This window comes from Numenius arquata, chromosome 23 (assembly GCF_964106895.1).
Source record: "Numenius arquata chromosome 23, bNumArq3.hap1.1, whole genome shotgun sequence".
In the NCBI taxonomy this organism is placed as follows: domain Eukaryota; kingdom Metazoa; phylum Chordata; class Aves; order Charadriiformes; family Scolopacidae; genus Numenius; species Numenius arquata.
Window position 1 is genome coordinate 2,549,831 of NC_133598.1, and position 259,110 is coordinate 2,808,940.

At 51.2% G+C, this 259,110-nt stretch overlaps 5 protein-coding genes across 6 annotated transcripts; 1 reads left to right on the plus strand and 4 right to left on the minus strand.

Moving 5' to 3' along the window:
• Nucleotides 1-17,438: 17,438 nt before the first annotated feature.
• Nucleotides 17,439-18,058, minus strand: LOC141474964 (histone H2B 1-like). The gene is made up of 2 exons (XM_074163064.1): nt 17,921-18,058; nt 17,439-17,687 (listed from the first exon to the last, which is right to left on the minus strand). Exons 1-2 carry the CDS (start codon nt 18,056-18,058, stop codon nt 17,439-17,441), a joined length of 387 nt encoding a protein of 128 aa, XP_074019165.1.
• A 2,450-nt stretch (nt 18,059-20,508) lies between these two features.
• On the plus strand, nt 20,509-203,251 carry MYO1D (myosin ID). 2 transcript variants are annotated; one of them, XM_074162905.1, is made up of 22 exons: nt 20,509-20,603; nt 58,335-58,543; nt 59,386-59,479; nt 60,437-60,602; nt 62,159-62,212; nt 63,143-63,238; nt 64,262-64,378; nt 65,920-66,123; nt 67,244-67,389; nt 67,475-67,589; nt 68,770-68,940; nt 74,285-74,355; nt 76,189-76,263; nt 77,772-77,904; nt 88,555-88,721; nt 93,612-93,819; nt 111,620-111,843; nt 113,407-113,551; nt 114,168-114,272; nt 122,001-122,114; nt 129,120-129,278; nt 203,099-203,251. In XM_074162905.1, exons 1-22 carry the CDS (start codon nt 20,509-20,511, stop codon nt 203,249-203,251), a joined length of 3,021 nt encoding a protein of 1,006 aa, XP_074019006.1. The 2 variants fall into 2 exon arrangements, with proteins under 2 accessions (XP_074019006.1, XP_074019005.1); XM_074162904.1 differs by having other exon boundaries at nt 129,120-129,274; nt 203,095-203,251.
• A 4,704-nt stretch (nt 203,252-207,955) lies between these two features.
• On the minus strand, nt 207,956-208,852 carry CDK5R1 (cyclin dependent kinase 5 regulatory subunit 1). The gene has a single exon (XM_074162923.1). It carries the CDS (start codon nt 208,850-208,852, stop codon nt 207,956-207,958), a length of 897 nt encoding a protein of 298 aa, XP_074019024.1.
• Nucleotides 208,853-212,553: 3,701 nt separating this feature from the next.
• On the minus strand, nt 212,554-235,900 carry PSMD11 (proteasome 26S subunit, non-ATPase 11). The gene is made up of 14 exons (XM_074162906.1): nt 235,774-235,900; nt 233,672-233,773; nt 227,697-227,821; nt 223,843-223,914; nt 222,972-223,029; nt 220,770-220,964; nt 220,111-220,255; nt 219,794-219,854; nt 217,892-217,954; nt 217,057-217,182; nt 216,475-216,510; nt 215,325-215,376; nt 214,191-214,333; nt 212,554-214,059 (listed from the first exon to the last, which is right to left on the minus strand). The coding sequence occupies exons 1-13, from the start codon at nt 235,862-235,864 to the stop codon at nt 214,191-214,193; spliced, it is 1,269 nt and encodes a 422-aa protein (XP_074019007.1). The 5' UTR covers nt 235,865-235,900; the 3' UTR covers nt 212,554-214,059.
• An 11,867-nt stretch (nt 235,901-247,767) lies between these two features.
• Nucleotides 247,768-249,441, minus strand: FZD2 (frizzled class receptor 2). The gene has a single exon (XM_074162599.1). It carries the CDS (start codon nt 249,439-249,441, stop codon nt 247,768-247,770), a length of 1,674 nt encoding a protein of 557 aa, XP_074018700.1.
• Nucleotides 249,442-259,110: the final 9,669 nt, after the last annotated feature.

The window sequence follows — 259,110 nt, forward strand, 5'->3', positions numbered from 1 at the left end:
ATAGATGACCTTTAAAGGTCCCTTCCAACCCAAACCATTCTATGATATAGAATCACAATCAATACCTGCGAGGCGGGTGCAGTGTCTCAGCCTTCACAAACCTTTTCCGTTCCTCCACTTGCTCCTTGGAGCGCTGCTCAACACGGGCCTGACGGTTCTCTGATGTCAATAGTGCAGGTTGGAGTTGGTGGTGAGATCAAAGCTTCTTGCTGCAGGATTGCACCTGAGAGGTGGGTCCGTGACCTGTCGTTTTGTCCAGAGAAGCTTGGGGCTGGTTCTGGCTGCAGAGAACAACCTAAAGGGTTAGAGCTGCAGCTTCCAGCCCGCGCCAAGCTCCCGGCCTCTGGACTTCAGCCAAAGCAGCAGCGGTTGTTGGTTCCCCACAGCGCACACACGGATGGAGTTGCACATCACTCTCTGCTGCTGGGTTTTGCAAAGCCGAGGTGCTGGTGTTGATGGAACATTGTGTTCACTCGAGGAATCCAGGAGCAGCAGCAACGGAACAGTCACGGCTTTGAGAAACACACACCGAGAAACCCTGGGGTGAATCTGCTGGATCTCCAGACAAACAAATCCACGCTCTTCAGAGGACCTGGCATTAGTGCTAGGGCTCAACCAACCCATTCCCACACTGTTTCTGTCATCCTAAACCCGTGTCCTTCTGGTTTGACTGACCTCTCCTCCCCAGGGGGGGGTGTTCTTTTGTAATGAAAATGGTTCCCCACAGGGCCATCTGTCACCCTGAGGCTGCCTGAATTTGTTGGTCACTTAATAAAATGAGAAATGAGTCAGCGCAGACTGTGACAAATCAGAAAAGCCTTCGAGTAGCCCCAGACACGGGGGTGTTCCCATGCAGTTTTCTCTCTTTGGGAGTCCTTTTTCCAAGATCAATATTTGAAAAGAGGGTGAAGCCCTCACGGCAAACATTGCTGGTCTGTAGCGCGGGGAAGTGAAGGAGTTCTGCTCGATTAAATTCCCTCGATCTCGATGAAAGTGCCCAGGATTTATCCATGCAATCCTCCAGGCAAAGCCTGGGAGCAGCATTTGATTCATTCCTGTTAGAAGCTGGATTTATGGAGACTGAAGCCAAGCTTTAGGGAGCCTCTCTGTTTGGAGGCCACCATAACTTCATATTTTCCATCCAGTCCTTTGCCGTGTTTGATGTGATATTTCTACTGGGTGCAAAATCCCGGCAAGGAAGGGAAGGGAAACTCCAGCTGGACTCTGGCTGATAGAGCCGGTCCTTTTCTGCCAGATGTGTACATTTCTGTTGATCAAATCAGAAGGAAGTTTTGGAGGAAAAGGAAACTGAGTCAACAAGAGCTTTCCGGGCAGCAGCATCCACGTGGCCCGAGCTCCCTCCTCATCTCCAGCCGCGTCCCTGTCCCTCCCCTGGTTGGGTCTAGAAAGGCAGGTTCTTCTCGCAGGTGGGCTCAGGACCATGAAAGAGGACAAGGTGTGTTCAGTGATGAACTTCTGCTACTGTCAGATGCTTCAAACAACTTGAACCTCACCCTTGAATGTAGTCAGGAGGGACCTACCCAGACCTGGCCACAGGGTTATGGAAACGAGGGTGCTGGTCTCCTGCTGCCATGGCAAAAAACAAACTGGAGAGGCTTCAAAAAGACTCACAAGAATGATCGGAGGTGGGACAAAGCCACCTAACAGACCAAAGGAACGCTATATTGAGTTCGTTTAACTAAGACAAGACTAAGGAGTGACTCGATCACACTCCAGTGAAGATTCTGTTGTTAGAGGGTATTTATTTTAACAAATAAAATAATAACAAGTGCCATCAGCCAGGAGGAGAAAGGAGGCAAATTCAGGCGAGCAGGAAGAGCAGGAAAGGCGCGTTGGATCCTCTTCAGCAGTTCTCCATCAGTGAAGTCCTGAAATCAAACCAAGTGTCTGTCCAAGCTGCAGGCGTGGCCATCTCCCGTGGTAATTCCTGCGTTAAAACAAACGACTCTTGCCACAGCATGGAATTGCAGCAGATGATAAAGTAACGGTCGTATCCCACCCCTGCCCTGTGTCGTGTTACGCTGCAAATGGTTTGACTCCGAGACAAACTCTTTGTTTTGGCTCAGGTAACGCCAGATGCGAAGAGAGCCCTGTTCATCGAGGGGATCCCAAGACACTCTTGAGGCAGACATCCCAGGGAAAAGTTGTGGCGCTGCCAGGATTAGATGGGAGCCTAGTTCTGCTCCCCATGTACACAGGCTTAGACGTGCCTTTGCCCATCAAAGAGTTATTATAGGTAAGAGCAACAACTCTCCTATTAGATAGAGAGCAGCTTCTGCCTGTGACGATAAGAAATAGGTTCTTCTTCTTTGACATAAATGCTCAAGTTTAAAAAGTCGCTTCTTAAAAAAAAACAAAAAAAGAAACCCATTTCTTTCTTAAGAAAAACAGGTCTAAGGAGAATATAAAGCATCTTTCATCCCCTGCTGCCCACAGGACACTCGTTCTCCCCCCTGCCACCTGCATTCTCAGACTTCTGGATAAAGGAGCCTGTGCTGGCAGCCAGGACAGGGCTGCATCAGCTGGAGCCCCACGTATCCCCCCCCCATTCCTCGGGCTCAAAGCAGCGTTTCTCTGCCCGGTTCACCAAGGGCTATTGGCTATTATAAAAAAATCCAAAGAACACTTTTGCCAGTGTTGCCGTTTTTAGGACTGATCTCTCTGCTCCTGGGCTTTGGGAGCAGCGTCTCCGATACCCCCTCTGTATTTATCCAGTTCAGCGCAGACCGAAAACCAAATTGCTGCAGAGTCCACCATGCCCGAGCTAAGGAACGACAGCCAGCGGGGTGTACTCTCTTGCCTACTGCAAATGCAGCATCTCTCGCTGCTTTTGGATTCATTCAGTCCATGAGCTGCTCCGGGAGCCAGACACTTGAATCGTCTGTCCCCACATGGCACGAGAACTTGTTCCAAGGTTGCCTGGAGTTTTTTCTCAGAGAACTGTAGAGGATTTACCTTGCGGGGAAAGCATAAGGGAGCTTTGGGCAGGGTGGTGCTGGAAAGTCAGCCGAGCTTCTGAGCTGAGCTCTCTCCAGTTCTCAGCCATGGCTCTGCTGGAGCAGGCTGGGGTAATTTGACTATAGCGGGGTTCGGTTTGTGGCCTGGATATTGAGTTTCTGGAGGCTGCAGCGGCTCCAGGCTGGGGCAGGGAGCGGGTGAATGATGGCAGATGGCTGGCCAGGCTGTCCTTCCCCCTGCTGCCACTTCACATCTCAAACAGGTTCTGCCCAGAGAGTGGTGGAGTTTCCGTCTCTGGAGATGTTCAAAACCCACCTGGACGCGTTCCTGTCCAACCTGCTCTAGGTGACCCTGCTCTGGCAGGGGTTGGACTGGATGGTCTGCAACTGGCACTGGCCCACGTTGTCCAGAGAAGCTGTGGCTGCCCCATCCCTGGAGGGGTTCAAGGCCAGGTTGGAGGGGGCTTGGAGCAACCTGGTCTGGTGGGAGGTGTCCCTGCCCAGGGCAGGGGGTGGCACTGGGTGGGCTTTATGGCCCCTTTGAACCCAAACCATTCTATAATCTCCCAAGGACCAGCCCTTTCCAGCAAATCTTCCTGGTTTCCAACAAGTTGCAGCTTTGGGACTTTCTGAACTGGATGTTGTCTCTGGACTGGAGCTTCTCACCCTTCCGTGGGAGCTCCCGCTTTTGGAGACAAGCACCCAGGAGGGGACTGCAAGGTCTCTGTGACCCTGCCGGGGTGTTCTCCAGCCTCACTGGAGCCACTCTCGGGGCTTCCCTCTCTGCAGGAATTAGTAATGCTGCAGAGAGGAATTATTAAATTGTTATGAAAGATGGGAATATTAATAATATACTGTTTAATATTATTAAATATTAATCATATGAAATGCATAGTTGTTAACTATAATTATTAAACAGCACTTGGGTGTTTTCACCGGTGCAGCAGGGTCACCGGGCTCTGCCGGCGGTGCCAGGAGGGACGGCCAGGCTGGTCACGGTCACGCCGCCTGCCCCTTCCTGGCGTCGGTGTGTGCCTGAAAAACAAGCAAACCCAACCAGCGCTCAGGTCTCTTCCAAAAACAATTACATCATGTTGAAGCCATCAGGCATGTGATTTCCCAACCCTGAAACTGAAAGGAGCCTCTCTCCAGGAGAGGGAGAGAAGCCGCGCAAGGGCCAGCTGGGATTCAGGAGGAAAGGCTTTATCCGCTCTCCAAGGAGGTGATGTTGAGGCAGGACCCTGCCGTGGAGATGGGACCTCTGAAGCACCACACAGGAGGACGGGCTGCAGCCCTCCGAGAAGGAAAACACCTCAAACTTGTCATCTGTCTTTTGATTTTGAGCCCATTTGCTGGGAAAATGGCTTATTTCTCTCGGAGCCGTGAAAGTATCGATGTGTGTTTCCCAAGAGGGGGTTTGGGTGGGAGCAGAGCTGGGTGGACCTGCCTGGTTCAGCGTGTTAAGGGAGGGGGGTGCAAGGCCATCTGGGCTCGCTGGACGCCATACACCACATACCACCCGGCTCCTGTGGGGCAAATGGCGTTGCAGAGTCCCACGGCAGCAGGACGAGGCTTCTTCTGCACCTCCGTGCCTTGTCCCATTTTCCTGCAGCCTCGTGATTAGGGGGAGGGAAGTGCAGGGAGGGGGAGAGCAGCTCCGCTCGGGCGTTGAGAGCCTGACTCAGGTCCCACGTGGACATCTCACAAGGATCCCCTTTGATCCCTGCGCAGCGAGGAGGCTGCAGAAACAAGGACAAGAGGCCACAAAGGCTGCAGAATAACTAGTCCCGGTGAGGAAACCCACTGGGAACTGGTGTCTGAGACAAATCCCAGTCTCGGGAGACTCAGGTGTGCTTCCCCAGCCGGGACAGGCAAATTTGCAACTCGCGGAGCCCGTCTGGGAGCAAGGTTTCCTGAAACCTTCAAGCTCCTCTTTCCTGAAAGCTGGTTTCTGCGGATTAGCAGATGTCTTTGTTGGAAGGCTGGGTGCCTGCCAAGGATTACTGTAAACACTTGGCAAGGTGCAGGCTCTTGGCACCGGCGCTCGGCGCTGGAGAGAGGAGCCGCCGCTCACCTCCCGGAGCCGAGCAGCAGTTTGGACGTTCACACTCACAAAGAAGCTGTTAATGGGAAACACCCCGGGCAGGGGGGACGCAGAAAAACTCTCGCCCCTGAAAAATCGGGTATATTTCGGTTTTCCCACCGTTTTGGCCAAGGAGGGGTAAAGGAGTTACTTGTCCATTTACTGGGAATGGAGATGGCTCTTCCCAGACCTGCGAAGCCCCACGAGGTTGGACACGGTCCCACACGATGGCGAGTGTAAAGACAACATCTGTGTGGTGCCGGGTGTCAACGCAAGAGAAGACCACGACAGAAACTCGTAAATCATCTAGGGGCTAATCCAGGCCTGAGTGGCCGTGGCCAAGAGCTACTGCCGTGGTGTCGGGAACAGCCCCCGCTGCGTGGCATCAGGAGAGTGCTACGGGAGAGGGCTGAGTGGGTACTTCTGCTCCCACTCGGTCAGGATCTTGTGTGCTTGCACCACAGCAGGACTAAGTGAGAGCCCGGGAGAACTCCCTCACCTAGGGATGGGGTAAGGAGGTCTGCAATGGATTTGTCCACACGTCAGCACTGGAGGATTCTGTGTTTCCAGGCATGATGCCTGCAGGAGCATCCCGTTCAGCTGTGACTCCCAAACACCAAGGGCCACAGAATCACAAAATCACAGAATGGTCAGGGTTGGCAGACACCTCTGGAGACCATCCAGTCCAACCCCCTGCCAGAGCAGGGTCACCCGGAGCAGGTCCCACAGGAACGTGTCCAGGTGGCGTTTGAATGTCTCCAGAGAAGGAGACTCCACCACCTCCCTGGGCAGCCTGTTCCAGGGCTCTGCCACCCTCACAGGAAAGCAGTTCCTCCTCACGTTCAGACAGAATATCCCGTGTCCCAGTTTGTGCCCGTTGCCCCTTGCCCTGTCCCCGGGCACCACTGAGAAGAGTCTGGCCCCATCCTCCTGCCACCCACCCTTTAGCTATTGCTCAGCATCGATGAGGTCCCCTCTCAGTCTGCTCTTCTCCAGCTGAACCTCAGGCCAGCTCAGCCTCAGGTCCTCAGGTCGCTCAGCCACCCTTACACCCAGAAGGACTGATTCTGAAGAAGACATCTGGGTGATGAGGACAGCCCCGAATAGCTCGTGTTTGAAGAAAAACATTTTACAGAAGAGGTGTGCAGCCCTATTTCAGACTGCCAGTGACTGAGCCTGCCAATACCTTAATGAGTGGCTCCAACAATTAGTTACCTTCCCTGTTCAAGATGTGTGCTGTGTTTCCAGCTTCCATATGCCTCAGTTGGCCAACAGCGCTGGCTTGCGTGTTTCTTTTCTCTGCCAGACGGAAGAACCCTCCAGTGTCAAACTTCTGTTCCCCCGTGGGAACTGCCAGGGATCCAGTCTTTCCAGATCCAGGGGTAGCACCATGGGTGTGGGATCCCAGTCCTGCTCCAGATTCCCCAACCTGCTGACGTGAGCTCCCTCATCCCACCTTCTAGATCGCAGTTTCCCCATCCTTTGTCACATGTATGCAGGAACCCCCCATCCTGTACATAGGACCTGTGTGCAGTGCTGGGCCCCACCATTTCAGAAGGATGTGAAGGTCCTTGAATGCATCCAGAGGAGGGCAACAAAGCTGGTGAGAGGACTGGAAAGTGTCCTATGAGGAGGGGCTGAGGACTTTGGGCTTCTCTAGGAGACAGAGGGGCAACCTCATGGCTTTGTAAAGCTTCCTGAGGAGGGGACACGGAGAGGGAGGTGCTGAGCTCTTCTCCCTGAGATTTAGGGAAATTTAGGGTTTAGGTTCAAAGCTGCATCATGGGAGGTTCAGACTGGACATTAGGAAACATTTCTTTTCCAAGAGGGAGGTCAAACCCTGGAAGAGGCTTCCTGGAGAGGTGGTCAATGCCCCAGCCCTGTCAGGGTTCAAGAGGCATTAGGACAATGCCCGTAATAACATGCTTTAACTTGTGGTTGGCCCTGAAGTGGTCTGGCGGTTGGACTGGATGGTCCTTTCTGACTCAAATATTCTATTCTTTTCTATCTGGCCTTCATTTCTGAGCCACACGAACATACATATGACCCTCCTAAAGGCTTTCTCTTCATTTGCATCCAGCTCAAGGGATGGAGGTGGCACCGGCCTCATTTACAGCCTCCGGCTGCCGCGCAGCACGGATCCGGACAGGGTCCCCGGCAGCCCCGTCCCCAGATGCCCTTATTCCCGGTCCTGTCCCAGGCTGCCGGGGGTCGGGGGTGCTCGGGGGTGCTGCTGGCAGGAGCACACCCCGTTTCCCGATTGAGTGGCTCCATCTAGTGCTTGTCCTCAGCCCGGTGGGACAGCGCGACCCTGGCCCCAGCTCGCTGTTGGGGTGGGGTGGCCAAGTGAGGACCTGGGCCAGGCCAGGCCAGGTTCAGAGCTCGGCTCCTGGGTGTTATCCCCTGGGAAGGTCCCAGTTCAGCCATCCATGATTTATATCCCTGCAGGCATCACGGGCTGGCAGAGAGGTGGTGCTGAGGAGGAGGCTGCGTAAGCGTCTCTGGACTCTCTTAGTGAGGATGAAGGCTACCAACCGTGCGACACGCTCTCCTGGCCTCCCTGAACATGGAAGAGTGTCAGGAGGAGGGTCCAGGGTGCTGGGGAGCAGTGGAGGGGTCTGGACCTTTCTGGTCGCTTCTTGGACTGGTGGTGGGAGAAAGACGATGGGAGGAAGAATGGGGACAAACTCCTACTGTGTGTTTTATATCGGGAGCTAATGACTTCCTAAGCACTTCGGGTGGTCTGGCTCTGACCAGAGCATGGCTGTAGGACAAGAGCAGGTCCCCAAGAAGGCAGTTAACAGGGATGGGGACACTGGGGAGCAGGTGCCTGTACAGGACAGAGGGCAGTGCTGTGCCCGTCCTGCCTCCACAGCTCGACAGCTCCCAACCCTGTAACCCCAAAGAGAAGTGGGGGCTGTGGTGGGGAGACTGCAGGAGTCGCTGCCTGGGCGATGGTGAGACTCATTCCCTCACCACTCACATGTTCCTGTATTTTTTTAGAACACAGCAACCCTGTGCCCTCTTCTGGGCTCCCACTACCTTAAAGATTGAACTCCTGCTCTTCCCCGGAGCTTCCTTCAGAAAAAATATCATCATTAAGGATCTGGACGGTGGGGGCACAGTGTTCAGTGAGGACACAAAACTGGACGAGTGGCTGGTGCACCGGAGGGTGGTGCTGCCATCCAGAGGGATCTGGAGAAACGGGCTCTTTGCAGGACCTTCATGCAGTTCAACTCATCTTTTCTTTTTTGTTTTCTCCCTGGCCCTCAGATTCTTCTAGATCAAACTTGCCATCATTTCTCTACCAAACTTTATCTCATCACTTTGTTTTACGACAGCAAGCTCTGGCTGCTTCCCTCGTGCCCACAGAGACATCAAGGAGGGGGGCAGGTGGGGCTGGGGGGGCAGAGCCCAGCTCCCCGTCAAAGGGGCTCGCTCTGGCTTGGCCGAACAACACCCCCTCAATAATTGCACTTCTTTAAGTTCAAAAAACTCTTCTCTGTCTGAGGCCATCACAGGTTTGCTGGTCACAAATTCTGGTAGCCAGAAGTTAAGTCAGACAAGTCTGGAGCACTGGGACCAGTTCTGGGCCCCCCAGTTCCAGAAGGACAGGGAACTGCTGGAGAGGGTACAGAAGAGGCTGCGAGGATGATGAGGGACCGGAGCATCTCCCTGCTGAGGAGAGGCTGAGGGACCTGGGGCTGTTCAGCTGGAGAAGAGCAGACTGAGAGGGGACCTCATCGATGCTGAGCAATAGCTAAAGGGTGGGTGGCAGGAGGATGGGGCCAGACTCTTCTCAGTGGTGCCCAGTGACAGGACAAGGGGCAACGGGCACAAACTGGGACACGGGAAATTCCATCTGAACATGAGGAGGAACTTCTTTCCTGTGAGGGTGGCAGAGCCCTGGAAGAGGCTGCCCAGGGAGGTGGTGGAGTCTCCTTCTCTGGAGACATACAAACCCCACCTGGACACGTTCCTGTGGGACCTGCTCCGGGTGACCCTGCTCTGGCAGGGGGTTGGACTGGATGGTCTCCAGAGGTCCCTTCCAACCCCACAGCATTCTGTGATTCTGTGATTCCAGGGTCCAGGGAAAGCTCTTTCATGCCGACCTAGTTGGAAACCCCTGAGGTGCACATCCAGGACCTGTCCCTGGCTGTTGTATTTCTTCTGAATCTCTGCTAAGCCACACCCAGCCTCTAGTCCTTGATTTTGGGGGTTTTTTTTGGTTCTCCCACATAGCCATTCTTAGCTTTCCCAGGAACTGGGGCGCAGAGGAACTCAAGCTCACTGCTAGCAGACTCTGCTGAGCTTGGCCATGGTTGACTCACGTCTGGGACTGTTCTCCCCCAGCCAGGAGAGCTCCGGGCTGGAGCTGCTCCGCTCGCTGAGGTCGGGAGGAAGCTCGTTAACAGCTGCAACACATTTTTTAATGACTGATTGGGAAAGTTCATGCCCTCAGGAGTCCTTTTGCTAGAATGGCACGATGTGGGATGACGAATGGATGATTGTCATATTGAGTTATGCTGATAGCAGGCAGCCCGAGTCACTCTGCCAGGTTTTGGGTTTTTTTTTTTTTAAGATACAAGGATTTTTAAGATTTTGAGATAAAGGGAAATACCCATGCAGATTTTTAGCATTCTTTTGGCATTGGGAGCCCAGGTATCTGTGAGGAATCTTCCGAGGCATTTTGGTGCATCTCAGATATCAGGAAACTTGCCCCTTAAGCTAGAATTCCCACCTGGAAACTGTGTCCCATTGCAGCTGGGTTAACTTCCAGGGAGAAGGCAATACAGGGACACTGTAATTAGCCTTCAAGCCTTTTTTTCTTTTTTGATAATGAAATTAGGAGCTGCTATTTTTTTCATGCTGAAGGTGAGCAGCCCTGAATCAAGGAACCATGGTGTGGTCTGGGCACCTTCTGCCTTCGCAGAGAGGAGGGCAGGGAGAGCGGCTGCTGATGGTGAAGGTGCTGTTTTATCGCTTGAGACACCTGTAGGAAACAGGAGAGAGAAAGCAAACCCAATATATCACCCATTTTCATGGAAGCAACCAAATTCAGGGGCTCTTAGGTCACATCAAGGTCGAGAAATTCTGAGGGAGCTGCGTATCTACATGGTGCGACCCTTTTGGCTTCCGAAGGCCGGAGACGGGTGGTTGGTCCTTCCTAAACTCCTGCTTGGCTGCCTTTGCTTGCCGTTCCACCGGCTTCGCTCCTGGCCCCACTCCTGCGATGCTCCCGCGATGGCAGGAGCTGCTGTCCCTCAGCAGATCCCGCAGCAGCCTTTCCTCACCTCCAAGGACCGGGGACTCGCTCCTTCCTTACTCCGACTGGTTCTGAAAAACTTTCCTTTTTTTTTTTTTTTTTTTTTTTTTTTTTTTTTTCTTTTTTAATTCTTTTGCTAGCAGCAAGGATTAGCGGGAATCTAGAAAATATGATCTATGAGGGAAGAATGAAAGAATTCGGTTGTTGTGTCCAGAGAAGCGAAGCCTGGGGGCAGAGGAGGCGGCTGTGGACTAAGTGACCTCCAGACTCCTTCGGCCGCTGCGTTTCCTGCGCCGCCGTGATGACCCCCCCCTCCAGTGAAGAAAAGGCTGCCACGAAGAGGAAGGGAATAAACTCTTCCCTGTGTCTGCCTGGAGAGGATGAGAAACCGTGGCACGAAGCTGCGGTAAGAGCTTTAGTTAGACATTTGGGGACTGACTAAACGTAAACGGAGCGCTGCGCCAGGGCAGACCGCCCGATGTCAACTCTCCGTTAATGGAAGTTTCAGAGGGGAAAAAAAAAAAAAAAAAAGGAAGAAAAAAACCCACAGAATTGCCCTTGTCCTGCGTTGGAACAGGGGGGATGAGACAATTCGTCAAGGCACCCCTCTGGCTCTGTTTTCTCTGCTTCTCTGCTTCTGTTTTCGACAGCCTCGCAGCCCCAGGCTGCAGTCAGCCTTCAGCCACATCCTCCTCTCCAAGAGCGGATTTTTGGACGAGGTGTTCGCTCCCATCGACGTGACGATCCAGCTGCCGGGGAAGCAGCGCTGTGCCACGCTGCCTGGTGGGGTGGGCGAAGGAGAGAGAACTGCCCTGGGAACGTCACAGAGGGACCGTGGAGCTGCTGAGCTTTGTCAAAGATTTCCACACTCCAAAAAGCTTCCTTTTCTTCTTTTTTTTTTTTTAAGTGTTTTAATGAAACATGGCCAGCAGGTTGAGGGAGGTGATTCTGCCCCTCTGCTCCGCTCTGGGGAGACACCCCCCAGTGCTGCCTCCAGCTCTGGGGCCACCAACAGCAGAAGGACATGGAGCTGTTGGCGAGGGACCAGAGGAGGTCACAGAGATGCTGGGAGGGCTGGAGCCCCTCTGCTGTGAGGACAGGCTGAGAGAGTTGGGGGTTCAGCCTGGAGAAGAGAAGGCTCCGGGGAGACCTTGGAGCCCCTTCCAGTCCCTCAAGGGGCTCCAGGAAAGCTGGGGAGGGACTCTGGATCAGGGAGGGGAGCCATAGGAGGAAGGGGAAGGGTTTGACACTGACAGAGGGGAGATGGAGATGAGATGTGGGGAAGAACTTCTTTGCTGTGAGGGTGGTGAGAGCCTGGCCCAGGTTGCCCAGAGAAGCTGTGGCTGCCCCATCCCTGGAGGGGTTCAAGGCCAGGTTGGAGGGGGCTTGGAGCAACCTGGTGTGGTGGGAGGTGTCCCTGCCCAGGGCAGGGGGTGGCACTGGGTGGGCTTTAAATGACCCTTCCAACCCAAACCATTCTATGACTCTACGAAAAGCATTTGGATGCCATACAGTGGGGTAACAGGGTAACTAACCCCCCCCAACACTGTGTCATGAAGCCAGAGTACAGGAGCCTGGGGTTCCATCACTTCTGTGCTTGTAAGGGCTGGTCCAGGCTCAGCACCACATCTCCAGGCAAGAAAGGATGACATTTTTCACCAGGTTCCTGCAAAATCTGGTGCAGTCAGAACTGGTGAACATCTCAAGATGTTTCCTTTCTGTTCAGAGGAGTCTGGTGGTTTTGGCTGGATTCCCACCTCTCCTCAGCTTGGGGAATCTCAAGCACACATGTAGACATGAAGTGGCTCGTAGCCGAGCTTTTGCCCCAGGGCAAGTTCCTTCCTCTCCAGGAGGGAGAAAATAAAAATGTTGGATGCTGCTGAGGGACAAGGCCGTTCCGTAACCCATCGTGCTGCCTCCGGGTCCTCCACCCGCTCCTCCCAGAAAGAAAAACATCCTCAAGAGGATTCTCGGGAACAGGTTTGGGAAAGATTTCCCCTGGTGAGAAGCAAAGATGTTACAGACTCGACTCTATCTGCTTTCTTTTGCAGGATGTCTTGTTCTGTCGCGCTCTATCCTGAAAGGGGATGTTAATAAACACCCGTACGAATAATGTTCTCCCAGTATAAATCACTACGTAGTTGTGCAACAGACACATTAGAGGCTTCAGGAGTCTCATTTCTGTCTTCATAATATTTCCTGGAAAACTCCATAAAAGAAAACACAGTATCCACTTTATATAATTACAAAAAGGCTGGGAACTCAATGTTTCGTTTTGTTTACAGTTTAACATCCTCCTCGTTGGCTGGAGACCATAATATTATTGTGTATGTGACAGACTGGAAATTTTGATGTGATGTGTAATTTTCTTTTCTACTTCCCTTTTTGAAACAAAACAAAACAAAACAAAACAAAAACCAGAGAGGAGGGACTGGCATTCGTTACCCACTCACAAAGGGTTAATGCTGGGGAGGCCCGTGGTGGCCATTTACCAGCAGTGAAATGGTGGAAAGGAGGAAGGAGGAAGGCTGGCTAATGAAGTAGAAGAAGAAACATCAGAGGAAACTAAGAAAGAAGAAATATATCAATATAATTTATCAAAAGCAAAACTCACGCTATTAAAGGGAGAGCAGGCAGATGATTAGTTATGGCATCAGAGAACATCCTTCAGAGAAATCACTGTATTTAAATAACCTGGTTTGTCCTCAGTTCCATCCTTCCACCTCAGGGAGAAGCCAGGTCTCAGGGAAGTCTCTGTTGTGTTCCCGAGGTGTGATTTTGTTGTGTCCAGACCCACCTGGGTGGAATCACAGAATCACAGAATGGTTAGAGTCGGAAGGGACCTTAAAGATCATCGAGTTCCAACCCCCCTGCCCTGGGCAGGGACACCTCCACTAGAGCAGGTTGCTCCAAGCCCCATCCAGCCTGGCCTTGGGTGGAGGTTGAGGCTGCCGTCCTGGCTGAACTCCAGCACGCGCTGTCACACAGCTCCCATCCCCTGTCCTACAGGCTGTTAGGTCCCGGTCCGATTGTTGGTCCGGGAGGGGTTCGTAATGATTCTGTGGGTGCGATTAAGTGAGACATCCTGTTTTTCTGTCAGGTTCTCACACAGGCGCAGGTCCCTGTCCTGGGCAGAGCTCTGCAGCCCGAGCTCTGGTACCCAGACCAGCCGCGTCGGGGCTGGATTCAAGCCGGGGGGGGGGGGGCAGGCAGGGATGCTGAAGCCCCCACAACCCCTCATCTAGGCACCGTGGTGATGGAGGACATGGATGCCCTGGTTTTTCTCTCTTTTGCGTGGGCAGAGCAGCATCAAGCCACATCCCTTTGCCGTCCCCAGCATCCCACCGGCCATGGCACGGCTCTTTGCCGGTGCCTGGAGCAGGGCCCCGGCCGACACACAGCTCCCGGAGCCCGGAGTAACCACAGCCCCCACCCTGCCCCACTTTCTTTCTGGAATTAGCTGAAACGCAATCAAATATCTGCAGGCAAACCATCAGAGGGCTTTGGCTCCTGGCAGGTTTCCTGCCCAGGCAGAGGGACGTGCTCCGAAGCCCATTTTCAGTTCCTCGCCTCGCAGCACCCGGCGAGGGGGAGCGTGCTCATCCCTCCTCACGCGTGGGATGAGAAAAAGCAACTTTTCATGGTTTCCCCCCTCACTCCCCCCCCGGCCCTTTCACACTGTGCTACGCTGGAGCGCGAAGCAGCCCCACTGCTTGTTTTTCAAAAAGCCGTTTGCTGCCTAATTTAGGATGGTCGACTTAAAAGTCTCCAGCCGGAGCTGTAAAACCCACAGCTGTGTTTTGCAGATGAGAGACTTGGGTTGGTTTCAGATCTTGTTTTTGGAAAGGCCGCCGCGATCCCGAGCGAAAGCAACACAAACAGCACGAGTCCATCCTTTAGAGTAACGAACCGTGAGAGCCCTGGTCCTCCTTCAGAGCTCTTGAAGGACAGAAGTCTGTTAATTTTGCATCTACAGACTGAAAAAAAGCACTTCTTTTATGTTTAACCCTTCCATTTCTTCAGCTTCTCCAGGTTTCCATCACCAACATAGCTTAAAAAAAACCAAACCAAACCGAAAAGACAAAAAAGACAACACTATGAAAAACCCCATCACCAAAAAAGCCCTTTCAGACCCTTGGGATGAACTTTGGGGTTCATCCTCCCGCTTCTACCATTTTTGGGATGACAGGATTTTTAAAGGGTGTCCATGTGGCATGTGCAGCCTCAAGGGGCGCTTCCTCTCTAGGAATGAATGATTGTTTTCAATTTTTGAATCGAGGCTTCACATCCGGATGTTCCCCCATTAATAGGTTGGAGGGGGAGGTTCAGAATTGAGAACAGAGAGTGCAATTACAGAAGAAACAAAAAGTATGGACTTTTATGTGTAGCTGCTGGGGTCTGGTACGAGGGGACGGTGCCCCTGCTTGGGGTGAACGTGTGCCAGGGGCTGCCCGTGCAAAAAATCACAGAATGGTTCAGGTTGGAAGGGACCTTAAAGCCCACCCAGTCCCACCCCCTGCCATGGGCAGGGACACCTCCCACCACACCAGGGTGCTCCAAGCCCCCTCCAACCTGGCCTTGAACCCCTCCAGGGATGGGGCAGCCACAGCTTCTCTGGGCAACCTGGGCCAGGCTCTCACCACCCTCACAGCAAAGAAGTTCTTCCCCACATCTCATCTCCATCTCCCCTCTGTCAGTGTCAAACCCTTCCCCCTCCTCCTATGGCTCCCCTCCCTGATCCAGAGTCCCTCCCCAGCTTTCCTGGAGCCCCATCTTGCTGGAGATGGGGCCAAGTTTCTATAGACTGGGGCCAAAAAAAATTGAGATGAGCGGAGCAGCCAAGCACTAAACACAAAGGTGATGGGAACTAAGGGCCTGGGTGACGAATCATTAGGTCTGAGCTGCTCAAGACTCTAGTAGTTTTATTATAACTGCTCCCCGACCCGGCTGGAGCACACCTCCACATGGGAGAGTCTTTGCTCGAGAGGAGATTTGGAAGGACATTTACTCGGACATTTGCTCCAAGCAATTTGAGCGGGGATTTGCATGGGGATTTGGGCACCGCTGCGGCAAACGCCGACCTCGGTGCCAGAGATGCATCTGAAAAGTTAAAAAAGAATTCAAAGCGCGATTGAAGTCCACCTCTCGCCCGAAGTCCCCACAGAGGTCCAGCACTGAGCTGCTTTGGCCTTGCGTGTGTTCACATTGGGTCACATTTTGGCTCTCCGAAGCCCAGGTGGGCTACAGGTTTTCAGGTAGGAAGAGGCAGCATTGATAACATCTGCTCTCCTGATCTGCCCTGGCCAGGAACCTCCCCTGGTGCTTTCTACCAGCAGCATCCCCTGCTCCAGCTGCTCTCCTTCAGAGACCTGGTGATGGCTCTACGCTCAGCTTTATTTCTAGGCAGGAGTCATCATCTGCACAATTAACTCTTTTAACCCCTCTGGTAAGCAGCAGTGCTGCAGAAGAGTGGCTCCATGGGTCACCATCACACTGACCATGGTCTGTGAGACACCAGGAACTCCTCAGCAGCAGCTGGGGCTCCAGACACATAAATAAAGCAGAGGAGAAGAAAGAGAGAGAACAAGCGATCTGGGCTGCCAGCAGGGACAAAAGGCCTGAAGTGAACATTCAGCTCAGTTTTTCCTTGTTTAACACAAGGGAAACGCTCTGGCAGGGGATGGTGAAGCTCGGAACCAGATGGTATCACAAGGGTGTGGAACCCTCATCTTCCTTCTCCTCTGCTGAGCTTTTTGGGCAGGAATGCTGTAGGTGAAGTCAGCATTGCCTGGGGCCATGGGACAGCCTGGGTGTTTTCTCAAGCTCTTACTCCTACAAGAGCTAGGACCTTCCTACAGGAGTTGACCCCAGATCCGTGAATTTGAGCCAGCCCTATTCAACCAAAAAAATCAGGGCTACTAGAACAAGGGTTGGGGCGAGCTGAAACCCCTCAGCATAGGGATGAGAAGGCAATGCATCACATGCAGCAGAGACAGCTGTTGGAGCACCAAAAGTCAACCTTCTTCTGGGCGAGATCTCCTGCACCCTCAGTCCTTGCTCCTTGAAGGCAATTCTTATCCTAATATTACTATGGAGAGAGCCAGAGGCCGTTGGTAGGTGACAGTCCATCATGTTACACAGGTCTAGATACACACAGGAGAGTGGAGAGGGCAAGAAGCAGCCACTTGGGGGCACAGCCAGAGCTACCATCAGCCATAACAATGAGCTGATTCACACCAGTGACACCCATTACCTTGTCTGCCACCACATGGTCCAGCAAGTCCCCCCCAAACACTGATGGTGGCCCACCAGCCAAGGCAGCCACAGGTGATAGGATGATGGATCTCCACCTCCCACAGCAAACCCAGCTGAAAAAGCACTTCACAACCTCCAAGGTCACCCCAGCACCATGAGGTGATGAGGGCCAGATCCCTCTGGAAGGATCCATCCCTTTTCCAGCCTCCTGCCTATGGTTCTGGGAGGAGACACTCAACAGCTGGAAGGGCTGATGCGGGGAGGTTGTTCCAGTGCTGCCAGGAGCTGGTGGCACTTTGCTAGAACCGAGACAAGAAGGTGGATGGCTGGGCACTGCCACTCCAACGGTCCCTGTGGGTGGATTTGAAGCTGCAGGCAAGAGGCTGGAGAACCTGGAGACATCCCTGTGCACAGGGCGGGGACCGGCGTGCGAAGGGGCTCCATGGAGAGCCTGGAAACAAGTGTCTCAGTGCCACCACCTATCCCAGCATCACCAGGGGATGCTGATGCTCTCCAAGCCTGGCATTCCCTCAGGACATAGAATAAGAACCTTTCCTCCTCCACTCCCCTTTTCTTGGCCAAAGCTGGGCAAAGAGGTGTCCAGCTGCCCAAAGAGTCTTCTCTAGCAGGGCAGTGTCCTTTGGACCTCCAGAGACCATTCGACCACCAGCAGGGCTGCTCCCCAAATATTTCTCAAGGCAGATATGTGAGCACCCTCCCTCCTGCACCCCTTCTTGGGGCACACAGTTAACCAGCCCCACGGTGGTCCAACCCCAGCAGTTGCCAGCCCAAGTAAGAGGCTTCATTAAACAATGCTAATAAATACTTTATTTACCAAGACCACATTAAAAGATTCCTAAGATTGTCCCATCTTGCTGGGTCCCTTCAGTAGCAGCTCACAGCTCGAGGATCCCAGAGGAGGCTTGGAGAGCTCACGCAGCAACACCAGCTTCATGGCCAGCAGGACCTCACGGTGGCTGAGATGGCTTCTTCTGCTGCAGCGGGACAGCCGGGTGGCCTCCAGCGCCACGTCCCCAAGCAGCCGGGGGCTGCCCAGCCAGTCCAGGGCGGCAGCTGCCAAGCAGGAGGCTCCAGTAGACCACGTCTACAAGGAGAGCAGCCATCAGCACAGCCAGCTGTAGGGCAGGACAACTTGGGGAGGTGCCTGCAGGCACAGCTCCCCCAGCCCCATCCATCACACCTTAAATTTAAGCCAAAAACCTCCAGATTCAGCTAACACATGAGCATCCAGGCTTGGATACATGGATGGCCAAGCTGATCTTAGAAAACAGGTGGATGACCCAAGGCTGGGCTGACTCAAACCCAGTTGGGACATACCTGGTTTCGGAGCCTGTGGATGTAGATGGAATAAGCCACCTTCTTCTTCTGCCTGCGGGGTCGGAGGCAGAGGAGGCTCTGCCAGGAGCACCCAGCCGCTGCCTTCCTCTTCGGGAGGATGGTGGGGTCGTTGTCCATCACCGCTGCCCGTGCCTGGCACTGGTTCCACACACGCTTGTTGGCTCTGCTGAGGGTGAGCAGAGCATGAGCTCCAGCAGTGGGACATCAGGCACCTCCACCCCACCCCAGATCTACCCAGGGCATTCCCAGGCAGGTAATTAGCATCACGCAAATTAAACACTTGCAATGACATAAAAAAAAAAAACCATTCAACATCTTGCAGAAAACATCTCCCCATGGAGCCAAAGACAACAGAAAAACAGCACACAAAGTGGGGGGTTTTGGGGGGGGTTCTTCCCCCCCAGCTCACCTCCAAGAGCAGCCCCAGTCTCCCCAGAAGCAGGCAGGGGAGGAGGCAGGGGCTGCTGCTTTTAACCCTGGGGGGGGTGGAGGGGGGCTCATTGCCTTCACCTGGGGGCTGCAGCCCACTGGGACACACTGGGACACACTGGGACACACTGGGACCCACTGGGCTGTGGGGACGGGGACAATGGACAAGAACACGGAAGGCCACACCGCTTTGCACCCCCCATCCCACCCCTCCCTCCCTCCCAGGTTCCAACACCCAAACCAGCAATTTTCACCCCAAAATGCTCTTCTGGGTGAGGCTGTTCCTGCTCCCAGGTTCCCCCTGTCCTTGCTGCCTTAATTAGTATCGTTAATCTAATTAGCCCGAGGCAGCAGGTTCTGGGGTAGTACCAGACCTTGGGGTGATTCTGCATTTATTGGGGGGTTTCTGGGGGTTCTGTAACCCCAGAGTGAGCGGCTCCGGGAGGGCACCCAGGGGTGCTGGGGGCAGGATCTGGCCCTGTGTGGTGGGATCTCGGGGTGGGGGCTCTCCTGGGTGCAGGATCTGGCCCTGCCCGGTGGCACCCTGCGGTGGGGGGTCTCGGGGGACAGGACCATGTTCTGCAGCACAAGGTGTTGGGGTACAGCAAAAAGGGGGACAGTGGGTGCAGGATGTGCCCCCCCCCCCCCATCCTCGTAGGGTTCCCATGAGGTGCAGGATGAGCCCCCCCCCCCCATGCTATAGGGGTCCCCCAGATGCAGCCCCCCATGCAGGGGGTGTGTGTCTCTGGGGTGCAGGCTGCGGACCCCCATACTAGTGGGGTTCCCCGAGTGCAGGATATGCCCCCCCTGCCCGTGCTGGGAGGGGGTCCCCCGAGTGCAAGATGCAGACCCCCTCGTCCTAGTGGGGTTCCCCCAGTTTCAGGATACAGCCCCCCGTGTGTGGGGGTGTGTGTCCCACAGATGAGATGTTCCCCCCCCCTTGTGCTATAGGGGTTCCCGTGAGGTGCAGGACGTGGTCCCCTGTTCTGTGGGGGTTCCCCTAGTGCAGGACATGCGCCCCCCCCCCCCGTCCTGGTGGGGTTCCCCCAGATGCAGGGTGCAGCCCCCCATACTAGTGGGGTTCCTCTGCGTGGAAGATGTGCTCCCCCCCCCCCCGCCCCCGTGCTCTGGAGGTTCCCCCAGTTTCAGGATGAGCCCCCCGTGCTACAGGGGTCCCTGTGTGCAGAATACACCCCCCCCCCCCCCGCAGTAGGGTTCCCCCAGATGCAGGATGGGGGGGTTCCTAGTGGGGTTCCTCTGCGTGGAGGATACGCTCCCCCCCTTCCCTCACCTCCCTCCCGCCCCCCCCCCCCCATGCTATGGGGGTTTCCATGAGGTGCAGGAAGCGCCCCCCCCCGTGCTATGGGGGTTCCCCCAGTTTCAGAACGCAGCCCCCCATGGTATAGGGATGTAGGGGTCCCCCAGGTGCAGGATGCAGCCCCCCATATTGCTGCAGGGGGGGTCCCCTGTGTGCAGACACCACCCCCCCCCCGTAAGGTTCCCCCAGATGCAGGATGGGGGGGGTTCCTAGTGGGGTTCCTCTGCGTGGAGGATACACTCCCCCCCTCCCCTCCCTCCCGCCCCCCCCATGCTTTGGGATTTCCATGAGGTGCAGGAAGCGCCCCCCCCCCCCCCCGCCCCGTGCTATGGGGGTTCCCCCAGTTTCAGGACGCAGCCCCCCATGCTCTAGGGGTTCCCCCAGATGCAGGATGCAGCCCCTCCGTACCGCTGCGTGTGTGTGTGGTGTTCCTCGTCTGCAGAACGCGCTCCCTTCCCCCCCCCCCCCCCCCCCCCCCCCGCATCCTATCTGGGGCTCCCCCAGATACAGGATGCGCCCCCCCCTCCGGTCTCAGTACCCCTCTTTCCCCAGCAGAGGGCGCCATTGCTCCCTCCCTCCCTCAGCGGGCGAAGGGCGGGGCCGGCGGCGGGAGAGGGGCGGGTCTGTGTCCTTCCCGCCCTCCGCCAGGGGGCGCGAGGCGGCGGGGGGGGGGGGGGGGGGGGGGGGTGCCCGCCTCGCGCCCGCCGGGCCCCGCCTCACCTGCGGTGAGGCGGGGCCGGCGGGCGCGAGGCGGGCACCCCCCCCCCCCCGCCGCCTCGCGCCCCGGGGCAGCGCGAGCCCAACCGTCCCCGTCGCCGCCATGGCGGAGCGGGAGAGCCTGGAGTTCGGCAAAGCCGACTTCGTGCTGATGGACTCCGTCACCATGGCCGAGTTCATGGCGAACCTCCGGCTGCGGTGAGCGCTGAGGGGGCGGCGGGGTGTGTGTGTGTGTGTGTGGGGAGGGGGGGTGGTTCGGAACGTGTGAGGGGGGACTCCAGTGTGAGGAGTGGGGAAGGAAGAGGGACGCCCCCCCCCCCGCCTTCATCCTCCATCTCCTCAGGGGTGGGAGGTCTCGTCTTCTCGTTTCTCCCCCACGCTCTTCGTGGATGAGGTTGGGGTGTGGGGAAGGGGGCTCAGTGAACTGAAGGGGGCCCCGGCTCTGAGGGGACAGCCCGCCACCTCAGCCAGCCTGGCCTCGGCTTCCCCCTCTGCCTGCTCTACGGCAGAGCCAACCCAGCACCAAAGAGGGGAGTTCTGTATAAAATTGGGACGTTTCAGGGCACAAGAGTGGCCAGGGTGCAGGCAGTGGACTTTTTCTTTGCCAAACTTCCCTCATCTCCTTCAGCCCCCGCCTCACGCACCTCCCCTCTAACAGGTACCTTGCCTGTGACCTGCCTGCGAAGTTGAGAGAGAGGGGGGAAAAAAGGGGGAAAAAAAAAAAAAAAGAGGCAATAAAAGTTACCAAGTCCAAGGTTGCTGCAGCCCCGTAGGAGCGTTTACAGTCCTTGACCGGTCGCTGCGTTAACGTTTTGTGATCTTTATGGTTTTATTTCCCTTCTAGAGGCGATGGGCTTCGGGAATATGTGTGTTTTCATCCCTGTTTCCTCTGTGAAGTGCCACTAAATCCTGGGCAGCAGTGATAGAGAGGATAGCCGGTGGGGACCCTAGGTCTGCGGCTATCTTTCGCTTTCCGTTATAAAAGATTCATGGGAGCTCTTCCCGATAAACTCTTATGCCCCTGCTTGTGCAAAGATTTGATAATTACCAAAGGGATAAAAATGGGACTTACTGGCCGTTTCTCACCCATTCCCCCCCTAGTTTTTCTCGGGCTTTACTGGCTGTTTCTCTCCTGCCACTTGTGTTCTGGAGATGGTTGAAATCGGTAACTTCTCAGGTCTGTGCAGTTGTTGGACGCACCTGAGAGCGGCTCTGGCAGTAGCCGTAGGAAGAGAGGTGGGCTAAGCTAGGACAAGGGGCAACAGGCACAAGCTGGAACATGGGAAGTTCCATTCAAATCTGAGGAGAAACTTCTTTCCGGTGAGGGTGCCAGAGCCCTGGAAGAGGCTGCCCAGGGAGGGTGTGGAGTCCCCTTCTCTAGAGACCTTCAAGCCCCACCTGGATGCAGTCCTGAGTGATGTGCTCTGGGCAACCCTGCTTCAGCAGGGGAGTTGGACTGGAGGATCTCTAGAGGTCCCTTCCAACTCTGACAATTCCGTGATTCCGTGAAGCTTCCTCAGCGGGCATAAAACTATTGAGAAAGGAGAAAAATAAGCTCTTTCAGGCAATTACGTTGTCTCCTCTAGATTAAATCTGTGGATACTGAGGTCTGTATCAGCCTCTGAGCGAGGGGAATTTTTGTGCTACACAGGGTGTACCCGTCTGCTGTGGTGTTGCAAGGTTGGGGCTCAGATCCTGGCGGTGTGAGATATAATAATAACAACCGACGTATTTGATACTATTTTTTCTTTTCTATTCTGGATTTCTGTTTGGGTGGGGAGTGCATTTGGATATAAATACAAAGAAAAAACATATTATGAACAGTTGAGCTTTGAACATGAGGAAATGTCAGATTTAAATAAATTTTGCTTTGCCTCTCAAAGCTTAAATTTCCTTCTCATTTGTGTGCGCCGTGGCACACACAAAGGGTTTACAAACAAAGTCATTGTAATTAACAGGAAACTTGCATGTAACAGTTTGTTCTTGGGGGTTGGTTTTTTTCTTTGGTTAATGTGTACTAGATACCTAAATGAAGTATTGGAAATGGATTGTTAGATAACTTAAAAATGAATGTAGCTTGTTGGTTGCGTTTAGGAATCAAGTTAATTAATTGAGAGGTGCCTGCACTGGTAGACTTTGCTGATCCTGCCTAAGAATGTTGTCGGACATCCCTGCTGTATCTGATGCATCCTCAGGTGTCCCTGTAACTCCGGTGCCTTGGTTGCTGGTACTCAAAACCAGGCCTTTCCTTGTGACACCGATTCAAACACCGGTTTCTTTTGCCCGACAACGCGTGCGTTACTTTGGCTGCAATCTTCAGTTTTTAATTTAATTTTTAATTTGCAGTTCTAATACAGTTAATTTTTCTAACCTTGGTGCTGTCGTCCCCTGACTTTAGCTTTGTCTGTGCTGGGACATTTGGGAAAGGGAATCTGAGTGTACCAAAAGTGTGGCTTTTCAGTAAAATCGCTAAACTCTGCTGAGCCCTGATGGATGTTGTCGGGAGAGCTGTGGCCCTGGCCTGCTGACCCAGCATCGCTCCCGGGGTTATTACAAGTCTCAAGCAACACTTGCTTCTCTTATTTTTACTGCTTTGGAGAGGATAATTAACTCCCTCTGCTGATACATTTTAAATGCTGTCAGACCCAAATTACACCCGAGACCGTGACCTGTTCAAGGGTTGATTATGTCACGTTGTGTTTTGTCACGTTGTGTGGATGGCAGGAGTCGCCTTTGTGCTCTTCAGGTGCTGAGCAGAATGGAGAAATTGTTGCTTCTCTGTCATTAACTTCAAGTGACGGGTTCGTTCGGTTTACGCTTGGATGGGATCCACCCTATTCCATAAATCCAGCTTTCTGCCAGAGCTATTTCTGTTCGGGGTCACTGGCTGACCCAAGACGGGTTGTGCTGGATTTAGTTCCCAAGTGAGCCCAGATGTGGGTGGAATTGAAATCATACCAGTTTCGGTGCATGCAAGGATATTTCCCCAAGGATGTCTCTAGTGGGAAAAAGAGAAATGGTGAAGTTGCACTTTTCATTACTGTAATATTTGAATGTAGTGGTGTTGACACGGGCTGGATTAGTGGGGCTGATTTGCTAGTTGAGGTGAGTACCTGCCTGGGTAGGTGGATGAAGGCAATGTGAATTTACTACCTCATTTCCGAAACCCTACCCTTCATGCCCTGTTGTTTCTAGGTTCGTGTAGTGATTCAGCAAGGTTATCATAGTGATTTTTCATGGCTATGTCTTACAACTACTTAATAAACTGGCCATTTCACGTGGACACTCAAGCAGTCACAGCATGTTACGCATTAATTGTAAATAAAAGTCATCCGGTCCTCGAATTCCTTCGTTCTGAGTGGGCTACCAGCGTCTGGTTGTGGTTCTTAGTCACCAGAATAATTAAAAAAAAAAAAGCAGGGCTATTGGAACAGTTGGTGTGGGCTCAGTAGCTAGCTTTGTTTTAGAGAAAACTTCCCAAGCTTTAACAGATAGTTGTTCCTGAAGTGGTTGTAAGTATGAATTACCATTTGAGCAATTTGCGCTTGAGCAGATAGTCTGGCGTTCCCTTTAATCAGTTCCCCGTTAACCTTTGCGGGCAGGTTGATTGCTGCAGCAGTAGTTGGCATTTCAGTTCCTATCGGAGGATGTAAGATTAATTGAAAGACTCCTTAAAACAGGGAAACTTTTTAATGTCAAACAGCTCTCAGGTCCCCTCACTGGCAATCAAGGGCTATTATTTAGCTGGACTCCGACTGTTACCTGCCTGTAATCTGAGGGGAGAACGAACGTCCTGATCTGGAGTTGTTAAACACTTTCATTTCAGTGGGTGGTTTTGTCATAACGTGTGACTGTTCCACAGCAGGTGGAGTGGGACGGTGCCGGTGGAAAGGCAACAGCGCTCTCACAGGAGCTGCTAACGTTTTGCAGAAATTGTGGCACAGATGAAACTCGCGGCGTGAACTTTTGCATGAGAGAAACACAGAACCGTACATCACCTCATTTTTCATCACGCCTTAATGAAACGTTCAAATGAAAGTTATCATTTTTAATTTGCTTCCTTGTAAGGAAGAGGGCAAGAAGGTTATTTTTCACATGTATGAGGTATTCTGTTTTATATATGATTCCTTGTATTATGCGAAGACCATTCATTGTACTGTCCTGTATAACTTGCATTTATCTTGATAAACGAATAGAAAAAGAGCTTTAAAAATGATATTTATGGCACGCAAAGCGTTAGCTTGATTTCTTGACTTATCTGTTCTGCAGTCTTAGTGATACCTGCAGGAATAACTTCAGACTAGCTTCTCCTCGCGAGGTCTGGAACGCTTTGCAGGGGAGTAAGATGTGATCCCCGCCGTGCCGGGTGGTGAGGTCCGACTGTGGATAAGCCCAATGCGTCTTAATAACTGTAAGTGGAAAGCAGACAACTATATATGACAGCACAGAGTAGCGTTCGGGGTAGTCCCATACGAGCTGTGTGCTCAAGGTCTTTCTTTTCTCACATCTAATTCGTGAGCAGGTGCTACTTGACTCATCTTTTCCTGATTTCTAGTGAGTTGCTCATTTTTCATAAGCATTGTGCAAACTCCCTCCTGGGAGCACAATAGATCTTTGTCACAGTTCTTAAAGAATTCAAGGATGCATGAAAGGAAGACTGTGAAAGCACACGCTAAGGTGTAATGATTGTAAAATGAATTTGGGGTTGTTTTCCTCTTTTTTTTTAACTAGTTCCAGCAGGAAACCTGATGTGGAAGGCTGTACTGGCTGCTCAGATAGCTCCTGGTCATCCCAGCCCACCTGAGCCTGAGGATGTGGTGCGCAGAGCTACGGTTTAATAGTCCTTGCAGTTGTCTCACTGCACACATTGTGATTTCTGAGCTCTTAAAGCAACACTTAATAAAAACACAGTTCTGCATTTAGTTAAAATATGCAAAAGTGTTTTTATACTGTTTCTCAACTCTTTCTTACAGTGCAAAGGCCAGCATTTTCAAAGCTTGCCTAAATTAAAGCAGCAGTGCTAAATTTGTTATTTATTGCAGATACTTTTGAAAGACAGATAATATTTGTTATGATTAATAATATTTTTGGTGTCAAGAATCTGTAAAGAAAATCTGGTTCTCCTCTGAGAATTTTCTGTAAGTGTTTGCTGTGCGGGCCAGGGTGAGGCATGGGCTGTGGTTCTATAAAAAGGTTGTAGCAAATTGAAACAGGGAATTGGGCTTCAAACACTGCAGAGGGGTATCTGGAAGGGATTTTTTTGAGACAGTTGTGTGTAGGTGATATCATTCGGACCTCTTTCAGAAAAAAAAATAAGACATCTTTTTCTTCCAGATGATGTAGTGGGTTGGGTCTGTAGTATCTGTCAGTGTTTAAAATGATCTGATGAGTGGTGTGAATAGCTGGTAGCCTCTTGGCTTTACAGCACCCTCCTTTTGGATACAAGAAGCTGAAGATGGTGCCGAAAATGTATAGACTTTGGAATTGCCTGGGTGACCTGAAAAGAAGCTCTAATGCAGTTGTTAGCAGCCCTTTCAATAGGGGATACCAAAGGGTGGGGTTTTGTGTGAATACACAGATGTTCACTCATCTTGCAGCTCTGAAAGGCCAAACTTTGACTAAATTGCCAAAAAAAAGTCAATTTGGCGTTCTCTAGGTCTGGAGACTGGGAGAGGGTCTGGAGACTGTTTTCCTTTTATCTGTCCTCCACAGGCCTGGCAAAACATGCCCAAGTTCTGGGGCTGACCAAAGACTTTAATTTGTTCCCGTTCTTCAGGGGATCAGTGTCCCCATAAATACATTAGAAGCAATTCTTTCTCAGCAGGGCTGTGGATCACTGATAGCATTTGATTCTTCATCTATAGAACACCCTTTCTGCTCTTCCACTGACTTAATTTTAAGGTGTCGGAGCAAAGGCTGCTGCCTATATTTTATTGATGTTTTTACATCAGCTTTCTTATCTTTTGAGCTCCATCTTAAACATTCATATTTTTGGTTGAAGTTGTGGTGGGAGAGGTTTGGCTTCACGCTGGGTAGTAAAGTGTCTTTAATCCTGGCAGAGGAAATATTATGTGAATGCTTGGTTTCATTCGTGCTTTCGGTAATGAAATATTCATGCTTAATAAACAAGCTTTTCATGCCTTTAAGCCATTTTAATTTCCTCATTTGAAATAGATATGAATATTTGAATTGTTTTTGTGGTGTTGAATTAAAAAGCTGCTGGGAAGAGTCAGCTTTCTTCTTCCCTGCCACCACGGGTGCCGCAGGACGCTCCTCACTGCGGCTCGGACAGGCAGCAGTTAAGCCTCATCAGCTCTTCCTGGCTTCTTCAGAATTGCCCAGCTTGCAGAGAGCTGTCTTGTGTCAGAATTTGGAAAGAATGGAATGAAAATTCCCCTTAGTCCATCAAAATTTGACTTATGAGCTTGGACGGGGTCCAGCTTGATCTTTGTAGATGGAAAAGGCCATCGATCTCACTTAAGAAGCAAATCCGAACGACACAAGTAGCGAAAGGGAAGCCGAAGGGCAGCTTTTGGATTTCTGCAGGGACTTGCTGCTCAGCTCTTGGAAAGCGACGGCTGCTACAGGTGGGCTCTGTGTTTCCCGACAGCATTCCTGTAAACGAAGCATTGAATGAGACCGTGTCCCACTTGGAGTTTGTTTTCCCTCCGTGTGTGGTGAATTTATATAGTTTCACTGAATCTTCTTTTGCCCATCTGTCCTCCCCTGACTTATGAATACCTTCTTTTCTCAGAGTGAAATTTTACAGTAGGCTTTTTATAGCAGTGTGGGTGAGGTAGTGTTTAATAATTTTAACACATGGGTGTTGAATAATATACGAGGTCAGATTTATGAATGAGATTAGTCTTCCAGGGTACCTTACAGTTTGAAATTCTTACTCTGGTAATGCTGTGCAGCAGACCTGCTGGTCCTGGCTTGCCAGCTGACGCTGAGCCGCATTTATGGTACTTGTCAGAGCACAGATAACAAAATTTAATTGTAGGTAGGTGGCTAACAGCAAGCCGGGGAGGGACGCTGATGTCACATGCTGTCAGGTGTGAAAAGCCCTACAGAATCCCTTCTGCAACCAGAATTACTCTGAATTAGCTCAACAGGAGACGCTCCTTGTTGCATCTTTTTAAAATAAATTATTTTTTTCTGCTATTTACACAGAAGATAGCTACAGAAAGTCAGCTGGTAATTTAGGAATTCCTCAGCAGCCTTTTTGCTTTCATCCTTGCCTCTTCTCTACAGTTATTTTGTAGATTCTGATGAAGTAATTTGTGTCCCGAAGACCCTCAGAGTGGGTGGTGCAGCTCTCTGAGACTGTGAAGTAGAATCCTGTTCTTGGTTTTGACTGCCATGCTTGTATAACCTGCATCATTTTAACTCATCATCACCTTCTGAATTTCACTAGCTAAAGGCTGACTTTAAGATCTGCCAAATTCTTACAGGAAATATTAGCTAATATTTCCAGTGAGTCTCATGGTGTCCTTTAGTCAAGAGTCCTTTGTATTTACCTCTGTTCAAAAATCTACCTCTTCAGATTGTTTTACTGATCTACTGCTCCACCGACCCCTTGCGTTCCTTTTGGGCTGAGCAAACTTTTACACCACCTGAATGTTTCTCCTTTAGTCATATTTACTCAAATTCCTTTAGAGATGTGGATCTCGAGAGCTATTTGCCTGTTACATCATCCCTCTTCTTTCTCCGTCTCTGGGTCATGATTACATCTTTTTATGGAATGAAGAAATTCGGAGGGAGGGAGAAGAAAGCAGATTTGCCTCTAAGTGTTAAATAAGGGAGCTGTGTGTCCCTTTGTAGGAAATGCTCATTTCCAGTTCTCAGAAGTAGACGTGCAATTTCTGGAAGATTTCTGTTCCTTTCAGGGCTTTTTGGTTAGACCTGATGAGATCTCGGCTCACGCTGGTGCTATCGTGTACTGATGTTTCTGTCTCTGTCAAACGGACCAGGAGGGGAAGTACAGTTTTCATTGTGGTGCTTTCAAATGCGAAGGGAACAGCTTAGATGTGAGGGTGTTCTGTCTTTGGGGTGAAAAAGGGGCATTAGATAAATTTAACCTGTTGAAAATACTCTTTTTTTTTTTTTTTTTTTTTTTCAAGTCTAAACCATTAAATTGTTCCTCAGATAACCTTTATGTTTTGCTAGGAATGAGGGGTTTTTTTCATTCCTGGGATTTGTTTCAGCTCTGATGTTCCTCTCGCCTGGCCTGTGCGGGGCCCGGCTGCTGCAAGTGAACACGGGACTGGTTCTGTTTGTGAGTAGTGGTTTGGGTGGATAACGGATAAACTCCTGCCACAGCCCAGCGAGGAGGAAAGCTGAGGTAGGAGGAGGGGATATCTTGTACAAAGCTTTTAAATAAAACAGATAAGCCAGAGAACTCGCCCCCATCGTCATCATAGATGGTCTTGCAGTGCTCTACTACTCAGGCTCATCAGGAGAAGTGTGACTAGTGCTGGGGCATAACCAGTCTGGTTTTGCTTTAACTCTTGATGGTGATGGTACTTTCCATTCTGCTCATCCTTGGATGTTTCTTGCTGTGCTCCAGGGTGTCAATTGTTGGCTCTCACTGTCCCTCTGAGAAGTGTTGTCCCACCTGCCCCCTCCTTTCTCCTCTTGCTGACTGCCTGGCTCTATTTTTATAATTGCAGTAGCCTATTGGTCGTCCTTGGTGACTTCTCTCTCTCTTCTTGCCTTCTGTACCTTCTTTGTACAGATGGACACCTCTGCCCAATTTTTCCCCCTTGCTGAAGTGTCTGTTCATGTGCCTCCAGCTCTCCCAACGCGGAGATGTCTGATCTCGGTGTGATATTTCCAGCCTTGCCCAGTGAGTTCAGACAGCTGGAGTTCCCTTGGGCTGGAGCGAGTGAGCTCTTCTGGACAGCAATTCACTTGTGCTGCCTGCACCTTCTGAGAACCATCTGCACCTTGGTCCTTTCTAGGCCTTTGCATTCAAAGTCAAACGTTATTATTTCCTCTACAGCGTATCAGACCCGAGTCTGAGTCTCACGCAGAGCTAAATCTCTTGCCTGGAGTCACCTTCGCACTGATATTTCTGCTCTCTCCTTGTCTTACGCCTTGGCAAACCCCCCTTTCCCATATCTGCTTGTTCAAAGTGTATCTACAGAGGTTGTTTTTGCTTTCTGTTTTATCTCCTTCACCTATCTCTTTGCCTCTTTCCCGTTCGACCTCAGAAACACAGCTTATCTCCTTCCAACGTTTATCAGTTTCTCCCACAGCACTGATCTGTTAACATGTCTGTCTGAGAACATTCTGACGAGCGTTCCTGTACTTTCCCCTCAGTTGCTCCTTTTGGCATGGAAGAAACCCCATATAAATTTCAACAAAGACACAAGCCTCCTTCTTAAATGTCTAATTTATGAAGCCTACACAAACTTTTATCATGGTAGGAGGTTTGGTATGCCGTAACCGCTGATTATCATGTTCATCTGTTCAAGTAGTTTCCCGGTTCCATACTAGATCTGTGCCCGGGGCAGTTCGTGTTCTCTTGGGTCTGGACAGAGCCTGGCCCGACTCTATGCTCTCTGAGGTTGTTCAGGTAGAGAATAATTTGATTAGTGTCATGATCTGTTCCCATTTAAGGTTGACGTAACTTAATTTGTGAAGCCTGAAGGCTCACTACATCTTCCTGGGAAATAAAAAAAAATAAAAATGGAGCTTTGTGGCAGGACTCTGCAATGTGTGGTATTTAAAGGGCTGCAAGAGGTACTATTTAGTTCAGGGTAGCGTGTCTAATTCCATCTCCAAAGCATAATGTTTTCTGTTTGTATTTTTGTGTTTTCCCTTGTGCACATGCAATTTATTTAGATCAAGGCAACTTAAGCTGTGTTTCGCTGGAATTTCTGATGACCTTTGAATAAGTCTTCTCGAGTGGGGCTCCTGATGAGAAGGTTTTCAGTCTCTTTCTCCTGTAGAGCAGGTGTACATTGATACTCCTCAAATAAATTATACTTTGGGGCACCAGCTGAAACTTTCTGAAAAGGGTCCCTTTTAATATCTGTCTTCCATTATGAGCATCAGACTGGTCAGTGCCATCATCGTTGTACTGGGTTTTATTTATGGTGCCCAGGACAAACTCGCAGTGGGGAAACTAAAGGGGCTTTGAGCAATTTACTGCGTGGTTCTGTCCAGGAAGCAAAACAGCCAAGGAGTAATGAGAACCCATATTTTAGCAGCTTACTGGATGGCAGTAAAGGCTGTCTCACAATGAATAGCAAAGAAAAACAAACTAAAACAAAAAAATTTCTCTTTTCCCACTGTATGAACAGCCTGGCTTTCTTTCAGCTCAGCTCCTCTATGGGATATTGGGGTGGTAAAATCTGGCGTGTCAGCCTGCAAATACTCCGGTGGTTGTAAAAGCCTTTACATCACGGTTATCAAGAGCACAATGAAGCTTTCATGTGGCTAGACATCTTTTAGATGTTTACAGTAAAACTTTTGCTTTTATTCATATTGCTAAACTTCAGCTAAATGGGTTATTTTGTTTACAAGAATGAATGATAAAGTAAGTTTCACCTTTAAAGGAAAGGTTGAGCTACTGTTGTTTGAAGGCCTCTCTTCCCAAGCAGTGTTTATAAAGCAACTGGATATTGAGTTTATAAACTTCCGAGGCTAGAAATAGTGCTTTCCACTTCTTAATACCAGCTGATTTGGCGTTTTGTTCCTTTTTCGTCCTGGGTGTGAAGACCAGGGGAAGGAATGAAAGAAGACTCAAAGAGCTCTCAGTGTAACTTGGGCCTCCAGAAGGATCCCGGAATGCCAGACCCTGAGCACCAGGAGTCTTTGAGTGAACTTGCTTAGAAAAATTGTTGTCCCTGCAAACTGCAGAGAATATACTCTCTTTTGTTTGCTTCTCCAACCATCGGAAAGAGGCTGTGCTGCTTTTCCTTTGGCTTGCCGGGACATAAGTACCCCAGTATTCTTTTAAAGCTGGATGTAAGCAGCTCCTCAGAACAGTAGCTATTAAACTTTGTTGAAAAGTGCTTAGCAATGACAAAAAAATGTTATTTCCGAAAGGGTTTCTGTAGCACTGAAGGGGTTTTTTTTTTGCAAACGAAAGTCCAAATTTACCACAAAAATGTCCCTGTAACCTCTTATAATTCAAAACATATTACTTGCTTTTCAAAAGCACAGGCAAATTACCAGGGAGACTTTCTAAAATAAGACTGAGGGTTAGATGTATAACTTTGTGGACAATGCTTCTTGATAATAAAGTGTTTCCTTTTTTGAGTTTCGTCTGTGTCGCAGTAAGAAAGTAACTTTGCTTTATGTGGTTTATGTACTGATCTGTTTTAGGTGAAGAGAACGCTAATGATGTTTGTGTACGCCTGCAGGCATGGCAATTTAAAAAGGAATATATTTGTTTCTCTTTTTTTTTCCTATTAAAAGTACCATTTATGTCTCTAGGAAAACAAACAATAGAAATCTTGTCTTTGTTTGTTCTTGTTTTTTGGGCTGTAGTGCATCCTGGCTTCCAGGGATGCAGACATTCCTAAGCTAGACATCTCCAGTCTCTGGCAGCTAATTCTCTCAATCTTTATTAGTTATACTGAACTTAAACGCCTTTGAGGAAACGCCAAGGAAAAGTAGATATGTGTAAACCTTTTTAAGCCTGGTATAAAACTGTACAAGCTGGGCTTGATGGGAAACTGAAGGCAAGTTGAACAGTTTTGAAATAATTGGGAATATTTTGCTTAATTTTTCCAATCACTTGATAGAAAGCATGTTTTCCATTAAGGGCTTACATTTTTGGAGACTAAAAGAGGGGCTGCTTATTGTCAAAATGAGTCTTGTTTTTAACCAAAACATTTTGGCTTCCCTGCCTTCTTTCTTTTTAGTTACTGTCACTCCCTTGCAGGGGTGGCCGGTGCCAGTCAGTGACCCTGAGTGCATGAAGCGATGGGTGCTGTGGGGTTTGGGTGCTGTGGGGTTTGGGTGCTGTGGGGTTTGGGTGCTGTGGGGTTTGGGTGCTGTGGGGTTTGGGTGCTGTGGGGTTTGGGTGCTGTGGGGTTTGGGTGCTGTGGGGTTTGGGTGCTGTGGGGTTTAGGTGCTGTGGGGTTTGGGTGCTGAGTGCTCCAGTCCCAAGGAGCAGAGGAGTTCTGGACTTCCAGAAGTATGAAGGCCAGGAAAGCATGATGGTGGATGCTCATCTTGCTATCTGTATCATCCCCCATCATGCAGGGAAGAAGTAGCAATGAAAATATCAATGTTTTCAGTTTCTTAAAAAATGCCTGATTGTTTTTTTCCTGTTTTTCTGTTGGGTTTCTGGATCTTTGATCCTCTCATCGAGGAGCCAAGGTGGCACCTGCTGCTCACTGTACGCAGCAGCAATTGAATCAGCTGGGTTAGATCTTCACTGTTTCCATGACTTCTCTGAGGTGGTGACGTTATTTTGGGGCTCTGGCGACACACCATCAGCCATGATTAACTCCAGATTTGCTGCTACTGAATTTGGGGAGAAAACTGATCTTGGTCTCCTCCCAAGAGGTTTTTTTTCCATAGTTGATTCATAACTGGTAATTCAACCAGTTTTTGCTTTGCTGAGAGGCTGTTTATTCAAATTAGTGAGTAGACCCTGTACAGATGGACAGATCAGGGTAATTTCGCTTGTTTTATTGTACAGACTAGCTTGGGAGCAGTCAAAATATGTTGTGTAACAAACATTGTAGTTGAATCGTGGAAGCTGTTGGACTGGGACATAATCTTTTAGAATGTTAAACTCCATCTGATATGACATTTTAATCTTCTGCCTTTCCTGTATTGTCCTTGTATCCAGAAAAAAATAACCTAAGTTAAATACAGTAAACAGTGAATTTTGAAGGCATTTTGTAGCGCCTTGACTAAATTAAAGGAAAATATTTGCTAGGGTTACATTTACTAATGTACACCATTAAACCACAATAAATTGCAGGATGGAACAAATTAACAGGTCCTTACAGAAAGACTGGCTTGATCAGTGGGTCTGGTTTATGTTGTACTAAGGATGTGGGAAGACTTTGGAGAGCTCAAACATTTCAGTAGTCAGGACGGGTACTGTGGTGGTTTTGTGTTTTTTATCAAGACACTTCTGCCTGTTCTGGAGGCTCCTCCGTACCCGTATGTCGGTTTCTTGTCAGAAATCTTTTTCTAATAGTAGTTCCCACACCACTTTCACACCCTTTGTGCAGTGCCAAAATATTTTTCACCTCAGGTGCCAAATTCTTGGCTCTCTCTGTGAGCATGGGAAGCCCCATAACCAATCTGGGAAAGCTTTCAGGGGGAAAAAAAAAAAGCCAACCCTCTAACCTTTCATATGTAGATGTATTGGCTTGTCTTAGGCCAAAACAGTTGAAGATAAATGAGCAGCCTCTGTTTATCTTAATGAGGCGCTTGACGTGGAAGCCAATAGCGCTAATGGCCAGATCCCGAGTAATTTGCTGTGTAACACTGTGTAGGAAAATTGCACAATTGTGCCCACCCATCTGGTCACCACTGGGTGTCCACATGGATAGTGGGAGCCTTTGATACTCTCTCGTTTTATCATTCCCCGAGTAATATTTTGGATGGTTAGTTTGCAAACTAAAAATTCCTATCACTGAAGACAGCAATTCCTTTGTAGCCTTGACCTGGGTTTTGGTACTCACTGTGCACTCCGGTGTTATGAGTGCCAAATAGTCCCCCTTTTTTTTTTTTTAACGCGGGGAGGAAATAACACGAAAAACCCATCCTATCCCATATCACGTACAAACCGTCCGTCTATCCGTAAGGACACGCGCTGTGTGGAAGTGGTGAGTGAGCAGCACTGACAAACTCAACCAGTCACAGATTTTCTGTCTGCGTTCTGCCGCCGAAGCCTGCGGGAGATGCTGTGGTTGCTTTCAAACTCTTCGGTGATGAGAGCTAAAAACCTCTCTTAACAAGAGTGAAGACGGTTGTATTCATTTTACTCTAGGAGGATGTATTTTAAGAAAAACAACAGTTATCGTGAGGCCCATGAAATAAATCACAAATGCCAGCGGGGAATATTATTTCCCAGTCTGTAATCTTGCCTTGTGTTTGCCTCTCTGCTCAGTGCTGCTGTCACTGTCACCGACCCCCTGGGTTGTCCTGTATTAACTTGTCTTGCCATAGAGTTTTCCCCCCAAGGATTTTGCCTCCAAAACTGCATTTTTCACTCAGAGTGGAGTAGTTTTCAGTTTCACTGAAATGTTAAGTGAACACAGAGAAGGTATAGGCAACAGAAGGATTTTGTGGAGCAGGTGATGTCAGAATTCCCTTTCACAGGAACTCCAATGTGATGCAACAACTGAGGGCTTGCAGTGGGAATGTCCCCACCCTCAGGCGCTTTCAGGTGCTGGTACTAATGCCTGGGAACTGATTTGGCTGGAAGAAGGATCTGTTCCTTCTCTGCTCAGGATCCCCAAGAGCCTTCCAGGGTGGGAACTGGCAGCACAAGGTGATGCTGGGGGTCCTGGGCCTCCTGCTCACTCGGGGTGACAGACCCCTTCCTCAGCACTCAATTCCCACCCTCCAGCCTGCCCCATCAGAGAGCTCGTAGAAGGTGTCACTTGAAACTCTTTTCTGAGCATATTTGTGTTCAGGTTTTCTTTCTGGCAGAGTTATCTACGTGTCAGTCTTCAGAAATGTTCTTAAGGGCCTTGCTGTTCAGCCAGCGCTTGACTCTGCAGAAGCATCGCTCATGTTACCCTGTTACATTCCGTAATTATGCATGCTATTAATCATCTTCTGGTGCTTCTGGATCCCAGTGCGCTGTTTGTCACTCTTGCTTTTGGATTTCACATTTGCAGAGTGTAACTAGCCATTCTTCATGTGGCTTGGATTTTTCTTGCTAGATTTGCCTTGAATTACATCAGAGAAGAGGTTGGAATGGTAATAATAAATCAGCTGCCTATTAAGTAGATAGCATCTCCTCGGCTTGGCTTGACTTGCTTTCTTACCGAGTGTATTTTGGGATCTCATGAAAATTTATTTATTAGATCATACTTGTGAAGATAATATAGCAGATTGTTTCCCTTATTCCAAATATAACCGTCCTGTGATCTTAATCAACGTTTGCTTTAAAATTGTCCAGCCGGCAATTCCCTGACAGATTTGGCCAACATCAGCGTTAATATGGAGGTGGCTTTTTTGTTATGGACTTGGTTCCTTCTTTTCCGTCTACAGGTATGGCTGCGCCAGGAGAGCAGCTTGGGATTTCCTCCAAAGATGACTCATATTTGCCAGATCCATGTATAGCAAAAATAGGACGTGCCATTACAGTGTGTATTATTTAGGCTACCTGATATTTTGCCCAGTAGTCACTGAACTTTAACTGGTAGCCTTTATCTGTGAGCTTGCCTTTCCTTCCCCCATTTGTCCACCTAAAGACAAACAAAAGCCCCGGGTGAATTTGGATTGTGTCTCCATTCATGTTTTTGCTGCTACCCTGCCCTCCCATCTGCCTTGGTTTTCTAACTGGGAGTGGGAATTGCCCAAGGTCATCTTTCCGAGAGCAATAACGTGTTATTCCTGCCACTGACTCTACCTCTCGGCTGGTTTCTGTAGACCTCAGACTCCTGCTTGCACCAGCCTGGGGGAGTATTGGTGGTTAATTAGTGTGAGCCACGCCAGTCCCGGTTTTTAATTTCCTAGATAGTCCCTGAGTAATCTCCATCTCAATGATAGTTTCGCTGTTGCAAAACTACAGCTGCAGCAAGGACCGGGTTTTGTACGGGTGACCTGCTGTGTAGCTGCAGGTCTTGGAGCTGATGGGATGGGGCATGAGAGAACTGGGGGAAAACACTTCTGATCTGGGAATTGTGCTGTGCAGATTCCCCAGAGAGCAGGTAACTGGGCTGGTCAGGTACAGAAAACAGTGTCCCAGCCACTAGCATTGGGATCTCTTCCCAGAGCATCATCTTCCGGAGCATCCAGAAGGAAGGTAAAAGTTCCTAATGCTTTATCCAAAGCAAGATCTCGCTGCCAGAAAATTTATCACCAATAGTGGTGGTTGCAGTTGGTTCTTGGGTGGCAGTTCTCACATACTGGTGTGATGAACTTGAACGCACAACTGGAATAGAAGTTAAAAAGATTTATAGTTTCAGGTTTTTTTGTCTGCTCAAGACACCATTTCCTGTTCTCTTCCATTCCCCAGCAGTTTGTTCCTAACACCTTTGTCCTCTAGCCTGTCTCATCCTTTATCATAAAATCATAGAATGGTTTATACTGTTTATAAACAGTTTATTTGGAGGCAGGAGCAGTCATCTTTGCTGCTGTGTATCAGACAGGAGTTTCAAGAGGAATTCCCTTTGAAATGAATGAGAAGGTTAAATGGGAGGCGATTATCTCCACTTAGGGATTAAATGAGCAAAGCTAAACACTAGGGCCTAAATAAAAGTGTGACCTATGTATTTCCAGAGTGAAATTAGCCCTGTTAGGATGCTTTTTTGGGGATTCCATAATTTACAGAATTACTTCCTAGTATTTACAGGTATTACTTCCTAAAAGGAGGTTGTTATCAGTGCTCCCTCAGGGCTTCAGCAACAGGGTGACCTGTAGGAAACCTAAACAGGTTCATTCTTCTCAATTTAAATTCCTTCTGTCAAAACAGGAATAACTCTTCGGATAGGGAAATGGTTTTAGCAGGATCCTGTCTGCTCAGCGGTGGTCCAGCTTCCCCGGGTTGGTTGTGTCACGGGGCGGGATGGTGCTTTTCAGCCCCGGGATGATTAGAAATACTCCACCCTTGAGCTCTCCCACTCCTCGGCTGCGCGTCCCTGGGCGGCTGGCAGGGACGGAGGTTACGCCAGCGCGTCGGCACAGCCTGCGCTTGCATAACCCGCTGCATGGGCTCACCAGCTCCAGCAAAACAGCCCTCTTGGACACACGCTGCAGCGAAGCAGTGATTAATCGGGGAAAAATTTTAACAACCTTAAATGGCAGTAAATTTATTTTGGCAGGTGGAGACTGAGAAAGTCATTGCTGCCATGTAGTGGATTCTAACCCTTCTAACTCTGAAGGATTAGATCACATTTTATCTGCCACAACACTCTCTCGTGCTATCTCCTGTCTCAAACTTTTACCGGAGCGAGAGCTTCAGTACTGAAATCTCCTTTATACAGAAATATTTCTAATGTGTTTGTCATCCATGTGAGAATGTGGAATGGCCTTTTTTCAGACCCTCACTAAACATCGAGGTACCACTGCTGTTTGAGAATGCAATGCACATACTTACAGACAAAGAATAAAATACCCTTCTGAATTGACGTGGTGACAGCTATAGCTTTATTCTAAAGCTTGTCTTTTCGAGGCATGTGAACTGGCGTTGCAAATAACACTGAGTATCTTCTGTGAGACTGGACAGGCTAAAGGGATATATCAGCCTGCCAGACTGAATTTTTCGAATATTCTTGTAATATTCTTTCTGAAGGTGAAAAAGTAACTTGGTTCTCCTGAGAGATTTCTTTAATAGTGTCCTGGGTTAAGACTGGAGCTTTTTAGATTTAGTGAGATGGTAACCCACATGTAAAAGATTCTCGCAAAGTGAGTGATAAGGGAAAATTGATTGATAATTTTAGCAACATTCGAAATGTGAATTATTTTTAATTCAAAAGCTCCAAATTCTCAGCTGCTCTCCTGTTAGGTTTTATTTTGAACAGGAGTTTAACAGTTTAGTTTTGACTTCAGGAGTAGGTTGCTGGCACTTCTCTCTTAATCTCCTTGTGGGCCAACAAGAACTATTATTGGGGCATCCATAAATTTCTTGGAAGTTTGTTTATTTTACTGAGGCTCTGTTCAGGGCAGAAAGCATTTACTTGAACCTAAATTTTCTACCCTCTGGGAAACTTTGAGCCTGTCTCAGGTTGTAATGGTTAGGTAGGGGGACTAAAAGCAACTGTTGAACATTTATATGATGTTATTGCCCGAGATGTGAGACGTATGCAACCTGCGGTCACAGTGACAGCACTGGTTTTGGCTACGGAGATACCCTGTGCTCTTAATTCTTTCTTTAACCAGCAGAAATGGTAACATCTATTCTGTTTTCTTCCCAACGCCGTACTGAGAGTAGTCAGCAGACAGGGAGCCACACAGGCGCTGAAAGACCATGTGTTAGAGTAAGTGTTTTTCTTGTAAAAAAAAATGATAGCATGTATTTTATACAGTCAGTCTTTCTGCAAACAGTCGAGTTGTTAGTCTGACAGGATGTAATTCCTTTTTCCTTAGTAGTTTGATTTCCTTTTGGCTTCTATGTGCTTAAACTCGTCACTAGCCTTGTGCTGAATTGGTGTTGACGCGAAGGTACTTTTTTTTGAGTAATTCAAGGGAAGGATATTTGTGAAAAGATTGTGATTTGCTTTTTATCTATAGTAAATGCAGGCTAGCAGGAAACTTAAAAATACTAGCAGTATAAGCCCATCTGTACGTAATTTTCAAAGTCACATTTTATGGCCACATATGATGGTTGTAGTTCGTAGTGCAGAGAACCAGCTGGCAGATGCTTTTACTTGGTTTTTTTTTAACAAGGTATGAAGGCATAACACATCTGAAACAGCTGAGAGATTGGTACGGCTTAAAGAGTTCATTACGTTTACTTAAATTCTTAAAGCAACTCTAATTTAAGGCATGTTGATTTCTTCTGAAAGCTTTTGTTAGTTTGGATAGAGGCCATATTATGTAAGATATAATTATTTGGCAGCCGAATAGTGATTTTAACAAGGAAACAGTTTAAAGCTTGGTGTGGTCTGTGTTGTGGTAGTAACATTCAAAGTGTCAGTGGGTGCAGGAGTGAGACACGGGTGAGGTATATTTATAAAGGCACAGTTTCCTTATTTACTGTATCACAATAGCTGTGTCTCCTTTCCCTCCAGTTACCTTGCTGATTGGTGACTATCCTGAGTGCCAACAGTCAGGAAAATGAGAAAACAACCAGAAAAGCTGCCTGTTTTCACGTTATCCAAAGTGCTTTGAGGCTGCAGCTCCCGTGTGGTGGTGTCCTGTGGAACAGCTCCAAGAGGTGCCGCAGTCAGGGGTGCAGCCCGAGAGCAGCGTTTCGTGTGGCGTCACCCGGGATGAGCTGGGGTTGAGTCTGTCATCAGAGGTGTGTTCAGAGGATCAGAAGGTCTAGTACTGCTGGCTCAATAGCCACAGCTGAGGTGTTTTTAAATCCTTTTTCCTGATATTGAAAAGAATTGTTAAGAACCTCCTTAAATTCCCTTTAACCAGCTACTTCATTTTCCTTGGGTTTTTTTCTTTGCCCTAAATGGAGTCAAGGCAGTCTGGAATAATGTGTGTGGAATCGACAGGCCGTTTTTTACTGCATACAGTTTTCCTTTGGGATGACCTTTAAACCTTGTGTTAGTTGCGTTTCCATTTAGGGAATCCTTAAACTATTTGATATTATTGGGGGGAAGGGAGGAGGCTTAGATAAAATCAGAATTTTGAATGTTTGTTTACTGATAGTAAATCGCCTTCTTGTGTGTCCTCCAAAACTTCACACAGAAAATACTATAAACTGGACTTTCAGAGAGGGGACAGCAGAGATGGCAGCAGAAGCAGCGCTTGGGGTGAGAGGGTCCGTGGGGCAGAGCGGGGACATTCTGGGCACAGCAGCAGGTGATGGCAAAGGCCTGGTGCCCTGTTTGTCTCCTGCTCAGCTGCAGCAGGAGAGAAGAGAGAACCTCTGCTGCTGAAAATGTTCTGTGTTCCCTGAAGTCTGCTGGAGATGCAGGATTTCTCAAGATCCTGGACGCTTTTTTGGAGAAACTGTGCTTTAGTGCAGCACCAGGGAAGGTTCTGGAGAGCAGCTCCTCATTGGGTCATTCTTGACCTCTTCCTCACACATCAAATTCTGGGAAAGCAAAGCTTGATGAGAAGTGGATTGTACCAGGAGCAGCTGAGGCTGTGCCTCTGCTCGTCAGTGCATCTTGGAGTTTCACACTAGTGCCTAATCCTGTTTTGGGAACTTACTTCCTCTTCCTCCTCTTAACTCATGTTATGATTTGTACAAACTGTTCAGATGATGTTGCACTACTGCGTTGAACATAAACTGTACTATCCTCTGAGTTCTCCACCATTACATCCACACTGGTGACCAGGGACTGAAGGTGGTCCTGGGGCTCAGTCGCTGCTCTCTTTGCAGCCGGGGACATCTGCCCAAGAGGTGGCTCATCCCACCCAACCCCTCCTGCTCCATCTGTGCCACCTCCCTCCCTGGCCCAGGAGAGCCTGGCAGGAGCAATCATGGACAGTGCTCTGGAACGAAGGTCCCTCTGTCTTAAGAAGTAAGAAGAGTCTGGCATTTTAGTTCTGTACCTGTGTGAAAGTTTCACCGAGCTTCTCGGCCCTAAGGCAAAGTAGGGAATGTTAGCAATGGTGGAGAGATTAACTTGCTAAAAGTGTTTTTCCTGTTCAAAGCTTTTATGGTACTTATTGTGCGAGGTGGCATCAACCGGCATCTTGGGAAGGGTGAGATTAGTATTATATGGTCAAAATACTTGTCATATATTTACTACGGATTTATCGGGCGCCAAAGGGCTGAACCAATCAATGGGTCGCTGACAGACCGGCTGCACAAGCCTTGGACAGGGGGTTGATTTTCAAGGTTATGCCCCTTTTACCGAAGGTACCAGCCTGGCACAGACATATTTTGCTATGGAGAAAGGTGCAGGTCTTTCTGCTGGAGGGTTTTGTGATCCCCAGGTTACTGGAACTAGTTTACAGCTATTTTTATTGTATTTGTTTCCTTCGGATCTATACAAGACGCCTGTTCTTTTAACGTCCTATTTTTTATTATGATTATAGATTGCGAGTGCCAGCTGTGAAGGAGGCAGTGCCGGTAATTAAATTCTGCTGGGGAGTGCCTGGCAGCGTGTGTCCTTCTGTAATGGCAGACTTTTTTATTTGAAACAGACTTTTGTTTGGATGCCTCACTGAATAACCTGTCAATAGCTGAAATAATACCTTGATCCCAGAGTAAGTGGTGCTGCCAGAAATCCCGCTTGCTCGTCTGGCTGGTTCCATGGTCACAGCTAATAAACTGTCTTTGCTCACGCCGCAGCTCGTTTTGTTCCCAAATTGCCCTTTCTGCTATAGATGTGGCCGAATTGGGTTAGTTACCGATTAATGGTAATGTATACAAACAACTGCTTGCTCTGCTGTTCCGAGCCCCAGTCTGTCCACGGGTTTATCCCATTCCTCCAGTGTTTTTTGTGAAGCTGTGAACTTCACAGGGGTGTAAGGATGGGAACACCAGTGCAAACCACTTGCCGGACTTCTGGCTGACCATGGCTAAAAATCCCAGCCTAGCTGGATTTTTCTCTTTGCTTGTGACTGTGGTGTGAGGACAGTTGTGTCTGACAATAATCCCTCTCCTTTTTTTATTTTTAATAAGGGTGGGTACAATGGGAGGGAGAGAGAGGAACATGAGGGGGCCATGGACCCATTCCAGGGTTCAGGAAGCAGCAATAAAGGTGCTATTATAAATGAGCAATGGCTTGTAAAGGGTTGCAATCTGCTAATGTAGGTTACTGGGTTGATACCATTGATTTAATAACGGTTCTTTAATCTGTCCAGATATTTTGACAGTCCTTTCAGTTTGAATACGGGAAATTGGTCCCTTGTGAATTTTTAATTATTTCTCTGGGTCATTTTAATAGTTGCAAAACCTGTCGAATAAGACTCGGCTGCACAACACCCTGCTCTTTCTGATCAACCTATGGAGATAACAGCCTCAGTAATTGCAGCGGTGGTGAAGTAACTGTCATCCAACGAGCTGTAATTTGAAAATAGGTACCACTGCTTGGCCAGTGTGGTGCTATAGTTTAGAAGCTTTTAAAATACTACCTTCTGATACCTTTGTTTTGTTATAGGCTGTTTATATCTGATTAGCCTGTGATGAAAACATCACACGTGCCCATCTTCTTAGCCTTTGCGTTGTAATTACACATTTAAACAGCAATTAATGCTGTGGAGAAACTGAGAAGCACAGCAAGAGCCCGTGTTTAAATAACCAGTTGCACACTTCTGTGCGGTTTTTGAACGTGCCATCTGGTGCGTGATGTACGTTAGTGTGTGTGTGCGTGTTAACAGTCGGTCAGTGCGTTGTGAAGCCCCTGGTGTCGTATGTTGTGTTAGTTTGCCCTGCGGAGGCTGCTGCTAACGAGAATAAAGGACTGTCTGTTGATGAACCGTTGAAGAAAGAAGTGTGTTGCGCGGTCGGTGCAGTCTCGCCTTGCTGCTCGTGCCAGCGGAGCTTAGTTCTGTGTTCTCCTTTGAGATCTCTTTGGAAACAGAGTTAAAGCAGGTGATCAAGGAGGGGCTTCAGGAGAAAAGCGACCTGAACCAGCCCAGTTAAAACAGGAATAAGGGCCTCATCGGTAAGCAAGGAGGCCAGCAATAAATGATCCAACAGAATCCCAAATTTCTGAAAGTCACTCTAGTTTGTGGAGGTAGTGTTTTATGTTGTACGTATACTGTTACACTGTTTGACACTGAAATGATGCTTTACGTTGTCAGTAACCCCTGGGCGTTAGAACTGTCTTCTTTCCCTACATAACAAGGGGGCTTAAAAACAAGATAGTCAAGCAGCAGTGAGTTAATGTTTAGTTTTAGTAATACCTGTTTTATTTCCTGTACCTTTAATCCTCAGTTGCCCTGGAGTGGATGATCTGGTTGCAAATTAACCACACCATTGATAAAGTTCCATTCAGAAGCAGCCCCGTCCCGGCAGAGCCCAGCAGCCTAGGTGTGGTGCTGGGGGAATGCGCCCGTGCTGCTTTCGGGCTGGGGAGGCCGATCACTGGCTTCTCGCCTTCTGGAGCCGAGGTGGCTCTACACAGAGCTGGCTTTTGCCTTTTACCCCCCTATTCTCAGAGCAGGGACCCCAGGGAAGAAGCTGCAGAGATGTCCTAGCAGGAGGTGAACTCCACTTCTGCAACGTGGACGCCAAACAGGAGCTAGTGATGTTCAGATCTCTTTATGTAGTCAGTGGAAACCTGATCAGTGCAGTTGATGAATCGACCCCAACATTTCACCTGCCTGAATATCTGTATCTAGTGGAAGGCCTGTGGCAGGGTGCGGGTTAACCCAGATGCAGGCTGGAAATGGAAGGGCTTTCTAGAGGGGTTTGGCAAGCTGGCTTTGTCCTGCAGGGCTACTCAAATTAAAAAAACGCAACCTGGCCTACGTTAGGGTGCCCTGTGGGAGCAGCCGTGGTGTGTGGCACAGAATGTGGTCTGTTGGAGAGCTCTGGGAGTGTGGATGTGCAAAGACCAGTTGAGAAAGATCCCTCTACCAGGACTGCTGCAGGTGCCAGGCAGCGCGGCTGGAGAGACCCCTGCTCGGCAAGACCCCCGCTCAGCGAGCAGGTAGCGAGGACCCTGTGCTGCTGAGCTGCTTGGCATCAACGGGTCCGTGGAACACAAATCTCCCCACAGCTGATCACGGAGATGATACAGATGTTGCTGAGGTTGCCTTTGTGTAAAAGCAAGATTTGTAACACCGGTGACAGCACAAATGGAGGAGGTGGTGCTCCTCCTGCATCACCTCGTGGATGAAATCCAATTATACAAAACGCTGAGCCATTCATTTACAGATGAGCAACGTGCTGTAAATTGCAAGGTCATGGATGAGCGGGAGAGGAGGATTAGAGGACACACATGTGCTGCGTGATACCAGTGTGCTTCTAGAGAACATTCACGAGGCTCAAGGATGCTTTGGGAGGAGATGCAGTCAGTAAAGACAAGGAAATGTTGGCATTACTTCCTAAAATATTAGCAGGCTTTTGTTTTAATAACTATAAACAGTTTTGTTGCGCTGTGTTTAAAAAGGGATAAATTAGAAGAAACAAAGATGGTTATTGTGATGAAGAGTTACTGGTGGTTTGTGGCAGGACAAGTTTGACTTGTTTAAACTGAAAGTGGAAACAAAGCACCAAACCTGGGCTGATGGAATTACACTTTTCCTGTTATCTCCTCTCCCTCCAGCCTTCCTTCTCTCCCTGCATCTGCTCACTTCCCCCTAACCCAACCAAAAAAAGGGGAAAAGAGGAAGGATTTAAGGAATAACACCGGTAAAGCAGCGCTAGGTGATGGGGGGACATCTTGAGTTATTGTTGCTGGCTGTTTGCACAGGTTGGTTTGTTTGTTTAAACATATGGGTCCCATTTTTTAGGGCTCCCACCGAGTGTTTGCAGAGGCTGGGCAGGAATCCTTGCTCCTGGCACACCGCTTTGGCTAGTGGGCATCTATTGTTCTCTTCTCCAGCATGGGATGAGCTGCAGCCCAGCTGAGATATTTCAGGGTAAACCGACACTTTGAGTGGTGTTAAACTGTTTTCAATCCCTGGTCTGTCTTGCTTGAGGTTACATCAACGGATTTGGGCTAAGGAAAGGATTTTTCTTGTCTCAGGTTACTGGGGAGTTTAGAAGGGGTTTTGAGTTGGCATTTTCACTGCTAAACTCTAATTCTTTTAGGACTGAGACAGAGATTTCACTATGCAAGCAAGTAGCTTCAAAAGATGAAGCCTGCTTGCATGAGGGAAAAGTAGAAGAAATAATTAGGTGGGTTTTATCTACTCTGACCTGGGACTTTGAGAGAAGTGAAGATATGGTGTTAATAACTGTGCTTATTTCCTGGCGTTCGCTTATCGGCGTTAATGACCTGTGCACTGTAGCAGCAACTTCTTAAAGCTTCTGATTTTTCTATATGTAGGACCATTTCCTTACCTGTTGAGGCGAGTCTGTACTGCAGTGGACAGGCCAGAGAATGGGCGCTCAAGACGAGCGTCAATATGAAGTGTCAAATTCCTTTGTTCTCTTTCTCAACGGACAAAGAAGCGAACAGGAAATAACTGAGCTTTATTTCTTTTCCTGTAAGTGTCTCTTGAATATATTTAGGAGGAAAAGAGTCATTTCATAAATACATTCCGCTCTCCTTTTGACAAAACCAGGATTTGTAGTAGTTTTGTTGGCACTGCATGGAAGTGTTGTGAATGAAACACTTGAACCTTGGTCCTTATCTGCAAGTCCATCAAACCACTGCATTGTATCTGAAAGTGTAGATGAATTTTCTTACTGGGTTGTATGAGTGATCATTTGAGTCATCAGATTCAGGCCAGAGGAGTGGGTGCTGTATTTGCTAGGAGGAGCCTTGTGTAAATGTAAACCTCAGTGGTTAGTTTATATTTATATATACAATATATATATGAAAGACCATGGAAATCCTATACTCAGTAATGTAGTAGTGACTGTTGAAGAAGTCCTTGGAAAACTGGCAATGGATCAGTTTCCCTCATTTGTTATTGCCTGCTGGAAGGTGATCGCTGGGTGTTGAGGAGCTGATATATCAACATTTCTCAGTTTTTAATGATTAGTAATTTAATACCATCTATGTTATTCCAACTGTACAAATATTTATGAGAGATCCTTGCTGCAGAAGAGACGATCAGATGAATGTGGGACGGATAATACAAGCTTTTTAACTTAAACCCAGGAAAAGTCACATAGAAAAGAATTTGTCCATCTAATAGATAATTTTACACATATTTTTTAAAGGTTTAAAGATTGACAGTTTGCAACTGCTAGACTTGTTGATTCAAAGTGTATTTCTTTGTGTTTCATTGCAGTGTGTTGCAGTTCCACAAGGGCTTAGCAGCTGATTGCTCACAGGAGGAAAAGAGAAACATAGCTGCTTTTGGAGGAGGATGTGCTCTGAACTGTTAATTAAACTGATTTCTAAAATAAAGATTAATCTAAATAAGGCTGATAGCAAAATTAATTTGAAAACCTGGGCTGCTGTTATTGGAAATAACCATTAGGTTCAGCTGCACAGTGTCCCTGCACAGCCAGGGAGCGGTGTTTGGAAGGGCCTTGCGGGTGTCGTTCCGTCTAACGCCCTGCTTTACCCCGGCCAAGGGCTTTGTCACCTGTCTCCAAAATGCATGGGATAATCCTGGAAATAAGCAGCGGTGCAGCTGGGGCTGAGTGTGTACATAGATCTGTGCGTATGTACCTGACCACCACTCTAGGCTAAAATTGTGCTTTCAGTAAATAATTACTGGCTGAAAACTTTGTTACTAAACTTTCTGATAAACAGTGTAGCATTGCTCTGACTTCTGGGGATTGTCACTCACGCTCATTACCCAACAAATGATACTTTACACTATGAGCCTGCCTGAATTCTTGGGCTGATATATCATGGAATCATAGAATGGTTTGGGTTGGAAGGGACCTTAAAGGTCATTGAGTTCCGGCCCCCCTGCCCTGGGCAGGGACACCTCCCACCAGACCAGGTTGCTCCAAGCCCCCTCCAACCTGGCCTTGAACCCCTCCAGGGATGGGGCAGCCACAGCTTCTCTGGGCAACCTGGGCCAGGCTCTCACCACCCTCACAGCAAAGAAGTTCTTCCCCACATCTCATCTCCATCTCCCCTCTGTCAGTGTCAAACCCTTCGCCCTCCTCCTAGGGCTCCCCTCCCTGATCCAGAGTCCCTCCCCATTTTAAATAATTTCACAGGGCTCTGAATTCCACTGGCCTAGATTTAAAAATGCGACTGTGTGGTCGAAGTCATATCAGCTTGTGGAAGATGAATTTTAGATCTTTTACAGGTTATCTGCATTTTAATTCTGAGCAGTATTTGCTCTTTCATGGTATTATTTGAATAGTGTTTCAGCTCCTGAGTGGGAGCTATCTCGGCAGAAAAAATATGTAAAATCTAAAGGAAGTAAATGAACACAATCTTTCCGGTGATAGTTTAAAACGATAAAGCAAGCAGCCTGTAAATCGAGTAATCTGTTTTAATAATCAAACCATTTAAGCCCTTTTCCATATTGGTAATGCTCCCCTTGCATTATCATTGTTTAACAACGCAGTACAGTTGGCATTTAGAAATTCACTCCTTTTGCGATGAATGATGAATGCATAAATAACAGCACTCCCACTGCTCAGCTGCTTTTCCATTCAAAGAATGGAAAGTGAAGTACTTCAGACTCTTGTGCAGATTCATTTGCTTATCTTGCCTGTCCTACCCTGCGCTTCCATACCCACAAGGATGTTGGAAGAGTTCCCTGGATCCATTCCTCCTTCCCTTTTTGAAGTTGTCCTTTCAGTGAGAGGGAAAAAGATCCTGATGCTGAATCTGCCAGGTCAGTCACACCCATGGCTTCGACTGAAAGTGCTGCACTTGATTGTAGTAAACACCCCCCCTTTCTTTCTAAACCAAACTTTCTGTACAATATTAGTTGCTCTTTAATTGGAAGAACAAACCTTGTATATTTACTAGGGCTTTTCAGCCCTGATACCATACATAATCTCCTTTCTATAGGGCTTGAGGGTTTGTCTTCCAGGGTGCCTGCCGCTCGATTCCTGCTACCGGGGCAGAGACTGAGAGATGGTGAGGAGGGGATTTCACTGCAGTTCTGGTTCAGAATGCCGATAGGTAACATGAAGCTTTTCCAATACAAAACAGGAAATACAAGAAGAAAAAGTCGCACAACAAACCTGAGCCAAATCTATGACTAAAAAGTGGGAAGCTTTTCCTGACCTGACCTGCTTTCAGGGAAGCACAAGGAAAAATCTTTCCTTTCAGCCTGAATTGTTAATGGACGTGTTGTGTTGAAACGTATTTGCTTTGTGATTTTGCTTTGTGAGGCCCCATCTGGAGCACTGTGTCCAGTTCTGGGCTCCCCAGTTCCAGAAGGACAGGGAACTGCTGGAGAGAGGGTACAGCAGAGGGCTACAAAGATGATTAGGGGGCTGGAACATCTCTCTGATGAGGAAAGGCCAAGGGACTTAAGTCTTTTTAGTCTGGAGAAGAGAAGACTGAGGGGGGATCTGATCAACGCCTATAAATACTTAAAGGGTGGGTGTCAGGAGGATGGAGACGGTCTTTTTTTCAGTGGTGCCCAGGGACAGGACAAGAGGGAACGGGCACAAACTGGAACACAAGAAGTTCCACCTAAACATGAGGAGGAACTTCTTTCCTGTGAGGGTGGCAGAGCCCTGGAAGAGGCTGCCCAGGGAGGTGGTGGAGTCTCCTTCTCTGGAGACATTCAAAACCCTGGACATGTTCCTGTGCGACTGCTCTGGGAGGACCTGCTCTGGCAGGGAGTTGGACTGGATGGTCTCCAGAGGTCCCTTCCAACCCCTGTGATCCTGTGATTTGCAGATTGACTTTTCCTTTCTATTGCTCATGGCTTTTTCTTCATTTTGGCTGGCTGGAGTTGGTGGCGTCTGTCCTGCAGGGAATGGTGTGAGTGATAATCTGGATGTGGGGTGGCCGAGCTCACGGCTGTCTCTCACTGTCCCTTCAGCAGACGTGGCAGGAGGGAATCTTTGGCAGAGGAGCTGGATGGCAGCTGTAGGTGGAATGTCTTCATCTGCTGCTCTGAGACTCAGCAGTTTGTCTGCTGAAGCCCTTAGTTGGTCATCGAATGTGCAGCTCGGACACTTTGTGAGCCAAAACCACAAGAGCTGTGTTAAGTCACAATATGCTGTAAAACACATAAATGTCTAAAGAAATCTGCCTGGTTTCGTGGCTGGAAAACAAACAGTCCTGTTTGAGGACAACATACTCAATGTTTGTGTTGAGGTGAGATGGTGCAGGTCACTGTAACAACTCTAAAAGAAATGCTTATTATGCAGAAATGTAAATCTTATTTGTGCATTTTTTGCCTATTTTGCATTATTATTTTTGCATTATTTGCACGGCCTGTGTTAGTATAAATAAGACATCTGGTGTTATTTTGGATCTGATGTTACCAAAGGACTAAGCAAGCCTTTTGGAGTGCTTGCTGATAGCATACTGTATCTTAATACTGCAAGATGATTCTTGGGGTTTTTTTGAGCCCTGTATCAAAACAAAGCTGTATTGAGGAGACTCCAGCAGCGATCACAGACCAGCACTGGGCACGAGCTTCACAAATGCAGAATATTCCTTTACAGCAGAACAATGAAGCATCTGAACATCGGCATCTCATGGCCAGCTGACTGCAAAAGGAGTCTCCAAGCGTCCACAAAGAAAACCTGTGAAATGCTGTGACTGTACCTTGGCACTTTGGCTTGTGGAATAACTAGAGGTATAGTTAGATATCGGTGCAAAGTTCTGTTAATTGTGCAATGTGTACAGAAAATTGGGAAGGTGGTATAGTATAAGAAGGAGCTGGCTTAGAAAATAAGGTCGCAAGTCGTCATCGTTAGTACAGGTGGTGATGTGGGTTCAGGTTCTGTGTGTTTATACGAGGATGCTGCTGTGTCAGGGGCAGCAGCAGCGACGGGAATGGTTTTGTTTCCTGAAGTTACTGGAGAAGGTAGGAGGAAGTAACAGGGCATCAGTCATGGGCTTTTGTTTTTCTGCACGTTTCTTCATCTTTCTGTTGGGTTGCAGGATTTTATAGTTCCTTCAGCGTCCCTGGAAAGAAAGGTTGTTACTCAGAAGTATAAGCTAGTCCTTGTCTGGGCACTGTTCAGCCAAACCTGCTGTTGCAGAATTCCTGCACCGCTGAACCAGGGCGAGGAAGTCAGACGGTATCTTCCGCAGGATGCAAATCTGTCCAACCACCAGTCATTAGTCTGGCTTTTGCCTTTTGTGCTGCAATTTTGCCCACTGATACCTTTGAAGGTCATGTGCCCTTTAACACAGCAGTGAATAATCGAACCAAGCTCAGTTCCCCAAATTGGAGGCTGAGATAATCCTGGTGTGGCAGGTCACAGTTAATGTGGGTGCAGGGTTTGGAAAGAGGAAGTGGTCAATGAAGGTAAAGAGTCTTTTTCTGAAGTGCCTGAATGCTGTAACATCGGAGTGGAAGGAACGTAATGGACCATGAAGTCAGTTGCTGGTCAGTGCAGGAAGCCAAATCTTCTAAAACACATCCATAAAATAAGTCCAGCGATACCCAGCAGGGCTCACCAGTTCCCGCAGCATCTCTTGCAATGCTCTCCCAGGACTGCTCCCTTTGCACCCAAGTTTCTGTTTTGAGCCTGTGGTGGCCAGGAGAAGTCCATTCCTGTTTTTCTTTTGTATCAGCCTATGTAGTTTTTTGTTTAATTACTTCTTCTGACTACCTGGCAAGATGATATTCATCTACTGATGTGTTTATAGAGTGATTACTTCCACCTTTTCTTCCTCCTCAGTATTAGGAGTCTTACGCATTTAAGTTCCTTCTCTTACATGCCAGGCTCTAAGCTCTTCTGCACACATTCTAGTTGACTTCACGTGTGATAGGAGCAGATAGAAGAACACACCTGACTTTTGAGCTTTCTTTTTCTTTTTACTATCCTTTCATAGATTACATGCTTTTATTCAACAGACTAGACGGTTAGGGGTTGTGGGTAGATGGCAATCTTTTCTTGCTATCCCAAGCCTGTTCTACTCTTTCCTGGTTAGTTAAAGGATCATAGGATAATTCAGCCTCAGGAGGTCATTCAGGGCAACCTCCTGCTCAAAGCAGAGTAATATGATTATTGCATTAGGATTTTACGGTGTTCCAGCCAGGCTCTTCACATGGGAAGTGGGAGTGGGTTGTACCGCTCTACGCAGAGAAATCCAGAGCAAGCTGCTTTCCTCTACCTGTGCTCGACAGCAGCTTTCTCCTGTGGGGATTGGAATAAAGCCCCAAAGCATTATGTTGTCCCTGGAAGCTTTTCAGAGAACTTCCTTTTGTCTCGTTATCAAGTTCAAGTCTGCTTGTGCCTTCTGCTAGGCTTCTAGAAATGTAAAGAGTCTGCAGTGCTTCCCTGCTGCTGGAGAGACAGCTCGGTTGGGCTGACGCAAATAGAAATGAGAGTTCAGTGACTCCTATGTTTAGTGGTTTGGCATTTTCTCAGTGCAAAGTTAGTACGTTAACTTCGTGTTTAAGGAGAGGGTTTTTAATTATTCCCATTTCTAGCTAGCTACGTTTCACAGTCTCAGCCTTTATTCAACGTTTATTAGAGCTAGTCCAGCATCCTTCTTCCATTTTCCTTTTCCCGACCTTACCTAGTGGGTTTGCAAAGCTCCGTGGATGAGTCAAGGGTCAGTTGCTGGAGCCGGATCAGCCTTGTCAAATTACAGTCAGTTTGCTTAACTGTTGGGTTGTTGAAGATGTGGCACCGGTCCCTCAGAGTTTACTGTTTTCTTTTGGAAAAAAAAAAAAAAAAAAGTACATCATTACAAAGGACTCTTTTTGACCTTCTTTCCAAAGCTGACTGTGAAAATTGCAGATGAATGAAATATTCCTCACCCTGCCCTTTCTGCTCGCCCCACACAGGAAAGGAGTGGCGCAGAACGCGCGCTGAATGGCATTTCCTATTTTGTTAAACTGGCAGCATCTGAGAACTGAACCCGTGCAGGCCAACTGCAAGCGAAAGTTTCACCTGCACATTCAATGAACTGAAATTCCCGTTTTTCTGCTCTTGGGATGGCTCAAAACGCTGTAGAGGTGCATATTCAGATTCGGGACAGCCTTGGCTTGTTTTCCCAGCGCAGGGAGGTAACACTGACTGGACAGTTTTTTGGTCTGTTTTTCCAAGTGCAGCAAGAATATTTTAGCTTTAGTTCTGCCAACGCAAATCCTGTTTATTTGAGTTCTCTTGTGATGAGGATGATTTGCTACAATACAGTTTATGAGCAATTTACTGAAAGGCTTGAAAGTCATTCTTTCCTGCGTGACAGCTGAGTTTATTTTGAGATATACCTAAAATAAAGTCTTTAAGTAGCATGGAATATGCGGTAGAGAGACCTGGTGTCACATAGAAAGGGCACAGTGTCTGACACGCGCGGGGTGAAGCGTGATTAAGCAAAGTCATTTTACTTCCCAAAGCACGAGGAGAATAGTTGTTCTTTGTGTCAGTGCAGCTGGCTATACATTCTTGCATTTAAAACCAGGTAAATACGATTTCCCTGCCAGAAATCTACTTAAATTCCCTTCCTTAGTGAAAACATCCCAAGGGCCTGCCCATCCTTGACTATCCATGTACATCTCTTCATGAACATGAGTTTTAATTAATATTTTCACATGTGTTTGCAATACTCATGGAGTCAAAGCCTGCAGTAATGGATTTTTAATGTATATATTTGGTGGGAAGAACTATGTAAGAACTGTGAACCTCCTTTGGCAGAATAACCCAAATGACATGGGGCATTTGTGACAGGAAAAGGAATTGTCCCTCTTCTGCATGCCAGAGGTGTGCAGCTGCTGGATCATTCTGCCCATCACAAAGGAGGAAGGAAGGAAAAAAAGGATGCTCATACTAAGTGTTTCAGTTTGATTTGTGCTTTGGACTTAATGAATAAGTTGGAATCACAGAATGCTATGGGGTTGGAAGGGACCTCTGGAGACCATCCAGTCCAACCCCCTGCCAGAGCAGGGTCACCCAGAGCAGGTCCCACAGGAACGTGTCCAGGTGGGGTTTGAATGTCTCCAGAGAAGGAGACTCCCCCACCTCTCTGGGCAGCCTCTTCCAGGGCTCTGCCACCCTCACAGGAAAGAAGTTCCTCCTCATGTTTAGATGGAACTTCTTATCTTCGAGTTTGTGCCCGTTCCCTCTTGTCCTGTCTCTGGGCACCACTGAAAAAAGACCGTCTCCATCCTCCTGACACCCACCCTTTAAGTATTTATAGGTGTTGATCAGATCCCCCTATAAATACTTAAAGGGTGGGTGTCAAGAGGATGGAGTCAGTTTGAAACCATCAGGTTTTATTCTTTTAACCTTCCATGGTACTAGTTCAGCTGTTGACTCTAGCACAGGCTGATGTCTCTGTAGCATTCCTGGATCTCTCCTGAATTATTTGCTTTTGCTTTTTTTCCGGTTGATGTTTCCTTTACTTTAAGCCACTGCCGTACAGTTCAACTGAAATTCTGTCTTTGGGTCATGAATTCTTGTTGTGAAGGCGTTGTGTTCCTGCAGGATCTGTGGAGCATGAGGGAGCAGGAGAGGTGAGATGACGGAGCTTTGCTGAGCACCTGCTGTGGTGAAGCTTTGGTGTGCAGGTAACGCAGAGTGGGGTGTCAGTCCATGAGCAGCGGTGGGAAAGGAGGAGTTCCACATGGGAGAAGGTCTTTTCCCAGGAGAAGATGATCCATAACACCAATAGCTACGCTTCAGCTCTCTTAAAGTAGCAGAAAATGAGACGACTGGTGACTTGACATGATTTTTCCAGCAGTTGCTCTGCTCCTCAGACACCCGGCAGATGGAGGGAACGACTGGTGAACCGTGTATCCGAGGAGGCGTTTCGCACCAGGTGCAGCCCCGGCTCCGCTCTCGCTGCAGAGCGTCCCTGGGACCTGGCACGGGTCATCTCCCAGTACGCTCAATTCTAGAAATAGCAATAAGCCCACAGAACGCTGCCTGCTCTCTGCCGTCCTGAGGAGTTTCTGTTTATCTTTCGGTCCAGAGGAGTTACCGTGTAAATGATTAATTAGAAATTCCCTTTATAATTTGAATTGCAGCATTTGGAGCGGGGCTCGCGTGGTGGGGTGCCTTTGTTCAACGGTCTGCGTTCTGCAGATGTTGTTTTGGAGTATGGGTTCCAAGTCTTGCCAACTAACTCTTTTCTTTATTTGTACTGAGTGCATTTGAAGTTGCATCATTTCCTCGGTAAGAACAGTTTTATTTTTGACTGGAGTGTTTGTCAGGTGGGAGAAATCCTAAATGTGAGTGCTCTCTGGTGGCGAAGATTTCTGCTTCAGTTCTCCGAGTCCTGCAGTGTGTTTTCCGATGGCAATTGGCTGTGAACGTAGGATGTCTGCACTTAAGGATGTATTGTTTTTTTTCAACTCCCTAAAAACAGAAAACTACAAAACAAAGCCTTGGCAGTCCCCTTTTGTAGACAATCGTTTCTGTCCCTTGAAGTGATTTATATTCTGTGACCTTCTGGTTTATATTTTCTCACTATCAATCCATGTTTTAACAAGGTAATAAAAACTAGTATAAAAACTTCTCATGAAAGAGCTGATGTTCTTCATCAAAATAACACACCAGGATTTAAATACTGTGACTTTCTTTTTGGCTGCTGAGCTCCGTTTCAGGTGCCAAAGTAATAAGTGGAAAATTCAGAAGACGGGGATAGAGAAATTATTCAAATAGGGAAATCTTTTCTCCTCGGAACCGCAGCACAAGATGATGTGATTTTCATGACACAACGAGGTTTGACCATCAAGTGCCGACCCCCGGGAGTCGGGACAGGGGTTCCTTTTATCAAGTGGGCCGTAGATTGCTTTTAATAACAAAAATCCCCTCCCGGGTGTTTTATGCTGGCACTGAAATGATGGCGCCGACCTTTATGTTGATGCGCTTTCCCTTGAGGAGTGCGTGCCCCGATTGACGAGCCTTTCGAAAAGCACCGCGTAGCTTCATCCTCTCTTTTTGTCACCTTGCCTCGCAGAAAAATAGCGAATTTACTGCCTCTTGAACCTCCCGGTTTGCACTGCCCTCGTTGGCTCTTTTCATAAGTTTTCATGAGCTCTCCTTGGGCGAGGCAGACGGCGGATCTCCGAGGGAAGCGGCGCGGGGAGGAAAACAGCCCCTGCTGCTCTTGGCCTGGGCTGTCTGAGCGGCACAGCCGGCTGAAAAGGGGCTTTATCGGCGCGGAGGGGCCAGGAGCGGCAGCTCCTTTGAGGAACGTCTAAGCACAGCTCTGGAATTTTAACTGTGGCGCTACGAAGTTGAAAAAAAGAATGTACGGAGAGGTAAACGGGGATGTCAGTTTTTCGTGAGCTCCGTATCCTTAAAGCCAAGCTTGAGAGATGCCCGTTTATCAAGTCCGGAGATGGATCCTTCTTTCTCGTCTCCATCTGCAGTTTGACACAGAGATTTGAAGACACAACTCGTTAGAGTTTAGTAAAACTAGTAAAACCTTTTAAGACTTGACTTGGAGGCCAAATGTGAGATCTGTGGCCTAAGCCCAGAGCTGTTGGGGACACAAGCGGGCAACGTCCAGCTGCTGTACGTAAGACCCGCGGAGCCGAGCTGTGCCCCGGGTGAGGGTTCCCGGCGCTGGGACAGCCCCACAGAGGCAAATCTGATGGTCCTGCCTCCGAGGCAGTCGGGGACACTGAACTGTCAAGGCAGGAAACTTAAACTGGGCTCTGCTGCTGAAAGTTTACATAATTCATTACTTAAGGAAGAGGTCAGAGTATTGGGTGCTGTGATGGTGACTTGGCACGACACTTCAGCAGGGATGTCCTTTTTTTTTTTTTTTTTCTTCTCTGCAGCTAAAAGAAACCCCTGTAGCCTCTCTGTGCTGACTGTGAACCCTCCAGCCGTACGCCTGGCAGTACCGTGGGGCTTAAAACCGTCCTCCAGAACCTGCTGTATCTTTATTTTTATCATTAATAGTGCCATTAGTGGTGGTTGTGTGCTGTGCAGTGACTTTGGGAGAGCAGTCTATATGTTCTCCACTGGGCAACATGCCTTTTCAGATGGCCCAGCTCCAAAAAGATGAGAAGGATGCTGCTGATTTGTGTCCTTGTGATGGTTTCCATTACATATGTATGTCCCAGTGTGATTTGATCTCCTTAATAGAAACAGCGGTGTGTGTGTTTGGGTTTTCTTCGCCTCTCCCATGTATATGTAGAGTCCCTCCTGCTCCCGCGAGGGCGGGAGGTGAGCATCCCAGTATCCGATCCCTTTGCACCCACCTGTGTCTTCTGCTGCCTTTTTGGTACCTTCCCAACCGCTTTGTGCTTCAGAGAATTACAATTAGGGCCAGCAAACGACAAGGGCTGAGTGTGTGAGGCTTCCTGTGTACCTGAGTCTGTCTTCTGGTTTCCCAGTGAATAAATTGGGTTTTTTTTTTTAAGAATTAGGCTGTGATTCCGTATTCCATAGCAGGCTCGGAACCAGTTGCTTAGTGTTGTTGCCTGTGGGTTGCCCATCATTTTTGTGGCAATAGTGAGCTGTGGTTGGTATTGCTAATTCTAACAGCCTTTCCTAAAATGTTTTTGGTAGCTTTCAAACAGCATATATCTCTAAAATATAAAATATCTCTGCATTTTAAGCTCACTAATGTTTCGGGAAATGCCTACCGGGACTACCCGCGGTTAAAACCGAATGCAGGAACAAAAAGATGGTCTGCAATTCTTGTGTCTTTTTTGTGAAGTATTTCTGGGAGGAAGCCGCAATTAGAGGCAAAAATCCACTTTTGGGAAGCGGAATGCTGGTGGCCAGATTGTATTTCTTGAGTTTTATTACACCTGCTAAAAACTAACGCTGCCAAGATGCTGCAGAAAATTCTCAAACGAACAATAGAAAATGTCAAGCCTGTCACCACACGGGGGTGGTAATAAATTCAAGAAAGTAATGCTGGAATTTGTGCCGGGGTCCATCAAGGATTAGGACGGGCCCTGTGCTCTATGGAGGTGTTATGGTGCCATCTAATGTCGTAAGATTTAAACACAGGTGTTGGAGGGGAGAAATGCCATGGTTTGCACGTTGATCTGGGAATGTGCTGCATTCTTTCTCCCGAGAACCAAATGCTGTATGAATTCTTCAGCTTTAATCTGAAATTCCTTCTGTGCTCTACTGGATGACTTCTGAGAAAATGGAAAATGTGAATTTCTTCGGAAACATCTTTTAACTTAAACACTTTTTTTTTTTTTTTTTTTAAAAACAAACGTGAAGTTATTTTCTTTCTTGCTTGCAGGACTACTAAGGCCTGGGTAGGGTTGAGGAAAGGTGTCGTTTGGGGTTGTTTTCACACGTTCTTCAGAAGCTTTCACTTCTGGTTAGCGGCAGTGCTGATAGCAGAGTGCCTTCTAGCGAAAAGGATGGAGAGGAAGGTAATTGCAGGAGCTGAAAGGCTGTAATTTCCTTCTTAGCTTGTATCTTTGTTTACTTTCTTCCTAATGTGATTAGACCCTGCAGTGAGCGGCTTCAAAACAACTTCTCTGGCCTGAGCTGGGCTACGGACAGCTGTAGAGTATGAAAAAAGAATTTGCCTTTAAATCCCCTTTATGAAGCAGATTATGTGAACTCGTCACAAACTCATCTTATTGTCAATTGTAGAAACAGGAAATTATATTAACATAAGTCTTGCTAAAGAATTTCTTAGGAACATTTGTTTCTGGCAGTGTGTTAACGGCAACAGAAATACCTGAATATGCAGAAAGCCGGCTCCATTGCGTCGGCAAAGCAAAAGTTTGTTACCCTCAGAAATACGATCGGTGTTTGTACCTCGGTTATTTGATCGGTCTTGCATCTGTAGGGGGATTGATGGGATTGAGGGATGCTCCAATTGGGGGACTGGAGCATCTCCCTGATGAGGAAAGGCTGAGGGAGCTGGGACTCTTCAGCCTGGAGAAGAGAAGGCTGAGGGGAGACCTTATCTATGTTTACAAGTACCTAAAGGGTGGGTTGAAGGAGGATGGAGCCGGACTCTTCTCAGTGGTTCCCAGTGACAGGACGAGGGGCAACGGGCACAAGCTGGAACATGGGAAGTTCCATTCAAATCTGAGGAGAAACTTCTTTCCGGTGAGGGTGCCAGAGCCCTGGAACAGGCTGCCCAGGGAGGGTGTGGAGTCCCCTTCTCTGGAGACCTTCAAGCCCCACCTGGATGCAGTCCTGAGTGATGTGCTCTGGGCAACCCTGCTTCAGCAGGGGCGTTGGACTGGAGGATCTCTAGAGGTCCCTTCCAACTCTGACAATTCCATGATGCCGTAAGGAAATTGCAGTAGAAATGTCCTTTGTGGGCAGTAAGATTCAACGCTAGCTGTAGTTCTTAGTCCGTGTAACATCGGGGCTGTGTGTAATACGGTAACTAGTGCCACCCCGGCCACCCTGGTCAGATAATGGCTGTAATCAGTGTTTTATTGGAATGTTTCAGTATGACGATGGATTGAAGGGTTCACCTGCTAAAACAAGCAACTTGCTTGGAAGACACATCCTAAATCTTGCCGTTTGCCTAATTCCCTTTCTTCCTTTTGTCTCATCCTGTGTAGGTTTGAAAAAGGACGGATTTATACATTTATCGGGGAGGTGGTGGTTTCCATGAATCCTTACAAGAACTTGAACATCTATGGGCGTGACATGATCGAGCAGTACAAAGGAAGGGAATTGTACGAGAGGCCTCCTCACCTCTTTGCCATCGCCGATGCCGCTTACAAAGCCATGAAGAGGCGATCAAAAGACACCTGTATTGTGATATCAGGTAAGCTGGAAGAGCTTTTCGTTATGACGAACACTTGATCTTTGTGAAATTCTGGGCAGACAAAGACGGATGATTTGGCTAATGACAGCATTTTATAAAAGAAAACTTCATTAATGTTAAAATTGCTTATTTGCATTTGAATCTGTGTGTGGAGACCTTAGCAATTATTTCTTATCTAATTCAAGCGCTGGTGTCAGTCATTAGCTTAATCTGTGCCTGCAGAGTGATAACTGGAACAGGAGTCCTCTGCTTGCTCTGCTGCCTGAATGGAGATCAGTGAGAGCAGGCTCCTGTCTCTCTGTGGAGAACTGCTGATTTTTGTCCCTGGGATGACTGATGTTCTCTGTTCCGGTGGCCGGACTGATTGCTCGTGGTGGCTCTAACAGTGGGAGCAGTGCTTGTACCATGAACGGTCGCTATCTGGATCCTGGCACTTCGTTTCCTTGATGTCCCCGTGCTTTAGCAGCTCTGAAAAGCGAGAGACCCGAGACGCTGCGTGGAACAGAAGCCTCTTGTACTGCAGCTCCCGGCGCTGGGGCTGGCCGAGCCTCTGCATGCCAGAATCTCTGCTCTGACAATATTCCTTTTGATGCTCTGGGTGCCAGGCCTTTTACCGACCTGTGAAATCTTACATCATAACTGCTTCGAAGTCAGCACAGCACCAACAACCAGGCAGGGTTGTGGCTATATTTAGAAAATATTCAAAGGGCACACAGGATTGCTTTACAAAAACAGTAATAAAAAACCCAAACGCTGTCGGGGTGGAATTAAGATAGACTGTTCAGGGATTTGCTTTGCTTTTTTTTTGATCTGTTGTGTCATCTTTGTATTTATGCCCCCAGGTGAGAGTGGGGCTGGGAAGACCGAGGCCAGTAAATATATTATGCAGTACATCGCAGCCATTACCAACCCCGGCCAGAGAGCGGAGGTGGAAAGGTAAGGGCTTGGCAGAAAAAGAATTGAAATTGTTTGGTTTAGGGATCTCTCTCTGTGGACTGTGTAGCACCATAGAATGGTTTGGGTTGGAAGGGACCTTAAAGCCCATCCAGTGCCACCCCCTGCCCTGGGCAGGGACACCTCCCACCAGACCAGGTTGCTCCAAGCCCCCTCCAACCTGGCCTTGAACCCCTCCAGGGATGAGGCAGCCACAGCTTCTCTGGGCAACCTGGGCCAGGCTCTCACCACCCTCACAGCAAAGAAGTTCTTCCCCACATCTCAGCTCAGTCTCCCCTCTGTCAGTGTCAAACCCTTGTTAACCGTGTTATTAGATGGTCTCTTGTACTAATTCCATGCTGATTTTACAGCATTTGCGTAACTTCTTCAGATACTACTTTTACTCTGGGAATTTTGCAGTATTGATTGCTAAAATCACGTAGAAAAGTTTATTTTGAAAGGTCAAACTTTCAAAATAAAAACAGTATCTAGAAATCATGTTTCCTGTGGCAAATTGCCTTAAATATGTGTGTGTTAGAATAGCATGTTGAGTGCAAGGAGCATATTCCAGGCAAAATGTGCCTGTCAGCCTTAGAGTAAAACATTTTGAGCAAAGAATGTGACTTTCTGCTGAAACAGACTTATTATTTGCAAAAGAGTCCAAGGAATCGATTTCAAAACTTATATACATTATGGAACTGAATTTTTGGTGGTATTTTCAGTGGTGGGATCTGGTCTTTGGTTCCCATTTTCTCGGCAATAAGGAACATCACCAAAAGCTCCCAGCTGATTTCCCACGGGATTCCTAATGTCATACACATCTGCCAGATACGTCATCCGAGAGCATCTCCGCTGTTACTAAATTCTTCTCTAGAAATGCCTGCAAAAAAGAAATTTCCCTGGTTTGAGCGTACAAGTCTGGGCTTACCCTGTTCTCTTTTCCACGTCTCTGCGCTACAGAGTGAAGAACATCCTGCTGAAATCCAACTGTGTGCTAGAGGCCTTCGGCAATGCCAAAACAAACCGTAATGACAATTCCAGCAGGTTTGGAAAATATATGGATATCAACTTTGATTTTAAAGGAGACCCCATAGGTGGGCATATCAATAATTACTTACTAGAAAAGGTAAGTCACGCTCGCTTTAGAGTTAGAGGCTTTTGTGTAGTTACTTTTGTAATATGTGCTTTGCCGATAGCAAATTTTCCTTTCAAGTGTGGTATGTCATTACCTTACGTACGAGGGCACACAATCTGATTTAAATCTAAGGCTGTATTTTTTCTCCAAGAATTACTGTAACTGAACTGCCGCTGAAGCCCTGGCAGTGCCCTGGGACTTCCCACCGCCGCTCTCAGAGCTCACCCTGTGAGGGACCGGTGGTACCTGAAAGCTGGTGAGCAGATGGCTGTAAGAACTCTGTATCCAGAATAAAAGCTGAGATTAATTTAACTCTGTAAAACTCCTTCTTTATAAGTTCCCGCATTGAGATCTCACTGGTGACTAAAAGGAGAAGAGATCTAGGTCTGTAAGTAGCAACGTTATGCTTGAGAAGTGTTCTTCTGGAATAGCGCCACAGCCTTGTGTGATCTTTTAGTAGCTTGTTTTTATATATTCCAAATCATCCTAAGCATAATTATTATTTTTTGTCGTGTCATTAAGTGGTGGCTGAAAACATCGGAATATGTAAAACCCTGTAGTGAAAGTGGCTTGATCTATTAACAGTTCTCGTTATGTGTGAGACACACGTCTGGCTTTAATTGACATGTGTGACCACATCTGCTAACATGCTTTTTTTGTTTGTGTTTGTTACTTTTCCCATTATTTCCCTGAAGTCTATTTTCAGAATAAACACTTCATTTAAAAAAACAAACCAACAAACCCACGCATTTAACATGTGATACTTTCATGCAGAAAAGGGGTGGGGCTGCAGCTGCAGTGACTTAAATCCCGATCCTTTATTTCATATTCTTGACTTCTCCCAAGTTAAATTTGTTTCCCCTTTGACAGCAGTTGAGGTTCTGCTCCCAACACAAGCGGTGACTTTGCGCTGCGGCAGGACCACGGGCTTTGTCGCTCTCCGCAGTTCAAACTTGTAGCATAAAATAAGGATACGTTGCTTGCGGACTGAATTTCTGCTGCATTTAACATTTAATTATTTGGGGGCTGTTTTACACTGCTTTGCAACGAATGCTCTGCAGATGGAACTGTCTCTTGCTCCCTAAAACGACACCCTTGTGTTAGAGCGGTGCGATCCCTCCTGCAGGGGCTGGGGCTGTTGTCAGCCTGGCCTGGGGTTGCACAAGCGGTTACCGTGGCCCAGGGAGCGCTTGGTTTGTAGTCACAGAGTCCTGTGTTTCACTGCCAGCGATGTCAATAACAAACTAAAATTGTGTTTTATTTGACTCTTCCCTGAAAGCGATTCTGTAGCTGCCATGTGGGATTCCTGCGGGGGGGAGGAGGACATTGCAGCTGTTACACAAGCTGGGCTTTTTGATTATAGACTTCAAACTCCATGGTCGTGCCGCGCTAATAACGTTCATAACAGATTTGCTGTAAGATAGGATGGCTTTGGAGGTGTCCTAGCTGTGCTGAACCCATGCATTGATGTCTGAGGGGAGGTGCTGGGGAATCAGACCATCCACATCCAGAAATATCCATCTTTGTATTTTGTTTCCCCCCCCCAGTCTCGTGTGATTGTGCAACAGCCGGGAGAACGAAGCTTTCATTCTTTTTACCAGGTTTGTATACGTTTGCTGAAACAAATGATTTTTCTCAACTTTCCCAGACACGATAGGCAAAATATTTAAAGCTTTCACCCTCTCGTGTGTTTTGCAGAGGGTTCCCTTGGTGTTGCATCTTGGGTGATCTCAGGTTCTGTAGCTCTTTGAAGAGGCCTGGTCTGGGGAAGGAGCATGGGAAGATTTGCTTTTTTTCTATCCTCCAGCCCCATATTAACACATTTGTAAACTTAAAAGGAGGCTAACTAAACAAATCTGATAGAATATTGGACTTTGACTCACTGTTTTATTTGTAATTAGTCTAATCCCTCTATTTTCTCTTGAGGCCTTCAGTCCATATGGAAGTAATTTTATGACATCAAGTTGATTTTCTTTTTTTGGGGGGGGTTCTTTTTAATGTTTTCCATGTTGTACGGCGATTCCCTTGTGGGTCCTTTGGGGGAAACGGTCGGCCTATTATTATAACCTTTATTCTCAGTTTTGCAGTGAGGGAAATGTAGGTTTGTTTATTTTTTGCGCACGTGCTCAGTACTCCGTGATGGCACGTTAGCACCTCGCGTCCATGTGGCGTTTCCGGGTTGGAAAGTCTCTGTGTGGCAGGGAAGGTAAATGCACTTGCCAAGACACATCTGTGGCGTGTCACAGCTGTGAACGTGTCTGGTCTGTGAACGGTTCAGCCTGGTTTTCTAAACAGTTGTGTCACCCCAAAGGACAGTCACTGAGGCGACCTCTTACCGGTGGTCAGAGCCTACGGCGATGCAGCCCCTGTATCTTGCACACCTTGTGACTGTAACTCCAGATTCTGTAGCTGATTCTGCAGTAATTTAATGTTTTTATGATTTTTTTCTTGTCAAGTAGATGAAAAAGAAACAGAAAAAGGAAGGAATTTTTTCTTTCCATTCACCGTTTCTTAAAATTCTCTTTGTGCAGCTCCTCCAGGGGGGTTCTGACCAGATGTTACGTTCTCTACATCTTCAGAAGGACGCGTCTGCGTACAGCTACATCTGCCCTGGAGCACAGATAAAGGTGAGGCTGTTGTCAGGGAGTTAAAAGGAAAATTTATCTTAAAATTGTAAATGCTTCTTGAAATACTTCAAGTACGGCTGAGGTGGCAGAAGCTGAGACCAATATTTACAGGACGAATATGGAAAGGTGACACTAACGAGCTATTTTTAATGGAGTTTCTGGCCCTAGAAGACCAGTGTCTGTGTACTTGTGTGTACTGCACTTGTGTCGGCTTATAACGAACAGTCAAATGTAGTAGGAGAGACATCACCTTTGTTAATAAATGCAAGCGTAGGTATTTTACCTGTTACCAGTGACAGACCTTTCATGCTTCATCATGGGTAATTTAAGCTGCTTTCTGGACCAGAAAGCCATAAGGATTCATTTTTAAGTTACCGAAGCGTTCATTCTTCCTGTCTGACTCAGCCTCAAGAGGGCCTCTGAGCAGGAAAGAAAGGAACAAACCCATAAAGTCTTTTAGGACAACAAGATCCTGAACACTAAATGCATCTGGAATTGTCCCTAGTGTTGTCCCTCTGAAGCAGGGTCCAGGTGAAAGGCTCCCTGATTTCCTAATTGCTTTCTTGAGGTGCGCTTTGGCAAACAAACCCACAGACCTTCTCAGAGGCGCGTTTCAGTTTCTCTAGAAATCTGCCGTGAGCACAAACCCAGGTGAGCGGGAGGGCACAGAGGCTCATCTTGAGAAAGATGGTGACCAGAAACGTCATGCTGCTTCTTGGAGGGTCTGTGACTGCACTGCTCTACTCTTTCATGATAAATTCCACTGGGAAAGTACTGAACTATTTAATTAAGCTGTGATGGATTTCTGTATCTCATTGCTGCTGGTGTGCGCGCGTCCAACGTGGGTTCCGCGTACGAGCAGAGGGTATGGCTTCAGAATAAGTTGGGAAATCTCATGACAGTGTCATGCATCTGAAAAATAGCAAAGTACATAGCTATTTCCCGTGGGTTTGCAAAATCTTTGCTTTCTCACAGCTGATTTTCATTAAGCCCCTCACATCCCAAACATCTCTTTCCCCTCAGTGTTCCATCAACGACGGTGCAGAGTTCAAAGCAGTAGCTGATGCCATGAAAGTGATAGGCTTCAAGCAAGAGGAGATTCAGACTGTCTACAAAATTGTGGCTGCCATTCTTCACTTGGTAAGCTCCCCGCCCGCAGGTGTGAGCAGGCGGTTCTTCGGGGGGGGGGTCAAACACTGTATTTGTACTCCCAGCAGCTCTGATTTTCTTGCTGCAGAAGCAGTTGGAAGATCTGTTGGCTGGAACAGACCCTGAAGCTGCAATATCAATGGAAGATCACATTTATTCTTGCATATTCCAGATCCCAAACCAGACATACCACGAAGCCCTGGGACCTGTTAAATGTTCTGAAAAGGAATGGAAGGAATTGTTTGGGTTTGGTGGTGAGGGGTAGGGAGCTCTCGCCTTGCTACCTACCCCTCTGTCCCCTTTGCCCTCACACCGTCCCCACTGTGATTTTGCTGGAGGGGTGGTGCTTCACTCCATGGTGGAGTCTTGAGCAGAGCCGGGTACAGGAGACCTCTTAATTCTCTGTATTCTGGTGCTAAGGAAACCCTTCCTGAACCCATATTCTCCTCGGATCCAGAGAGTCTCCTCCCCTGTGCCGTGTCCTTGTACCTCAGATCTGTTTCCTTGAGGGGAGAGGCACTGCAGGTGGGTGGAAGGAAGGTGGCAAAGAAAACGTAGCTTTTTTTCCAATTTTTTTCTCCACCTTGGAGCAGATGTTTCCCAGTGCTGGGGAAGGGGATGGCGGCAGAGTGTGGCCACGCAGGGTGTGAGGCCATTCCTGCAAACAGCGCAGGGGTATCGCTGCTTTGTCCTGGCACTGCGGGTGTCAGTAAGGAAGCTATTGTGGTTCTGCACTGCCAAGCCAGTCCCATCGTCCCCGCTGACTTCTCAGCTCCCCAGAACATCCCCATCACCTCTGTGGGCAGTAGTGGTACGGTGAGAACTGCAGCCGAGTGTTTCTGGGGCGAGCTGCTGTGAAGATGAAATTTTACATCCAGCATTAGTGTACTTAATGTAATTTCGTAGGATCATAGAATGGTTTGGGTGGGAAGGGACCTTAAAGCCCACCCAGGGCCACCCCCTGCCCTGGGCAGGGACACCTCCCACCAGACCAGGTTGCTCCAAGCCCCCTCCAACCTGGCCTTGAACCCCTCCAGGGATGGGGCAGCCACAGCTTCTCTGGGCAACCTGGGCCAGGCTCTCACCACCCTCACAGCAAAGAATTTCTTCCCCAGATCTCACCCAAATCTCCCCTCTTTCAGTTTGAAGCCATTACCCTTTGTCCTATCACAACATGCCCTACAAGTCCCTCTCCAGCTTTCTTGTAGGCACCATTCACATTCTGGAATTTTCCCATCGCTAGACTCTGAATCTTGAGACAGTGTTTGATTAAACCCCTGGAAGTGTTTGACGTAATTTTTTTCCGAAAGCTGAGCTGAACACCGAGCAGGAATGCTGTTCTTTGAGTCAATGCTTTGCTGCTTCTGCTGGCGTTGGAGCTCTGTGGGTCGGTGGATATGCAAGTCGCACCCTTCTGTGTTTGGAGATTTACTGGCTTGAACAGCAGGTGGAATGTGGATGAATTTGGGGTGTACTGATTCGTATTAATAAAAGAGAGATTGAGAAATCTACTTACTTGCTGCTTTTTGCAGGGGAACCTGAAGTTCTCTGTGGATGGTGACACGCCTGTCATAGAAAATGGGAAGGTCGTGTCGATCATCGCAGACCTGCTCTCAACAAAGTCTGACATGGTGGAGAAGGCACTTTTGTTTCGAACTGTAGCTACCGGCCGGGACGTCATTGACAAACAACATACCGAACAAGAAGCCACCTACGGCAGAGACGCCTTTGCAAAAGTGAGTTTAAATTTCCTTTCTCTGCATCCAGTTTTGTACGTGGCAGTAACTCAGGCGGCGTTTCTTCTGCTTTTGCCTTTTGATTGAGTTGTACTTGATGCAGCAAAGAATGGCGGTGCCCGAGGAGGGCATTCAATATTGAATTGCCTTCTTAATTGCTCGTTTTTCAGTGCTTAGGTCCCAGTAGGATCCCTGGGTGGATCAATAAGTACGGTGCTTGCTGAGACACAGGAGGTCTGTACTTTGTGTGGGTTTATTTCTGACCGTGTTCCGTAGGGGGTGCGGGGCTGCCCTCCCTGGGCTGGGGGACAACCCACACCACGACCCCCAGCGCTCGCAGGATGGGGGGGAGCTGCCAGCCTGGCTTCCTGGCGTCTGCAGAGCACAGAATACATTGTACAGGGCTGGATGTTTTGTGAAATACGATTCTTGACTTCATTTAGCAGTTAAATTCAAAGCGCAGAGAGTGGAGCTGTAGCATCTAGAACTCAGGTTGGAGACCTGAAGTGCTATGTTTTTTTTAGAAAGGTGGATACTGATGACAGAAGGAATGACAATTGTCCATCCTTTGCTAAGAAATCAAATGACAAGAGAAGAACAGATGAAGTTATGAAGATCCTTGATTATTAACTTGACTTTTTTTTCTTAAGATGATATGTTTGCACAGCTTCACAGTACCTTGTGAACATGCCGACTGTGAAGATACCTACATTTTCTTTTTGATAAGTGAATGGGAATATTTTACTGCCACCGTGTTCGGTTGGTAGGTTTCTATAACTGAACTTACTTGCTTTTCAATATTGTTAAATTCTTCTCAGCTGTGGTAGTTATTAGGCAGCTGAAAAGCAGACTGGAAGCAAATTAGAGGAACCACTGGACCTGGTGACCTCACCAGGATTTAGACTTTGTGTAAATGAGTTTGGGAAGAAAGCAAAAAAATATTATCATAGAATACTTTCTGCTTGTGAGTAGCTGTTCACTTTTAGCTGAATGTTATCTGTAGCTTCTGTGTGGTTGGGGCAGGATCTTGGATGAAGCTTTGTAGCACCACGTGTTGCGTTTTACTGGAAAGAACTGAGACAGATGCAGGCGAAACTCCTGGGTATTTGTTTCCTGGCAGGCTATATACGAGCGCCTCTTCTGCTGGATTGTGACACACATCAATGATGTCATTGAAGTGAAGAACTACGACACTACAATACATGGGAAAAACACAGTCATTGGCGTCCTGGATATCTATGGCTTTGAAATCTTTGACAATAACAGGTGAGCCACATTAAAGCACAGCGCTGTGCCTTCACCTTCCCCGCGTGAGAAAGCTCATCGCCTTCTTATCCTTATGTTTTTGCAGTTTTGAGCAATTTTGCATTAATTACTGCAATGAAAAGCTACAGCAGCTCTTCATTCAGCTGGTTCTAAAGCAGGAGCAGGAAGAGTACCAGCGCGAGGGAATTCCCTGGAAGCATGTGAGTGCTTTGGCAGGGGTGGGTGAGGGCGGTTTGAGGTCAGTGTTACCAGCACAAGGCCCGGATCTATAGTTGCTCCACACGTACGCTCCCGTCGAAGGTGATGGGACATCTGTGTCCCTGCCAGCTGTACTGTCAGACGGGCTGCCTGGGAATCAGGCTGGGGAAGAAGCAGCTCACCAGTTATCTCACAACATCGCTTTGTTTGCCGTGGTGTGGGAAAAGAAGTGACTCCATGTCTGAGTTAAACATATCGTGGCATCTCTGTGATGCCACACGTATCCTTGCGTGTTTCTGTTCCGAGTGCTTGTGTAGGGACCTGTTGGAACGGGGCCAGCGGAGGGCCACGAAGATGATCAGAGGGATGGAGCACCTCCCCTCTGAAGACAGGCTGAGAGAGCTGGGGTTGTTCAGCCTGGAGAAGAGAAGGCTCCGGGGAGACCTCATAGCAGCCTTCCAATATCTGAAGGGAGCCTCCAGGAGAGCCGGAGAGGGACTCTTGGTCAGGAGATGTAGTGACAGGACAAGGGGTAATGGTTTTAAATTGGAAGAGGGGAGATTTAGATTGGATACCAGAAAGAAATTCTTTGCTGTGAGGGTGATGGGGCACTGGAACGAGTTGCCCAGGGAGGTTGTGGCTGCCCCATCCCTGGAAGTGTTTAAGGCCAGGCTGGATGGGGCTTGGAGCAACCTGCTCTAGTGGAGGTGTCCCTGCCCATGGCAGGGGGGTTGGAACTCAATGATCTTTAAGGTCCCTTCCAACTCTAACCATTCTACGATTCTATTTTGTCTAGTTGTAGATAGTCACATGTAAAAACCTCGAGTTCTCCTGTTCAAAATCCTTTCATAATGCCAAGGACAAGATGTGCAATTTTCGCTGTGGTGACTGTGCACAGTTGAATAGTAAAAGGCATTTTAAAGTGCATTCTGTAGCAGCTGATTTTTCACAGAGGTCTCGAGATGAACATGAGGTGTGTGAGAGACCACCTTCTCTGCTGTTCAGCGCAGAGGGGGCTGCTTAATTTTGGGTTGGTGATGAACACGTTAATTGCTCCTTATGTGAATGGTGGGCCCTGTTCTCTCTGCCAGACACGTGGTGCTGCTCAGCGGTGGCCACCACCGGTACTCCTCTCTGTCACTAGTCAAAATCACAAATAGACCTGCTCTTTGTGCTTTACAGATTGATTACTTTAACAATCAGGTCATTGTCGACCTGGTAGAGCAGCAGCACAAGGGGATCATTGCCATTCTGGACGACGCCTGCATGAATGTGGGAAAAGTTACAGACGAGATGTTTCTCGAGGCTCTAAATAACAAGCTGGGGAAGCACGCTCATTTCTCCAGCAGAAAGGTAACCTGCTCCTCTCTGTCCTCAAAATTTCTTCCTTTCCTGTGTCGCAGCTATTTTTTTAAGATGCAGCAGAATAAGGAAAAAGACTTGTAGGGTTGGAAATCATTACCCTTGAGTGTGAAATGAGATGCCCGAGAGCAGCAGCAGCAGCTCCTGACTACAGAACCTGCTCTGGGTTTAGGCCGCTCCTTGGGCAGGCCTGGAATCCGGCAGAGGGAGCTCAAGGATGTCCAATGTGAGATCGGTTTTATTCCGGGCATAAAAGAAGCGTGAGCTCGTGCCTTGACATACCATGATGTCATCTGGAGCCAATCGATGTGTGATTTCAACCCACGTGACGTTCTTCCCCGGCTGCTCTAATACATAGTGACAGTGAAATTATTCACACTTCTGCATTATTACAGCACTCTTGATTTATTTTTTTCCCATCGTTGTTGGCTACAAAACGTGTTCGTCTCCCGTTGTACCTATGATCATCCAGGCCCTTCCACTCGCTTTGGTTTCGGTACAATGTACGAATTAAAAGGCTTTATTTATTCCTCACTTGGCAGCGTTTTGAAAACACGGTCACCAGCCTGATTATTTTGAGACTCTTTCACACTGAGTAATCAAATAAGGGCCTTTAATTTATTGAGGTCTCTCTACTGAGAAATGTTGTTTGAAATGCATCGTTCAGAACGCTGGCTCCCCCCTTCTCCCCCCCCCTATATTTTATGTAGGTCAGAAATACAAAATGAGCATGGTTGTATAAGATACGTGCTAAAGGCTGCCTCCGGGGAGGCTGGATATAAACAATAGATCTGGATGAGGCTTGTTTGGGTAGGATGGAAATAAAATAAGCACTTTTTCCTCCCACATGTGGCTTTCCTGAAGTGCCCTTTAGCTGCAGCACCCGTCACCTCCTCTGCCACATCTGCCTGGCTCAGGGAGGGGGACAGCATCTTGCTTTCTGCCATAACCTACATTTCACCTGCTTAAGCAGCAGATGCGTAGCACGTGCTGAGTAAACTCGCCTGAAAACAAGTATTTTCAGGCCGTTTCTACACTTTAATGCAAATTGCTTCCTTTAGCAGTACTAATGATTGTGAATAGTGGAGCCTGGGCTGGGAGGGGAGTGTAACTCCTCTGCCGTGGGGTGGGAACGGTCCAGCCTCTGGAGCTGCCTGGTCCATAGACCTGAGCTCAGTTTCTGGTCCGTCCTTGGGCCTGTGTCTGCTCAGGATCCATCACGGAGCGAGCGGGTAGTGCTGGGATACGGGGAAGAGGACTGTATTTCATCAAGTATATGGGAGGCTATAAAATGAAAATTAAAAAAATAATGATCTGTTTGAGTCCTTACCTTCAGGAGTCCCTTCGCAGCACAGGAAGAATTAAAAGAAAATATTGCCAGTCGCAGCATTCCTCAGCAGGGGGTGGCATTGTCAGAAAACTGTTTGCACAGACTAGGAGGGAAACAAGGAATCCTGCTATAAATAATGTTTATGGAGGGTACGATGTATCTTCCTGGCTTGCTAATTTCTAGTTTAAATCAATATAGCCTTGAAAAAATTGACCCATAAAACCCTCAGCATTGTAATTAATTTTTTTTTTTGCCCCCTCTCGCATCTTTGCAGATGTCCTTTGCCAGCGTCTAAGATACCTTCCTCAGTCCCCTCTAGAACTGCTGGAGGAAACCTCCGCTTCTTAAACCGGCCTCTTCCAGCTTGAATTAAAACAAAGGACTTGATGTCAGTTCGTAATTTGCTTTTGTAGACTGCGGTGGTTCTGTCCAGATACTGTGAAGTCCCGTGTAGATGGAAGCTGTTGGTAAAGAGTTAAAGTGTGTGTGCTGATACGGGAGCAGCTCCCATCTTTCAGCCCGAATTAATGCTTCACTGCTCCCCTCTAGAGCTGTTCCACTGGCTCCATGTGGATAAGCTCTAAGGGGCTGCTCTGCCCTAAATAGTAGCGTCCTAGTTTGTGCGCTGCATGTTTGATCTGCCGCTGTCGGCTCGGTTGTCCTGCTGAAAGCCAAACAAACCAGGAAAAATACTGGCAAAAACTTCCACTAGGAGTATTTGTGGCAAAATTTTATGTTCTTGGAGCATGGGTTGTCCTTCTCCGAGTTGTCCAATGCTGGTCTAGATCTGTAGACGTGGTAACTATTCTGATAGTACTTCTCAGCATCACGGGTGCCTTTTCTCAGCCTCTTTAAGTTCTGATTTTTTCAATTAATCTTATAATTTCAAAGGATGGAGTGCAGTGATGGACAGTCGATGAATTCCTCAATCTTCAAATTGTGGAAAGTATCAATCTCAACAAACCGATCGTGAAGGGAAGAACATGAGAAGGTCCATTCTAGTCCACCTGACGTAGCATCTTCCAAGGCAGTAGGCAACAGTGATGGTCTAAGTGACAGAAGAATACGGGACAAATGTATAACGAAAATTTGATATGTTCCCAGTTTCCAGTGATCTGCAGCCCAGGAACCTCCTCAATCAGGGCTGGTGTCCTTAATAGCTGGTTTTACTTCTTTTTTTATTTTTTTTATTTTTTTTTTTAAATTGACAAAGAATTCCACAGCTTCCATCCTCACGTGAAGAGCTCCTTCCTTCCCATTTTCCTACCTTCTCCCTTTTAGGTTACATTTCTTGTCTCCTAGTTCTTGAACAGCAAAAGATGCTTCACTGTGTCTTCTCATACATCAACCCCATGTCGTTTGCCATCGACTCCTGGCGTTTCTTTCTTGACCTGAAGAGGTTTAGTTCATTTGGCCCTTCCTCCTGTAGCAATCAGTCAGCGCTATCGATCCTTTTTGCCCTTCATCAAGCCTCTTCAAGCCCCTTCATCAAGTTCTCCTGCGTCCTTTTTGAGATGGAGGGTAGTTAAGGTACTTGTTGGGTTGGAACTTTGAACTTTGGCTTTTCTGTGTGTGTATCACTGTATTTATCTTGAATTTAATTTGCTCTTTTTTGCCATTCCTTTAGACATCTCATGTCTTCCTGCAGTTCTTCACAGCCAGCCATTGTCTTTACTTCCCCGAATAATTAAGTACCATCAACAAGCCTGATCACCTTCCTGTTCCCCTCAGATCACAGCTCATTAAAGAGGATTTAACAGCGTAGAACTCAGCGCAGGACCCCGCAGGACCCCTGTTTCCCATCTTTCCATCCGTTATGTGTGAGGACCATTTCTCTTGTGTCTCTTAGAAGCTTAAATTCTTTGAGTTGTTAGTGAGGAACCTTGTGGAAAGGCTCACAGAAATCCAAGCAGATGATCAGCTATATCAATACACGTGCTGTTCTTTTTTACTAATTTAAACTGATTTGTCCAGTAGACTGGGCTGCCCAGGGAAGAGTGTGGCCAGTAGGTCGAGGGAAGTCATTCTCCCCCTCTACTCTGCACTGGTGAGGCCACAACTGGAATACTGCATCCAGTTCTGGGCTCCCCAATTCAAGAGGGATAGGGAACTACTGGAAAGAGTCCAGCGAAGGGCAACGAGGATGATTCAAGGATTGGAGCATCTCCCCAGTGAAGAAAGGCTGAGAGAGCTGGGGCTCTTTAGCCTGGAGAAGAGAAGGCTGAGGGGAGACCTTATCAATGCTTATAAGTATCTGAAGGGTGGGTTGAAGGAGGATGGAGCCGGACTCTTTTCAGTGGTTCCCAGTGAGAGGACGAGGGGCAATGGGCACAAGCTGGAACATAGGAGGTTCCACTTGAATATGAGAAGAAACTTCTTTCCGGTGAGGGTGCCAGAGCCCTGGAACAGGCTGCCCAGGGAGGGTGTGGAGTCCCCTTCTTTGGAGATTATCAAGACCCACCTGGATGCAGTCCTGAGTGATGTGCTCTGACATGCTCTGGGCAATCCTGCTTCGGCAGGGGAGTTGGACTAGATGATCTTTACGGTCCCTTCCAACTCTAAAAATTCAGTGAAATTCAGTGAAATTCAGTAGACAAAAGGTTCACGGAGAAAAACATTCCTTAAAAACCCTAGTGTCATGTTAAATGCCTTCCAGTCTCTGGGTGAGTTCTAAGGGAGCAGCTTGTGCAGCCAACGCTGTCCCGTCTGGCAGCAACAGTTGCTTCATTTCGTTATGGTTTCTTGTCACGTACCTCTTCTATTGACACCTTGGTTAGAGATGTATCTCTTGGGTGGTTGAAAAAAGGCGTTGCATCCTCCATAGCTCCTTGCTGGTGAACACAGCTCCAAACAGAAAAATGACTTTGTTTTCCCGGTGTGGCCTCATTTCTTCATTTTCTGTGTGTTCCTTTGACACCTTGGTCGTCTGTCAGCTCTGCAGACCCTGGCGTGCTTCCTGCTCCTGCTCCGCTTCCAGCTCCTGCTCTGCTGGCGTCTCACACCTTTGTAACCTGCCCTGAACCTTTTTACTCAAACTTTTTGGTTTCCTCCTTGGTATTTTTTTTTTTTTTAGATTTTATTTTTTTTTTCCCACCTGTTCTCTCAGTTTGAGCCAATCTGTTTTCTACTCTTGGATATGGGGGAAGTTTTTGGGGGATACCTTCTTGCTTCTAAGAATCTCTCCTGCCCTGCAGTTTAGCCATGCTAATTTTCTCTTTTATTTTCCCAAGACTTTTGCTGGATAGTAGATATTTGCGCATAGCCCTCGGTGTTTTTAAATAGTGCCCACGCTTCCTGCAAAGACTTCATTCATCTACTTGCCCCTTTTCCTTTTAATCCTCATTTTTATCTTGGTCTCCTTTTTTAATTAAGCTGAGCCTGGTGGATTTTTTGGCTTCTGTTATTCCTGAAGGGATGAGTGTGTTCTGGCCACTGCTGCCGAATGGCTGCCACGTGGGCACATGGCATCTTCCTTTAGGGAAGGGATGTGATGGGCTGAGAGCAGGGGCTGGAGCTGTGCCCCCCCCCCCGCCGTGTCCGCAGGGGTGGGCACCACGCGAGGGGTCTTCCTTCATCTGGAGTGATTTGGGACGGGACAAGCGCTGCTATTGGAACTGCCAGATTTTGATTTCTTCTTTTCTTTGCTGAGGGTGATGCTGCAATGGAAAAAAAGATAAAGACTTAAAAAAGTCGTAAATTGACTCCTAGATGCAGTGTTTCTCCATGTGCACGAATGTTCTCTTTGCTTAATGGTGTTTCTGAGATAGTATCAATTTTTTATTAAAACTGTAGGGTCTTGCAACTTGATTTTGTCCAAATACATGGTTTTATAATGCACCCATGAAAAAATATTATGAAGCAGTGTTATAACTGGATTTCACATCTACACGTGCATATAGAAAGTGGAATAACTACAGTTTCCATTTCTATTTCCAATGCGTATTGCTCTTCCATGAAACCTGAAAATCCTCGGCTGATGTTTTAATGTCTGTGAATTTATTTTAGCTTTGTGCAACCGACAAAACGCTGGAGTTTGACAGAGACTTTCGAATCAAGCACTACGCCGGAGATGTGATGTGAGTTTCTTCCAGAAGTAAAGTTTCACCTTCTATTTTTGTCTTTTAGCCAGCTTTGAAGTGGTACAACGTTCTGATTTAATGTAAGAAGCAGAATAGCTGCCACACGGAATTACAGAGGGCAGCGGTTGCTTATCAATTAAATCTTACGCTGGTTACTCGCTACACAGAATATGATTTTGTACTTGGAACTGAAACAAAAGGAGAATGTTGGGGGGGGGTGTGTGAGGAAAAAAGAGCTTCAGGAAAAAAGAGAGGGGGGGGAAAAGCCCCAGCCAGCTCTGTTTATGCAAGAAGCTTTACTGAGCTAATAAAATCTGGTTTTGACATCTGTTTTAGTGAGATTATATAACTCTCTGGCTGGAAAGTCTCAAATCGGTTTGAGCAGACTCAAACCCCAGTGTTAGACCGAAATGAGGATCAGTGCGAGGAGCCTTCCCTGCTCCGGTTGGAAACTCTCCTGTAGCTGAAGCCTTCGGGAACGGTGTCGTGGTTTGGGCCAGGTTGGCCAATGAGGAGATGCCGGCTGCTCTCCCCCACCTCTCGCTCCAAGGAGAGGAAGAAGAGCAATAAAAAGAGTTACTGAACAGAGAGTTGGCTCTGCTCCACCCCAAACCAGGAGAAAGAGCTACAGCATGGGACAGCCATGGGAAGGAGGATGAAGGAGGAGTGAAAGGTGCCCATGTGTTAGAAACTGTCTGGAATATCACTGGAGTGATTGAATGGTTTAGGGTAGGTGTAACTCCCCAGGCCAGCGGAATCTAAAGGGAGTTAATGAGGAAATCATTTAGGATTTCTTTTACCTTGGGATTAAATTTACCTTTAATTTAGAAGCCCATTCAGCGCAGCTCGATTTTGTTCTGGAGTCTTTGCTGAGCGATTCCTCAGACATCCCTGATTTCAAAGCGTTTTGCCAAGGAGGAGGAAACACACGGTGCCCCGTTAGCGGGTGAACTTTCTCACTGCCGGCGGCTGAAAAATTTTGTAAAAGAAAACTGAAATGTGGCAATATCTGCAGATAATATTTGAGCCTGAACTGTGTTACACGGGGCGGTAAGGCTGGAGGTGGCTTCACGCAGGGATTTGAACGCTGTGGGGCTCTGGACCCCAGTGCCTGCAGTTCGGGCACAGGATTCCCGGGGGGTCTGAACCTCAGGAAGCAACTGAGTGGGAGTCACTGAATGGACTTTTTCTTTGAGGAGGGAGCGCTGGCTGTCTTGAGTCTTGGAGAAGAGATGAGACTCTGAAACCATAATCTTTCAGGGTGGTCTTTCTGTGGGGATAGAGGAAGGAGAGTCCAAAGGGGGTGTGTGCTGATTTCCAAGAGTTCCCCAGTCACTGGTTATAGGCTGCTCTTCATTTTTTTTTCCCACTAGAGAACCTTCCTTGACACCAAGAGAGGGACAGACTAGACATATTGAAAAAGAAAACATAATTTCTGTAGGATTTAACACAAACACGTGCTTGGAATTAGGAGGCAGAGGCCATGAGTTAACTCTAGAGTTTGGGCTGTCTACAACTTGCTCAGGCCCCGCTGGGCGTCTCGGCCATCGTGCTCTTCACCTGCGTGGCTCAAATGGCTTTGTAAAACCAGACGTACGCTGGGCCTGCGCTGGAGGGAAACAGCCGGGCAGAAGGATTGGAGTCTCCCACAGTGCTCGTGCAGCAAATTAGTGATAGGTTGGGAAACAGAGCTGGATTCCTGATTAGCATCTGCTGTGTCTGTGGGAGCGCAGGGATGCTGATTCCACACTGATACCAGCAGCTCGCAGAAGGACTTTGCTTCTTTGCAATTAACTCTATTTTCCTTTTTTATTTTTTATATTTTTTCAGCTACTCAGTCACTGGATTTATTGACAAAAACAAGGACACTTTATTTCAAGACTTCAAGCGCCTCATGTACAACAGGTAGGAATAGAAGTATTAATGAGGTGAATTGAAATCTCATTTGTCAGAATCCTGGTTGACGGAGCGGATGGTAGGAGGGACCGACGTTTTTGCTGATGCTCTTTGCTGTGTGCTCGGTGCACGTGAACAAACACATTGCTCTGGGATTTGATCTTTGTGTATCTACCATGACCCGAGGGCTCTTAGTTTGATTTTTCAGGATAAAGTCCTTATTGTGTGTGTGTTGGGTTTGCTCTGATAAAACCTTTAATTGAACTGAATGTAAAGTGGTTGCTTGAACCCAGCTCATTGAGCAATGGCGATAGCTGTGCGGAGATCACCTGTGCTCCCTGATTTGTCATTAACCAAGGGTTTGGACTGGTTTCAGTTGCTCATCTCTCTTTAATTGGTGCCGAAGATACTGAGTAGCGTTTGGTCAACTACAGAGATGGTTGGCCCCAGCTACAGGTCCTTGTTTGGAAAGAAAGTTTAGGGCTGAGGGGAAAAACGGGCAAATAGATCTGAATCCTTTTTGCATGTGCGGTGACGTGAAAAATTTAAACCCTGTAGTCACGTGTTATAAATGCTAATTAGGCAAGTACAAGTTGAAAAATTAAAATTCTATCAAAATAAGTGCTCCAGAAAGCTGTTTTCCTTGCAGCTGGCATTAAACTTGTTCTAATTCTTTGGTAACTGTGGCCTATCTCAGCCTTTCAGAGACTTTGCTCAGGGGTGGAAGTCAGTAAAAACCAGGCTGCAGCTGCTTGGGCAGCTCTGTTTGTCTGCTTTAACAGCTAGTACAGCCATTAACTTAGTTTACAGTCCTGATAACATTTACTCAGTGTATTCCCTTGCTGTTTGTATTTTCAAGACTTCACACTAACCAAAAACCTGCAAAATATTTGCTGTACGGAGGTTTTATTAAATTTAGGCTCTGTTTTCCGTGAAGTCTCTGGTAAAGACTGCTCACAAAGACCACTTACGGTGTATTAAAGCGCGTGATAGATTGGCTATTGGATTGCCCTAACAGCTTCCAGCTTTTCTCTGTTCCATCATGGCCATTTTGCCTCCTTCAATCCTTCAAGAAAATGTAGGCTAAAATGTATAAATTATTTGATATATCCAGAACAGTGCAGAAATACAGCTTGAAAGCAGATAGCAAGTTTCAAGGGAGGATGATGTGGGTTATGGTCTTACTCTTTTCTCTTTTGATTAAATTCTTTATGTTTGTGTCGGTAAGGCAGACTCTGCTTTTGATAGCTCGCTTCTGCGGGATTTTTACTATCCCATTACTGCACGTCCTTATCTGAAGAGGAGAATGTGCTTGTCATTCTTCCAGAGCATTGGGTTGTAAGCCTGAGCCGTGTGTTGCTCAAGAGCAAGAGCTGTTTTGCCCAGGAATGTCATACTGGTTTGGCTGATACATTTTGAGCTGAAAACACCAGTAGATCTGGACAGAAGGGAGCTGTTGAATTTTGAATTGAGCTGAAGTGCTGTTAGATTGTGTAATTAAAGAGACTGTCTTTTAGCTCTAACCCTGTGCTGAAGATGATGTGGCCTGAAGGGAAACTGAGCATCACCGAGGTAACCAAGCGACCTCTGACAGCTGCTACTCTTTTTAAGAACTCCATGATTGCACTAGTGGACAACCTGGCATCAAAGGTAAGCGTTTCTGGTTCAAAATCGACTCCAACATCTAATTAGTGGGGTGTAGCTTCTCCGTGGAGAGGCTGCCACCTCCCTATCACTGCGATCAGCCGGAAAGCCGAGCTGAGCAGTGGCGGGTGACCTTTGGCTGTGACACTGGGCAGCCGTGAAGGTCTGAGAGTTTGCTGCCGTCCGAAGAAGCTGGATTTTTGTTTCTTCTATGACCAGTGTGTCTTCGCCTGTAGGAAAGCCAGTCTCTCTTAGGTTTTAATTATATCAAATAAATAATCATCTTTAACAAAACTCTTCTGGCAGAGGGCCCAGAGGATGGAGTTTCACAGTGGAGAGATTCTTTCTGGCTTTCAATGCCAAGAGACCTCTGTGAAAACCCAGGCAGACCTGTGTGATTTCCTTCTTTCCTCTTTGCTGTGGCAGAGGGTGAGAAGTGAAACCTTTCATTCTACTAAATAATTAAGTTTTATAGTAGAAGGCATAGCTTTGGCAAGCACTGCTTCGTGTGCGAAAGGTAGGTAAGGGATGAACTGGGAAAAGGGCAGTTTGAACGCGCTGTTGGAGCAGCAGGATGAGGCGAGCAGCGTGATCCCTCCTGCGAGCAGAGATTGCCACCAAATATTTGGGTGTTACTGGTGCCGTTGACCTTGCTGGACTCCTGGCATTTTGGGAGTGTTGGCGAAGGGCAATGTGGTCCCTGCGAGATGAGCAGTGAGCCCAGAGCAGTGCTTTGTGTTAACATTTAGAGTAACTGAGCAATAAAGGGCAGTGTGTTCTGACTGTCTTCTCGGGAGCTGTGGAAGCGAAGGAAATGTTAGTGGCCCAAGATCAGGAGGGATAACGTGCCCACAGATGTGCAAAGGCCAGGAAAAGCTTTGTAAAGCAATGATCCTTGTTCTAGTAAGAAGACCCTGTGAAGATCAGAGCGCTGTTTGAATTTCTCCTTGGAGAGGCAGCCACGTGAGTCTTTGTGGGTGTTGTATTGGTCAGGGCAGGGTCACACAGTGCTGGCTGTGCACAGGGAGAGCTATCCTCACTGGGAATGTTACAGGAAATAGCATATTGCTTCCTGTTTGCCAAAACTAGGAAATGGAAACACTCTTGATTTATATTTATGAATTCTAGTTCTGGGGGACAGACTTTACTTTGAATTTCTAAGGAGTCAAGATTTACCTGATCTGTCAGTCCCCCCCCATAATTTGTTGGATAACCCTAAGCAAATTTGGGTATAGAGATTGCAAGAACCCCGCAAGTTTGCTCCATGTGTTATGAAAAAAGTTGAGGGAGGGGATTCTGCCCCTCCGCTCTGGGGAGACACCCCCCAGTGCTGCCTCCAGCTCTGCGGCCACCAGCAGGACATGGACCTGTTGGAGAGGGACCAGAGGAGGCCCCGGAGATGCTGGGAGGGCTGGAGCCCCTCTGCTGTGAGGACAGGCTGAGAGAGTTGGGGGGGTTCAGCCTGGAGCAGAGAAGGCTCCGGGGAGACCTTAGAGCCCCTTCCAGTCCCTCAAGGGGCTCCAGGAAAGCTGGGGAGGGACTCTGGATGAGGGAGGGGAGCCATAGGAGGAGGGGGAAGGGTTTGACACTGACAGAGGGGAGATGGAGATGAGATGTGGGGAAGAACTTCTTTGCTGTGAGGGTGGTGAGAGCCTGGCCCAGGTTGCCCAGAGAAGCTGTGGCTGCCCCATCCCTGGAGGGGTTCAAGGCCAGGTTGGAGGGGGCTTGGAGCAACCTGGTGTGGTGGGAGGTGTCCCTGCCCAGGGCAGGGGGTGGCCCTGGGTGGGCTTTAAGGTCCCTTCCAACCCAAACCATTCTATGACTCTATGAAAATGAGTCGCTGGGGAAGGACAAAGGTTCTGGTTGCTGCTGGTTGTTGTTTATGCAGTTCTCCATCTACAGAGCAGCCACGTTGTCTCTTGCCGAGCCAAACAGGAGGGGACCCTGAGGCACCGCAGGGAGGTGTTTCAGGAACACAGACAGAAACTGCTGGGGGTGTCATAGTGGAGGGCTGTGATTAAGGTGGGATGGCAAGGAGCTGTTGGTGGGGAGGTTCAACAAGCATTCGTGGAAAAACTTCATTTGCTTGTTTATTGGAAAAATAATACCACCTGGTATTTGTGAAAATAGAACAGTCAAGAGAATTCTGTGTACCGTGGTGGTTTGAACAATTCCCGCGACTCCCCGGGGGAGATGAAGAGTGTTGAAATCGCACGTTATCCATCTTGAGTCAGTAGGTACCAAAATTCATCACCGAAGGCTGGCTGGCTTATGTGAAATGAGTGAGTTTCATTCCATTTATCATCAGTATCTCTGTCACGGATGCCAGCCTTTTCCACGGATAGGCCATAACTGTTTCTCAGTCAAAGTTCAGCTCGTGAATCCACTCGGAGGTTCCTGTGTGTGTCTCACTCTAGTCCTTCCTCATTCTTTACCCTCCCTGAGCTTTCAGTGAGAAACTTGTATTTAAGATGTTGAGTTTTTCCTGATTTTTTTTTTGTTGAATAACGGTGGAGAAAATTGTCTTGGAGAGACAGAGAGTTATGGAGCCCACCAAGGGTAAAGCTCTCATTAACGAGGACTTAAGGCTCTTTCTGAGGAGGAAGGAGCCCGGGGCTCCCTTGGTTATGCCGTGGTTTCTGGCCAACCTTTAGCGGGATGGAGGGCTGGAACGAAGGGGCTGAATTTCCCACTTTGGAGTCTGCCGTTTAAAAGTTTACGTGGCAAATGCTCCTCGCAGAACAGCGTTTGTAGGTACTTACGTTGGCGAACTAAGTTGTGTAGTTGAGCTTCAGCTATTTTTGGTGGAGATCCAGGCTGTTATATGTCTTAAAAACACCCCAAATTTGGCGAGGCCCATTCTGAAGTCAAGCTGATGTTACTTTAAAGGGTCTAAATTTTGGTGTGTCCCGGAAAGGTGCTTAGCTAAGGGTCCTGGACACTGTCGCTGTGTGCTTCAAACAGTAAAACAGAGCGCAGAGAGACAGTGCTTCTCCTTGGCCGTTGTGCCCTGAGGATCTCTCTGAGGATCTCTCTTATCAATACCTGAAGGGAGCCTACAGAAGAGCTGAAGAGGGACTCTTTGTCAGGAAGAGTGGTGACAGGACAAGGGGCAATGGTTTTAAATTGGAAGAGAAGAGATTTAGATTAGATATAAGGAAGAAATTCTTTACAGTGAGGGTGGTGAGGCACTGGAACAGGTTGCCCAGGGAAGTTGTGGCTGCCCCATCCCTGGAAGTGTTCAAGGCCAGGCTGGATGGGGCTTTGAGCAACCTGCTCTAGTGGAGGTGTCCCTGCCCATGGCAGGGGGGTTGGAACTAGATGATCTTTAAGGTCCTTTCCAACTCTAGCCATTCTATGATTCTATGATTCTATGAGGTGACTTTTTGGGCAGTTAATAATATGTGCATGTTATGAACAAGCTGAGAACTCTGGGCATTCAATGTGCTTCGCTGGATCCTGATTATGCACAAATAAACGGGATGCTCTGCCTCTGAGTCACTGCCACTTTGGATACTTGTCTCATTTTCTTACTGGGGGGCTGGAGAATGGGTGACCAGTTGCTGTTCTGGGACTGCCACGGTCACCGTCTCTCTTGGGGACACCGCTCGCTGCAGTTACGGGTGCTGTAATTCCTCCCGTGGGACACGTTACTCATTTTTCCCGTGCTTAACGTGGGACCGGAGCTGCGCTTCTGGGGGTCACCGGTGACAATGTTGACGTGTCCTACTGGGGTTTGGACCCTGCGGGACTTTTTTGGGGGAAGTTTGTGGTAACGGCAGATGGAAAGAGCTCCCCGAGAGCAGCGTGACACACGCGGTGTCGGCTCTGGGGGCTGCAGGTGGCAGAGGAATAGGGTTCCTCTGTTCTACTCCCTAGGAGTAGGGAGAGGTGACATCCCTACATGTTTTTCTCAGCTGTTTCTAAAAACCAAAATGAAGATGGGTTTGAATTTTGTTGCCGTTTGAGCTGATTTATTCACGTTACTGGAGTTTGCCCAGTACGTGAGTGCAGTCGGCGCTGCTTGTCTCAGCCTCCCGTTCCACCTGGGCTGCTCCCGCTTCTTTAATGTTTCTCATAAACTGCTTTAAACCATATTTATGTGCTCTGTGTCTAGAGCACTTGAACAGAATGGCAGTCCAAGAGCTCTTTTTCATTTATACTCATCTGGCCTTCCCAAAAAGCTGCAGGCTTTTTTGGCAATATCAACGGTATCTTTAATCCTGTCATTTGGGGGAATAGAGTCCAAAAATGCTAATTTGGTGGGCAGGAATAATAATAATAATATCAGAAACAAAGCTCAAAGTCTGTGAATACAGTATCTACAGCATTAGGTGGTTATTTAACTTTTTCAGTATTTAAAATTACCGCCTTGAAAAATACAGTTTTGTTGGTTTTTCTGGTTTAAATGTGGAATATTCCGTGGTGAAGCAGAGTTCTGTGGTTCCCGGGAGGAAGGGGCGGGTGCTGTGGTCGTTAGCGTCCGATGCTTCCGTTAGGGTGAGTCGCATAAAAGCGGGGTTAATGCTGCAGGACCCATTCGCAAATATGGTTTTAACTTCAGTTTGTGTTTGCACGTGTCCACGCGAGTGTGAAGACTCAGGAAATCGGTTTTTGGAGGATGCTGAGTTGAATTTGGGCTTACCAGCACTGGTATCTCAGTAACACTGTAATCCTCCGGACTCACACTGGAGTCTTTTGGGCAGAAACCACTGGCAGGTAGAAAAAGGTCTTTTTTTTTTTTTTTTTTTCTTTTAAAAAACAAACAATCAACCCAAAAACTAGCTTTACAGAGTTGCCATTTAACGTTTCTCAAGCACTTGTTTTACTGCCCGTGCTGTTCTCCTGAGGATTTGGTCTGTGATGGATGACTCTGGGTGGCTTTTCTTTTCAGTACTGCCACGGGAAGTCCTCTGGCTGCCACGGCCGGAAACGATGGGCTTCTCTAGGAACTCTCTCTGGACATTCATCTCTTCTTTTCTATTTTTTTTTTAAATATTTTTAACCCCCTTCTCTGTAACTCCTTTTGTCTGACTCTTCTTTTTTCCATACCTCTCCTCTCCTATCCAGGTTGACAGGCTTCATCTCTGGTAAGTGCTAATGTCACGGCTGTGACGGATTGGACGTATCCAGCACAAATTTGTCAGTCCTGGGGCCTACCCCTTCTCTCGTCTAACGAGCTATAAACTGTGGAAAAGAAATCTCTCCAGGAGGAGTTTGTTTAGGGTGCAATGACTTTAGACTGGTTTGTTTTCTTTTTAGCACTTAAAAATCTAAAAATCTCTCGGCTTGATTTAAAAAAAAAAAAAAATGTTGCAATTGGGCATCTAAACAGCTTTTCAGAACTGGGGCCTTTGTGTCTCTCTGCTTCTGATCTCCGTTTATAAAATGCAGCTCCCGGGCTTGACAGCCTCGCGGTGCAATAATGGGAGCTGCATAATTATCCCCCTGAAGAGCCGAGGCTGGTGGGATTGTAAGCATGGAATAATCTACTTTACAATTTCCCCTAGTAGCTGTCATCGCTGTGAGGCTTTAATTGCGCTGTAATTGCACTGATAGATGATCTCCTGTCTGCGCAGGAGCTTCCTATTGCTGGTTTCCAAAAGGAAAGTGGTGCCTTGACTTCGGCCTTTTCTATCAAATGCAAATACAGTCGCTCCTCTTTGTGCTGGGCTTGAAGTCGTGGATTTTCATTTATTTATTTATATTTTTTTTTGCATTGAGGTTTATTGTGTTTTTGAATGGCGAAGACATGAGTGACAACCCCAGCAGCCGGCTCTGGGGCAGCGAAGGGAGTTTGTGTGTTGGCAGCAATGAATGGCTGTGAGCTGGGGGCTGTAGTGTCGGTGACAAACGAGTGACACCAGTTCCCTCGAGGCAGAGGAGTGGGATGCGCTTTCTTGACTTCATACCCCTGACGACTTCTCTAATTCTCTTCCCGTGTTCTCAAGACGTTGCAATTCTGTGGATCAAACATGGAATATTTGCGATATCAAATCATTTAGGTTGGAAAAGACCTTTACAATCATCGAGTCCAACCATAATATCAATCTCATCCAAGGATTTATATTCGTCTTGACATCAGACGGGACACAGCGGTACTGAGGGCAGTTCTGGCAGCGTTCTGGTGTTAGTGACCCTGGTGGTAACACTGGGACAGCTCTGTCCTTCGGGGTGCCCAATGTGTGGATGGAGAAGTGGCTCAAGCTGAATGTTATTAGCCAGAGGGGCCGGGGAGAACCGTAGACCATTCGCCTTCACAACTGCAGGCTCTTCCACAGCTTTTAAGTCCAGGTGATAGTTCAGGGAGTTCTCTGTATATCCTGCATTTTCCCTAAACAGCTTATTTCCAGTCACACAGGAGACTTGTTCCAGCAGATGAATGGCCCGACCTTTGTTTCTTGCCATGCACTGAGAGATTACAGTGCAGAGTTTATAAGGACCATCGGGTCCAGCAAACTCCTACTCCTCATCAGCTGCAGCTGCCATGTCCACGTCAAACCCCCTTCAATGCTGATTTGGAGCTCGGAAAGGGCTGCTTCTACCTTCGGAGTTTGACACCCCATGTCTGGGAGAGCGTGAAGAGCGGCGGTGACAGTGCCGTTCCCATGGCACAGCCGAGCTCTGCAACTGCAGGGAAATCATCGCCCCCGCAGCTCTGAGAGCCGCCAGGAGACTGTGGAGCGAATAAAGACCCTCCTAAACCTTCTTACCTTCGGCGCAGAGATAATTTTCAGGAGAAAACCAAAAAAGTTAATTATGTAAATCTCTTAAAACTCTTTAAGTTTTACCAGCACATTATATTTCACCGTTCTCTCCTTAAGGCGAGGAGAACAAATGGAATAGGTATGGGTTGTGTTGAATTTCCGTGGCAGAAGGTGGCGCTCAGTGTGGTGGTGACCTGGGTAGAAGAACTCACCCAGAACAGAGCTGTCTCTTGGCTGCCTGGTGTCCTGGGGAAGCCGTGTCCTTTGTATTCCTTCCTTTTCCAAGCATGGCACTTTCTGAGGATGTGAAAAGAGGAGCAGGATGAAGAGAGCACTGTCCTACCAGGGGGCTCAGGTGGTGGTTTGGGAGCGGGGCTGTTGTCTCCACCGCGGGCAGCTTTGCCTCCATCTCCCTGGTGAGGGAAGGAACCAAACGAGACCACGATAGAACTGTCCCTGACGTGCTCCGTGGGGAGAGATGAGGTCACAGGGGGAGAAGGGAGATGATGTAAGAATGTGTATTCCCCGCACATCCTTCTGTTCACCCCCACCCACGTCCGCGCTCCTGGCTTGCTGCAGGAGGGCAGGCAGCAGGGGACACTGCCAGCACTTCCACGGGCGGCTGCCTTGGATTCTGCTCTCTCTCCTCGCTGCTGTATATCCCTGCCCCGGGGACAGCCCTCCAGGAGAACAGCACGGCTTGGTGCTACTGATTGCGTCCTTCAGAAAGCGGGGAAATGTTCCAGTCCAGCACCTTCCCCAGAAGGTCCACTCCCTTCTCTCAGTTTCTGGGATACGAGGCTCTGCTGTCCCAGGGCCTCCATATCTCAGCCTGTTCATTACCCACCTTCAGCCTGTTCCTACTCGTTAGCGAGTGGAAGCTCCGTGTGCCTGTCATTAGCCAGGTTATGTCAGGGTAGGTCAAGGGTAGCCAGGGTGGTCAAGGATGATCCTGTTTCTTCAATTTTACTGAAGGGACAATAGCAGTTTGGGGCCTTTCATGCTATCCTGAGATTAGGTAAGTGACCTAAAATCATAGAAAATAAGGCTAAATCATAGACAAATCATAGAAAATAGGGCCAAAGGGGACCTTGGGAATTTATCTCCTGTTTGAAGACACCTCTGCCTCTGTCTTCTCTTTGCAGGTGCTCATTCAGGCTCTTCCTCTCCACTGGTGGAGGTTCCCTTCCTCTCCTCAGGAATTCAGCTCCCATTCCTGCTTCTCCCGATGCCTTATTGGAATGCTTACGCTGTAGTTAAAGCCAGTGCTTCTTTGTCCTAAAACTGAATATTTACTTTTCTTCATGTCTACCCTTTAAGTGTATAAAATCTAACATCGGGATGGTTATGTGGCTCCTCAGTCCTTTAGGACTAAAACCCTATATTGCCTCTGAGTCACATTTTCTGGATTTTTGATGTTTCTTGTTCTTCCCTGAACTGACTCACGGCTGTTTGCATCCCCCTTGAACTGCCGTGCCCCAACCCCAGTGTGATGTGCAGATAAGCAGAAACCTGTTGGGTGTTTTTGTCTTGTGGTTTTCCTGTTCCTGTGCCCTTTCCTTAGAGAAACACGAACCTGACTCACGTTCACCTACAACTCCTAGATCTTTTTTTAGCGCTAGTGTCAAAGCAGTTTGTAATTCTTTTATTATACAACTATTTCCGCCTGAATGTGGAACTTTGCGTTTGTCCTCACTAAATTAATCCCTTTTTAATTCTTTTTTTTTTCCCAGACCGCTCCTCCCATTTGTTAACCTTGTGGGTTCTTGCACTCTGAAACTTCATTTGCCTCCAGATCTGGTGTCCACACTGTACTCCTTCATTCAAATCGCTGCTGAAACCATCCGGTGGCACTGGAGCAGAACGGAGTCCTTTGGAAAACCCATGGGGTTTCCCTTTAGAGAAGGGGCCTCTGGTTACTCAGAGCAGTTTTACAGATGGTTTTACAGCCACTGGTTTCATCTAGTCCAGGGGAAAATTGCTGAAATTCCATTCTTAATTTATCAGTTGTGATTATAGAATCATAGAATTGTCTGGGTTAGAAGGGACCTTCAAGCTCATCTAGTCCAACCATCAACCTAACTCTGACAAAAAAACTTATCACTAACCCACGTCCCCCAGCACCACGTCAACCCGTCTTTTGAACACCTCCAGGGATGGTGCCTCAACCCCTTCCCTGGGGCTTCCATTCCAAGGCTTAATAACCCTTTCAGTGTCAAAATTTTTCCTAATATCCAATCTGAACCCCCCCTGGTGCAACTTGAGGCTGCTTCCTCTTGTCCCATCGCCTGTTCCTTGAGAGAAGAGACCGACCCCCGCCATTATGAAAGATGACATCTTGTAATATTAAGATTTCAGGCAGGCTGCCTGTCTCCCTTTATCACCAAGTTAGCATTGCCGTAAATGGATTTTTTTAAATGCTTCAGCTTAAGTGCCTCTTTGCCATGTCCTCTGAAGCAAGTCTGGACATACTGGGACCTTCTGAGCTGACTGGGACGCTCGGTTGAGTTCTCTCTTGGCGTGTGATGGGACTCGGGCAGTAGGCTCTGCCAGCCTGCACAGTGTGCCACTCCTTTTGCAAGGCCTACTTAAAAAATAATATATATTAATGTTCTAAGAATGCAATTTTACCTTGAAACACTTAAGGTGGGCCTTTATGAGGATTATTAATTGCTGTTCACCCCACCAATAAAGTTAGAAGTGGGATAGCAAGGGCTAACAATGAAGACAAAGAATGAATGGACTTCAAAACCCAGTGTGACGAAAGTGAATTAGTTTATGAAAAGACTGATAGCCACCGCCCAGGAGCTGGGGCTGGTTATAGACCATGTTGGCCTAAATGAAAGTTGCTTTTGATCTCATAAAAGTAAAAGTAAACATCATAACAGTCTAGCAGGGCTGTGTATGGGGCTTATCTCTTGGGTGCAGGCTGGCAGCGAAGGGTGTGCGACCCTGGGGGACTGTCCTGAGCCTCCAGGGCAGGATCACGCGGGCTGTGCTGGGGGCAGTAAAGCCACCAGTCCCCCTTCAATGTCCTCGGCAAGTTCCAGGTGGTGCAGGTAGAGGAACTGGTGTGCTGGTGGCTTATGGTTGTCCTGTGGAAGGTGTGGTGCTTGTGGTGTTGAACTGGGGTGGAAGGTATCTGGGTCTCACCTGTTTCCATCATCCCAGGACGTTGCTACAGGCTTTAGAGGACTCAGTTGGACAGAAATCCATGCTGCTTTTAGATGCTGATGCTTGAAAAGCCATACCCAACAATCAGGGCAATGAATTACTTTGCTTGTGCTGTCTTCTATGAAGACTGGTTTTGTGATTGTCACAGTCTGTAGAGAAGGGGGACGTGGAACTGGTTCTGGGACACTCAGACTCCCATGAGTAACACAGTGATTCAAGGCCAGGTTGGAGGGGGCTTTGAGCAACGTGGTCTAGTGGGAGGTGTCCCTGCCCAGGGCAGGGGGTGGCACTGGGTGGGCTTTCACAGAATCACAGAATAGTCATGGTTGGAAGAGACCTTTGAGATCATCGAGTCCAACCACAAAAAAACCAAAACAAACCAAAACAAAAAACACAAACACACAAAAAAAACCCACACGCAAAAAAACCCCACCCACAGACACAAACCAACAATCTCGGGCACTAGAGCATGCCCTGAAGTGCCATGTCTACACGTTTCTTAAATATCTCCAGGGCTTCAAGGTCCCTTCCAACCCAAACCATCCTGGGATTCTATGATCCCGTAACAGATGTGGCTGCAGTGTGCGAAGGAGAGGAACGTGTTTCGTGCCATGCTTGTCATTTCTGTTCTAACCTTGTATTTCCTCTTAAGCAACCAGACCTCATTCAGGTGACTGGGGTGGACAGACATCTCGGTGTTTTCATGAGGACACAGCTGTGGCTGAATTGACTGTCTTCTTTCTGAGTGATGCTGGGTTTAATTTGTCCCCTTTAGGAGCCCTATTACGTCCGTTGCATTAAGCCCAACGATAAGAAGTCCCCACAGCTCTTTGACGAGGAGCGTTGCAGGCATCAGGTGGAATACCTTGGCCTTCTGGAGAACGTGCGAGTGCGCCGAGCAGGCTTTGCCTACCGCCAGACCTACGAGAAGTTTCTTCACAGGTGAGAAAGGACTGGGCTCTTTGCGGGAGAGCGCGGAGGCTGGGCTGAGGTGTGTGGTTGGGTGTCTCTCTGTGAGTGAAGGAGAAGGCTTAAGTCCTCAGGGCTTGTGATCTTCTCTCTTCAGCATATGGATGGTGCTGTGTTGGGTTCAGTGTCTGCTGTTGGGTACGATGGCACATGGGTCTGTCAGGGACTCTGTTGCGCTCTTGTTGTGTGGCAGAGGTGTGTATGTGCCACTCAGGCTCTACTTCCTTTCTGCTAAAATTCATTTGCTCTATTACTCTCTGTAGCGGGAACGTGTAATGAGGTTCTTCCCCAGAGCATAACCCTAAAACCGGAGCTAATTAACTTCTGCTTTCTCTCAGAACATTGTCTAATTGGTGCAGCGAGAGAGACAGACAGACACTGTGTGTCTTGGGAAGTGCTCGATGGCCCAGTGACATTACGCGTCTGCAGGAGGAAACCTCTGGACTTTCAAACGGGAAGTCTGAAAAAGGGATAGTAACATGACCCCATTAAAAATAGGTTTTGATACTTCTCACCCTCTTAATTCCTAACAGACTTGTGACAAATGAAATGGTTTAGATTGAAATTTGTCTTAGGGCTTCAGTAAATTAGCCCCGGCACTAAGAATTCAACCTCTGGCTGATGAAATCGTGAATTGATTTTTCCTTCTGTTATTGAATCAAGTGAGAAAAAGGCCGTGAGGGTAGAAAAAAATGAAACTATTCAGGCAGGTGGGATGTCACGCGTTAGGAACCAGGTGCTGGTGGAAGATCCTTTGCTGGTCATGGTTTTTGCCTGGGTGTTTCGCGATACCTGAAGTGGAAGGGAAAGGGTTTGGTTTCCTAAACCCAGCCCACGGAGCTTAAATTGTTTCTTAAACATTGTGCTTTCGCCCTCACATGTGGAATCCATTACAATTTACTCCTAAGATTTGTGTAATTACTATTCATATAAACAGCTGCTTTGTTTTTAATGAATGTTTGATGAGCTCCTCTAAGCTTAAGACCAGAAGTGGTGTTTACAGCCAGTAAAACCAAATTAGCACGTGGCAACTGGTGCCGCTTGCAGGCGTTTGTAGCATTTGTTCTGCCGGACCCTGGAGTGGGATTAAACATCCACAGCGTAAGGTATCAGACACGCTATTTGCATATCACAGCCTTGCTCCAAGTCCAGTCTACGCTGACTTTTCTAAATTAAAAAAAAAAAATAAAAAAAATAAAAAAAGTCTTCTGGCCTGGATATTGTTGGGGTTTTTTTTCCAGAATTCGTTGTCCCTTGTCTCTGGGTGAGCCATACCCTTTGGCTGAGCCGTACCCTCCTACAGGGGCTGGGGAGTATGATTATGTTTTCTGAGAGGTTTTTGAACAGGGAACACAAGGGGTTTCTGTTCCCTTATATTTAACAGGTTTATTGGGAGATTGGGAACGTGGGGGGAACTCCGGGCCCCGCAGCTCTGGGCTCTGGCACTGCACGGGGGGCACATTTGAAAATGGAGAGTAACTCAGCGAGAGGTGATTTTGGGCTGTAACTCTGTCATCTGTTTGCAAAAGATCTTCTAGAAGTTCAGACCCACAAACAGATGTTTAACTCCCTCAGAGACCCCTGAAACTCTCAGATTTTCTGAGCCCAAACCAGATACCTGTGTTTTATTCTGCTGATTCCTCTTGGAGGGGACAGGAGATATGTGTTGGGATATAGAGAGATAAGAGATACATATATATGTGTGCGTATATATATGAGTGCATGTATGCCTTATATATATATATATATATAAACACATATAAGAAGTAACTTTCCTTTCTGTAGGAAAAGAGTTTGTTACTACTTAGCACTAAAATACTGTAAGGTCGTTGATATCCCATATCTACCAGTAGGAAATGAAGTGAGGCACAGTTAAGACCATTAATAAATGTCCTTTTCAAGCTTTCCTTGAAATTAAAAGAACTTGGAGCTCTGTGCAAACAACTCTGCTCGTACCAATTTGTAGAAAGTAAGATCTAAATATGTTCCTGTTGCCCAAGAGATGCTGTGCGGTCACTTGGGAACCGCATCTCCTGGTTGTGTGAAACGCGGGTCAGGACCGTGTGTCTTAAATAGATGTGAGGCGTTCTTTGGTTTTAATATATAACTGACTATCCAAAAAAAACCCAACAAAACAAAACAAAAAAAAAAAAAGAGAAGCCGCTTGGATTTCAGAAAGGGGGTTATGTGTGCGGCGCCTGCGAGGCATCTGCCAGCGTAACCCAACACTTGCCCCGCCAAGGCGTCCCCCTGCCTATTTCCAGGCGTTTAAACATAGCGTGGAAACCACACCGAGAGAGCTCCGAGCCATACGAGCGTGACCCAGCTGCGTGTGCAGAGCCGGTATTTTTCATTAAAACTTCCTAATTTAGGGCCTCGCAAAAATCTCCATTCTTAGGAGAGTTATACTGGGGATTGTAAACTCCAGTAGCAACTGGTGTCTGCTGGGTGTTCCTATGGCCACGTACGGAGAAGGAGGAGGAGAAACAAAGGTGGTGTAGAAATGGGTGTTTAACGTCCAAGTGACCTTGGAGGCTGTGGGGATCTCCAGGCAGGAGAGGGGCAGGGCTGTGGTGTCAGTGAGCAGGTTTATTTTGGGTTCTGCCGGCTACAATTAGCAGCGCGGGTGGGACGGTGACTCGCTGGGGCACCAGGGTCCTGCTCTCTGCTGCGGGGAGGGCGCTGGGGACATCGCACCCCACGTGCCACCGGAGGGACACGGGGATGCCACCACGTCCCACCACCTGTGGGCTGGGAGGGAAGGGGCCCCTTTGCCTCGGGATGGCTATATATACCACGGCCATGGTTTTGTGGTGAAGAAGGAATCACAGAATCATGGAATGGTTAGAGTTGGAAGGGACCTTAAAGATCATCGAGTTCCAACCCCCCTGCCCTGGGCAGGGACACCTCCACTAGAGCAGGTTGCTCCAAGCCCCATCCAGCCTGGCCTTAAACGCTTCCAGGGATGGGGCAGCCACAACTTCCCTGGGCAACCTGTTCCAGTGCCTCACCACCCTCACAGGAAAGAATTTCCTCCTAATATCTAATCTAAATCTCCCCTCTTCCAATTTGAAACCATTACCCCTTGTCCTGTCACTCCATCTCCTGACAAAGAGTCCCTCTCCGGCTCTCCTGTAGGCTCCCTTCAGATATTGGAAGGCTGCTCTGAGGTCTCCCCGGAGCCTTCTCTTCTCCAGGCTGAACAACCCCAGCTCTCCCAGCCAGAATAGAATTAAACATTTCTTTGGGGCAGGTTTTCAATTCCTGTCCCTTCTCTTTCAGCCCCGTGGGCAGAGCCGGGCTGTTCAGTAACGCGGGGGTTTGCACCACCACTCCCTTTGGGTTTTTTTCTCTCTCCCAATTTAAACGTCTCAAGGTGGAAGATTTTCCCAGTGAATTAATTATCGCAGGAACATTTTCCTGATGAGAATAAGAAAGAGAAACCGGCGTGAAATATTTATGTCCTGCGTGTATGTGTGCGTGAGGGGAGGAAAGCTTTTGCCAGCCAAGCATAAATGCAAAATTTTCTGTTGTGAGCCTGTCTGAGGGGGGGGTTTAATAAGCCTGGTTTATTTATCAGTAAGATGAGGTCTGTGTGCCGTAACCCTCACGCTGAGGGGGTTCCCTGCGTAGACACTGTGTGCACCTCCATCTTTCCCTCTCCAGCAGCTAATTCAGAAGGGCTGGTTTGTTGAATGGAAGCGACAGCGCGATGTATTTCCGTTCAGGCTTATTTTAGTAACTCCTTCAGCACACCCACTCCCCAGTCAAAAGCTTTATTGCTGCATCCATTTAAGAGGAGCTGAAAATTCTGAGCGTCTAAAACATTGAGATTGATGCTCGACTTGGATCGTGGGCTTTAAACAGAGGAGTGGCTGAGAGCGCTGTGCGCTTGCTTTATTTAGAACGTGAATGCGGGTCCTATTACAGTGAAAATGTCGATTACATTTTTGATTAGGTCCATAAATCTTAAGGCAGAAAATTCATTGTTGCTTTTTTGCAAACGTCTCTTCACCTAATCAGCGCTTTGCGAGGCCGGTAAATCTTGCGGAGAGCAGGGTCTGGTGCAGTTATTCTCCCGTTTGATTTGCGGTTGTCTGAAGTTGCAATCTGCGTTCTCTCTCTCTCTCTCGGTGTAAAAAGGAGTTTGGAGCGTAGGGGCGGGAGGGAATGATTGAACAGCAATTCCAGGCAGGAGCGGTGTTTGCACAGACTCTGGCACTCAGCGCTCTGCTGCTTTGGTAATGGCCCGGTTTGAAGGGCATTTAGTTCATCCTAAACTTCTAAATCTCCTTCTCTCTTCCTCTTGCAGGGAGCGGGGGGGAAGGGCCATCTGTTATTCTGGTTTTGGTAAATTTGCCCGAAACCAGGGCAGATAAATAGTAACATTTGTTAGAAATAGCTACAAAAATGATGGACAAGAACATTATTTGCAGAATTTTTAAATCTAGGTTTTCTGACTGAGCAATTGTTTACAGTTGGCTTCTTACGCAGAATGGGAGCAAACCCAAGCTTTCCTTCCTCGCAAAAACATTTAAAGTTGCCTGCTGAAAGTGTGAATAATGGATCTGCCGAACCTGCAGGGAGACAGTGGGGAGGGTTGTTGTGTTGCATCAGGTCGGTGTTGATGAAATGCGCTTCTCTCAATATTTTTTCCAGCGTTTCACAAAATCATGCCTCATATTCATTTGCCTTGGATTTTGAGGATCATGATTCCTACACGGGATGTCTTGAGGCTCTTTGATCTATAATCACTTTTATTAGAATTTAGATCATAATTCTTTCTAAAACATGTTGAGGGTTGGCCTTCTTGAGAACCTAGATGACAAGTTTACGTTTGTAAATTGTACCTTGTAATTCCAGGTACAAGATGATCTCGGAATTCACTTGGCCGAACCACGACCTCCCTTCGGACAAAGAGGCGGTGCAGAAGCTCATCGAGTGCCATGGGTTCCAGCACGATGTTGCTTATGGCAAGACCAAGATTTTCATCCGCACGCCCCGCACTCTGTTCACCTTGGAGGAGCTGCACGCCAAGATGCTCGTGAGGATTGTCCTCTTCCTACAGAAGGTAAAGCTTCGTTTACTCCATTAAAAACTCCGTTCAAGTTCCTTAAAATCCCTTCGCTCCCTTTATAGGGAGACAGTCTTACATGCGTAAAAGTTCACTAATGGGTCCGTAGCTGATGGCATTCACCGACTTTAATGGGAACTCGCTTGAGGGTGCAGGGAAAGGAGTGAGAGGTGAAGACAGAGTGAGACAGGGACAGGGAAAACTCTCCCCAGGGGACAGCGAGGAGGAGAAGGGACGGGATTCCCCAGTGAGCATCCTCCCACAGCGTCCTTTCTGGTGCAGCACCTGAGCTCCCTCATCATACTATTCCATTCATAATTATTGAGATATATCCAGGCCTGAGTGAAATCCCGATTGTTTTTTCTTATGATACTGTTGGTGCTGACAGGAGCGTACAAGGACTGGGGCAGATGCTGCTGCATATTGGTTTATTAAGCTTTGAGCATCCCTATTATTGAGTCCCCTAATGTAAACCAAAAAACACAGCCGAGGGGTGCAGAAAGAAGGGCTGATTTGCACACTAGCGGCAATCACTTCCCGTAAGAACCTGCCATATCATGCAATATTGGGGTCTGCAGGTGCCGAGGAGAGTTACAGCACGGGAACAGGGAAAACGCTGCCCCGGCAGCTTGGGTGAAAGGGTAGCGGAGGGAAAGGCACTCAACAGAACAGTAAGTAAGAGGCCTTTAGCATTCCAAAGGGTAAGACACCTGAGGCACAGAGCAGCATGACCTGTGCACTTGTCTTTCCTCTCTGAACATGGGATTTGAGCTTGAGATCTTTCTGGCTTTACCCTTAGGATAAATAATTTTCAGTTCTGTGACTTCAGGGCAAGCACCTTCTCTTGGAAGTCTTGGGGGTTTGTTGGGACACGGTGAGCTCCTAAATCATTTAGGTGCCGTTTGGGGCCACAACAACAGAACGGAAGGCGGTTTTGTAACCTCAAAGCAACATACGCCAGAGGGGAAAAAAATACAAGAGCTGGTTTTAGTACTTGCCGAAAACTGTCCTGTGGGAGTGCGGTCTGTCTGGGAAAGGGCAACAGCTTCTGATCATCACAGCAACAGAAATGGTGGAACCGGCTTTGTCCCAACTAAGAGGGACTGTTGACTAGTTCAAGATTTTTAGAAATGTATTTCATAAAACGCATTTTTCCTTTGTCGTTCTTGGAACTCGGGAAACAACAGAACTTCTGAAGCCCTTTTTGCCCGTCAGAAATAGAAACTGCTGACAGATGGGTATAAAACCGCGCAGACAAGCCGCCTGCTCTAAAGCTCTGCGCTTAACATATGTCTGCGTAAACTTTCTAAACCTGATGGACTGAATCAGTCTTGGTGAAGAGTAAGACCCTAAAGGAAAAGTTATCCATTAATAGTTTTGTGAAACACTCACATTTCTCGTGTTTGCAATGCGTTTGATGAGATTTCCTTTCTGGAAAGCAGCACAATTTGACCACAGTGGAAGGAGAAAGTGTCAAGTCCAGGGTTGCGTCTGTGTTGGTATTTGTTGTGCCAGATTTGTGTGGTTTATCTTTAGTAAGGAATTTTGTCAGGTTTGGATATATGTATGTGATTAGTTTTTCTGGAAATGCAAAGCTCAGGCTGCCCAAAGGATGCAGGACCTGCCCGGGTTTGAGCTTTGTGGTTCAGCATTTTCTTCCCTTTTTATAGCAGTATTGGGCTTCCCGACAGCTTCCTTGGACTACTCGTCATCTCCTTCCAGGTCTCATCCCTGGAAATGGAGTGCTTTCCCAAAAGTGTATTCTGGCTGCTTCTTTTGGAGTGAAATGGGGCTGTTAAAACATTTTTCTGGATTATTACTTGCACTTCCACCGTGCTCGCGCTGGTTTCTCGGGAGGAGTCCCCTCTCTGCAGCCACTTTTCTAAGTGTGTTGGGCTTATTTGGTGCCTTCAGTGAGTTCACTGGGTCGTGCCATTGATCTGGAGTCTCTCTCTCTTCCCATAGTGGTATGAAGCAAGTAATGAGCTCCTTGAGTAAAGCTGGAGGAGAGACACCTTGCTCCCAGGTGACCCCGGTTTTCATATTAAACGTCTGAGGAGTTGAGAGGGGACCGTTCTTGAAATTGAAAGGTGCAGTTTCTGAAGAATAATTTAAAAGAGCCAGCCTGTCTGTGCTGTGGAAACATGATGTCTCACTGCACGGGAAGCGCTGAAGCTCCTCCTTCAGCTAAAATCCACTGAACAGTGTGAGGCACAAATTGGACATCAACGTGTCCATTTTTGTGAGTTTGCTGACCTTTCCTTTAGATGGAAACTTCAGAATTATATAGTCTGGGCTGTGATCTGGGCTGGGCTCAGCAGCCTTGGAGGAGAGCAGGGCTAAAGATGTTTTGCCCTTAGGAGGTGAGTACCTGGTTAGGAATAATGGATCGACTCTGGCGTTGGGAGCGGTTTTTGCTGTAATGGTTTTGTGTGACATCAGGCCTGCTGGGTTATGTATGGAATAACTGCAGTGCTTTTGGGGCTTCTCTTATTGTGACAATCAGCAAAAGTGACAAAAGTTAAATTCCTGGTGCCCGTTGTCCTGTGGGTTCACAAGTCTCCCTTCCCTCTTTCCTCCTCTCCCTGGAGCGGAGAGAGACCAGTATGAGTCTACATGGAGAGGTCTGTCTCTTCTGTACAAAGTATTGAAAGAGGACAGGTGGAGTCATCTTTTTGCTATTTCTTTCTGCGAAATCTCTTGTGAGGTTCTAATTTACCCAATAAAAGATTTGTGGGGAAAAGATAAGCTCACTCTCAAGTCCCCAAGGTAATGAAGACTTGGAAGAAAACTGGGTGGCCAGAGCTCCTTTCCTGTAGCTTCTGAACTGCCAGCTGTGGTTCATAGAATCACAGAATGGTTTGGGTTGGAAGAGACCTTAAAGCCCATCCAGTGCCACCCCCTGCCCTGGGCAGGGACACCTCCCACCAGACCAGGTTGCTCCAAGCCCCCTCCAACCTGGCCTTGAACCCCTCCAGGGATGGGGCAGCCACAGCTTCTCTGGGCGAAGTTTCTCTTCCTTTCACTGGTGTCTCAGCTTCCACTTACCGGGTGTTCTTCAGCCAGGCTCTGAGATGCCGGCAAAGCGATGGAGAGGAGCTTTAGAGTCCTGGAACTTGCAACTAAAGACAAGAAAGACTAATGAATCTAAATGCTTAATAAACAGCTCATCAGCAAAGGAGCAGGCGTTGGGTTGATGTCTATAGGTATGTGATTAGATACCTTGTACGGTGGTAAATCTAGCTGGAAAAGGTTTGAATTTTTCTTCCATTTTCTCTATTTCTCTTGTTTGACTGTTAGATCTGGCTCTCTGCTGTGTCAGATCCCGCCTGTGCTCAGGCACCAGCCCTGCTCTGCTGCCGGTAGATGGGGCAGTTGGAGACTGGCGGCGCTGGAAAAGGAACAATCAACACAATCAACACAACACAGAATAAAATCAGAGGAAGGATCTGGAGGGGCCTTTGCTGTGCTCTGAAAGCATCCAGGCAGTTTTGCCCGTGTCTTAATTTCTGTCCTCAACTTGCTTTCAGTTGTTCGTGAAAAACTCGCGTGAAAAAATGTAATTCTTGCTGCATTTTCCTTACTTTATTTTTGCCTATAAGCATCAAAGGCCGAGGGAGGCAAAGTGTGCTGCTTCTGAGAGTCCTAAGATTATATCTAGAAGGAGAGAGATTAATTTGATTTTTAAAAAAATAATTGAGCTTTCCGTTGCATCGGAGTTCCTTAAATTTGAATTTAGGATAAGGCACCTGGAGATGAAATGTGGGGTTGTGACAGCGGGCACTTGTGGGACAAAAACGGAGGGAGAACGTGAGGCGTAGCCTTAAGCTCAGCCGCTCACAGCCCGGGCTCCAGTAACGACTGGGTGTTTGAAAGAAAGATCTGCATATAATGCACGTAGCACTTCTGTTTCTTGGGAGGTTTAAAGGTACATCTTCCTTTCTAAGTGATATATATTATGGGGTGTATTGCTGTCATACAAATCATGAGCCTTTCAAAAAGAGATTCAGTAATTATCTTAAGAGCTTCGTCTCCTGAGTAACCTTTAACCCTTAAAATGATGCTGGTTCCTTTGTTTAGCAGCGAATAAGAATTTGCTTCATGTGAGTGTGGTTAAATTGAATTAAAGCTGACTTCCAGTTTAAGTAGGTAATTTTGCTCTTTTGTTCCTCGTCTCCTGGATGTGTCTTCTCCTTCAGCTTTGTCTTCAACCTCCTTTTTCTCCTGTGATAAAATGTTAGTGAAATTCCAGGCTGTAATTTTACTTCAGACCCGACCGAGTCAGTGAGCAGATGTGATGTGATGTGATTTAACCGCGGCAACTTGCTGGCTCCGGGAGAATTTAGCCAGCGAGAGCTGCCCGGTGTCAGAAGACCCATATGGCAGCGGGGACATCGCTGTCGGAGCCACCTCGAATGCCCATTTTAGAAGCACCAGCCGAGAGCATCACCGCTTTTTATGTGGTGTATAAAAAGCGTGGAGTATATTCGCTGTACCTGTGGCCTTGCCATCTATATGATCGGCTTCATGAATGCAAATGGAGCAGCTCTAATGTTAATGATAAAAATAAAAAATAAAAATGAAAAGCTGCTATAAAACCCCGTTGCTTTTTCTGCCCTTGGAAATGTTCCCACATACTCATTAGCTTTGCAGAATAGCGCTTTGTTCCAGAAAAAAAGCCCAGCCCGGCAGCACGTGCGGGATGCAAAGATGATGGATCTTGTCAATATAATTTAGTGCAGTATTTCGGTGTAATTTTATCAGACGGGTACAGCTGCACGTGGAAATGGCTTCACTACATCTTCCCTGCCTGATGCCGAGGAAGCGAGAATCGCTCTCGTATTGCAGCCCAGAAATGGGACAAAAACCCAGAGCCCCCCGAGCCGGGGCGGTCGGTGCAGCTGGATGGAGACACTGCTGGCCCCGGTGCCGGCCGTGTCCCCCCGTGGTGTCCTGGTGGCACTGGTGGGTCCGGGAGCCCGCTCTCCGCAGAGCTCTCGCTCGCAGCTCCCATCGCCATGGCAACCTTCCCGAAACCCGGCGGGGAAGAGCAGGAAAAGAGAACCATGGCTGACTTGTCATAATTTAATGTTTCATCTTCCCTTTCTTCTCCATCCCCAGGAGCCCTTGAAGCGCGGTGGGGGGAGCGTTACCCACAAAGGGACGCTCTCCCTCTCAGAGGGAAGGCGTTTGCCTGTCAGATCGTGGCTGGGCAGCAATAATCTGATGGGGGCTTCGGTTCTGTGACCCAGATAAAAGGTGATGGAACACGTTTGCCATCCTGACTCGAGGCATTTACCATCTTGAGGTGATGTGTTTGTGTAGATTTGACTGTAAGTGGAAATAGGTATATAATTACATATGGATTTGTCCCGTGAGCTGAGGCTTTGATCTCGAGAGGCTTTGGCAGCGAGAAGCTGGGAAGGGAGCTGCCGTAGCTCCATCCAAAGGAGCAGCGCGTGGGTGCTGGGAAGGACCAGGTGAAATGAAGGGTCAAAAGAAGCATAGCCAGCAGGTCGTGGGAGGTGATTCTACCCCTCTACTCTGCGCTCGTGAGACCCCACCTGGAACACTGTGTCCAGCTTTGGAGTCCTCAACACAGGAAGTCCATGGACCTGTTGGAACGGGGCCAGCAGAGGGCCACGAAGATGATCAGAGGGCTGGAGCACCTCCCCTATGGAGACAGGCTGAGAGAGCTGGGGTTGTTCAACCTGGAGAAGAGAAGGCTCCGGGGAGACCTCAGAGCAGCCTTCCAATATCTGAAGGGAGCTACAGGAGAGCCGGAGAGGGACTCTTTGTCAGGAAGTGTAGTGACAGGACAAGGGGTAACAGTTTTAAATTGGAAGAGGGGAGATTTAGATTAGATATTAGGAGGAAATTCTTTCCTGTGAGGGTGGTGAGGCACTGGAACAGGTTGCCCAGGGAAGTTGTAGCTGCCCCATCCCTGGAGGGGTTCAAGGCCAGGCTGGATGGTGGGCGTTGAGCAACCTGCTCTAGTGGAGGTGTCCCTGCCCATGGCAGGGGGGTTGGAACTTGATGATCTTTAAGGTCCCTTCCAACTCTAACCCTATGATTCTATGTGTCCTGTGTTGTCGGTGCCACTTGCCAGCATGGCCAAGCTGAGCTCTGGGTAGATGGATCGGGCCAGTAACATCACTGTGCACTTCCAGTGAAGGCGTTGAGGCATCTCAGACTCAAACAATCACCATACTCCAACCACCCCCCCAAAAAAAAATTAAAAAAACCCCACCTCCCACCAAAAAAGAAGAAAAAAAGAGGTGGTTTTCTGGCTGTTTAGCTCCACAACGAGCTCACCTTCCATCAGATCAACGGCTGTGCTGGTGAAAAGGGGAGTCAGGGCCATGGCCCCGTGGGAAAGCAGAGAGGAAGGATTGATACTGCTCTTCCAGGAGCAGAGACACAGTGGGGTACCCAGGTTCTTGCTTAATAACCTTCTCCTCCCCCAGGGAATGCTGTGAAAACGTGCTGTAATCTAAATAAAAGTAAATACCCATTTCTTCTTAAGCAAGGGAGGAGGAGAGAGGATCCGGTGAATGGGCATCGCTGTTCCAAACTATGGCCCAGCAATAAATAATGGACGGTGGGACAACTGTCCGTTCTGGGACTCGTGTCCAGCTTTGGCACCTTGAGCTCCCTGGCTGTCAGGGTCACCTTAAAAACTCGGTTTGTTAACTCCCAGGTGTGTGGGGAAAAAACAATAAGCAAAAAAACCCCCCCAGACTCTTCCCCAAGCCTGTTGCCAGCATCACAGAGAAGGGTTTGCTTTACTTGGTTTGGGTTTGCAGAACATGCGGGAAGGACTTTGCAAGGGATCCAAAGTGATTGCCATAAGGGATCGGAGGAACTGAGGAACGTTTCGTCCCCGTGTCCCTCTGGAAATCCCAGTCTCAAATGGGGCTTTTTTTCTGCTCTTGAATGGTCTTTCAGGAAACATCTCTGCAGCCCCTTGTTTGGTCAGCAAGCTTTTGGTAACTCTGATCTTGTAAATTGAGTATTTTGGGTTCTAGCTCAGTCCTTTCCGGGTTTGGGGTTGGGGTTTTTTCCACGCTCATTCAGGTGTGTCACAGCCAAATTGGGAAGAGCAGATTCTGCCTCTGTTGATACCGACATTCCCTTCTTGGTTTCATGGAAGGGAGTTATTTTTTTGTTGTGCCTGAGCTTTTCATTTTGAAAGGATGCACCTCGGGATGCCTTTGAGCCGTGTTTGAACTGTAAAAATACTTCCAGCGGGGTGCGTGGGAAAGCAAGCACAACGAGCATTCAGCAACCTTAATTTGGAAAAGATCTTAATTTAAGATGGTATAAAAATACCGGGATCAGGTGAACTACAATGAGGGAGATGCACGGACAGTTTCTGTGGGAATCCTCTTTCCCAACGGGACCCTGCAGTGTGAATCACAGTCCCTTTGAGGGGCTCTAGAGAGGATTTGCCTCTCCTTCGAGGGGCCGGGTAGGGAGCGACGTGCATTGGTTGTGGGGCTTTGGGGCACGAATAAGCATCTAGTGATTGATTTGAGTTTGCCAAAATATTTCTAAATTTTGGGGTGTTTTTTTTTTTAAGCCATGATTAATACTGTCCTCCCTGGCAGAAATGCCTGTTTCAGTGCTGTTTGTCTCCTTTAGACAGAGGTAGGAGTGTTTTCTAGCTCTTTGCCTGGCTCTGTGGCATCCGGGCTTGTATTAGAAATAGCGTGACCAGCAGAAGCAGGGAGGTGATTGTCCCCCTGTGCTCAGCACTGGTGAGGCCACACCTGGAGCATCGTGTCCAGTTTTGGGCATCTCAATCCAAGAGAGATATGGAGGTGCTGGAGCGGGTGCAGAGGAGGGCAACGAAGCTGGTGAAGGGCCTGGAGAATAAATCATACGAAGAACGATTGAGGGAGCTGGGACTGTTTAGTCTGAGGAAGAGGAGGCTGAGGGGAGACCTCATCACTCTCTACAGCTACTTGAAAGGACACTGTAGAGAGGTTGGTGCTGGTCTCTTCTCACAAGCAAATAGCGATAGAACAAGAGGGAATGGCTTCAAGCTGCACCAGGGTGGGTTTAGACTGGACATTAGGAAGAAATTCTTCACAGTGAGAGTGATCAGTCACTGGAACAGGCTGCCCAGGGAGGGGGTTGAGGCACCATCCTTGGGTGAGTTTAAGAGTCGCTCAGATGTGGTGTTGGGGGATATGGTGTAGGGGAGAACTTTGTAGAGTAGGGTAGATGGTTGGACTCGATGATCCCAAGGGTCTCTTCCAACCTCGATGATTCTATGATTCTATGAAAGGCAGAACGTTGCTGTCACACTTCAGGAATGTAGATGGAGCTTAATCCTCAGCTGCTTCACTAAACAGACGTGGGTTTTAAACCGCGGCAGCTGCTGTGCCACGTCAGACCCAAGGTCTGTCAGGACCACCGTCCTGTCTCCAGGGGACGCCTCGGGAGGACAGAGGCAGGATGAGTGTGCATCAAACCTTCCCTTAACACTTCCCCAGGCCCTTCAGACACTTGGGCTTGGGATGACCAAAGCTGGGCATGGGTTTTTGTGGTTTTTTGGTTTTATTCAGTAACACCTACTGGATTTCTCTGCCTTGAACTCATCCTCAAACATGTGCCACCAGCTTTTAGATGTTGTGGCTGCCATTGGCAAGCTCAGCAAACCTCTACATGGAGAGATCGTGCTTTGTTTGGGTCCTTGCATCTCCCAGTGTCACTGGATGCCTACTCATCCCTGTACCAACCGTGCAGGGCTTTGCTCAGAACTCTCTGAACGTCTGTGACATCCCCTCTTGGTCCTCTTTTCCCACAGAGAAGTGTCCTGGCTTATTTAACTTATAGAATCACAGAATGGTTTGGGTTGGGAGGGACCTTAAAGCCCATCCAAGTCCCACCCCCTGCCCTGGGCAGGGACACCTCCCACCAGGCCAGGTTGCTCCAAGCCCCCTCCAACCTGGCCTTGAACCCCTCCAGGGATGGGGCAGCCACAGCTTCTCTGGGCAACCTGGGCCAGGCTCTCACCACCCTCACAGCAAAGAAGTTCTTCCCCAGATTTCATCTCAGTCTCCCCTCTTGCAGTTTAAAACCATTATGCCTTCTCCATGTTTGGAGGTTGTTCTGTGCTTCTGGTCATCCTTGCAGTCTTCACCAGCAATAAAACACTGAAGGTCATGAAATGACCTGTACTTAGATATCTCCAGCGTGAAAAGCTCTACCTTGAATTTTCATGGATGAGAGAAAGTTCCTGCTGCCTTCGAATGGCGGGAGCCTTGTTCTGGTGATTGCAGACCTCTCTGCTGCCTTAATACAGGAGCTTTGGCAGTTCTTTTCATCTGTTCATATAACACTATCTCCTTTCTCCCAACATCTTCCTTCCAGAGGCAGGAAATTCTGTCGAGTGCACCCAGGATGGAGCGATAGGACACTCTTTGTCGTGACAGCGGGGCACTGCCAGCCGAGCAGCGCTGAGGGCACCAGACGAAGTAGCGAGTCCTTAGGAACAGGGTGGAAAAGAGCTTTCTGGAGGCTTTGGGGCTGGAGCACAGCAGCCGTGGTTCGGGCTCGGCCCGGGAGGAGGACGGGTGCCGCAGGGTGACGTCTGCTGCCGCCGTTGCTGAGCAGCAGCAGGAGATGCAGGAGAAACCCCCAGCAGCTCGGCATCCAGCACGTCACCTGTGAGGCTGCCTTAGAACCACCCTCCCGTGGATAACTTTTATTCATTCTTGGGCACAGTCTTGTTAGTACAATCTAATTAATCTCCGAGCGAGACCCTTCTCTCTTTCCGAGCTCGCGGAATATTGTTTCTGTTAAGCAGAGCAACAGAATGATCGGTGTTCAGCTGACGCACGTGAAAAGAGAAAATAGCGTTTAGTAAATTAAGCAGCTCTTCCCACTCTCTGTTTGTGGGCTCCGTGACGTCATCTGGTGGAATGGGGAGGATTTGATTTAAAACCCGTTGCCTCAAACTTATCAATGCTTATAAGTATCTAAAGGGTGGGTTGAAGGAGGATGGAGCCGGACTCTTTTCATGGGTTCCCAGAGACAGGACGAGGGGCAACGGGCACAAGCTGGAACATGGGAAGTTCCATTCAAATCTGAGGAGAAACTTCTTTCCGGTGAGGGTGCCAGAGCCCTGGAACAGGCTGCTCAGGGAGGGTGTGGAGTCCCCTTCTCTGGAGATTATCAAGACCCGCCTGGATGCAGTCCTGAATAACATGCTCTGACATGCTCTGGGCAATCCTGCTTCAGCGGGGGAGTTGGACTAGATGATCTTTATGGTCCCTTCCAACTCTAAAAATTCAGTGAAATTCAGTGAAACCTTCCCTGGGATCTGAACTGGGGAAACACGGGTCGGGAACGGTGGTGGGTGCTGGTACCCGGTGGGTGCTGCCTGTGAGCATCGGCCGCCCCGCCAGAGCCGCGCTCCAAGGGATGACCCCTTTCAAAAAGCAATCAGGAATAATATAATTAAAGCTTGCTTCAGATATTGGAGCGCTCGTTGAAAGCGCCGTGCCTCGGAGGAGCCTGCGCGCGGCTCCTGCGCTGCGCTTGTGGCTTAAATATTTAATGACCTTTCCCGTTTGAGGTCCTTTAAAGCTGCGCAGGAAGGTTGATGCCTGTGTGAATTTCGAGCTAGGGTTTGGTGGTTTTTTTTTTGGTTTATTCTTTTCAGTTTGGATGCCCGGAGGGCAGCATGAAATATTGATCACGAAAAAGGGTTGAGGGCTGTGGGAAGGAGCTGTGCTGGGTTACGGCAAGCACAAAATACTTTCCCGAGGTTCAGCTAGCTGCAGAGCTGCTCAAAAAATAGAACACTGGTGTTTGAATTTAGACGAGCTGGCTTTGTTGGCTGAATTCGGGGCGTTTGTTTGGATGATTCGTGCCGTGTGGGGTTCCTTCTGCATTCGTGGAGATTGCGGCATTTAGGTCAAATCTAGATTATCCCTTTTTCCGTGGCAGAACCGCAGGCGCGGCGACCTCGGCACTGGATCCCACCCCGTCTGTGCTGCTGGTTTTCCCCGTGCTCTGCAGGGACCCTTTTTGATTGTTTTATTTCTTCCTTCTTTTTTTTTTTAATGGGAAATTCAGAGCTTGGAAGCAGACGGCCGTCTGCTTCCAAGCTCTGAATTTCCCATTAAAAAAAAAAAGAAGGAAGCAAGTCTGCTTCCAAGCTCTGAATTTCCCATTAAAAGAAATGAAGGAAACAAGTCTCCTTCCAAGGTCTGAATTTCCCTTTAAATACGTGGGAATACATAGATTGTATTCCTGGACTACATCGATGGATACGCAGGATTTTCTGCTAAGGGGATGGACTCGATCTGTGTTAGGTTTCTTTGATGTTAGGAACTTGGCTTAGAAGCTCGCTGGGGTTTTTAAGCTGGTTCTAAGGGCGCATCCCGAGCTTCTTTTCCATTCAGTTGAATTTTAATTTATTAAATTTTAAGTCAAAAAACCCCGTGAATTAAACGTACTTCAGAAATGATTCCAGTGCTTCCCGTAAGATACGACTCTTGGTTTTGGATGGATGCTCATTTCTTCGTGTGCAAGTCCCAGTTTCGGAAGCTGCCAAAGCCGCTGCCGCGCTGGGAGGAGGGAACCACCGAGAGGGTCACGGAGCACCCAGAGCCCTGCAGGAGGATCTCGCTTGGTCCCGGTGGTCACCTCCACCTCGCTGGCCACAACTGGAAGGGACGGTGGTTAAGGAAAGAGCAAGGAACCCTCTTCACTGGAAGCAGCCATAGAAATAGATACTCTTTCTAATGTTCAAGGAGTTTTGGCTGAATTTCTTGTGTTCAAACTTTGTTTTCCAACCTTTTCCCTTCTCTTTCTCCATCCTCTTAACCCATTAGTCTAAATTTCCCTTGCCCTCTCAATTTGTCTTCCCTGGCCTTGAGGAGGACAAAGCACAGAGGAAAAGGCAGAGGTGTACAAAGAGATGTGAAGATCTGTGGGTGAGCGCTGGTTGAGGAGGAATAGTTTTATTTTATAAAAAAAAGCCTAGAAAAACCTTTTCTTTCCATTTTCAATGTGACCTTGCTTATAAGTGTCTGCTCTTGAGTCCTGACTGTGCTCGTGGTTCCCTTCCCTGCGTACACACGTTGTGGAGCCGCTTGTTCTCCTCCTAAACCCTGCCTTGCCTTGTCTCCTTGGGCAGCTCTTCTTGCAAAGGACAATCTGTCCCATCGCCTGTCCTGCATGACACCTTTTGCTTGATCGCTAGGCACTGAGGACAAAATTGATCGCTTTGAAGTCTGCTCTTCTGTGTGTCACTTTGAAAATTGCCGTCACCGAAGCTCTCCTGTGAGCCTGGCTTCCTCTGGGTTTGTCCTACGCTGGTGACACCCCACAGTGACGACAATCAGTTTTCTTGGGACCACTTCACTGCTAGTACTCTCCAGCCTTCCTCATCGTATCCTCCGTCCCTTCCCTTGTGTCCTGCACACATCTCCGCCTTCTCATCCCCTGAAACACTGCCACATCTTCCTGGGATGCTCTACCTCTTTGGCTTGGCGAAGTCTCGTGTGGCCGTGCCTGGCCGGGAGCTTTGCATGCTCTGGGTGGGATTTGGAGATCAAAGAAGGCAGATGGCTCTTGAGCTCATTCTGAAGCAGTTCCAGCAATGTCACTGTGATTTGAGACACGCTCTGCCCTGCTGTTGATTTTTCCTGAAGGATGTATGGACTTGCCTCTTTGAGTCTCCTCTTGCTCTGTCAGATGTGGTTGAAGCTGGCTAGAGATTCAGAAGGTGTCAGGGTGGTCTCTGGAGGTCAGGCTGGGACAGGGTTCTCTTTAGGCTGAGAGAGCTGGGGTTGTTCAGCCTGGAGAAGAGAAGGCTCCGGGAGACCTCATAGCAGCCTTCCAATATCTGAAGGGAGCCTACAGGAGAGCTGGAGAGGGACTCTTTGTCAGGAAATGTAGTGACAGGACAAGGGATAATGGTTTTAAATTGGAAGAGGGGAGATTTAGATGAGATATTAGGAGGAAATTCTTTGCTGTGAGGGTGGTGAGAGCCTGGCCCAGGTTGCCCAGAGAAGCTGTGGCTGCCCCATCCCTGGAGGGGTTCAAGGCCAGGTTGGAGGGGGCTTGGAGCAACCTGGTGTGGTGGGAGGTGTCCCTGCCCAGGGCAGGGGGTGGCACTGGGTGGGCTTTAAGGTCCACACCAACCCAAACCATCCTGTGGTTCTATGATTCTCACTCTGGCAGAGAACTGCCTCTCTCAATGTACCCTTCTGATTCTTCCCCCCACCTCCAGTTCATAACTCAACATTAAGCACTGTAAAATGAAAAAACAAAAACAACCAAAACCCCACAAAATAAAAATAAAATTCCAGTGTTAATTTTATCATGGCATTTAGCAGATGTTCTACACACATTCTCATACTTCAAAAGCTACTTCTCTGTTATACACTGGAGGACAATAGCAGAGCCACGGCCAAATGTGGGAGACCACATGCCAAAAACCCAACTGAAAGATCTGTGCATCCGGGATTCTACTTTCTTGGAGTAGAATTGGAGTAGAATCCGGGATTCTCTTTCTTGGAGCAGAATTGGAGTAGAATCCGGGATTCTCTTTCTTGGAGACCAGGTTGCTCCAAGCCCCTTCCAACCTGGCCTTGAACCCCTCCAGGGATGGGGCAGCCACAGCTTCTCTGGGCAACCTGGGCCAGGCTCTCACCACCCTCACAGCAAAGAATTTCTTCCCCACATCTCATCTCCATCTCCCCTCTGTCAGTGTCAAACCCTTCCCCCTCCTCCTATGGCTCCCCTCCCTGATCCAGAGTCCCTCCCCAGCTTTCCTGGAGCCCCTTGAGGGACTGGAAGGGGCTCTAAGGTCTCCCTGGAGAATGATCCTGTTGGTAGGGAACACTCCAGCCTCCCTGTTTGTGAATGACTCTGACCCATTGCTCACAACTACACAGCGCAGGGTACGCACAGTGGCTGCTGAAGGAGGAGTTTGCTGCTTTGATGGCCTTTGCTTATTTGTAGGTTTGAAAGGTCCATGTTTCTGGAAGAGGCTGGAGACCATCAGGCCGCCAGGGCTGATGGGCTGCCTGGAGCAGAAACGAGCCTTGTGGTTGAAAAGAAAAACACTGAGCCAAAAAATCAATTAATTTAAAAAATATTTGTACCCCGTTCCCTGGGAAAAGTTTGTTCTTATCTTTGGCTTTCTCCTTCCTTTCGGGAGGAGCTGCCATTGTAGCTGTTAGGAAGGTCCTTACTGGGAGTGAGGTTACCCAGTGATGACAACTTGATTTAAGGACACGCTTTTCATTAATAGCTTAGTGCTTGCGCGTAGCCAAGGGGCACGGCTCGGCTGGATAATTGGATTTGGAAGGGGAGCATTTGTAGCAACTGTGACACTTCGTGCTGCGAAGCCAAGTTCTGCAGCGATGCAGCTGGTCCAACGTCGGGACAATCTGCCCCAGCGCCTTTGTGCCACCCGCGCCTGGCTGGTGGGAAAAATAACCACAGCGAGAGGCTCGCCTCCAGAGCATGCCGGCTTCCAGCACGAGGAAGCAAAATCGAGACCTTGTTTTCTATCTAAAAACAATTCCAAATGTTTGGGGGGAACACCCGACAGAAGCTCAGCTCTACAAAGTCATGACCAGCTCACACAGGTTTACCACTCGTGTTCTTTTCTGGAGATCCTTTGTAATGTCCCGAAGGTGGTTTTAACTGCGACCTGGAACCTTTTGTTCCTCATTTCTATTCTTATTAAATTAAAACCCGAGAAATTGGCAGTAGATTTGTACCCAAGTTTATCTTGTTTACTCTCCGTATATTCCTTGCAGGTACGTTTTGTGACACTACGGTCTATGTTTAAACGTCTCGAGCAATCCAATCCACTTTTCTTTAAAAAAGAGCAGACGTTACTTCAGTACTCTTTAGATGCTTGATTAGTTCATCCCAGTTGCTGATTCTGCTAAATTCCTGCAGTTTCTCAACCTGCTGTGCCCTCAGCCATGGAAAATGCTGGGTTTCAATCAGCCTCACGCGCTTTGGGTGAACTCCAGGCCCTGGGCAAGCTTTTAGCTTGTGGCTGCAGGAAGCCCTGAGCTTCTCGGGAGCTCTGATGCCCTTTATGTGGCAAAATTCTTTTATCTCTTTGTGATATGCAGGTTATATACATCTAAAACTACAACTCTAACCGAGTGCGGTAAAAATGACTACCAAGAACAGCATGTGTTAAGCGAAGGATGCTGCTTTCCCTCAACCTGTCTAATGATTTCAAAGAATAAATAAGGAGAGGGTTCTGTAGTATTTTATACTCATGCAGCGTGGAGATTTTCAGCGCCAGTCACTCTTTAGCCCGTGCTTTCTCTTCCTGCCGGTTTGTTGTCCCGTGTCCTTCCCCAGCTCTGCCCTGCCACCGCGGACATCGTCTCTGTCCCCACACCCTCCTCAGCAGAGTGGCTCCTGGTGTCTGGGAGGGAGCACGTTGCCTTGGGTCACCCTGATGTGTTGAGTTGTTCGCCCGGGTGCTTGCTGGGCTTCACTTTCCTACCCTTTGCTCTCCAGGACCATTTCCTCCTTCTTCTTCCTCCCAACAGCATTCAGTGTACGATATAGGACTGAGCTGGGCTCCCTCTGCTTCTTAGCCATATGGGACTTGGCCACTGCAGTTTGGTCTTAGAATCATAGAATCATCTAGGTTGGAAGGGACCTTCAAGATGATCTAGTCCAACCATCAACCTAACTCTGACAAAAAAACCCATCACTAAACCATGTCCTCCAGCACCACGTCAACCCGTCTTTTGAACACCTCCAGAGATGGTGCCTCAACCCCTTCCCTGGGCAGCCCATTCCAAGGCTTAATAACCCTTTCAGTGTCAAAATTTTTCCTAATATCCAATCTGAACCTCCCCTGGGGCAACTTGAGGCCATTTCCTCTTGTCCCATCGCCTGTGACTTGGGAGAAGAGACCAACCCCCCCTGGCTACACCCTCCTTTCAGGGAGTTGTAGAGAGCGAGAAGGTCTCCCCTCAGCCTCCTTTTCTCCAGGCTGAACACCCCCAGCTCCCTCAGCCGCTCCTCACAAGACTTGTTCTCCAGACCCCTCACCAGCTCCGTTGCCCTTCTCTGGACCCGCTCCAGCCCCTCAATGTCTTTTTTGTGGTGAGGGGCCCAAAACTGGACACAGTACTCGAGGTGGGGCCTCACCAGTGCCCAGTACAGGGGGACGGTCACCTCTCGAGTCCTGCTCACCACATTGTTCCTCATACAGGCCAGGATGCTGTTGGCCTTCTTGGCCACCTGGGCACACTGCTGGCTCATGTTCAGCCTGCTGTCCACCAACACCCCCAGGTCCTTTTCTGCCAGGCAGCTCCAGCCACTCTGCCCCCAGCCTGTAGCGCTGCAGGGGGTTGGTGTGACCCAAGTGCAGGACCCGGCACTTGGTCTTGGTCTTCACGGTGCTAAATGACCCACAGAATGAGTAGGGTGTGGAGTGATTCCATACTATTTTGAGGACCAGTTCCCACCTGGTAATGAGGAGTTGGAGGCCACACACAGTCAGTTGGACACACTAAAATGCAAGTAAGGGATGGAGGGACTCAGCCGTGTCTTGGGATGGTTGGGCAGCGTTGCCGAGGGTCTTGGCTCCGTTCTGGCGTGCTTCAAACACATATACTTCATGGAACATCTAACACACCCGTGAAGTGGTGGGTGCTCAGGCAACTCCCCAAGCTCTGCTAGAGCTATGTGGGTCGTGTCCGTTGTGACCAGGAGATACCCTATGCAGGGACAGCGAGGCCAAAGCAGAACAAAGAGGGTTTACTCTCACAGAGGTTAGGAGAAGAGGATTTACTGCTTTTGAGAGGTTTGGAACCCAAAATCTCTATTTCCTCTTTGAATTTTGCGTGTATAGAGAAGAGCAGCCCCTCACGTCTGCCATACTGCTTCCTACATAGAGGCTTTTTCAGCCACATCTCAGGATTATCAGTAAAGCTGTCAAGAGAACCTTTGACATCAGCTTCATAAAGCGAGTATCATGTTGGAAATTGCCTCAGGTAATTAATTAATTCTTCTGTAAATAGAAGGCTTGATACGCATCAGTAGTGCTCTGGGATGTTTCTCAAGAGCGAAGTAAACTCTCCAGCAGGGCCCGTAGCGAGGAGCAAAGCACTTTCCTATGCAGGAGCCTCATTGTTCTTTCCAGTTTAATTCTACAAGGAAACAAAAATACAATCTTCACCTTGGCGGATGGTATTGGAGGGGAAGCGCAGCTGCCGAGGGGTCCCTCGGGGAGGCGGGTGTCAGCTGGGGAGCGCCGGGGCCGATGCCTGTCTCTGGTTGCAGGACAGAAGCAGCAGGACCTGGCTGGGCTCTGCCGCGTCTCTTCAGCCGAGCCATGTACAGTCACCTCAGTACCACGAGTGGCCCCAGAGACCCTCTTCCACGGGGTGTGGGAAGGAGAAGTCCAGAACATGGTGTGTTTTCTGCCCCTGGTGCTCTCCAGGCACTGGTGGAGCTGGTCTCTCATCCGGCGAGTTGGAAGCGTATCATCTCTACTGCGTATTTTCCACCCGTCAGTGCACGGCCAGAATAGATATTCCCCAAACTATTTCCAAGGCTATCTTTTTTTAATCAGATTTAAAATCGTTTCTCGATACACGGGTAAACAGAGTGGTTTTTCAGTGATGTTTTACTTGGATTTGCTGGCACAGAAAAGTCACTTCCTTCAAAATAAAACTAATATATTTATGGATTTCAGCAGTAGAGAAGGAGTACAGAAGGAAAAAAAAATAAAATCCTGCTTTTTATTGCTAAAACTGTCTTCTCCACTGACTCTTAGGTCTGGAGGGGCACTTTGGCTCGCCTTCGCTACAAGAGGACAAAAGCCGCCCTCGCCATCCTCAAGTATTACCGCCGCTACAAAGTGAAGGCCTACATCCACGAGGTCGCCCGGCGCTTTCACAACGTCAAGCTGATGAAGGACTACGGGAAGCACGTGCAGTGGCCCACCCCACCCAAAGTGCTGCGCCGCTTCGAAGAGGCGCTTCAGAACATTTACCACAGGTACAAATCAAAACTCTTCTCTCTCTTCCCTGGAGGAGTGAAGCTTCTGCTTGTTCCATAAAAGTTGGGAAAATGATTGAAGAACACCAACTGGGCATCATAGATGAAAACATTGGTGGCTTTTGGTAGCCTTGACCAGGCAAATAATTATTCTGTTTCAAAGACTTAGTCAGGATGGACGTTGTATTTCCTTCCTTGGCCCTTTTCTGGTTGCTTTCAAAAGAAAAGAACAGCTGCTGTAAGAGGTGGGGGAGAGAAGAGGAATCTTTTCCGCTCCCTCAAGACTTCTTGTAGTACTTTTCTGCAATAGAGTAAGCAATGTTCTACTATTACCCCTATTCTCTGTGCAGAAAAGATATTTTATACCTTTATTACAACCTCCTAATATCTAAAAGCTAGTGATTTTTTCCCTGGTAAGTTGTAGACAGAATAGTTATGATTCCAATTTGAAAAATGATGATTTCTGAAAGTCAGTGAACAAGAGAAACGTTGGCTGGATGGGGCCTCCGGAGACCTCCGCTCCAGCCATCTGCTCAAAGGGGGGTTGCCACCAGCACTAGATCAAGTCAGCTTTGATTTTTTCCCCAGCTGCCTCTTGAAAGCCATCCACAACCTGTCTGGGTGGAGAGTCCTGCTTTCAGAATAAGCTCAATTATCATCACTACAAAATTAGAGTCTGTAAAAGTGTTTTCAAAGCCTTGATCCTAGAGAACTGGTGTTGCTGCTGAAGGCTGGAACGTGGTGTGGAGCGATGGATGGGCTGCCCTGCACTGTTTCACGTTACAGTTGGTTAGGTTTTGGTTGTAGGGCCAAATTCAGCTATTAAAGGAAAATGATGTTGTAAATGAGCCAAAAAATGGGCTTGCAAAAATTTTATTGCAAACAGATGCACCAGTGGTTGACTTCTGGGTGCAGGACTGGGAGTATTCCAGCGACGTTTGTAGGAGTCAGAGATGATGTGTGACTTCATAGAGTCATAGAATGGTTTGGGTTGGGAGGGACCTTAAAGCCCATCCAGTGCCACCCCCTGGACACCTCCCACCAGACCAGGTTGCTCCAAGCCCCCTCCAACCTGGCCTTGAACCCCTCCAGGGATGGGGCAGCCACAGCTTCTCTGGGCAACCTGGGCCAGGCTCTCACCACCCTCACAGCAAAGAAGTTCTTCCCCACATCTCATCTCCATCTCCCCTCTGTCAGTGTCAAACCCTTCCCCCTCCTCCTATGGCTCCCCTCCCTGATCCAGAGTCCCTCCCCAGCTTTCCTGGAGCCTCTTGAGGGACTGGAAGGGGCTCTAAGGTCTCCCCGGAGCCTTCTCTTCTCCAAGCTGAACCCCCCAAGTCTCTCAGCCTGTCCTCACATCAGAGGGGCTCCAGCCCTCCCAGCATCTCCGTGGCCCCCATTCAGAATGATACGGAAGTTTCCAGCTTTATGAATGCAATGGAAGGACTTCTTTTCCCCCCGACATTTATAGTCTAGGGGTGTCCTTGTTGTGCGGATCATGCAGAACCATTCCTTGTAGTGCGTGGCACAGACTGTGGAGCTCACTGGGGTGCTTTGCGGCAGGTGGAGAGCAGGAGTACTCATCCGGAGTGTCCCACCAGAAGTCCTACCTCAACTGAGGGCCAAGGTTGCTGCCATGGAAGTGCTGAAGGGTCACCGAGCTGATATTGGCCTGCAGAGAGCGTGGGAGGGGAATTACATCGCACTGGTGAGTATGAGCAAAGGGATAAATGCAGTGCCTGGGGCTTGGGATGCTAAAAAGGGTGGAAATTTGAAAAAGTGACTGTTGGTTTCTTGAGAGGGAGAAGGACTTTCTCCTTTCTCCCCCAGAGAGACATTTCCTCTGTAAATGGGTTTATGTAGTTTCAGCGTCTTTGACTTCTACTGCCCTAGGAGTGATTTTTCTGAATACTTAAGCCAAGCTTGAGCATCACAAGCAGCATTAAAAGGTAATGAGTAATGCCATCAGCTGGCTCTTCAAATGGCCAAAGCTGGCAAAGAAGTCGATATAAAACTAAAATTCTAGATCTAATGGGATGTTAAGAAATAGCCTAAAATGAAAAGGAACAAAGAAATTCTCTCTGGGCAAGTTCCATCGCTTCCTTTTACTCCCTCCTTCCTTCAAGCATTTTGTTTTGTTAAGGCTTTATTTTTTTTTCAGAAAGCAGATAAAACTCCCGATGCTCTGTGCTCCTCGGGGAGGCAGGGGCTGGAGGAGGCCTTGGGCCGGGGTGGTGGAGCTGCAGCCCCTGCCCCGCCGTCCCCATACGCCGTCACTCCTTCCCGAAACGGGGAGAGTTACGTGTCTTTCTCTGCTCTTTCAGAAGCCGGATAACTCTCAGAGCACGGGCTCTTTCATCCCCGTTGCCAACGAGCTGAAACGGAAAGACAAGTACATGAATGTTCTCTTCTCCTGCCACGTCCGCAAGGTAACGGCGTCTGCGGGGTCCCGGAGGGGGGGGGAGAATCCCTGCGGCCGGGTGAGACCTCAGGAAGCCAGGGTGAGACCTCAGGAAGCCACGGGGCAGGAGGAGATCCTGGAGAGGCGAGAGCAGGCAGCAGCTCAAGGCCCTCCTCTTTCAAGGCACGACATCAGTAATTTTTTGATGGAGACGTAACTCTGAGCCTCTTGCGCCAACGGGTGCCGCGTGTGAGGGGCTTCTGCGGCTCCTCATGTCGGGGACTTGGAGAAATTCACTTGATTCTCTGTAACTGCTTTAGATCAGGCTTTTTTTCTTTTTCCTAGCAGAATGTGTTTTCGTGTTAAATTGGTTGGAAGGTTGAAAAAAACCATTTAGAAAAATGTGCTTGCATAGTTTTTACGGGTAGTTCATAATGATCTAAATGATGCTGGGTTTAAGTGTCTGTCGGGAGAGGATACTGTGACGTTTCCAAAGCCACCAGACAGAACCAGTTTCAACGCCAGGCCGGGGCTGCTGATCTTCCAGGGTTTTTGAGAAGCTTTATATTCTTTTTATTTCTAAAAATGTGCTTTTGCAGTTGGTCCCCTCTTGCCAGAAGTGCAGCACGTGCATGATCATCCTTTATGATTCTGCAAATATTATAATTAATAGTAACAACAAAATTCATTATAAAAAAACTTCCTTGCCAGTCGTAGGGAATTACATTATTTTCACAGCAGTGATTTGTGTGTATAAAAATAGAAATCTCTTACTGCTTTCCAAACGGAATTATTTCGGTGGAGTATTCCGTTGCTTTTAACATGTTGTCTTGAAGAGTGTGGTTCGCTGGTTGGATGAGCAGTTTGAGAGAATATCGGGGGATATTTTTGGGATTAAAGGAGGATGGAGTGAGTCTGAGTCCAAACCTCCTCTTTACAACCCTCCAGGGGTTTGGCCGGAACCTCCTTACAGACACGTGTCCCAGTTTGGGGTAGCCTAAACCACGACAACAAGGAGATACGGGAGAATTTCACCCTGGCTGAAAACAAAAGAATTGCTCTTCTAATTTAATGAACTATTTCTAAATCGGGGCTGTTTCTAGCCAAACTGGAAAAATTGTAAAAATACAATATTCAGTTCTTAAAGATGTGATTACAGGGATTGTTTTGAATGGGAATGGAATGAGGGGAATTGCTCGGGGGGTGGGGGGTGTATGTCACACATCTACTCCATGTGGGAGTTTAATTTTGCTCACTCTTAGGCAAATTTTAAGCTTTTAAGTCCTTATGTTTCTCTCGCTCGCTCCTGGTTCAGCTTTGAAGGACAATCTCCTGGGCAAGCCCAGGGGACAGCAGGTTTCTGAAGCTCAGCTCCTGCTGCTCCCGGTCAGGAGCCACGAGCAGAGAGCTCCTGCCCTTCAGCCAGCGTCGGAGCAGTTCTCTCTCGTTTCTGGTGTATGGAGAAATCCTGGAACATACGATCGTCCTGTTACTGGATTTACTTGTTGGGAAAATCCATCTTCTGCTGAGGTTTGTTGCACTGGGTCCCGGCACTTCCATAAGAGCAGGCTGGAGATGGAATAGGTGTTACCCATCATAACCTGGATTTCTTCCTCAGCCTGGAAAGTTACTTCCGTTGGTTCCAGAGGTGCAGAGAGCTTTAGTTTACCGCGGGCACTTAAAAACCGTAGCTCAGCAGAAATCAGAAAATACTGCAGAGACAGCGAGGTTACAGCCGTGCCGTCTTGGGGGGTTTAAATTATCTTGTAACTTTTTTCGATCTTTTTCAAGGTTAAATTGCTGGTTGCTTTCTTCCATCAGAGAGGTCAGGCTTAATCCTCCGCTTCCCTGCTCAGTTGGGGACCCCTTCGGGTGGCGTTTGAAGTCTTGGGAAGGGAGGCACATGCGTGAGCGCGGCAGGACAGGACGGACGCACGGTGACAGCGGGGCTGAGGTGGGACAGACTGACCTGAAATGGGCACAACGCCGGGGGCCATGGGGAGGCTGCCACCGGGAATGGGCACTCATCCACAGTCTGGTGGTGGTGTTCATGCTTTTCCTGGTCTTCATTCTTAAGGATCTGTGTTAGACAGAAAAAATATAGCTAAATTTAGTGAAACTACAGCATCGCCTTTAGGAAAAATGGTGGCCTTGAAGAAGCAAATAGGAGCACCTCTTCTCCGACACGTGGATCCAGTCATTCCAGCATTGCTGTTGAGGACGAGGCTGCAACTTTGTCGGATCTCTACTGATGTGTGAGCCTGTGATTTCAGTACATCTCCATGTTTAACTCAAAAGCAAAGGACCCCTTTCAGATCCACGCTTGGGTGTAATAGCTTTTGGAGTGAACCATTTGTCTTCCTTCTTGTACGGACAAGAAATGTCCAGGCGAGCCTGAGGTGAGCAAAGGAGAGAAGACAAACAATCCTGGACTTTGAGAGCTAAAAGACAGAGATTTGACATTTCAAGATTTAGCTTTTCACTTCCCAACCAATGCACTTCTTTAGGTAATCTATTACACCTTAAATCTGAACATGCATTTGCAGACTAAGCGACTGTTGCAGGGCCTGTAAGCAATGCCGGGCTTTGACTGCAAGAACCCAGGCTTTCCCCTGAAAACAGCATTAGCCTTCTTTTGCTCTTTACATAAAACAATTTATATCCTAAGCAGTCTTTTCTCGTGTCAAAGACACAAGCTGTAGCGTTCTGCCTCTTACCCCAGAAGTAAGGGCAGGCTGAGGATCAGTGCTGTGGGGTAGAGGGAATTTCTGGTTGCTGCATCCTTCCCTTTTTCTTTAAAAAAAAATAAATGAATGAAATCACAATAATATTTTTTTTCCTTTTAGCTTTATCCTTCTCCAGCTTCCCCGTACCAAATGTTATTTGCACAAGTGTGGCACTTGGCTTGAGCACGTGCGGGCTGGATTGATGGTCAGAGCCTTTGAGAGGGAGGTTTGTCGAATTTCTTCGGCTACACCTAAGTTTTTTGTTGTGGATTGCCAAATTGGCCGTTACTGTTTGTTTCTCAGCTGGAGTTTGGCTCATGCGAAGCTTTAGCAGGGGACTGAAGAGGGAGTTATAGAAATGAAAATGTAGTTAATTATCAGGTGGTTTCATTGCTTCCCTTCAATAATACTCTTTAACAAAGCATCAGTCCACGGAATGAGGTTGCTCCAGTTCATTCGTGGTAGATTTTCACGATTCAGCTTATTTGAGGATTCTTGAGCAAAAAATGGGCTGTTGCTGCTGGTCCCTCGGTAGGGCAGAAGGGTGTCACCGGTAACGAGAGCGTCCCTCGATCGGGCAGAAAGGTGTCACCGGTAACGAGAGTGCTCTTTGGTGCCTTGAGGTGACTGTTTTATTTCTGGGGCAGCGTTGGGGTCCCTCTGCGGCTCCCAGCGAGGTACCGAATCCTCACGCCCCGCGTGAAGCAGGTCTTGACTGTCAGCAGATAATTACAGTCCAATACACTTCTTTCCTTGCAAAGAAAAGAAATTAAGAAGATAAATACTGGGCAACTTGCATACAAGTTAAGCCTGGTGTTTAAAATGTATTTAAAAATGTTTATGTATAGAACGTATCTGATGATCCGTAAGGTATTTGCTAACCATTACATTCTGCGACAGATTTTTTTGGAGCTGCTGATTGACATTGTTCTAGGGAAGTCAAGGCAGTGATCCCAACCCTCGCCAGCCGGGGAGCTGCTCTTGAAGCTTTGCTAACTGCTGGTAAAGCCTTCTTCAGCTTGGGTGCGTGGGGGTCTTAATTTCAACAGCTTGAGATGAATAATAACGGGTGAATCTGTTTGGACCGAAGCTTTTGGAGCTCTTTTTATAGATGGTCTGTGAAGAGGCTTTGAAATCTCTCTGACGGGAGGTGCGTGCGTTGGCTTCCTCGCTGTAGGTATAGGTAGAAGCAGGTCGTTTCTGCCTATGGAAAAATACATCTCTTCTGAGCATTGTGGTGCTCTGCTCTTCATTTTTCAAAGGAAATGTTCGAGTTTTTTGCCTTGGGAAACCAAATGCATATTCATGCATACCACCAGATTTTGTTGTATCACCTAGGAAACAACAGCTTCTCTGGGTTTTTTTTAAGAATCAGGCTTTTCTTCCCCCTTTCTCCCTTGTCATTTGGGGCACCTCTCCCTTGAGAGGACCATCTCTTCCAGAGCCCCGTGCCCTGGGGTGTCTCGAGGCCCCTGGCAGTGACCTGAAAAGCTCTGCTATAGGCTAGACCTTCATTTTCCCCCATAAGCTCGTCAAGAAGCTAAATGAAGACTGATTCGCATTTGGATCAACAAAGATATAAATAAAAAAATGCCCAGAAGGTGCAGAGAACACAATGCTGGGGAGGGCGGTTCTCCGGGAGGGTAGAAGATGGAGCTGAGAACATAAGGCCTGTCTCTACTCCTACAAAATCAAAAGAACGGTGGCGTTTGCGATGGTGCTGGCATTTGTCTGGATGTCTCCTGTGCGTGCTGCCCAACGTGACAGTTTACTTCTAGAAACACAGCGTGGATTATTTACATAAATACCATAGATGCAGGAGGCATCTGAAGCAAAGAGATTGCTTGGGAAGGGCTGAAAAGGGCACAAGTTCCAGGGCAGCAGGAATTTGCTTCTCACATGAGATGAGCTGATGGACTTGCCCTTCAAGAATCACAGGCTGGCATGGTTGGAAGGGACCTCTGGAGACCATCCAGTCCAACCCCCTGCCAGAGCAGGGTCACCCAGAGCAGTCGCACAGGAACGTGTCCAGGGGTTTGGAATGTCTCCAGAGACTGAGACCCCACCACCTCTCTGGGCAGCCTCTTCCAGGGCTCTGCCACCCTCACAGGAAAGAAATTCCTCCTCATGTTTAGATGGAACTTCTTATGTTCCAGTTTGTGCCCATTGCCCCTTGTCCTGTCTCCAGGTACCACTGAGAAGAGTCTGGCCCCATCCTCCTGACACCCACCCTTAAGTATTTATAGGCGTTGATCAGATCCCCCCTCAGGCTGCTCTTCTCCAGCCTAAAAAGACCCAGGTCCCTCAGCCTTTCCTCAGCAGAGAGATGCTCCAGGCCCCTCATCATCTTTGTAGCCCTCTGCTGTACCCTCTCCAGCAGTTCCCTGTCCTTCTTGAACAGGGGAGCCCAGAACTGGTCCCAGTGCTCCAGATGGGGCCTCCCCAGGGCAGAGCAGAGGGGGAGGATGACCTCCCTCCACCTGCTGGTCACACTCTTCCTGATGCACCCCAGGATGCCATTGGCCTTCTTGGCCACAAAGGCACATTGTTGGCTCATGATCATCCTAGTTGGCTCATGGTCATCCTAATATCATCCATAATCTCTGCTGTTGGCTGCCGGTGAGGTTACAGGTGATAATACAGTGGTTTGTCACGGCAGGCAACTCATGGTTCTTCACTGAATTATATCCTGTATCTATAATTGCTCTTAAATTTACAGCTGGAGAGCCCAGTGGCAATGTTAAGATATTAAGATATTAATGTTTCCCAATGTCAACACTAAGCCGTGTTTGCTGAGCTACTAGAAACTGCTGGAATGTTTCAGATACTGTGAAGTCTGTTTTCATGGTAGGGTATTGGCTGATGGAATCGCAGGATGATTTAGGTGGGAAGAGACCTCCGGAGGTCTGTGGTCCAACCTCCTCCTCTGAGCAGGGGGTTTTCAGGGTTAGACGAGGCTGCCCAGGCTCTCAGTCAGCTGGGATCTGAAAACCCCTGAGGATGAAGGTTACGCAGCCTCTCCGAGCCCTCTCCCAGGACTGCCACCCTTTTTCCCTTGTGCCCTGTGAGACCCCCTGCTGCTGCATCTTCTGCCCGTGGCCTCTTGTTCTTTTGCTGTGCTTCTCCAGGAAGTCTAGCTCCATCTCCATGCCCTGCCTTGGTCAGAGGGTACAGTCACTTGAAGGTTAAAGCACCTTTGCCTCTTTTCAGAAGCCAGTATTAAGGTTGTTTGAAGCGCACTGTGATTTTCTTAGCACCAAGTATCTTCTGGGAGTGGAGTGGGAGTCAGGAGACTGGAGTTCAGATTCAGAATAACCTGAGAATGGTACAAACGTTTAACAAAAAACAAACAAACCCTCACTCTGGGGTCAGTTAACCTTCGAGGTGCACAGATGCCCCTGGGTGCTTTCTCCTGTGGTCTAGAAGTTTAGTGGATGCTGTAGCTCTGCTCTGCGTGTTCCCAGAACAGCCCGTGGCTGGGCAGTGAGCTCCTGCTTAAAGGATTTCTTTTGAGGAGCTCGAACCCACCAGTGATTCTTAGCACCATTGTCCTTAACAGAACACAAAGGTGAGTTAAAATACGGGTTGAATGATGTCCACCTCTATAGAAGAATCTGCTGTGCTCCCAGTATGAGTCTGGCTCAGCCGAACTGGTCCCGTAGCTCACTGTGGCTGAACAGAGCTGTCCTGGTTTCTTTCCCTGTTTATCACCACCCAGACCCTCATCCTCTTTCCATCACTCTGGCTCTGATGCTCGTTGTGCCCTTCCCTCGCTAAGTTCACTAAAAGGGCACATTTTTATCACGTTAGATGAACACCAGAGTTGGCTGGGCATATGGGGTTAGGACCTCCTGGAAGGGGCAGCAGGATGTTCTTCTTGATGGCAGCGAGCCTTTGGACTAGACTGGTGGTGCTCTCACTCTGCCTCTCTTGCCAAAGGAGAGGGTTGTTTTCGATACCTCTTGCAGCCTGAGGACACTCTGGTTTGGTCCTTCTCCTGCTGACCAAGAACTAACCTTGCCTTCCTCCCACCAGCTGGTTGCCTGGGTCCCAGCGTCCAGGCTGGGCTCTCCCATGCTCCTTCTGGCCTGTTCAGTCTCTTCTGAATAGAAAGGCCAAGAGGAAATGGCCTCAAGTTGCACTGGGGGAGGTTTAGGATGGATATTGGGAAAAATTTCTTCACTGAAAGGGTCATCAAACACTGGACCAGGCTGCCCAGGGCAGTGGTGGAGTCACCATCCCTGGAGGTATTTAAAAGCCGGGCAGACGTGGTGCTGAGGGACGTGGGTCAGTGGTGGTTTGGGCAGTGTTGGGTTGATGGTTGGACTTGATGATCTGAAAGGTCCCTTCCAACCTCAGTGATTCTATGATTCTTCCTTCTTTTGGAATGGCACAACTTCAGCAGAACGGGCAGAGCGTGCCTGTGTTCAGCTGATGGGTAACTCACATCCACTAACGGGCTCGGGAAGGAACAGTGTCCACATTTCCCACTTCTTGGAGGAGTTGCTTAGCTACATCCAAGGCACCGGGTGTTTTACAAGAGGGAAGTGGGACCTGCTCAAATTTAGGATGGGCCAAAGCATCTCTTTCAAATGCCTCAGGTCTGGACTGTCACAAACCCTGGTGACCCCCTCTTTGGCTCTGTGGGGCAGGTCTTCTGCCCCAGACAAAGGGGGCAAAGGCACGTACAGGATGTAGGAACAACAGCCATCGCCTTGGCCTTGGTGTCTGCCAGGGTCGGGGTGGAGTGTTCCTGGGGGAAAGCATCTGTCCCTTCTTTGAGGCCATGGACTTGCCCAAGGTTGACCCAGCCTGGCTCGATGCCTCTGGGAATGTTCCTTCTCCGAGACTCTGTGTTTCTCTCTTTGTAAAAAGGAATTTATGGGCTCCATCTTCGCTTTTCACTCTTTCAAGATCTGTGGAGAAAACCTGTGTAAGAGCTTTGGGAGTTTTGCATATTGACTCCTGCATAGTTTTATTCTGCGTGGTCTTGCAGTGATCAGTGGGACTGACAATTTTCTTCTTTACAGGTCAATCGCTTTAATAAGGTGGAGGACAGAGCGATCTTCATTACTGATCGGCACCTGTATAAGATGGACCCCATGAAGCAGTACAAAGTGATGAAGACCATCCCCCTCTATAACGTAAGTACAGGGACAGAGGAATCCCTTGTCGGACCCTCTTAGTCGTGGGCAGTGCATCTGCTCTTCAGCTCCATTTTCCTGTCCTTAACATGGAAAAAGACCTCGCTTTACAATTTTTAATATATTTAATGTCTTTAAAACAGCTATAGTACAGTTACCTACAACACTCATGCATCGTGTTAGCTTTTCATTTCAGTACATAAAATAAAAGCTAAAAACCAAACTGTTTATCATTCTCTCTTCTCCTCGTGCTCCTATTTTGATTTTTATTTGCTGTGCACCGCAAAATCTTAGCCCCACCAGGGGGGTAGCATTTCCCAGCAGCTTACAACACAGTTTCTGTGTCTCTGGGGGTTTATATTTGTTCATGTTTAATGTAAATCTTATGAAAGCTAAATTTGGAATTATAGTGAGGTATCTGGCCTTCGGGGCAGCAGCGTTTGGCTGCCAGGGACGGAGCAGCGGATTATCACTGCTGGGAATGGGACGGGGGAGAACCTCATCTGAGCTCTTCAGCATCCTCGAGCGTGGATTCAGCTGCCTGTTCGTTTTCCTCAGCCCGAGGTGACACTGCTGCCGTTATCTTAAACCCACAGAGCCCGGCTGGGCTGCGTGGAGACATCGTATACAGACTTGTTGGGACGTTTGCATTTGGAGAACTAATAAATCTGGTGGCCCCATATTGCTAAAGGAGCAGAGATTGGGGTTAGGGTAACGGTAAAATCTAACCTGCAAATGAGGAGTGAAGGATTAGCTCAGTGTGTCCGTCATGTTGGGTTTGTGGGGTCCTCTCCTAACCTTCTTGCAGGTCACCCACTGCAGGGTGAGCGTGGGGCAGGGTGAGCGTGGGGCAGCGTCCTCGTCTGCCTTGATTGTGGTCCCTAATGAGAGTACGGGCTGCAGCAAAGCAGCATCTCCACAGCAGGGGCTCTGCTTTCCAAAACACTCTGCTGGCTCGAGTCACCAGCTGCAGGTCCTTTTCCTCAGTGTGTTTTCTGTTCTATAAATACTTAAAGGGTGGGTGTCAGGAGGATGGGGCCAGTCTTTTCGCAGTGGTGCCCAGGGACAGGGCAAGAGGTAATGGTCATAAACTTGAACATGGGAAGTTCCATCTAAACATGAGGAGGAACTTCTTTCCTGTGAGGGTGGCAGAGCCCTGGAAGAGGCTGCCCAGAGAGGTGGTGGAGTCTCCTTCTCTGGAGACATTCAAACCCCACCTGGACACGTTCCTGTGGGACCTGCTCTGGGTGACCCTGCTCTGGCAGGGGGTTGGACTGGATGATCTCCAGAGGTCCCTTCCAACCCCACATCATTCTGTGATTCTGTGATTCTACTGACATTATCTCTTAATTGTGCCAGACAAAGGTGTCAGGAGATCACGCTGGTGAATGGCTGGCTCTCGCTTGTGCAACCCGATGTGTTCAAATGCACAGGCTCCGTCAGGGTGTTTTTCCCGGACGGGTGGGTTTTGCGAAGGATCGAGGTGAACGCAGGTAGACAAGGTGGAATTTTGTCAATCACAATTTCTCAATATCGGTTTTCTGAGCTGTTACCTTACACGAAATGGCTAGGCTGGTGCAGTTCACTTACTGCACTAGTAATTATAGGTAAATCTGTATTTATCACAGGTTTAGAAAAATACCTGCTTCACCTGGGTGTGTGATGGGTTTAAAGGTGAAGCTTGTACATTTGCATAACAGCACGGACCAGGGCTCTGATCGTCTGACTGTTTGCCTCTGAAATTTTTAAGAAATTATAGGAGCCGAGCAAGTCAGAGACAATTTTTAGGTTTCCTATAGAATATCTGTTACTTAGAAGTGTTAGTAATTATTATTTTTTCACAAAACTCGGATGTCTAAACCGGAGCATCCACTCACAGAGAATGCTGTCGTGCTGGCTCTCTGCTTTGCATTTCCTCTGGCAGAGAAACAGTTAATGGTCTGCGCATCCAGGTCTTGTGCTCTTAGAATATTTAAATGTCCATAGATATAAATCAGCTTTATTTGTAGATCTGCTATTGCTCCCTTTAGCGACCCAACAGTTCCCTTCACCTGAGCGGCTGCGACGGGGTCCTGGGGTACTTGGCACAGGAGGGATGGCTCCAAAAGACCCTTCACTGCCTCGTACAGGGGGCAGAATAATATTCCAGGGTGGAAATGGGATGAAAGCTCTCTTGGGTAAATGCTGCGGTGAAAAATTTTGGCCATAGCCTCTCCTCTTACCTGCTTCTCCTGCTCTGTGGTCCTGGGGAACATAAGGAAATCTGCCCGTGGTGCCCGGGGTGCTCACCCATGGATTTACTACTGCCCCCTCTCTGTGCCACAGGGAGAGGAGGAGTTTGGAGACGTGTTTGCCTCACACACAGCACAGGAAATATTTGTATTTCTTTTGCCAGGATTTGTTCAGCTGGACTCTGATGAATGGTTAATGCTCTGGTGCAGTTGTTTTTCCCTTTTCATAGCTATGCCTCATATTTTGTTGCTTAATGATTTGAATATGTGTTGTCTTTCACCTCTTGAGTGGCCTTGCACACTCGCCTTTGTTTTTCTGCGTCCCTGATCCCTTCTTGTGTGGAAACCCCTTTGTAGTGTGCAGGGAGGAGGTGTAAGTAGCCAACTAGTGATAGAGAGAGTCCTTGCCTTTCAGGGGAAGAAGAGTTATTTGAACTGATGCCTGGGTCCGGGCAATCCCAGGCACAAATCCAGGCTGTGGGGAGAATGGCCGGGGAGCAGCCCTGAGGAGAAGGGCTTGGGGGTGCTGGTGGGTGAGAAGCTCCACACGCCCCGGCAACGTGCGCTGGAGCCCAGAAACCCCCCGCACCCTGGGCTGCATCCCCAGCAGCGTGGCCAGCAGGGCGAGGGGGGGGATTCTGCCCCTCTGCTCCGCTCTGGGGAGACACCCCCCAGTGCTGCCTCCAGCTCTGGGGCCACCAACAGCAGAAGGACATGGAGCTGTTGGAGCAGGGCCAGAGGAGGCCACGGAGATGCTGGGAGGGCTGGAGCCCCTCTGCTGGGAGGACAGGCTGAGAGAGTTGGGGGGGTTCAGCCTGGAGAAGAGAAGGCTCCGGGGAGACCTTGGAGCCCCTTCCAGTCCCTCAAGGGGCTCCAGGAAAGCTGGGGAGGGACTCTGGATCAGGGAGGGGAGCCATAGGAGGAGGGGGAAGGGTTTGACACTGACAGAGGGGAGATGGAGATGAGATGTGGGGAAGAACTTCTTTGCTGTGAGGGTGGTGAGAGCCTGGCCCAGGTTGCCCAGAGAAGCTGCGGCTGCCCCATCCCTGGAGGGGTTCAAGGCCAGGTTGGAGGGGGCTTGGAGCACCCTGGTCTGGTGGGAGGTGTCCCTGCCTAGGGCAGGGGGTGGCACTGGATGGGCTTTAAGGTCCTTTCCAACCCAAAGCATTCTGTGATTCTATAAGAAGCAAGTGGATAATAATTATGTATGATGTATGTTATGATGTATGTTATGATGTATGTCGGCGTATCAGTATGTCCTACTAGAAGGAGTTGTGTTCTCAAGGACAATGGATGGTCCTCCTGGTGGGCAGAGGTGTCCCCAGCTGACATGGGCTGCCCTGGGCTGTGCTGCTCGCCCTCAGCCTGCTGACAGCCCCCCGTCGCTCGGCAGCATCCTTGGGGATGGTGTTTCCATGGAAATCTCATTGGAGACAAGTCAGCTGATGTCTGTTACCACCAGAAACTTGGTTTTGGCTGAAGAAATCACTCTACGGTTCCCCATCTCCTTTTCCATATAAATGGTTTAAGTATAACCCTTAACGCTGCCCGTGCGGGTCCCAGCCTCAGCACCCACTTACTTTGTGTCCCCCGCGAGGGATCTGTGACGGTGACACAGCAATAACTTCCCTTTCAGCCCGGTTTTGCTGGATTGAGATGCTGCTTTGGGGGCCTCTCTGTGTGCGAGCGTTCTGGCAGCTGCCCCAGAAGTATCAATATACAATTATCCTTTTGTTTTACCTGGAGAAAAAATAAACACAGCATGGCAGAAAGGAATTAAAAGGCAGAAAGGATCTTGGGACCACCTTTCCCGGTACAGCGGTGGGTACAATACAGGATGTTCTCAGGATGCTGAGCGTTTTCTCCTCATCTTCAAGCAGAGCTGATATTAGTGTTTGTAAATACTGAGATAAGCACCTTCTCTGAAATTATTTCTTTTGTCTTCTCTTTATTTGTTCCGATAGTCTTACGGGGAGGGGTGTAATAGGAAGATTTTGAAGGGCTCTCGGAATTCTAACGTGCTGCTGTTGAATAATTAATGTTTTAAATAGGCTTTTCAAATCCAGAGATTTCAACGTGCTCCCCGTTCACACTCGGTGCACATTTAAAATCCGGATGGCAGCAAGTCCCCGTGGAGCTGTTGTGCTCACGGGATGTTATTTAAGCATGCAAATTAATTTTGAGGGACACTATAAACCTAGGAAGCTGTTAATGTCTTTGCATGAAGCGCAGCTTGTTTTTAAAGTATTTCATAACCTCAGAATAGTCTGAACTCCACCGTGGTGGGAGCAACCGGTAGCAGGAGGTCTCTGCTCAGGGGTTCAGATCTCAGGGGTTCAGCCCAATTATCGTTCGGTGGGAAGAAGCCAAAAAATAGGAGCGATTCTAAACTTGTCTAGTGTTTTATCCAGAAAATAGTCTTGGTTGTGGCTTTCCTGGGACGCTGCCGCGGTGTGGTGTGAGTTGGACAGGGTTGGAGCAGGCTTCTTGGGAATACCGCCGTGTGGCTGCTGAAGAGAAGGCACCAACCCCGGCCGTGTCCCACCGTGATTCATGCTTCTGGGATACCCTTCCCAACGCGGGCAGGGGGTTACACAGGAGGCTTTTTCCTTTAAGAAGGGAATAATGAGACTTGCATTTCCACAAAATGGGATATCGATGCCTCTCACTTTTAGGAGAATGGGGCAAATCTCTGCAAATCTGTGGGTGACTCAAAGGAGTCGGGTAGTCCTTTGGTGGACAGGGAAGGTCTACTCTGTTCTCCCTGTACTCATCATTCTTTTGCTTTTCTCTTTTTTCTTTTTTTTTTTTTTTAATTTTATTTCTTTAGCACTGGTTTGTTAAATGCACTTGCTTCTTGATGTTTCTTTTGCCATCCATATATTTTGTTTCCCCACCACAGATTTATTTTTTGCTTTTTCTAATATTCGTAGAATCACAGAATGGTTTGGGTGGGAAGGGACCTTAAAGCCCATCCAGTGCCACCCCCTGCCCGGGGCAGGGACACCTCCCACCAGACCAGGTTGCTCCAAGCCCCCTCCAACCTGGCCTTGAACCCCTCCAGGGATGGGGCAGCCACAGCTTCTCTGGGCAACCTGGGCCAGGCTCTCACCACCCTCACAGCGAAGAATTTCCTCCTGAGATCTCATCTCCATCTCCCCTCTGTCAGTGTCAAACCCTTCCCCCTCCTCCTATGGCTCCCCTCCCTGATCCAGAGTCCCTCCCCAGCTTTCCTGGAGCCCCTTGAGGGACTGGAAGGGGCTCTAAGGTCTCCCCGGAGCCTTCTCTTCTCCAGGCTGAACCCCCCGACTCCCTCAGCCTGTCCTCACAGCACATTCATCGGAATAGCCTGTGTACCCAGATTGCCACTTCTAAAAATTCCCTGCTTTTGCTTTGTGGGATGATGAGCACAAAGCTTTTAACGTGCCAACTGGCAGTTACTTAACAGTCCAAAAAAACCAACCCCATAAACCCCAAACCAAAACCCACACCTTTTTGTTTTGTTGGAACAGCAAGACCTTATTCCATGTCTAAATACTGGAGTCATCATGGCTTTGCTGGGTTTGCAAATTATATAATTTTTTGAGATGTTTTGGCTTTCAGTAAAAAACTTCACTCTTACATTACCCGTGCATCATCGTGTTCCCAGCGCTGCGCATGGGAATTTGAAGATGATCGTTGGCCAGACTTATGATTATTGTTGGTTTCCCTTGAAAAGAACAAAAGACAGGCATGTGGCTCTGCCGCCGAGCGACGCGGTGTTACAGTTTGAGAGAACCCATAACAATCCATCGTCGTTAGACATTAATTATTCTCTCACCCGATGACCCCTCCCCACCCGGAAAGGGGAATCGGGGAACACAAAGAAACACAAGGGTTGAAATATAAATAGATTTAATAGACTAAGGCTAAATAATTAACAATAATACTAAAGAACCAGTATTAATCCCGATACTGATATCAGATATACAGGAATTATACTCAGCCCATTCTCTCAGCAGAAGCCGTGCACTCCCAGCAGGGACAGCAAATGGCGGACACTGGGAGCGCAATGGCTTCAGGAGGAAGGGAAGGGCTCAGGGTTCCAGCACTGGGGCAAGGAGTTGTCTGGACCCACCGCCATCAGGGAGAGAGCCAGCAACGCAGCAAACTTTTCTAATTTATACTGAGTGTGACGTTCATGGTATGAAATACTCCTGTTGGCCAGCCTGGGTCAAATGCCCAGGCCTTGCTCCTCCTCGTCCCTGCCCCTGGCAAGGCTCGAAAACACCGAGACCTTGAATCCCACAGAGCCTGGCTGCCTATAAAGTAAATATTTTCACAAATACAGACACTAGAGTCTTCCAAAAGGGCAATTTTCCCCGGCATTAGAAGAAAAGTTAGTCCTGTGTCTCTCAACCCAGGACACGCGGTGTCATCCAGCGGGAGATTTTGGGGAAGGAAAGCTTCGGCTGTTGGGAACCCACCTGGTGCCGTCTTTGGTGGGCGCCCGTGGTAGGGATGGCCTGAAGGGCACCGCAGTGACACGGGAGAGTGCTGCTTCTGGTGGGGCTTGCTCAGGTGGTAAAATTTCCTTGCACCTTAGAGGCTGTTGATTTCCAAAAACCCCTGTTGTTTCACCTTGATTTTTTCAGCTTGTGGGAGGAGCACTGAGGACCTGAGCTCTCCGGTGGAAGTTGAGAGCAAGCGTGGCATCCTGGAGAGGGAAGAACCAGCCTGGCAAGGATGAAGATATCTCAACGTATGTAATGTTGGTCTTGCTTTCTCTTTGCAGCTGGTAGGATTGAGCGTCTCCAATGGAAAGGACCAGCTCGTGGTCTTCCACACAAAAGACAACAAGGATCTCATTGTCTGTCTCTTCAGTAAGGAGCCCTCCAACGACAGCAGGATCGGGGAGCTGGTGGGCGTCCTGGCGAGCCACTTCAAGAGGTCAGTGCTGGGGATGGGTTTTGTTGACAGCTCAGCCTTCTGTGCCACATCAGAACCTGCCCTGGAGTCGTTTGGTTGCCAGTCTTGGGCTTTGCCTGTCTTACTTCACTGTGTTACTGGGATAACAGAGCAAATCCTTGCCTATTTCAGACGTGCTTTTTAGCTACAACACTTCGCTTGCCCCTTCTGCCTTCCCTGTGTGTGTTGGTCAGAGTGCGGGTGTTTGGGGACAGATAGCACTGAAGATGCGTTTGGAGTGTGTCACGATGTCTCCTGAACGCTTCTTAGAGTGAACTCTTAAAATTAAGATATAGCCATTCATTTCTCAAACTGCTCCCGCTGCCCCCGGTATCAGTAGATGATTTATTGCTTGAGCTGTAAAATGTCATCTCTGTTTCCTGAAAATCGTCTCTCTCGTAAATCAATGTGCAAACGCTCCTTTATTGGCGAACTCAATACTGAGGTGGTTCTCTCACTTGAGCTTCTTGTGGCTCCAGCTGAACTGGCAATAATCACCTTTATACCGTACTTTGGGACTGTCCAGAGCAGCAGCGACTGCAGTGCGGGCAGTCACACACCAGTAACTCTGGAGAAATGGTGTAGGGGGTGACCAGACCTCCAGAGTCGTTCCCCTGCGCCTCCAGAACAGGTTCTCAGGAGGGTTTGTGTCCATCAGCATCACGTGCAGCGTTGGCTTTTGCCGTTCACAACATTATGCTCCATTTGTGACCCATAAAGAGGAGTCTTTGTAGGTAAATACTCGCACGGGGGCAGGACAATGGGGCTGAATTTAGGTTACGTTAGGTCCCTGGGTAATTTTTTCATGAATTCCAGAAGAACATGGCGGTGTAGCCACTTGTCACCACTGCTGGAGGTGGGTGCCAAGTTCCTGTGAAATGAATTCTCAGCATGGGCATAACTTGGTTTGGGAAATTTCAGTGCTGAAAAGCAACAGAAAACGTACTCTGGTTTTTTTGCTTTTACCTAAGTATAGTTTATTTTCAAAGGCAGCTTATTCTTGAAGGCTCAGGAGATTATGAAGATCATAAAGCAACACACTTCATTTCGGGAATCCTGTGAAGTAGCTGGAGTTCTTTCATGTCTGGCGTGTTTGGAACACAGGTGACATCTTCTTCAGACAGCTGATGGGCCCCGCTGCCTTAACGAGCCTCTCATGCTGGGATGAGCTGGGAAACCCTTGATTACACTCCAGCTCCTGTATGTTCGGTGTTCAGACCGCCTGGGTTTGCTGTTCCTTTTGCTCGGGCGTCACTACAAAGGACCCGGCCTTTTTCTCCCGTATCCAGGATAGCGCCGGGGTGGGGGGGACACGACACGTGGGCTTCGCTTTAAGAAATTATGTTGTGTGGCCATCAGTCTGAAATACTGCACTTTTCATATAAAGGTATAAACTATTGATTTTCTATTTCTTGCAGTGATTTTAACAATGACATTTTTAGCTTTGAAAAGAATCAGTTTTTCTCTAATCACTGGCTGTAGAAGAATGACAGTTAAATACACTTTTATGCTGTTTCGTCTTCACTCGAAACAATATTAGCGGATTTTTTACTGCTTCAAATGGCGAATCTCAGCACGGCGTGTGAAATGGGAGAGCTGGGGTCAAAGCCCCTTTTTCTCCCCAGTAAAAGTTACTGGTTTAACTGTGGTGTACAGGAACAGCTCACCTTCAGTTTTCCAAATATCCAAGTGTCGTGGTTCAAAGCAATATGGTTCATATTCAAAGCAATAGCCGTAAATCAACACGAAAGGAAGTCTTTTCTCCCACTTTCAGTTCTTGAAGAGTAAAAACACCCCGTCGGTGAATGGGATTAGCTGACCCCGTCCCTGAGAGGCACTTTGGGAATTCCTCATTAAGGGGATTAGCTGTCAGTCCCCGTGTGCGAGTGTCGGGTTCTCTCTCCCCCCTGTCAGGGGGGCGGTTGCTCTGAAAAGAAAGTGGATCCAGCCCTAAAACCGTGAGCCCGAGAGTTCGGCTGCCGGGTGATGACCCTGTAACGGGGCTGCAGGGCCCTGCGCCGCCCGAGTCCTTGGTCACCGGGGTCACTCGGAACGTACGGAGGCGTTTCCAGCCATCCCAGCATCACTCCCAAACCCCGGCTGGGAGGTGTTAGCGTGGGAAGGTTGCACGCCTGCCCTTGGGGATGTGGAGCATAACGGGGAGTGGGACTTACGTACTGGTGTGATAAAACCGTGTAAAATTCTCTGCTGTATTAGTCTGTAGGAAAGATGAGGAGGAGGAGGCTGGTGGTGACATCTGTGCTGAAGATGCCTAAACCTTCTAATTCACAGAATCACAGACTGGTTGGGGTTGGAAGGGACCTCTGGAGACCATCCAGTCCAACCCCCTGCCAGAGCAGGTCCACCCAGAGCAGGTCCCACAGGAACGTGTCCAGGTGGGGTTTGTATGTCTCCAGAGAAGGAGACTCCACCACCTCTCTGGGCAGCCTCTTCCAGGGCTCTGCCACCCTCACAGGAAAGAAGTTCCTCCTCATGTTTAGATGGAACTTCTTATGTCCCAGTTTCTGCCCGTTGCCTCTTGTCCTGTCTCCAGGCACCACTGAGAAGAGTCTGGCCCCATCCTCCTGCCACCCACCCTTTAGCTATTGCTCAGCATCGATGAGGTCCCCTCTCAGTCTGCTCTTCTCCAGCTGAACAGCCCCGGGTCCCTCAGCCTCTCCTCAGCAGAGAGATGCTCCGGTCCCTTGATCACGGGGCTCTCTCGCGCTGCCGGGCAGGAGGAGGGGATGCTCTGACGTGACGCAGGTGGCATGTTGCTCTCAGCATTGGTTGCCAAAGCACTTGCTTTGGGACGCAGGGAAGGGATGCAGCTCTCAGAAGCTGTAGATGTGGCCACAGTGTCCCCTCACATGTTGGAGCCCATGGTCAGGAGAAAGGGACCTGAGGAGCTCTTGGAGGAGTGAGGATTATCAGCCAGGAAGGGACTGATCCTTCCCATCTCTTACACTCACATTTCTTCATGGTCCTTAAGCTTCCAGAAGATGCCTCAACTGATCAGTCCAACGTGCAGAGGACTCTTTCTGGATGCACTTCATGGCTGCTTCACCAGAGAAGACCTGATCATAGCCAGTTTCCAAAGCACTAATTGCTTTAACTTTCACCCTCTTGTTACTCTCACACGTGTGTCCCCTCCCGTGTCCAGCTCTCCCTGCAGCGTGATCTAAACACCGTGGATGGTGAAGGCAGCTCAGATGCCACCACCGAAGCTGACTGAGACCCATCCTTTGTCCCCAGGCGTTGTGCTCTGTTCTGCAGCACACCCTGACTTAAAGAAGGTATTTTTTGTGTCTGTGTTAGAACACATGGGATGTTCTTTCCGGCTCACCCAGGCTGCTCAGGTGGCTGTGGATCAGCGGCCAGCTCTGGGCGATGCTTTCCGTTCCCCTGATCCCCGCCGTGTCTGCCACCACCAGCGCTGGGCTCCTTCCAGCACTGCTGAAGGGAAGGGGGAGTTAAAAGGACCGTAAAAAGCAATCCCTGCAGAACTCCAGCAGAAAATCACTTGCCTAAGGATAATTTTGTATTTTCCGTTGCGCTTTGAGACCTGTCAGCCAATTTTAATCATTAGCGTGCACTGGATTAATTTTCTTTAGTTCTGGGTTCTTGACCCGGCGTGCCTTCAGGCCCTGGCACCGAGCAGTAATTCATAAAAATGGATCTCAACTCCCCGGATGGGCTGGAGACTCCGTTAGAGCCCGTTCCCCCCTTCTCCTCCCACGCAGGGTCCCTTTGGCTGGTTCCCACCCAGGGGTCTTCGGCAGGATCCCGATCCCGTCCCTCGGCTTGGCCTTGCCCTTGCCCTCAGTGCTGTGATGTCCCCCCATCGGCACGTTCCGTTCCCTTGGCCGAGCTGGAGGAGATTTATTGGTTGTGGAAGTGCAGAGGTTTGGTTATTACTGCCACGTGCACGTGTATCGCCCGTGTGTAACGCAGCAACGTGAGTGGCTGTCTGCAATTTATACACACATATGTCAAAAACTGGGGAAAACATATGGATATACATGTATTTATAGATGTAACATACATAAATATATACAATAAATATACAAATATATGTATATACGTATATTTTTATATGTAACATACATAAATATATGCAATAAATATACAACTATATGTACACACACATATTTCTCTATGTAATATACATAAATGTATACAATAAATACAGAAATATATGTATATACATATATTTATAGATGTATGGATGTAAAAATTGGAGAAAATGTATGTATGTGTTTATATATACATAGACGTAAAAATGTGGAAAGTATATGTAAATACATATCTATACATGTAATACAGGAATGTGTGTGTATGTATAATTTATACATATATATGTAAAAAATTGGGGAAAAAATATGTGCATGCACATATATATGTATAGATGTAAAAACTGGAGAAATATATGTATAGGTTTATATATGCATAGATGTAAAAATGTGGAAAGTATATGTATATACATATATGTGTATATACATATGTGTATATATATATGTAGAATCATAGAATGGTTCGGGTTGGAAGGGACCTTAAGGAATATGTATGTATACACACACATAAATATATACATACACATATATATGTATATATATGTACATATACACACGTATATATGTATATATATGTGTATATATGTATATATACATCTGTGTAAAACAACGTGGGGGACAATCTGTGCCATCAGCCTTTCGGAGCAGACTGCAGTAGAGCCAGGTTTGGTGGAAGGGGCAGGGTTTGCCCAGAATTCCCAGTTAAGGCAGGTTTGGGTGGGGAGGTGCATCCCTACAAACACACCTTTCCCTGCCTGCCGTCAGCAGAGGTGGGACACGGGACATATCTGGGATTAAACTTTATGATGCTTAAATACCATAAACAAACCCATCCTGGGTCTGCGCAGGCAGGGGGAGAAGCAGAGCCTGCTCCCCCCTTGGTACGGGCAGCGCTGAGCTCGGGCTGGGGCATGTCCAGCCCAGGGCATCCGGAAAAGCCCTTTTTTTGGGGGAAAAAAAAAAGAAAAAAAGAAAAGTGCATTTCTGACTGCTTTTCTGGTGTTCAAACCTTCAGCCATAAATACCGGCGTCACCAGAACTGCTTAAAACTTTGTTGAGTGCAGAACGTCCCTAATCCCCCCGAACGACATAAATCGAGCGTCAGAATAAAAGCTAACCAGATCGCAGGCAATTTGGGGAGATTAAATGTCTTTGTTACAAACAGGAGAACTCCCAAATGGGTTTTTTTCTGGGTTGTTTTTTTTTTTTTGCCTCTTTGCAACAGTTGGTGGTGTGGCAGACAAAGCTCCCTGCAAACCCGGTTAAGTGAAAGACTTTAAAATTCGCCGTTATCTAAATAGTGGTGTTTAAGGTGTTTAAGGTTAAGCTCCGGGAGCGCTGGGTGCGGGGTGAGTGGTGTCAATGGGGTGAGTGGTGTTAATGGGGTGAGTGGTGTCAATGGGGTGAGTGGTGTTAATGGGGGAACGCTGAGATGTTTCACAGAATCAAAGAATCACAGAATTGTCCAGGTTGGAAGGGACCTTTCAGATCATCAAGTCCAACCATCAACCCAACGCTGACCCATGTCCCTCAGCACCACATCTGCCCGACTTTGAAATCCCTCCAGGGATGGTGACTCCACCACTGCCCTGGGCAGCCTCTGCCAAGGCTTCACAACCCTTTCGGGGAAGAAGTTGTTCCCTGATATCCATCCTAAAAGAAGCACTCTGTAAATACACATTTTCCATCTGTTGGTTGCACGAGGGTGAGGACAACTCATGGGTTCGATGGATGGACCGCTCAGTGGATAAGGAACTGGCTGGATGGCCGCACTCAGAAGGTTGTGGTCAACGGCTCAATGTCCAAATGGCGGCCAGTGACGAGTGGAGTTCCTCAGGGGTCAGTACTGGGACCAGTACTGTTCAACATCTTTGTCAGAGACATGGACAGTGGGATAGAGTGCACCCTCAGCAAGTTTGCCGACGACACCAAGCTCGGTGGTGCAGTTGACATGCTGGAGGGAAGGGATGCCATCCAGAGGGACCTGGACAGGCTGGAGAGATGGGCTTGTGCAAATCACATGAAGTTCAACGAAGCCAAGTGCAGGGTCCTGCACCTGGGATGTGGCAATCCCAGCCACGAATGCGGGTTGAGCGGAGAATGGCTGGAGAGCAGCCCTGAGGAGAAGGACTTGGGGGTGCTGGTGGATGAGAAGCTCAACATGAGCCGGCAATGTGCACTGGCAGCCCAGAAAGCCAACCCCATCCTGGGCTGCATCAAGAGAAGTGTGGCCAGCAGGTCACGGGAGGTGACTCTACCCCTCTACTCTGCGCTCATGAGACCCCACCTGGAACACTGTGTCCAGCTTTGGAGTCCTCAACACAGGAAGGACATGGACCTGTTGGAACGGGTCCAGCAGAGGGCCACAGAGATGATCAGAGGGATGGAGCACCTCCCCTGTGAAGACAGGCTGAGAGAGCTGGGGTTGTTCAGCCTGGAGAAGAGAAGGCTCCAGGGAGACCTCATAGCAGCCTTCCAATATCTGAAGGGAGCTACAGGAGAGCCGGAGAGGGACTCTTGGTCAGGAAGTGTAGTGACAGGACAAGGGGTAATCGTTTTAAATTGGAAGAGGGGAGATTTAGATTGGATACCAGAAAGAAATTCTTTCCTGTGAGGGTGATGGGGCACTGGAACAGGTTGCCCAGGGAAGTTGTGGATGCCCCATCCCTGGAGGGGTTCAAGGCCAGGCTGGATGGGGCTTTGAGCAACCTGCTCTAGTGGAGGTGTCCCTGCCCAGGGCAGGGGGGTTGGAACTCGATGATCTTTAAGGTCCCTTCCAACTCTAACCATTCTATGATTCTGTGACAAGCGTTTTATACATTTTTGGTGCCATCTGTAAAAAAAAGACAGAGGAGATTCAACGTGATTTGATTTTGCTGGTTTTGGAAAAAATCCTCAGCTCAATGATGAGCACAGTCTGGAACACGAATCAGTAAGTAAAAGAGCCCAGTTTGATTAAAATCGATTCGATATTTTTTAATTTGAATTTTTTCCACTGATAGGAAGAAATGGACCTTCCAGCTCAGGCCCAGGTGTCAGGTGAGAGGTTAAAACCCTTCAGGTTGTCGTAAAGATGCTCTTTCATGTCAAAACCGTGCTGATTTAAATCAGTTTAAAATTGTTCTTTTCTCTTGTGGAGACCTTAATTAACTGCTGAGACAAAGAGATTTACGAGAGTTAAAACAGAAGCATCTTCCCTGTCGTCAGCGACAGTCTGGAGGAGACGATGGGGGTTCATAGCCTTGGGTTTTGAGGGAGAAAGAAGGAAAAAAGAGCCCCAACTGGTATTTAAAGTACCCATTTCATAAAAAAGCTGCCGCACAAAGGCGGGGCATTACAGCCACTGGGATCAAATTAATCTGTCACTCGAGCTTTGTGAGCGCTGTGACGATCATCCCGTCCCTGGCAGGGGGTGTCGGTGGCGCCCACAGCCCGGCCGGCGATGGGTGATCCCTGACTGGGGGCTCCCACCGACACCGGTTGTTTCTCGGTGGCTGGAGGAGATCAAAAGGAGTCGAGCGCCGCTTCGGAAAAGAGGGCTGGAAACAAACTGCTCCTAAATTGCTATTTAATGGGATTTGTCCTTTGTCACCGCTGCCAGCTAACCCGTGCTCAGCTCCCGGTCAGCCCTGCCAGGGGCTGACACCATTGTCAGCGGCGGCTGGAGCCTGACAAAGGACCAGACTTTATTCAGATCAGGCTCTTCCCCGACATCCCGTTCAGTGCCTGAGCTTTGTTTTCGTGCAGGATTTCTATTCATCATGAATTTTTAGTAAAATTCTGCTGTGTTTGCGGGGGGAGCCCTAACCCACGGTTACCTGTCGGCTTTTAGGCACCCGGTACCGACCCTGCGGAAGGGCAGTGCCAAAAGGGAAGATAGTTTCCTTATGTAAAATAAATTTTAAAAAAATACACTTAATTCTCTTAGCTTGTCCTACTAGCTTGAAAAAAAATTTCTAGGATTTAGCTAAGATTTACCTTTGGCTAATTTATAATCTTTATAATCATCTCTGGCAATTCCTGGGCAGGTTTGTTGACCTCAGGGTTGTAGCCCGGATTAGGAAATGATGGTTTTCCTTTGGAAAATCCGTTGCGTAGATAAGAGGCGTGTTGCTTTGGGTGACTGCAGGGCATGAGCAGGAGGGGTGCCAGCACCCCGATGAACCGCACTCTCTTTCGTAATTCCTTTATGTATTGGAAAATGTTTCTTCAGCTTCCAAACACGTGTCCTGCCGGAAGGGAACTCGTTAAGGAGCTCAGAAGGTGATCATTTTCTTTCTTAAAACTCATCTCTGCTGTGGCAGAGTTTGTTCTGAGGTGGGTCCTGAGGCTCCCTGGCCAGGGAATCACGGAATCACGGAATTGTCAGAGTTGGAAGGGACCTCTAGAGATCCTCTAGTCCAACTCCCCTGCTGAAGCAGGGTTGCCCAGAGCACATCACTCAGGACGGCATCCAGGTGGGGCTTGAAGGTCTCCAGAGAAGGGGACTCCACACCCTCCCTGGGCAGCCTCTTCCAGGGCTCTGGCACCCTCACCGGAAAGAAGTTTTTCCTCAGATTTGAATGGAACTTCCCATGTTCCAGCTTGTGCCCGTTGCCCCTCGTCCTGTCACTGGGAACCACTGAAAAGAGTCCGGCTCCATCCTTCAACCCACCCTTTAGATGCTTGGAAGCATTGATAAGGTCTCCCCTCAGCCTTCTCTTCTCCAGGCTGAAGAGCCCCAGCTCTCTCAGCCTTTCCTCATCAGGGAGATGCTCCAATCCTTCCGTCATCTTTGTTGCCCTGCGCTGGACTCTCTCCAGCAGTTCCCTATCCCTCTTGAACTGGGGAACCCAGAACTGGACGCAGTATTCCAGTTGTGGCCTCACCAGTGCAGAGCAGAGGGGGAGAATGACCTCCCTCCACCTGCTGGCCACACTCTTCCCTAGGCAGCCCAGGATCCCATTGGCCCTCTTGGCCACAAGGGCACATTGCTGGCTCATGGACAGTTTGCTATCAACCAGGACTCCCAGATCCTTCTCCTCAGAAGTGCTTTCCAGCAGGTCCACCCCCAACCTACATTATTACCTGACATTCTTGGGAAGACAGCCACCTTCTCCGTCGCACGTTCCAGTAGCTTTTTGTTACAATTCTTAGTATGTTCCTGGCGTCAAAAACCCCCTTGTCTCCCGTGGTCCTGGATTTGTAATATTGGAAATAAAACGAGCTCTGCAGAGGGACTTGGGCTTTCAAGAGCCATGGTTTAATTTTTGCAGCAAAATTGTGACTGCATGGTTTGAGTACCTTGCCTCTGCACCTAAAAGTAAATTGTTTTGTCTGATGACATGAATAGTAGCAATTTATCGTATTTTGTGGCTTTCCTTTGAGTACCAAGAGGTTTATTGGTCAGTTTTTCCGTCCCTGCCCTGCCCGTGTCCCGCTCCCATTGTCAGCACAAATTCTGTCTTAAATCCACTGAAAAGAGGTCTCTGCTGTGGCTGAAACATGTTCAAGGCACTTTAGACCCGCGGCTCCTTGTAGGTTTGATGCTTCCCATGGCACCTGGATGCCAAAGCTCCATGAAGCGTTCAGGATCCTCCTGGGATGGAGATCTTGATAGAAATGAGAGGTTCTTGGAGCTTGTTGTGCTTTGAAGGAGATTGACTTTTCTGATGGTTAAATTGCTCAGGGTTTGCCGGGATTGTTTTGCGTTTGGGAAGTTTTATTCAGGGCACTTAAAAAAGCATTGATTACTTTGAAAATTGAGAACCAGGTTTCCACAGTAACGGTTATTCCTATGAAAATAGCTCTGCTGTGACCCAAAAAAAGGTCCTCTCCAGCCCATCACACCAGTGTGGTGTCATACTAATGAATGATGTTTTGTCTTAGTAGCCTTTTTGAGTTGCCCAGTTCATTCCCTGCCTCCAGCTGGTGGATCTACTGGGCTGAAACAGGTGAATCCTTTCTGTTCTTGGACAGCCTGTAGCAGCAGGGTGACACTGGAAGGATTATTTGTGGTCTGGGGGGAAAAATAGCATTTAGACTGTCAGAAGCTGGGATAGGTGTTTTGCAGAGTCCTAGAATAGAAAATTCAACCCCCCCCTCCTCTTCCTCCTCTTCTCTAGGTGTTACAGAAGCCATTGTACTTACGAATTTTGTAATATCTTCGAGCAGTGAACATTTTCTGTGCCTTTTTATGAGGCTCTGCCCAGCTCCCGCCTGTCCTTGAGAAATCTACGATCAGAATATAGAAGCAATTAGAGAAATCACAGCCGAGCAGTCGCTGTGGTGCAGGGATCCGGAGCTCCTGCCTTCCCCGGCTCCCGCACCAGCCTCCCCAGTTGAGCTTCCCTTTCGATGCTCCATACGGAGGGTTTTCTCCAGAGAAGGTGTGAATAGGAGAATGGGAATATTTCATCTTACAAAAATGTTTCCTGTGGGCTCTCTGCTGTATTCACTGTATTCACTGTCACACCTTTCTGACCATAGTATTATTTTCGGTCACAGCTCTTCACGTTCATTCAGGGGTGGGATGCCATTCAGAGGGACCTGGACAGGCTGGAGAGCCGGGTCTGTGTGAACCTCATGAAGTTCAGCCAGGCCAGGCGCAAGGTCCTGCACCTGGGTCCGGGCAATCCCAGGCACAAATCCAGGCTGTGGGGAGAATGGCCGGGGAGCAGCCCTGAGGAGAAGGACTTGGGGGTGTTGGTGGGTGAGAAGCTCCACACGCCCCGGCAACGTGCACTGGAGCCCAGAAACCCCCCGCACCCTGGGCTGCATCCCCAGCAGCGTGGCCAGCAGGGCGAGGGGGGGGATTCTGCCCCTCTGCTCCGCTCTGGGGAGACCCCCTCAGTGCTGCCTCCAGCTCTGGGGCCACCAACAGCAGAAGGACATGGAGCTGTTGGAGCGGGGCCAGAGGAGGCCACGGAGATGCTGGGAGGGCTGGAGCCCCTCTGCTGTGAGGAGAGGCTGAGAGAGTTGGGGGGTTCAGCCTGGAGAAGAGAAGGCTCCGGGGAGACCTTAGAGCCCCTTCCAGTCCCTCAAGGGGCTCCAGGAAAGCTGGGGAGGGACTCTGGATCAGGGAGGGGAGCCCTAGGAGGAGGGGGAAGGGTTTGACACTGACAGAGGGGAGATTGAGATGAGATGTGGGGAAGAACTTCTTTGCTGTGAGGGTGGTGAGAGCCTGGCCCAGGTTGCCCAGAGAAGCTGTGGCTGCCCCATCCCTGGAGGGGTTCAAGGCCAGGTTGGAGGGGGCTTGGAGCAACCTGGTCGGGTGGGAGGTGTCCCTGCCCAGGGCAGGGGGTGACACTGGATGGGCTTTAACCTGAACCATTCTGTGATTCTATGATTCAATGAGAGTTTGACACCAACCATCACCTTGCCCGCTATTAGCAAACTGCCATAAGCAAAAGCATCTCCAGAAGAGCCTGTGGTGGCACACACCGTGGCACACACCGTGGCACACACCTCCCCAGCTACCTCTCGACACGGGGCACGGTGCTGCCGGAGCAGAGGCGGCGGAGCCAGGCTGGCAGCTGTACGCCTGTGGCTGCCCGAGAAGGGGTTGTAGATACTGCTGATCTTGCCGTTGGTTCAATTCTCCACCAAAGCACTGACCACCTGCTGTTCCAAGAGCCTTTCCCCTCCACTGAGCAGATGGCCCCACGTTGGCCGCCCTTACCAGGGCTTAGTTTCCCCGGCAAGTCAGTATTATCAGGCTGTCAAAGGACCCATCTGCCCCCGGCAGCTGTCCTGGCATCCACCGTGCTCTGCGCCGGGAACCTCCCCGCTTCCCACCGCTCTGCCATATCAAACTTTGATATTTTTTGTTTTATTTGGGGAGGGGGGTGGAATTCACACCATCTGCCTCATGCGCTTAAGCAAAGGGATATTCTGTTTGAAAACAAGCTGGGGGGGAGAAGTAATCTCTCCCCCTCCCCTCGTGGTCTGTGGCCTGCCATAACTACACCAGCGTGTTTTAAAAAATGCAGGTTTGGACTCAAAACGGACACTTTTTTGATGTCAGCACAGAACGTGTGCAAACCCCGGTGTGTTTAGTCAGAGCTCTGCCACCGACCGACAGAGCTCGGCCAAAATGTGTGACCCGTCTCTTCCCCCGGGAAATGGGCTGGGGCTGCCCACGGCGCTGCTCGGCTCCGGGTTCCACACCTTCCGGATTAAAAATACCCCATTGGTGGTGCTTATCTAATAGCAGAATTTGATGCTTTCCCCATTTGATGGTAGTGAGTCGCTTACGGGGTAATTTCTCCTACCTCGGGTCTCGGTATTTCTGAGGAAAGGTGCTCTGTGGACCCCAGCCCAGATCCAGGCTTCTGGAGAGCTTTGCCTCTAACTGCACAGCTGCTATTTTGCAGAGAGCTTATCAGAAAGATGCTTTTGTAAAGATGAGAACGGCAATTATTTGTCAGGCTTTAATATTTTTAAAGAGATAAAAAGTATAATAAAAGTTAAAGGGTCGCTAGATTTCTCTTATGTTTGAAACAATGGGGAAAAAGATGCATTTTCTCGTGAAGTCTTTGGGTATTTGATAAAGCCTCCTCAGAAATACTCTGCTACTTTTTACATTCTTACATAAAATATCGTAAAAGTACACATTAACAAAACATTCCTTTTGGGGTTCTGCTTTACAGCAGCTTCAGCAGAGCCAAAAGGTTCTCTTTTAAGCTTCTTCTCCTTCCATTTGTCTCTTGCCCGCTTTATTTCATCTCGTGAACTCAATATTTGAATTCTTCTCCAAAAGGCCCTCCATGGTTCTGCGCTGGCTCTTTCAAAAGAAATTAGTGAGTTTGGTGCGTAATTAGTGAGTTTGGTGGGTTTGGGTTTGGTTTTTCTGGAGCATCTCTCTGATAAAACCTGGAGGTGGTAAAGAGTCTTTGCTTGGAAATGGCTGAGGAACTTAATTTTTTAAGAGAGACTAAATATTTGGTAAAAAATCTTGGGTCCCAACAATTCCTTCTGAAGCCAAGGTCAAATAAATTAGTGTTGAAATGTGGCTGTACTAACCTGACCTTGGAGAAAAATACCCAAATGAAAACCAAACCTTTTATTTCTGGACAGACTCTTTAGCTTTTATTTTGTCTTTTTACAATGGGTCCGGAACGTAATGCCTGAGCTCAAGTTCTAAAGCTCATGCTAAAAAGAAAGGCCAATCTGCGGAATCAAGTGTAAAACTGCAGTATATCATGGAACACGGAATTGTCAGAGTTGGAAGGGACCTCTAGAGATCCTCTAGTCCAACTCCCCTGCTGAAGCAGGGTTGCCCAGAGCACATCACTCAGGACTGCATCCAGATGGGGCTTGAAGGTCTCCAGAGAAGGGGACTCCACACCCTCCCTGGGCAGCCTGTTCCAGGGCTCTGGCACCCTCACCGTGAAGAAGTTTCTCCTCAGATTTGAATGGAACTTCCCATGTTCCAGCTTGTGCCCGTTGCCCCTCGTCCTCTCACTGGGAACCCCTGAAAAGAGTCCGGCTCCATCCTCCTTCAACCCACCCTTTAGATGCTTGGAAGCATTGATAAGGTCTCCCCTCGGCCTTCTCTTCTCCAGGCTGAAGAGTCCCAGCTCTCTCAGCCTTTCCTCATCAGGGAGATGCTCCAATCCCTCCATCATCTCTGTTGCCCTGCACTGGACTCTCTCCAGCAGTTGCCTGTCTCTCTTGAACTGGGGAGCCCAGAACTGGACGCAGTATTCCAGTTGTGGCCTCACCAGTGCAGAGCAGAGGGGGAGAATGACCTCCCTCCACCTGCTGGCCACACTCTTCCCTAGGCAGCCCAGGATCCCATTGGCCCTCTTGGCCACAAGGGCACATTGCTGGCTCATGGACAGTTTGCTATCCACCAGGACTCCCAGATCCTTCTCCTCAGTAGTGCTTTCCAGAAGATCCACCCCCAACCTATATTGGTGTCTGGGGTTCATCCTCCCCGGGTGCAGGACCCTACGCTTGCCCTTGTGACTATATTGAGCTTGGTGTTTTGCTCTCCTTATAGATTCTCCTTTGCCAACTTGTGGTTCAGCTGGTTCTTACCCTAATATCCGAGTGAAATAAGTGTGCACACGTTTTGTCCGGGCTCTCCTTTTTCCCTTTTAATATGCCAGATTCCTAAATAAAGCTGTCTTGGGTTTTTTATGGAATATGAAAAAGATGTGCGTAAGTGTAGTTATGATAATTTGTGTGGTTTTGGCTTCGTTTCAGTCCTTCAGATCCCCAAATCAGTTTTGATTTTCTGTTGCTTAAACATTGCCTTTTTCCCTTTTTTCCAAAAAGATGTGTTGAGAATGATCCGAGGCAAATTCCCGTTAAATCTGCTTTGTTCATAAAGTCAGGCTGGAACCGTTCGCTCCTCCCTGTCGCTTGGTAGTTCCGGGTAATAATTTATTATCCAAATAGGATGTTTTAATGCTAAATTAAGGGAGAAGATAAAATAATCTGCTCTTGTGTCCTGCGACCCGCGCTGCCGGGGGGAGCTCATGTCGGGGATGGTTTGTCACCCGCTGTCGGGGCGAGGGTTGGAACCGGGATCGTGTGCTGGAATTGGGGGTTTCCAGGCACAGAGCATCAGCTGCGACCGGGGACAAGTGACAACCATCAGGAGATGGGACCGTGCCCCGGGTGGCTTCTCCCTCCGTAATACAGACTCTGTAATACGGCACTGCTAAGCATGGGCTCTGAGTACAGCCCCTTCCAGTTTTATCTCTTAGAAAGTAGAATTCCTTGCTTTTTGAGACGCTGTTTCTGCCACCCTGCAGAGCGGTGTGAGATTCAGGGATTCATTCACTTCAGGGATTTCTCCTTCGGCAGCGGGCATTACCACGGCTTTCTGCTGCCCCCATCACCGTCCCGGAGAGTCGCCTGCGCTCTGCTTGCCTAGAGATGCGGACGGATCGATCTGCATCCCGAGGAGCTCCTGTGCCCGGGATAAATCTCCCTTCAGCGGAGCCAGCTGGAGCTCAGGCATCTCTCCCCCCCCAGATGTGATGGCTGGATCCTGCCTTTGTGTATCACAGGCTCCAGAGGAGAACACTGACGGGAGCTGTGTTGTTCCCGATTCCTGCGCCACGCTGCACTATGAGCTGTGTTATTGCTTCAAAACGCTTTAAAAAAATAAATAAATCCCACGTTAGAAAATGCCACCTTAAAGGATCTGCCCTCAGGAAGTGCTGCTGGTACCGGGCTAATGGGGCAGGTCACATTTAGAGCTGTAAAGCCCAGAAAGGATCAAAGTGACATACTGGTTTGCCTTAAAACCCAGGTTTTTTGAGGCAGAACATCAAGTCCTTGGAGAGATGTGCGTGGGGAGAGCCAGCAGACGATTCACCACACAACTGCTGCTTTTCTTTGCAGGGACTAAACGAGCCCAAACCTGAATGATGGTATTTGAACTGTTGCACGGAGGATCTCCCATAACGATCCTTTTATTTAACGCTTCGGTCAGTGGCTCCCCGCTCCTCTTGCCACCCAGCTCGAGCCTAATCGCGCCGTAGCCGGCTCTGGGGCAGCTCCACGGTGTCCTTGGGGCACGTTGGAGCAACCTCTCTTTTCTGGGGTGTTCTCGTGGAATTGCCTGCAATTATAGATGCCTCCGGCATCGCTGCGATGCTCAGCCGACAGCTATTACCGGGAGATGAACAATGGACCATTTTCTTCCTGTGACACTCACTGGTTTGATAAACAGTTGGCAACAGGCGCTTCATGGGATGGGTTTGTTCCCCGTGGAGGCGAGGGGAGAAGGTTTGTTTGCCGAGCCCCTTGGCTCCTTGCGCTCTGCCGTGATGAGGGGGTACCTTATCCTCTTGCATTCCAGCTCCTTTCCTTCAAGGATTTCATCCAGCTGCAGCACGGGGTGAATGAGGGGTGAATTCCATCCAGATGACACAAAACCAGATTAGGAAAAGCCCAAACACCACCTTCAGATCATCTCCGACGTCGTGCTCTGCCTCAGAGGTGTATGAGCTGCTCTGTTCTCATGGGCCCTTTTCTTTTCACTCCTGGGGAAAGTTGCGGTAGAAGGAGCTGCAGGTACGTGCCGGGCGTGAGGAACAGCCAGGAATCCCTCCAGGAAGGGAAAACTCCTGGAATGCTGAAACTTTCTAGGAGCATCTTTCTAAAGTGTCCATCTCTTCACAGATCCCCGAGGAGCTGGAGAAGACCAGCACTTGGCCTGCCCTGGCACTACTCGTGACCGAGGTTTACAAACAATCTGCCCCTTTGGTTTTTAAAAGGCAGAATGAAATAGGATATAAACTCGGGTTTGGAATAGCGTTACTCTGACAGCCACCCCAAGCTACTTCCCTCTTCCTGCTCATGCAACCACCATCCAGTTTTTGTGGAATATTTGGGAACGTCTTTTTCCCCTGTATTTTCCCCTTTTCTCCCCTCTTGAAGCTCCCTCTCCGGATGAACCGTGCTGGTCACCCCGTGCGGACTGGCAGAGCGCGGTGTTCGTCTGCCAGAGGGGAAGGAGCCACACAACAGTGGGACCGGAGCAAGCTCGTGGTGGTGGGGGTCCTGCTCTGGAGCCAGCGGGATCCTGTGCCACACACGGCAGTGTCTGGGATCCAGGGAGAGCTCCACAGGCTGCAGTGAGGAGCTGGAACATGGCAGAGGCTGAGGCTGTGTTTGATGCGTTGTTGTCCTTCTTCTGGGCCTTGAGTGGCCGCTACAGTTTGGGCCTCGATCCACATGGTGAAGCTCTTCTGGCCTCAGCATCTCCCATGGCTTCCCAGTATGGGGCAGAGAGTGGCATCTGAGAGGAGGCAGCTACTGCCATGGCCACTGTCCCTCTCCTGCCATGGCCACCCTCTCTTTCCTGCCGTGGCCACCCTCTCTCTCCTGCTGTGGCCACCCTCTCTCTCCTGCTGTGGCCACCCTCTCTCTCCTTTTCCCATCTCTGTGCAAACACACAGTGCTCCCCACAGTTCATGGAACAAAGGGACAGTTTGGTTTTCTTCCCAAATCTTTTTCCCCCCAAACACAGGACAGAAGCAGCTCCCATGGCAGGGAGGGGACTCGGGTAGGGAGGAGCACTTTGAGGTTCCTCAGCACAAGAAACCTGAAAGGTGGGAAAAAACAATCAGAAAGGAAGGAGAATAACGCTCTGATCCCATTAAATCCCCGTGGCATCAATTCCCAACCTGCATTTCCCCATGTTCCTTAGCAGCAGCTCCCTCACAATGGCCCCGTTCCGTACTTGGAAACCAGGCAGCAGCTCTGCGGCCAGTGCTGGTGGTGCTGGTGGTGCTGGTGCTGGTGGTGGTGGTGTCCACGCAGCTCTGAGCCAGCTCATCGCAGAGGGTTTCCCAACATCAGAGGTACAAGGTCCCTCTTTCAGGAAGGTAACACACACATTTTCCCCTGGATGCGCTCCCCACCCTGCTGCTCCTGCGGGAATTCTTTTCTTCTCCGGCGTTTCTCTCCAACCAGGGCTCCAGTGGCTGACAGCAAAGGAAACCAACAAAAAAAAAAGATCCATCCTGATCATATTTACTGGTGACCTACTTAAAATCCTCTTTCCTCATCCTCTTTTAGTGTGTGCTAAAACGCTGGCTGGCTGGCAGCCTCCGAGGAATTGCTGGCAGAATGATAATGAATGCAAAATGTGGCCCCTCGTTTGTTTAACGGTAGTTTCTGAAAAGACGTGGTGTATTTTTTTTTTTTATTGCATCATTTAGTCTTTCTTTTCCCCCGTCTCCCCACTTGTGATGCATGATTCCCATTTTCGGTCTCCCGGCTCGGAAGCCTTTGTGTTCTGATTGCAGGCAGGGCTGCTGTTTGACGAGATGCCATTAAATCACGGGACGCCTTAATCTTTTCATTGTTTTTTGGAGGGAAATTAGGTTTCTAGCTCTATCCTGGGGAGCCTGAGCCGTGTTGTCAAAGGCCTGTGTTGAGCATCATTTTTTTTTTTCCTGGTGAAAATGATACGACGGAGGTGATAATTTAACAAACGCTTTATGCCTATTCTGGTGTGGTTTTGTAGGGTTGTTGTAAATGGGTTTGCAGTTCAAGGTGGAACGTCATATTGCACCTGTCAAGTTTTCCTCTTCCTAGTTTTTCTCTTTACGTACTCGTTTAGGGGAAGATGTGGATGTTCCTACTTGCTCCCCCAGTGCGGCGAGACAGGCAGGACGTCGTTACACTGGTACACACGTGTCTACGTGAATACTCTGATTAAATGGTCCATTTTGGATGCCCGTGATGCCACGCGTACACGGTCTGGATAAATGGATCCTACCTTTAGTAGGAATATCAGCAGGACGGTGTAGAAATCCAGTGAAATGGGTAGAAGGGATCCCTTTATATCCCTTTATAAGCGTTCATTTCTACTGACTCGAGAATCCCTCTGGGTTTATAGCTTCAGTCGCGTAAAGCACGCCGATGTTTTCATGCCAGTCTGAATCCCCTCGTCTCTAATCAAAAGAGAATTTCTAAGCAGATGTATAAAAACACAACGTGAAAAAAAAAATTACCACTGGGTGGCTTCTGTGTTTCTCGGCACCTCATAAATCTGCGTTGCTGGAGCTGAGCCCTGCTGTCTTTGGGCAAATATAATAAACTCAGCATCTTGCAGTCCAGATAATTAGAATCATAGAATCATAGAATCATCGAGGTTGGAAAAGACCCTTGGGATCATCGAGTCCAACCATCTACCCTACTCTACAAAGTTCTCCCCTACACCATATCCCCCAACACCACATCTGAGCGACTCTTAAACTCACCCAAGGATGGTGCCTCAACCCCCTCCCTGGGCAGCCTGTTCCAGTGTCTGATCACTCTTTCTGTGAAAAATTCTTTCCTAATGTTCAGTCTAAACCCACCCTGGTGCAGCTTGAAGCCATTCCCTCTCGTTCTGTCATTAATTACCTGTGAGAAGAGACCAGCACCAACCTCTCTACAGTGTCCTTTCAAGTAGTTATAGAGAGTGATGAGGTCTCCCCTCAGCCTCCTCTTCGTCAAACTAAACAGTCCCAGCTCCCTCAATCGTTCTTCGTACGATTTATTCTCCAGGCCCTTCACCAGCTTCGTTGCCCTCCTCTGCACCCGCTCCAGCACCTCCATATCTCTCTTGGACTGAGGTGCCCAAAACTGGACACAATACTCCAGGTGTGGCCTCACCAGTGCTGAGCACAGGGGGACAATCACCTCCCTGCTTCTGCTGGTCACGCTATTTCTAATACAAGCCAGGATGCCGTTGGCTTTCTTGGCCACCTGGGCACACTGCCGGCTCACACTCAGCCGCTTGTCAATTAGAACCCCCAGGTCTCTTTCTTCCAGGCAGCTCCAGCCACACTTCCCCAAGCCTGTAGCTGGATTCTTGTTTTTCTCACCAAACCCTTTAGCGTTAGGGGCGATTTTCATCTGCTGGGTGGTGTTTGAGCTGCTGAGGGAACATCTCCCCATCTTCTCCCAGCTGGTTGTGGGTTACCGCTGTGTCCTGCGTTCCTCGGGTGGGACACTGCTTCCCTGCTGTCCCTGCAGGAGGTGACACTAATAATGGGGATGGGGGAAGAGGTAATTAGCTCCGCTATACTGGTAAAACCACTCGGTATCTATGGAAATTAATTCAGTTTCTGGCTCCAGGGCACTAGCTTAAAATTCGACTGTAAGTAATGTTTTGTTCTCCTTTAAGTAGCGAGGAGGAGCAGGGCAGGACGGAGCGTAAACACGGGAAGAGTTTCCTGCCTCTGGAGTCGCGGGCGGCTGAGTCGGGAAGAGCAACCTCGGCTCCTGGTGCCAGTCCCCGCTCAGCGCCGCCCGTGGCTGCTGTGCCCCGTCCTGTGGGTGGAACAATGTAGGCGTGAGGAGTGCTCTCCATAAAGGGAGTTGGAAGCCTTTGGAGCGGGTGTCACTGCCTCCGTAGGGAAATCGGGGTGCGTGTGCCTGTTTTCAGGCACGGAGAGGATGGCAGGATGGTCCTCATCCCTCTTCCCTGTGGCGCTCGCAGGAAATAAATTGGGATTGACTGGAAGAGCTGCCAGAAAAGTTCTTGCCACAAAACGCGGCTCGCTGGAAAGAGGGGAAAAATCAAGATTACGGTGAGGAATATTGTCCACCTGGGTCTGTGTCCCGGGAGTTAATCTGGGCAGATTAAAGGAGTGTTTATCAGCAGACAGAGCAAGCAGCCGGCAGTACGTAGCTCCGGTGCTGACGACCAGAGAGTCTTCCTTACAACCAGTGGGTTTTAACGTAGATGGTCTGCATACCCACCAACTGAACTCACGGCTGCGCAGACTCTGATGGCTGATTTCACCTTAAAATGCACATAGAGCACGTTCCTCGTTAAGAAGCATTGATCAGCAGCAGTGTCTTATCTCCTTATCTTCTTTAATTTCACTTAATCTTCCAGAGCCTGTGCTATAAATTAATATCCCTCGTCTGCAGGGTGCCTCGCATAAAGCATTTTTACATAGAAATGGCACAATATATCCTGTAACAGAGACGTGATTCATAGGCTATTACATGTTAAATCTGAGGTGGAAGCCAGCTAACTAATTAATACAAAGTAATTAGATTCTGAATTAAATGCACAAAAGATTACCCCCTCCCCGCCCTTCTTGCTTTTCCCTGTGTGAACTGGGAAGATGAGCTGATACTGGAGTTCTTCCTCCTCCACCCCCCCGTACTGGGATCCGCTGGGCAGTCTGGTGGGGCAAAGGGAGGATTTATAGCGATGGCTCCATCCTTGCACTGCCCGGCTGGGGCTGCTCCCCGAACGAGCCCCCCTTCCAGAAACTGCTGGTTTGCAGTCGGGCCTCTGGCAGAAGCATGTCCTATCTGTGTTTGTGTAGGTCGCTTTGGCAGTGTAAGATGTTTTATTGATGTACAGGTACAGCCAACAACAGTACAATAAATCATAGTCATGGAATGGTTTGGGTTGGAAGGGACCTTAAAGCCCACCCAGTGCCACCCCCTGCCCTGGGCAGGGACACCTCCCACCAGACCAGGTTGCTCCAAGCCCCCTCCAACCTGGCCTTGAACCCCTCCAGGGATGGGGCAGCCACAGCTTCTCTGGGCAACCTGGGCCAGGCTCTCACCACCCTCACAGCAAAGAAGTTCTTCCCCAGATCTCATCTCCATCTCCCCTCTGTCAGTGTCAAACCCTTCCCCCTCCTCCTATGGCTCCCCTCCCTGATCCAGAGTCCCTCCCCAGCTTTAAAGAGTCCCCTTTAGGGACTGGAAGGGGCTCTAAGGTCTCCCCGGAGCCTTCTCTTCTCCAGGCTGAACCCCCCCAACTCTCTCAGCCTGTCCTCACAGCAGAGGGGCTCCAGCCCTTGCATCATCTCCGTGGCCTCCTCTGTTCTCACCCCAACAGCTCCACGTCCTTCTGCTGTTGGTGGCCCCAGAGCTGGAGGCAGCACTGGGGGGTGTCTCCCCAGAGCGGAGCAGAGGGGCAGTATCCCCCCCTCGCCCTGCTGGCCACGCTGCTGGGGATGCAGCCCAGGGTGCGGGGGGTTTCTGGGCTCCAGCGCACGGTGCCGGGGCGTGTGGAGCTTCTCACCCACCAACACCCCCAAGTCCTTCTCCTCAGGGTTGCTCCCCGGCCATTTTCTGCCCAGTCTGGATTTGTGCCAGGGATTGCCCCGACCCAGGTACAGGACCTTGCACTTGGCCTGGTTGGACTTCATGAGGTTGAAGCCCTCTCCATACTCTTCTACCCCCTCCCTGCACCCAGCCCCGACCTGTTGGAGCACAGAGTCATTCCCTGGCTCATCTCGGTGCGGAGGTGCCCGTTGGAGGAGAGTTACGGGACCTCGGGGACAGACACCCCCCTCACCGCTGAGCTGCACCGGCTCGTGGCCAGGCTGGTTTCACCCCTCACGTGCTGGAAGCTGAGCCCAGGCTGAAGGTGGTTTCAAACCAGGCTCCATCCCCAGCTTGTGTTTGCAGATCAGGGTCCACCGGCCGTGTTGGGCTTGTGGAGAGGCTGGAAAGGCTGAGCTCTTCCCCGCGCTGGGTGGGGGGGACGGTCGCCTTTTGCCATCCCCCCCCCCCGTTAGACAGGGGACAGCAGTGTTTTACTCCAGGATCTCCAGCATTCCGGGTGGGGAATGCAGATACTTCACCCCCAGCCCCGTCTCCTCCTGACTGCGGTTGCAGAAGCCCCAGAGCAGCCTCCCCAGCCGGGCTGGCTATTTTTAGCCTGGTTTCCCAGGGAAACGTGGTTTTATGTGGCTGCTGTATCCTCAGATTTGACAGCGAGGGAGAGAGGTAGCAAAGATCATTCTCTCTTCAGTTTTGTGAAAATCACTCATTTTGATTAAAGAGACAGGCTCTGAAATCCCTGCGCGGCCGAGGGGAGGGGAGCGGGTCCAGCCGTCCTCGTCCCGGTGGGAGCTGCTGCTTCGTAACCCACCGAGAGATGCTGGGTGTGAGGGAAGGGCGCTGAGGGACAAGGCAGTGGCCTAAGGAGTGCAAGGCATGATTTGTTGGGTTTTATTTTTTTATTATTTTTTAGGAAAGCAGGCTGTAGTAATTCCTCCGCTCATAGAGCATCTTGCTGGATGGTTTCAACAGAAGCATAAAAGATGCTTTCGGGGTGTCCTCCAGCGCCCCATGTGTGGGACATGGTGGTGTCTGCTGAATGCATCCTTTATTTTTTTTTCTAGTGTAGAAAAAGGGAAAGGAAAAATATTAAAAGTTTTTAAACTGCAAGAGGGGAGATTGAGCTGAGATGTGGGGAAGAACTTCTTTGCTGTGAGGGTGGTGAGAGCCTGGCCCAGGTTGCCCAGAGAAGCTGTGGCTGCCCCATCCCTGGAGGGGTTCAAGGCCAGGTTGGATGGGGCTTGGAGCAACCTGGTGTGGTGGGAGGTGTCCCTGCCCAGGGCAGGGGGTGGGACTGGGGGGGCTTTAAGGTCCCTTCCAACCCAAACCAGTCTATGGTTCTATATTTTGGTGCCTGCAGTGACCCTGGGCCACTGCAAACCTTTCAGCTACACGTGAGATAGACACCAGGGGGTTGGTGTGAGCATCCACATCCAAGCAGTGCCACTTGCTCCCAGGAAGTCTTGAAGAGGGTACAATGGGTGAGGAAAGCATTTAATTATAGATTTGTCACATCAGCGGCCGGCCTGTGTTCTGTTTCGCCTCCCTGAGCGTGTTGGTTTGAGGGTGACACAGGAGAGGATCATCGTAAGGTGCGTCCCCAACACGGGCATGTGCTGTCATGGCTCGGCCCAAGCGCGAGGTGGGGTTTGAAGTAGCCTGAACCACTAGTAGATGGGAGTGGGATTAATTTGCCATTTTTAAATGCCTTGTGGTATGTCAGGAACCTGCACGGGGCTGGTAGGTGGGACACAGGACCTACAGGAGACTTGTGCCTTTCTGCAGTGGCAGCTGGAGGCAAGGGCATGTACCCCAGGGCCTTGAAAGTGGCACTAGATGCCTGGGTGTAGGACCTTAATTCCACCATCTACCCTCAAGCCTGAGCAGAAGAGGTCTCCACCAGTTTTTTAACTGATGCTACTTTGGGGCAAGAGGGATCGAGATGCCAATTCCCAAAGCGTTCCTCAGCTACGTGTATTTGCTGCAGTTGCAGTTTGGAGGCCTGTGTGTTTGCCCAGCTGCTGGGCTGGGTTGAGTTTGGCTCAGGCTGGAATTAATTTGCTTTATAATAAGGACTTACATAAAGGCTTTTGAATGTTGATGGTCCTCTTGTGTCTCTCCTGCAGTTCCACTGGTTCTGTACCAGGAGAAACCATGAAGGACAAGACAAAGGAACAGGAGACGTGCGGATGAGCTCAGAGCAGGGCAGAGAAAACAACTCGGAGGGAGTAGGCTGATCCTCGTAGGATCAGACGAGCCCGATCCTGATGCCTCCGTGTGACTAAAGTGGGACTTAAGTGCCCAGCTTAACTCCGGGCTGCGCTCACGCACCCAGCCAGTGGATGGTGGGGACGTGTCACGCCATGCTGGAGGGTGAATAACCTGTGAGGATCCCCCCACCGGTGGGAAGGCACCTACCGCAGCTGGGGGTTGAGTAATTGCGAATGATTAGCGCTGATGACTCCTCCCGGAGCCGGGGGCTTCAGCTGTACTGTCCCTGTGCATGCTAAGCTGAGAAGGCGTGATGCTGGGGGGGCGGCTCGGTGGGGAAATCTGCCTCTTGGGACTTCCCGCTGCATCGGGGCGCTGGGACCCGAGGGGACATGGGGCAGGACGAGCTGGAGATGGAAGGGCAGGAGGCGTGGGGAGCCCGGTGCGTGTCCCTCCAGCGTGGCAGGACTCGTTTAAATGGGAATTTCGGCAGCCGTGGGACGTGCAAGAGGAGAAGGGAGGTGCGTGTTCTGAGAGGGAGCCGGAGCTGCTGCCATCGCTGCCATGGGTTCCTACGGGCGGTGCTGATGGGCTGCAAGACGGGAGAAGCCTTGACGAGGCGAAGAAGGCAGGGTCGTCACTGTTCTTCCTGTCCAGGCTGTTGCCACATATTTACCTTAAATAGAACGGAAGCACTTTTGTATTTATGACATTTGAGATACCTGGGGTGATTAATGACTTCGAGGTTACACCCAGCGCTCTGTTACCACCTCTCTTAGCTGGGGCTGACAGGCCTGAGCTGCTTCTGCTTCTCGTCCTGCCACCACGAGCGTGCCACAGCCACCAAGCACATCTCCTCTTCATCGCCTGGCTCCTCTTCACTCACCCCTGCACAGACCCCACGCTGATGTCTGCCAGAGGGAGGGCAGGGGATGGAGCCGCTTGTGAAGCGGTTGGAGATCTGTGGCTTTAAAGATGTTAAAATGCTGGATATTCTTGTAAATCCCCAATATTTCATCTTCAGAGCCAGGGAGCTGGAAATGCGGGTGCTTGTGGTCTCAGCAGTTAATGGGTGCACCCCTGAGTGAGGTGGCTACTGGAGAGTGGGGAGGGACTCGTGACCAGGGAGGGGAGCCCTAGGAGGAGGGGGAAGGGTTTGACACTGACAGAGGGGAGATGGAGATGAGATCTGGGGAAGAACTTCTTTGCTGTGAGGGTGGTGAGAGCCTGGCCCAGGTTGCCCAGAGAAGCTGTGGCTGCCCCATCCCTGGAGGGGTTCAAGGCCAGGTTGGAGGGGGCTTGGAGCAACCTGGTGTGGTGGGAGGTGTCCCTGCCCAGGGCAGGGGGTTGGAACTCGATGATCTTTAAGGTCCCTTCCCACCCAAACCATTCAGTGATTCTGTGGTTCTGTGATGGTTCTGATGGTTCAGAACTCGCGTCTGAAGCGTTTGTCTCGCCCACGGGATTAAAGGCAGCTTTTGTTAATATTTATATTGAGAAAAATATCAAAATCAGTAGATGTTGCCTGAACACAGAGGAGGTTCGTGCGGATGGCTCGCTGTTTATAAACTCCCCGGGACTCTGGATTCGTGGCGGGGGGGTGGCCTGTTCCTGCCGGTCGCGTGTCAGTTGTGATGACGCGTCTCCCATCGCTAACAGCAATGGGTTCACCTCGTTGTGTGCTGGCAGTTACAGCTAAATATAGTGTGAAATGGCCAGCACTGACCTAGTTTTTGGGGTTTGGTGGGTTTGTTGTTTGGTTTTTTTTAAGACGGTAAAAGAGATAAAAGCTCTCTGCCTGTCAGCTTATCTTCTAAGGGGTGCTCTGGTTGCAGGAGATTGTTCCCTGATAAACCCAACTTCCCCTGGTTTTGGTTAAAGGATCCAACCAAGTTCAACTCGGTGCAAACGACTGCGGAGTGGAAGGAAATTTGTAAGAATTTCAGTGATCCTCTGGCCATCGCAGAGTTCACCCGGCGTTTTTCTTCCTCTGTGCGTAAATCAGCTTAAAGCCTTTGTCCTGAGGAGGAACCCGAAGTATTTGTGTGTGTTGCCCCGTTGGTGCCGGGGTCCGGCCACCTGCGTTCGGCCTGGCCCAGCTGCAGGAGCTGCTCTAGCAAAACCCGAGATCAGTCCAGATGGAGAGCAGTGACAAGTGGTGTCCCTCAAGGGTCCGTCCTGGGACCAGTACTGTTTAACACTTTTATCAAAGACATAGACAGAGGGATTGAGAGCACCATCAGCAAGTTTGCAGATGACACCAAGCTGTGTGGTGTTGTCGATACACCGGAGGGACGGGATGTCATTCAGAGGGACCTGGACAGGCTGGAGAGGTGGGCCCAGATGAACCTCATGAGGTTCAACAAAAGCAAGTGCAGGATTCTGCACCTGGGAAGAAACAATCCTCAGTATAAATACAGCCTGGGGGATGGGGTATTAGAAAGCAGCCCTGAGGAAAGGGACTTGGGGGTGCTGATGGATGAGAAGCTGGACATGAGCAGGCAATGTGCTCTCGCAGCCCAGAAGACCAATCACATCCTGGGCTGCATCAAAAGAAGTGTTGCCAGCAGATCCAGAGAGGTGATTCTGCCACTTTGCTCTGGTGAGACCTCACCTGGAGCACTGTGTGCAGGTCTGGAGCCCTCAATATAGAAAGGACATGGACCTGATGGAGTGGGTCCAGAGGAGGGCCACCAAAATGAACAGGGGGCTGGAGCACCTCTGCTGTGAGGACAGACTGAGGGAGCTGGGGTTGTTCAGCCTGGAGAAAAGGAGGCTCTGGGGAGACCTCATAGCGGCCTTCCAGTACCTGAGGGGGGCTACAGGAAGGCTGGGGAGGGTCTGTTTACAAAGGCCTGCAGTGACAGGACGAGGGGCAATGGTTTTAAGCTGGAGAAGGGGAGATTTAGATTGGATATTAGGAAAAAATTCTTTACCGTGAGGGTGGTGGAACACTGGAACAGGTTGCCCAGGGAGGTGGTTGAGGCCCCTTCCCTTGAGATATTCAAGGTGAAGCTCGACGAGGCCCTGGGCAACCTGGTCTAGTTGGGGGTGTCCCTGCTGACTGCGGGGAGGTCGGACTAGATGACCTTTGGAGGTCCCTTCCAGCCTGGACCAATCTATGAATCTATGAATCTATGAATCATTTACCGCACTTATACCTCATGGGTTTTAAGGTGTCACAGTCCATGTTTTGCTTTGTTATTGCTGCCGGGGGGGTCACTGAGCTGCTGTGGGACAGCCCCAAACGGGGGTGCGCAACACCCCGAGTGGGCCAAGTCGGGGAGCAGCGGGGCTGGGGCGCTCGGCCCCGGGGGGCTGCTCCTGCGGGGAAATCAGTTCACTTCTGGCTTCAAAGCTGATTAACCCGGAACGAAACCATCTTCACTCCTGGGTCAGAGGTGGTTCATGAATAATACGGAGCGATGGGATTAAGATGTAAGCCTGGAAAAGACACGGCACAGGTTAACGTTGTGTTCGGTTTTCACCTGGGGGGGTCCGTGCTTCTTAACAGAGGGGTCCGTCGCTCCCGGCAGCGGAACGGATAAAATCAGGGTCCCTAAGGATTGGGTCCTTTTCTTCTAAATACCACCACTGTTGGCATAACAGCTGATTCCTCCTCTCTCTGCTCGTCCTCCCACGGCAAGAGGCGGCACATTACGTGGCCGGTGCAGAGAAATACATGTGCTTGGTTGGCAGCAGCCAGCAAAAGGACGTGGAAGGGCTGAGTTCGACTTGCCTTTCTGTCAGCGAGGCATTTATTTGGATACCTCTGGCCGTTAATTTTTCATTTAGTTTATGTATTAGTCTTCTCTCTGTCTGTCAGACTCGGGGGCGGAGTGGGGACAGACAGATGGACGGGCAGCGTGATTGTACCCGCAAAGGTAACCAGGCTGAAACGCGCCTTCTTTTTCAAAAGTCTAAATTGTGTTTCCTCTTTCACTCCCAAATATCAGCGAAGGGGAATTTGGGAAGGAAAAGGTTAAATATGCAACAGCTTTTTGGGTTTTTTTTTACCAAGGGCTTATTTTTAACTGTAAACTTTCTGGGGAAAGTTCCTGACTTTCCTCTGCCCTCAGAAAAGGTCAGCTCCTCTCCCAGGCAGTCCTCGGCGTGAATATCTGCTGCGACGTCCTGCTTCCAGTGCGAGCCTTCGCCAGCCTCATCAAAGCTGCCTGTGCATGCTCTGTGATCCCTTGTACCCTCACCATCCATCAAACCGTGCCATCCCTCGTACCCTGCCGTCCCTCGTACCCTCACCATCCATCGAACCCTGCCATCTGTCGTACCCACACCATCCCTCATACTCTGCCGTCCCTCGTACCCTGCCATCCCTCATACTCTGCCATCCCTCCTACCCTCAACATCCCTCATACCCTGCCATCCCTCATGCCCTCACCATCCATCAAACCCTGCCATCCCTCGTACCCTCACCATCCCTTATACTCTGCCATCCCTCGTACCCTCGCCATCCCTCATACTCTGCCATCCATCATACCCTCACCATCCCTCATGCTCTGCCATCCCTCCTACCCTCAACATCCCTCATATCCTCACCGTCCCTCCTACCCTCACCATTCCTTGTACCCTGCCATCCCTCATACCCTCACCATCCATCGAACCCTGCCATCCCTCATACTCTGCCATCCATCATATACCATCCCTCATACCCTCACCATCCCTCGTACCCTGCCATCCCTTGTACCCTGTGATCCATTGTACCCTGCCATCCCTTGTACCCTCACCATCCCTCGTACCCTGCCATCCCTTGTACCCTGTGATCCATCGTACCCTGCCATCCCTTGTACCCTCACCATCCCTTGTACCCTGCCATCCCTCGTACCCTGTGATCCATCGTACCCTGCCATCCCTCATACCTTCACCATCCATCGAACCCTGCCATCCCTCGTACCCTCACCCTTCCTGGGCCAACCTGGCGGTGAAGTGCGATGGGTCAAACTGAGCTCCTGCCTATTAGCTCTTGGGCTGCTGCATAATTTTCTCTCTGCTTCGAACAGACCGTCACTCACAGCACGTTTATCTCCCATTTCTCAGAGTTCAATGGGTCTGACCAGACTTGGGGACATGAGCACCCTGGATGGGATTTCAAATGACTTAGCAGTTATAAATGTCAGGAGATGGAGGGTGGGAGCTGTTTGGAGTGGAAGGGACTTGCTGCGAAGGGGACAGCATCCAGCTCTCCAAAGGTTTTGTGCCCTTTATCTATGAGGACAACTCTTGAACACCACATTTCACTCCTCTGTGCCCAAAAGCTGGTGCCACTACAGCTGTGTCTATAGAAAAAGCACTTTTTCAGCACCGCGTCAGTCCCTTTGTGCATCTTCCCACCTCTTGCCGACGGCTATTCCTGGGAAGGTTTGCATTTAGTCTCAACCTTACCGAGTTGAATGCCTCTGCAGGCTTTGCGCTGGGTTAACTAAATAGGTTTAATTAAAACGGAGTCCCTGTGTGTCTAGACAGGTTGTGAAGGCAGGTGGGTTTCCTTGTGTTGAGTGAAGGATCTCCCGCCGTGGCTTTGCCTGGGATGACGCACTCGCCTCGTCCCGTTTGAGGAGTGCCCTGCCTTACCCAGGCGCTGCTGAGAGAAGGATAATGGGCTTCGTTTCCTTGTTTCATCTCAGGCTCTGTCATCCTCCTTGTTTCTTTTCCAACAGACTCCAAGCTGCTTTGTCGAGGTACTTGCCCAGCTGGAATATCCCTAAATATGCATAAAGGCCCAAGTCCCATCTTCACAGATTCCCGTAAGCGAAGCACACCGGAATGTTTAAGCAGGGGCTGTATAAATTTTTAAACGCAGGTAACAAGCCGAGGAAGAGGTGGTAGATGATGAAATGAAGGTGAGGAAAGAAGCAAATTAGATCCCTGATGTGTAGCTGCCCTTTCTCCAGCTTCTGAGGCATCCTCACTGCTAATGAGTTTGATTGCTCCGGCTGTGTCAGCTGAAACACCTTTTGCTGGCCGGTGTCAGCGGGTGTTGTCACCGTCGATAGTAGCAGGAAGAGACGGGGTTGTTTTCCGACCGGAGGTGTGTACCTGTGGTTATGCAGAGCAGCGTCTGCTGATTTTTCCAAGTCATGAATTTCAAAAAGGGAAATAAAGAGGTTTTTTGCAGCAGAGGAGTTGCAAGGCAAAAGGTTTTATCCAGCCACGTTCTCCCTTCGTGCCCCCATCTCGTTGTCACCCCCAAGACAGTGGCCGTTTATCATACGGAGTGAACCACAACCAGCTTCGTCCTGCGACCCCACTGCAGGACACTTCTACCATCAGCTTGGGTTCCTGGTCATCTCTCTTACCCAGTTCATACCAGCTGGCCACGAGGACGACGTTACAGGGAGGGATTTTATTCCCAGTTACGGTGCGTGGTGCCTGGCTGTGGCTTGCAACGTTTGCTCTGAGATACCGAGCAGTCGGGCCTTTGCTTAAATTAGTCAGATCAAACGGTGCGTCGTTGATCTCACGCTGTATTGTAGGTAACAATACAGAATATCAGTAAATCTGCTAATTACATTCACAAGCTCTTTTCTAAGGAGAGAGGAGGAGATGCGATGGGCAGTGCCTGGAGCGCAGGGTTCATGCAGGGTTCCCCGTTGTCGGCAGCGACGTGGGGTCCCCGATCCTCAGGTTCTGCTTCTCTCGCCCGCGTGTGGGCTGGGAAATTCCGGCATCATCGGCTCGTCCCTCTCCACTCGCCCTCTCTTACCCCTTCTGGCATCCCTGGGAGGTTGGTTGCCAACGATGTGTTATTGCATCTGCTGCTTGAGTTCAAAGGAATTGGGTTAATGAGCATAAAACAGCGAGCAGAAAGGCAGCCATCAGATTATATTGGCGCTACCTCCTGAATTTCCCACTTCATCCCTCTTTGATCCTTGCGATGCGGACAATTAAATACAGCAGCCATAAACATAGAAAAACCTGTGGCCACCTTACACGCTAAACTTAGCCCTTCTCTTTCCTATAACGTAGTGTTCGGCTGAGGCTGGAAACTGGATGAGGATGAGGGGAAGGAAGGAGACCAAGAATTAGTGGAAAACCTTTTGGCTGGGGAAACAAAACGGATGCGGGGAGAGGCTGTAATATCCTAAAATCCTGGGGTGCTCCAGCGGGCTGGGAAAAGGGTCAGCGGCACACTCCGTCGGAGGAGCCGCGCTCGGGAAGGCTGCTCGGAAGGACAGCTAATCAGAATTAATTGTAATTGACGGCTTCGGCTTTCACGCTGCTGAGCGAGAGCCTGAACTGGGGCTCCCACAAGATGCTGCTTTTGTCTGGAAGAGCAGGATGAGGGCAGTGGGAGCAGAGCCCCGCTGGTGGGCAAATAAGGCTGGAGAAAGGAGCTGCTCTCGACTGCTGCTACGGCATGGCGCGGGTGATGCCTTCGGAACAGCAGAGGGATGCTCTCTCCATCTGCTGCTGGAATAACACGTGCGATAGCACGGACCTGACCCACGAATCGATCCTTTGCTTTCAAGGCGGTTAAATATTCATTTTGAAGAGCGTCCTCTACCAGGAACTGGGAGAAAGGCACAAACACCGCTTCAGGCCAGGGGCAGCCTCCCGCAGCGTTCCTGTGTGGGCGCTGAGCGATGCTGCGCTGCGGGGCTGGCCCGGGCAGGGTTTGGGGGAAGGATTGCCAAAAACGCTGGATGTAAAAAATCCAGGGAGCGGAGAGATTCCCGTGTCGGCGGGAGAGGCGCTGCCCTCGCTGAGAGCCTGCCGTCGGGCTCCCGGAGGGCTTTCCCCAGCGCCTTAAAGCTGTGCCCTCTCAAAATTTAAAAATCTGCTTCTAAAGAGAAGCGTCTGGGAATTTGGCGGGGTGTTTGCGTGGCGAGCTGCTGCCAGCGTCCCCGTCCTGCCTTTGGGTTTTGCTGTTGTCAGTTGAGCTCGAAAGAGAGTAATTAGAGGTCAAGATCTGACTGAAAGTAAGAATTACAATTGAGGACAATCTTAATTGCAGCTCCTGACTTAATTATTCTTTTTTAGCATCATTAAGAAATATTGAGGGAGCTGGCGGAGTCCAGCATCTCCTGTAACTGCCTGTGTTGGGAAAATATATTTTTTTGCAAAGAGAGGCTGTTCTGTTCTGCCGTGACTCAGGCGTGGTGATGCAGAGCACAAATAGAAATGAGACAGCAGAGAGAGGATGTTTCCGTGGTAAGAAGGTGCCGGTGGGGGCGTGCTGCAGTTTCAGAGCCTCGCATGTTAAAGTATAAAATTTTTAGCTTATGCAAATGTTTCACTTCCTCCTCATATGGCAGCAGTAACTTCACTGATCCCAACGCCGGAGATGATACTATTGTAAACTCTCCTGATCGAGTCAACAAGATGCTAGCGTCTACTTGAATGCTATTAATAATCTTAACGGGCGAGGATCTTTATCTGTAAAATGGCATAATATTAGTTACATCTGGTATTTGTAGTGGACGGGTTATCGGAGCGTACACGGGGGACTTGCTCTTATTATTTTGGATTGAATCATTTTTCACAGCCTTGACTCAGCTCAGCAGGGAGACAGAGGCTGGGTGAGGCAGCTGCTGGGTGAGGAGCTGCTGCCCCTCCTGCCTGCAGCCTGCCCTGCCTCTCCTGCTTACATCCTGCCCTGCCTCTCCTGCCTACAGCCTGCCCTGCCTCTCCTGCCTGCAGCCTGCCTGCAGCCTGCCCTGCCCCTCCTGCCTGCAGCCTGCCCTGCCTCTCCTGCCTGCAGCCTGCCTGCAGCCTGCCCTGCCTCTCCTGCTTACATCCTGCCCTGCCTCTCCTGCCTACAGCCTGCCCTGCCTCTCCTGCCTGCAGCCTGCCCTGCCTGCAGCCTGCCCTGCCTCTCCTGCCTACATCCTGCCCTGCCTCTCCTGCCTACAGCCTGCCTGCCCTGCCTGCAGCCTACCTGCAGCCTGCCCTGCCTCTCCTGCCTGCAGTCTGCCTCTCCTGCCTGCCCTGCCCACAGTCTGCGTGCCTCTCCTGCCTGCAGCCTGCCTGCCCTGCCTGCAGCCTGCCTGCAGCCTGCCCTGCCTCTCCTGCCTGCCCTGCCTGCAGTCTGCCTGCAGCCTGCCCTGCCTCTCCTGTCCCCAGCCTGCCTCTCCTGCCTGCAGTCTGCCTGCCTTTTCTGTTCACAGCCTGCCTCTCCTGCCTGCAGCCTGCCCTGCCTCTCCTGCCTGCCCTGCCTGCAGTCTGCCTGCAGCCTGCCCTGCCTCTCCTGTCCCCAGCCTGCCTCTCCTGCCTGCAGTCTGCCTGCCTTTTCTGTTCACAGCCTGCCTCTCCTGCCTGCAGCCTGCCCTGCCTCTCCTGCCTGCCCTGCCCACAGTCTGCCTGCCTGCCCTGCCTGCAGCCTGCTTGCCCTGCCTCTCCTGCCTGCCCTGCCTGCAGTCTGCCTGCAGTCTGCCCTGCCTCCCCTGCCCACAGCCTGCCTCTCCTGCCTGCAGTCTGCCTGCCCTGCCCTACTTGCAGCCTGCCCTCCCTCTCCTGCTTGTCCTGCCTGCCCTGCCTGCAGTCTGCCTCTCCTGCCTGCCCTGCCTGCAGCCTGCCCTGCCTCTCCTGCCTGCCCTGCCTCTCCTGCCTTCCCTGCCCGCAGCCTGCCCTGCCTCTGTCTCCTCTTTAGCATAAGCATTACTGCATTTGTCCTTCCTGCCTGCAGGGAGGTGTTGGTATGTCCAGGGCATTCCACTGCAGTCCTTGCTGTGCTCACTTTAATTTAGATAAGTGTGAATTAAGGTACCCTTAAGTGTAAATACAAATTCAAGCTGTGTTGTGGTTTTTGTTTTTTTTTAAAAAACCCTCAATATTATAGAATATTGTAATCAGCTTTATTAGCTCTGCAAACATGGGACTTCACTTCCTGCCAGTTGTTAAACCTTGGCAAGGAATGTTTTTCTCCGGAGAGCCCGGTGGGTTGGATGGCAGCCGCCTGCCTTGGGAGCGATGCCCATCGCCCTGGCCCACCCCAGGAGGGGAGCAGCCCCCCAGCATCTCCCGAGGCCGAGGAAAAGCCATGCCTTGCAAGGATGTCCTTGCCATGGCACAGCCGGCGTGTCTTTTGTTTCAGCCTTTCTAGGAACCAGCTGGAGCGGAGCCAGCGGGAAGGGATGGGAAGGGGGACCGAAAGCTGGGAATACAGCTGTGCCCGGGGGCTCCCCCGGCGAAGAGGAGGGGAAAATGGGCACCCTTTGTACGCCCACCGCCGGACGTGACTGGGGGTGACAGTCATTTCGGGGCCGGCGAGGTCCCCTGCGCGGGGGACGGTTGCCATGGCTACAGCAGCAGCATCCCAGCCGCTCGCTGTCACACCGCGGCGGTGATGTAATGAGCCAATTAGCGAATCTTCTAAAATAATAATGATGATAATATGAAAATGGCAGGGGGGTGGTGGGGCTCAGAAAGCCCCTGGCCAGCGGCGGAGGGGCCGTGGGGTCACTGCTGCCCCTTTCTCCACGCAGAAGCCGTGTTCGGAGCAGGGATGGGGAGGAGGAGGAGGAGGAGGATGCCGGAGGTAACCCGCCTGCGTCCTCGTGGGCTGCAAGGGAGAGCATTTTCTCTTATTTTTAGTGCTTCGGTACGGCCTGCTGGTTAGAAACCCTTAACATGAAAATTACTTAGCGCTCTGCAAACTCCCCCTCATCATGCGCAGCTGCGGTGAGTTGATGGAAGCTCTTCAGACCGTACAGAAATGGGGAAATAGCAGCAAAAAGCCTATTTCTCACAAGTACCCCAAATCTGGTGGGTTGTTTCGCGGTGTGTGCTTTAACAACAAAACTCATCTTGCTTCTCAAACTACAGCCCAGCTTTAGCTGCGGCTGTTGGTCTGTGCAGCCCCGTGTGATATAATATAGAGAGAGAAATTTTCCATCCTGAGCCTTACCGTGGGGTTAAAGTGTCCTTTCCAATTATTGTAACATTTCTCTCCCTTCTCCTCCTGTAATATTTTCTCTCCCTTCCTGGCCGGAGCTAAAGCAGGGGAGACAAATCTATTTCTGCACATGTAAAGGTTACATTTTTATAGATAACTAAATGTTTTAACACAGAGAGACAATAACACTATCTTGGTAAAAATAAGCAAACTCCTCCGCCTTAGTTCTGTGGCAGTTATAGAAAAAAAATCCATCTACTGGAGCACTCAGCTGCAATTTAAAAGTAAAATTAAAATTTAGTTCTGTTTGTCTGGTTTGACAAGATTTATTGAAATCTTTCATTATGCGGCAGGTTGAAGAAAACCTCTCTCCAAAGTACACATACAATTTAGAAAATGAAAGCCTGAAACAGTTTATTATTAGAAGGAGGGTTGGATTCTGGAAGGCTCCTACGAGAACATCTCTCGTCTTGTGCATTTTAGATACTTTCTGTTGACGCTATTAAACCCTTGGCATCCAAACCTGTTATTAAACCAGTGAGTTAGGCTAAGACAGGATAAATACTTTGAAGTCTATTTAATGGACTACTTCGGAATTCAAGCTCGGGCCTAAGACTAAAAAGAATTTAATTCGTGACTTTTCCCGGGTTCCTGGACGTCGGGGAGCGCTGGGAGCGGGTCCCCGCGGGGTGGGCAGAGCCACCGCCTCTCGCAGCAGCGGGACCAGCAGGTTGCAGCATAAGAGTATTTCTCTTTTCGGCTTCTATGATAAGCTTCGAAATGGAAATGTTTGACTTCCCGCGTTGTTTCCGTTGCGTCTCGCTCTGCGCAGTGTTCTCGCTGTGAAAACGCGGGGTGTTCTCTGCCTGGTACGTGGTACGTCTCCATCGAAGGTCTCCCTCCAGAAATAAACGGGAGCTCCGCGTCCACCTTTGCGTTCAGCTAATGTGTCCACTAAGGAGAAAAAAGACATCGAGGGGCTGGAGCGGGTCCAGAGAAGAGCAACAAGGCTGGTGAGGGGTCTGGAGCACAAGTCTTATGAGGAGAGGCTGAGGGAGCTGGGGTTATTCAGCCTGGAGAAAAGGAGGCTGAGGGGAGACCTTATTGCTCTCTACGACTCCCTGAAAGGAGGGTGTAGCCAGGGGGGGTCGGTCTCTTCTCCCAAGTCACGGGCAACAGGACAAGAGGAAACGGCCTCAAGTTGCGCCAGGGGAGGTTCAGGCTGGATATTAGGAAAAATTTTTTCACTGAAAGGGTTATCAGCCCTTGGAATGGGCTGCCCAGGGAAGGGGTTGAGGCACCATCCCTGGAGGTGTTCAAAAGACAGGTTGACGTGGTGCTGGGAGACATGGTTTAGTGATAGTGTTGCATTTTGTTGTTTTGTGGGTGTTTATTTTTGTCAGTTAGGTTGATGGTTGGACAAGATGATCTTGAAGGTCCCTTCCAACCTAGAAGATTCTAAGAAACGGCTGTTCAGATACAAACTGACATCTATTTTTATACAGTCCGTATTACTTTTTTATTGTCCTGCCATTTTTTTTCCTCCTGTTCATGCTACAATGTCCCTCTGTGTTATTTTCATGTCTGGTGACAGATACGCCCCTGCTTTTCAGACCTGCCGAAATACTGTGTATTTCCCAGTTGATTTTTCCCTCTCCCTGCAATTAACTTGGCGCGTTTGATTTGACCCGCCGGTAGAATGAGGTGCTGAGATGAAAGTGGGGGGTGTGTTTGTCGGAAGAGAATCGATGCTCCTACGGATGCATCATCGTTCCTCTCCGAAACACTCGCAGGTGCAAGCCCAAGCCCGTCACATGCCGGTATGGTGAGACCCAGTACAGGTCGTACTGGTCGGACTGGGCTGCCGAAAGAAATAGCCCAGTAGCCTTTTGGATAGGCCAGTGCCAGGGAACATCTCTTGGTGCCCGGCAAAGTTTCCTGTGCTGCTCGAGGTGATGCCAAATTCTCTTTTTTTTCATTTTTGTCCTCCTCTTTTGGGCAGTGCTCGCGTTATCCCCCATCGCTGGGATCTCGTTGTTGAGCCCGGGTTTGGATATTTATTATTTCAGAGAGGGTTTTGGTCGGGCTGCAGCCATGTGCCCCAGCTGGTTTGGAGCATCCTTCCTGGGGTGGTGGGGGGTTTCTCTGCCCCCCAGCTCTGCCCCAGCCACCCGTGCTCCGGCGGTGCTGCCACCTTCCCGAGCCATCCAGAGTGGGATGAGCCCGGGGGGGTAGACCCTCAGCGGGAACACCACCAGGACTCACCCCGTCGTGTTTCAGAGCAAAGCGACCCCTTTGAGTCGACCCGAAAATGAAGGTTTTGAGAAATCAGTGGCCAAAATCTGCCCAGTTGCCTGCCAGGGCCTGTTTTGAGTAGAGCAGAGCTTAGAAACACCCAGGAAATTATTTTACCTTGAGTATTTAGGCTTTTGCTTAGCAATATCTTGCCTGAATATGTAGAAATGACCGAAAGTCCATTTGTTGATGCAAACCGAAGGTCGGCTGGTCAGAACAGGGTCCTGAACTTCCCAGAGGATGTCTGCTCACACTCCCCCCTTCCCCAAAATCCTACACGTGGGAAGTACGGTACTCAGAGCTCACATCAGCCAGACAGGCAAGAAGAGACTGAAATTTATTTCACATCGTTGTTTTTAAATGTCTGCTGGAAAGAAAAACAGCCCGTTTCATGTGTACACAAAAAGCACAGGCGGGATCCCCCCGGGGAGTTTGATTCGGCAGCGTTGGCTTTGCCCCGTGCCGTGGATCGAGGTCTGATGTTTTCTTTTCCTCTTCCCTTGTGGAAGGTGAACCCACGTGGACCATCCCCGGTACCCTCAGGGTGATCCCCCCCAGGGACGCCAACAGAACAACCTCAGCTCTTGGAATTTGAGCTGGTTGTTTGAAATGAAGCATAATATGGCATATGGGTTCTCTGCATTAATATGATACATATTCATTGTTGGCATCGCACAAAAAGGTGGGATAACGTAGAGTCCCCCCTCTATAATCCCCCGGCATTAGGAAAGGCAGGTCGAGGAAATGGGTTCTTCTCTCCAGTGTCTTCGTACGTTCTTAGGTAACGAAGCGGTGTCTTTGGGGTAATATAAACTGAAATGGAGCAGGACTCGCAGGCAGAGCCGGGAGCCTGGCGAGCCGTTCCTCACGGTGCGGTCAGTGCAGGTTTTGTGGCACAGAAACTTCCCGGAAAATTAGGAGTGAAAAGGAAAAACACCAGTTGGCCACGGGTGGCAGGAGGTTTGGGGGGGCTTTTGGTTCCTGTCGCTGCTGCTCTTTTCAAACAAACGTTAATACTTTGATATTAGACTTCTGGTGTTTCCACTGTGAGTTGTTCCTTCAGCATCCCGACCCCCAAAATAGAACTGTGTTGGGGTCACTTGGGAAAGGGCTGGGGTTGGAGAAGTGTTTGCTCTAAGCCTGGCTGTGAAGGTGGGTGTTGGAAAAACATCTCCAGACTCCTCGGCCTCCAGAGCTACCCTGGGCTGCTTCAGGACTTTCAATTTTCAGCAGAATTCTTTTCTTTGGAGTTACCGACTTCTTATCAGATTTCTTCTACATAAAAATCAGAAGGAAATGCGGGGGTGGCCCCGTACCAGCAAAGCTGGGAATCGGCAGCAGGAGAGGGTCCCTCTCCCCATGGCAGGGTCCCGGGCACAGAGAAGCTGTGGCTGCCTCGTCACGGGAATCGTTTCACAGGTGGCTTTTGGGTGGTATCTGCAGGGCAAGTCTGCTCCCAGCCTCTGTGGAAAAGCCCCAGGCTGAGGTGGTGAGGGCTGCTGGAGTTCGTCATGCCGTACCCTTGGGCTCGAGCACGGGGTGACGTTCAGCTGTGGATGTTGAGGAAGAGTGAGGTGATTCAGAGAGGGCAGGCACCAAGGTCACGGACTGGGAAGCAAAAACTTCCCTCTTTCAAGCAAAGCACTTTCAGCTTAGTTGGCCTCGGTGAATCTTCTCCGTTGAAGCTTTTCCTCCTTCAAAAGCTAAAGCACAGGAAATGCCTTTGGGAACCAGCGTAACGCTTCCTGACTCATCCCAAGGCTGATTTTCTTGGAAGCTCTAAATCTGCTTGAGTCGGGGCTTGTGAAGTGGAGAGGGAACTCTCGGGGCTCTGGAGGCAATCCCGAGGTGCTCTCCAGGATCACAGAAGGATATTAAGTAGAACTTGCACCCCATCTCCTTGAAACACTGTGCTACAGGGAAGGATAAAGCCAGAGTGATGCTGCCAACAAAACTGGGGGAAGTTAAACGCAGTATCCAGTCTGGTACCTTTAGAGAGAGAAAATTCTTTGAAGATGCGAGATTTGGGAAGTTCCTGATAAACTTCTTCAAAGAGAAACGGTGACACATCGTTTAGAGCTGTGACCTCTCCAACTGGCAACCCACCTTCATGACATTACGCTCCTGCAACTTCAGGAGGCAAAAAAAGGTCTCCTGACAATGTGACCAAGGAAATTCTGTGTATTTACGAGAGGGAAGATTTCTAAAGCAGAGTATTTGCTCACAGTAATGAGACATTACTTCGCGCAGTGGTTCTCGCTTCTGCTCTCCATAGTTGAGTGTAGAAAATTACATGCTGGAAATGTTTTCACAAAAGAGCTACAAAAATGATTTAAAATGCAGAAAAACAGTCTGCAGTTAGCACTTGATAAGGTCAATCTATCAGTTTGTAGAAGATTAGTTTCAGAGTCGAGTTGATTGTTATCTGTGAATACTAGAGAAAAACATCTCTCTCCGTGTATTTGGTGCAATTTCTTTAGGGCCGGTGACATAAAGTCTTGAAATCAGAGGAACAGCCTTGACCGTGTCTGAAATGCAACATTCTTCTTCCATTTCTTAGTCTTCCAGCCTCAAAACCATCTGGTGTCACAGCCTGACCCAGGTGCTGGAGGTGCAGAAGGGACTGGGAACACCAGCCAGTCCTGGAGTGGTGATAATCTTGGGGCTGGACCTTGGGGCAAAGCTTCAGAAGGGTCTTTTCAGGTCGTTCAGATAAGATCTACCCACCAGTGTGTTGGGAGATGGTGACAAAGGAAAGGTCTTTGAAGTTTTCAGGAGGTGGCCTGACTCTGGAACAGAAGATCAAGGAGATGGTGGGCACTAGGAAGCCTCCAAGATCCCAGGAGACCATGGCTTTCAGGCCTCCAGCAACATGCATATTGGTCATGATGGTGGCTCCCTTGCTCTCTGTCCTGGTAGTCCGCTGGGATAACCTTGGCAAGGGGTGCTCTCCTTTCAGCTGAAGAGCCTTCATTTGACAGCAATTAACTGCTGTCGTTTCCAGAGCTACTGAGCATTTCCAAGGGGCTCAGGAGAAGACATCTTCCTCCATTTGCTCCACCACCAGCAAAGACCTTGGCATGAAGATATAAAACCAGCAAACCCCCTCCCGTTGGGCTGGGCTGTGCTCACCGCCTGGCAAGTGCCTCACAGAAGCAGGAATGTTTTTTGAGAGATCAGTCAGAAACGTGGAATTTCCTCCAGGAATGTCATGTGTCCAACAGCCTTGGAGGTGTGGAGGATCTAGGAGGGTCTAGAGGTCTAGGGAAGGTTTCTTTGTCTGAATTTGGCCTGGAGTCCAAATTTGGCCCTGCCAATTCTCTGGTGATCTACAGTCTTGATGGGAAGGAATATTGTTGGGGAAAAAATGGCCAGCCTCGGCAGGGTGAGCAGAGCCACACTGGTGTTACTGGCACGGGGGCTGGAGTCACCAACGATGATGGGTTTGTGCCAGATGCCGCTGCGCACAACGAGGAGCCCTGGCCCAGGCGATGGCAATAAACTGCTGGTGCACATTTCATGGGGACATCACATCTGTCAAAAGAGGATTTGCCAGCACTCGGGTACCAAAAATCCCCACTTCTTAAGCTCTAATATCCTTATTTTCAAATATTTGTCTTATTAATCTGCTCTTTAGCAAATGTGAAGCTTTCGGAAGGCTTAGACAGTATTGGCTCTCTGTCTCCAGTGCCCTTTGTCACTTGGTCGGGGCTGGCAAGGGACCCGGGCACACAACCAGCGTGCAGTGAGGGCTTGGCTGCAGAGCTCCAGTGCAAGGTCACGCTCTTGGCAGGGCCGGGGGTGGGATGGGGTCAGGAGGTGGCCTTGGCCTGCAAGGATGAGAAGAGCACTATCTGGGATAGTCTGGGATAACACGTTACAAAAAAAGCCCTCTGGTTTGCCTTTAAAAATGGAGCTGGTGGAGAAGAGCTGTCGCTGCTGAAGGAGAGGCAGGAGTCTAGGGTGGAACAGGAGATGGATGGAGCTTCGGGTCCTCTTTGGAGGAGAAGGAGAAAAATCATCCTTTGTTTTATCTCTGGCACCGTGTGAGTGTTTCGAGTGAACTGAGCATGACCAGAGGGCGAGTTGCTCCATGCTGGTTGACCAACACTCCCCAGAATGGCCAGGGTGGAGAACATGGTGTGGTAGCCCCATGGTGTGCCTGCCCCATCGCTCCTCTCCCTGCAGCCTGTCCTCCCCCTTCCTCATCTTCCCACCGCACTCCTACCTTTCTGCTGTCAACAGCTCCTTTCTCATGCTGACCAACAACCAGGTTTGCTCTTTTTTTAATAAAACATTTTTCCGTGAGCGTGGAGTGCTGCTCACCTTGATGGGTGTCAAAACAGACTCACCTGAGCAGGTCAGAGCTGTGCAGAGGCACCGGCTGGGCTTTGTGCCTGGGTTCATTTTGACTTGATAAAGAAGCTTCTGGAGCTCAATCAAGCTGCTGTGAAGCCACCCAGCCGGCTCTGCTTCATCGCTTTTCAAAATAGATTTTGGTTACAAGCGAAGCTTGGGTGAAACAGCTCCATCCGCCATCAAAGGACACGGTTCCTCCCTGCTCTCACCTCCTGCAGCAGCTGTCTGGTCAGGGCTTCTGTCACCCCTGGAGGGTTAATTTGGCTTCGGATGGGTTTTCCGGCAATTCAGGAGGAAAGAAGGGGAGCAGTTAAATGTTGCTGCCACCCGGGAAGCCACGGGGATGCATCCTTGGGAGCAGCAGAGGGTGGCAGTGTCCCTCCTGCTGTCTCAGGTGTGGGTTTGTGGTGGGTGCCCGTGGCTGGGTGAAGCCATCCAAGACCCAAGTGTGAAGTGTCCCCTGAATTCTGTGGGGTTTCTTGCAAAGCAGATGGGTAGAAATTGCACAAATTGACCCGGAGGAAGCGCTGCCCCTTCTCTTTCTGTAGCCAGAGGTGGCACTGGCCATCAGTCACCATCGCTACAGCAACTCATTGCTCGGCATTTTATTCACAAGGAGCCCATTTATGACTTGAAAATGCTTATTCACAAAATCTGTTTACACTTAAGATTATATGAGGAGGCACACGCTGTATTGCCTTCACATTATCAAAACCCAATGACTCATTAAATTCAGCCAGAGCGGGCGCTGAACCGGCACGTGCTTTGTTAAAGCCGTCTTAATTTCCACCGGGCTGCTTCCCTGCTGTGGTTTGTGCCCCCAGTTTTCAAATCGAGGCATCCAAGTGTCAATTTTGGGGGGTCAAATTGAATAGTCAATTTTGGGGGGTTAAAAGCCATCTTTGACCTGCAAAAAAAATTGGAAGTTTGTTGGAAGGTGGTTTTTCTGGACTCTTGATTTCCCAAAGGCATTTCGACCCAGGTAATTAGCATTAACCTTAAGAGTATAATCTGCTTATTTTGAGCATTTTCTATTTTTCCAAAGTAAAAACAAAGGTTAAAAGAATTGGAGAAAGTGGGATTTCAGCTGTATTTATTCTATTCTGGGTTCAGTTTGTAAATATAACTCAAAAACTGCCAACACTCGTTAATTGTTCTTGTTAATACTTTGTGAGCTGACAGTGATTTTGCTAAATCAACTTCTTGTAATCAAACTAATCACAGCGCTTCAAAATTCTTTTAATTTAAAGTCGCTTTAGATGCGGCGGAGTTAAGGCATCGTGCTTTAAGCTTATCGTCAGAGGGGCTTTCTATGTACTTGGAATTTAAAAAACCCAGCATTTTGATTTTGGTTTAGTAAAACGGTAGAAAAGCGGCAGTAAATCTCTGTGGCAAATTGGACGCGTTATTCTGGATTTTGAGAACAATTGAAATGGAAAGTATTGACTAGGCGGGGGTTTAATTTGGGTTTTAATGATCATTTTTGTATAAGTAGTCTTTAAATCCCTCCTACAAAGCAATCAACACTCCGGAGGTAAAATTCCACCCCTAGGAATTGAGGAGGAGGCGGCTTTAAATAGCACAGCAGCTTCTGCTCCCTTTGTCTGTGTCCTTGTGCAGCCAGGCGGCAGACAGCTCAGCCTCTTTGGTGTTCATCTCCCTGGGATCCTGCAGATGAGGAGAAGAGATAAAGGCAGGAATCTCCACCGTAGGGATCAGCCCCCAGGCTAGAGTTTCACAGGCAGGAGATGCCGGAGATCCTGTCTTCCTCCAGTCCTCCTGGAGCTGAAGGCTCTGCCCTCGGGTTTGACACCAGTTGGGTGTCCCTCTTGGCCAAGAGCCATGGCCATACCCTGCCCCTGCCTCCTTCAGTGACGTTCTTAGTTCAGGAGATGCTCAGGGCGTCGGGGATGAGCACTGGCACATCCCTGTCTCTGGTGGCTGCCTCCTCACAATAAATCTATCAACAATTTCCATTTTCCCAATTTGCTTTTTATTTTGTGGCAGGTCTGGGTCACAGGAGGTGCTCCCCTTGGCAGCTGGCTGTGCCTCCATCCCCATGGCGGGAGATGTTCCCTCTAAAGCTTCTCTGTCCCATCCTGGCTCCAGCGTTTGTGGTGTTTGCAGGCTGTCGGTGCTTAGCAGTCCTGTGTCTGGAAGCCTTGAAGAAAATCTTAAATCTGGATTAGGATCAACATCTCCTTGGCTTTATAGGCTTGTGACGTGGCAGCTAGTAGACAACGACAGCTTTTCACAAGTTGTCTTCTTCTGATGCTCCCAGCCAGGGCTGGCCAGAGCAGTTCAGGGGCCACTGGCCCTGAGCAGCCTCTCCCAGCCATCAGCTGTAACGGGATTTGCTTCCTGCCTAGTCCCAAAACTGGATCTCATTTCAAGTTGACCCATTTTCAAGTTGACCCCACCTGGGATGGGGGCTTGGAGCAGTGACCCCTCCAGCCTGAATTATTCTGCGAGTGTGTTTTGCAGCGACCAGTGCTGGAAGAGCAGAGGGTGCGGGACAGAGCTGGGGACCACTGGGAGCCACCCGGGCTGGAGCACAGAGTCATAGAATTGTCTGGGTTGGAAGGGACCTTTCAGATCTTCTAGTCCAACCATCAACCTGACTGATAAAAACCATCACTAACCCATGTCTCTAAGCACTATGTCAACCCCTCTTTTAAATACCTCCAGGGATGGTGCCTCAACCACTGCCCTGGGCAGCCCATTCCAAGGCTTAAGAACCCTTTCAGTGAAAAAATTTTTCCTGATATCCAATCTGACCCTCCCCTGGTGCAACTTGAGGCCATTTCCTCTTGTCCCATCACCTGTTCTTTGGGAGAAAAGACCGACCCCCCCGGCTACACCCTCCTTTCAGGGAGTTGTAGAGAGCGAGAATCACAGAATCACAGAATCTTAGTGGTTGGAAGGGACCTTTGAGATCATCGAGTCCAACCACATTAAAAAAAAAAAAAAAAAAACAAACAAAACACAAAAACACACAAACAAACAAAAAAACACAACACAAAACCAAACAAACAACAACACCCCCCCAAAAAAAAAAAAAAAAAAAAAAAAAAAAAAAAGCAAGCAGCATCCATCAACTAAACCCCACACACAACACCCCACCACAAACCAACAATCCCGGGCACTAGAGCATGCCCTGAAGAGCCACGTCTACACGTTTCTTAAATACCTCCAGGGATGGTGACTCCACCACCTCCCTGGGCAGGCTGTTCCAGTGCTTGACCACTCTCTCAGTAAAGTAATTCTTCCTAATATCTAATCTAAACCTCCCCTGCTGCAACTTCAGACCATTTCCTCTGGTCCTGTCGTTATTCCCTTGGGAGAAGAGGCCAACCCCCGCCTCTCTACAGTTTCCTTTCAGGTAGTTGTAGAGGGCAATGAGGTCTCCCCTCAGCCTCCTCTTCTCCAAACTAAACATGCCCAGTTCCCTCAGCCTCTCCTCATAGGACTTGTTCTCCAGACCCCTCACCAGCCTGGTGGCTCTCCTCTGGACACGCTCCAGCACCTCAATGTCTTTCCTGTAGTGAGGGGCCCAAAACTGAACACAGTACTCGAGGTGAGGCCTCACCAGTGCCGAGTACAGAGGCACGATGACTTCCCTGCTCCTGCTGGCCACGCTATTCCTGATACAGGCCAGGATGCCGTTGGCCTTCTTGGCTGCCTGGGCACACTGCTGGCTCATGTTAAGCCGGCTGTCCACTAACACTCCCAGGTCCTTTTCTGCCAGGCAGCTTTCCAGCCACTCTTCCCCAAGCCTGTAGCATTGCCTGGGGTTGTTGTGGCCGAAATGCAGAACCCGGCACTTGGCCTTATTAAACCTCATCCCATTGGCCTTGGCCCATTGGTCCAACCTGTCCAGGTCCCTCTGTAGAGCCTGCCGATCCTCAAGCAGATCAACACTCCCACCTAGTTTGGTGTCATCCGCAAACTTACTGAGGGTGCACTCAATCCCCTTATCTAGATCATCAATGAAGATATTGAACAAGACTGGCCCCAAAACTGAGCCCTGAGGGACACCACTGATGACCGGCCGCCAACCAGATTTTGCTCCATTAATCACAACTCGCTGAGCACGGCCATCCAGCCAGTTTTTTATCCAGCGGAGGGTACACTTGTCTATGCCATGATTCTCCAGTTTCTCCAGGAGAATGCCGTGAGGGACGGTGTCAAAGGCCTTACCAAAGTCCAGGTAGACAACGTCCACAGCCTTCCCCTCATCGAGAAAGCGGGTCACATGGTCATAGAAAGAGATCAAGTTGGTCAGGCAGGACCTCCCTCTCATAAACCCATGCTGGCTGGCCCTGATCCCTTGGCTGCCCTGCACATGCCTTGAGAGCTCACTCAGGATGATCCTCTCCATGATCTTTCCCGGTACCGAGGTCAGGCTGACAGGCCTGTAGTTTCCAGGATCCTCCTTCCGGCCCTTCTTGTAGATGGGCGTCACATTGGCCACCCTCCAGTCATCTGGCACCTCTCCTGTTGACCAGGATTGTTGATAAATAATGGAGAGAGGCTTGGTAAGCTCTCTTGCCAGCTCCCTGAGAACCTTTGGGTGAATGCCATCCGGCCCCATAGACTTATGCGTGTCCAGGTGCATAAGCAAATCATTAACTACTTCCTCTTGGATTACAGGGGAGTTGTTCTGTTCTCCATTCTTATCTTCCAGCCCAAGAAGCTGAACTCCCTGGGGGTAGCTGGTCTGACTATTAAAGACAGAGGTAAAGAAGGCATTAAGTATCTCAGCCTTCTCCTCATCCTTGGTTGCAAGGTTTCCCCCCGCATCCAGTAAGGGATGGACATTCTCTGTCACTCTCTTTTTGTTGATGTATTTATAGAAACTTTTTTTGTTGTCCCTTATATTAATGGCCAGGTTGAGTTCTAGCTGGGCTTTTGCCTTCCTGATTTTTTCTCTGTATGACCTAACACAATCTCTGTACTCCTCCCGAGTTGCCTGTCCCCTCTTCCAAAGGTGGTAAACCTTCCTTTTTTCCTTAAGTCCCATCAAGAGCTCTTTGTTCATCCAGGCCGGCCATTTTCCCCGCCCTTTAATTTTGCGCCTCATGGGGACAGCCTGCTCCTGGGCCTTTAGGATTTCCCTCTTGAAGAGCGTCCAGCCTTCCTGGGCTCCTTTGTCTCTCAGGACTACCTCCCACGGGACTCTCCCAACCAGGGTTCTGAACAGGTTAAAGTCTGCCCACCGGAAGTCCAAGATGGAGGTTTTGTTAATCCCCTTCCTTACCTCACTATGAATGGAAAACTTAACCATTTCATGATCACTAAGCCCAAGACTGTCTCCGACCTCCACGTCCCCAACTAGCCCTTCTTTATTTGTGAACAGTAGGTCTAGCAAGGCACCTCCCCTGGTAGGCTTACCTACCATTTGTGTCAGGAAGTTATCCTCCATACACTCGAGGAACCTCCTAGCCTGCCTGCTCTCTGCTGTGTTATATTTCCAGCAGATGTCTGGTAAGTTGAAGTCCCCAACTAGAACAAGGGCTGGCGTTTGCGAGACTGCAGCCAGCCGCTTATAGAATACCTCATCAGCCTGCTCATCCTGGTTGGGTGGTCTATAGCAGACTCCCAGCACAAAATCACCTTTGTTAGCCTTCCCTTTCACCCTTACCCATAAACACTCCACTTCTTCATCACTGGAGTCTATCTCTATAGAGTCAAACAACTCCCTAATGTACAGAGCCACACCCCCCCCCCTCCTTCCTTGCCTATTCCTTCTGAAGAGCTTATAGCCACTTATTGCAGCATTCCAGTCATGACCATCGTCCCACCACGTTTCCGTGATGGCAACTATGTCATAGTTGTCCTGCCGCACCATGGCTTCCAGCTCATCCTGTTTGTTGCCCATGCTACGTGCATTAGCGTAGATGCACTTGACCTGGGCTACTGATTTCACCCCCATCTTTGGCCCTTGACACTCAGGTTCATTACCAGCAGGCCTGGTTTTATCCCCATCCCCCTTAACTTTCGGCTTAAAGCTCTGTCCGTGAGCTTTGTTAACTCTTAGCCTAGTACCCTTTTCCCCTTCTAGGAAAGGGTTTTCCCATTGTTCTCTAGCAGTAATTTCTAAACGTCTATCACCTTTCTCTGATGAAATGTCAGAGTGTGAGTCCTCACTAATGTGGCCTCCTTCAAACCGTGGCATGCTTTCCTCAGGCTTAATCTTGACAGGCCCAGTTATCTCCCCTTCCCCCCTCATATCTAGTTTAAAGACCGGTCAATGAGCCCTGCCAACTCCTGCCCCAAAATTCTTTTCCCCCTCTGGGACAGCTGTGTCTCACCTGACAATGGCATGCCAGGTGTCTCATATAGCCACCTATGTTCGAAAAACCCAAAGTCCTGCCTGTAACACCAGTCCCGGAGCCACAAGTTGATCTGTTGCCTCTTCCTATCAATTTCTTTATTCACAGTTGCCACTGGTGGGATAGAAGAGAAGACTACTTGTGTTCCTGACCCCTTGAGCTGCTGCCCTAAGGCTCTAAAATCTCTTTTAATTGATTTCAGCCTCCTCCTACCCATTTCATCACTACCCACCTGAAATACTAACAGGGGGTAATAATCAGAGGGGTTTACTAGGTCTGGGAGTTTGTTTGTCACATCCCTGACCCGAGCCCCAGGGAGGCAACAGACTTCCCTGTGTAGCGGGTCAGGGCGGCATATTGGTCCCTCTGCCCCCCTCAACAGAGAGTCACCCACAACTATGACCTTTCTCCTTTTCCTTTTGGAGCTAGTGGTGAAGTTGGGTCCGCTGTGACGTGTACTTTCTGTCTTCTCTAGTCTTGGTGTGCCATCCTCCTCTCCATCGGCCAGTTCCTCCTGCAGGACTCCATACCTGTTCTGCAGGGGTAACTGGGAAGCTGGGAGAGGTTGGGAGGGGACTCGCCTGTTTCCCCGAGCAGTGACCTGTTTCCATTCCTCCTTTTCTCTGAGATCCTCTCCTGTCGCTTGATGAGAAGAGGGGAGAGGGTCCTCCGATTTACATGGGGCCTCAACCTGTTCCCCTACTCTCAGGGAGTGCACCCACCAGTCAATTTCTCTTTCACACTCCCTGATGCTCCTCAGCCTCTCCACTTCATCCTTCAGCTGGGCCACCAGGTAGAGCAGATCATTCACCTGTTCACATCTTATACAGGTGTTGTCTCCGCTACCCTCCATTGCCAGCGCCAGGCTCCGGCACTCTCTGCACCCAGAGGCCTGCACACCCATATGTTTGCGTGGGGCCTCGCTCTGGGTACCCACAGCTTTCCTAAACATAGCCTTCGATCTGGTAGCAACCATAGCTGAGTCCCCAGGAGCGACTGACCTTACCGTGTACACCAGTAGAAGCACTGGGCCCGGCCGGTACACACACACCAGCTCCGGTTGCTCCCTCCGTGCTCTGTGGGCAGGGACTAGTCCCTGCCCTCCCTGAACCTTTTATCCCCTGGAGGTGGGATAAACCGGGGGTGGTGGCGGCTCCGCCCAGGCTCGCTCAGCAGCACCGCCCCCCCAGCTGACAGCCCCCAGGACAAGCAGGGGCCTTGTCCCGGCTTCAAAAAAAGCCCTAAAAAGAGCTTCTCGTCGGCCTTTTCCGCTACAGAACCCTTCCCCAGCGCAGTCTTACCTGCCCTGAAGCTGGTCTCCGTGGCAATGACGGTCTCCCCTCAGCCTCCTTTTCTCCAGGCTGAACACCCCCAGCTCCCTCAGCCGCTCCTCACAAGACTTGTGCTCCAGACCCCTCACCAGCTCCGTTGCCCTTCTCTGGACCCGCTCCAGCCCCTCAATGTCTTCTTTGTGGTGAGGCATCTCCTCGGCCCAAAGCTGGCGTGTGGGCAGGGGGGTAACGGGCACATTCAGCCTCGGGTGACTGGCTCCGTCTCGCTGGTAACAGCCCTTCTGGACAGCTGAGCAGTATTGATGGGCTGCAGGACCCGCTCAGCCTCCAGGGCTGGAGAAATAACCTGTAGCCAGTGAACGAAAAACGCAGGCAAACAGCTGGAGAGCCACCTCGGGCTTCTCGCCGCCCCGAGAGCAGCGGGGCACAGACAGATGCCGGCAGGATTGTGCTCTTGAGGGTTTCAGATGCGTCACGAGTCCCGGGTCACCGTAGGGTTTTTCCTTCTTGCTCTGACCTTTGCATAGAGAAGCTAAAATGGAATTTTTGGAAAATCCCTTTTGAAGCTCTCACCTGCTCAGGGCCAGACTGCAGCCTTTTGGCTTTGCCTCGTCAAATAAACCCGGAAAGGAAAAAAAATTAAAAACCGAACCAAAACCAGATTGAGATGTAGTCTCAGAAGCGGCAGCGGGTGTTAATGTCACACATCTGGAGCGCTCCTCCTGTAAGGAAACGGTGCAAATAGTGCGCGACTGAAGACCCGAGCCGGCTGTGGCCGCACCAGTCTGGGGCTGGGCTGCGGTTTCCTCTGCGGAGGAGGATGCAGAGGAGCCGGGTACCGGGAAGAGGTGACAGGAGTTCATCCAGCTCCGCCCCCCCGGGAAACCTCTGTGGCACCAGAGCCTCCAGTTCTCCTCTCAAACCCAACTGGGAGTGCTGGGCAGGGTGGGGGATCTTGCAGCGGACCAAGAGAGGGCATTAAAGATGGTTCTCTCTGTACTGGGAAGAGCAGGGATGCTTTCGGCAGTGGAAATGGTGAGTAATGGGCCGACACAAACCAACCGCATCCTCACCGCGCCGCTGGGAGTCTGGTGAGAGACTGGGAGCTCCGGTGGAACCTGTGGTGGGTACGGCACCCAGCGCTGTGCGGCACCCTGGGCTGCTCTCCTGTCCCGCGGTGGATCAGAGACGGCGGTGAGCGCCGTGCCGCAGGAGTAGCCTCTCTGCATCAGGAGTTTTCCATTTCCAGAACGCAACTGGCTTCTTTCAAATTCATACTGTACGCAAAGGCAAAGGAGGGTGGTTTTTTTTTTTTGTCTGTTTGTTCCTGGCTTCGAACAAACGATGTTTTCTAGTCCTGCCTTCTGTCGGTGTGTATTTTTCCGGAGAAAGCTGTGTGCCTGGCTGTCAGACGGGTCTTTGGGGAGCAGAAGGAGTGGGAGTTAAGCAGTGAGTTAACTTCTCTGTCCTCCCATCATTTCTCTCTCTGTCTTCTCAACCCTGTATCACGCACGACGGGCTTGTGCCTGAGGGCGCTGCAGAAGGGGGCTTTGGCAGAGATGGGAACGGGAGCCCTGCCTCTCCCGCTGCCCAGTTTCATCCAGAACACCCTGGAAATTTAATACACCTCTTAAATGCTGTTGTTAACGGCGGCTCTGACCAGCCCTGGGCTGCTGGGCTCCTGCTCTGGAGACTCGTTTGGAAGTCGCCGGCCGGGCTGTGGCCGGTTGAACTTTCCGTGTCGGGCTGTTAATCATCTCCCGTTACCACTTGCTCCTTTATCTCAAGTGGAAGTTATCTCCGGAGCAGATCTGGAGTGTTTAGGGGTTCGGTTGTGCAGTTTGTCTGTGTAAGGGAAAATGTGATAATTAGCCGGTGGTTACCCAAGGAGCAGAGCAAACTCCACAGGGTGAGCCTTTGCCGCCTCGCGCTTCACACCTCCCTTTTCAAGTGCTTAATCCTAATAATTGTATGCGTTTGGATGTGTCACTTGTCCGCTTGGCGCGAGAATATTGAAGTACCTGTTACAGTTGGGTTCATCTGGTGTCACGGCGTGTTGTGCTTATCGGGTGAGTTTATATGGTCCCGGCTTGGGTCTCATAGAAACGCCTTCCAGTTTGCAGGACGCTCCAGCCTGGGGAGCTTTTGCCTGTGTGTGCAGTGAAGATTCCCTTTATAAAGCTAAAATCAGAACTTGGGTTTAATTTAAATAACTTATAAAATAATGGGTGGCCAAGAAGACCAATGGCATCCTGGGGTGCATCAGGAAGAGTGTGACCAGCAGGTGGAGGGAGGTCATCCTCCCCCTCTGCTCTGCCCTGGGGAGGCCACATCTGGAGCACTGGGACCAGTTCTGGGCTCCCCAGTTCAAGAAGGACAGGGAACTGCTGGAGAGGGTACAGCAGAGGGCTACAAAGATGATGAGGGGCCTGAAGCATCTCTCTGCTGAGGAAAGGCTGAGGGACTTGGGTCTTTTTAGGCTGGAGAAGAGCAGACTGAGGGGGGATCTGATCAACGCCTATAAATACTTAAAGGGTGGGTGTCAGGAGGATGGGGCCAGTCTTTTTCCAGTGGTGCCCAGGGACAGGACAAGAGGAAGTGGGCACCAACTTGAGCATAAGAAGTTCCATCTCAACGTGAGGAGGAACTTCTTTCCTGTGAGGGTGGCAGAGCCCTGGAAGAGGCTGCCCAGAGAGTTGGTGGAGTCTCCTCCTCTGGAGACATTCCAAACCCGCCTGGACACGTTCCTGTGGGACCTGCTCTGGGTGACCCTGCTCTGGCAGGGGGTTGGACTGGATGGTCTCCAGAGGTCCCTTCCAGCCCTGTGTGATTCTGTGATTCTGTGATGCAGCTCTGAAAGCTGTAGCGATGCTTTTGGGCTGACAAGTGCTGCCGCAGCCTCGCTCCGTGGGAATCAAACTGTTCCCGGGTACCGCTCTCTGGGCTCCCGGGGCTTTGGTCCTGCTCCTGCATCCCCACATCTTCCCCAGGGACCCAACCTGGCCTCTCGTCCTTGCACCAGCGCACCCGGGTCCCACCTTCAGAGAGCTCAGACATCGTGGAGGATAGGAACAATCATTGCGAAGGTTTTATTTTGGAATATAGAACTGCAGATTAATAGGGTTTAATTATGCTGACTTTTTGCTGGCAGCAGCTCAGTTCCTTGTGGGAGGGACAGAGAGAGCAAAAGAGTAAGAAGCAGCTCCAATTAGTGACCTGAGTGTTTACACTAGCTAAGGAGCACTTAATTACCTGTCAGCAGCTTGCTTTCTCCTGGTCACAAGTGTTTACACACAGAGCCAGTAATTCCAGCTGTTTCCCTCTTGTGCTGCAGGAATTCAGGGATAATTATGGGCAGCAGTTTAAAGGTAACTAGCTCGTCCCTGAGCACAAGTGTCATGGGAAGGTGCGTACGCCCAGAGGAGTCAAGTGAGTATCGTCACCTTTGGGAAATGCAGGTCTAAAAAGAGTTTTTTTATCTCCTTTCATCATCAGGACGGGGCCGTGCCAATGGTACGGCACAACCTTGACCTCCCTGTGTCTAAGGGGGGCTGTGGTGCCTCGCGAAAGCACACGAGTAGATTTATAAGCTGCCGGGTGATTTTCAGGTCGGTTTTGTGCAGTCCGGCTCGCTGAGCAGCCCCCGCTGGCTGTCCTGCTGTTATGGTTTGAGAAAACCCAGAACAATTTATTGTCCTTTAGACAATTATTCTCTCACCCGATGACCCCTCCCCACCTGGAAAGGGGAATCGGGGAACACAAAGAAACACAAGGGTTGAAATATAAATAGATTTAATAGGATAAGCCTAAATAATTAACAATACTACTAAAAAAACAGTATTAATCCCGATACTAATATAAGATATACAAGGATTATACTCATCCCACTCTGTCACAGGAGGCACCCCCCGCAGGGACAGCCAATGTGGGACCCTGCGGCTTCGGGAGGAAGGGAAGGGCTCAGGGCTCCGGCACCGGGGCAAGGAGTTCCCGGGATGGCAGCCATCAAGGGAGAGAGAGAGAGAGAGAACTCCTCAGCAAACATTCTAATTTCTATTGAATGTGACGTTCATGGTATGAAATAACCCTGTTGGCAGCCTGGGTCAGGTGCCTGGGTCTCACTCCTCCTCATCCCTGCACCTGGGGAGCTCAAGAACACCGAGACCTTGTATCCCACAGAACCTGCCTGGCTATGAAGTAAATATTTTCACGAATTCAGACACTAGAGTCTTCTAAAAGCGCGGTTTTCCCCAGCATCAGAAGAGAAATCAGTCCTGTGTCGCTCAGCCCAGGACACCTGCGATGCCGCGCTGAACTTGGCAGCGGCCGGTGCGCTCTGAGCTCTGTTCTCGGCCACCCGAATAAGCTGTTGGCTCTCCGTGCCCGTGGCAGGATTTTAGCCCCGGAGAAACTTGGGTGACTTAAGAAGGGCTGTCGTCGATCTCAAGGTCAGGCAGGCTCTTCTAATCATCTCGCTAATCGCTTGCACTGCACAAGCTCTGGAAGCGGACCCGGGGTCAGAGAAGATTGCTTAACGCCCAGCTCGTGGCGTGATGCGGCCATCGATCGGTGCGTCCCCTCGGTACGAGGAGGAGCTGCACCAGACCAGATCAGGGAGGGCATCAGCCCCTTCCTCCCGAGGGCTCGCGCCTACGCTCCCTCCTCTTTTTCCCTGGCTTTTCATGTTGGATTTTTAATTCCGTGTACAACACTTTTCCGGGCTCTGTGGCCCCGTGCCAGCGCGCTCGTGTAGTAAGAGATCTGATTTCCCTATCGCTCTGCCGTCGGCTCCTTAGTTCCAGCCGTTGGGTTAAAGGATGCCCCGGCTGGTGTCAAGCTGTTTCTCTGTTAGCGTGTCCTGCGTACGGAGCTGTTGGGGGTAGAAAAGAGAAGCTCTGGGGCTGCGAAGGGGAAGACCGGTTCACCCGACAGCAGACAGGAAGGGAGAATCACGAGGCCGAGAACAGCTCTGTTTCGCAAAGGGATTGTTTTTACCTTATTTACGGACACCCCTCGTCAGCCTCCGCTGGCCCTGCAAACACAACCTGATGGTGCAAAAAACCCAAGATATTCAGATGCAGCTTTTAAATTAGATTGAAGAGCGTTCCTTGTTTGTGAGACGGGTTGACATAGAGCTCAGTGACGTGAAAGGAGGCTGTAGAGAGGCGGGGGTCGGTCTATTCTCCCAAGTTACAGATGATAGGACAAGGGGTAATGGCCTCAAGTTACGCCAGGGGAAGTTCAGGTTAGATATTAGGAAATATTTCTTTACTGAAAGGGTTGTCAGGCATTGGAATGGGCTGCCCAGGGAGGTGGTTGAGGCACCATCCCTGGAGGTATTCAAGAGAGGAGTTGACATGGTGCTCGGGGATATGGATTAGTGTTGGGTGGTGTGGTGGGGTGTGTGTGGGTTGTGTGTGGTGTGTTGTGTGTGTGTGGTTTTGGTTTTTTTTTTGTTTTTTTTTTTTCATTGGTTGGACTAGATGATCTTAAAGGGTCCCTTCCAACCTAGGTGATTCTGTGATTCTGTGATTTAGTGGTGGTTTTTTATCAGAGTTAGGTTGATGGTTGGACTCGATGATTCACAGATTCATAGATTGGTCCAGGCTGGAAGGGACCTCCAAAGGTCATCTAGTCCGACCTCCCCGCAGTCAGCAGGGACACCCCCAACTAGACCAGGTTGCCCAGGGCCTCGTCGAGTTTCACCTTGAATATCTCAAGGGAAGGGGCCTCAACCACCTCCCTGGGCAACCTGTTCCAGTGCTCCACCGCCCTCACGGTAAAGAATTTTTTCCTAATATCCAATCTAAATCTCCCCTTCTCCAGCTTAAAACCATTGCCCCTCGTCCTGTCGCTGCAGGCCTTTGTAAACAGACCCTCCCCAGCCTTCCTGTAGGCCCCCCTCAGGTACCGGAAGGCCGCTATGAGGTCTCCCCAGAGCCTCCTTTTCTCCAAGCTGAACAACCCCAGCTCCCTCAGCCTGTCCTCATAGGAGAGGTGCTCCAACCCCCTGATCATTTTGGTGGCCCTCCTCTGGACCCGCTCCATCAGGTCCATGTCCTTCCATGATCTTAAAGGTCCCTTCCAACCCGGACAATTCTATGATTCTATGTTAGTGGAAGATCTTTGAAAGTGTTGAGATGAGCGTAAGAGGGTCCTCTTGCGAGTTACGTCCTGAGACGAGGGATTAATTTGCCCTTTTGGCGGCGCTGCCGTTGAGCCCCACATCTGGCTCACGGGGGGACAGAGGAATGATTCCCTTCCCAGAGATTATTTCACAGTGGTGGCATCTTATCTTGTCAGTGCAATGGCTCTTCAGAAAACGTACAGGAAGCCTCTTGAAGTGACGTGATAGCCTTGGAACAAAGAGTTAATCTATTACCAGTGGAAGCATTTGCTTTGCAACTCATTTTTCCCCTGTTCGCAGCTCAATTTTTCAATTTATCGCAGGGAGCAATGTGAAAGATTTAACTCTGGTAAGCCCAGAGGAAGGTGGAAGCTGATTAGAAACTGGGGGGGGAAGATATTTTGCTCAGCTGGAATGACTGCAGCAAAATAAATTAATACTGAATGCCTGAGCTGTAGATATTTGATTTGTTAATGGCTTTGGCTTTGCAGGCGTTTGGTTGATGTAGCAAATTTCTCAGTGCCATGTGTAAATCTGCTGATTTCTCCTAGCGTGGACTCTGACACAGAGGAGCATAAAATATTGATAATTCTGCCTCCTGAAAGCTGGATATGCTAATGGGAAGCCTACCACCCTTCGGTACCTCCAAACAGCATTCGCCATGGCTCGGGGGTTGTAGTTACTCATCCCTGCCATGACCCTGGGAAGTGATTCGTATCCCTGTGGGGCTGGAAACCTCGGGATGTGCCATGCCGTGTCTTATTCTTGGATTATTTTTTTTACCAATATTGCCTGTATTTGGAGAAGTTTCTGTAGGAGCCTTATACCCTGTGGGTCACCAGGTCCCTTTTCCTGCCTCCCGGCGGGTGTTTACGGAGGAGAGGGATGGATGGGAAGGAGGGGGGATCCCGAGTGGTTTGGTGTGATGGGGAGGGTGCTGGAGCGGCGGCAGCGGTGCCAGGAATCACAGCCTTTGGTGATAGTTCCAGTCCCCACCAAGCAGCGGGTCGGGGGTGGGAAGGAAAGAGGCTCATCGACAGAAATAGCATCGGAGTAAAAACTGTACCCTCCGCGGCAAGGAGAGGCAGGGAGAAGGATCGATCCTTTTGCAGCTGAGGATGCAAACGCTGCCAGACAGTAATTAAAAGCATTTTCCCGTGCCTGGTAACGTGTCTGGGCTCCCAGGCTCGCAGCCTGAGCCTGCTCGGGAACAGACCCCGTTGTATCCCAGGGGGACGGAGGGCACCCCCAGCCCTCGGCCACCCCCTCCCCGATCCATCCCTCGCACCGTCCCTGGGCCTCGCCCGGCCGAAAGTGGGGTGATGTGCTCCAGAAATCACCTAAAATCCCGGCGAACGGGGCAGGGCTGTTGATGGAGACGGCGATTTCGAAGTGAGATCACCCTGCCCACGCAGCCAGAAGCTGAACTTCGGGCAGGGGGGCTCAGCTGTGGTCCCAGGCTGGGTGGCTGAGGATAAACATTCGGATAAACCTCCACGTAGCGTTTACATAGGTGTTGTCCTCCGGTGGAGTCACGTAATACCCTGAAATGGAAATTATATGTTTTTGCCATGAAAATGCAAATGCTGAAGCTAGTGGGAATCGGCCTGGCAATGTGCATTTCCCCTCCAAACTTTTAATTCCTACGAGCAAAAATCTTTTTGTTGATGCCCCTGTTTTTCGTGCTGGCTTTGCCACAAGGAAGAGGGTTTTTCGCATGATCCAACACGGTTATTTCAGCTATTTCTGCAAATGCAAACTTCTTGTTGAATAAGTTAGGCGAAGGAAAAGCAGAAATAGGTCAGGTATTTAAATAAGACATAGTTGTCTCCCTTTACAGCAAGCTGCCTTTTTTCCTGCCTCTGTGAATTCTGCGAATGTATCAGTGAATAAAGAGGAGAGAACAAAGGGAAGCAGAAGTGCCAGCATTTTTATTCTGGGATTGTGGCTTCAGAGCCCTTCACTTTGCAGAAGTGATACCGAGACCGCTCTGGAACATCTCAGCAAATGCTCCTGAAATAATGAAAACCGAATTGGCTGCCCAACCTCTCTGAATACACGAGACCCACTTGAAATCCTGCCCGTCGTTTTGCTGTCGCATAAAATAATTGATTTCCCGATATAGCCTAAGTCCCGGTGCTAAGAAGCATCCTCGGTCCCTTGCAGGGCATCACGAATCCATCATATTAAGGAAACGTGGTGAAAGTTTGGTGCTCTTGGGAATCATCGGGCTTGAAATACAGAGAAATAGGCTGCCTTTGGTCATTACTCACAGGGTGAGATTTTTTCGGCTGGGTTCTTTGTTGCGGGGAGTGCCTGTGGCGGATCCCGAGCTCCTGGCAGGTCGGCTGTCACATTGTTTTAGGCTAATGTGGCTGCTCGTGGTCCTTGGAGAGGACATCAGGAGTCCGGAATTAAATTCAATACCTGCGTGCTGCTGCACGCCACTGGAAGGACTTTGTTTCATGACTTTTAAGGTGTGTGATGGAGGGAAAATCTTTCTTACAAAACCCGCCTCATCCTTTCTTCTCCCCGGGCTTCACACCTGATTCACCCCGATGCTTTCGAGCAGAATAGTGACGGCTTTCATCATGTCTGAGACTTCATTAGCCCCAAAATGTTTCACTGGGATGCTGTAATGCTGATACAGAGGTGATGTCAGTACTGGCCCCATCTGGGCTTTTCCGCATGGACAGTTCTCTGCGACGGAGTTTTTGAGGCAGTAGAAGCAACTTTTCCCTGTGTTATGGGAACGGAGGCTGCTCACAACCCTGCACAGTCCAACCATCCTCTTTCCTCCTTCCTGACGTTTCTGAAATCCCCCCACTTCCTCCTTAATTTGTCCACCTCGTGACTGCCTGCTGCAGCTATTGCTCTTGTCTTCTCCTTCCTGTAATGCGAACTCTCCTCTGGGTTAATGACCAACCCGCCCCGTCTTTTGGCCACGCTGTGCTGGGAAACGGAGGCCAGATTTTCTCAAGACTTCCAAAAATACGGTATCGCTGGGGAAGTTGGGTGCAGATGAGGTGTGTCGGTCCCCGACGTCCTGAGAAGGGTTGTAAACCCGTTCAAACATCACCCCTAAAGTAGCGTCCGCCTCTGGGACCGCGCTGAAGGGATGTTGGCAGCCAAAACCAAACGCACCCGGTCACTCTGTGCTCTGGGGTCTTGTTCCTGAGACCCCCAACCTCTCCTCGGTGGATTTTTTTCGGTAGCACCAACCTTGGTACGACCTGTTCCTACGCTTCCCTCTGACCTTCTGAGCATCCCTTGTATTTAAAATCCCTTTTTAAGCCCTTCATAGTTGCTTTATCCTTTCGGGCTCCTGTGAAAGGCCCTGGGTGTGCTCCTGCCCCAGGAAATGAGGGAAGTAGCAGCTGGTTAAAAAGGCGAAACCTGAATGTGATGATGGAGCAATCATTTGTCTGTGCCCTGAGTCACCCTGACTTGGTGCTTCCCCTTCCCCTCCCCGTCCGTCACCCTCTGCCCGATGACTCTCCCCTGCCTTGTTCCGCAGGGTCCGGGATGTGTTTTGGTTTGGGAGGTACCAGGCAGGGCGATGTGTTGTCAGGAAATACCACGCTGCCTGTGATGTCCCCCACTGTCACGTCCCTCCCCATCAAACGGCTCCCAAGGGGGGGGGACAACATCAACCCAAGGGGTGGAAAAATCACTATATTCAAGTGATTTTCTTCCAGCCGTAGCAAGAGCCGTTCTTAACAGGAGGGAGAGACCTCAGCGAGACTCCTCAACGTGGGGTTAAAAGCCTGTCATTCATTGAGGGATGATTCAGCTTCCTCAGCTGAAATGTCACGGCGTGGATGCGGGGAGAAGGAGGAGCATCGTCCTCGCTGGCAAAACGCCGGATAACCCCAGCACCCCCCCCCCCGTGTCCCCCCCCGCGCTCCCCTTGGAGAGAAAATCATGGCTGGGCTTTCAGGAGCGAGCTGGGGGTTGGGGGCTGGAGGGCCCCGATGCTGCCTGCCTAAATCATGGGGAAAATGCTGGTTGTCCGTGAAAATGTGACCTTTTCTCGGGCACAACGCGATAAAAATCCGGCTTCACGCGGGGAGGGTGATCCGGAGCATCTCTTCTCTCCGGGAGAAACGCTGCAGGAGAAAACGGCGCAATAGCACCTCTGGGGTTTTTTATGGCATTTTTCTATCCCCTGAAGCTTTAGCTAATTTCTCTCTTTTTCTATCAGAAAAGGAGAAAAAAAAAAAAAATCTAGGTTTTCAGATCAGATCTGGAAATAGAGGGGCAGGATTAAGCGCGGCTGTTCCAGGTCGGAGCAGCCGAGGAGGGGGGGACATCTCTGGCGCTGACGGAGCAAGGTTATTCCACGGGGCGGAGGGGGACGTCCCCTCGGTGACAATCTGCCGTCGGGGTCGGGGTCGTTCGGTTGGCCACCGGACAGAGTGGCCCGGAGGGCCGGGAAGCCACTGGCAATTTCACATGATGTCACCTCGTCCTGCCCTAAGTAGGTCACGGTGACACCCAGCCTGAGAGTCCTCTGCGCCTCTGCTGCAGAGCGGGACCGTCCCTGGAAAACTTGGGAAAAAAAACCAAACCTTCAGAAAGGAGAATTTGGGCAGAATTAGTTTATCCGGGGGTTATCCGGGGTGTTATCCGGGGGTTATCCGGGGTGCAATCAGGGGCGGCAGTGAACGAGCCCATCTCTCGTTGCTCGGCGTCAGCCCCGGGTTGGCTGGCAGAAATGAAGCATCAGATGGGATGATGAATATCCAGGTTGCCATAGTGACCGCGAGCCCTGCTGCTAAAAGCAGTCGTTCTCCATCACCGCCCCCCCTCCGCGCGCACACCCGGGCTGTCACACGCCGTTCAAAGGCACCGGGTGAATTATCCCCTGCCGGAGCCGCCGAGCGAGCGCACCTGGATGTTCCCCGGGATGGGAGAGCCCTCCCATTAAATTCCTGGCTCCGGCTTTAATGAGCTCAGCCGCGTTGTGTGCAGAATATATCGGAGCTGAGCCCTTTGGCAGCGCGGCGGCTCGGCCTTTCATGGGCTGCGGGCCGGGAGCATGGCCAGGACGGCTGGGGACAGTGACAGCCAGCTCCTGGGCACCTCCGTTACTGATCCCGAGCTTTCGGAGCCGGGGGTGGGATGTGACGGTGCCGACTCGCATCCCGGCGCATGGGGACAGCCCTCGAGCCATCGGCCTCGTGGCTCATTTCCCGCGGCTCCGGTGGCATCGCAGCCACGGATGCCCGGCAGAAGCTGAGCTTGTGGCTTCGCCTTAGCAAATTGCCCGAACTGGCAGCCTGGCAGTTCCGCTGGCACAGGGCGATCCCAAAGAATGATAAGAAAAAAGAAAAAAGGAGGAGAGAACTTCAAAAGCGAGCATGCTTTTGATTTTTTTAATAGTAATTATAGGGGATCTCTGTGAAGCTCGGTGGCAGCTTCCCACGCTTTGTGACTTCAGACCTCTGCCAGACTTGAAAAAAAATCTAAATACCTGTATAAATATCCAAAAATATCTGTTTAATTCACAGCCCCGTGTACCTGCCAGTGGGGAAGGTGGAGTTGACCCCCCGTTGGGGTGACTCTGGGTTATGTCCGTGTCGAAGGGACCCCCTGCCCTTCACCGTGACATCGTTTTCCAACATAATGTGCCGTCAGGTGTTTCGACCGCTGTTTGATAGGAGAAAATTCTTTCCCCCTTGTCAATTTGAGAGGTAAACAGCTGGATAATCCCATACTTGGCGTCCTCAGCATCATCTCCCTGTACCTCACATTCTTGCGGGAGTTGACTAAATACATCCCAGATGACTGAAATGTGCTAGATTCCCTTTGGAGTGGGTTTTTTTGCCCCTCATTTCTTCCTTCCTTAAACCGCAAAAATTCAACCAGAGGAATTTTATCGGCATCTGCCAACCAGGCCGAGAGCATCCTTTCGGGAGGGACGTGGCAAATGCGGGCTGCGCACCCCCCAGCAAATGCGGGTCCCGGGAACCGCTGGCTGGGGGATGGTGAGGACCGGAGCCAAAAAAGAAAAATGGAAGGAAAAGATTTTTCCTGCTTCTCAGCCTGCCTGGGAATCGAGGTCCGTGATGTCCTAAACGGGAAGCAAGTCTGCGCTCATCTTCCTAAGTGGTCTTATTTTATTTATGTGCCGGTGCCTTTCTGCTGTGGGATTCTTGGCGTCGCCCCGCGGATGAGCCGATGTTCTGCTTTTACTCTGTCCCCAGCCAAGGACTTCGGATGGTATTTTTGGCATCGTGGTTTTTATAAAATATGTAACGCTCCAGCGTCTTGCGGCCGCCTTTGCTCCTGCTAAAGCAGAAAGCCGGATGAGAGCTGGCTCTCAAAAGCTTTGCCAGGACTCAGAATAGCTGAGAAATTGTGACTGTTTGGAGACTTCAGAAGAAGCTGGAGTTTATATGTCGGGAAAGCTGGTGGTGTTGAGAGCGGGGTCGGTGTGAAGGCAAGGGGGTGAAGACTGCAACCTGTGTCCGTCGGCCTCAGAAACTAAATTTCTCAGTTTATCCCAAACCAAGGAGGATGTGAGCTGAGCCGCAGAGCGCACCGGTGCGGGCAGGGTGAGGATCTTACGCAGTCACAGACGTTGTTTCTTACCTAACGAGCGCGCTCCTTTCATAATTCTGCGCCAGAGCCCCTTTCCGCTCCGTGCGGAGCTGCTGGGTTACCCCGGGCGACGCTTCGCCTCCCCCGTTCCCGCTGGAACCTCCCGCTGGTTGAGGGGATGGAGGGATGCGGGTGCTCTCCCTCCCGCCACCCCGCTCCCCCCACAGCGGGTACCACGACACCCCCCCCCCGCCCCCGGTGCCTCGTGCCCAGCTCTCCCCATCCTTCTGCTTCCCTCCACGCTGTTCCTTATTGCCGGTCTGGAAATCTTTGCTGTGATGAAGATTTGATGCAAAACTTAACAATTTCAGCTGTGGAGAGAGTGTGAAATACACTGAATTTTGGAGAGGATTTAATTCCTGTGGCATCAAACTGCACCTGGGGACCAGGGAAGGGAAAAGGAGCAATATCATAGAATCACAGAATGGTTAGAGTTGGAAGGGACCTTAAAGATCATCAAGTTCCAACCCCCCTGCCATGGGCAGGGACACCTCCACTAGAGCAGGTTGCTCCAAGCCCCATCCAGCCTGGCCTTAAACACTTCCAGGGATGGGGCATCCACAACTTCCCTGGGCAACCTGGGCCAGTGCCTCACCACCCTCACAGGAAAGAATTTCCTCCTAATATCTCATCTAAATCTCCCCTCTTCCAATTTAAAACCGTTACCCCTTGTCCTGTCACTACATTTCCTGACCAAGAGTCCCTCTCCGGCTCTCCTGTAGCTCCCTTCAGATATTGGAAGGCTGCTCTGAGGTCTCCCCGGAGCCTTCTCTTCTCCAGGCTGAGCAACCCCAGCTCTCTCAGCCTGTCTCCATAGGGGAGGTGCTCCATCCCTCTGATCATCTTTGTGGCCCTCCGCTGGACCCGTTCCAACAGGTCCATGTCCTTCCTGTGTTGAGGACTCCAAAGCTGGACACAGTGTTCCAGGTGGGGTCTCACGAGCGCAGAGTAGAGGGGCAGAGTCACCTCCCGTGACCTGCTGGCCACGCTTCTCTTGATGCAGCCCAGGATGGGGTTGGCTTTCTGGGCTGCCAGTGCACGTTGCCGGCTCATGTTGAGCTTCTCATCCACCAATATGTGGATTTTAGAGTGTCCAAGCACTTGAGCTGGGGACGTGGCACGTTGGGGTGGCTCCTGTTAAGGGTTCAGATCAATCACCACCTATTTAGCACAGCCCTGGTGGGGGGGTGCTGTCGTGGCCTGGCCATGGGGGCCGGGGGCTGCCTTCTCCACCCCCGCTCAGGGCCCTGGGTGTTTTCCATTTTGCTGCTGGAGGAAATAAAATATTTAACTCGCTCTCTGTGCTTTTCTTCTTTTTTTTTTTTTTTTTTTTCCCTGTGAAAGCAGCTTTGTTGATGAGATTTCTTGGGAAATACCCTACTGAAGCGAACGCACGTTTTTCATCCGCAAAACCGTCGGCCGGCTTTAGCGAGTGCTTCGTAAGGGATAAATTCCATCGGGCGCTGAATGCTGATGACACGGGGAGAGGGGAAAAAGACGGAGAGTTCTTGTAGATGGATTCTCCGCTTCGGCAGGAACGGAACCTGGGGAGCAGCAGCAGCGGCTGCGGGAGCCCGGTGCCGAGCCTTCCCCATCCCAGCCAGCATCCCTGTGCTGGGCTGGGCAGGGAGGGGATTAATTAAGAGCCCAGGTGTGGTAACGAGGTCAGGGTACGGTTTGTAGCTGAGCTCGGGTGCCTAAAGTGCGTCTCTCCCACCCCAATTTGGAGACGGTGGTCATGGGGGTCTGGGGGTCGAGCGGGCGAGCGTTCACCTGGTCCAGCCGGAGGGTGAAGCTTCCATTAGTTTTTGATCCTTTTCTTGAATATCACACGATACAGGATAATTGCATTCACTTCTTAATTCGATGGAATTGCCCCGGGGTGGAGGAGAGGGGCTGTTCGGATACGCCGTGCTCGCAAAGTGATGTCTCAAAACCACTTCTTTGGGAGCTTTCCCACCATGAAATTAGAGCTTGGCTGGGACCTGACCCCTATTAACCTGCTTTTTAGCTGCTTAGGTATTTTACTGAGATCTGGCTGTCAGCCCAAGCTCCCCATGGGGGCGAAGAGCCCTGGGGAGGGGAGGGGAGGAGCAGCCCCCGCCCAGTCCCCCTGGGGACCCTCCTGTGCCCGGGAGCACGTGAACCAAAGGGATGTGCTGGAAGAGACAGCAATATTTCACAGCTCGCTGCCTCTCCAGAAAGCCCTCCCTGGCCAGCCGGGATGGATGCGCATAATGCCCCAGTTACTCAATAAATGAGGAGCGAAGCGCCGCTCCCCGGCGCGGCTCCGGGACCGCCCGACCTTGGGTTCAAGTCGGAATAAATGTATTTTAAGAATGAGAGAGCCAAACGTGTAATAGGCTGGCTTTAACACCCCGGCTGGAGGGGAAGGAATATACCTGGCTCTACCACAGAGGCGTCATGAGAAGAGCACATCGGCGTTGTGGCAGCTGCTGGCTCCTCAGGAAAGTGCCTTTTATGGTTCAGACAGGAATAAAAGGCAGCGTCTCGGTGCATCGCCCGGGCGCCAGCAGACCCCAGTATTAATAACAGACCCTGCTTTCGCCTTGCTATGTGATACTGGACGTACGTAAGGCTTTTCACCGGGAATATACAGATATTAACAAGTCTTGTTTCTCATTAAAAGGGCAAAAATAGAGCTGCTGACGCAACCGGCGAGCGGGATGTTGTGTTGTGTGGTATTGCAAACCGAGGGCGAGCGGCTGTGGTTTGCGCTGGTAAATAGATGTCAGCGGGAGCTGGGGGGAAAAATGACACATGGGCAGGTCGGAGCCAGAAAAGATGCAAAGCCACGTTTTAAGTGGAACGGTTGAGTTCTCAGTGGAACGACGGGGGTTTGCAGTTTGTAGCCTGGTCCTTCCCTTGCAGATTCAATAATTACTTTGGAAGAGCCAGGTCTTCCAGCTTCTGAGGTGATTTGCCTGAACATAGACCACGAGGTACAACACTCTGTTAGAAATAAGCTGTAAACGTTCACTGGTTTTGAAGGCCAAAAAAAAAATATTCACAATATCAAGTGTCACTTGACTGCACGGGTTGCCCAGAGAAGCTGTGGCTGCCCCATCCCTGGAGGGGTTCAAGGCCGGGTTGGAGGGGGCTTGGAGCAACCTGCTCTAGTGGAGGTGTCCCTGCCCATGGCAGGGGGGTTGGAACTCGATGATCTTTAAGGTCCCTTCCGACCCGAACCATTCTATGATTCTATAATTTTGGAAAATCATCGAGTAAGAAAGGACCTGCCAGAGCCATGTTTAACTCAGATGAACTTTCGTGGCATTAAAATGCCTGGAGGACTTGTTCTGACCTTCGACTGTGGAAATTTGCCTTTTGATCCTGACTTGAGAGCTCCTTTTTTGCCTTTGACTTCTTTGTAGTCTCTCTTCTCCGTAGCTTTGATCCATCCGAACGTCTAATCTCCGCCAAGACCACCTGGCGCAGAAGAGCTCTGCGGCGCAAACGGCCCCGAGTCTCTAAAGAGCGAGTAGCGGTTGGAGAAAACATCCTGTTTGTCTGGGGCTTTGGCTGCGCGAGGCCTCAGAGAGGCTTTCGCAAGGCGGATCTTTGCAAACCCGTTGTGGTTTAGGATGTTGTCGCGTCCCTTCGGTGCACGTGTGAGTAACGCGGCGGCTGCGGAATGAGCGGCACGATAGCCCTGTCCGTCCCCTGCCGAGCCGGCTGCTCCGAGTTGTGAGCAGAGAGGAACGACCTGCACCCCAAAATGGATCCGGGTTAATCTCCTCACCCCGGGCTGCTCGGTGTCGGTAACCGGAGCCGTGGGATGAAGGGTGCTGCCAGCTGCAGCTCCGGGGCTGCACTCAAAGGGACCGCTGATGGGGGGGGGGCGGATTTCCTCCGGCGGTGCTAACACAGCCCAGCAGCCGGTGCGGGGAGGCAAAGGGGACGTTAAATTAATTTCTCGGGTGCACAGGGCAGTAAATCATCTGGAGCTACGTGAGCCGGCACGTTTTAATGAGAGCTGGATGGGAGAAGGTGTTTTCTCCCTCTGAGGGCAGAGCACAGAAGGACGAAGCGTGCCGAGGAGCCACAGGGGTGATGCTGTCAGAATCATCCCCGTCGGACTTAGGGAAATTTATGCTCCGAGTGCGTGAATCTCTCCTGGAAGCGGGACGGGGTGCTTTGAAGCTGCGCGCGCTTGAGCTGTCACTGCCCCCCCGGGAGGCAGCGGGAGAGCAGAGATGCAGCGTGGGGAGCGCCCGCAGGCTGGGAACGGCTCTCCCCCCGGAACGAAATACCCCCCAGGGTTATTGACCTGTGATTATTTACGTGCCGTGGCTCCCCAGGGACAGCGTTTCCCCAGCTCCCCAGGGCAGGGGGACACTCCTGTTCACATCTGGACCGTGCTGGTCCTGCTCACGGGGGGCTCTCCTGGTGCGGGGACGAGAGGTTACAGCCGGGGGGGTGGGAAATGCACACGAGGTTTCACGCTTGTACACGTTGAGAAACACGATGTTCCTGTTTTCATCTCCATTTAAGCCATTATGGGGTTAATTTTCACAGGGAGAACTGTAGCTTTTCTTCCGAGCCCAAATATCCCCAGTATCGTTGTCCCGCAAGGTGCAGAGAACCACGAGTGGTGGGAGGAGATAGATCTGCCCCCATCCCTCCCCTGCCAGATCCGCAGCCAGCGTGCTTTAGCCCCCCTCGCGCAGAAACCACTTATCTTTGCCCAAAACGACACCTGTTGTACCGCAGATACGTAGATGTTTATTACCTATGTTATAGCCCCTCTCGGTTTAGACCCTGCTTGGTTTTTTTCTCACCTCTGTGTCGTCCCCCCCCCACCCCGTAGCAGTGAGTGCCACAGCCTGGAGTGACCCACAGCAGCGAGGTCACCCGTGGCCTGGAAAGCGATTGGAACCCACCTTGAAATTCTCAGTGTGACCGTTTGTCTCTCTGCCTGTTGTTAGGAAGCACAGCCTTGAGAGCCGCCTTTTTTCTAGACCTCTCTAGTTTCTCTCTCTGCTTCTTTTCTTCATGCGGAATACGGCTACTGCTTTTCTGCTTTCTTTTTTATAGCCCTCCCTCCCCCCCCTTCACCTGTGAGCCTTTTTATTTGGTTTTTTTCCTTGCTGACCCCCTCGAAGCCCGCAGCCGGTACCCAGTGAGACCGCACCACCGACTTACAGAGGGCTTTACAATTCTCAGTGTTCTCCATCCTGCTCCTAATGCTTCCCAACATCTTGTTTCCAGCTGCGTGCTCGCTCGAAGCCGTAGCCAAGTAGTCCACGGTGATCCCTGCCTTTCCAGAAGAGCCCTGGATCTAAACTCTAGAAAGATTTGATCATTTAAATGAATCCTCTCCGGAACGCATCCCATTTGGTTTGTTATCGCTGAGCCCTCGTTTCACGCTGCGTCGCACACTTCGCCTCATTTAAAGCCCTATGGTTTGTTGTCGTGAAAAATCAGGGTTTGCCATCTTCTACCCAAATTTTGCTTCCTAAAAAGAACTTATTTCCTGCTCCGCAATGACGTTGGCTGCGTCCAAGGTGGCAGCCCCTCGTTTAAAGACCCTCCCGTCCCCTCCCAGCCCCGTGAGCGATGGGGCTGCGTCTCGGAGCATCCCCGGACGGTGCCCGGGTCCCGCTGTCCCTGGGCACGGCTGAGCCCGGCTCTGCAGCCCCTTGGGCCTCCTGATGGAGTCCACAGCCACACACGGAGAACATCTCACCAACAAGGGCTCTGCTCTATTTTCACGCCTATTACAGCTCCTTGCGAGGCATCCCACCCTGCCTTTGCTCTTCAGCATCTCCTGTGTCTAACATTTATTTGACAATACATTTATTTAAATTTCTGGTCTTAACTACTGGTCTTCGCACAAACTCCTCTGATCTTTCTCCACTCTCTCCCTTCACCGTTTCGCCTCCCACCACTGACTGGCGCCGAGGCTGCCGTTGTGTTATCGACGGCGCTGACAGATGTCTGGGGCCGTTTATGCGCTACTTGGCTTGTGCTTTCCCCGAGGTCCTCGATTAAATGCTCACTCAAAACTCTTAATATTTCATGGGCCACTGGTTTGCTTCCACTCGGAGTCCTCTCTTCTCTGCTGGTTTCCCTTTTGCCAGCGTTTACCCAGGTCTCTGATGAGCTCGCGCTGTCCGTAAGGATGCTCTGGCTCCGGGATGTGGATCTCCTGTCCACATCCAGCGATCACGTCCCGTCCACATCCAGGACCACGAGCAGTGGTGGTTCCTGCGATGCTCGTGGTCCTTTGCATGCTCACACTCCGAGCCCTTGCCCCGTCTCTTTGCCATTAACTCCCCTAACGAGCCCGAGCCGATAGATGGGTGCCGTGAGCTGATGGAGGCGGTTTGCGTGCTCGGATGGTTTGGAGCAGATGAAGGAGGAGAAGTCACCCGGGTCCCGCAGAGCTCACCGAGCCGCGAAATCCAGAGAGCAAAGAGGAGCCCCGGCCCACGCGACCGGCTGAGATCAGCGGCTGTGCCTTGTACCCCCAGGATGTCGAGAGAGGCTGTTTCCACCCAAAAATACTGTTTGCAGTTCTGTATTTTCAGGATACGCCAAAAACACCTTGGTGTTTATTATGCACAGAAATAATTATCATGTGGTTTATTACAGACAGAAATTATCATGTAGTTTATTATATACAGAGGTTATCCTATGGTTTATTATATACCGAAATGATCGTGTGGTTCCCTGGCAGCTCTCGAGCAGCGCTGGGGTCGATCCTGACTTCCCTGGGAAATCTCTCTTGTTTTGCCGTACGTTTTTCGGGCGGTTTCACGCCTGGCTGCTGGGGGCTGGCGGTTCTTCCCCGGCAGAGTCTGAGCCAGCGCTCGCATCTCGCTGTCTCTTCTAATGGAATCCTTGTTAAAAATAGGTAATTTTATTTCCCAGAAGATGCCCGGCAGCAGCATCCGTGGGTCTGTCCTGATTGACTCCCGTCGGGGTGCGGGTGACGTCGGGGCTCGGTGAAGAGCCATCAGACGGGGCTGGTCTCGGGGGGCAGAGCTGTGCTCGGTACCTACAGTGCCACGAGCACGGAGACCTCGGGGACGGGCTGCTCAGCGCCTCTCTGTACCAGACAGACGGCAGGAGTGTCTCGGGAGCCTGTTAAGCGTTCACTAAAATAGAGGCTGATGTCTGGAACAAACTCCTACGCAGCCTGTAGCCAGGGTCAATCTAGTGACGGCTTCGGTGGCTCCTGGCCATCCCGCTGCCGGGTCTTCCCGGGGGGGAGGGGAGGGATCTCCCCTCCTTCGGGACCCGGGATGCAGCACATAGGAGGGGGATGAACCCAAAAGAACAAGGGCCAGGGGTCTTCTCCAGGCGGAAAAAAACTTCCCAGCTGTATTTTGAGGCCGTAACACGCAGGCAGCCGTTGCCCGTTGAACGGAGGGGGTGAGCTCGGACCCTGCTCTGGGTAAGAACCGGGGTCTGAACCAGCGCAGGAGCCTTGAATCAAGTAGATCCACAGGGTGAAAAAAGAGACAGGCATTTGGGCTGCCAAGGGGGGGTTGCAGTTAAAAGACAGCACCTGGAAGTTGGAAAATTTGGGAGTAGCTCATAATTCTGACACAGTTTTCTGTGACCTTGGGCACATCACTTAACTCTGCACCGTGACTGCGTCACAGAAAAGTCATAAATACATTCAATTCTGCCCATAAGTCTTTAAATGGCAAGATCTTCCACCTCTAATACAAAACCCAGTTGGCACTTTAAATTGTCGGAAGGCCAGAAGATTATTCATAAGTAATTAGTAAATTCATAAATGTTCCTTAAATAGTAGAAACCATTGAAATGCTTAAGGAGTAAAGCATGGAGGGTGAATAGATGTGTGTTTCCAAGCTTGACATTTAATAGTGCAAGCTTTCTTCCACTTGAATTTCACCTTAATGACCTTTTCCTGAGTCAATTATCTTATCAAGATGGAGAGGTGGAAGAGCAAGGTGCGGTGGTGGGACAGGATTATGCAGTGAAAACTCATAATCTAGCCCAAATTTGAGTGGAAGTGGGACTTGTCTCTGCCTTTGCTGCTGTTGGGGTCTTGCTTGGGGTCTTGCAGGGCACCAGTGACCCCCAAAGGGTATTTTCACTGTGTGTTGCCCTTGTCTACGAAAGGCTTTGTTGGACTTTGAGGATTACACCGGACTGTCTCAACCCCAGACTCTTCCTTTGGGATCTAAATTCTGCAGAACCTTGGGGAAGCCTCTCCCCAGCTGTGCTACGTGGTAAAATCTCGCTGTAGCGGTGTGATCTGGAAGGTCTTTTAGTCCGGTTCATCGGCTGATGCGGGCAGATGTCTTCTCCCTTTCAGTCAATAAATAAACCCTCTTACTGCAGGGCAGCCAGCTGCTGTCATCTCCCCTTTTCTGCAGCTGCATCAACAGGTCTGATGCTGGTGTGACTGTTGGACTGGAAACCAAACTGACATCTCCTCCAGCCTCTGCCTTGTTGGCCATTGACCAAGCACAGGAGCCGCGTCCAAGAGATTCAAGGTCCCAGCACCTCGACCTGCTTGTGGAGCTGGTGGCAGGGCTCAGAGCTGTGTTGCCTGACAGGGAAGACCAAGGATGGGGTTTGCAATCCCCGTGTGGACATGCCAAGGGGATTGTTCTTTGGATGCCATTCAGGAGGCATCCTCCTCCCCCAGCAAAAGGTTTTGAGGCTGAAACCTGTTCTCACATGAAGAAAAGCACCATAGAATCACAGAATGGTTTGGGTGGGAAGGGACCTTAAAGCCCATCCAGTGCCACCCCCTGCCCTGGGCAGGGACACCTCCCACCAGACCAGGTTGCTCCAAGCCCCCTCCAACCTGGCCTTGAACCCCTCCAGGGATGGGGCAGCCACAGCTTCTCTGGGCAACCTGGGCCAGGCTCTCACCACCCTCACAGCAAAGAATTTTCTCCTGAGATCTCATCTCCATCTCCCCTCTTTCAGTGTCAAACCCTTCCCCCTCCTCCTAGGGCTCCCCTCCCTGATCCAGAGTCCCTCCCCAGCTTTCCTGGAGCCCCTTGAGGGACTGGAAGGGGCTCTAAGGTTCCCCCCGGAGCCTTCTCTTCTCCAGGCTGAACGCCCCAACTCTCTCAGCCTGTCCTCACAGCAGAGGGGCTCCAGCCCTCCCAGCATCTCCGGGGCCTCCTCTGGCCCCGCTCCAACAGCTCCATGTCCTTCTGCTGTTGGTGGCCCCAGAGCTGGAGGCAGCACTGGGGGGTGTCTCCCCAGAGCGGAGCAGAGGGGCAGAATCCCCCCCCTCGCCCTGCTGATTTCCAGGCATGACTCCTGCTTGTGGTCAAAATTCAGATTCATGGCATTTCTGGTCCGGGCTCCTTAGTGCTGTTGAAAGGGCCAACAGTTTGACTATCAACAGTGACAGACCCTCCGTCTCCTTAACGATAATTTGATGGGGGCTGTGGGAGGGGAGAAGGAAAGTCATTACAGACCCTTGATGCTGAACCTGCTCCCCGAGCACATGGTGGCAGGAATCTCTGAGAGGCTCCTCTGCGTACGCGGCTCCTCCTGCTAAGACACGGTAAAAATAGCAAACTAAGCAGGGATTGTAGCCTCAACTCACTGAGGCAAGAGTAAATAAGTATTAAACACCTGGGACAACGTGAGGGCTCTGGGTCCCGCTGCCCTGCCAGTACCTTCCAGCCCAACACCTGCTCAGTTGGGTGAAAGTGAGTAAAAATGCAGCTTATGGGATGTGACGTGCCTTGAACGGTCTTAACGAAGGGAAAGGGAAGCCTGTGCTGCGTGAAGGGCTGAGGCTGTGTCAGAGAAAATGCTGGAACGACTAAAGCAAAGCAAGATCTCGGGTCTGGAAGCTCAGGCAGCAGAAGAGAAACCCAGCACATCCTCCACGGGGTATTTAGAGCATCAAGGGAGGTGGTGGAGTCCTTAAACCACTTGATATTATACTAAGAAATTCTGGAGATTCAGGAATTTCAAGTATAGGTGAGGTCACGGGAGGGATTTCCCAAAGGCCAAGTCATAGAATCATGGAATTGTCCAGGTGGGAAGGGACCTTTCAGATCATCGAGTCCAACCATCAAGCCAACCCTGCCCAAACCACCACTGACCCATGTCCCTCAGCACCACGTCTGCCCGGCTTTTAAATACCTCCAGGGACGGCGACTCCACCACTGCCCTGGGCAGCCTGGTCCAGTGTTTGATAACCCTTTTCGTGAAGACATTTTTCCTGATATCCTTCCTAAACCTCCCCTGGCACAGCTTGAGGCTGTTTCTTCTTGTCCCATCACCTGTTCCTTTGGAGAAGAGACCGACTCCCCCTGGCTACACCATCCTTTCAGGGAGTTGTAGGGAGGGGAAATGGGAAGAAAGATCCAGGAACTCCTGGATGTCTTTTCCCACTTTCCCAGGCTGGTGGTGGCTGGTAGGGACGGATCTGCTGCAGGTGTTTCTCCTACCAATTTGCCCTCCTGGCTCATGACACTGGCTCTTTGCTGGTCCAAAGGGCTCGTGCCTCAGCGCGGCCGCGGCTCCTCTCCCTCCCCAGCCCAAGGGAGCAGCCGGGCGTTGCTCTGCTTACGGCACCAGGAAAATTATTTGCGATATAAAATAGTGGCTTTTACGGCCTTTAGCCGAGGGGACATCGTTGCCGGCCATCCCTGGCCCTGTCTCGGCCGGAGCAGAGATGGCCAGCCATGTGGCCACGCTGTCCTGATGTCCCCCGCCGGCAGTGACCCGAACAGCCAAGGACAAACGACTTCGGGTGGCGGGAACTCCTGCTTTCACTCATGAGAACCGTTTTTAGCACCAGAGCTGGGTTAAAGGGTTAAAAAGCCGGGGGATGGTTTGCAGTGACACGGTTTTGTCCCAGCTGATGTCCCCGTTCAGGGCGCTCTGACCCCAGGAGGCTGCACAGTCGGTCGGTCTGTCTGTCTGGAGAGGGAATTAAAAACCACCCCAGCCCTACCTGTGATTCTTCCAGCTGTTTCCTGCTGCACTTTTCATCTCTGAGCTCAGAACAAGGGGTGTCATCATCATTAGTGTAATTACAGAGAGGAGTGATTGATCGCGGGGTCATTGAGTGAGCGGGGGCTGAGCTGCTCCAGAGCCCTGTGGAGCGATGTCACAGAATCATGGAATGCTTTGGGTTGGAATGGACTTTAAAGCCCCCCCAGTGCCACCCCCTGCCCTGGGCAGGGACACCTCCCACCAGACCCGGTTGCTCCAAGCCCCCTCCAACCTGGCCTTGAACCCCTCCAGGGATGGGGCAGCCACAGCTTCTCTGGGCAACCTGGGCCAGGCTCTCACCACCCTCACAGCAAAGAAGTTCTTCCCCAGATCTCATCTCAATCTCCTCTCTGTCAGTGTCAAACCCTTCCCCCTCCTCCTATGGCTCCCCTCCCTGATCCAGAGTCCCTCCCCAGCTTTCCTGGAGCCCCTTGAGGGACTGGAAGGGGCTCTAAGGTCTCCCCGGAGCCTTCTCTTCTCCAGGCTGAACCCCCCCAACTCTCTCAGCCTGTCCTCACAGCAGAGGGGCTCCAGCCCTCCCAGCATCTCCGTGGCCTCCTCTGGCCCCGCTCCAACAGCTCCATGTCCTTCTGCTGTTGGTGGCCCCAGAGCTGGAGGCAGCACTGGGGGGGGTCTCCCCAGAGCGGAGCAGAGGGGCAGAATCCCCCCCCTCGCCCTGCTGGCCACGCTGCTGGGGATGCAGCCCAGGGTGCGGGGGGTTTCTGGGCTCCAGCGCACGTTGTTGGGGTGTGCGGAGCTTCTCACCCACCAACACCCCCAAGTCCTTCTCCTCAGGGCTGCTCCCCGGCCATTCTCCCCACAGCCTGGATTTGTGCTTGGGCACATATATCCCCCCACAATATCCCCCCCCCCAGCACTGACCCCCTGCCACGGTCCCTGGGGGCACCTCTCCCTGCGTGGGGGGACCTTCACTGGGGGGAGCGGGGTCGGACCGAGCCCAGACGCTGGGCTTAGCACCGAGGTTTGGCTCGGCGGGGTGTGCTTGGCGTGCTGCAGGATGCATCCTGCCCCAAAACCACCTCTCCTCGCCCCACGCCGAGCTCCGAGCGACCGCATCCCACCCCCCCCAACCCCCCCCCGGCCTGACTCTGCTCTTCCCTTTTGCCTTGGCAGCGAGAAACGGGCTCTGCAGGTCAGCGTCACCAACCCGGTCCAGTGCAGCCTGCACGGGCGGAAATGCACCGTCTCCGTGGAAACCAAGATTAACCAATCCCAACCGGATTTCACCAAGCATCGTTCCGGTTTCATCCTCTGCGTGCCGGGGAATTAGCATCCCCCTCCGCTCGGCGCAGCGAGCCCGGAGAGAGAGCCGGAGCGAGCGGAGGGAAGATGGACTCGGGCTTGGATCGCCCTCCCCGTGCCTTGGACTTTTCAGGGGGATCGATTGAGAGATGCTCAGCTGTGACTTGGTCACGCGCCCAAAAAGATCTCTAAAGCCAGAGGTTTAGCAAACCCAAATTCAGGAGAGGGTTTTACGGCCACATGCAACGGAGGCTTAAAATAGCCAATGACCTGTATCCATCTCACAAAACAGGCCAGAATATCAGGAAAGTGCCTCTGTATTAGTCCAGAAAAACCCCATTTTTAGGTACTTAATGCCCTTTCCTCCCTTTCCCACGTTGATTTCTGAAACCCTCTCCACTAGTCCCTTCTGCCTTTCTTTTTTGTGTGTCATTTTTTGCAATATTATGCGGCCTCCGCCGGAGGAACCAAAGATACCGGGGCTCAGGGACCCTGGGCCTGTGAGACCAAATCCCGCTGGACCCAGAGCCAGGTTTGGAAGTGGGGGAGGCTGGTGTCCCACGCCGGGGAGACACTCCATGGACTTCCAGCCCCGCCAGCACGCACCGAGCGGGGATGGACATGGACCCGCACCTCTGGACCTGCTGCTTCCCCGCCTGGAGTTCATCAGCCCATCAAGGCACCTTGGCTGGAGACAGGTCCACCAGCCGAAGGGAGAGTGGGATCACGGTGCAGAGGTTTAATTTTTTAATGCTGCGTTGCTTTTGCCTTAATTACCCTCCCCGGTGACTGAAAAATCCCAATTTGGACCAAGTGGCCTTGTTGAATTTTTTTTTTGGTGATCCACGTGGCTTCGTGTTTGTCCCACCTGAGGTTCAGGGAGGGCCACAAACCCGCTGCAGGTGGGGTCTAGAAGGTCCTCAGTCTAGGAGGACGTGGAGCTGGGGGGGGTCTGAGGCCACGGCCCCCCACATTGCACCGTTCAACACCAACCCCGGGCGAGGGGCGGCCGCACAAACCCGGCACCAAACGTCCAGGCTGTTCCTTGGAAGCCTTTTCCTGGGTCTTCCCAGCGGCGGGTGTTGGATGCTGGGGGCGTCAAGCAGCACCTTGCCTTCTCCGGTGGCATCACGTTCCCCTGCTGCCCGGCCCAGGTACCCCGGACCTTGGTGTTTGCTGCGGGGGGGGGACACACGTACGTACCCACGGGTTGTGATTTCCACGGTGCCTCGGGCGGCTGCCGTGGGTTTTGAGCGGAGGAAGCCGTGTGACGTTGGGATTGTGTGTCCCGAGTCCTGGCACTGCTGGTCAGGTCAGGATTTCCAGCCCCTCGGACGCTGGGGGAGGTCTATGGGTGACCCCCACCTTGGGGACCGCCCGTTCCCAGCCCAGCCGGCAAACAGGGAGCGTCTTTAATTGAGCGTTTAGGGATGGGAAAGCCTGGAGGAGACTCTTCACCCAAGGAGCTGTTAACGAAGGGCTTCCCAAAGCCATGGCACGGACACGGGGCGTGGGGACAGGTCGCTGCAGCGGTTGTGCCCCACGGCCACCACCGAGACCCGAGGTCAAGGGCTGCTCCAGGGTGGAGAAGCTCTGGGCTGAAATGGGACAAGCGTAATCCCATGCCCTTTCCCGGGGAGGCCCCACGTTGGAGCCCTCTCATCCGTGTGGTCCCCGGTCCCCCACCAGCATCCCAGTGCCACATCCCAGCCACCAGCACTTGCTCCCGGTAACGGCTCCGGGATCCTGCACCGGAGGATCTGCACCGAGTCCTTCGGGAAGAAGCTCTTCCAGGTGCTGGCAAACATCCACCCGCATCGCTGGGGCCAGCGGGAGGTGACATCCCACCGGAGCGACAGCCCCGGCCTTCGCCGGGCAGCTCGGGGGCCACCAAGGAGCTGCCACCTCCTGGTCCCACCCCGGCGAGGAGCGATGCCGGCCCCGGGGCCACCCAGCTCCTGCTTGAAGCACCAGAAGGCGAATCCCTGGCCTTTCTATTTGCACTTCTCGCTTTTTATATCTGCTCGTCCCGGCGTGTCCCCCCCCCCGCAGCACTAACCCGCAGGCGAGGCAGCGGCAGGATTGTTAATCAGCACTTTTATACACTATCCCTCCAACGAAATGGTTGTATCGAATCATGATGGACGGCAATAAATCGCAGGTTTAGGAGATTTCTAATCCTATGAGATGGCAATATTGTACGTGATGAAATGTCTTTATAAAATATATTATCTGTTCCTGCTCTGGTTTTATATATATATATATAAATATATAAAATATATATATTCCTGTTTTTTCCCATAAATTAACTATTTCTAAATCGAATTTTGATTTTTCAGCCTGGGGCGATAATGCAATGAACCTTTTTTTTTTTTTAAAAATTGCTGATATTTTAATGTGTAAAAGAGCAGAAAAAAAAAAAACCCACCCCACCCCACCCTTCCATAACGCACCCGGGGTTTCGTTTACATAATTCACTGTAATAAATAAAACCATCGATTAGTTGCATCCCACCATGGCGGTCCCAGTTTCTGACGGACGCGGTGACTCGGGGAAGATGATGCGGGGATGGAAAGTGGAATTTTGGCATCCCGATAACCCGATTTTGGGGGGTTTTTGTTTTGTTTTGTTTTTTTTTTTTCACCTCTCCGGCGCTGGGTGCTCCTCCGCGCCCCGCCAGCCCCCCCCGCCACGGGGTGACACCCCCCCCCCCCCAATAACGCGATTAAACCCGCGGCCGCCTTAAACCCCTCTTTCGTCAAAGCAAATCCAATTTCCCAGCGCCGCCGCCGGGGCCTCGGAGGCGAGGGGGGGGAGTTGGGGGGGGGGGGGCTGCAGAAAAGACTCCGCCACCAACGGCTGCCGTGTAATGGATGGTCAGTGCATTTTTATTTAATCAGCACAGTACAAAAATAAATAAAAATAAGGGGAGGGGGGATTAAATTACAGGCACACTGAGCCCCATGACACAGTCGGTCAGGTTATAAACCACACATACTTACAAACACACTATACACATACATACAAAAATGAGACAAATATAAATTAATAAGTAACAATACCCACCAATTTGGTCAACAAAGATCTACGGAAGAGATTGCACTAAAAAAAAAAAAAAAAAAAAAAAAAAAAAAGGTAGGTACACACGTATCGTTAGCGGGGTCCAATGTACAGCGATGGAGAGCTTCAAGTGAAAAGGAAAAAAAAAAAAAATCGAAAAAAAAAATTAAAAAAATAAATGGCACGTTATTTCTCCCTCTTGTCGGCAAGTTTAACGCCCGATGGACCAGAACTAAACTAGAACTGTGCACACGGAGAAAAATTTAAAAAAAAAAAAATAAAATAATAAAAATATAAAAACCAGATTAAAAAAACAACAACAACAACAAAAAAAAACCAACTTATCAGTCCCCAGGCCTGATAAGGGAATACCAGCTCGAGACTGCGGTGTCGGGGTGGTGTCGGGTCTTTGTGCACGGGTGTAATTTTTACAGCCATCTCTCCTTAAGGTTTTTCTTTTGATTATTATTTTTTTTTTTTTTGTGGTTTTTTTTTCTCCTTTTTTTTTTTTTTTTTTTTTTTTTTTGAAGACACAAAATGCTCCTGTTTGCATGCGCAATACCACTGGAAAAGCAACAACGAAAGAATAAAGAAGGGTTTCTCTTTTTTTTTTTTTTTTTTGTCGTTTTTTGTTTTTCCCCCCCCGTCGGTTAGTAGTTTGTTTTTTTGTTGGGTGGTGGTATTTTTTTTTTTTATCCTTTTTTTTTTTTTTTTTTGTCCTTTTTTTTTTGTTCTAAAAGTATTCATATAGCAGCATGTAGATTCTTTCCTTGCTTTGCACACTCAAGTAGATCCTTTACACAATACTCATGATCAGTGCACGATGGGAACAAGACATTTCACATTGATGTCGTGATACAGTAGCGGTTATTTCCCTTCACCCAGACCCGCTCGGGAAATTCGAGTCTCTTCAAAGAAAATAAATAAAGGGGCGGGAGGAGGCGGAAAAGGGGGGGGGCTGGGGAAGGGGGAGGGGGGGGGATGTTGGGGTCGGGGGTCCCCGGGCCGAGCCACGTCTCTGTCCCGTTACCGGCTGCTCCGCCGCCGGTGAGTCGCGATGGGGCCCGTTCAGCCGCCTCCGGTGAAGACTTTAACGCAATATTATTTTTTTTTTTTCCTCCTTTTTGTGTAATGGTTTTTCCCTCCCTCTTCCCCACCCCCCCCACCCCCCCCCCCCCGCCTCCCCACCTGCTCTTTGTCCCGGTGATGCGGTGACCGGCCCCCGCGGAGCCCCGCTCCGCTCCCCCCGCCGCAGGGCCCGGTGGGGTGTATGGGGGGGGGACGGGGACGGCGGAGGGGTCGGCTGCGGGGGGGGGGCTCTGTGTGTGTGTGTCCGTCCCCCCCCCCTCGATCCGCCGAGGTGGGTCCGGTGGCGGAGCCGCAGCGTCCCCGGGCCCGCGGGGGGGGGAGGGGAACCGGGGGGGTCTGCGCTCCGGTCCGGCGGCGGACGACCCCCCCACACCCCCCCAGCTCATTCTCCCCTCCCCTCACCCCCCCTACCCCCAGGGCTCCCGCTTTTCCCCGCCTGGAAAAAAAAAAAATCCCCCGGGAAGCGGCTCCGAGCCGGGCCGCGGCGAGCGAAGCGTGTCCGGGCGGGCCCGCGGAGCATCCCCCGGTGCCCGGTGGGGGGGGGGGGGGACGGCGGGGCGGGGGGGGGGGGGGGCGGCGGAGCTCACCGGTCGAGGCCGATGAGCAGCCGCCCCTTCTCCTCGGCGCCGCTTTCCTTCTTGAGGTCGGCGAAGACCTGGGTGAAGTAGTGCGGGTCGGCGTTGACCTGCAGCATCTTGGGGCTCATGAGGTCGATGATGGAGAGGCAGCGGTCCCAGAAGGCCTCCTTACAGCTCTCCACCAGGAAGGGCTTGAGCGGGTAGGAGATCTCGTTGCCCATGTAGGAGTAGGAGAGGTACAGGCAGGTGAGGAGCACTGCCTGCAGTTCGTGGTCGCTGGCCACCTCGGCCGAGATGACATCCCGGCACAGCATGTAGAGGAAGACCACGTTGGCCGGCGTGATGAAGCCCTGGTCCTGCCAGCCCTGCAGCAGCAGCGAGCGGTCCACGGAGCGCAGCCAGAGGACGGGGTCGGTGGGCGAGAGGTGCTTCAGCCGGTAGCAGCGGCGGCAGAGGAACTCGCCCAGGCAGCGCAGCAGCTCGCTGGTGGACGCCTGCACCACCACCCGTCGCGGGGTCGCGGCGGCGGCGGCGGGCGCGGCCGGCGGAGCCTTCTGGGCCGAGGCGAGGGCGGCGGCGGCGGCGGCGGCGGGGGGCGGCGGGGGGGCGAAGGTGGCGAGGTTGGCGCAGGAGAGGGACTTCTTCAGGTTCTCGTTGTTGAGGTGGGTGACGTTGCTCTGGTACCCGCCGTTGGGCTGCACCTTCTTGGAGCTCTTCTTCTTGGCGGAGACGGCGGCGATGCGCTTCCAGGGCAGCACCGAGATCAGCGAGTGCCGCTTCAGGCCCTTCTCCTTGGCGTTCTTGCTGTTCTGCACCGCCGTGTAGTGCCCCACCGTGGCCGCCCCCTCCTCGAACAGCGGGGCCTTCCGGTAGCTCGGCGACAGCGACAGCACCGTGCCCATGGCGCCGGCCGCCCGGCGGGCCCCGCCGCCCGCCCCGGCCCCGGCCCCGGCCCCGGCCCCGGCGCGGCCCCGCGCTCGATGCCCGCTCCGCCGCCGCCGCCGCCGCCGCTCCGCGCCGCGCCTCGCCCCGCCCCGCCGCCGCGCGCGCTCCCGGCGGCGCAGTGCGCGCCCCCGCCGCCCCGCCCCGCGCCGCCACGTGCGCCCGCCGCGCCGGCGGGAAAAGGGGCGGGGAGGACACGCCCCCTTCCCCCCCAGCTGCCTTTGAACTGCGGCGGCCACGCCCCTCGCCCGCCCAGGACACGCCCCTCGCCCGCCCAGACCACGCCCCCCAGCACTCCCCTGAATGGCGGAGGCCCCGCCCCAACGACCCGGGCCCCGCCCCCGCCCCGCTGGCCCCGCCCCCCGCGGTCCCGGTCCCGGTCCCAGCGCAGCGAGCCTACGGCCGGGCGGCCCGGCGCGGGAAGACGTTAAAAAAGCAAAGACAAATATATAAAGAACCCCAAAATTTAAAATTTAAAGGCCTCCCCCGCCCGGCACCCCGGAGCCGGGCCCCCGGGCCCACACCCCGCTCCAGCCCCGTTCCCTCCGCCGCCCCGCGGGGGCCTGACCCAGCCCCGGGCCCAGCGCCGGCCCCGAAGGCGCCGGGGCACGGCAGAGCCCGGGACACAATATTGAAGGTTTTCAGGAAGACGCCGCCAGGCCCCGCGGGAGGCCGGGGGGCAGCGCCCACGCCCGGTGGGTGCCAGGGCCCGGCGGGTCCCGCGTGAAGCCCCCGCCCAGCTCGCCCCCCCCCCCCCGTGCCGGGACTCGGGGCGCCCGGTTCCCCCGAGCCCCGGGGAGCTGCTCCGGCCCGGGGCCGCCGGGGCCCGTCGCGCTTTGCAGGACCTGCAGCGACACTCACAGGCGGCTCCGCCGCCGCACGGCCCCCCCCCCCCCTCCCGCCCCCCCGGCCCCGGGGCTGCCGGGCTCCGGCGCGGCCGCGGCGAGCGGAGCGGTCCCCGGGGCCACCTCCTCCCCGGGGGGTGCTGGTGGCCAGGGAGCGGGGAAAGGGCTCATCCCGGCACTGCACTAATCGGGGTCCGGCTAATGACTGAGCTCGTTTTTCTCCCAAAAGCCACCACTGCCACAGACGCGGGGCTGCGCGTCCCCAACCCACAACACGGAATTCTTCAAAAACCCCCAAATCTCCCATTTAATCCAGACACAACCGCACCCTCCAGCACCCAGGGGACCGAGAACCACCTGGGTAGTGGGACACACGGGAAAGGGCTTTCCCCAAAACCGCTGTCCCAAGGTGGTGCCACACGGAACCTGCCTGGGACTCGGCTTTAAAGCCCATGGAAGATAAAGAAAAAAATCTCACTTTGGGTCAAAACTGCTGCTTCCAGGGTTGGTGCCGAGCAGGGCCGGGCCACGGCAGGTACTCACAGATGCGCGGGTTCGGGCTGCAGACGCGTAGAAAAACCAGGAGAGAGTTTCCGATCCATCTTTTTTCCCCCCGTTCCACGCCGGGGCTGAGGTTTCCTCAGCACCAGGAGCTCCATGAGGTGGGACGCGCGGGGAAGCCGGTGCTCAGCACTTGGGAACAGGGAGCGGGGCTTGAGAACCTGCCTGTCCCCAGGTCTTGGGCCCAGGAGCCGCAGTTCCGATGCCGCTGGGACAGACCTGTCCCAAAGCACCCGAAAATCCACATCCAGCCCCGGGTGGGAGCTGGTGTTTGAAGGGATGGTCAAAAAGGTCTCCTCTACGCACACCCTCTCCACAAACAGCTTCAGAGGCTTTTCTGTGCCACGATGCGAAGGGGACGGTGCGAGTCCTGCCCGAGCTGTTCCCGAGAAATCCCTTTGGCCATTAAAAAATATTCCACGGACCCCGAGCAGCGTGAAACCCGCCTGCGTGCGACAGCCTGCTTTTTAACTTCAGCCTTTTGAAGTTGAAGCCAAAAGGGTTTAACAACAAGCCCCACCATCAGAGCTTTTTTAGCCCTAATTTTAATGCAGTGGGAAGGTGGAGGGCAGGCGCGCAGACGCCTCGGAAAATCCCGGCTTTCCGCGGGCGGTTTGGGTGACCAACGCGCAATTAAATCTCCCCGAGCCAGCGTCACCAGGGACCGGCTGCAGCGTCCTCCCTCCTGCTTCGGTCTCCTCAGCCTCCGGCCCTGGGGTTCGGCTGCTCCCCCCGTCGTCTCCTGCTGGGTCAGGACCAGTTCCGTCCCCTCGGAGGGACGACGGCGGGAGCTGGGGGCTGTTCTCCCCGAGGGGACGCAGGACTCACAGCCATCTCCACCTTCCTCCACCTCAGCGACCGTCACCACGGCAGAGGGGGCTCCGGCTCCGCTCCCACGACTGAATTCCCCCTCATTCGCCTACAATTAGCAACCAAAATCAGCAAGTCACGGCCCCAGCTAAGCATCCCTGGGAAAACGCCACCAAAGTGGCACTACAGTGACCCGGCCAGAGCTGCTTTTGGGCAAAAGCCTCACAAGCCCTTTATAGTTCAAAAAAAAAACCTACTGAGAAAAGTAGAAACGCGCTGCCCCGCACCCCAGCCCGAGGCCAAGAGCAGGAGTCGAGTCCTTGGCGTTTTTCTGCCTACGAGGGCGGGTTTGGTTCCAAAAGCCCCGCACCCCCTGGGCCGAGATGCAGGACGGCCAGACAGGAAACTTAAAGATGCTGCATCGGTTTAATTACATCCTAAAACCCCTCTCTATCTGTAAGAGGGATCGTAAGCAACGTGAGACTCTCCAACGTGGCATCAGGGTATTTTCAAGAGGCCGGAGGTGCGGGAGGTCAGACGTCATTCATTTTTCTCCATAATAATAATGGTTCTGGTGGATAGCAAACTGTCCATGAGCCAGCAATGTGCCCTTGTGGCCAAGAGGGCCAATGGGATCCTGGGCTGCCTAGGGAAGAGTGTGGCCAGCAGGTGGAGGGAGGTCATTCTCCCCCTCTGCTCTGCACTGGTGAGGCCACAACTGGAATACTGCGTCCAGTTCTGGGCTCCCCAGTTCAAGAGAGACAGGCAACTGCTGGAGAGAGTCCAGCGCAGGGCAACAGAGATGATGGAGGGATTGGAGCATCTCCCTGATGAGGAAAGGCTGAGAGAGCTGGGGCTCTTCAGCCTGGAGAAGAGAAGGCTGAGGGGAGACCTTATCAATGCTTCCAAGCATCTAAAGGGTGGGTTGAAGGATGGAGCCGGACTCTTTTCAGTGGTTCCTAGTGACAGGACGAGGGGCAACGGGCACAAGCTGGAACATGGGAAGTTCCATTCAAATATGAGGAGAAACTTCTTTCCGGTGAGGGTGCCAGAGCCCTGGAACAGGCTGCCCAGGGAGGGTGTGGAGTCCCCTTCTCTGGAGACCTTCAGGCCCCACCTGGATGCAGTCCTGAGTGATGTGCTCTGGGCAACCCTGCTTCCGCAGGGGGGTTGGACTGGAGGATCTCTAGAGGTCCCTTCCAACTCTGACAATTCCATGATTCATTTGGTAGAACTCAAACTTGCTGTGCCAGGAACAGGCGACAATCCCTAAATCTTTAGCGATGGTGCTTCCAACGCTGTCCCTCACACTCGGTGTCTCAGAAACGTCACCACCAACGAGGCTTTCATGAGCTCTGGCCTGAGCAAAGAGAGAAAGCGCCCCAAATGTGCCCATCCGTTCCCTGCCTCGGCGGCTGACGACAGGAGACAGAGGGGTTTTTTTTGAAAAAAAAATTCTTTTATTGGAACTCATCTGAACATCAGATATACCTGGTGTTGGTTAGCAAGAACCGTTTGTACATTTGATATTGATGGTGCCAAAAACCCAAACAGCGACTGACTGGATGAGATGGAAATTTAAAAAAAAAAAAAAAAAAATAAAATAGAATAAAATAAAACATCGGAGAGGTTTCGAATGTGAACAGAAAGCAGAAAGATCAGCCAGTCTAAGATTCAGTGTGAAGGCAAAATATTTCCTGATAAAACAGAACCCTTTTTACAAAATATAAATTTTGTAATAAAAACGTGGCGAGGGAGAGAAAGACAGAGGGGAAAGGGGAAAAAAAAAAAAAAAAAGAAATAAAAATAAAGATTAGCAGGACAGAGCTGCAGAAGCTTACACTGCCCAAATGGCGTTAAAACCTAGCTAGGAACCTCACCAGAAAATGAAAACATGCTGGAATACACCCTGCTCCACCCCCCACAGAAATGACTTTGGAACGGTAACGAGGACGCTCCCCGGCGAGCGCTGCACTGGGTTATTCCAGAAGGGCCAAGCTGTCCCCCAGCGGATGTCGGAAAAAAGAGAGAAAAACTAGAACCAGTAACGCAGCGGAGGGAAATAGGGAAAGTGTGGGCAGCGACTGGTCTCCCCGCCGGAGGGGGCTGGCTCCTGGGGGGGGGGGGTCAGGGAACGCCTGCTCACTGCTCGTCCTACCGATGCAGGCGTGGGGGGGGAGGGCTAAAAACACTGAAAATCTAGTCTATTTGAAAACAATCGCATGCAATGCAGGCCCCCGGGGGAAACCTGCGCTGTTCCCTTTATTAGAAACTGGCCGAATGGGCTGGAGAGTGGCCGCAGCCGCTGGGTTCTCGGGGCTGGGCAGGGCGGGTCCGGGCACAGCACAATGATAATTCTGAAGCGGGTTCCTCGGGTGGGAAAGGCTTCAGGAAAATCATCGTGGAGCCACTTTCGAGGGGATCTGAGGTCTTTAAGATTTAAAAATAAACCAGTAGTCTGTACATTCTGGGTTGTTTTTTTGGTTTTCGTTCAGTACAAATGAACTAAACTGGGCTGCTCATCCACCGCCAGCAATTCTCAGATTTCAGAGCAGAGGGAGAGGTGAAACAAACTCCTTTTGGGCACCTATCGGTAACAAAACTTTGTCCCTGCTTAACTCTCTGCCATCCCTCAGGAAGTGGAAAGCACATGTTTAGGTAGTGTAAGCCTTTTTCCTTTTATTTAGAATACCCTCTTTGTTTAAACAATATTCCCCCCCCAGATACAAAGTTCGGCCAGTAAAGATTACATGGAAACTGGAACACGCATCGTATGGAATACAAGATGCACCGGATGAGGAAGTTTAAAAACTTTCCGAGCGAAAAGTAGAACAAAGAAGAAGAAAAAAAAAAAAAAAAAAAAGAAAAAAAAAAAGTCTCCTAACATTTTCCCAAAGGTTTCACTCTCCTGTCACACACACTCTCCAAATGACAGCTTAGCAAATTCAACTCTGCAAAAGAAAACAGAGCCACGTCAATCGAGGGGAGAGAAAAACCAGCCTCGAGGACACCGACCGCACCGTGGCCTGGCAGGAGCGATAGGGTCGGGGCGCTGCGACCTCGGGCTGCGGCCCCCACTCACCTATGTCAGCTTCTTGGCTTTGTTGTAGAGCGAATCCACTACTTTGCTCATATTCTGAATAGTCTCGAGGGCAGCTTCATAGGTTTTGTCTACGGGGGGTTCGTCGAAGATGATGAGGACTCCCTCGCCTTGGTCAAGGATGCCTGCGGACACAAAGCCGCGGTTACCGGCGTAACGCTTGACGGTTCCCACCTTCCAGACAGCAGGAATTTGGGGGTCTACCCAGCAAACTGGTCAGCTGTGTAGGGTTTGGAAGGGGCTCATGGGTTGTACATGTACATGGCTGACTGGTTTTGGTCTGGACTGCATTAGCAGTACCCTACCCAGGGAAAAATAAAACAACACACATCCTCGAGAGGGGCTGAGAAGATGCCCAGGAGACGTTTGTGCCTGAGCAGTCCCCAACAGCCACCTTCCCCCCCCAGCCCCCTGTGCCCAGCACGGGCTCAGCACAGCGCTGGGGCAAAAAAAAAAAAAAAAAAAAAAGAGACTACTTTATAATTAAACCATTTCCAGGTGCCAGATGGGCACTGCAGCTGGGCTCTGTAATTTTTGAGCTATTCTCTAACCAGCCATTCATCCTGCTCAGTGAGATCAAGAGGGCCCTTCTACATCAACACTAGGGACAATGTAAACAAGAACGGGGGCGGTTCCTTGAGGGCTTCTCAGAGAAGCAGCCTCCTGTGAGCCCTGACACCCCAAAGCCATCAGCTCTGCTCCGTGTGGGTGCCCCCACCAGCGCACAGAACGCCCCTGGCATAAATCATCAGGGAGAGGTGACCACGTACTCCAGTAAGCTCTCCCTGGACAGCCCACCAGTGGGTGTCTCAACCACCCTTGGATGCAGCCGCAGCAAGGAAGGGCTTAACAGTGGTTTCTAATTTGTGAGAAATTAAGCCCGGAGCTTAACGAAGGCAGATGGAGCGATAGGAACAACGTCCACGGCAAGAGTAACAAATAAACCCACCGCTTACTGCTCTTCCCTGTTAACCTGCCGTCTGGAGCAGAGGGGTCTGAGGAGGACACTCGGGGCTCAAGGCTGCGGCGATAACGAGGGATCTGCCCCGAGTTTGCTCACACCCCGCCTGCCCTCGGGCAGCAAAGCAGCCAAGGGTGAAGGATGCACAGACTCACCGTGAAATTTCTTGTCCAAGATCATCTGTGACAGTTTCCTTTCTACCTCAGCCTGAAATTGAAGCAGAAAAATGAAAAGTCTCCCAGAACTATATAAAGAAATGTGAATTTTACTACTCCAACAGCCCTGGCGGGATATAAGCATTGCTTAAAAGCAGCTATTTTATCCCTGAACATGGTGTCAGCACAGATCTCTCTTGCACGCTGCTCTGATACTGCCAGATGCTTTAGATGACACAGGAAATGAAGCAGTAGCTTTTACTGACGAGGGCACCAGGATGCCTTGCCCTCGCGTTCTGCAGAAGCCAGTGTATCTGTCACTCCCCACAGGCATTACTCGTTAGGGATTTGGAGCATTAAAGCTCGGTTCAGCAAATATTTAGTCAAGTGTTGGCCAAGCTGACCTCCTGCCCAGCCCAGGCAAGGCTCCCGAGCCAGCTCCTCTTCTGCTCTTTGGACAGAGGACACAGACCTTCAGTTAAACAACCGCAGACCAGCTTTTACTCAAACTATTAAATTTGTGTTAAACACCAGGGCTAGACCAGGAGGAGACTGCACAGATAGAAGAGGAGGATGGATAATGTACAGTTCCAAACCTCTGGCAATAAAGGACAAAAGCACTTTGGGATGCAACTGGCTTGGGCTACAGTGGATTTTCCTAAAACTTAATCTGATTTGGATTATCTGTAAAGCACTTATTGCAATAGTCAACGTGACATACGCATCCCTAATGGAACTTCACAGTGATTAGCTGGATCCCGTATCTTAAGGGTCTGAGAAAGATTCCTCCGAGCACGCTCACGAGGATTAAATGCGGGTCACCGGGGAAGACCGAGCTGGTCACGACATGAGCTGTTACTAGAGGAAATCCCATCTCCCAGAAAAAACAAGTGCTAACACAGGGAGTAACACCCCTGTGAAGGAAGGGGATGCTACAGCAAACTCTTTGCGCAGAGGAAGCCAGTCCGATGACCCCTGGAAACTGTCTGTGTTAAAGTTAAGTTCCCAAGAGCACTATCTGCCTGTAAACGCTGTGGAGCTGACCTGTCAGGTTTAATAGCCCACATTTATTTCCCAGCGGCAAACACCATTTGACCTCAATTCCTCTCCCCTCTTAAGACGCGTCACTGATTTCTAGTGATGTTCTTACCTTTGAGAGCTTGATGAGGCTGGATATGTGTTCAATCTATAAGAGAGACCAACAGAGTTCAGTAAATCTCTAGCTGTATTTTTGACACGCACCATGGAGGTGTGGGGTTCTGCCAAAGAACAGCTCAAGGGCCTGTAAACGCTCCGGCCTAAAAACCTCCAACGGCTTTGTCTGCTCTGCAGCTTCATGTCCTTCAGATTTCATACCCATTTTTAACTGACGATGGACACCTCAAGCCATTTCACTCTGAAACAACATTTTTTTTCTCCAAGATTATTGCAGCTTTACCCACACTCTGTCCGAGCCCTTAAAAGGCAAACACCTTCAGTGTTTAAAGCACATTCACCTTTCAATGTGCGTAGCAAAACAGACGGAAAGGGTAATGACTCCGGAACGTGGTTTTCCAACGCTCCTCTTAGCCCCCTCCTTATCATTTTTCAGCTGAACGTGACGAACCCCGAGCTCTGGAAGTGCTGAGTAGCTCTCAGTAAGATTTATTCTCTATGGGAACAAGTCCCTCAGCCCCCAGCAGCAGGGGACAGAGGTACCAAACATGTCGCTGTGCTCGCTGGAAACATTTACCTGTACTCTGGAGAAGGGTTCAATGACTCTGATCAGATTCTGTTCCAATAAGTTATCATAGAGCTTAGCCAGGTGAGTGTTTATGATGGGGTCGTCCCTGAGCTCCACCTTGTAGTCTGTCAGAGCCTGCGGGAGACACAGTGGGAAGAAATAATTCAGGTACCAACAGGTCTCCTGTCTTCAAAGCCCCTCGGAGGGTGAAATACCCTTCCCTCCCTGCCCAGCAAAGCATCAGTGGTTAATCCAATCCCACAACTCAGCTAAAAGGCCAGGAAGTCACGACAGCCTGGCAGCCTTTCAAGCACCGTGCAGCAATCGCCTTTCATCTTTACGCTGCCGGAGCTCAGCAAGCCAGAGTCGCCGGTTTACGCTCAGGACAGCATGGCAGGATTGTTTCCCGACACGGGAATCCTCTCCGTTATCTCTGTGGTATTCTTGCTGAAGCCAGGAAAAAATTTAGGAAGGTACACATCTCAGTGAACAGCACCAAAAGTTCAGGAAACTACTTCTGAGTTGGCTCTCCAAAATAATAATAATAATAATAATAATAATAATAATAATAATAATAATAATAATAATAATAATAATAATAATAAAAACCTCAAAGAACGCCCCAAACAAACAAACTTCCCCAGTTTCAAGCAAGCTACCGCTCCCCATGCTGCAAAACCCAAAGCGGTTGATTATTGGAGGGTATCTGCTTGACGCGCTGTTGCTTTCCATGAATGTTTTTATGTTTTCCTGCTGTGGGATGTAACAGCTCCTACAACTTCCCAAACCCGGCATTTCTGAGCGTTTTGTCCAACCAGGCCCCGTTTTCTGTCTCCTGACTCACCTTCTCAAAATCTGCCAGCGATCGGTTCTTACTGGCCTGTGCCACACATTTTAGTGCTTCTGTCTGCAAAGAAAGAAAACGAGAGCAGGTTATTTTTCTGGATGCTCCTCTCAGTGTTATCACGCCAACTGTGCAGTGTCTTGAAAACGTGCTTAAGCAGCAGAACGGGAATGTTCCTCTTACTACAGAGCCATGTCAGTGTTGCTTCCATGCAGGCAGAGCAAGGACAGCTGCTAATAAGGAGAACATGCAGAACAGCTGCAGGACACAGCGTGAAATCAGCTTCACAGAGACAAAGAACTCAAGTTTTGCAAGGTCTGAGAACACCAGCTGCAGTTCCTATCGGGTTGCAGGTTGGGAGTTTGATACAGTTTTTAAGGAAAGCGCACATTTGGGCACATGTTTAATGAAGGTGGCCATTCTCAATCCCTAAGCTGTGTTTCTCCCCTCCAGCAAGTCACATTTCCTCTGCTGAGCAGCAGAAGCACAGCCACAAGTCCTAGGGATACCCTTTCACAGACAGCATCAGGAAATATTTCTTGCCTACCCCACAATTGCCAAAACAAAGCAAAAGACTCAGCCACAAACTTATTTACCATTCACCATAATTCACCATATTTAAACTAAACGGAATAGTAACACCACCAGAAGAACAGTTTCCGAGTGGTGAGAGGAACAAGCGCACGAGACAATAGAATCATCACAGAATGGTTTGGGTTGGAAGGGACCTTAAAGATCATCTAGATCCATCCTGCTGCCCTGGGCAGGGACACCTCCCACCAGACCAGGTTGCTCCAAGCCCCCTCCAACCTGGCCTTGAACCCCCCCCAGGGATGGGGCAGCCACAGCTTCTCTGGGCAACCTGGGCCAGTGCAAGCAGGACAAGCAGGACAACCCGGTGGCTATGGTGCACAAGACCCAGGCTTCTGCTGCCATGTCCCCCACCAAGCTGGCCCCAAGGCTGCCCGCTTTCTCTCTGCTCCCCAGGCTCAGTTTCCACAGCTGCGGCAAGAACCCGCTGTCTCAGGAGGACAGCACAGGGAGCAGCTGAGATTTTCCTCCCTCACCCTCTGAAAAGGAGCCTCCAGCCCAGCTGCCGTTCAGGGGAAGGGGATGAAGCAGGACTGGGGACCGCCCTTTGTGATCCTGCAGGGATAACGCAGGGATATCCCCGCTCCAGACTCTTCTACGTACGTGTGCTCACTGACCTCCTTTGCTAAAGAGCTTCCCGGGTCCTCTGTGAGGTAGGAGAGCATTAGCTCCTGCATCAAAGTAAATAGCTGGCTGACCAAAGCCACCGAGGGCATGGGTGTATAAGCCTGGCTCAGACCCCAGCACGCTTGGCTTTTGGCCCTGGGCTTTACATAAGCATCCCCGGATTTAATACGGGGGTGGCACTCGCAGACTGGCAAGTCAACATGGTAGAATAAACAGTTGATTTAACAGCTCCCCAGCTGCCTGGCTTCCACCTTACAGTCATCTAGGTCTCAAGCTGCTCTGCCGTGAATGGATTTTCAGGACTTGCTACAACACGAGTGAAAACAATGAAAAACTTGGATTTAAATGGATCAGATCCATGGCTGCAGAGCAGTTGGCGAGGGCCAAGACAGGAGCACCTTACGGCATCAGGCATTTAGGAGTTCATAAAGAAAGCAGGGAGGAGAAAAACAGAGAAAATGAAGCGAGCAGGCCAGATTCTCAGGTTGTGAAAATCACCGTATTCCCTTTGAAGGCAACTGACTTACGGTAATTACTTATGGTAATTTAATCAGTCCTGGATCTCACTCAGGACACTCAGAAGTGAAGGGTATTTTGGTATGAAAAGACCGAAGTATCTGACTAAAAGAACACCACAATATTCTCAGAGATAATAGGAAGATAGAAAGGATGAAGTTTCTATACCTGTCTTCCTGCATACCGCAGAGCAAGCTTCCCACTCACTAACGCTTGCACATCTTCTGGGCTAGAGAGGGAGGGAGGGAAGAGAGCGTTTATTCAACAACACGGTCAGCTTAAATCTAAGCGTGTCTCAAAAATTCCCAATTAATGGCAAATTACTAGGATTCAAGTAACATCATATCACAAGCATTGATTAGTTCATAAAGACAAACAGCAAGCTCGTCTGCTTGAGTTCTTTCATTAGTAGAGAGTCTTATAAACAAAAAGCCTTTCCCATTTAAATATAGGAAGTGTTCTTCGCAGAACCATTTGCCACGTACATGTTCAGCATGATTTTGCACAGCAACATGTATTTCAGCGCAGTGATGGCTTTTGGGTTGTCAATTGAATCATATCCCTCAAACGCCTCGTAAAAATATGAATAGGCTGTTTTCCAGTCCTTCTCTTCTGCTGCGTGAATAATACCTGCGGAGAGGAACAAACAGGAGAGCAGCAGAATCAATTCTGAACGTCACTGGAAGAGGACAGAACAATTTGATTGCCCGGTGCTTTATCTGTACTTCAATAAAGAGATTCCTTTCCTTCTGTGTCCCCCTTTACCTTATCTCTAGCAGAAGAATGTCTATGCCCTCTCTTAAGGGGACATGTTAAGACAGACAAGTTTGGGGCACTTTAGGTAAGTGCCTGCAAATCAGGTCAGGATCGTTACAGTTACACTAACGTGGTGTAATGCTGTAGTGCCTGGGGAGGTTACGGACCCTCTACCACCGGAGGTTTTTAAAAACAGGCTGAAAAAAACATGTCTCAGGAACAATGTAATTACAGCTGATGCTGCCTTGAGGCAGTTGGGCAGACTAGTGGGTATCTTGCGGTCCCACCCAGCACCATTTTCTATGATTCACTCAGGAAAGAACAAATATCAGTCAACTGATGCATGGTGACATGTCCTAGACTCTTCCCTCCCGCTGAAGGGCTTTACCTGACTGCATGTCTAACGCCGCCTGCAGCTTAGGTGGACAGTAGATGGCGTTGGCTGTAGTCCGTGCAGAGGTTAAGGCTGCTCTTGCTTTTGGCAGATTGCTCAGGGCATGGTAAGTCTTACTTTCTAACAGCTGCACTTCCACCAGCAACGCCTTGTCATCCATCTTTTTCAATTCCCGAAGAAGCTGGGAGCCTAGCAGCGGGGAAGAACAAGAAAGAACCTTTGTAACCTGCTCTGCATCCACTACCAAGAACTAAACAAACCAAGTTCTTCTCCCCACAGCTCTGGCTTCGAGGAAGCGGGGCAAGGCTCACACAATCTGTTCTTCCAAGGAGAAACAAAGGAGAGGAAATGATAGCGGGTCAGTGTCAGTCCACAGCTGAAGAAGAAGCTGTGGCTGCCCCATCCCTGGAGGGGTTCAAGGCCAGGTTGGACGGGGCTTGGAGCAACCTGGTCTGGTGGGAGGTGTCCCTGCCCAGGGCAGGGGGTGGAACTGAATGGTCTTCAAGGTCTCTTCCAACTCGAACCATTCTATGATTCCAAGAATGAACCAGTTTCATGTTAGAGCTGGAAGAGGGCAGTGAGAATTCTCGGGTATGTGGACAGTGTGTCTCTGCCACCTCCCCACAGACAGCAGGCGCTCAGCACAAAGCCAAAGCCGGGTTGTGCAGTTCAGATGGTCACTCTGGTACCCTTTCCCCAGACGACAGTGTGATTTACCGCTTACATTCACAGCTCCGAGCAAACCCGAAGTACTGCCCGCTCCCCCATCATTCCCCTACGGTGAGACCTGAGGATTTTCAAGCGACTCCTAAGAATACGGGATGAGGAAGGAATGTTTTAAGCACAAGACATCTGCAGATCAAATTTAGGAGGTAGGAATGGATAGCCTAAGAAATGCCTAGATAAACTGTCACACTGAAGCCGTGTGAGGACAGAAAGAGCCAGCCTCAGAAGACTCTTCCTCTTCTCCCCCTCCCCCCCACTTATGAACTGAAGAGCTAACTTGGGGCAAGCAGATGAGAACGTCATCCTCACTTGCTCTGCTTAGATGCTGAAAACCACAGCTGAACCCGGGTAACGAGGTGGAAGAGAATGGACTCTCCCCAGAAACATCCCATAGACACTCTCTGCTTGCACCTACTCCCCACGGACATAGTCTTGACCAGTCACACAGAAGTGCTAGTGCACATCGATATCTCGATAGAGCCTCGAGAGGCTGTCCTACAGCTACGGGCCTTCACAACCCCCTAAGCTGTACCATCAGCATTACTTTAATTAAGCACAGCTTTGCAGTATGGAATCTCATCAGTTTAAACCCGAGTGCGTTATATATCTGTATGCAAATGACTTCTAACTTGATATTGAATTCCATGTATCAGAGCACTTAACATAACTTGATATTCTGATCAGACACAAGTCACCCAGGTGACTCTGGACGTGACACGCTCTTGCCACCAGACTGTTTAAGAAGTTACAGGTCCCTGGTGAGACATCACGACTGCCCAGGCGAGCACTTCTGTCTGTGTCACCGAGCCATTCCCAGCCCTCTGTGCGCAGAGCAGTCTGTGCAAACACCCTTCAGCCACCTCAAACCTCACCACACATTGCCCCAGTCATTTGCAAAATGAGCATTTGTAAAGCCCCGGAGGGAGCCGGGCCCTGTAACACGACCTGCTTTACTCTGCTTTGTGGCAGAGCAGGAGAGTTCACATGGTTCATTACCATATCTCAGGTGGTAGAGGAGCAAATTCTGAAAGCCTTTACACTGCTTCACAAGAGCTTGTCTAATTACATCCTTAGAGGTTTGCCATTTCCCAGCATTTCTACTGCTTTTACTGAGGCTGTATTTGAACAAACTGAAAAAAGCTGGTTTCTCCCTCCGACCTCTCTGACCACAGCAGTATATACTCTGTATGTTCCAGCAGGAGCCAAACCTGACGGCCTTCAGCTGGATACAGCTCCTCTTTGCTTCCAAAATTATTTGAGATGAACAAATGACGATGAACAAAGAGATGTCTAAAAGCCTTTATCACCAAGCCATAGCAAAAGATGGCAGAGCTGGTACAGCACTGAGAAATCAATGCCCAAGTCCTACAAAACTTATGAAGGAACATGATGTAGTGGATCATTTTCCTCGTCAGCCTCAAGACTAATTACAAAGCAAAGAGCTGCTACCACCACCTAGTGGAGACTCACCCAGCTGCAGCGCTTCTTGGTACCTCTTGGTATCGAAGTACAAAGAGACCAGCCTCGCCTGGGGAACAGAAAAAGAACGGCTGTGAGGAAAGCCAGAGAGAGGTAGCACAGATTTATTTTGTTAAATGAAACTTTATATTCTTATCTGCACAGATTTTATTAAATTAGTTTCTATTCATTACATCATATGGCCCATTTCTGCAAGATCTAGCGTTTGGAAGACCGGCTCGTTTAAACACAAGGGGTAAAATCCTGCCTATTCAAGGAAAATCACTAACTTTGGTGTAATTGTTATCACCCATCCATTACATGTACAAAGATCCAGACAACACACCACAAGTTCCCCACAAGTTGAAGAGCCACCAAGCTGGTGAGGGGTCTGGAGAACAAGTCATATGAGGAGAGGCTGAGGGAACTGGGCATGTTTAGTTTGGAGAAGAGGAGGCTGAGGGGAGACCTCATTGCCCTCTACAGCTCCCTGAAAGGAGGGTGTAGAGAGGTGGGTGTTGGCCTCTTCTCCCAAGGGAATAATGACAGGAGCAGAGGAAATGGTCTGAAGTTGGGGCAGCGGAGGATTAGATTAGATATTAGGAAGAATTCCTTCACTAAGAGGGTGGTCAGGCACTGGAGCAGCCTGCCCAGGGAGGTGGTGGAGTCGCCATCCCTGGAGGGATTTAAGGAACGTGTAGACATGGCACTTCAGTGCATGCTCTAGTGCCCGAGATTGTGGGGGCCTTTTGTGTGTCTATGGTTGGACTCGGTGATCTCGGAGGTCCTTTCCAACCATGAAGATTCTGTGATTTCTATAGCTATTAAATCTGATAAAGGGAAGAGGTTATCACGCAGGTTTAGGAGCCGCACTGTAACCTACCTCCAGAGCCTGGCGTAGGAAAGTCCTCTTCTCTGATTTGGCCCATTCAATACACTCTAAACACAGGTCAACCTTAAAGGGAGCAGAAAGAAATGTGTAAAGCCTTCTGCTGCCCCTCTTTAAAACAGCAGTATGGTTCAACCCCTTCCTACAAAGCAACAAGAATACAACAAAGCCTGAATCTCCACAACGTAGTTGGAGAAAAGAAGCCATTCCTGTGATGCTTAGCAGCATTGCTAAGCATCGAATTAGCTTTACTCTGAAATGAGCCCGGAGATTACCCTTCACCCTTAGTGCCTACCCCAAACAGCTCTGAACGACACCTTTAATATGGCGTAGTTCCCCGCTGACGACAACTGCGGCTCAACTGCAGCATTTAGTGACTTGTCCTCAGCGAGGACTCCCTGGTCGCCCCACACCATACACTTCAGCCTCGGGCTGCATCACGCTGACACCAGAGTCTACACCCACAGAAAAGTTGCACAAAATGATATAAAACAGCCAAATGGTGCTACATGTTTTCATATTCTATCTGCTAGATTAACTTTCTGCACTTTGTAACAACATTGACAGTATTATCCCGCTTCTAATACGTTCTGCAAGAGAAAGTAAAGTTCAGAAGGCAAACAAAGGCTTAGTTTAAGCTTTAGCCATCACAAGAAAACCCAAGAGACCACCTTCTTCGATTCCTTCTCTGAAGCACTCGGCTTCCAATAACTTTTTCTGACCACCAGGGACAATCCTCCCACACTGGAATATGAAAATAAAAGATTTGGCTCCCAAAGTTTCACCGGTAAAAATGACCGCTGAAATCCTAAGGGCATTTCTTACACAGCTGTGGTTTTGTTTGAAATAAAAACATCTGGGTCCACCAGAACCGGTTAAGGGATGAACTGAAAGGCTTTGAGGTCCCTTCCAGCGCGTTTCGCACCATTTCATTTAGCCAGAGAGAGAACTGTGTTTTCAATTGCTCTAGAAAGGAAGGAAAACGAAGCGCACGTGTTTTAGGGCCTAAATATGTCAGATCCTGGGTAATTTAGCAGTACAAAGCAGCAGAGGTGCCGGCTCCACTATTTAGAGCTGAGTAAGGTGCCAGGAGCCAGTCCGTAAGTGACACTGGAGGGTTTATCTGTCACTTCAGAGCAGAGTAAAGGAACCCAATAGCTTCTCAAATTTTTAAGACTGCTGGGATTCCCTTGATGAATAAAGCAGTCGTGTTCCACCCCAATTAGAAGCGGGTGTTGATTTAGACCTGGCCAATAATACACAGTAAGTCATCCTGAGGCGCTCGGCTCAGGAATGCCTTTTCCCAAAAATCTCTGGATCGCGAGCCTTTCTGGAGCAGCTCCGGAGCTCTACTGCACTGCAGGACTTGTCAGCCCCTCGTCACTGCTTATTAAATGGGGACAATTTATGATAAGCCATTATGAAGCTGCAATTTATTGCACCGTGATAGCTGGAGCATTAGGAGCTGGAGAAATCTCCAATTTCATTGCTTTAGTGGGCTCTTGGGAGTCTTCTTAATCTAAGTTACACCGAGGAAGCAAGTGTCCCTCTGAACATTGCTGAAAGCACTCAGGATTCCTGCATCAAGAACCTCACAGGTCAGGTGTCATAATTCCTTAAGATTTTGGCTTCTGAATACGCTTGAAAATGAATGTTTTGACTAACTGGGCCATTTCTCCATCACTGTTCCTCCAAGTTCTTTCCCTGACATAAAATGCCACCTTTTGGGACTGTACTCAAATATTGTCATTTACACCAAGTTACCTTTAGAAAAAAATCTGAAGCCACTCATTTTCTCATGACCCCTTTAGGGGTTTCCCTTCTCACCCGCACATCCCAACCCCGCTCCCCTTGATCTCTTCTGTTAAAGAAAAGGGGCAAAAGATACTGTCCGTCACTGTTTACGGTAACGACATACAAGAAACCACAAGAACTGAAGAGCAAATGGACCTTTGCTAGGTTACCCGAGTGAAAGGACGATACTTCTGCGTTGATTTGGCTAACGAGAATACCAACTGCCCCTCAGCATCGCAGAACCTCGTGCAGGCTGGAATTTGCCAGTCGCTGTGGGTTCAATGTTATAAAATAACTCTATCCTAGGGAGCTAATGAGAATGGGGTAAATCCTAACTGGGAGCTATCTTGGACTGAATGGGTTTCCCAGTGGAGAAGTTAATCCACTGGAAGTAGTTTACCCTTGGTAGCTGCAAAACATTTTCCACTCCCACTTCAGGAGTAGCTTTCAAGCCTCAGAAGGTCTCTGTAGAGTAAAATGCCACCGCACTGTGTCTCCATGCAATACACCTTCATGTCTCCAGGTGAGAAATCCCAAGTAATCCTCACCATCTTGAGAGGCTGGAGAGTTGGGACTATGTGAGCCTCATGAAGTTCAACACAGTCAAGTGCAAGGTCTTGCATGTGGGTCAGGGCAATCCCAGGCACAAATCCAGGCTGGGCTGAGAATGGCTGGAGAGCAGCCCTGAGGAGAAGGACTTGGGGGTGTTGGTGGGTGAGATGCTCCACACGCCCCAACAACGTGCGCTGGAGCCCAGAAACCCCCTGCACCCTGGGCTGCATCCCCAGCAGCGTGGCCAGCAGGGCGGGGGGGGGATTCTGCCCCTCTGCTCCGCTCTGGGGAGACACCCCCCAGTGCTGCCTCCAGCTCTGAGGCCACCAACAGCAGAAGGACATGGAGCTGTTGGGGTGGGAACAGAGGAGGCCCCGGAGATGCTGGGAGGGCTGGAGCCCCTCTGCTGTGAGGACAGGCTGAGAGAGTTGGGGGTTCAGCCTGGAGAAGAGAAGGCTCCAGGGAGACCTTAGAGCCCCTTCCAGTCCCTCAAGGGGCTCCAGGAAAGCTGGGGAGGGACTCTGGATCAGGGAGGGGAGCCATAGGAGGAGGGGGAAGGGTTTGACACTGACAGAGGGGAGATGGAGATGAGATCTGGGGAAGAACTTCTTTGCTGTGAGGGTGGTGAGAGCCTGGCCCAGGTTGCCCAGAGAAGCTGTGGCTGCCCCATCCCTGGAGGGGTTCAAGGCCAGGTTGGAGGGGGCTTGGAGCAACCTGGTCTGGTGGGAGGTGTCCCTGCCCAGGGCAGGGGGTGGCACCGGGTGGGCTTTAAGGTCCCTTCCAACCCAAACCATTCTGTGATTCTATGAAATAGACACTTCGGTTTAGAAGCAGATGCTACAAACTCCAGGCCTTATCAGTACAGGCAAAAAGTAAGGCAGAGCAGGCAGAGAAAACCTTTGTCTGTAGATGTCAGGAAGGGATGAGACCCACAAGCAGAAGAAAGCTCATTAAGCAAAAAGAAAACATGGCTGTTAACTTCTCTGGGAGTTTTTCTGGCTACAAGAATGGAATAAGGTTCTGGGACGAGGTCCCCAAACACACACCAGGAGCAAAACACTAACCGTTCTATGATTCTATTTCATCGCACCAACTCCTGACCAGACCTCAAATGCTCCCTCCTCCAGCTCTGTGCCATCACACACTCTCCCCACTGTTCCACTGGACCAGGCTCACTGGGACAGGCACCGCTCCTCTCACATCCCCAACACTAATCCCACCGCAAAATACTACTAGTGCCGTGTGTCTAACAGCAAACAACACAAATCTAAGAAAAATGGCCCAGGGTGAGAGTTACTTCTAACCTGGAGCAGATTGAGGCTTGCGGAAAAACATGATTATGATTGAATTAAATTATCTGATGTTTTATTAATAGAATACATCCAAATGCATTAAATGAACATTTCCTGACAGGAATAATCCTTCAGTGTGAAGCGAAGTAGGTCAGATAATGGTGTTAGAGGCTTTTGAGGAACGCAGTAGTGCTGAAATGTCAATCTCACCTCCTGTCCTGTTGCCGCCTCCATATCGAGGAAGAGATCGAGCAGGGACCGGACTAAGCGGGCTGCCTTTGCTTTGCTGATGGAGTTCAAGAAGGGTCGGACGTACTTCAGGAGTCCTCCCAGCTCTGTAGGCAAGAAAACCGGAATCGTGAAAGCACAACCACAAGGCCAAAAGTCACACCACAGCTGGAGTACTTGACACGTCTATACACAGCGGTATTTATTACAGCAAACAATTTATAAGCAGTCTCTCAACATCATTTACGGGAAAAGGGCGATAAACATCACCTGAAGGAAGGCCTCGCAGTAAACACAGGGGCTGGCAAAGGCCACGGCCGGGCTCTGGTCTTCCCCCACACCACACACTTCCCGTTACTGCAGTTCACCCAATTATAATACCATTTGTAACTGCACTTGCCTCGGGCACGTTTTAAAAATGTAAGCATCTGCTAAACGCTTTGAGATTTTTCTATAAAACGGGCAACGGAGTTTATAGTTTAAGTATGTTTTTATTAACTCACAGTTTGAGGTTTTAATCTGCCATACCTAAGCCAGTCGGATACACCGCGGATATTCAGTGCTCCACTGCTGAATAAAGGACATTTCTAACACTTCAACTACCCACGTTACCTAGTTAAAACTTACCTTACCCAACTAGTTTTCTGTTCCTACTAGTCACCTTAGTTTACAGTTATAAAACTAGTCTCGAGCTGACAAAAGAAAAGTCTGTAGGAAGAAATACACTAAAAAATGTCATTCCCACAGAGGGCAGGAATGTCACAGCAGTTTCAGGACTGGGCGTTCACGGGAGCAGGAGGGAGTTGAGTGCTGGAATTGCAGAGCACAAGTTAAAAGTCTTCTCCTGCCCTAAACAACACGGGGCCGTGGGGCCGGGTCGCCGAGACGCATGTTTACGGCCGGGGAAGACGATCCCTGTAGCAGCCGAGGCCGGTGCCAGCGCAGGGCTCGGTGCTGACTCACAAAGCCGTGGGGTCACGCACGGAAATCACCCCTTGTTTACTCCAGAATTTTAAGCCTCACCCAACCATCAGCCAGATCTCACACTACCTTGTTTACAAGAGTTGATAGTAAAAAAAAAAAACAAACAACAAAACAAAACCTGTAATGACTATTTCAGGAATCTTCAATATACTCTATACCAAACTAAACTAAGAGACTAATTTTATTTCAATTAATATAGAGAGGAGCATCAACAGCATTTCAGTTTGGGAGGATTCCAATAAAAACAGATGAAAACAAGGTTTCTTTCATATTTCACTTAGCAGTAATGCAAAAGAATTTTTGTAAGAACATCCTAATAATATCTTAAAATTATTCCTTATATATTTTACTTTCTCAACCTATTTATTTTAAAAGTCTAATCAAGCCCGATGTAGCTCATTTCTTACACCGTTAAGAAGTGGAACTCCCAGCGTGTTCCAATCCAGTTGCTCCTGGTGATGGACTGCCATTTTTACACATCTGAAAGCACGGTTTTAGAACAAATGGAACTTTTCTCAAGTGCGCCCTGAATCCTTAGAGGAGCCTTATTTTCCAAACAGCAGAGCAACAAATCCCCACTCTTCCTACAATGAACCACTCAGACTTTGTACAGGGAATAAAACAAGACGCTATGACCGCCATGCCTAAGATTTTATGTAGATTTTACTTTCTGAGAATAAATGGGCAGGTTTTTCTAGAACTGAGATATCGATACTATAATATCGAAGAATGACCACTGCTGACTGATGGTTTCAATCAGCTTTTACTCGATAAGGAAAACTTTACCAACCGCCACGGGGCAGTCGGTAATTTCACCCACACTGCCTTCCTTCCGAGGAGCACTCAATCTGCAGCACCACTCGGGGATGCAAATCCCCATCATTTTAATCAAACGCTTCGGTTTCACATACAGTAAACAAACTACCATGACAGCGGCTTCCAACACATCAGTTTTGCGCAGCTACTCTCACGTGTGCTTCCTCTCGACGCGAGCTGAGAAAGGTGGACTCCAGATCACCCTGTTGGGCTCGGAAGAAAAGCTGGAGCTGCCCAGAAGCTGGTTCTTGTGCTCTTCCCTTGAAAACACCACACTTAACACCAGGAATAAGTCTGCTTCTTAACAGGCCACACCACCGTATCCTCAGCTTTGAGCTCTGTAACTAAGAATTTGCCAGTTTTTCTCCACCTTATCAAGGCAGAAGGACTCTCCCCGAGCTCCATCAACTCCCAATTACTACAAGGTACCTTCTTACTGGGCATCGCTGCATTACACCCGCTCCTCAGGGTCAACTGACTCACGGTTTTAGTGCACAACGTGCTCTTCCACACAGGAAATGAACTTTAGAAGAAAAGAATGGGGGGGAAAAAAAAAAAAAAAAAATCACACAAAATACACTGCAGTACTTATCCTTGCACTGACTTGCTCAACAGCAGCCCAAGAATTCACTGGAAAGCAGGATCAACAATTAGAATATCCCTACATTATGCAAACTACACTTTCAGAGGTGCAAGCTTAAAGTTCCCATAGAAATTTCTCTTTCCTACCAACGTAACTGTCAACTATTTTTAGGATTATGTTTTTTGGTTGTTTTTTTTTTAAAGTAAATGCAGTACTTGGTAATGGTGTGATTGACAGCTCCAGAGAAGTGATGAGCAGCCACTGTGGAAAATGAAGTCTGCAGCTCATCCTCAGAGAAAGCGCTTCCCCCAGCTAACGTGCCACGAACCTGAATTCCTCATCCCAGGTATTCCCAGTTTTAAACAATGCTATAAAAATCTAGAGCTGTCCTAGTAAAAAAAAAAAGTAATTAATCTACCAGTACAATCCTTAATCTCTATCAAGCAGATAAAGAGGGTCATTTGTAGTAGTATTATTATTATTTTAAGCAAAGGCTGCAGTTCACTAGGGGTTAGTCCTCTAAAAGCTACAGATTCATTTTACGCTCCCAGCCAGTCAGCGCCGCAGCAGTTGTAATGTTCAAACCCCACCAAGCTGCAGCTGATGTTTCCCTGACGCTGCAACTCATGGACCCTTTCATCTCCCCAGAATGGACTGGAGAGCAGCCCTGAGGAGAAGGACTTGGAGGTGTTGGTGGATGAGAAGCTCGACATGAGCCAGCAATGTGTGCTGGCAGCCCAGAAAGCCAACGGCATCCCGGGCTGCATCAAAAGAAGCGTGGCCAGCGGGTCACGGGAGGCGATTCTGCCCCTCTGCTCTGGTGAGGCCCCACCTGGAACACTATGTCCAGCTTTGGAGTCCTCAACACACGAAGGACATGGACCTGTTGGAATGGGTCCAGCAGAGGGCCATGGAGATGCTGCGAAGGCTGGAGCCCCTCTGCTGTGAGGACAGGCTGAGAGAGTTGGGGGGTTCAGCCTGGAGAAGAGAAGGCTCCGGGGAGACCTTAGAGCCCCTTCCAGTCCCTCAAGGGGCTCCAGGAAAGCTGGGGAGGGACTCTGGATCAGGGAGGGGAGCCATAGGACAAGGTGGAAGGGTTTTAAATTGAAAGAGGGGAGATTTAGATTAGATACTAGAAAGGAATTCTTTGCTGTGAGGGTGGTGAGAGCCTGGCCCAGGTTGCCCAGAGAAGCTGTGGCTGCCCCATCCCTGGAGGGGTTCAAGGCCAGGTTGGACGGGGGCTTGGAGCAACCTGGTCTGGTGGGAGGTGTCCCTGCCCCGGGCCTCAATGATCTTTAAGGTTCCTTCCAACTCTAACCATTCTATGATCTCAGGGAAATTACCACTTGAAAGCAGCTACAAGCCACTGCAACACCTCGACTCTGTCAAAGAAATTCCACCAGCTGAAACAAAAACATCTGCAGCGAGAGCTACAGCGATATCTGTTTCGTTCGGGCCAGAAAACGCACAACCTCAGCAATTCCCTCGTTAGGTTAAGCAGCACCAGAGTCGCTCCCCTCGGATACTAAGATCCGTGTGTCTTTGTGAACAGTTGGCCCTGGTGAAGACGCTGCTGCTCCTGACTGTCACTCCCACCAGTCTACTTCACCCTAGACAGCACACGGAGAGGGAAGGTGAGCCTGTCTTTCCAAAAAGGACTGGCACATCTCTACACTGCGGTAACCCCTTTCTTCATCCCCAGCTTCACCACACGTCTGCAGAAAGCACAACCTGATCTCACTCCCATCTACACACATACAACTGCCTTCTTCATGTCGCTAAACTAATTTTCTTCTATTCAGACTATAGTTGCTCTGCAGCTTAGTGTTCCCTTTAACACACTTCAAATACATTTCACACACGTACGTGGTCTTAATGTCATTATCAATTACTTAGCCTTCCCCTTAAAAAAAATAAAATAAATCTATTAGCTACCCACCCTCTGAGAATACACTGAAGTTCTTTAAACTTCTGTAAGACTTCAGCTTAACTCAAAACTACTCCAAGTTCTGCAGCCGTAAGGAGGCCGTCGTACAGCCAACGACCCTTCTCTCGGGCTGGTGGGCACCAGCAGCACAGCCACACATTCACCTGGAGAGACTCTTCTGATGATTTCCCCCTTTTTAGCCCAAACACACACATCTCCCTTGGTGCAGGAGCAAAGCCAGGTTTAGTTATCTCCGCAGAAGCAAACACGAGAGTTCAAAGGGCACCCAAACACGGCAGACACCCCTGAGCTAATTGATTTGAGGTCCTTTAATACTCAGTTAGAGAAACGGGCCCTAGTACGGCTGGCTTCCTTTGTCCTGCTCCACATTCTTACTGTAGAAGAGATAAGTCATGTGGTGGAAGGGCTTATTTTTCTCCACCGACTACAAAAGCAATCCACACTAGGAAACCACACATGGACATCTAGAGACAGGTGAGATGAAGAGCATCTTTGTCTCCAGCACCACTCTACGTGCAAACAATCTACTCCGTCACAAGCTCCATTCAATTGCAAATCACGGGGGGATCGGTATCCGGGAAGGCTCAAACACGTGTAGACGTGGGTAGATCAGTTAAATGCCCAAGTCAAAATAAATGTTTGCAAAGACTGAGCAGTAGGACACCAAGTGTGTGTTTCAGAACAAATATAAAACCATGCTCCTGACCAGCTGCTGTCTGAGACCTCGCGCTGCTTTCCACAAACGACTCTGACGTTAGATCTGCCATCCCAGTCGGATTTCAGTTCAGGTTGGTTAAACCTTCTGCTGGCCTGTTTTCCTCAACCAGTCTCAGGCTGCGAAAAGCACACCCGCTTCACCTCCCACCCTGAATTATTGCTGTGCACAGTTAGAAAACACCAGGGCTATACCATGGCCACGGAGAGAACGCTCTTTGTACGGAGGTGGTGCATCAGCTCCCAAAACGCTTGAGGTGAAAAGTGGTCCAGAAAAGGCAAGAGCATTCTTCAGGAAAAGAAACAAAACTAAACTGCTGAGTATAAAATAACAAACACGCTGCCTCGAGCTTTCCAGGAAACACAAGACATGAAGAGATTCAACTCAAAAATAGTTGAATAGAGAACTTCACTCCATTTCTGTCCTTTCACACATTCACAACAGAAGGACTGTCACGTCTTGCTCTCGTGAGGAGCTGGGCAAGGATTTCTGATGTAATGTTTTGGCAGATAAATCAATTAATTGAAAAAGAAGCTGCTGGTGAGAAAGGACTTTGGGGGACAAATTTTCCAATTTGAAATCAGGCTCTGAGATTATTAAAAACAAAACGAGAGAAACTTCTCATCTCAAACATGACAACTTAACCAAACTGCAGTCATTTGTACTGAAATGGCCAGATGTCAGAGTCATAAACTAAACTGTCCAACGCATCAGCTATCTTTTGGAACACCGGGCCAAGTAACACGAGATTAATATTTTATGTTGTTTATCTAGTTTTTTTAGTTTCTGTCCCGTCTCTGAGAGAACACTTCCTGCCAAAATCCGCTTTTACTCCCCTTCCATTAAATAAAGAGGCAAGATCCATTTGAGTGTGCCTTACCCGGTAACTCAGTTACTTATTTCAGGCTCACCTTCTGCCTGCCCGGTCTTGGCCAAAAGCGACCCCAGCTCCAGGATGCTCTGCTCTTTGACTTGCACCGCTTCTTCATCATTTTCCTGGACATCGCGCTTCACTAGGAAAAAAAAAAAAAGTGGAAAAGTTACCTTTAATGCTATTTCAGTTAGAAGATAATCGTTACTAGCCAGCTCCTGGAAAGGCACCAAAATAAAGTAACTGTTGTAACAGGCAGCAGTGAATTCAGCCTGGCCTGCGAGATCTGGAAAACAGATTATGTGGGAAGTTTAAACGCAGAGCGTATAGAGAGCGCTTCATCTGTACTTCACCAAGGCTTTAATCCAGCTGACAGATACGACCGCATGCTCTGACTTGAATACAACTGAAGTTTTGAAGTAGTCTCATTAAGCTTGTCCAGCTGTTCAAGTTTTATTTAAAAAAAAAAACATCACCACACAAGAGACCCTCTCCCACTGAAGCCACAAAACCAAATATAAGAAACTTAATGGGATTTCCGGGGTTGGGTATTCTGGAGTTGGGATTTCTGATGTTGCCGCTTTGTGTATTACATTGCAATCCTGCGGCCAAAACGCAGCACAAGGACAAGATGGGCTGGGAGAACCGGGAACGTTTCGCTCAGGAGCGGATGAGATGTTAGAGCTGCTGCAGGAGTCAGTGCTCCTTCCACACCAAACTCTGACAATCTAATCCTCACTCTGTACCAACATGAGTAACTCCGGCTCTGAAGGAGGTAGAAGGGCCAAATGACATCAGGCAGAACCAGACCTGTGTTTACACAACATCAATTTCATGTAAGTTATCCACAAAACAATACACTTTCTTCCCTGCCACCTGCTACCCTGTAAATATCCATCTCTGCCATCCCCTGGGCGGGTGAGTTCCCCCCAACTTCTACCCAAGCAAAGCCAAAATCCACTGCTCAGCTCTCTGGAAGGAACCGAACTCCTCCACGCTGCCCCTGAGCGCAGATTGCGGCTTTCAGTCCCCACTGTTTAATACAGGGGGTATCAAAAGCCAAGTAACTTTGCTCTCAAGGAGAGAAGTTCTGCAGTAACACTCCCTGGACTGCGCCAACTTCCACCGACCAGCAACACGAGCTGCTGCTCCTGACTGAGCCTGACCCAACGGCAGGCTGTAGGTGTGTTGACAGGCTTGAGAACACCAACTACTAATTAACCAGAGCAACACCGAGAGGGGCGAACAACTTTTAAAGACCGAACAGCAATTCCAATATCAAGGTCTAACACAGACACTAGGAAACGTTTATTTCCCCGACACAGCGAGGTGACAGCAGGTCACAGCATCTTTTCAGAAATCACCATGCAGGATGAGAACCGAGAATTACTCTTTTATACACCTGAGATACCCCCTCTCCCTACCCTGTACCCCCAGATAAAGAGAGACGTCCCCGCTATGCCTACAAACCGCTTTATAGCGCCAACATCTCCTTGGAACTGCTGCAAACAGCGTCTGTCCTGGAAGAAGCAGAAGTTAAACTCCAGCCACAGCACCCGGGAAAACTCCTCCAAACTTTCTGTGTCGCCCTCAGAAGGCAAATTTAAACAGCGGGTGCGTTTTAACGTTGTAAGAGGAAACCTCACCTCCAGCAGAGCTTTCTCACGCCGCTACAGGTCACCGCCACCAGCCCAACACCCAGATAACCGAGAAACCCCAGATGCAAACAACCCGGACCGGCAAACTCCTGCCCGCCCCGCCTCAGCCCCGGCTCCCCAGATCCCTTCACGGCGGTAAGTTCGCAGGCCGCTGCCTCTGCCTGCACCGAAGGGAACGGGGAGGAGCAGCCGGCCCCGGCCGCTGACAGGCTCCCCGAGCCGGGGCTTCACCAAGCCGGCGGGGCCCTCAACGGCCCGGTTCTCTCCACCGACGCGGGTCCTCCACCCGCACCGCCGGCCGGCGGTGCGGGTGGAGGACCCGCGTCGGTGGAGAGAACCGGGCCGGTGCCGGCGGAGCGGGCCCAGGCCTCGCCACCGTCCGGCTCGCAGGGTGAGTCAGCAGCCGGCGGCGGTGGCGAGCGGGAAGCGGCGGCGGGCGAGCGGGGGCGGCCGGCGGAGGTGGGGGCGGGCGGTGGGGCCTCACCTATGGAGTGGAGGATGCCGATGGAGGCCTCGCGGTCGGTAGAGAGCAGGGACTGGGCGCGCTGGAACTCCAGCACCGCCGCCGCCGCCATCTTACCGCTCCCTCACTCCCTCCTCACCGCCAGACCGGAAGCGGCCGGGGAGGCCACGCCCCCTTCCGGGCCCCGGCGGCATGACGGGAGTCGTAGTCCCGGCGTGGAGGCGGCGGGGCGGGGAAAGGGGGGAGGAGCTGGGGATGGGGGCGTGGCTGACGGAGGGGGCGTGGTCTGGTCGGGGGCGTGGTTTGCTGGAGGGGGCGTGGCCTGTGGAAGGGGCGCACATGGCGACCGCGGGGCACACGGGGGTCCCATGGCGGGGGGGGTGGCCGGGCCGTGGGGCCCCGTGCGGGACTTGTGCGGGGTCCTGGGCACTGGGGGGCTGGCGTGGGGCTCCCGGGGGACTCACCATGGCATGGGGGGGGGGGGGGTGAGGGTGGCGTGGGGTGGAGTCCCACTCAAGGCACCCCCCCCACCCGTGGAGCCCAACCCACCCCCCCGGGCAGCGCTGGAGCGTGTACCCCCGGTGTCACCATCGACGGCCACGGCAGGGCCAAGGGGATCCCCCTCCTCCGGACCCCCCCAGGGACCCTCGGGAGGAGAGTCAGGCCTCGGTGGGGACGTGTCACCCCTGAGGGTCACTGCTGTCCCCGTGCCACCACCGGATTGCCCCCCACGGGTGGCAGGTGGCCCTTGGTGGCACGTTGTCCCCCTGTTCACACCTCCCCTGCCCACCCCGTCCCTTCCCAGGGGTGCAGAGGGGCTGAGCTGTGGGGACCCCCCGGCTCACACCCCCAGTGCGGCAGTAAGCACCCCCCCCCCATCACTGCTGAGGTCCCCAAAACCCACCCCTGTCCCTGCTTCTGTCCCCACCGTGGTCCCAAAGGGGCTGGGATGAGTGTCCCCGTGGAGCAGCCGCCTTTCTGCCACCGGAAAAGCGATTTTAACGCCTCGGAGGTTCTATTTTCCATCAAATGGGGAATAAACCCCCCCAGGCTGACGGGGAGGCTCCGGCCCCCCACACGCCATCGCTCCTGGGAAATCCCAGCACCCAGGAGGTGACAGCCCTGGGGACAGGCTGTGGTTTGGAATGGGGAGGTGGCACCAAAAAGCAGTGACTTATCCCCCCTGCCTTTATGAGCCAAGCCTCACCAGGGGGTCACTTGGCCCCACATTCCCCTCTTGGGGGGGCTCGGGGGTGTCCGCGTGGCCATTCAGCCCCCAGGGCCATCTCTCGGAGGTGGGGGACACCCAGTGAGCAGACAGCGGGGACTGCAACCATGAGGTGGGCGCTGAGACCTGACCCGCTGCACAGCTCATCACACCCACAGCAGCCAGATCCCGCAGCACCGGGATGGATCCGACCGTGAGTCCCGTCAAAATACAACTAAAAAATGGAGGGATGACACATTTTGGGGATAAGAGTCCCAGCGGGGTCAAAGGGGGGGGATGGAGCAGGGATCTGGGGGGACAAAAGGCTGGGGGTGCGGTGGGGCCACCGGCTCGGGCGGAAGCATTGGGGTCCGAGGCCGGGGAGCCCTGTGTCTCCCGGGCAGTGTCCCAGCCAGCCGGGGAGCCCCCCCGCCCCAGCTCTCAAACTGGACACCGGATTTAATTAATCCACCCCTAAAAAAATAGCATTAAATGGGTTTTGAACCACGGTTTGCAAAAAACATCCACACACACCCCCGGTCCCCCCTGCGGGCGCAGGCAGGGAGCAGGCAGCAGAGGGGGGTGCAGGCAAAGGCATGGAGCCACTGCGCCACCAGGGATGTGTCCCTCTGTCCCTCCATCCCTCCTTCCATCCCTCCATCCCTCCGTCCGTCCCTCCATCCCTCCGTCCCTCCATCCATCCATCCATCCATCCATCCCTCCATCCGTCCCTCCCTCCATCCATCCCTCCATCCATCCATCCATCCCTCCGTCCGTCCCTCCATCTGTCCCTCCTTCCCTCCATCCATCCATCCATCTGTCTGTCCGTCCCTCCCTCCGTCCGTCCCTCCCTCCATCCCTCCGTCCCTCCATCCATCCGTCCCTCCCTCCCTCCCTCTGTCCGTCCCTCCATCCATCCCTCCATCCCTCCATCCATCCATCCGTCCCTCCCTCCCTCTGTCCGTCCCTCCATCCATCCCTCCATCCATCCATCCATCCGTCTGTCCATCCCTCCATCCGTCCCTCCATCCATCCATCCATCCGTCTGTCCATCCCTCCATCCGTCCCTCCATCCATCCATCCATCCATCCATCCATCCCTCTGTCCGTCCCTCCCTCCATCCCTCCATCCATCCATCCATCCATCCATCTGTCCGTCCATCCCTCCATCCCTCCCTCCCTCCCTCCATCCATCCATCCATCTGTCCGTCCATCCCTCCATCCGTCCCTCCCTCCATCCATCCATCTATCCATCTGTCCATCCCTCCATCCATCCATCCATGCATCCATCCGACCATCCATCCCTTCCCTCACCTGGTTTCCCACGGGACAGGGTTGGGGTGCGTCTGCCTGCACCCCCGGAGGAGGCAGGCGAGGGCAGGGGGGGCTCTTTGCCGTGCTGGAGGGGGGTGGAGGGGGGTTTCTTCCTGCCTCAATAATAAATAATAATAATAATTAATTAATAATAATATTAAATTTTAAAAGTGGTGCTTTAGGCCAAGGAAATATTTTGTTCCACCTGGATCGGCCGATTTGGGGTAAAAGCGGTGGATTTTACCCCACTCCGGTAAAATCCGGTGCTGCAGCCCCGGCAGCGCAGGGGTTAAACCCCGTCGGGGTGAGGCTGGGGCTCGGGGTGTCCTCCTGGGATGGGGGGTCCCGGGGACGGGGGACAAGGTGCCATCGGGGGGGGGTCACTCCCGATTCTGCTTTTTGGGGATGCTGTTGTCCCCCCGCTGCCACCCCAGCCCCGGGGTCCCTCCGGGCTCAGGTGGGCAACCGGAGCCGGATCCCAGGGGCCGGGCTGGGCAGCGAGGAGGGGTGACCCCAGGTGTCCCCTCGGTGCCACCCAGTGCTGTCCCAAGCCACCTTCCACCTCCAGGACCTTCCCCACCCACGGTTCCCTCCCCAACCAGCTGAGCTCCTTGGTGGTCCCCCATGGGCATGTCCCCACCGCCACCCCCAGCCTCACCACCGCTACCAGCCTCATCAGGTCCCCCCAGCCCCAAGGATGGTCCAGGAGACACTCAACAACGCAGCCATGGGGACATAGCTGAGCCACCACGTTTGGAGCAGGGACAAGCTGCTTTCATCAGCAGGTCCATGCTGTGGTGGAGCTTGGCTTGGTCCTGGCATGGTGACTCTATCGGTATTTTTAGCCTGGTGTCCTCCCGCAGCATCTGCCTGGCTCCAGAAGAGGGCTTGATGGAGCTTGGAGCCCATCATGAGGGTCCTGAGGAGCTGCCACCATGAGGGAAACTCTTCATCTTGGAAGTGCTCCATCGTTAGGGCAACCTTCATTGTGAGGAACCTCCTTTGGGTGGAAACTCCATCATGGGGAAAAACTCCCCATTGTTGGGTGAACCTCCATCATGGGGGGAACTTCCGTCATGGGGGGGAACCTTCATTGTGGGGGAAATCTACATTTTGGGGGAACCTCCATCATGGGAGACAGCTTTGTTTTGGGGAAACCTCCATTATGGGGGAAACTTCCATTTGGGGGAACCTCCATCATGGGGGGGGAACCTCCCTCTTGGGGGATACTTTCATCATGGGGGGGAAATCTCCATCATGGGGATACCTTCCTTTTGAGGGGAACCTTCATTGTGGGGGGAACCTCCATCATGGGGGATACCTCCATTTTGAGGGAACCTCCGTTTGGGAGGAACTTCCAACATAGGGGAAACCTCCATCATGGGGGGAACCTTCACTGTGGGGGGAACCTGCATCATGGGGGATACCTCCATTTGGGGGGATACCTTCATCATGGGGGGGAACCTCCATTTTGGGGGAACCTCCATCTGGGGGGAACATCCATCATAGGGGAAACCTTAATTGTGGGGAGAACCTTCATCATGGGGGTAACCTTCATTTTGGAGGGGAACTTCCATCATGGGGGGGTATCTTGCATCATGGGAGGGAACCTCCATCCTGGGTGGGAAACCTCTATCATGGGGGGAACCTTCATTGTGGGGGGAACCTCCATCACGGGGGATACCTCCATTTTGGGGGAACCTCCATTTGGGGGGATACCTTCATCATGGGGGGGAACCTCCATTTTGGGGGAACCTCCATTTGGTGGGAACATCCATCATGGGGGAAACCTTCACTGTGGGGGGAACCTTCATCATGGGGGTAACCTTCATTTTGGAGGGGAACTTCCGTCATGGGGGGGAACCTCCATCCTGGGGGGGAAACCTCTATCATGGGGAGAACCTCCATTTTGGGGGGAACCTCCAGTGTGTGTGTGTCCATGCTTGTGCATACATGTGCCTATGCAGACGCACACGCGTGTGTGCACGGTGACTCCGTCCCCGTGGCCAGGGCACACCGTGTGACACCCTCAGCCCCCCCCTCCTCCCCCATCCCTTCTCCTCCTCCTCCTCCTCCTCCTCCTCTTCTTCCTCCTCCTCCTTCTCGGCCCCGAATTTGCTATAAATGGTGCTGCACGGCCCGGCAGCAGCTGGGCTACGTCAGAACTGGGGGGCCCATGGGGGGGCTGCTGGGGGGCGGGCAGAGGACGGGCCAACTCATTACACTGCCAGGGGGCTGGTGTCACCTGGGGGTCACTGACCCCCCGCTCCATCCCCCCCCCCCGCAGGGACCCACACGCGTGTGTACACGCGTGGCCACTTGCACACGCATGTGCAGCCCGTGTTGTATGTGCTCACCCCCCCTCGGTGCGCACTCATTTGCACACCCGCTCACAAGCATCCCGTCCTTGCACACGTGTGTGCACACTCACGTTTCCTGAGTGCATACACACACACCTTGCACGCCCACACATGCCGTGAACACACACCCACCCTCGCACACCCTCCTTGCACATGCAAGTGCCCCCCCTTGCACACCCTCCTTGCACACGCAAGTGTTCCCCTTGCACACACACACCCTGTATACACACACTCCCCTTTGCACGCCCCATCCATGCACACACACATCCCTTGCACACTCCCTCCCCCTTTTATCCACCCTGCACTCACCCACCCACCCTTCCACACCCCCTTGCAACCCCCTTGCACACTCCCTCCCCTCTTGCCCCCCCCACACCCTTCCACACCCCCTTGCACACTCCCTCCCCTCTTTGCTCCCCTGCACCCACTCTTCCACACCCTCTTGCACCCCCTTTGCACACTCCCTCCTTCCCTTCCCCCCCACCCTTCCATTCCCCCTTGTACCCCCCTTGCACACTCCCTCCCCCCTTTTCCCCCCTGCACCCACCCTTCCACACCCCCTTGCACCCCCTTGCACACTCCCCCTGCCTTGTCCCCCCCGCACACACCCACTCACCCTTCCACACCTCCTTGCACCCCCTTGCACACTCCCTCCCCCCTTCCCCCCGCACACACCCACTCACCCACCCACCCTTCCACACCCCCTTGCACACTCCCTCTCCCGCTTTATCCCCCCCGCACACACCCACCCACTTTTCCACACCTCCTTGCACCCTCTTGCACACTCCCTCCCCCCTTCCCCCCCCCACCCTTCCACACCCCCTTGCACCCCCTTGCACACTCCCCCCGCCTTGTCCCCCCCGCACACACCCACCCACTTTTCCACACCCCCCTGCACCCCCTTGCACACTCCCTCCCCCCTTTATCCCCCCACACCCCCCTGCACCCCCTTGCACACTCCCTCCCCCCTTTATCCCCCCACCCCCCCACCCACCCCCTTGCACACTCCCTCCCCCCTTGCCCCCCCCCCTCCCGGCCCCGGCCGCTCCGCGGGCGCTGCCCGCCCCTAATCGACTCCAGCTGCAAAAACATTCCCCGCATTCAGAGGCGACGCCGCCTCCGGAGCCGCCCCCCGGCCCGGGCCAGGCCGGATTCCTCCCCCCGGCCCCCCCCCGAGCCTCCCCCGAGCCCCCCCACCCCCGGCCCGGCCAGCTGCGCCGGAACAGCGTGGCCGTGGGGCAGCCCCACGGCAGGGCCCCGCGGGGGTTGCGGTGGGGTGGGATGGGGCAGCTCCGGGAGGGGGGGGCGCCGGGGTGGGGAACCGTGTCCGTCCGTCCCATGCTCTCCGGATGGGGGGCTGGGGTAGCAGGGGGGTCCCGTATCCACCCATCCCATGATCTCCAGGGTCGGGTTGGGGTCCCATGCCCACCCATCCCGTGTTCTCCAGGAGGTAGACCAGGATGAGGAAGGGGGCCCATGCCCACCCATCCCACTTCCATCCTTCCCCCATTCTCCAGGAGGAATACTGGGCTGGAGATGGGGTACCATGCCCACCCATCCCATGTTCATCCATCCCATGTTCTCTGGATGGAGTGGTGGATGGAGGTGAGGAACTATATCCATCCATCCCATTTTCTCCAGGAGGTACACCAGGACAAGGATGATGCCCCATGCTCACCCATCCCATGTTCTCGAGGTTGTGGATGGTGTCCCATGCCCACCCATCCCATGTTCTCGAGGTTGTGGATGGTGTCCCATGCCCACCCATCCCATGTTCTCGAGGTTGTGGATGGTGCCCCATGCCCACCCATCCCATGTTCTCGAGGTTGTGGATGGTGTCCCATGCCCACCCATCCCATGTTCTCGAGGTTGTGGATGGTGTCCCATGCCCACCCATCCCATGTTCTCGAGGTTGTGGATGGTGTCCCATGCCCACCCATCCCATGTTCTCCAGGAGGCACACCAGGATGGGGATGGGGTACCATGCCCACCCATCCCATTTCCATCCATCCCCTGTTCTTCCAGGAGGGATGTTGGGATGGAAATGAGGTACCATGTCCATCTATCCCATGTTCTCCAGGAGGCACACCAGGATGAAGAGCAGTCCCATCTTCACCCATCCCTTGTCCATCCATCCCACGTTCTCTGTGTGAGGTGCTGCGATGGAGATGGGGTTCCATGCTCACCAATCCCACTTCCATCCATCTCCCACCCTCCAGGCGGGATGCTGGGATGGAGTCGGGGTACCGCATCTGTCCCCACCATGTTCTCAAGGAGGGAGGCTGAAAATGAGACAGGGCATCACATCTACTCATCCCAGGTTCTCCAGGAAGCTGCTGGGATGGAGAGGTGGCCCCGTGTCCTCCACTCCCACACCCCTCAGGCGTCACCCCTGCACAGAGACGGGGTCCCACGTCATTCAGGCAGGGCGGTGGGATGGAGACGTGTCCTGCATCCACCCACCCCACATCACCAGGGCAAGGTGGTGGAAGGGAGACAGGATCCTCCATCTGCCTTGGGAAACCCAACCCTCGTTAGGGACATCCCTAACTGCCGGGGAGGGGGGTGGGGGGTAACATCCTGCTTTCCGGCAGCTCCGTCTCCTTTAAGAGCGGCGCGGCGAGCAGCCCAATTTAGCCGCCGCGGCCGCCTGTCCTCGCTGGCGTCCGGCCAGGGCTCGGCCGGCCTCGGCGAGATCCCGCTCGGGGAGGGGACAACAGGGCCGGGGGGGCCGGGGACACCCGGGAGAACCCGCTCTCCCGCGGGTGCTGGTCCCCGTGGCCTCGGGTCCCTGCTGGCTTTGTCCTGGTGGAGGTTAAGGCACATGGAGCCACCAGGGACAGCCAGGATGTCCCCGCCGAGGCCTGGGACCTGTCATGCTGTTACGGGCTAATAGAAACGATCGGTGGGGACACATGACATGTCATCATGAGCCGTCCCTCGTCACCTCCCTGCTCCTCGTCACCTCCCTCTGCCACCCCATCCTCTCCCCCCAGTCACTGCTGGGGACACACGACAAGAGGGGACAGTGGCAAGAGGGGGACCAGGGGGAGATGGAACCCGTCACCTGAGGCTGAGCTGATGGGATGGGTCCCCACGCGGCAAAGGCGGGGGCCTCTGGGGGACAAGGGAGCCTGAGGCCCATGGGGACAGGACTGCCCATGGGACAGGGTCCCCAGGGGACAGGAGGGCCCATGGATAGAGGGCCCATGGATACAGGGCCCATGGATACAGGGACAGGACATCCTTGTGACCAGAGGATGGAGAGCCCATGGACCAGGGGACAGGACAGCCAGCAGCCAGGGGACGGGAGTGACCGTGGCCTGCGGGACAGGAGCGCTGGGACAGCCAGTGCTGGGGACATCCTGTGACCTGTCCTTCTCCCAGTGAGACCAGTTCATTGCTCCGGCATCTCCTTCCCTGCACTGGTTTCGCCCCCAGGGCTGTCTCCTTGCTGGGACAGAGCCCAGCGCCATCAACCCATGGCTGACCTGACCTTGGCCACTTCTTCTGGGGACCCCTCTGTCCCCGTCTGCACCGGTGCAAGCCCTGGGAGCCTTCCTGGACACTGGTGTGATGAGTTGTGGGTGCTCTGGGGCCAGGCATTTGCCGGGGCGGGAGGGGCCGGGGTGCACTTTAATTGACTTCTGCCGCGTTGGGCAGCTGTGAAAACAGAGCGGGGCTCATTAGGGGACATCAAAGGACCCCCACCACGGCCGGGCGGGGGGACACGGCAGGACCCGCCACCGGCGTTTGCTCCCTCTTCACTTGGCTTAAAAGAGGGAGAGGAGGATGGGAGTCTCCAGCCTGGGAGGGCTGGGGCTTGGCCACGTGCAGCGAGAAGGTCCCTGTCCCCTGTCCCTGGGGTTGGCTGGGCCTGGGGGGACCCATCCTCTGGGTTAGCCAGAGCAGAGGTGACCTGTCCCCAGGGCTACTTGGACACTGGGTGACCCATCCCTCAGGGTAGTTGGTACTCGGGGTGATCCAGCCTTGGGGTGACCTGTCCCTGGGGTGACCTGATCCCAGTGTTAGCTGGACATGGGGTGACCCATCCCTAGGGCAACCTGGGCCTGGGGTGATCTGTCCCCAGAGTCACCTGTCCCCAGGGTTACTTGGACATGGGGTGACCCATGCCTGGGGTTAGTTGGACTTGGGGTGATCCGTCCCTGGGGCGACCTGTCCATGGGGTGACCTGTCCCCTGTGTTAGTTGGACATGGGGTGACCCATCCCTGGGGCAACCTGGACCTGGGGTGACGATCCCCGGGGTTAGTTGGACCTGGGGTGGCCTGTCCCCAGGGTGACCTGGACCCATCACCAAGGTTAGCTGGACCTGGGGTGACCCATCTCCAGGGAGATCCAGCCTTGGGGTGACCTGTCCCTGGGGTTAGCCTGACCGAGGGTGACCCATCCCTGGGGTGACAGACCAGGGGACAGAGGGGACACACACTGACTGCTGCTCGCAGACACCCTCAGCTCCTTCCCCACCTGGGCTGCCAACGGCCCCGAGATCCAAAAAACTCCAAAACCCCCCAAAACCTCCCAAAAAAGAGCTCGGAGGAGCCCTGGGCTGAGCCACTCAGCTGCTGCTGGGGCAGGATCCAGCCCAACTCCTCCAATTCCAGTTCCAAACCACCCCGGACATCGCAGGACCCCACGAGGCTGGGCCCGGGGTTGGGGGGGGGGGTCCGACACAGCCCCCCAGGTGGGTCCCAGCAGCACCCATGGGGTGCCGAGCACCCACAAAGCCCAGGCTCCGGGCGCAGCCTCCCTAATCCCGGGGCTGTTTTCCAAAGCCGGGACATTGAAGCCTTTAAAAAAAAAAAAAGCAGCAAAATCATCTCCCAGCTCCCGCATTCCTGGGTGGAGAGTTTACATTCCCCCCGTCCCCCGGCCATCCGCGCCTCGCCTCCGGAAAACAAAGCGGCCTTGGGGCGGGATCGGCTTTTTTTTGGGGAGCGGGAACCCTCCGGATAATGGGAAGCAGCACCCCCCGGGCAAAGCACCCAGTGCCAGGGCTGGATCCGGCCCTGGGGTCCCCTATGGAGCCTCCCCCCCCCCCCTCCCCATGGAAAGGGGGAGCCCACCCACGGTGGGTGCACCTTTGAGGGGTGCGGGGGGGAGTGGGGTGTCCCCCCCCCCGCCCCCTTGGGCCGAGGCTTGTCCTGCCAATGTCACCACCAGCGCGGGTTTGTCCCCGGGGAGGGAGGCAAAGACATCGGCAGCAATAAAATCAATCCCATTTTTAATTCCCATTTCGTCGGGAGCCGGGGGGGGGGTGTGGGGGGGTTGGAGGGTGCTCGGGGAGGGGGGGTGGGGTGTCCCAGCCAGCCCAGCCCATCCCTCAAACTGCTTCTCCAAACCACGGGGGGGGGGGCAAAAAAACCCCCAACCCTGGATACATTTTTCCCCTCTTCTCTCCCCCCTTCCAAGTCATCGCTGGAAAATTAAACCGGATCCAAAGAGTTTTTCCTTTCCAAAATGTGCTGGAGAGGAGCTGCTTTAACCCTTTCAGCTCCCGCTTCCCCATTCCAGGCAGAATTGGGATTTTTAAGGGGTTTTGGGGATCGTCCCAGGGCTTTGCTGGGAAAAGGGGAAGCGCTCAAACACACACACCCCCCCTCCACCGCAAACCCCCTTTTTATGCTCGGAGGATCCCAAAATCCCCTGAAATGATGGAGCCGAGAAGCGCTGAGGCTTCGCGGGGCCGGTTTTGGGGCGCCCGTGGGGTCAGCGCTTCCAGGTCTCCCTCTCCATTTTGGGCAGAGTATTTTTTTTTTTATTATTATTATTTTTTTTTTTTAAATCAAAAGTTCAATTAAATCCAGCTGATTAAATCCATCCTCCCCCTCCCCGAGCTCGGCGCCAGCCCCTCTCCAGCTCCAACTCCCCACAGCCCAGCTCCGGCATCGCCCAAATCCCCAAGAAGCCGAACCGGAGCCGGGACCCGCTTCTCTCCACAGACTCGGGAGAAGCCAAAAAAAAACCCCCTTAATCCTATAGAAAATGTGAGCTATTTCCTCCGGGAGGGTGGGGGGGGCACAGCAGAGGCCCCCCCCTCCCACTGCAAACCAAAAAATCCTTATTTTGGGGGTTAAATAGCTATTTTTTCCCCAACAAAGTGCTTTGTTCCAGCTGGAGGGAGATGCTGGCTCAGCCCCACGGGGCGGTGGAAGCGGGGGGGGCCCGGCAGCACCCATGGGGACCCCCCCCATCCCTGTTTAATTCTTGATTTTTTTTTGGGGGGGGGGGGGGGGAAAGCCTTGGGGAATAAGTTAGCGTTTTGTTTTACTCGTTTCTATTCGCAAAGGAGTGTTTAAAAAGTTATTTGGGAGGAAAAGTCTGCGGGGAAGTGGGGGGAGTGGGTACGGGGGGGGGGGGGGGGGACCGAGGCGGGGGGGGACAGCCCCGTCAGAGCAGCTTTTTGGGAGCAAGAAAAGGGGGATTAATCAAAAAAATCAACTTTCTTGGGGAGTTTCCAAAAAAAAGAGGGAGAAAAACGGGATTTTTATTGGTTTTTTTTTTTCTTTTTCCCCCCATTTTGCAGGGGCGGGCAGGGAGGGGGCGAGGGGGGGGGACCCAGCATGGGCAGCGGGGAGAGGGAGGGCAGGAATCCTCGCCCGGGCTCGGCAGGGATTTTATCCCTTTTTCTCCTTTTTTTTCCCCTTCATTTTTTCCCCCTCTCTTTTTTCTCTCTTTTCCCCTCCTTTTTTCCCCTCCTTTTTCTCTCCTTTCTCTCCTTTTTTCTCTCCCTTTTCTCTTTCCCCCTTCTTTTTTCTCCCTTTTCCCCCTCCTTTTTCTCCTTTTTTTTCTCTCTTTTTTCTCCTCCCTTTTCTCCATTTTCCCCTCTCCTTTCCTTTTTCTCCCTTTTTCCCCCTCTCACTTTTCTCCTTTTTTTTTTTTTCCTCTTTTTTTCGGGTTTTAAATAGAAATATATAATTAAATTTACAAATGCTATTTACAGGTTTAATTACAAAAAAAAAAAAAAATTTCAAAGAGAAAGAGAGACACCCCTTAGACGTTAATAAATCTAAAAATAAAAAATATATAATAAAACCCCCCCTAAAAAAAAAAAAAAATTCAAGCCGAAGGAGGGCGACGGCGGCGGCCGGGCTTTCGGGGGGGGGGTTGGGGGGGTCACACCGTCGTCTCGCCCTGCTTGCTGTTGGTGAGTCGCGTGTAGAACTTCCTCCAGGAGTGCAGGGTTTTCCCCGACCATATCCAAAAGCCGGAGGTGATGCCCACGATGAGAGTCATGAGATACTTGATCATGTAGACGGTGAAATCGGGGGTCATGCGGGGGGTGAAGTGGAGCGGGCAGGGGATGGCCAAGCTCTTGCAGTTCTGGCTGATCCAGCTGCGCTCCCAGTGCTCGCGGAAAGCCTGCTCGTAGAAATAGCAAGCGATGACGATGGTGGCCGGGACGGTGTAGAGGACGCTGAAGACCCCGATACGAACCATCAACCGCTCCAGCTTCTCCGTTTTGGTGCCTCCATGTTTCATGATGGTGCGGATGCGGAAGAGGGAGACGAAGCCGGCCAGAAGGAAGGAGGTACCGATGAAGAGGTAGACGAAGAGCGGGGCCAACACGAAGCCCCGGAGGGGGTCGATGTTGTTGAGGCCCACGAAGCAGACGCCACTCAGCAGGTCCCCGTCGATCTGCCCCATGGCCAGGATGGTGATGGTCTTGACGGCCGGCACAGCCCAGGCGGCCAAGTGGAAGTACTGGGAGTTGGCCTCGATGGCCTCGTGGCCCCACTTCATGCCAGCGGCCAGGAACCAGGTGAGGGAGAGGATGACCCACCAGATCGAGCTGGCCATGCTGAAGAAGTAGAGCATCATGAAGAGGATGGTGCAACCTTCCTTCTTGGTGCCCTGTACCACCGTGCGGTAGCCGTCCTCCTGGAAACGCTCATTGCAGACCACCCTCTCCTCCAGCACGAAGCCAGCGATGTAGGCCACCGACACCATGGTGTAGCACCCCGAGAGGAAGATGATGGGTCGCTCGGGGTAGCGGAAACGCTGCATGTCCACCAGGTAGGTGGTGACGGTGAAGAAGGTGGAGGCGCAACACAAGACGGACCAGATGAGGATCCAGATACGGGCAAAACGGATCTCGTCCTCGTTGAAGAACATGTGGCCGTCGGGCCGGGTGGGCTCGCAGGGCGCCGCGCAGTCCTTCTCGCCCAAGAACTTGTAGTTGAGGTAGCTGGGCACCTTCAGCGCCCGCGGGCAGTGGAAGGGGTGGTCCAGGGTGGCATAACGAGGGGCGCCTGGGGTGCCCTGGCCGGCCAACGGCGTGGCACTGGTGAGCAACGCCGGCGAACCGCCGTCCTCCGAATGGTTCTGCCCCACGCAGATCTGCTCGGCGCCATGGCGGGGGAAATTCTCACAACGTAATCGCTCCGGCCACTGGAAACCGAATTTATTCATGAGGGCTTCGCAGCCCTGGCGCGCCCGCTCGCAGATGGAGCGACACGGAGGGATGGCCTGCTCCAGCACCGTGCAGACCGGCGCGTACATGGAGCAGAGGAAGAACTTGAGCTCCAACGAACATTGGACCTTCACCAAAGGGTAGAACTGGTGGACCTCCAAGCCCGCGTCCTCCTGGTTGGTGTGGCCCAGCAGGTTGGGCATGATGGTCTGGTTGTAGGCGATGTCGGTGCAGAGCGGGATGGAGATGGGTTGGCAGAAGCCATGGTCGGGGATGGAGATGCCCTTCTCGCCATGGAGCTGGCTCCGGCACGGCGTCGGCACGCTCAGCCCCACCAGCAGCCAGGCCAGGGCGGGCAGCACGCCGGGGGGGGCCATGGTGCCCCGAGCTGCTGCGCCCGGATTTACCGTGCCCAGTGCCCAGTTGGACGGACGTTCCTCCTGTCCGGTTCTGCCGTGCCCGGTGCTGCCTGGACGGCTCCTGGCGATCAGATTTGCCGTGTCCGGTGCTCCCTAGATGGCTCCCGGTGACTGGACACACTCAGGTCCCGTCTGGATGGCTCCCGGTGATCAGGTCTGCCGTGCCCGGTGCTCCCTGGACGGCTCCCGGTGCCCGGAGCGTGCCTGCCCGCTGCCCGGCCGGACGGCTGCCGGTGCCCCGCTTCACCGTGGGCGGCGAGACGGCTCCCGGTGCTCGGACGTGGCGCTCCCGGTGCCCGGACCAGACGCTCCCGCAGTCCCTACCCGCTGCTCGGCGGCGGGGCTCCCGGTCCCGGAGCCCCGGGGGGGGGGGGGCGCGGTGATGCCTGGGGGGGAGTGGCGTCGGGGGGGGGGGGGGAAGCGTTACCGGGGAGTACGGGGGGTGCCGGGGGAGCGGAGCGGCCGCACCGGACGCTCCCGCCGCCTTTGTGCGGGGCAGCGCCGCGTCCCCGCCGGGCGGAGCGGCCCCCCCCGCGCCCCGCCCCCGCCGGGCCCCGCCCCCCACGCCCCGCCAATCACATTCAAACCGCGCGGCCGCCCCGCCCCCCGCCGCCCCCGGCCCCGCCTCCTCCCCGCCGTCCCTCCCTCCCCCCGCCCCCGCCACCTCCCCGGGGGTCACCGGCCCGGGGGGAGCCCGCCCCCCCCCCTCGCCGCCAACTTTTTCCGCGCCGTGAAAACTCCCCCCGCGGCGTAGGGTCGGGACGGGGCCACGGGGAAAAGTCCCTCCCCGTGTCCCCCGGGCCCCCCCCCCCCCCCGGGTCCGTGTCCCCTGCCCTTCCATGTCCCCTCGCCCCCTTCGTGTCCTCTCCCCCCCCCCCCGCCGTGTCCCCTGCACCCCCTACCCTCCCCATATCCACTGCCCCTCCGGGTCCCCTGCCCCATCCTGTGTCCCCTGGCCCCCTGGTGACCCTGCCCCCTCCCAATATCCTCTTGCCCCCCTGTGTCCCCTGCCCTCCTGCGTTCCCTGGCTCCCCCCCTCACCCCTGGGGCTGCTCCCTCCACACCCCCGCTGGCCTGGGACTCACATCACCCCCCACCCCCCCTAACACGCTGCAGCGGGTCCCCTGCTGTCCCCAGGTCCCCTTTAGGGTGCACCGGGGCAGGATTAGCCCCTGTGTCCCCCTGGCACCCACACGGGTCCTGGTTGCCCCCCTCTTGGGAACACAGGGGACACCCCTTGGTCCCCGGGTGTCACCCAGGCGGGTGCCACCACCCATGGGGTGTCCACAACCATCCCGGGGGGCTGCCGGAGCTGGCACCCCATGGCCACGGAAGGCCACGGCACAGCCAGGGGTGTCCCCGATGTCCCCAAATCAGCTGGGGGGTGGGAGGGGACATCCTGCATCCAGTCCCCCACCGTGGCCCCCCACCTCCCACCCCAGCCGTGGGGAAGGGCACCTCTGTCCCCAAAAAGGGGGCACTGGGAGGGAGCGAGGGGGCTGGGACACACTGGGGGGGATCTGGGACACAGTATAAGGGGACTGGGACACACTGGGGGGGATCTGGGACACAGTGGGGGGGGGGACTGGGATACACCGGGGGGATTCAGGACACAGAAAGGGGATCCAGGACACGGCGCGGGGGGGGACACCGGGATGTGGCAAGGGGATCTGGGACATGGTGGTAGGGGACTGGGACATGCCAGGGGGGGACCAGGACACGCCGGGGAGATCCAGGACATGCTGGGGGGGACTGGGACATACTGGGGGGATCTGGGACATGGCAGGGGAGAAGGGACACACTGAAGGGTGACTGGGACACACTGGGGGGGACCGGGATACGCTGGTGGAGACCGGGACACACAGGGGGGGAGTGGGAGCACCGAGGAGGCGGGACTGGGACACGCTGGGGTGGCTCTGGGAACACCGGGGGGGGGGGGACGACACATGACTGGGAACACCAGGGGAGACTGGGACACACCAGAGGCCCTCGTCATGGAAAGAAACTACGGCCAATCACCCCAAATTTTGGCAGCGGCGGGGGGGGGGGGGGGGGGGGGCAGGGGAGGCTGCCCTTCCCAAAGCAGAAAGGGGCAGATGGTGTGGGGGGGTGGTGGTGTCCCTCTGCTTTCTTGGGGGGGGGACACAAACCGGGGGGGTTTTCTGCCGGCTGCCTCCTTCCCCTGCGCCGTCCTCCCTCCCTTTCTCTGCCTTTCCTGTAACTTAAGCTTTTGTTGTGAGCAGGAGCAGCCCGGGCTGCCGTGAAAAGAGGGCCCCACCGCCTTTCAGAGCGTAATTGAAACCATTGCGCGGCTCCTGGCCGAGGGGGAAGGGCAGGGGGGGCTCCAGAAATCAAAGCTGGGGGGGGGGGACACACACACGCACACACACACACGCACACACACATTACGCACACCCGCTCCCGGTCCCCCCCTCCCCGTTGGCACCCCGAGCGTTGCTGAGATGCTGGGGGCTCCCCCCCCGGCTCTTGCCAAGGGGTCAGGGATGGAAGGTCCCCACGGCCCCCGGTGAAGCTGGGATGGGGGTCCCGTGGGGTGAACTGGGGGTGGGGTGGGTGCCAGCACCCTGGTGGCCACCCGTCCCCCCCCAGCGGGGACACCCAGGGGTGCTGCCGGGCCCGCGGCCGCCATGTGCCGGGGAGGGTGGCTCGGCACGGCCGGCGCTTGGCGGCCGCCCAGCGAGTCCCCGGCCGGGGAGGTGCTGGCCAAGGGCCTGGCTGGCCGCCGGGCTGCGGGGGCCGGAGCTCAGGCCGGATCCTGGCCAGTAGTCACCTCCCGGCCCCTTCCCGGCTCCCCGCTTGCGGGCGGGACATGGGGTGGCTCCTCCGGCCACCGCTCCCCCAGGGTGCGGGGTCTGGCTTGTGTGACCCCCCCAGTGTCCCCCGCCTCGGTGGTCTTCGCCATGGCCCTGCCAGCTGGGGATGGGGACAGAGGGGCTGCGGGGGTGTTGGTGCAGCCACGTGGATCTTGGCTTCCTAAAAGTTGTGGATTTTGGCTTCTTTCCGGGGGAGGGGGGGATGTCACTTCCAGAGGGGGTGGGAGGGGCTGGGTCTGTCCCCGCGCTCCCTGTCCTCCTGGGTGCCGCGGGGTGCTGGTGGCTCGAGACAGGGGGTACCCAGGACCTTGGGCACTGGAGACACACGGGGACGTGGTCCCACCTGGAGCGGGTGCGGAGCCCTTCTGGGGGGCTGCCAGCCCCAGACCTGTTGGACACCCAGGGAGGCAGCCCATAGGGTCCCGCCTGCTCAGGGGTGTCCCCTCACAGGGACATGCAGGTGGCTGGGGAATCCTTTTGGTCCCATTTGTCCCTGCCACCAGGCTCCCAGCCCTGTCCCCAGGCACTGCCAGGGACATACTGGGCGGGAGAGGGTCCTGGCCCCTCCCCAGAAGCTTCCCTGCGGGGGTCTAGGGTTGGCGTCCTGGGTAGAGGGGACCCTGTGAGGACAGGGACCCCTCCTGGCACCCGGCAGGAGAGGGTGCGTGCTGCCAGCAGGACAGGCTGGGTGTTACTGGGAGTATGGGGCCAAGCCCAGTTCCCCCCAAAGCTCCCCCTCACAGCCCCCCAGGAGATGCTCAGGGTAAGGGGGACCCAGGAGTCCTGATGCCCCCACTACTCCTCTCTGACTTCACCCCAGTACAGCACTGGGGGATGCTGGTGGACACTGGAGGGCATGGTCCCCTCTCCCCAGGCCTCCTCCAGCGCTACGGGGTGCTGGAGTGGTTGTGGGAGGAGGGCCAGGGATGGGGGACACAGCTGGAACCCCCCAGTTCCTGGCCTCGGATGCCTGGCAGCACCCTGAGCGGTTCCCAGCACCCCCAGCCCAGCCACGGGCAGATCCGGGCCCCCTCTGAGCCTCCTCCCTGGGGACCGGAGCCCTGGTGCACACCCGTGGGTGACACCGGGGCTAGTACCGGCCCCACGCGCTGCCCCACTGTGGGGCTGGTGGCCAGCACTGCTCGAGAGGGCAATATTTGGGGTGTGTGTATGGGGGGCCTCTGACAGCACCATCTCCCACCACCCCCATCCCTTGGGGATGGGCATGGAGGAGGGCGAAGCCAAAATCAGGGGACGGAGTGGCTGTGCCAGGCAATGCCAGTCAGGATGGGGACCCCCGGGGGTGCCCTAGGAGCTCAGAGGAAGGGCCCCCCCGGCCCCTACCCTCAGCTTTGTTTCACACTTAAGAGCCTCTAATTAAAACCAGCCACAAAAGCCCTGGCTGGCGGCAGGCTCAAGGTGCCAGTGGAGGACGGGGGTCCGTCACCAAGGGAACAGAGAGGGATGCGGGGCCCCCAGCGTGGGCACCGTGGAGCCCCCCCGCACCCCTGTGCGTGAGCGGGCACACGTGTGCACACACACACACATGCACAGGCGTGCACATGCACACACAGCGCCCGCAGGAGGGGCAAGAGTGCGGACGCGGGAGGCAAGTGGGGGGCGACAGCATTGGGGGGTGACAGCGTTGGGGGGTGCTGGTGTGAAAGGTCTGCTGGCACACATGTGTGCACGCGTGTGTTTGCACACCTGTGCCCCACTTTGCTGCACACACATTATCCTATGGGTTAGGGCGGGCAGGAACCAGTGCCTGTTTTTCTTAGGCCTGGTTTGTACTGGTCTAAACTGGTCTAATGGTCTGCAATGGCTCCATGGGGTGGGAGGGGTCCATGAGCAGTGCTGGCCAGGTGAGCTGGCGGGGGGAGCTGAGCCCTGGGGTACCTCTGGGGTGAGCCACAAGCTGAACCAAGCCCTGGGGTATCTGTGGGGCGGGCTGTGGGGTAAGGTGAGCCCTCGGGTATCTGTGGGGTGGGCCGTGGGGTGAGCCGAGCCCTGGGGTACCCCTGGGGTGGGCCGTGGGGTAAGCCAAGTCCTGGGCGAGCTGTGGGGTGGGCCGTGGGGTGAGCCGAGCCCTGGCATACCCATGGGGTGAACTGAGCCCTGGGGCACCCATGGGGTGGGCTGTGGGGTGAGATGGGCCCTGGGGTACCCCTGGGGTGGGCCGTGGGGTGCCCCAGCACCGGGGTCAGCCCTCGCTGCCAGCACGGCTGCAGCGGGCACCTACCCGGGCACAGCGTGTTAGCCAAACCCCGGCAGCCAGACGGGAGCAGAGGGCTGACGGGCAACCCCGAGAGGATGCGTGACCACCGAGGTGAGGGTCCGACTGCCTGGATACCCCCAATGGCCTGTGAGTCCCCAAACCTCCCCCCCAGTGCCAGCGGGGGGACAGGACTCACCCGGTGTGGTGCTGGCAGGCCGCTGGCGGGGCCGGCGCGCGGGGGGAAGCTGGCTTTAAGCACACCTTGACCTTGCTGGCAGGGGAGGGATCCCTTCAGCTTGTCCGACACATCTCCTGCCAGCGCCCGGCATTGAGAGCGCCGCGAGCTCGCGCGCGGAGGAGCCGGCATGAAAAGGCAGCTTAGGCATCTCCTGCTGGGAGAGATGGATTAGGGGCTTCGGGGAGGGCCGGGGGGACAGCGAGAGGCACAGCCGCCACCGCCGCGGCATCGCCGGGGCCAGGCATCGTGCCGGCTGGGCAAGAGCAGGGAGGGCCGGGCACGGTGCCGCCGGCCACCGTCTCGCGGCATCCCGGTGGGAGAAGGGGGCAGCGGGCCAGGCCAGGCAGGGGGGGATGTTGGGGGGGGGTCCCCCTGAAATGGAGCATGGGAAGTAAAAGGGACTGTCTCGGCTGGGAGGGGGACAGGGCACGCAGGGCTGGCAGCCCTGCTCCCTCCACATGGCCCCGGGCACACCCCCCCCAGCGGGTCCCCAAGGCATCCGCTGCCCGGTCCCCCAGCTGTCGCTGTCAGGGGGACGGGGTATTTTTAGAGCCGCCTGGGGACCGGCAGGTTGAGCGGTGACAATTTTTGCCCCTGGAAGCAGGAGGCGTGAGGCGGGGGTGGCGGGAGGCTTTGCCAGCCCCTGGCACTTTCCCTTTTTGCTCAGATTTGGGGTCAGAAATGTCCTGTTTGTCCCCAGGGGAAGGCCCCAGTGCTGGCAATGGGTCCCCATAGGGCAGGGGGGGGTCCAGCCATCTCAGCACCATCCCAGGGCTCCGTGCTGGGTCAGCGTCTGTGCTCCCAAGTCAATGTGGCCCGGACTCCTGGGTCCCCCCCCCAGGACTGTCCCTGCTGTATGGGGTGGGGGTCGATGGCCCTGGTGGCCCCCGTCCCTCCCTATGCCAGGAACAGCTGTGCCCCCGGCTGATGGTAGGGGGACTCTGCCAGCACCAGGCATGTGACAGGAGGTGACAGAGCTGGCTGCTATTTATACCCGGCCCTTGTCAGGGCTGGGCGTGGGGACACAGGCGAGCCCATGCCACAGGCCCAGGGTGGCCCTCAGGGTCCCCTGGGTGCCCACCTGTCTCCCAGCACCACCCAAATCCCCCCTGCAGGGGGGGCAGTGGGGCCATTCCTGCCCCCACGGTGTCTCACGGACACTCCAACTGTCCCCAGCCCACTGGGGACAACGAGCCGTCCCCATGGGACACTGAGCCACCCCTGTGCCCAGACGGGGCACAGAGTTGTGCCCGATGGGGACTTCAAGCTGTCCCCATGCCTGATGGGGACACTGAGCTGTCCCTGTGCCCAGTGGGGACAGAGCTGTCCGCATGCCCAGACCCTCCAGGCGAGGGGGCACCGGGGGGCAGAGCGGGGCAGGTTTGTCTCCCAGCAGCCACAGGTCCCTGTTGGACACATGTCCCCACACGGGCTGCCCTCACTGTGGGGAGAAACCCATGGGGGGGCTGTTCCTTCTGGGCCCCCACCGTCTACCTCCTCTGCAGCGAGCGCCGGGGGCCGGGGGGCCGCAGCCCCCGCACAAAGCTGCTTTACATGAGAAGAGGGGCCCAGGAGGCCGCAGCACCGGCCTCCGCCTCCCGGCCTGCAGAAAGGGGCCTCCTTCCCTCCCGGTTGCTGGCCTGCCCCTGCTCACACACTCACCACGCTCACACCCGTCGGTGCACGCCGCACACGTACACTCAGGGGTGGGGGTCCCCTGGCCTGGGGACACCATTCCCCTCTAACACCTTAGGCCGAGAAGTCTGAGCCCTCCCCGGGCTGCCCTCACAAAGCCCCCTGGCCCCAGCTCCCCACTGCCACAGCTGGGCTCTGCTCCCCCCTGTAGCACTGAGGGAAACTGAGGCAGGGGGTGAGGGGCCTTGGACAGCACCAAGGGGGGCACCTAGCCCTGGGGGGGCACCCCTGGTGTGCCAGATCTCCCTAGCCCTGAAGCCCAAGCAGGCAGGGCTGGATGCCCCCCACCCATCAGTGAGGATGAGCACCAGCTTCGTGCACGCAGCGGGGTGTGTGTGGGGGAATGCTGAGAAGAGGCATAAGCCACCAGAACACCCTGGTCTTGCCAGGGGAGCTGCCACCCCACCTGCACCGGGGGGTGCCAGGCACCCAGGCTCCCTGGCCCAGTGCTCGTCCCACCTGGCTCGAATAGGCTCCATCTCCCTGTGGGGACACACTCAGACCCCTCACGGTGAGTGGGGGGCTGACGATGTGGGTGGGGGTCCCAGTGCCTACCTGTGTGGAGCAGGAGCTCCCTCTCGTGGGCACAGCCCCGGCACTGAGCAGGGCCCAGGGTGCCCACCTGGGACCCACAAGTGGGGTGGCTGCAGGACACGCGTGTCTCTTCCACCGAGCCACCCCCGGGGCCGCTCCACACAGCGTGGCTGGGCTCCCTGGGCAGGGATCCCAGCTCCACCCTGCCCGCCTGGACCTGATGGGTGCTGCGGGAGAACAAGGAGGGGGAAAGTCCCCTCTGAAAACGCAGCGGCAACTCCTGGAAGGATAACGGCCGCTCCCCTCCCTGCCTTTGCTTCTCCACCCTCTGCCAGGCCGAGCTGCAAGGCAGTTCTTGGGACACAAGGAGCTGCAGGGATACTGGCAGGGAGAGAGACCATGACCCATGAAGGAGAGACAGAGGGCCGGCAGCTCCAGACCGGCAACTGCCCCTTGCCCAGGCAGCTGGGACCACAGCCCTGGTGCAGGATGAGACGGGTGACCCTCAGCACTGAGGTGTTTGGGGGGAGCAGAGTAAAGCACAGACAGGCACGGTGTCAGCAGGACTTTCTTAGGGCAACAAGGAGCAAATTCCAGCACGTTCCTGTCCAAGAAAGCTGTGGGAGCCACCCTGCGATGCAGAGGTCCCAACTCTGGACCACAAAGTCCTCCTCAGCACATAGGGCTGACTGGTCCCTGAAGAGAGCCAGAATCAGGGGGACTTCCCGGGGTGATTTCCCCAGGGCTGCTGAGGTGGGCAGCAGGATGAGAGCCGCATCCATACGAGCAAGGTAGAGGCAGATGCATGAGAGAGCTCCATGCAGGAGTTCTGGCAGTACAGCCCAGCCTGGCACACTGGTCAGGTCAGCTCTGCTGTGAGCTGCATAGCAGCATAGCACAGAGCATAACCATGGCTTCGGCCTCTCCTGTGTCCGACCCATGGCCTCACTGCACAGGGCTCGTCCCCAGCCATTCACCTCATCGACAGGTTCAGCGGCGCAGACAGGGGCACGGTCTGGTGAACACGCTTCAGACAGGCCCATTTCCAAACTCCTCTCTCCTCACCCTGCCCGGATGAGGCAGCAGAGGGCAGCACGCAAGCAGGATCCAAGCAGCGAGGCTTCTGCTGAGAGAAAGAAAAGGAATGAATGGAGAGACAGATGGAATCCGGTTTTCCTGCTGTCAGGGACAGCGGGGAGACGGCGACACACGCCGCCATGCTCAGAGACAGCTGGTAACAGCTGCGGTGGTGGATGGAAAAGCAGGGCCTCATCTGCTGCAGCCCCTGCACTCAAAGGCCTGTGAGCTGCTGCGAGACAGAGACCCCAGGCATCGCCTGGAGCGTGCAGGCCCGGGGCACTGCTCCTCTGCCACCACATACAGGGACCTGGCTCTGCTTGTGCAAGCCAGGCACACGCCTCTCTGCTCAGGGGTGAAGAAAGGCCCCTGCGGCCTGGCTGAAGGCCTGGGGTGGGAGCAGGGCTACAGGCATGGCTCCACCTGGCCCTGGGCATTGTGCTTCAGTGCAGGGTTGGCTCCTAACACTGTGATCAGGCTCAGGCTTTGTGCTGGGCACCATGGCTTACTTCAGGGCTGGCCCCGGGCACTATCACCCACCTCAGGGCTGGCCTTGGGCCCCACCACCCGCCTCAGTGCTGGCCCTATGCACCATCACCCACCTCTGGGCCTGGCCCCGGGCCCCATCACACGCCTCAGGCCTGGCCCCAGGCCCCATTGCTGCCTCGGGGTTGGCTCCGGGCCCCATCACCACCTCAGGGCTGGTCCTGGGCGCCATCACCCGCCTTACAGCTGACCCCAGGCTAGCTAGGCCAGGGGCCCTTCCCCACCGCCCGCTGGGTGCCGAGGGGCGCCGACACCCCAACCCAGCGCCCCTCAACGCTCCCCCCTTCCCGGGCCACTCTGAGGAGAGTCTGCGCATGCGCCCCCCTCAGCAGCCAGCCGGACACGCGGCGCACACAAGGGGGCGGTGGCGATCCGGTGCTCCTATTGGTTCGTACCGCCATCACTCAAGAGCCAGAGGGAGTCCCATTGGCTCTGATCGCGAGGCGGGAAGGCTGAAACGCGGCTCGCGCCCTCCCCGGTGCCCC

Coding starts and splice junctions, on each gene's coding strand:
- LOC141474964 (XM_074163064.1), bottom strand. CDS start 18,058: ATGGACAACGACCCCACCATCCTCCCGAAGAGGAAGGCAGCGGCTGGG. Junction 17,688..17,920: donor TCCACAGGCTCCGAAACCAG/GTATGTCCCAAC, acceptor CTCTCCTTGTAG/ACGTGGTCTACTGGAGCCTC.
- PSMD11 (XM_074162906.1), bottom strand. CDS start 235,864: ATGGCGGCGGCGGCGGTGCTGGAGTTCCAGCGCGCCCAGTCCCTGCTC. Junction 220,256..220,769: donor GGCGTTAGACATGCAGTCAG/GTAAAGCCCTTC, acceptor TCCTCTCCGCAG/GTATTATTCACGCAGCAGAA. Junction 219,855..220,110: donor TGCAAAATCATGCTGAACAT/GTACGTGGCAAA, acceptor CTCCCTCTCTAG/CCCAGAAGATGTGCAAGCGT.
- CDK5R1 (XM_074162923.1), bottom strand. CDS start 208,852: ATGGGCACGGTGCTGTCGCTGTCGCCGAGCTACCGGAAGGCCCCGCTG.
- FZD2 (XM_074162599.1), bottom strand. CDS start 249,441: ATGGCCCCCCCCGGCGTGCTGCCCGCCCTGGCCTGGCTGCTGGTGGGG.
- MYO1D (XM_074162905.1), top strand. CDS start 20,509: ATGGCGGAGCGGGAGAGCCTGGAGTTCGGCAAAGCCGACTTCGTGCTG. Junction 64,379..65,919: donor TGGCTGCCATTCTTCACTTG/GTAAGCTCCCCG, acceptor TGCTTTTTGCAG/GGGAACCTGAAGTTCTCTGT. Junction 114,273..122,000: donor TCTCCTGCCACGTCCGCAAG/GTAACGGCGTCT, acceptor TCTTCTTTACAG/GTCAATCGCTTTAATAAGGT.